This window comes from Dromaius novaehollandiae, chromosome 1 (assembly GCF_036370855.1).
Source record: "Dromaius novaehollandiae isolate bDroNov1 chromosome 1, bDroNov1.hap1, whole genome shotgun sequence".
In the NCBI taxonomy this organism is placed as follows: domain Eukaryota; kingdom Metazoa; phylum Chordata; class Aves; order Casuariiformes; family Dromaiidae; genus Dromaius; species Dromaius novaehollandiae.
In genome coordinates this window covers 116,263,953-116,502,758 of record NC_088098.1, presented here as the reverse complement: position 1 = coordinate 116,502,758, position 238,806 = coordinate 116,263,953, and the positions used below count along the sequence as shown (strand labels likewise).

The following is a 238,806-nucleotide window of genomic DNA, read 5'->3' as shown; positions in this document are numbered from 1 at the left end:
GCGGTCCACATACAGGTGTCTAGCCCCAACTGCAATACTCCCAGGTATCTCGCCTGGCCTCTAGCTGCTGCTGCCGTAGGGGTCCTGGAGCTCCTATTGCCTACCTGCCAGCCCCTGTGCGCACCTTCAGAAAGCACTAAACACCCATGCTGAGGAACCCAATCCAACCCTGAGCCTTTGCATTGTCCTGGAGAAGACTTCATGTGCCATTAAACTCTTTGCATTTGATTACATGTGGGTAATGACACTTCCCTACCTCTAAGGGATTCTGGGAGAGGTAATTAACTCAGTTAATGTTTGTATAGCATTTTGAAGATGAAAAGCACTGTGGAAATCAGGAGTTATTACATTAGAAACTTTGTGACGGAGACTCCCTAGTGCAAAGTCTGTAATTCCAATTAAGAGGTGGTAGTGCTGATAACCAACGTATTCATATAATTAAAATAGTGTCAGCCTGGGAAGGCTTTGAATGGAACATAAAAAATTAAAAATGACATTCACTTTTGACATCTTTTTGTCCTTTCGGTAGCTAAGCTGAGGTAATCTGTCTCCTATTAAGTCTGTAATTCTCCACTGCTGTACAAGCTGAATAAACTTGAAATATGAGACTCAAAGGACAGGTTTGTGTAAATATTGATGAAGACCTTTGTACCCAGCATGGCACGTGTAGCTACAAGTTACTACAACTTTTCTTAGGCACTGGTGCTATTCACTATCTGTCCACTGAATTTTTGTGCCGATTGACATTCAAAGAGCTGGATTTTAAATACTTCATGTAGTGCCAAAGCCTCCTCATGTTATTCCAGTGTGCTTTCCTGGTGAATCCAATGAATCATACAGATCCCCTGCTGAACCAGCATAGGACTGGCCATTTCCACTCTCCCTCAGGGGAGTTTGCGGGCCCTGTTGTGCAGACAGCTGGTGATCTCCAAGTCAGCAGCAGGTGCTCTGTGAAAGCTGTGCAGAATTGATGCTTAACACCCCTTCTCTCACCCATACACTCCAGTGTAGGCACACTCTTAGAAACTGGGAGGTACATGACAGAGCATGACAGTGGGAATAGGTGGGAAAAGGTACTTCTGTCAGTACCTGCAGGCAGGAGAATTTCAGACCAGGTTCCTAACAGCTGCCAGTGGGCAATTAAAATGTTTAAAACATTTGTAATTATATTTTATATATATATATATATATTATTATGATGTGTTTACCTAGATTTCTCACAAACAGCAGTAGCCTGTAAGAGAGTCTCTAGACTTTTGTTTTTCTCCTCCAAAGGCTGTGTGGACCTTTGACTAAAAAAATTAGGAGAAAACTGGGTTCTTGGAGTTCCTCCTGAGCATGTTCAGTCCTGCAGCGCCCCCATTCAGACCTCCCATGCAAGAACTACATTTTTACCTCTGTTTACATGGGACAAGCCACCTTTTGGTGAATTCTCCTGTCAAAACATTCTAGGAGATTGAAATTAAGAGCACAAAACAGCTAAGAGTTACTAGAATAATTATTATTTGCAAGATGAGTTAATCTGACACATTCACAGAAAACGATTTTGTGGATTCTCTGGAGTTTGCAGGAAAAATAACCGACAAATTTTCTGAGGCCTTTCTGAGAGCTGCAGCAATGGCACAAAGTGATCCTCTGGGCTAGTGCAATCAAACTGAATTGGGAGGCAGCATATCTGAAGTTTAGAATGGCTTTTAAAGTATTAACTAAGTGTTTTTTACTGGGCTTGAATAGCTTATATCAAATTCAAAAAATATTTTGATTAAAGTAATGAAAAGGCATAATTTCAGCCTTTCCACCATCAAATAGTGACTTTGCATTTTGGCTTCTGTGAACTGACATGACTTTTGATACAGTTTATCATGATAAGCTGTTGCTTTATTAACCCTTTTTTTCCAGCTCTGTAACTCTGTCACTGCAATGTTTTGACACAAAAAAACATGATTTCTCCCAAGAAACAACGGAGATTATCACAAAAATATCTGTTTATTGCAGTGAAAATCACTTTGTTGCCAGTCCCAGCTGTTCCAAAAACTCTTAGATCCTAAAGTCACAAGAGGTAATCCCCCCCACAACTGTTTACACTCCTTTACTTTTCTTCTTGTTCTGAGACATTAAAATAGGACTTTCACAACTTTTCTGTGCTCTTCTCTATGAGTGGCTACAAATGCACTTAAAATAAATCTGGGACTCTCAGATGCTCTTAGTGGTGCCAGGAGCAGAGCTTACATTCCTAAATGTACAAGTTATCAGAAAACTCATGATAAAATAATATGGTAAATAAGAGGCAGACAAATGAAGTTGAAACTTCGTTTTCTTCCCCTGCGTTGGAGTCAGTGATTCCTTTCCCGTTCTCAGCCTTCTGCTCTCCCACAGCTTGGCTTCTTCTGAACATTTCGAGCTCCCTGTGAAAACTGAGAGACCAAGAAACCCACAGAAAGCATTCAGCCCCTGGGCAGCCAGATGGGGACTCTGCTGCTTGCAGAGGCATTGCCCGTGCAGCCGCTTTCCATCTCTGCTCAAGCTTCGTGAATCCCTTGCCAAGACAGGCTTTTCAAGAGCCCACAACCAAGGGGAGATTTTGAACATGCAGATGATGAAGAAGTTACCCTAGGAGCTAAGATGGAAAGAGAGGGTGGTTGTAGAGAAGGATGATAGAGCTACGATAAGGAAGGGGGAAGTTGTGAGGAAAAGAACACAAACAAAAGTCAGGATTAGAAAGAATTAAATGGGGAGAAGGAACAATGCTTAAAATAAAACCATTAAAAAACTGAACTAATTACACCAAATATTGCAGTATCACCAGTGTGAGATCAAGGGTCCCATTCTCCTGAAAGAACCTATTTTAAACTAGCATTGCTAGGTAGACATACTCTCCACCTCAAGCAGCTTATTTGCCTACTTGCGTTATGGGCTGAGGAGCACAACCACAGCTGGCAGCCGCAGGAAACAGCTGCCTGGCTGGGCGCCCTGCTGAGCCTACAGGCACCTCTCCTCCAGCCATGGCAGCCCCCAGCAGCTCCAGCCGCCTGGTGCGTCTGGGCGAGCGTGCAGAAAGCTGCGAGCAAGCCAGCCCCATGTTTGACTTCCACATGTGCATTCACCGGAGCAAAATCAGGCCCAGAGGGTTCAGGTTTCTGCTCCTGCGGGAAGATGGGGCCGCAGGCATGGCCATCCTAAGGCAGGTCAAAGTCCTTCCAGCCCTTCACCCTGTTTTTGACAAGTGGCTACAGGCAGGCCAGCTCTTGAGACTGCATCAGCAGGGAGAAAACTGGCAGGTGCACCTTTGAACATGCTCGGTGGTGACCAGCAAGGCTTCTCATGCTGGAGAGCAGCATTGGGACTACAGACCAAAGCGCACTTCAGGTTACCGGGAATTCAGTTTGTCACCAGAAAAAATAAAAATATTACTTTTTAAGCTGGTCAGAGACAGGATGTAGTCCAGAAACTTGTAAGAAAGACTTTTTTTTATTTAGAGATTGTAAAAATATTTATGCATTCAGGAATGTTATTTTGCCCATTGAGAGAGTCCAGGCACCTAAATGAAAGCATCTGAAACATTGTGTATGTGTATACATATACATATATAGAGCGATATTATACGAGGAAAATAGATAAATCAGTAAAGTTCAAAGAAAGCCTTTACCTTTTCATACAAAGATAAATACATTTTTAATATATAAAAATGAGAAATCACCTAATAAGGATTTCATTTACAACATATAAAAATAAAAAACCCCTATTCTTATATTTTTAGCTAGGATTTTCTCTGTAAAGTCCTTATAGTCGGAATTAAATTCTTCATGTCACTCAATATATAAGTTGCTTTTCAAATCTCAACCCACATAAGTATATACCAGAGTCAACTTCCCATGCAGTTTCATATGAATATACTTTTCAGCATGGCCCGATGCATACTGTTTTGCAGTATTGCTGTTCAGTATTTGCCACGTTTACATTTTAGTAATACAGAATGTGACAGCACACCGAAGGATGAGGTGATTTGTACTTACATTTTACTTACCTTTGCTGTGTTGGGTAATCAGGGTGATTGGGAATCCAATCATATTGATTCAGTACAAAATAAAGATGGTGAAAATGCTAATTAATACACAGTTAGAAAATACCTAAATGATACAATAGGAGAAACTAGCACATTTCTGCAATGGGAAATCAAGCTTGCCAAACATATTAGAATAGTCTAGGCAGGTCTCCAAAATAATGGATGCAGATGTGTTTTTATTTAGATTTTTACACACACAGTTAATTCTATCAGGACACTAGGTGGCTGGGGAGCACCTGAGTTGTTTCATGAGTAAGAAACTTGTTAAGAAGCAGAATGCAGGGAGCACGTGGGCAGCCCAGCCCTCCAGTGAACTGAGGCTTCTGGGTGCTATAGTAATACAAATAATAAGTGGGAATAGAGCTGCAAAATGCATTAGACAGGTATTGTAATACAATTTCCACATTGCTGCATCATTAACATTTATATAACTTCTTTTGCATCTGTTTGGAAATTTTCTCCACAAGTCAGCAGACTGCCTCTAGCCTGCCAAAAGCACAAAGTGCACCACAGGAAAAAAACATGCAGACTTTGCACCCAGTGAGTATACAGAGGAATCATGTCTCTGGGTTCGTATCATCTGGAACACTTTCATAAACGGTGGCCAAAGCTGATCGATACACAAATTCCCAGTCAGGACTCGGGCATTACTATTGTCAGTTTTTGTTGATAGGAAGAAAAAGCCATTTCCATTCACTTGTAGGTATCGAGAGAATTTTAGAAACCTGTCTGTAGGCCTTTCCCAGGCCAAGCTTTGTAGCTGTTCTGGAATAGGCTGCAACATCCGCTGAAATCTGCATCTGCAATGAATAGCATCCAGCTCTTGTCAGCGCCAGGACTCGGAACGGACACATGGGTCCAGTGGGACAGTCCCTGTTCTTTTCCAGAATAGGAGTAATTTTAACCTCCTAACGTTGCCTGGCACGCAGCCCACTTTGTCACATGCCTGGGAAACACTGCGATAACACTGCTCTGCCTGCAACTGTGGAGGAAGAAAAGGTTACTGCACCCAGCTGCTGGAGATTAGCACCACTTCCTAACTTCATGCATAGCTCTTCTCTAATCCCATCCTGTCAGTAAGATCCAAGCTAATTCACATACTGTCAATAGCAGAGATTTGCTAGCCTGCATCATTCTGACATAACCTGGTTAAAGGTAACTCCACGTGCCATTATGCCAGGAGATCTGAGGGACAGTAGTAACCTTTGCTCATCACAGATTGAACGTGCTGCTCAGCATGGGCAGGTGTAATGCAGCCTCAGCAACCAAGTGCTATATAGCACTACATACCAAAACCTTAGCTATGAATATTTGTTCCAGCGTCCATTGGTGCCCCTCTGGTGAGTAACCAGGCCAGCTAACTTCCACAAAATAATTCTCATTCTTCTTTATAGCGTGGCCTGGCTGCCAATGAGTGCCAGTCGGTGGCGTTAGGAGCTGGGCATGCACCCGAAGTGCTCTGGGTAGGAACACGGTCTCTTGCAGAGGTGCAACTATCAATAGCAGACCATTAAATTCAGCATGTGGAAGACCACTTCCATGGCACTAGCTGTGGATGTGCAATTTTTATCATCTCCAGCCCCTCTCTCCTTTCAGAAATGGGTGGCAGTTGCCTTCCAGCAGCCCTGCCTCCTCTGCAGCGCCAGACACCCAATGACCTGGGTTACAGCAGTTCAGAGCCAGCAGTACCTTGAAGTGCCCATCATCCCGGAGGTGTGCAAAGCCATCTGCTGTCTAGTTTCCCCCACAGCCGTTGGCTTTCCATGACATCCTGAGCCTCGTGAGGGTATTCTGGGGAAACGACAATCGCAGCAGCTGCTACTGTGTCACAGATGGGACCTTTGACTTCATCCTGCCTTTTGCGAGAGGAACAGTCACCACCACCATAGCGAGTATCTTCCCTTACCCTGCAGCAACACTGACCGGGCAATTTGTGCACAGCGAAGTCAGCTGCACCAGCTGGCATGTCGACTTTGGGACGCTCAGTTACCACCTTGCTTATTTAGAGAGTTTCTCCTTGCTTTCACCCCAGCAGCCTCTGCACGCTGTAGCCCTCCTCCTCTGGTCCCGAGCTGGCTGCATGGGCAGCCCGTGCCAGAATGGCTCGCCCTGTGGTGTGCCAGAAAAACCTGCTTTCTGCGCGAAAGTGGAAGGCAGATTCTAGTTTCTCTAGTACCAACTGTTGTAACTTTAGCTTTCTCCTTGCTTCCTGCCCAGCACCCTCCATTCAGAGCTCCCGTTCAGACTGTTTTAAAAGCTGCACTTTGTACGTGCAATACTATGTGATTCTGTAACGTGTCATCACAGAAACACTCAGTGTTGCTTGATAGTCCAAACTCACTTTAACGAATTGCCCTCATGACACTCAGCTCAAGGCATTCACTGTAAAAGAGCAGGACAATTTATTACATCAGAAACATGAAGAAAGATCAGAGACAAATTCAGCAATATATACAATTTTTATAGGTATTACTTCACAATGGCTAATCTCTGAAGGATACTTCTTAAAGAAAACAGAAGTGGGAGAGAAAAAAGGTACTTAAGACAAGCTGAATACCTCATCTGCATAGTTTCTTACACTTTTTCAGTCTTTAAATGTTGACTCTGATAGGACCAACAGGATAAAACACAGTCCGAATGATTACAAACAGCAGCTGTGTGTGTTAGGGTTTGTTCTAGTGAATTCAGGGCGTATAAGCAATGTCAAGTGTGTTAATATATGCTAACCACTGGATGGCAATATCGGTCCAGGTTTCATTTGACAGACTCACTACCTTTCACAATACCTTCCATCCACTCTTTGCTAAAATACTTGAAATTCATAATGACTAGAACAAGAAGTAAAATTACCGGGTGCAGTGCCTATTTTATACATACACACAACTCCCTCTGCCCACTCACGTAAATATTACTATCTTCGTTCTTCTTTAGGTAACCCAGAGATGAAACAAATTTCAGTTGTGCCTCATGAACCAGCAGACTAACCACCAACTTCCTTAAAATGGCCACTGATCTTCTACAGCCCATCTCCTCCCATTTTTTGGCCACTGGATTTTTAGCAGTGTTGGATTCAGGCAGTCCCTTCTCAGCTGAACCAAAGCTGTGAGAGCTGATGGTGACAGGCTCTGGTGAGCTTTTAGCACTTCAGAGAAAGTCCTTTGTGGCGAATTCCTGTACTTATCAGCCAAACATTCACATCTAGCCACTGTGAGAAACTGAAGCCTAGCTGAGCCCTGCGAAGTTTTGTAAGTCATATAAGCTTAATTCCTTGATGGTGCATAGGTCTGGCCATTTCAATTAAAATAAAACCTAAAAGGAACATTTTTGTAAGACACTACTTGCTCCACTAAATGAGACTGTTTTGGTGGATTCTTTATTACCTTCAGCCCACTATATTTCTTTACCCAACCAACATGCTTAATGGCTAATCCTGTTTTACGCAGATTCTAGCTTCAGACATCTGGCCAAGAGCAGGGATTGGGTAAGACCTAATTGTCTGTTCCACATGCTTGATAATTTTAAGGTATGTGGCTGATGGGTTCGAGGAAGCAAATGGAAGAAATAATGTAGGCTTATCAGCTCAACAAAAATAAGTTTGCCCTTTTCTAATTAGGTTCATAATTGGAAACCTACATGAATTTTTGGCGGTGTGACAATATAAACTGTGAAAGAAATCTTCTTTCTCATCCCACAGTGTCTGGAGAGGATGGCTAATAGCTTTCTGGAAGAGAGAGAATCAGTCTCGCAAGGGTTGAAAACCACCAGTCTGAAAAGAGATCAGAAAGCCTTCGAGCTAGCATAAATGAGTGCTCCAGTTTCTGTGGGGACATGGAAAACGTCTTTATATGGCATCTTATACTGGACTGCAATAAAAACAAAAGGCATAAGGACTTGCTTGGGGGAAAAAAAAATCCATTACAGGACACAGAACCAGTCTGCCATGTGCAAATGGTCTTCTGGAGAAAAAAGGATTTAAAAATAGACAGCGCAGAGATACTTTCTGAGTTTTCTATAATAGAGTAAGCACAAAATTTAATAAGGTAATAATCATGTAATTTCAACATCTCCATTAAAAATACCAGCACAAGTTTTCTGGCCCTTTGGAAACATGTGATCCTGCCAGGATAAAGAGAAGCCAGGCAACACAACAGCCCCAAGTAACAGAATCCACCTTGCACACACATGATAGGAATATCAATTTAGAGAACACCTGGCTCCTCTAACATATCATTTCTTGATTAGACAGACCACTAAACATGTTTCAGAAATAAAGGAAAGCAAAATGCCACCAACACATAATCAGGTAATGACACAATGGGATTTAGTAAGAAAGGGATGCAGGGGCAGTACCAGCACCCGCTTAGTATTGTGGGCCTGAATTCCACATGAAGCCTCAAAGCCTTTTGTGTCCCCCTCTTCCCTCACTCAGTCAAACCCTGCAAGAGCAGGGATTGCCTCTAAAAAGAGGCAAATTTTGGACAGGATAAATTCTCAGTTGTCCATCTGTGCCGACAGACTGGCAGTCTTTCAGGGTCACCTGGATGAAATGCTTCTTGTGTTTTTCATGTGACTTCAGTGACTCTAAGAGCAATAACTCACCTAGAGGAGAATAAGGTGTGGTGGGGAGGAGAAAAAGAAGCAAAGAAGGAGGTTATGAGATATTACAATGATGGAAGATGTAGAAGAAATAAGCTGCTGGAAGGGTAATTTTTCCCTGCTTCTACCACCAGATGATGCTACAGAGCAAACTACGGTAGCATTAAAGACTAAGTCTATGAGAAGCCACGTGTTTACAAGTTCAGTAATACCATTTTGAAGATAAATGATTTTTTAAAATCCATTCTTATTAATAATACAGGTACTTCGTAGGCATTATCACTATAGAGTATCAGCTCCTCCCATGAGTTAATAAACTGTACTATCTTCCATAGGCCCCCCGTATGGGCAATTACTTTAGCGTAATAAATGCAAAACTTGCCATTACACATCCACAACCACCAAATCAGTCAGGGATGCAGCACTCACGCGCACACCCCAGAATGATGTATATACCACTCAGTGCACCACTACCACTGAAGAAATAGCATGGGGGTACTCAGGCAACCACTAATAACCAGGATTAACTCATACAAACAACCGTAGAGACAGAAAGCCTAAATTGAAAGTAGGGGGACACTTTTTCGTGAAACAGACACTCAGAGGCACATACAAAATACTTTCAAAGAATGAACCTGGAATTAAAGAACCTACTGCCTAAAAAGACATCTCAGATTTAACAAGTTATTAACTTGTAAGGCATATTACAGATTTTTCCCTCCTACTAGCACCTCAGTATCCCACAAGCAGCTTTTACGCACCTCTCTTATAACCTCTCCCTCATGAGCACTTTGCAAATGCTGACTAAACTTGTTCCTGAGCTGTCTCGCTGATTAACATAATTCAATTAAACCCAGAACAACTGATCTCAATCTGTTTTTAAAATGAAGATTACTCTTTCTGTTTCAGAAATGAGGAAGAGCTTTTGTGCATGAAAGCTGCTCTGTTTCTCCAACATTATCAACTGATCTAGTGAAAAAAGCCAACAACCACCCAATATCAAACCAAACTTCCTCTGCTGATTCAGCTGCTGATTTACTGGCTTAGGCTGTGCTTTTCTCAATGGCAATGGCAGTTTAAGTGTCTTCTGTCCCCTCTTTACTTTCCCTGTCTGTTCCTAGCTCCCCATCCCTTTTTGCTGCAGCAGTACCACTGTTTGGGGAGGTGCTTGCTGTACTCTTTACCTTATAGCTAAAGCAATATAACAGCTGTCTGCTAACGGGAGGCTCTCGTTTCCTTTATGCTGGTACCAGCACTCGCCTCTCCCTCCAGCCAGCATGTTCAGGGACCTAAACCAAGCGAAAGCTGCTGTCTTGCTTTGGGGGAGTCAGGTTTTGGCTGACTTAGCTTGCTGGCTGCAGGGTCAGACCATGCAAGGCAAGCGGTGAGGATGCATGGCTCGAGGGACAAGGTGAAGGAGCAGGACCAGCGCTGCCCCTTTGCATGCTCACTTTCTGTTAGGTAGCTCCGCTGTAATCTCAAGCTGCAACCCAGGAGAAAAAGTGAGATTGGTGAGCATGCCCAGAGGTGCCGCAGAAATCTGAGCTCTCAGCTCATGTCTCCTGATGGCAAAGCCCGCTGTCCGTCTGGTAGCCTGTCTTTCTCGATCTGCCATCTGTAAGGGTTATCTTTCACATAGAGGCACTCATCTTGCATCTAGCTTTCAAAAACGTGGTTATTTCTATCTTCTTAAAGTACCTCCTTGACATTTAAGATGGCGCTAGTGCTTTCAGTGAAATTGTCATCACTCACACACTCAGCACTCAAGTCTCAGGTTTTTTACCCCATACCTCTCTGTTTGTGTGTTCACACATAGAAGGGTAGAAGATGAAAATCCTGCCACAAAGCACGCCACTCCTGCCCTCTCCTCTGATGACCTTCACAAGCTCATCATCATTCTTTTCACAAAGGCAAAAGCCAGCCATGCAGGGCTGGGACCAAATCTTGCTGGGGTATTGGCGAGGTGGTCACAAGGGCAAACGTCCCCTTTGGGATTTAGTTAAGGACAATAAATGCATTTCTGTCTGTGACCTAAATCAGGGCTGAGGCCAGGTTCCCAGAAGCTAAAAGGCTAATGCAATAACCCAGACTGTGCTTAGGTTTACATGTGTGGGTTAAGCTAATCCAACAAGAAACAAATATTTCATTTTAAATAATGGTCCATTCTTTACCTCACATAGGCTTTCAGTAATGCATTCTTTATCCATAAATTAGCAAAGAAATTGAAAGAAATCCTTTAATACTGTTACAAGACAAGAGGACTGGGATTGGAAGCAATGGCTATTGCCTTCCTCGTACTTTATGATTTTAGCAATCATACCCCCAGGAAAGTTCCAGCTTTGCCATTGTCCAAAGTACTCTGTGATTGTATATGTCACTTCAGTGTTTCAACTGGCAATGAACACAGATAACAGCATTTTTCAAAGAGAAGCAGAAGCTAAGGTGGACCCTAATTCATCAAATGCATTCCCTCTTCTACAGAATCCTAGATGTACTATTGTCAGCCTTGCTGCAGCCTGAGAATTATACAAAGAAATACTGGCTGAAAAAAGAGGGAAGGCAATATAGTTCTTGAAACATGCAAAGACCTGGGTAGGCTTCATGAAGGTACTTTATAAGGAATGACAAATATTTTGCACTTGTGAAAATAGAGACCGTCCCTACTATAAGGGATACTAAGTAGGGATAGCTATTTTTTGTGTACAAATTTCATGGCCTTGGAACCAATCTGAGTTATTTAAGAGCCAGAGAAAACCCTCTATTATTACAGTTTCGTTGCTGTTTTCAATGGAAAAGAGAAGGCAACAACTTCTGGGTTGTGGTGAATTTTTTTTTTAAGGATGTTATTGTATATATGTGTTATTGTATATATGTATGTATGTATTATTATATATGTAAGGATGTAAGGAAATGTTATTTCATGCTTCCAATGACCAAGTTATCATCCTTACAATAAATTATGCTGTGTTGATTGTGAATTGCCAAGTTTTTTTCCTGGGTGAACATTATCCTGGATGCCCCATATACCAGTCGTGTCCAAAACAACTGTGTTTTTTGCAACTCAGTCATTCATAAACTCAAACAGAATCTTTTTAGGATGATAGTCAGTTTACTTCTGGAAAATTACCTGAAAATAAGGTTTTCTGATGTTGGGCAAGTAGTGTTACCAAGGGGAGTTTTATGTACAGCCCCTCATTCTTCTTCCTTTTTAATTTTTTTGGAGGAAACTGAACTTTTTATGCATACAATTACTGTGAGCCAAAAATAACAACTCTTAAATTAGCACTGAGTAGGTGGAGGGGTACAACTAGCACACAAGCTTGCCATAACAGTCTGAATTTATAAATAAAGAGATGGGACTTGACATGCAGAATAACTAGAACTGTCAGATGACTAATGGATTTCACCCATTATATATTGAGGCACTGGTAAAGTAGCTAATGAAGTGGGATTACTTAAAAGTATGTCTATATTAGCTGGCATAAGACCCAATTTTGCAATCAGATCTGTCGAGATGCAACTGTCTGCTCACACGTTTGACCGAAGGATGTGTGTTTGGTGCACGCGTCGGCCGGGTTGGCTGCGGCTGCAGCACAGGGAGGAGGATGGCTGCTCACTCGCACACGCACTGTGTCCAGTAGCACCAAAAGGAGGGCAGGGAGACAGCTCTCCTGTGCTGCAGTTTGATGAGCGTTTAAGCCTGCACCGCAGCCAAGAAAAGCTGTCCCTGAAGGGTTTTTACCCTCTGGCCTTATTTTCCTGCCCCATGCTGCTCCTGGCGTTGTGCTGGTGTAAGCGTCTGTAGAGCTGAGTGGGGAATGGGATCAGGAAGCTGATTTGGCTGATGAACAACTTGGCCCCTCTCCTTCCTAAGATATTTGAAACTTTCTATAGGAACAAAAACATTCCCTGACCAGGTCTAATGATAAACTTTACCTACAAGTCAATTCCTCTAAGCCTTTTGCTTTGCCCACATTCTGGGGTAGCTGCTGAAAACGGCATCAGTGTTTAAGCAGGAACATGCTAGTGCCATACACTGTAAAGTAAGGAAGTGACAGCACCTCTCTTGTCTGTGATGTATGAGACTTTTATACACTACTGGATGTTTCTTGCTACCATGTTGCTTTACAAGCTACTAGAAAATGTCCTGACCTTTCTTCACTATTAGGTCTTCTTTACCATGCTTCTCTGTGTATCTTGCACTGAGAAGGACCTATAGGAGAGAGTGGATATTAGATGTGAGGGGAGCCTGAGTGGTTTTATGGTACTCTTTGGGAGCAGTAGGCTGAGAAATGGAGGAGAAGACAGGGAGCAAAAGGACCTGCAGGATGACTGCCTGATCCTAAGTGTTGCCCTCTGTCTCACAGCCTGCTGACCGCTGCAGGACTTCTCCTTTACACACGTACAGCCAAGTCTGGAGCATCATGTGCAGTTGCATCCCCAGTACCAGAGGGAGACTGACAAACTGTAGTGTGTCTAGTGGAAGCACACAGAGGTCGGGGCTGGAGCCCAAGACATGCAAGGAGAGGCAGAGAGAGTTTAGCCCAGAGAAGGGAAGGCTCGGGGAGATCTCATTGCTGTCTTCAACTTTTCAGAAGGGGATTACAAAGAAGACAGAGACAATCTCTTCTCAGTGATGCACAGGGGCAGGATGACAAGCAGCAGTCACAATTTGCAGCAAGGGAAATTCTGACTGTATGTCAACTTCATGGTGGCAGTGGTCAAGCACTGGCAAAGACCGCTCAGAGGCTGTGAATTCTCTGTCCTTGAAGATACTCAGACCTTGACTGGGCAAGGACCTATTCAGCCTGCCCTGACTTTATTGAAGAAATGTAGCCTTGTAATTGTAGAAATTAGACTTGCTTTGGGCAGATGGTTGGACTAGAAACTCCCTGGGGTCCCTTGCAACCTTACTTTTCTACGATTTAAAGTCACATTCATGCTACCTGTGCTCCAGGTTATAAGGAAGTTTCTCTATGCCGTATTGCCTTCCTTGGCCCCCAGTGAAATGCCTCAGCTTTCATCTCTACTTTTCTCTCTTGCCCAGACTCACTGTACTGAAACTCTGTCTGAATTTCTTTGTCTACTGTGTGGGGTAGTAGGTTTATATTCTCGCACATAATGCGGGGACAATTCAATATGCTGAACTTCAGTCCTTCTGGCTTTTCTTTGCAGAATCACAGGAAAGGGAAAGTGTTGGGCTCATTGTCCTGATTTTCCTTTAGGCTCTCTTGCAGTCACCAGAGAAGCCCTGCAAGAGGCGAGGATGGCTCACTGTTGAAGTGCTCTGCTGCCAGATGGTGCTGGCTAAACCTAGGAGGAGATACAGCCTTTCACAACCTCCATTTGGGCAAAACAGCTTGAAGATCTAGCTGTCAGTTATGCTACTAAGTACAAGCTATAAAATGAATTGTGTTCTTGGGATAGCTTTCACGTGCTTGTGTTCTTACGGTTATTTTGAATGGCCACTTGACTTTTGAATTTTCCTAATCTGGGACCGTAGCACAATATCAAATTTTAATAAGACCTCCTGGCTGAATCAGTGGGGAGTTTTACCTGAAAATCAATGTCAGGAAAGGACCTGCACTAAATTTTGCTGATTAAATGCTTTGACTCAAGTGCCCAGTGTGGTAATGTCATTGAAAACCTGCCATTAATCAATGACTTAATGAAAAAAATGATGTTTTATATTTGGATCTGATTAGCAAGCAATATAATGATTAGTGAGTAGATAGTTGAGATTTTGTATTGTTTTGAACAGAGAACAAATATTTGATATGCAGTATTTGAAAATAAGTATCCTTAATTTGTTACACATCCAAGTATTAACAGTGATCATTGCTTTGTATTTCCTTATCTGATTTCCAGAGTTGACAGGGGCTGCTTCCACTTTTATGTGTTTAAAGATCACCTTGTGTAGTTTGGTAGATTTTGTAAAATACTTGCTGTTAAGACACAGCTCATGTTTACTTATTAATGCATTTTAAAATGTACTTATCCAGATCTGAGCTGAGTCATGAATTAAAAAGTACTATGGCAGCTGGGGCAAGGCTTGTGGCAAGGTGCTCCCCAGCTCCCCTAAATCCCATCAAACAGAGTTTGTCTGTATGATATACAGCAAAAACACTGGCTTAAGCTCTACCAATATGTGAGGAATACGTGCGGTGCCAAAGGTGGGAAAGAACCAGGTTGAAGATCCAGTGTCACCGACAGGAGTTAGTGCCAATGACTCCTTATAAATGTTTGGCAGTAAATACAAAGGAAGGAGGGAACTACTTTAGAGAAAGGGTAATATCAGTGCAGGCCCAAGGGATTACCAGCGGGTCGTGAGTAATGTGAACGGGGACGCAGAAGCAGGTCCCTGACCACCTCAGAAGTCGACTTTCCCAGGTGCAGCAGAGCGAGCAGGGAACCAAAGCGAATGGCACTTGATAAGCCAGGATTATATGGCAGGAGAGGATCAACCCTGATGATAGGAGGTTTGGCTTGTAATAGGACTCCCAGTCATATGTCCCAGTCCTGTTATCTTTAAGGAGGCTTGAAGGAGGTAGGGTAGGTGTTATATTCACCCCAGGATCTAGGGCTTCTGCTGGTAACTTGCATGAGCCAAGAAGGCATTTTTTTCTGTCCTGATACGTAATTCATCATTGAGCTCCCCCCACATGCACTTAAGATTGCTGTGACTGGAGATAGAACAGCGGGGGTGATGCTCCCGCGGCATGAAAATATGGAAGCTAAGTGCTTAGCGCAGTTGGTGGAAACCAGGCCTGGGTTTAGAGCGAGGAGATGCTTCCTCCAAGCCAGGCTGGGACGGGCGGTTGGAGGGCTGCTGGCTGAAGGGTGCTGGGGCGTGCCTGGAGGACCCCAGCAGTCCCCGTCCGGCCCTGGTGCCCGGGTGGGTCACCCACGGGTGTCCCGCCAAAACCCGGCCCCTGAGCGGGGCCCGGCCCAGGGCGGCGGCGGTTGGGGCGGGGCGGGGTGGGGCCAGGCCCTCTCCCACGTGCCGGGGCTGTTTACGGCCCCGCCCTGTGGGCGGGGCCCTCCCCGCCCGCAGCCAATCCCGCGGGCCGCCGCCGCGGCGCGCGCTAACTTCGCCCGGCTCTGCCCCCCGCCCGCCCTACCGGATTGGCCGGGCGCTGCCCCGCTCGGCGGGCGACCGGCACGCCTCATTGGCCGAAGCGGGCGCGGGGCCGCTTTTGTTGCGGGCTCCCTCGGCGCTGGGAGGCGGTGGCGGCACGCGGTGGCGGCGGCTCCCCGCCTCCCTCCCCCTCTCGGCGCACGCCGGGCCCTGGGTACCGGTCCCTACGCCGCGGCCCCTCCCCTCTCCATCTGGGAGCCGCGTGAGCCATTGTCACACAACATTGCAACTCCGAACGCCCCGCTGTTCGCCGCTGGCCGCCGCCATTGGCCCGTTGGGGTCGGATTGACCCGCGGCGTAGCCAATGGGCGCCGGTCTCCAAGGCGCCCGCTGGCGCCGCCCCTCGCAGCGCTGGCAGTAACAATATGGCAGCGGCGCCTATTGGCGGCGGCGCGCTCTGAGCCGTGGCGGCCCCGGGCGCCCGGCGGCGGCGGCGCGGGGGCGGCGGCGGCAGCGGCGGCAGCAGCAGCGGCAGCATCAGCATCAGCATCAGCATCAGCATCAGCATCAGCATCAGCATCAGCAGCCCGCTGGGCGCGTGGCGCTCCGCGGCCCGGCGCGGCCCGACTAGGCTGCCGGCGGCAGGTGAGTGAGAGGCGGGTGCCGCGGTGCCCTCGCGGGCGCCGGCACCGGCATCGGCATCCCCCCGGCGGGGCGCAGCCGACCGGGCGTTATGCGGCGCCGCGGGAACGGCGGGGTTCGGTGCTGGGGAGCGAGACGGGCCGGGCCGGGCGCCCCGCGGGGCCGCTCGGTGCCGGCGGCGGGCGCCCCGCCGTAGCCGCCGCCGCGGAGCGGCTTTTGTTCGGCGGGCGCGGCCGGGGCCGCCCCGCGGCCGCTGCGCCTCAGGAGCATCGTGCTACAGAGCCGCGCTGCCGCCGAGGCGCCGCGCACAAGCCCGCCTCGCAGGGTGCTCCCTCACAGCTGCTATGCTCCCTTCTTAAAAATTACCTTTAAATATTCATTTATTTTTTTTACCCCCGCAAGAGGTTGTGCAGGCTCCGTCCTTGGATGTTTTCAAGACGCGCCTGGACGCAGCCCTGAGCAGCCTGGTCTGGGTGCAGAGCTGGCCCTGCTCTGGGCAGGAGGCCGGGCTGGAGCCCCCACAGATCCATTCCCGCCTGAGTGGCTCCGCGGTTGAGCTTTGCCTGACAGTGCTGTGGGAGCACAGGCAGTGTAGTCTGGGGAGCGTATCACTAATTTGTGTAGAGTAGGCAAAGATCAGGTATTTCTGCATATGGGGGTGTGAGTTTGAGCCTATGTAGGCTATAGGCTTGATTGATTGAAAACTGGCTTAAGTTACTCCTGTTAAGGTTTGCCTGTGCAGCCCTTGCTTGAGTTAGGGACTGCTGGCAGATGCACACAATCCTGGACTTAAATGCAAGTACTTGCATAAATGCTGTCTTAAATAGAGTTGCACAAATGGATACGTAATTCCTGTGTACAGCTCATTACTACCACATCAGACTGACAAGTGTAGAGAGAAATCGACTTTCCATTCCTCACCTTCCCTTAATTCCCCAAACCTTTCTCTTCCCCCTTCCTCTACCCCAAGCAGTCAGAAGACTCTGGGATAGTGAAAGCTGGCTACAGTTGGGAAATAGGTAGTGTTTATGATTTGTTAATCATTTTTCTATGTATGAAATTCTGATTTAAAAATGTATTGGAATAAATTAAGAGAAGCTGAGATCTATGGAGTGATTACTCGGGTACCTAATCTGTGATTAGAGCATCCTTTCTCCTTCCTGTATTATTAAAATGCTTCTGTCAAGTTCAGTGACACTTCAGTGCTGTGATATAAATTATGGAACAAGGGCATAAGGGACTTCCTTTGCCTTAGCTGTAAGGGCCTGATCAGGCAGAGAGCATCTTCCACTGACCCCTTTGGATGTGGCTGCCATTAGAGCCCCTCTTATGGGTATTTGCTCTGTACTCTCATCCATGTAAAATCTCGATCTGCCCTTCCCCTCGCAAATGCCGGCTTGTTCAGGCAGAGCATGATTTATCAGGTTAGCTGTAACAGTTGCCCTTGCTGCTTCCTAACAAGCCCACCTGGATGGGGCAGTCCCACAGGATTTTGAAGACTCGCATGACCTTGGAAAGTGCTGTGGTTCTCTCTCTCTCTGTTTCCCTTAATTGTCCTTGTAGACCGCAAGCTTGATTTGGAGACTGCTCTGTAGAGAAGTCCTGGGAAGTGTCTTAAAACCTGCTCATCACCCTCATGTTTTTTTCTGTGTTATTCTGTGAATGGCAGTGAAGGTGCTACACTGGCGCTTCCATATGCTCAAGATAAAACACGATGGTGAGGAAAACTCTTTTTTTCTTCCCTTCCAGGCCCTGGAGGTGGCGGAGGTAGAAGATGAACATGATATACCGATGGGGGCTTGGCACGCTTCTGTTTTGGCTAGAGGCAGATTAGTCCTGCTCCCACTTAGGCTTACTGTCCCAGAATCGTGTTTCCCCCAGAAGAAAAAGCCATTTGCTTATTGAATAGCAGAGCAACTTCGTAATGAAAAGTTACTGGAGTATCCCGTTAAAAAAAGTTTAATATATAGTCTTTTTGTTATTGTTGCACTTGTATTAATGATCACATTATGCTTTACAGTGTATTCAAGATCATACTTTGGAATCCTTAAACATGATCAGTTATCTGTAATGATAATCGACTTTGAGATGTGGCTCTGCGTAATCTTATGTGATGGTGACAGTAACTTGGCTTAAAAGAAAAAAGGTACACTGCTGTCTTAAACTGCCTTTTTGTCTAGTTATTCTTGGAGTAGAATTCTATGAATCCTACCTAATATCTGTCCAGTGATTCATCTATTTTTGTTTGGAAGAAGAAACACTTTTTTTTTTTTTTTCTTTAATCAGAGGTGCTTATGGTGGTTGTGCAGCGTAGGCCTTCAGTAGCCAGGAACACTGGAAAAATCTTGTGATGCATCGTTTGAAAGGACAGCTGTATATAATGGGGGGAAAAGACCTGTTTGATACCAGCTCTCACCATTTCTCAGACTAAGTTCTCATGCTGTAGTGAGGAACATGGTATAAATAGAAATGCTAGATTTTAGCCACTGAATTCAAAGTTGTGGTTTCCACAGCAACCAGCACTCAGGCCGTTGTCTATGTATGTAATATTTTCCCTCTTTTAAAAATCTGGCTTCTTGTGTATCTCCTGTATCTCCTCTTCCATGTACATCTAGCACTTATTCCTCCTACTCTTCTTCAGCGTCTCCTTCCACTTTCCTGTTTCTGATTGCTACCTTCCTCCGTTCCTGACCTTCCTCTTGTCTCTTTCTGAACCAACAGCTGAAGGTATTGTGTGCAAGATCCCTACTTGTCCACCATGTGTGTCTGTCTTTTAAGTCCTTCTTTTGGTGTAAGCATTTACTTCCAGCTGTGCTGGCAGTGTGATAGGCACCACACAAACACAGGAAGAAATAGTCCCTGCCCTGAATCGCTGGCATATCCCTGAAATAAGGAAGGGATGGGAAACACATGGTTATCTGAGGAGTTGTCTTAGTGGTAGGTCCACGCTCTCTCCTGACTTCCATCTCCTGCTCAGTCATTTCTCTTGAGGCATAATGGAAATGCAGCTGGAGAACTGTGCCTGTGCTGAAGACTTCAGGATATGTCCTTCCCATATAAAGATTGTGACTCAAATGCTTGTTTTTAAAAATGTTTGTCGCATGAACTTGCAGTGTTGCTAAAGTGTTCTCATTTATAGCTAGGAGGTGACTGTATATACATAGTTGTGTCCAAGTTACAGTTTCCAGAGCAACTAGAGCTTTGTATCTCAGAAGGTTGTAAACATTAACTAAAATGCAAAATGTCACATCAAATCTTCCTTTCTTAAATTCAATATTTTTAGTTACTGTTAGAAATGCAGTTGTGCTCATCTGAGGATGCATTTAAAAACCTTAAATGCCCAAACAGATCTTCTTCAGACTTGCACTTCTGGGCTGAGAGCAAGAATGTGAAATTTCAGCCTCCAAAGTAATTATCCTTAGAGTTACAGCATAAGGCACTTAAAGAAGGAAGGGGGGAGGGAAAGAATGGAAGTATTATCTCATCTATATCTATAACCAGAACTAATGACAAAAGTGCAATCTGGCAAGAATGAGTAAAAAGCTGATGTAGGCTGAAAACAAATATCAAATGAAGGATTGCAATGGTTGGATAATTGATCCTGAGAAGGAAGAGGACTTGAGATCCCCTGTACCCGGGAGCAGTTGGACAGGCGGTGGTGCTGGAAGCTGCTCCGATTTTTCTGCTGCTGCTACTCCTTGTGAAGCTGGGTCTCTTTTGTGGTATTCCACAAATGCTTTTCCTCTGAGCAGTGGTGTCCAGGACCTTACGCATCAGAACAGGCCCCTTTCCCATTATAGCTCCATCTGAGACAACGCTATTTTCAAAACAGATGATGTATCTGCATTGTAGGTTTTCTGCTTGCTTCGTGAAGAATTTTGTTGAGAATAGGCATGTCATTCCATTATAAATTGCTCTACTGGAGACTTGAGGACTGGTTTCAGCAGTGATGCCATAAAATGTTTTGCAGGTTACCTGGGGAATCTTAGGAGCTTTAAGTGTTGGCTCGTATATAAAGGTATTACAAAGAGGGGATGTCTCAGGGGTCTTGCTTTCTATTTTTGTTAGTAACCTTCCAGCTTCTTCTCTTTATGTTTTTTTTTTTTTTTATTTTTTTATATATATGTATATATATGCATACACACACTCGTTCCATTGATGTTGCCACCTATAATAGCATTGTCAGCAGCCTATGGTTTTTGCTTAATAAAATGGAGGAATGATTCTTCCTCGTGAGATGATTTTTAATTTAAACATCAACCCAAACCGTCGTGATCTTTGGTATGCTGCCCAGATTATAGAAGCAAAATGATGAAAAACAGCAGTTGGTAATGGCTTGAAGCAAGTTGAAATACCTTGAACATCTTACTGGGTATCTCTTAGCAAAGACAGGGGTTTTGTTTTCTATATAGTGGGCCCAATCTTTGTGATATTGCACAAACTAAGAAAGGGTTTTAGATTGTTTGTGTGGGAGCAAGTTGTTCCTCAGTAGCTGTTACCTCTCTCCATGGCAGGCAACATTGCATGTTGGGTGGCAAAGGAGCAGAAGCTGGTAGTAGGCTGGGAGAAGAGCCAAATTGTTTGCTGGAATAAGAGTGACTTATTTTTTTTGAGCTCAAACTACCAGTGTGTGCTATCAACTTAGCTGGCTAAGCCTTTTGAAATAAAGGTACTGATGCTGGGGTTCAACGTTATGGAAATGTGTCTATCTTGGCAGCAGGACATCTACTTTTACTTTTCTCACGTGCACAATGTAAATATGCCTCTTCCTTGACCTTCTCCATTAGTTTCAGTGGATAAAGCCAAGTCTTCAGAGGAATTAGGCATTTAAGAGTTGGAATAACATACTTAATCCATTAACATTGAAACAGACTTGTTTTAAGAATTTCTTTTACAGAAGTGGGCAGTGATTAAGGAGTGGTGGGGAGGTGATTTATTGCTAAGGGCCGTTCCTCTACCTGGTTTGTCACCACAGCTGTTTAGTCTACCTGGGGACCTACATCCTTAGTTTCTAACTAGCTTACTTCTGTGGTAGTCATTACAAGGGAAGTTATCTAAAAAGGCTGCAGTATTTTTCCCCATATATCCTCCACCTAGGAGGTCTCTTCTGCAGTTTTGGGCAAACCCTTGGCCTAAAAAAGCAAGATGGAGAAAGAGAAAGTTAATGTCAAAGTAGAATAGCAAGAGGTTATGTCTATAGGTAAGTGATGAAGAGAGATGGATTGTTGAAAATGATCATTTTGTGTTGTGGTTGGGAAACATTTTCTAGTAGCAGCATGTATCTATATTTTATGGTTTTTGTAGCCCACACTGCAATAATATAAATACTTGGAATGTATTAGGTGTTTAAGCTAAAGGATCTTTTTACCTTTGGACACAGTAATCTTGTGCAGCAGAGTTCTGCATAGCTTCACATTATTGAGTATGTCTTCATGTTTAATTGTTTTTTTCCTTCACGTGCTCTGTTCCTAACATCAGTACAGTCTTCCACCTCATGGATTAATAATTTAAATGCCTGAACTGATTAAACACATACATCTGGGCTAAGAACAATCACAACCATTTTTTGATTCAGAGTGTGACTTTTCTGAAGATTCAAAGCAACTGAAAATAGCTTCATCACAGAAACATCAAGCATAAATTGAAAATTATTACTGTAATGTCATGGCTTCTGGCAGTGCGTGTTTGCTTTCCTATTAGCGACATCTCATTGAACAATCGAGGGTTTATTGACAACTCATTTACTTTGTTTAATTGTGTGACTCACTGAAGGGCAGGGCTGTCTTTCCCTCTGCAGAACAACGCGGAGACTTCGACGTGGAGTGGTTCTCTGGTGTGCAGTAACTTGATTGCTGTTGGAGGGCATTTTGTGAAGAAGAAGGGATTGCAGAAAGCTTGAGGAAATTTCTGCTGGTGAGTTTGGGAATGCGTTGCCTGTGAAGCTCCCCACAGCTTTGGGCTTAGTGTGGTGCCCATCTGCAGAGGTGGCCAGGCTCACAGAGGGGAGGAGGCATGTAGTTGCTCTTGAGAGACCAAGATGTGGCTGTGACTTGTCTCTGCTGTGTCACCCTTGCCCTTGGTGCCAGGAGTTGCCCCTTGTGGGTGGCAGTGGTTGGTGCTGATGTGAAGAGAATGGTAGGAGAAATTGGACAGGCGGGAGCTGCCAGTAGCCCCTTGGCCATCATGGCTTCTACTGCCATGTGCTCGGCTTTTGCAGCAGAGCAGGGAGGGCTTGTGTGGAAACCACTGTGCCTGGGGACAGGTTCACTCCTCCCTGGGGTGCGTGGAGGGGCAGGAGCAGTGTCTCCTGCTGTCTGGAAAAAGGTGTTACCTTTTCTTTCCAAAATGTCTTTTCATAAAAGAACAGCTCTTCTCTGCTCTCCCCATGTAAAGCCATGCACGCTCCACAGCCTCCTTCAAAAAATTGCAAGTCTAACCAGCTACCCAAGGAAAGAAGTCTTCCCCCCCGCCCCCAACATGAGACCTGCATCATCCTGCACTGTTACCAGCTGGTGCTCTGCCATTTAATCTCAGACTCGCTGATGATAGTGCTCTCAGAAGACAAGAGTTTCTTCTCCTTTTGTTGTAAAAAATACTCTTGGGAAGCTACTTTATAGAGCAACAGCATCTCTCTAGGCTAAAGCTAAACCACAGCTGGAAAACATCTCTCATCTCTCACTCAAAGTCTTGCATCAAAAGATTTAAAACCTCCTGCCAGAATGCTGTGGCCTTACACTTTGTCCATAATTTTCTGCTCTACCAGCACTTACCCTACAAGATCATGAATACCTTGGTCTCCTTTATCTTGTCCCTCCTCATTCACATGAGAACTGGGAGGAAAATCTGCTACACTGTTTTGAAGCTTTCAGTTTGCATTTGGATTTGGATTCTTTTTTTTTTTTTTTTTTTTTTTTTTTTTTTTTCATTTGAAATCACACTAGCCCTCCCCTCTAGCTTTCTGCCCTCCCTGATAAGCAACACAGTCAGGTACCAGGCTTTCAGCAAGTGAAAGCAAATCCTGCTTGGATCCAGTTACTGCTTGTCTGTCAGACTCTCCATTATCACAGAAGTGACGTATTTGTTGTTTTGAATGATCTCTTGTCCTTTCTTCAGTCCTTCCCCCCCCGCGCCCCTCTTCTCCTACTAAGAAAAGTGCTGTTCAATCCTCTGTCTCTCCACTCAGTTTGGGGAGGGGAGAACAGGAAGAAACTTGTGTTCCTCGTTAATCCAGGATAGGCTTCCCAACTACTTTCCACCTAACTTCAATGGTTCTTGCAGTGCAGATCTCAAATCCTCTCCTTCTCTCTCTGATTTGTAGTCTCATCCTGTTCCAGCACTGCCTTGATCTCCTGGACCATAAAAACCCCGTGAGCTTTGATAGTTTACTGTACCACTGTCAGTTGTTACTCTTGCAATTAATGACCTTGCACACTGGTCAGGCTCTTTATGCTGTTCCCCAGCACTCAGGCCCATGACTATCCTCTGTTCAAGTGCTTTTCCTGTGGCTCCTCAAAATTCAATTGTGAAACGAAGCCTTGGGCAAATGGCATCTATCTTTATCTCACAACCAGTGTTTTAGCAGGGCTCTTTACACTTTGCCGAATCAGTTGCATCAGCTCTCCAAGTCACTTTGCTTTCTCTTTATCAAAAGCATGTCTTAAAACCTCAAGAGTACTGCTTCCTATCGTTCCATCAGCCACCAATTTCCTGGAGAATTTTGATGCTTTTTGAAACTTCTGTTCAAACCTTAATTCATGTCCTACCTGCGTTTTTATCCACGCTTGCATAACTTGCACTAGTCCTCTGCTTGTAGCTCGTTCCTTCAGCAGGGACCTGCGCTGGACTTTGCAGATTCCTCAGAGGTGCTGTCTGTGTGATATGATTTCATAGGCACTTTTAAAGCTGTCATCTGCTGACCGTGTGACAGGTGATCTAGAGAATCACATTAAACAACACAGATATGGCTGGTTTTAGTCGTCATTTCCCCACCCCCTTAAGATCATCTTCCTCTTCCATTGTGCTTTTGAGAGATGAGAGTATTTTTTGATCCAAAAAGTTGGATGTCTACTCTTCTGGGAGATGGAGAGCTCTTATGGTGACTAAGCTGTGTGACTGTCAGGGATGGATACATACTTGTTCCAACTTGGGGGCAAAAAAGAGGTTAAGCATCTTCCCTGAAGACTTGAATTCTCTGCACCATTAGCCAAGCCTGAGCAAGAGACCAGAATGCCAAACACTGCACAAATTACAGAAACTGGACTAGCAGAGAAGCGCTTTTAATTATAGAAGTTGCCATCTCACCTTTTTACTAGCTGTAGCTTAAAGCAGTTGTTGACTGCAGGAGTCCTTAGCTTGAGCTTTGTTGCCCTTCCCCAGCAAAGCGCCCTGCAGGAACAGCTGAAGTAAAAGAGCCACCAACAGCATTCTGCTACCTTTAATGCTTCTGGGGACTGTTTCTGGTACCTGAGCTATCTCATTCCAGACAAGTCAAAGTTTTTCAGCGTGGTAGTGTATTACATGTGTATATGCATCCCCTACGTATGTGGGAACTGTGATGGGCAAAACATGAGCTAGCTGCAGTGATTTAACAGGGAGGAGGAAACTCTAGGAACAGTTAAGGGTAGGTGAATGTTGTGCTTGTTGTTCAGTGCCCTGGAAAAGCCTCCCCAGAGTCTGACTGGTGCTGACACCTGCTTGTCCCTGCGGAGAGGGGTGCATGGTGCTCTAGAGATGCACTGATTGACTGAGGCTGTGCATTTCTAGGTTATTTAGCATTTTGGAGAACAATTTTGGCATGATTTTCATCATAATACTAACCATAAAAAAGGCTGTCAGCATTAAGTGGCTTCCCCCCCTGCAGAAAGCTATTTGTCTTGTTTTGTTTCTAGATAGCAATGGACCTGTGCAAAAATTCTGTTAAGCCCTGTTAATGGGGGGTGTTGAAGTACAAAGTGGTTATATGGGGTGGAGGAAGAAAGAGCCTTTTATGAAGACGTAGCACGTGATGGTGAGAAAACCTGTTGCACTCTGGCAACAAAGGAGGACAAGTGTAGCTTCCATTTACTCTGTATTATCTGTATGGCATGTGTTAGAAATGTAGGTGTTATATTTAAGGAAGTTTGGACATAAATCCTGTTACGCTTGCTTGTTTCTAATAAAACACATTTTTCTCCTTTGGTCGTTGTTGTCTCCTGGGAAGGTCATGCCAGTTGTATTAACTTGATGGCAGAACTGCTAATGAAATCAGTGGGTTCAGGATTTCACTCCATGACTCAAAGAAAACTGTATCTTCTGTTGCTATAGACTGTGGAGTTATAAGAGTGTGATTGCTTTGTGCTCTGATGAGTCTGCAAAAGGATAGTTGTGAGTAAGGAAACTTGAGCTGACACAATTACCTGCCAAAATAATTAAGTGCATAGCTAAATAATATAAAAAGACCAGACAAGTAAATTGCTTTTGTACAAATATTCTTTTCTTTCTGAGGCTTGCTGAAGTGGGAAGATCCCTCTGTGAAAATGAGGTGAGCTATTAGTATTAATTGATTTGGCGGTTAACATCAGTTGGGATGAACTTGCCGAGGATTAATGTGGCAACGTATGCAATTTCAGGAGAAATTGATTGCATTTCATCACTTTTGTGTGTAGCGTTCCCTTAAACTACTAATGAAAGTTCAGTCACTAATGAACAGAGTGTTTCATTAAATGTACATTAAGCTTGGGATAGTTAACAAGTGTCTTTTTGGGATCCCCTTTTCTCTTCACTCCTTTACTGGATCTACATGCGTGGTTTTTTTTTTTTTTTTTTTTTTTTTTTTAATAGCTGCAAGTGAAGATAAGACTTTTGTGTTCAAGCGATATTTCTCTTTGGAGAGTATTTTGTATGGCAAGACTTTTTATGTGTTTTGCCTTTGCTAGCAATTACTGCTGCTTGCAGTTGTGGCTTCTAGTTCAGAACAAAGCTGTTTTGTGTGTCTAGTGAGTAATAATTGTTGACAGTTGATTATGTTGGAGACCTCTCATTGTGGCTGGGATCTGAATTATACCAACTGCTACTGAACTCAAATTATAGGTTTATAATTTTAGCTTTAGGGCATGTCACGCTAGAATATTCTCTTTCCTCTGGTAATAAACTAAAAATCGATGTTAAAGGTCTTTCTTAAACACACAAAGTGAGGCATAGAGTGGAAGTGTTGCAAATACTGTTTAAATTTCTATTCTTGCTGTTGCATGCTCTCAGACTTTTGTTGTAACACCTAGCTGTTGCATCCCAGGGGACGGTTAAATGTATTCACTGTGTGTTTAAATCTGCAATATACGTGTCAGGTAGAATGAATTGAGTAAAGGGGAATTGCTGGGGTACACTGTGTATCCAGTTACTGATGCAACTCATGGACCGGGAGCCACTTGATGCATGGATGAGCAGCTGGAAACGGGGGGCTGCTACTCGGGCAGACAGGGGCAGCTCCCCGATGCCACCCCAGAGTAGGGCAGCCTTCTTCCCACCTGTGACGGCACGGCTGTCTCCGCGGCCGCGCCAGCAATGGCAAATTGCTGCTGTCGAGGAGGCCTCCACTGTGAATCTTCCTTGCTCGTAGCTTTTTATATGAGGTAATTGATGCTACCTGAGTGTTTTTCAATTTATTTTCATGGCTAAATTTTTCATGAATAGGATGGTATGAAAATGAATGTGTCATTAAGAAATGTCCGGGAATGCTGTTTGCCCAGAAGTGATTAGGAGATTAAGTAATGGATTAATTGTAATTATTCTTCTGAAACTCTGCTAATGGATGTAGACACAATGCCTGTATCCTTTTTAGCAGGGTTATGTGTGGATCTGCTTGTGTGGGGATGTGAGAGTGGGTGTGTGTTTTGTTTTACTTTTCAGTGGAGAATTATTTACTGGCAATTCACATTTTCCTCCTTGCTTCCCAAATTAAGTCAGTTTAACTAGCAACTCTGAATCTGTCTGAAGCTTCCCCTCTTCTGTATGGGGAAATCATTTGTTTGGGAAACACTGTTTTTTGTATCATACTTTAAATCATAGTTTACAAAGCATGTGAAGACAATCAAACAGTTTTTACTTTGGTCACTTCGGGAATTTTTAAAAGTATATTATAGGGGATTTGTTGGAGGTAGGTTCAAACTGAATAATGAGGCAGTCCTTCGTGCAGCCTTTCCTTCCCACAGGGTCTTGAGATTCTCAACCTTTTACATCAGGTTTTATTTTTCTCTTTCATGAATGTGTCAGCGGTTATTAAACAGTGGCTGGCTGTTCTGTCCTAGGGAAGAGCATAAGAACCGGGCGAGTATTAGTGACATATCTCTAAAGTCCTCTCCCAGCTTCCAGCACCTTGTGACTCAGGGATTTCGTAGGCCAGCAGCCTCTTAGCACGTAGCAGCTGCTGATGGCAAATGGTCGCACCAGCGTTTCCCAGAGAGAGCCAGGTGAACTGCCTAATGCTTTATTATGCCACTTCTCATCGTGGCTGTGACGCTTTTGAACGGTTCGAGTCTGTGCACTAGCTGGTGTGGCCAGGAAGGGTGGCCGAGGTGGACCTTTGACTCTGGTGTAACTGTAACCTAAGAATGAGGAAATTTATGGTTTAAACACAAGCAAAGGTTTACTTCACTACTGCCTTGGTCATTAAGGTTTCAACTTGTTGCATGAATGGTAGCACTTGCCTTAAACAGCTACGAGTAGCTTGTGGTTGGGGTGTATGCATTTTTAGGATTCCTGGGGAGATGCTTTCTCCCCCCCGCCCCTTATCATGATGCCTAGTTCAGTTGGGATTTTTGGTGCCTTGCCATACGCACAGAAAGACAGAAGCCTTGTTCTGAATACTGTGGCATAAGGGATTTCGTGTCCTTGAGAGCATATTGCAGGGCATGTGGGACTGCATCCTCCGATTTAGAGGTATCCAAATGCTGATTCTTGTCTCTGGCTTAATTCCTGATGGTCTGCATCAGCTTTTATGATGATTGCATACGTTTCTCTTTGGATAATGTGAACATGAAATTCAGCAGTGTCATCTTTATGTATCATCTGTTTTGGGTGTACGTATGTATGGAGCTTGTGACGGGTCAAGGAAAGGGCCTGAAGAAAGAGAAGCAGGTTGTGATGTTAACCAGCAACCATCACTTAGCTGCTGACCAAATCCATGTTGTGAGTGGTTATTTTAATTTAATTTTATTTTATTTTATTTTTTTATGCCTCAGGTCAAGAATGAAATGATTCAATGTTAAAGTCTCAGGCATAGCTGCAGTGGGCCATTCATGGCTTTCTGAGGACAGTCACTGAAGCACGTGATTGAAGACGCTTAGTAGTTCAATAATTACACTAGTCACTTCTGCCTGCTTGGGCCGTCTGTGGTTAATGTGTGGCTGGCTCAATAGCGTGGTGTTACGGTCTGATGGCTGGCTGAATAGTCTTGTTATAAATGGTGCTTGCTCTGTTCCCCCATAACAATACTCAGAAGAAGAGTTGGGCTTGAACCGCCTCCCTTGCCCCTATAAATAGGCATGCTTTAAAGGGGAAGCGTGGGGCAAGTCTCTGAACGTAGGATTTCTAGGAGCTACAAGCTTGTGGGAAGAAGCTGGGTGGAAAAAATCCTGCGAAATGTTTATGAAGTGTCGTGGCTTCAGCCAAAGATAAATTGACTGGTGGTTTATGAAGGAAACTCAATATCTGTTCTATTCTTGTTTGTCTACCGGGAGGCAATAACTGTCTCTTGTAGGTAAGTGTGCCTGGCCCGTGTCAGCTCTGGAAAAGTGGAGGGAATGAAGGACAATGAACAAAAGTCCGGCAAAGAAACATGGGAGAGCTGCTGCCTTCTGGTAAAAGGGGTCCTGAGCAAAAGCAATAAATGGCAGTTGGTGTGTGTGTGGTAGGTGAGTTTCTTGCAAGTTGTGGATATATAATGTATAAGAGCTTCTGAAATGACAAAAAACATCCCCTGCTGTACCTCGGTTTCCGCCTATGTTAAATGAGAAATCACGCTCTGTTTTTAACAAAGCAGACCTTGTTCAAAAAAAGCTGTGAGTATGGGCGCCCTCAAATTTAAGCAGGAGAAAAACATACCCATTCAGTGGTTGAGTTCAATTTTGAAGCTGTACCAGAAGGGAGTGTACCTGATACAGGCACCACAGTCAGCATTTTTTCAAATGTTTTTTTTCTAGGGGTCTGAGGCCTGGGTTGCAGGTGGCTGTGCTGGCTTGCAGGCGGGAGGGAGGCTACAAAACCTGCAAGGCAAGGGTAAGTGTGATGAACTATTGCGACAACCCCTTTGGACAAAACTGCTGTAGTGCTGGCCATACTTTGCTTATGATTTATTTCTAGGTTTGTTTCTATTTTCTTGCCTAATGTCTTTTTTTTTTTTAAAAAAAAAAAACAATCTGTGTCTGATCTTTATATTTTAGTGCTGGTAAACACCCCTCTAAATAAGACCTTTTTTTTTTTTTGGTTTGGGAAAAGAGGGCAATTCTGGGGGCTCATGCATTTGTTAGCTTCAATGGCGACTGAAAGTCAAATGATTGACTTAACTAAGGGATTCTGCGTATTGTCATTTTCCCTCACCTTTTCTCCCCACTGCTATCCCCTGCTTTCCCTGTCTGGAGAAGGACTGGTTTTTTTTCTTTTTTTTTTTTTTTTTTTTGTTTTTAAAAAACCCAAAACCCAAAAAAACACCGTTAGAAAGGATCCACCAAGGTATGATGAGCTGTGTGCATTTTTGTGGTGTGGAGAGGTCTTTCTCTGAGCCTCTACTCCCATCCCACATACTTCCATATCCATCTGTTCCCCATTTGAGTCGTAGGGTGCTGTGGTTTTACTGACACTTTTAAGAAGAAATTAATCAGTCTCATGCAGCTTCCTCGGGCGGATGTGACTGTGGCTGCTGCAGATGGGGGTCCCGAAAGGCTGGAGGTGTTCTCCTGGCTTCCCTGGTTTTGCACAGATCTATGTGGGGCAGGTTTGTCGAGGCAAGCACAGATCACTGCTGAAAGGAAAAGCAACTCCTGAGCAAATAGCTCTTCTTCCTGCAGGACTCCTGCGACCAGCTGGGTGAGCTTGCATGCTTACTTCTTCATTGCTGCATTGCTGAGTTGCTGTTGCTGTTTCTAGCTCAGGCCTCACTAGTTCACTTTCTTGATCTGGACTTCCATTTCTGTAGAGTTCAGACATAAAGTACTGACTTGTCTGGGTAGTATCTGCTGTCCCTTTGTCTTAGGTTCCATTCAAATGGAGCAGTCCTAAAAGTTTAATGACTTTCTGTCAGTGCTTTGCCTGTTGCCCTGTTTTGTCCTGATGCATGAGTGGAAAAGGTAGCTGAGAAGACGAATGAACCTTGTGCTTAAAAGCAGAACTTTCAGCTCAGGGGAGCTGTAGAAGTGAATTTGTAGTTTTTCTGCAGAGTATCCAAATTGTTCAAAGGTGGGAGGAGAGGAAGAGGAATTCTTCTTCAGGTTGCTCCCTTAACCACCTTGTGCTGTGGGCTGGCAGTGTGGGAGGACATCTTTGGGCCCGGGTCTTGCCTGATTTGTTTGCTCCATCCTCTGTCAGGGGAGAGTAAAGGGGAATGATGTAGCTCTGTCCCTGAAATAGAGGAGACTATTTTTCTAGAAAAATAATTTGAGGTGTGCTCTGTCCACATGTTGTGAGGGTTGACAGCAGAAGCGAAAGCCCAGTTTTGCTGCCAATAGAAAGCCCTCAGGATCCACCCTTGCTGAAATCCCAACCAAAGTCCGTGGAAGTGGTGGGGACATTCTGGTGGGAATGATCATGTGGCAGGGATGGGAATGGCAGTACATGAAAGGTCTCTGGATATTTGCCTGCTGCAAATGCTTGAGGTAACTGGAGTCAACGAACAACCAATCTCAGTCCCCCAGGAAGTAATTTATTCCTTCTTTTGATGGACAGAGGAGAGAAGGGTTCACATGGTAGGTTCACAGGGTGGTACATTGCAACAGGGACTGAGCAGCAGACTAATGCAAGTCACTTGGGCTGGGGATCCCGTTTGGGGACTTGCACAGCCCCAGGGCTGTGGGCCATAACAGACAGCGAAAGCAGCAGCCCAAGGGGAGCTCCTGAGGCTCAGGTTTGACGCTGGGAAGTTGCAGCTGGCTCTGCAAAACACATATCACTATAATGTTAGACAACATGACAGCACTAGTCCATGCAGTTGGACAGGCATATGTGAGGGGGAAGGAGACTGCTTGAGGAGGTGTGCGGACCTGCTCTAGTCCATTCAGTGAGATGTCCTGACCCCGCAAACCATGCGGCTAAAGAAGACTCACAGCACACTGCTGGTTTAAACAAAGCTGGGTGGAGGGACAGAGGGACACACCGTCTCTGAACCAGGCAGTCTGCAGGCCAAGAACCTACCTATTGCATCAGTGAATGGAGTCCAACAGACCTCTTCTGAGACTGTCGTGAGTAACTGGTCATAATGGACACTGCTGTCTTTGATCTGCCCAAATCCTTGTTGAAAGAAGGAATGTGCAAGTTTCTTGCCTCATGCCTCCTCTTCTCCAGCACCCCCCTATATGCAGACATAGAAACTATCATGGTGGAGAGGGACCTGTTTATCCTGCTTTCCTCCTAGCGACCAATAATATTAAGATTCTGGAGCTGGAAAGCCTCCTGCAGGGTTTCAGTTCCTCTCCTGAACAGAAAAGGCTTATTCAAGGTGGTATTTCAGCATCTGGCTGCAAACACTGGGAGTCTAGCAGTATTGTTGCTAGATGGGGATCTTGTGAAGATGTCTGTATTATGTGACCCTATTGACACAAAGACCCAGTTTTGAGCTGTAAGAATATTATCTATGTCTGTTGTAGTTGTGGAATGCAGGTTGTGTGTTGGTGTGAGGGAGGAAAAAATGATGAAGAGGCAACATAATGTCTGCAACACACGCAAATCTGTCTGTGCAGGGCTGGTGACTATCATATTACAAGGATACATATCTTCTGTCAAGTAGAAGCTGGAAATTAGTTTTTCATACTTTTCAAGGGTTTCTAAGACAGCAGTGGGAATCACAAGCTATTTTGTAAGTTAGCTAAGAGCCTTCCCCTGTCTGGAGTCTGAGTTTGGCTTTTCCAGCACCAGTATGTTGAGTATTCTATCTGCTAAGCTAAGTATGTGTTTTCTTGTCATAAATTGTTTTCTTGGTCTCTGCTGTCATGCCTGTCAGTTGGACATCAGTGTTGAAATCGCTTCCTTTAAGGACCTGTGCCAAAAATCGCTCAGACCTGAAACTGCAGTTAGAGGGGACTGCGTATAGTCTGTAGGAGTTACTGAGAGAAGACTGATACCTTAACTGTACAATTATGGCAAATGGAAAAACAGCAGAAGAAGAGTAAGACTGGAAAGACTGAATTGCGTGAAGGAAGTAGCTGGCTTCTTTGTGGCACAGTCCACTTAGCTGAGGGAAGAAGCCACATGGATTTGCCATGTTGTGTCACATCTTTAATGCTCTTTTGGAATCTTCCATGAGCTACACATGCTAAAAGCTGATTAGTTATATCTGTATCTTTTAGAGGATCATCAGATTGCAATATGGGCATATGCACATGTCTGAGATGTGGAAAAAAAGTTTCTGTGCTTGAAATGTTTTGTTTCTAGGCCTACTCGATCTTCAGGAAAAAGAAAAATTTTATCACCATTATTTAGTGTTAGCATTAGATGCATTGTTAGCCAGATTTTCAGGTATTAAAATAGCTACAGAAATGAAGGTCATCTTAAAAATATTTAAGCTCTTGGGGGTGGAAAGTTAGAAGGCCTCTTCACCCAGCTTGGGTTGACATCTCTAGTTGTGGACAGGAAGAACAAGTGCCAGAATGATGACTGGATCTTGTGTGTGTTAGAGAAAATAAGAAAAGCTTCCCCTGCTGCCTCAGTGTGTCCTTGCATTTATCCTTCACTTCATATAACCTAGATTATTTGTTCAAGTGGAGTCTTAACTGGAACAATATCAGAGGGGGAGGATTTCACTACGTTTCTGGGCACCAATTCTCAGTTTTCCACTCCCCATTTACCTCATCCCATAGAGATGGTCACTGGCCTGCCAGCATTGAAGTGGTGCACATGCGAAGCTGCAGAAGACCTTCCCTGACTCATGAGCACTGGAGGCCTCTACCACTTCCTCTTCTCCCACCGCCACTGATGTTGTGCTCTGTGTTTGTTGAAGTGTGTTGTCTGTTTTCACTCATGCATGGTAGCCATAATTATCTCTTTAATAAATGCTGGTATGTAGAAGTGTTTATATCATCGAAGTGTCTGATGCAAATGTAAAATCTTCTCTTGACACATCCTTCCCTACTTCCCCAAGTACTTTAAAGCCTCTTCCAGGTGGGAGAGGTTCTTACACTAAACACACTTTGTCTTTCCAAGAGAAGGTGTCTGAACCTGTTTGTACTTCAGTGGCAGATACTATGCTGCCTTCTTTTATCCTCATGAAAGATCAGCTTTTCTTTCGTTTGCAGGATGCTTCAGGCTTTCCTTGTGCTTGGTGGTGTCACAAGCCCCACAAAATATAGGAGGACACCAGAAATACAAGAAAGGAGTGGCTTTTTTTTCTCTTTCCCAACAACTGTGGCAAATAAATAAATCTCTGATAAGTAGCAGTATCTGGCCGCCAAACTCTTGCCTGAGTAATTTTAACTAACATGAAATTGGAGGATAATGCTTGCTGTGGAAGCTCAGGTGCTTCCCCTCCGGTCCTCTGAGCAAGGTGCTGTGCAGCACTAGGCACGCTGAGCTGCGGCAGGGCTAGGAGGGTCTACTGCTTGCCGAGTTCATTGGCTGGCATCCCTGCAAGAAGGCAGTAAAACATACAGTGATGGCTTTTCGAAGGGGAATGTCTTTCCTCTAACTTAATAATATACCATTTCCTATCTTGTCTTAACAGGAGGCTTTCCCTCCCCTCCTCCCTGCACCCATCCATTAATCTCCGTGCTTTTCTACCAGGGATTCTTGGTGCACATTGCCCTCCCTACTTTCTAATCTTTAGAAGCCTGTTTAAGAAAATTGATACTTTTTTTCCCCTGTCATGCCAAGTGCTGACAGATAAATGCTGCTGGAAGTGCATCTCTTTCTCACAGCATTAAAGGTGACTGCATTTCTAAAAGAATTAGGAAGTGCCAGGATCTGATCTGTTGCCCGGAACAAGTGGAGCATATTTCTTGCATGCGATATTACATATTTCATGGAAGGGACAATAATTGTTGCTGTTTTGACTTGGTGGCATATTGAGATGGAAGATTTGGCTGAGTCCGTAGACCTTAATGCTTCAGCGGGACGCCCTGTTCCTAGCTAATAGAAGCTCAAAACTGAAGTCACGTGCAGTGCCATAAAATAAGTCCTGGCTTGGTATAAGTGGGTAGGACAGTTGATATTGATGGAGTTCTGCCAGCTTGCCAACAAAACTTAATCTAGCCTTAAATCTTTTCTTTCCAATTATTTATAACGGTGTCACTTGTCAGTGGATGCTTTCCTTTAAAATTACTTCGTTAATGCTTGGCGGAAGATGATCATTTCTACCCTTCTAAGCTTTTGAAGAGATTGAATCAATTTCTTTTCTGTTAACCTGTGCCAATATTTTCTCTATTTAAAATATGGTTTCTCCTAGCTGAGGTTAAAATGTTGAACCTCCCATTCTCATTTAACTTAAAAACATTCTGAATTTCAAGGGCAGAAAGTGTGTTGCGCTGCAAGAGAAGATTTTGTGTTGAAGTACTTGTAGCCTCTGTTTTGGAGATAATATTAAAAGCAAAGTGAAATTTTTCTGTGTTTAGCTTCTTTTTAAAGCATAAGGTAAGACTTGAGAAATCCTTACGAGAGTTTAGACATTAATATCTCTCAATCCATGCACCTATGTAAAGCTACAGTGAGCTTGAAATAGTAGTCAGACCTTGGCTTCTCCCTTTAAATTCCTTAAAAATTTCTCCTGGTGTTTGAGTCTGTTTTAATCTTTCTTCCCTATCAGAGGCCTGCTGCTACTTACGGCTCTTTTCTTTGCTCTGATCATAATAGCTGCTTCCACTCCAAATGCCTAAAGTACACCGGCTGCCACCTTATGTCAAGTAGTCTTTTTAGTTGTATTTTTTGGAGGTGAATATAACCTGGCATACCATAAATATTTATTTGTGTTAAAGAGGTGTCATGCTAGTGACCCAAAAGTCCAGTGTGCTAGGCTTGTCACACCAGATAGACCTTGATTTTTCTGAGACAGAGGCTAACCATGAGGTTGTGATGGTCACAAGATGTCACTGACCCATGGTTCAGGCTGGTTGCTTGTGCTGCTGGGTAATGATCCTTATAGGGACTGCGAGGTCACTATTGCGCTGTATAATGAGGGAGAGAGAATGAGGGAGCCGGCTGGTTATGTTGGGTACTTGTGTTATCTGCAGTGGTGGGTGATACTTATGCAATTTCTAGTGGTACCTGGAATGCAGCTGTGGCTGCTGCTCCGGGTGTCATTGCCAGGTAGCACGCACATACAAAACTGAACTGCCTCAACAGTTTAAACATAGCCTTTTGCCTCCTCTTCAGCTGGTGTGGGCTCGCATGACCCCATTGCTATGGAGGAAGCTAGGTGCAGATGAGTCTGTTTGGCCTGTTCTGCAGAAGGGAATGAATTTTGTTTTTCCCGTCAGCCTTTAAAAATGCAACTAGTGGTCACTTCAGTTCTGAAAAATCGGTCTTGCAAAGATAGTACAACTGAAAGACAATACTGCTGAGCATTCTTAAAATATAGTATGAATTTAAGCTTACCTGTATGAGATACTAGCCAGCCTAGCTATAATAAGATGGTTATGGTTTGTTATAACTGTGCTGATCTAAACTTCTATGGATGCTCTAGTATAGGGTAACACTGAAGAGCAGACTTCTCTCTGAAACCTGCAATCAAGCCAACCTGTTATGACAGTCTGAACACTTCTTTAGTGTCTAGGAAATAGCATTGAGACCTATCGGCAGTATGAGTGAAAAGGTGGAAAAGAACATCTTTCTGTTGCTCATTCTTACTGGTCCTTGCTGCTTGTGCTGTGGATCTGAAAATCCTCACACCGTTGATGACCCACATCAGGGGCAATAATAGTCTTTAATAAATATTTAAGTCAGGAGTTAGTCATGCATACAGTATTTCCTTTTATTTATTTTATTCAGTGCTAAGAGCACAAAATAGAATACTCAGAAGTTATGGGGAAGCCCTGAATGAAGATTGCTTGTGCACATTTGTTATCAAGTCATAAAGAAAGGAGGCCTCGCACGCGTGTCTTATTTACAGAAAAAGCTTTTTTAGCTTGTTAGCTGGAGAAGCAACATGGTTCTGCTCGATGAGTTAGTGCCTCCAAACCAGCCGCTGCTGGAGTAGCTGAAACCTGCCCTTGCTTCTATTTGCCATGCTTGTATTTGGCAGTAACCTCAGAATTAAAAATACATAACTACTCCCAGCTGACTCTGAATCTGGTATCCTCTTTTTCCCTTCTACGCGCCAGGCAGGAATTTTCCCTCAGGAGCTTAAAACAGATGCTTGCTCGGATGCTGCGCTCTGCCCCTCGCTTTCCCAGTGCGATAACCCTATCAGCGTTGGAGTCGGAAAGTCTAGTTCTGCCGCCCAGTCTGTCGCCTCGGGAATACCTGCCCTTTCCCTCCTGCTCCCCAGCCCTTCTCCACAGCTGCTCCCCAGCCCTTCTCCACAGCTGCTGAAAATGTAAATTTGAAGCAGAGGTGGGAGTAGGGCAAGGAAGGGGCATAAACATGACAAGGGAGCTTCCCCATGTGGGAGGGCAATGATGTTTTTTTGGGGTATTGGAGCTGGAGTGCCCAGGCACCACTCTAAAGTGTGGCACATCCCATTGGAACGCTCTGTATAGTCATGGTGTAGGCAGGCTGTCCACTGCGGTTGCGGGGCCCCTCTGTACTGGACAGGGAAACAGTGGCTGGTGCTAAGGCAAAGTGGAGCCCAGCAAGGACCTTGAGGTGTAATGGGGCCCTCCTGAATCCCTGGGTGCAAAATCTGCTGTCTTGCCCTCAGCTCATAAGGGTCTTTTTGCTAAATTGCCAGCTCTGACTAACCCTCCATCTGCAGTGGAGGGTTTCTGGAGTGGTTTGATGCCCTGTCCCTGCACATGCACACTCCAAAAAAGTGCTAGAGTTCAATAAAAGGAGGAATCATATATGTGATGCTGTTATACTACCAGTGACATTCAGTCCAGGTCAGGGGGTGATGGGCATGCGTACACACATGCCTGTCCTCCCACTTCCCCCGTCCTCTCAGCTCTGTGTTTTTGTGATAGGTGGGATTTCTAGCCATGAAATGGCAGTAACATTCTTCTAGAAAGCAGCTGGTTTCACTGAAGACAAAAGTGGGCAGGACAATCTGATATGGTCAAGCCATGACCACTCCTGACTCAGATCAGACTGTTGGCCTCCTGCATATGTCACTATAAAAATGAATGGAAATGGATTAACTTAGAATATGTTGTTACTATTTTGTCTCATCAAGTTGTGATGAAATGAATTAGTGTTTGAGAAGAGGAAATGGTTATACAATGAAAACTCAAATTGATAGTTGTTGTGATGTTGGGGTGCCAACCACTTTTCTCAAAGAAGGTGAATGGCCTTTCCCTATATGAGACAAGCACACTTTTACTAGCTGGTTTCTCCATGTCTTTCCCAAGGTAGCTGCAAGGCTTTGGAGCATCATTTGGAAGCAGGATTGCAGCTCTGCAAAGACAGAACGTAAGCTGTTGTGTCTGTGTGGGTTTTTTTTGTTATTTCTCTTGGGCAGCGTCTGGTACCTCCTGGCCTTTTTTGTTTGTGAAGTTCGTGAAGTGTCTGTGTACCTGTACAACAGGGCTGAGGGAAATGTGTTGGCTGTGGCTCTAAACTTGGAAAGAGAGTACAAGTTTTCTTTCAGTTTGTGTTTTGGATCAAACTTTTGGTATAATGGTGTCACAAACTGAAGAGAGGAGAGGGAAAAAAGAAAACACAATATTAAAACCCCAAACTGTAGCTATGAATATTTTACTATGAAGTATTTGACTTTAATGCCTTGCTTTAAGCTTCAGCTTTTGCGTTTGTTTTAAACCAGATGTATTGCTGAAGCTGGTTTGCAATATTTATAGAGTTTTGCCATTGAATTTACTGTGCGTGTGAGGGAATTGCTTTCCCTTTCTACTGTGAGCGAGTTGCTCTCAGACTAGTTCTCCTCTTTATGGAATAAAGCTTGCTTCAAAAGACTAAGAATATACATTCTCTATCTGATATTTGACTTGAGTGGGTAGTTCTGCTAAAAAATTAATTGAATTAAATAGCCTGAATGATGATTTCTCTTCTGATATGTGGAAGTTTTATATACTTGTCTTTTTAATTGCCTGGTGAGCTTTCTTCTTAACTATCCATATATCTGTCTGATTTTTTTTTTCCTTTATATCCAGTTCCCTCAGATTCTGATATTCATACTTGTAGTTGGGTTAGCTACTTCTGCCGACACTGACGTTGGTTTTAGTGATCTGTCTGAAATAGGGTGCTTTTAAAGTGGCTAGGCCAGTTGCTGATGCCTTTAATGTGGCTCTGTTGTACTTTTGTTTGTATTAATAAGCCCAGACAATGTGAGAGACTTCAGCTACATAGAAATGGAGCTGAAATTAAAAGTTTTTGTGCTTAGAGACCATTTTCTGTGCTGAAGCTACCAGCAACTTCTAATTTTCTGGAGCTTTGGCATAACTTTTGGTTGCACATTGCTACTCCATGAGTAGTTGCGCTGGCTTTGCCTGTAATTCCCTTAGGGAAGGGGCAGTGGGAGGCAGCAGCTGGCATGATACCTGCTTCCTGCCAGTCCCCGGTCTGTGTGCTGCCCCACAGACAGCTTGCATGTGGTTTAGGACAGATATAATTTGTGATAATGGTCTCAGCAAGCTTTGGTTGTGCCTGAACCTGAGACTAATGGTGGCCACCCTTTGCAGGTGGTCATGGAGAAAGGTGGTATTCAGCCTGGGAAAGGAAGAAATGTCTCTGCCTTTATTGGATATCTCATTCTTTCCCTTCACACGCATACAAATTTTCTCAAGGGAGTAATGAGGACAGGGCAGGGACAGGTTTTACTTTGGAACAGTGTTTTATGCAACTTTGCAACAGTGTTTATTTCCCATGAGTTAAACCAAATGATAAATACTTTTTAGCTTGCAAAAAAAAAAAAATACTGTAACATATTCTTGGCTAGACTCTCTCTAGGTTTTAAAAGCCTAGGTATGGCATTTTTCGATAGCTTGAATCTGTGTATGTCTGAAATCAGAATTATGTAATTAACACCAACATGTTTTCTAGCAAAAATGTTTTCCCTTATTTAAGTGTTGTATGTGAAAATATATAATTAATATCTTTGAAGTTCCTTTCTCCTTCTTCTTTGAAGCGTTTTTATACACTATACTAAATTGGAAATTTCCAATATTATTCTGTGTAATTTTTTCATGGTTGTCTGCTGTGGTTAGGAAAGACTCATTACAAAGAGAAGTGCTTGATCCGCAGATGAAGAGTGGTATTTATGAAGTGTTATGTGCTCTTGATTTGGTGAAGTTGGCTTGCAGAAAGTAGGTGGGTTTTTTGTACCTCATTACTAATGGTCCTGTTGCTAACAGAAGTGATACTGATGGGGAAATTGTTTGTTTCCTGTCTACCATGCCTGAGCACTTCATACATGTATGAAGCACTTCATGTGCGAACTGCTGGGAAATGACAGACTCTCTAGGATTTTGGCTTTCTGATTTGAAAGGCAGACAGTTCTGCTGCAGTCCCCTTCCTTCTTGAGGACCTGATCCAAAGCCTGGTGCAGATGTTAGGATGGTGGTACTACTGCCGTGTTCAGACAGACAAACAATGGCTTTCTGGACAAATGGGAATGTGCGTGGCTGGGATTACCGGTGTTAAATGAAACAACAAATGTGCAAACAAAATCCAGATGTTCTGTGTGTCATTTACTTCTTGCATGTCTTGAGGGCTTGTGCTGCGTCTTGGCTGGTGTGCTGACTCCGTGTCTTTGGCCAAGGACGGGGCTGTGGCGGTGCCCACAAGAGGACTCTCTGGGCATGCCCTGCGCCTGCACCGGAGGGACCTGCCTACATGGCTAAGGTGCAGTGAGAGCCCTTCCTCATGCGGAGGAGCCCTGTGTTGGCTGGCAGCTCTGAGACGGGGGGCTTGGGTCCATGTTTGTACAGTGCCTGGCACGGTGGGCTTCTGGGCTGTGGCTATGCCTCTGGGGCTTCTCGAGGGTGGAAACACCTGCAAATAACAATACAGCTCCATTTATTGGAGAGGCCTTTTTCCTTTCATCGCTGTTGCAATGAGGCATGCCTCATTGTGACTTGGTTCTTCCCTGTTTTCACACTTAGCTCCTAATTTTATAGTGTCTTGATGCTGGCATCAGTTTAAGTCCCTGCTTGAATACAGTCACATAGTTTGTTCCAACTGGAAACTCAGAGCTTTCTTCAGCTTTACTGTGGTCAACAGGTTCACTGGAGCCACATCCTTCTAGAGAGACACAGATAAGCTCTTCTGGATACAGCACTGAAATATCAACCATGATCCTGCTGAGATTTGGGAATCTGTTTAACTCTTACAGTTGTGGTGTATAAATATGTGGCCATGCGCAATATTAGAGCTGAGCATGTGTCTTGGCCTCTGCAGGACTTACACCATCAGGTGCAATAGCTTCAACTAAAATGGAAAAAGTAACCATGTGTTCATTATATCTAATGGATATGTTGCAAGAAACAAACTGCAGGTTTGAAAAACTGACTTTTCCACAATAGTTACATTTTTGGAGCACAACTATATATCTGTGTATGTGTGCCTTTCGGCATTTTAGTAGAACTAGTCTCTGAAATGTATTTATGGAACAGCTACCCATTAGGAACTGACCTGGGGTTGCAAGGAGTTAAAGGCAGGAATTACGACAGCCTGCAAGACATAGATCCTTAATTGAGGTTTTGCATCCTTTGTGCGTCAGTGGCAGAAGGGGACTTACCAGTTGGCTGGATTCACAGAGACAGCGGGTTCATGGAGATGGGTGCACGAGGCAGAGAGACCAGACGGAGCAGTTCTTCTTGTTCCTGCTATTCATGTTTTCTATCTTTTCAAAGCCTGCTTTTTCACCAATGAACATGTCCTGTGCTGTTGCTCTGCATGGTTGTTTTTGTCAAGTGAAGAACTGATCCCGAAAAGCTCTTGTGGGGTACTGAGGAGCCTCACCTCGTTCCTGCTCAGCATCAGTAAAAGTTGTGCATGCTGTCAGCCTGGGCATCAGCTTGGCCCCTGCTGGCTTCAGGGGGAGGCAAAGGTGCTTAGGGGGTGCCAGATCTAGCCCTAAAACTTCCCTGTAGCTTGTGCATCTTTTTTTGGCTGCGTAGAAACAGAAAGGTCACGTATATTAACCTTTTCTTCATTGCTTAATTTCAGTGCGACTATTACCCTTTCTGCGATCTGGCTGCCTGGCTGAGTACATTAATGTCTCAGGACAGGTCTGTTTTCTAGTCTCTTTGTGTAAGCAGATACTAGGTATCTCCCTACATAGTCTCAACCTAAATATCCCTCTGGTCAGTCAGCAAGCTGGCAAAACAGTAGCTGAATGTAATGGACAAATGTCCTTTTACTCTCATAATACATACCAATACATAACCACATTAGTGGGCTATCAGGGATGCGAAGAGGTTGCCTTTGAAGCTGTCCTCAAGATCCCCATCACTGATTCAGGTGCTCTTTTGCCATTGAAACAAAAAGCAAAAAGGTTTAAGAGCTTTTCTCTTCTGAGTTCATGTAGTATGCTGTAGTATGTGGTACAATATTTACAGCAGAGTGCTGCTGTAAATCTGAAGGCAGCAGTGGTGTTCATGTGCAGCTTGCTCTTCCTCCCTCCCTCCCTCCCCTGGCCTCGGCCCCTCGAGTGAATTATGCCTTGTGTTTGGGCTAGGGCCATCTGTTTCCCTGTATGTTCTTTCCTTTACCGCATCTTGATTTGAATGGAAAGGTGAGCCTAATTACATATGACGAGGAACGGCTCTTCTGTGCTTGGAAGGACTTGTTTTTCACAGAGGAAATGCAGAAATACTGTGGTTTTTAGCTGTCCAGCAAATGTGCCTGTAATGCAATGATCAGATGGATTACTGGGAGCAGGGGGACAGAGTTGAGGGGCACTTAAGTTTTGGGATTAATTTTGTGTTCTCAGTCATGAAGGTTTCTTGTGACCAGGCCTCAGCAGCTTTTCAAGGATGCTGAAATTTCTATCGTGACCTAAAGCTACAGCTAGATATCCCCCACACCCACATTTCCTCCTGATTCATGCAGAGGAGAGAGCTGTTGCTATTATCTAGCTTTTTCTGTGCTGTCTCGTTTTACACTGTAAATGATAATTTAATTTCCACATTTAGAGACCCTAATTAATTATAAATAAAATCATTTGTATGAATTTTATAGCGGGAGGGTGATGGATTAATGACTCTGGCAATGTGAGGCTGCTTTACTAGAGGGAATTCAGCACAAAACCCACCACGCCAGCTCTTCAGCTCTGCCCTGTGTGTCTCCTGGCACTGTGGGGTGGGAGGGGAGGAAGAGGAGGAGGAGTGTTTTTGTACCCTGGCAGTTGCACTGTGAGATGGAGGGCCAGCCAGCTTCAGCACAGGTCACTAGCCTGGCTGAGGACAGCTGGTGCAAGGGAGAGGACAAGGAGAGAGCTTATGACCACGCGGTGAGCTGTTGAGGGAGCCAGCCTGCTCGAACCATTTTTGGTTGGGTTGATTTTCACCAAGATCAGCTCCCCATGCTGAGTGGCTGCAGGAGCACCGAGGAAGGGTCTGGCACGCAGGACAGCGGTAGGAGATGGAGTTGCTGTCTTTAGCAACATGCGGGCTTTGACTAGCTCAAGCCATGTGAAGATACACCCTCTGCTGTGCTCTGGAAGAGGTCTGGTGCGCACCTCTGGGATTCCTTTTTGCTCGGGGTAGCTGCTGGCTTCGTGCTGGCCATGGGCTCTCCTAAGTGCTCTCTGTTCACCTCCTCTGGGTGCTTCAAGCCTCCTGGCAGCCTGGGGCTTACTGATGTTGAGTGGGGTGAGGGTCCTGGTGGTGTTTTTTTTTAAGTATATTTGATGAAGTAGGAATTTGGTTCCATATCTATATTGTCATATTTCATATATGGTTAGATTTGTTACTGGCAATACAGCACTAAGCAGATCAGATCTGATTTTCTCCCCCCCCCCCCCCCTTTAAAGATCATGGAGTTCCTGGAAACTTTAGGGCTTGACCTTCAGGTCTCAATACTAGTGAAATTCCCACCAGTCTCAGCAGTGATCTCTGATTTTGGTTTGAGGTGGGTTCCTTGATGCCTGCAGGCATCAATCACTTAGCTATTGCAACAGTATCAGGTGCTACTTGAATAGCTCTCTTCCTCCAAGACATGTTCTGCCTTTTGGAGTTCTTTACAGATCCGCTTTTCTTTTGTTAAAATCCTGCAGAGGCTGATAGGCCTAAAATTACTTCTGCTGTCTGTCTCCTGGCTTGTGAGCAAAAGCATCAATGTTTGATGCTGACATGCTTGTGTGCGTTGCTCTGTCCTTCTGCTCTCTCTGCCTGATCCTTTTTATTCTAATGGGCAGGCCGGGTAGAGCGCTGAATACAGGCACTAGTAGGACCAGAAGGGTTTTGTTTGCTTTTCCTAGAAGCTTTGCTTGCAAAAATGAAGTAGAGTGAGAAAAGCAGCTCCTAGGAGTTGTATTTGGCAAGCGTTTGCACTCACAGTACTGCTCTACCTCTTGCTCTGCAGAAGCGATGGAAATGTTGTCGTTCAGTCCGAACAGCTGTTTCAAAGCCAGTTGTTCTGGGTTTCTGCTTGCTGCCTTCCCATGTGCTGTGGGTGTTTATCTCCAGTCAGATGCTGCACTGGGCGATGCCTCGTCGCTGGCTGCAGGTCGGCGCTATTGCAGGATTGCGCTGAGTCTGCCTGCCTGGAGGGCAGATTGCCATAAACCAGCTCCAGTATCTTTTCATGAAACGGTACTTAACTTTTCCAGGGTCGGCTGGAGGTGACGAGATCGTGTTGCTTGGAGTGCTGGATGAGGCAGTGACACAGCGTTGTGCTGCATGGCTTGGGTTAGCAGCTCCGAGTGGGATAAACAGCTCTTATGGACCCCAGGAGCAGCACTGAGGACAGGCTTGGTCAAGGCTTTAAGTGCTTTATAATAAACCATCAGAAAGTACTCTGAACAGAAGTGGTCAAATTATTCTTGGGGCTTCCAGTTTTGTGTGATTTCTTTGTGCTAAATTGTTTCTTTGCCTACCTTTCTTTTCACAAGGTTATAAAACTGGGTCTAAGCGAAACAAATGCCGACTGTAAGAGCACAGCGTGTAGATGAGTGTGGTGGCATATGCTGAAATCACAGCACCGAGGGTGCCTGTTTCTGTCTCCTTGGCCTGTCATGCCTCTGGCCAGAGCACTGCTGGGTGCAGGTCATAGGGAAATATTAGGCTTTAGAAAGCTGTATGAGCATGAGTGGATGTTTAGTGAAGAGCAAGGCCAGGAGCATTGCCACTGGCCTCAATGGAGCTAGAGTTTTATTCTGAATGTATTAGAAATGTTTTAAAAGAGGGGAAATCTCTTTTTTCCCACAGATTAATATTTTAAAAAATACAACTTTCATTGTTCTTTAAACCATCTCTGTCACTCCTAGAACACTGGTATTGTAGCCTTGGCTACATTTGGTCAAAAGGCTTGCCAGGGTAAAAGAGAGGCACCAGCTGGAGGTCTTTACTGCTTTTGTGTGTGTTTACCCCAGTACTTGTTGAGTTAGGTTGCCCTTAAGATTTTCTTAAAGGAAAAAAAGACAGGCATAGTTACAGAAGTGTATTGAATTGATAGACAGCCCATTCTGAAAACAAGACATGTTCAGTTATTGGACTTTCAACTCCAGCATATAGCCACAACCTCTCTTACTGAATTAGTCAGATGCTTTATGAGCCCACACATAAAGCTCTAATTTCCACTAATAGGTCCAAAAAAAAAAAAAAAAAAAAAAAGGCAGAACTTCGGAGCTTTCCTATCGGCATGTTCTTCCCTACTCCTTTTTTCCCAGTTCCTTACCAATTAATGTGGCTGCTCAGTCTTGTTTCTGTTTGAACCCATGGTATTTTTATCACTGATCTCTATAGGACAAAAATCAAGTTTCTGGTAACTAATATTAACATACAATAGTAGCTGTTAATGACATGGTGATGTGTCATTAAAATACCAAATAAGAAAGACCTATTTCTTTGAGAGAGCCTAATACAATAATTGTTGCTCCTCTTTTTTAAGATTTTCAAAAACAAAACAAGCTTCATGCAGCTGGTGGATAGGACATCCTCCCTGCAGCATACATTTGCCACCTGAACTAGTTTGCCAAAAGAATAAAAGCCTCAGAGCTATGAGATCCCTGCAGATGCTGAGAAATTTGGCAGGCTCGTGAGCACAGGGCGCCAGGTTTAGTGCCCTCATTGAAGGGGGCAGGGGAAACTTGGCTGCCTGGAGCCCAGCTTGGCTGGCCCATGGTTCGGTGCTGGCCGGCATGTGCCCGCCCAGCCCTTGCTGTCCCCTCTCTGCTGGGGTGATGTGGAGGGCAGGCAAGGAGGCATCTGGGTTGCTGTATTTCCTGATGGGGGGACCTTGGTAAGGAAAGGTCATGGAGAACAAATCCAGAGAAAAACCAGACTTGATTATTTCTACCCACCCTACAATCATTAGTCTATTGAAAATCCTTGCTCTTCTGGGAGAGAGAGTAATTAGATTCCCATTAGCTTTTGAAGAGCAGCATATTTTTTGAAATAAAACTATGTTTCTGAATGTTCTAGTTCAACGGGGTCCTTTTGTGTGCATGGTACTATTGATCCTGAGGATGTCATTTGTAATTTGTAGGCCCTGTGTGAACTGCAGTTTATTTGGGCTATGCGATTCCTTTGGGGCTGATAGCCAAGGAAAATGGTGGTGTTTGCTCTGGGTTGTACCAGTTTGGAATTATTATGCCTTAGAAAAGCAGGTGTGACTTCCTGTTTGAGTGAATATAAGTTATGTATGAACATCCTATTCCTCATCTCTATCTCCTCAAGCCGGGGGTACATAATTTTCACCGGAAATCTTTTAGAAGCAAGAGGCCATTAATTTTCCTGGTCAGGAAGTATGCAAGCTGCGTCAGGGCTGCAGCCTTATAAAGGCTCCTTTAAGAATTTCTGATACATAGCAGAGTAACATTGAATATTGCATTTTAAGGCAAGGCATTAGATAGAGCCAATGTTTAGTCTTACTTGCTTCCTACACTCACACCTCCATCTCAAATCTGTCTGTAGCAGTCTCAATACTCGCTTTGTTGACTTTTGGCCATTGCTAAACTAGCTTTAAAAAGTATCTGGAGCAAAAATGGGTTGCTTAGCAACATACTCTGGTCTAGGACTGTTGGAGAATGGGTCAGTGATTAACAATTATGTACAATCAAGGTTAAAAATGCAGGGCAGTCTGCAACATTACTGCTCTGACAACTGGAATATTTCAGCATTATGATGCCTGGATTTATGGCGGTGGTAGGTACACTTACACTAGCTGTAGTTCTAACCTCACAAACATCATTATTCAAGACTTCAGTTTTATGAAATTGGGCTGAAGCCTTTTTCTCTTTTTCAGTGTATTACAAAAAAGCATTAAATAACCATCTACTGAGTAACATAGCAAGTTCTATATTTTTCATATACTTTTTCCTGAAGGTTTGACCCTTCATATTGTATAAATTCCCAGATGGGCATAAATGGGTCCACATTAGAGAGTGGAAACTGCAAAGTCTAGCAACAGAGAAGAAATGCAGGGAAGGGGGATTTCTGGTGATGGTCACCTAACTGGTGATGGGTTCCTCCAAACACGGAAACACCAAATACCATATGAGCTTGATGAATATACTTTTTTTCTGAGCCTTATTTTGGCAACATGAACATTTTTGTAAGTTCTTGGTGGTGCTTTGTTTTTCTGGATGGAGGAGTCCTTGGCACCCCTTCTTCCTTCACTGAGGAGAAAAGGAGGTGGCTAGGTTGTGATTCCATTTACCCCATCAAATATCCTGCTACTTACTGTTTTTGTGGGAACATACAATGAGAATATAAATCATTAAAAAAGCACTCCATCTCCAGGGTTTTTATAACCCTGGCAATGAAATCAACATTGTTTTGCAAAGAGTCATTTACTTCCATTGTCTAATCAATTTTTAAAAGTTCTTGCATGTTTGCTTTTTTGTTTAATTAACCCTTCTTTTCAGCCTTATCCCACCCCAGTCATTATGCCAAACTTGAGAAGATTAACTGATAGTACTTCTTTAGCGGGGAAACGCTGATTTCTAAGAGTCTTCACCGAAGATGATTTATATGCCTAAGGATTAATCTTCTATCACTGTCTGAAGCTGAAAAGTCACAGGCAAGTGGGGAGCGCTTCTCCTTCACTCTCTTGACCTGTCTTTCAGCTCCCGCTGAATAACCTTATTCATTACCGAATTGAATATATATTTCCTTTTAAAAGATTCTTTTCAGGCTAATATTGCTTATCACCTTATTCACCTGCCATCATTGGTCAAGCAGAAAAATCATCTTAATGTCACTCTCCAGAAGAGTTAGTGAAGGTCTTAATGCTTTCCTTTCTCAGTTTTAACCATTAAACATACTTTATCATCACACATAAAATGAAAGGGTAAAAGACATACTTGAAATTTTGCGGATGCTGTTAGGTGTCATTAAGAATTGTTTAATGTTACTGTGAATTGTTATTGTGCAGCGCGATGCTGCACAACAGTCTTTAGGTTGCTAGGATAGGAAATGATCTCTCTCGCCTGTTGTTAAAGCTTCAGGATGACTGTAGGTAGGTGGAACACAGTTCCTGAGATGGGAATTTGGCAAGGCTTCCTCATTTACTCAGCAAGTGTCAAGGTACTCGAATGGCTATCTATGTTTGGGGGGAGAGGTGGCAACTCGAGCAGCTTAGTGGTTCTTCCTATCCTCATGCTAGAATATTGATTTGAAACATCTTTTGAATCCCATAGCTCTTGAGGTCATTGATAGTTTGGACTATATTTGTATAAATTGAATGAATTCTCTGTTTCAAGGTATCTGCTGTCTGCTTCCACAGGTGCAAATTTTTCCTTTCCTTCTTGGTTTCTTGATTAGTGTCTTAATTTCTGTGTTCTGAGGCTTTTTCTGTTACTGTTTGTTTGTTTGCCACTAGAGATTGATCCCCCTGAGACAGATGCTTACGTAGAGTGTGCCTGACTGGGATGGCCTGCTCATGACCATATCGATGCATTTGGGGGCAAGTAAGAATTTTGCTGCCCGATAGGATTGGCAGCGACCATTTATGTATCCCCTCCATGTGCGACAGCAAGTCGCAGGGTGTGCTTCTGAGAACGAGATGGGAATTTTAACTTAAATTCCCTGCTATCTGAGAGAAATAGGATTTTGTTGCTGCTGCCACCCTCCATCTCTCCTGCTCCCTTTCTGTGGTATGTTTTAGTTGTTGAGGCTTTTGATCTTTTGTACTGCAGGCCCAGTTTTTGGTTGAGGGAGAATTTTGAGGCTTGTGGGCTATCTGTAGATGCTTGTGATGAAAAGGCTGTTGTCTGCTGGCTTGTGAGTGTAGGATGTGTGCTTGATAACCTGTGTGAGCTTTTTGTTTCTTTGCTTGCGCTGAAAGATCTGGGAGCCTGGGAGCTGGATGTGGCAGCGGGCAAGAGCGTTTCCTGCAATCCGTCGTGGCTGTACGAGGAAGGAAGACTGGATGAACAATGAATTATGTATCTCTTTATTTAAAGCGTGTTTCTCCACCTTCAAAGTTCAAAAGATTGTTCTATGTACTGGTTTCTGATACTGAAAAAGCTGGAAATGTTAGTGGTTATGTTAATGTTGCTTCTGGCTCTCACTGTGCTCACTTTTCAAAAATGAAAATGGTTTATCACTAATGTGCTTGGCATGTGAGCTTTGATTTGAGATGGATGCTGTCAGCCATATTTAAAAAGATGATAAATTACATTTACAATGTGCATTCATTTCAAGTAATAGCGTTAGGGTTATGCCACAAATTAAAAGCAGAATCATTTAAAATGTAGGCTTCTGCCCCTCCTGGCTCCTGCCTTGTTGTGCTTCACTGCTATTTTCATGTGTAGTCCCAGGTTTTCATTTTTTGCTGGTGGTGAACCCCACCTCCTGTGGTGCAGCTCTGTGTGCCTCGGTGGTGCCGGTGCAGCAGAGCCATGGGCATGTGGCTGCCTTGGGGCACCCAGCCCGGCTCATGTGGGGAAGGGACGTTCCCTGTCCTGGGAGTGCTCCCACGGCTGGGGCAGCCCTGCCGGAGAGAAATGAGCCCCCCCAAAACAGGGGGATGAGGAGACAGGGTGGGAGCTCCAGAGCGCCTCTTTTCTGGCCTCTTTTTGCCCATTGCTGGCTGCTTTATGCACTCATTAAATGCAGTGGGAACTGGTGGGTAACAGAGAAGACAGAAAATGTAAGGCAGAGAGCATGTTCTAATAGATTTGTAGATTAAAACCAACTTGACATATTTTGGTAATCAAGATTTATAATCTAATCATTCCTTCACTTGCATAGCAGGGACAGAAACAGCATGTAGTTATTTACATATAGGGAACATTAAACAGCAAGGTCTTTAAACCATATGTGAACATAAAATCTAACAACCACTGCTGAGTAATGGGTATGTGAGAAAGACAGTAGTAAAAAATGCAGCAGAAACAAACACAATGAAAAAGTATTATTGCAAGAAATAGCTGTGACATCAGCATATTATTTCCTTACACTGAAGTGAAAATGTGGCCCTGTAAATCTGTATTTTTCTGCCTCTTGAATGAATACTAAATATATCGAACACGTGCAGAGGCTCTGCTTTGTGCTCCTCTGTAGTTGTAGTTCTTGTGTCTGATCGTCATCCAAATGACCTAGTGGAGGTTCTGTGATGGGTGTCACCTCTTTGCTACTTGGAGCCAGAGGATGCCTTGCCCCATTGGTCCAAACCTGCTTCAGATTTGTTATCACTTCTCTTTTGGGGACAGCTGTAATTCCTCAAGCCTTTGAAACCTTTTAATTTACTATCAGCTGGCTTTGGGCACCTGGTTTGCCTGGTTGCTCAGTGTACTGTCCTTCCTACCAATGTAATATCTGCCAGTCCTTCAAGATGCAGTACCAGGTAGCAGACTCTTCAGTTAGCTCTGGCCTTGCAAGCAGTGGGATTTGTTTGCCCAGATGCTGAGACACACTCCTGTGACTATATTGCCTGGGCTGTAATGCTACCTGCAGAGCCAGCATGGGCATCTTTGCTTTGGTGTCCTTACAGTGGCTGCTTGGCAACTCTCATGACTATTGCCAGGCTGCTGCGACATAGTGGTGTATAATTTGGATGTTTTAGCTTTGAGACTGGCAAAAGGAATCAGGGTCTGTTAGCATTTTTTCCTTCTTTCTGTAGAAAAATGTACAGTGCAGCATCCTCTTTATAGAAATCACTGCTCTCTTTGTATAATCTGGAGTAAATATATGTAGAGGCTTTCCCTAAAATGCAGCATTTTTGTGGATTCTTTCCGTTGCTTGTTTAGTCTCTTGCACATATACTGTCGACTCTGTTTTCATTTCTAATATTAACTACGGACCAGAACTTGAAAATAATTTCCTTATGAAGGGTAGATATACCCCCAGGTGGGTGTGATTGTGTGCTACAGAAACCATGTTTATCCTATAGGCATGTTCTGATAGCAGATCTATGCACTGTGGTCCCAGGGTGCGGGTTAGATGTAGGGAGCTGTTCGTAGAAACCAAGAGATGTGTATTCCTGATCAATGTGCATGTGGAGCCCCTCGTTGCTCGAGTCCTCTATGGTACTCATGGCAAGCCCGAGAAGAGCAACTTTCATCGATTTTTAGGGTAAAAATAGAAGCTACTTTCTGTGATGTAGGAGAATAAGGAAGTGAGGTTCTATAGTTTCCTTTCTATAGTATACAGCATTTTAACAAAGAAAATACTGGCCTTTGCATCTCTTTAATCCTTTTAAATCTAGAGTTCCTGCATTCTGAAGGGAAGGGAATGAAAATGTGGATGGTACACTTAAGAAATTTTGTTCTTAAATCCCCATTATTTTTAAGTAGGATTTTAGAAATCTCAACTCTGTTTTAATTTGGTTTGTCAAAGTATAATTACCACGAATGAGGTAGGAAACTAATTTAAATACAGCAAGTGTAGTGGAGAATCCAATTTTCAGAAATCAGTTGAAATATAATTGGAGTCATTAAATGCCGGTTTCGGTAATTAAGAGTCAGTTTTTGACATCTTAGGCTTGCATTGCTAATCGTCCATGAAGAGGATAGAAAAATATTTTCTTTGCTGTGAAACTGGTAGCTCTCTAGGCCTGCGAAGCTCCCAGCACATGCACAGTCTGACAGCTTAGGTGAATCTGTAGCATTCAAGACCTGCTTGTTCAGATCCCCGGTTCTTTATCCCTCCTCGTTTCGCCACTTTCTACAGCAGAGGATGTGCGGGAGTGGGTTTTGGCCTGCTTGGCATGCCAGCAGCTGTGCCGCAAGGGACGGTGCTGTGCTTACGGCTGGAACTGACTCTGCTGTCTCTAGACAGCTCCTCGCGCTTGGGGGCTGAGGAGCACCTGGCGGGGCAGTATGCGCAGGCAGAGCGCAGGTGCCCCACGGTTAAAAAAAAAAAAAAAAAAAAAAAACTTGGCCATGGCTGGGGGCAGGCCTGGGCTTCAGCTGCTCTGTGTCCCTGGCCTTGGCCTCCCTTGGCCAGGGAGGTTAATTCAGCCGCCCTGAGGTCTTCTGAGGTCCAGAGCAGCCTCTGGATGCCCTTGAGTAGGTCTGTACCACTTCAGGAATTGCTCTGTCTCAAAAGGTGGTGCTGGTGAAACTCAGCCAGGGTTTTGATAGTGGCAAACAGCTGCCAAGAAGCAACATACTCTGATGGATGATGCCATGTGGGGTTGTGTCACAGAATATGGAGCAAAAGCTGATCATTTCTGCTAATATTCAGGAGAGGTGTTCTTCCGAGTCAAAGATGGGTGTCTAGCTACTTAGCCCATCTTGTTTTCAAATTTTGATCTTGTATTACAGGTCTGGTAACTGGGACTCTCTTGCAAACTTAAAATGTTATTCAAGTTATTCATGAGAGAAATCAGGGGTAGAAGAAGTGCATCCTTGTCATTTCTTGTTTGCAGAATTATCTCTAAGAGGTTGGAATGTTACACGTTTTTAACTGCTGAAATTCAACCAAGATGTTCAGCATTTTTTTTGTTATGATAATAGCAAAACCCTAAAAAGGCTAACATGCTGATAGTTATCATCATATAAAACAAGCCTTATGTTTACTTTCCCATTAAAAATGCTAATTTTCCAGAGCAATGGCATATATGAGGCTTTTTTTTCCCCCAAAAAACCTCAGATAATGCCATTATTTGGAAACATGAAAAATGCCATGTTTGGAGCATGGAAATTGATAGGATGGTTTTCGTGCTTTTGAGCTTTCACACCTACACCAAATCCATCAGTGGCTGAGATCTTTTGCTCTGTTTTCTAGTTTGTAATTATCTCATGGCCCAGCAGAAGCCAGAACTCAAACAACTTCCTTGCTAAAACATGTTTTTTGAAGCCTTGGCCATGCTCATTTCTTAGGCGTGTAAAAACCACTGGCAGTTAAAATATTTGCTCTAACTAGAAATCAGTCTTTGCAGTTGTGCAGTTTCTCACAGTGCTTTGCAAAACTGTGCTTCTCTTCTTTTCCTGGTGGGAGGGGTACTACCTTTAAAGCCAAAAGGGTGGTTTCTCATGTACCTGTTCACATCAATGCTAGGTGCAGGCACATTCTCTGAAAGGCACAGGATATTCGTCCTTCCTTTGGTAGCAGAGGGCACTTGGCACCTTGGGGATCGCGCCACTGGGGATGTGCATCTCAAGGGAGTGCTTGCTGCAGAAGCTTTTGCTACCAGCTGTACCTGGACTTAAGCCAGCGTTTAGGAGGCACAACCCTGGTGTCCCTCTTACTTCCCTTTGAAGCCAGCGCTGGTTCTCTGGGTAATGCACTTGGGATACCTGCGAATCGTTGGATGTGGTGTTATAAAAGCCAGAGAAATGCTTTTAATAACTAGAATAAGTTTTAAGTTTAAAAAGCTGAGAAAAAGTTCTCATTTTTGCCAAGCTTTACTGACCAGGTTGGCAAGGAAGGACCGGTTCTTCTCTGTCTTGTCCTCCCCACAGCCAGAGAGCTACTCCTGCGCTGGACGACAGCCATGTTTTCTGGCAGGGATGCGAGCTCAGCTTTCTGCCGCTTCTCCTCCTCCCCTCTCCCCAGGCAATGGGCATCCAGCTAAGCTCCTGCTCGCAGACACAGATTAGGAAAGTAATGAGGATATGCTTTTCTTCTTTATACATAATTTCCTTCCTGGTTTTTCCCTTCCTCCCCCTGCCTTTCCCCTTTGTTTTATTTCTTCAGACAGCCTATGTTGCTGCCTAATTGGATTACTAGGTCATTTACCAACTGACTGTGGGCCGTGCAGAATTGGGACCAATCCCTGAGGTTTAGCAGTTGGGGAGCTGATGTAGGCTGGCAGCCTGCTAAGCTGCTGCAGTCCTGTGGGACCATAGCAGAAAATGGCATTTCCCACAGAACCGTATAATGGCCGCGTAAAGGAACTAATCCATTGCTTCGTTTCACCTGGCTTTTTAGCTTTAGGGAAAAAAGAAGAAAATTCTTTGTTTTAAAGCCTGCATGGTGAATAGCCTTCAACTAGGGCTGTCTGTCTTCTGGAAAACACATCTAAACATGAAACCTTGAATGCCGTTCAGATGTTCGCATATTAGAGACATGAACAGCTCTTACTTAAAAAGTGTGCTCTGTATCTTAACAAAACACCTCCTTGCAGTTTCCATGGTAAGCTCTCCTTCATAATTGAATAACAGTCATAAATGGTTACGTAAAACACAAGTAAAATGCCACACTGAAGCTGAAGGCTGCTCTTGTCAGCTCTGTGTTTGCTCTTGGTGCAGGGGAATCCACCAGTGCCTCGCAGGGACTCGCAGCAGCCGCGCACCTCTCACTGCCGGACTGAAACTCCCTGGAGAGCCTTTGCCCGCTTGTCCCAGAGCTGTTGCACTGCTCATCGCTCTCTGCTAAGGAGAAGCCAACTGGAGGAACAGTAAGGACCAAAATGCATTCATAAGCCTACACGGAAAAAAACTAAGAGCCTTGGCTTTGTGCTATCTCTGTGCAGACAGTACTGTCAAACCCTCTCCTTCCGGAGCTGCTGTATTCACCTAGAAGTTGTTAGACCTTCAGAAAATAAGAGATCTTGCCAAGGTGAGTACAAATGCTGTGTCAAACCATGTTTTTAACAGTTTTTTTTTTTTTTTTTTTTTTTTTTTTTTTTTTTTTTTTAGTCATTGAGATATTTTCAAGGAAGAGAAAAAATGCTTGCTACTTCTAGGAAAAGAACTCTGCTGTTCTAGCTCTTAGTTTTTTCAGTTTGTGTGTGTTTTTTTCAGTTTGAGTGTTTGTCTCTAATTCTAAGGTTTTGAGTCTTAAAATTTGTTGCATGAATCAAGCAGCTGTGTTTAAAATAAATAAATAAAAGGAAAAAAAACCAAAATGTGAAATAGACCTCAAGGTCTATATTCCTGAAGCTTGGCAATATTGCACTCCTGTTCATGGAGCCCCCTGGAAGGAGGGTGTTTCTTCACTTTGGTAAGAGTACGCTTTTATCTGCTGTGCCCAATGCATGCAGCTCTGATGCCTGCTGAGGGCCGTTTTGCCTCTGCACTATTTTCCTGCCCGTTGTGGGTCCCCATGAGTGGAAATCCTCCGACTGTGTTGGCAGGTTTCCCAAACGCAAGGCAGAAGTCCCAAGAACCGCGCTTTTGGTTGCGGAGACTCGGTAGAGCCAGTGGGCTGAGCTGGGTCTGTGGTGGGCAGTGATGTGCAGTCCCTTTGGGCCTCTACGACCTTGACCCTTCCTTTCACCACATAGGTTGCTGACTTCAAATGCCTGCCCGTGGGTCTCACGATGATTATGGATGCTGGATTTTCGGTTTTTCACTGCCAGCCTCTGTGCACATTAAAGTGGGTGATACCAAAGCATGTGTGTGGCCTGTGCCAGTGTGTTCCCCTGCATTTCACGTTTCACTGGGAGCTCATCCAGGAGCGTTATGTTGCATTAAAAGACTGGACGTGACAAATTTACTGTGGGCATTGTTTTGCTTTTTTCTCCCCTTAGCACTGCTGATTTACAGGCAGTCGCTGCGGCTTCTCCTCCATCCCTGTGCTTTAAGCATTTACTGATTGCTGCACATATGGCGTGTGAAATTACCCAGTGTTCAGAGGCCTGCATGGCGCTGACAGTAATGGAGCGTGTCAACAGCAGAGTGGCAGACTGAACTCTGAATTTTCTCCCCTCTTCCAGAGGGAGGGGGTGAGAGTTTTTCTTGTTTTGTTTGTTCGAGTTTGTGTTTAAAAGTGCGTTGGAAATAGGCTTGCTCTGTGCTTGTGTGTGTGTGTGTGCGCACATGTGTAGAGGGGAGCAGAGAGGAAGGGATGTGGGAACAGTGACAGCCATGCTGTTTTCTTGCTTTGCCTCATCCTGGGAGTAAGTAGTTGCAGTTTGGTCCCCTCCTTTCAGCTTTGGCAACAGATGCAAATCATCCTAGTGACCCGTCAGACCAAAGGGGTGAGTGTTGTATCAGGCAACCTCTGACTGCATCTCAGCTCATCCTCACCTCTTCCTTCAGGAGGTGCATTTCCCCTTTTGCTGGCAGGGAGGGAGGAGGTTGGGATTTGCTGGGGGCTGTCGCCGGACCCCACGCATTTCCCTTTGCTGCTTGGACGAGTGGGGGCCACACAATGCTCAGACTCTGGCCTGCTTCTGCGCTCTTGTAAGGCTCAGGCTTTTATTGACGTTCCTTCCTCCAAAGTTTGATTTGTACGTGTGGTGGCAAGGGCTTGGTGAGGAAGGATGCGAGGTAAGAGGTATCCAGCATTGGAGGCAACATCTCAGCCCTCACCTCTCCTTTTCTGGAGGAGAAGAAAGGGAAGGGGGGAGGAGGACAGTGTTGTCTCCATCCGTAGCCTCCTGCAGCTTTCTCAGCCACCAGGCTGGCACTTGTGGCCCCTCCGCAGAGCCACACACAGCCCCAGCACACCGCCTCTGCCAGCCTCCCCTCATGGCACAAAGGGGCAACAGAGGCACCGGAGCTGCTCGTCTGGAAGACGTTGCTGCGTTGGCTCCTGTCCGTAGCGTTTTCCGCACAGCCCAAGGGTAGAAGCCACATTTGTTTAAATGAGAGCTGAAGCCCTGCTGAAAAGGGCGGCATGTGGCTTCCCGTCCGCAGAGAACACTTCTGGCTCCAGACGTGTGAGGGGTCTTGTCTTTTTCTTTCTTCCCTTCTATTTTGTTTTTCCCCAGGGTTCTGCTAACCACGGAGCTGTTAATGCGAAATGAAGGCATGGAAATTTCATATTGTAGCAATTAATCAGCCCTCCCTAATATTTTCCAGTTGTAAATTGCCAGCGCTAACAGATACGTGTTGTTGCAACCGAATAGATGATCCTTGCCAGGAATCGATGATTGGTTTGGTGTGATTGGTTACTGCGTCCTGGGAAGCAGTCACACACCCATTGCCTAAATATAGCGCAGTGATTAGTTTAACAGAGTTTCCAGTTAAATGCGCTCTTGCTATTTTTTTTCCTCTCATACTTAAGGGAAACTAAAATAGAAAAGGTGTTATATTGTCATGGGATGGCCAGTGCAAATTCTACGGTTTGGCTCAGTCAGTGCATGAGAGCTGGTCAGTGAATTCTTGTTTCCTTTCAGTAGGCGCAGGATTATTTCAGCTGTGGGCTGTACAAACACAGATCTCCTTGTCGAGGATTAAAGAAAAGAAGAAGAATTTTCCCTTTGACAGAGTCTTGTTGCAGGAGCACAGAAGAGAGATTTCTTGCCCTCTGGCTTCTCCAAGTCAGAGACCTCTGAGTGCCTGAGGTCGGGATTCCCGAGGCGGTTATTGGTTCGAGCTGCACCCTGCTGATGTGACTTGTCAAGTGTAATCTGTGCGGAGAGGTGGTGCTCTGATCTGCCCGGTGTTTGCTGCATGTAGCTGGCTAGAGCATTTTGATTAAAATGTTTCAGGGAGGGGAAATAAAAAGAAACTAAGCGCATTTTGTAGCCTAGATTTTAGGAGTCACTTAAGGCAGTACACTTGAATGAATAAGGGCAAAGGCAAATTGCAAAAGGCACTTACTAAACTTGTCTGGGGATTTCATCCCTGTAGTTTGTAGTATGAAAGCTGTGCTTTTCTTTAGGAAATGGCAATAAAAGCCGACAAGCCTAAAGACCCAGATTAATTTAGAAATTCTGCAGCTGGGGGAGGTGGGGTAGAAACAAGTGCAGTGACTCAGGCTGACCTTTCCACAAACTCCATACAATGTGTGAGGTGTCTGAGCTGTGGCCGAACTGCCGGGTCCTGCCAGCTGCACGGGGCAGGCTGAGCCCCGGGCTGCACTCGCTGCTGCGATGGGTGCTGCACCAAACCGGGCCGGCAGCCATGCGGGCAGCTCCTTTATTTGTGTGTGCAGCTCTGCTGCCAGCGTGTGGGAGGGTTATGCATCCATCAGGCCCATCAGCGTGGTAGGGCGCTTCCGAAGTGGTGGTGGCAGAATCTGTCCCAAAAGCGCTGAGAAATGCTCGGGTGTTATTTTGCAATGCGTAGCAGCTCTTTTGTGCAACTTAAACAAGTTGGCTCGCTGCTATATATGCTCTCTGACGCAGATTAGTGGCTATTATAAAGGATTTAATTATCCTGATGACCCAAAGTAACAAAAGGAGCAGGCCTGTTCATGTCGAGGGTGATAGTGTGTGTGGTTATTTTATTTCCCTCTTCCCTTCTCCTCCCTCCTCTCCACCGTAAAGCTACAAAGTGAAAGATGATACCTGTATTTCTCTTTCCCAGGCTGGTATATATGATTATTTCTATGATCTTTGTTTATATAGATCCAAGGTAGATTAAAGCTCCTTTTTAATATTAGAGTACTTGTCAGGAGACTGGGTAAGTCTGTGTATGCATCTCACCAAAAAAATTTCAGACCTCCTGGTACCTTCTCCTCAGCTTACATTTGTGCAGCTGTTCATTTTGTATAGCTATGCAAGCCTCTACACTAAGAAAATTTTAATCATTTCCATAGTCTAGGTAAGCTACAGACAGATTCCCTCCTAATATTTATCAACCCATGTTCCCTTCAGTAGGAAATGGGGAAGAGAAGCCAGCTTCACTGTTTGCAGGACCATTTGGAGGGCTCAACTGAAGTAAGGACCGTAATTCAGATAAATGCTACAGCTGTAGCAAAAGTGAGCCTTTTCCACAAATTAGCTGCCAGCCTGCCTACAAAGATTATGATGGAAGGAGAGGCTTGGGAAGATGCAGACGGGCTGCACAGAAGGAAGCGATGTTTTAGGAAATAAAAGCTAGGTCTCTTTGCTCCTGGTATGATGGGTTCCAGACTGCAGTGGATTTCACTTGAATTAGAGGGAATGTTTTCCCCTTTAATGCTTTCTCTACAAATTTTTAATGCTTTAATGCTTTCCCTACAATTAGATCATCATATGACCAAACTCTCTCCTCTCCCCTGAAGTTTTATGCAAGAAATTATATATTGTGATACTTGTGTATGAACATATACAAATATCACGTGTACATATGCATAATTCATAGTACATATAATTGTGTATAATCAGCTTAAGTTATTAGATTGCTTTTCTGCAAATGTTTTTACCTATGTGGAATGGGAGTATTAACTGATATATTTGTTGAGGTCTTTTTCCTGCTCTTCAACTGATGATGTCTTAAGAAAAAAAACTTGCTTTAGGAACGAGTTATAGAAATCCTGTTTTGAAAAGCTGTTTTGTTTCTTAGGAGCACGTGTTTGTTTTTGCATCTTTATGATCTTGGTTTTTCAATGGATTTTAAGCCCCATTTTTCAAAACTGAATGAGGTATTTAGAAGAATTAGTCTCTCTAACATTTTCTAAAGTGAACAAGACTTGGTTTCTTAAATTGCTGCATGTATCTGCCCACGTGCACAGTACGGTGCTTACAGGCTTTGAGTTGCATTTTTGATCACTGAGGATATTCAAGAGTGCCTTAGCTCTGTGCTTTGCTTCCAAGTGGCACAGGTAATTTTGCTGGAGCTCACACAGCAGAATGGACTGTATGTTACAGGATATGTAGAATTATCAGTTGTATGTAACTGGCTAGGAATATCCCATATATAAAACAGTCTCATCTGCAGAGATTGTTGGGAGGTAGCTGGAAGAGCACAAAACCTTACGCCTGTTGCTATGGGTGATATGGATTTGAAGGCAGCTGCAGTTTGAGCTCTGGATAGTTCAGCTAGTTCCTTATTTTTGCGTAACACTCCATCGAGTAAGAGTTCATTTGGCATTTCCTGAGCTAGGGAGCAGGAGGAGGACTGCTGTTACAGTGACAGCTGAGTGGCGTCAGCTCTTTGCAAGGTCAGTAGAAACGGGGAGACCTTGCTGTTTGGTTTGGTGTGCTGGCCCGTACCTTGTGCCAGAGCTGTGCCATGCAGGCAGCCTTCTCCTCCCTCGTATGAACAGGGGCAACCCTTGCAAGGAATCCCTACATCACATGCGTGTACGTGAGGAATCTGCAGCCCAGAGACAAGTCAGGACCTTTTTTTGAAAACTGCTCTTTGGTAAAGGTGGCAAGTTGCAGATGAGCTACACTGACACAGAGAAACGAGCTGATGTCACGTACATCATCTGGTTCATGGTTGCCTTACAAGGTAGCTAAGAGAGTTGCAACCCATGTTGGCTAGTGCCCAGTGAAACGGGCTGTGGGCTGTGGTGTACGTTCCTGCCCTGCTGTATGTCCATCAGCCAGGGCTGAGATGTCAGGTTCAGTCTCAGTGGTCATTCTTCTTGGCCCTGCTTCTGGGGTTAATGTTATAAAGTACAGCAATAATGTTTAAAGCTGGTGGCTTAATGAATTCCACTTTGTTCACACTCTCTGCAACATGTAAATTGCTCATTGAGCCTTTTTATTTCAGAAATCAAAATAGAGGGAAAGAACATGTTAATTTAGCTTTAATGTCAAGTTTTATTGGGAGTACCATTTGTTACCAGTGAAGTACACTTAAGTTCCTATTAAATCTTGGTAGGCACATTACATTTGACTGTATAGCCTAAGTAAGACTATATCAGCCTCTCCCCAACAGTTTAAGGCCTAATTAAATATTTTCTGTTCTCAGTTGTAAGGGAGATATTATTTTAATTACAGTATCTTTTTTTATGACATGCAGAGCACTCAGCTACCAAGAATAGTGTGATGTTTTCCCAAATTTTATATGCATTTTTTAAACTTTTTTTTTATTTTTTACAATCTCACTTGAGTCCAATGTAAAGCTGACTGGAAGAAATGGCACTAAGGTACAAAATATATGACCCTTCCTGTTTGTGCCATTGAAAGCTGTTATTTTTTAACATCAACATGAAAGTTTCCATTCTTCATTTTTAGTGGAAAAAAATTGAAAATTGTTTGAAGCCCTCTCCTCTTTTTGTCCTTTCTTTACAGTCTCTGTCCTATTAACTTTCAAAAGATATTTACTGAGTTGAAAGCATAGTATTTGGGAAGAAAATTGTGATGTTCTTTTCTAAAATACATAAGACTATCCAGATGTGTAATAGGTTGATTTGAACTGGGGCTCCAGAAATTTTGAAAATGAGATGATGTCTGTACGTACAGCTCCTGCAAAACTGACCAGTGGGCTATTAGGAGGGTTTTGAACATCTGGAATTATTTCCTAATTTTGCAGTAGATTTAGTGTGCAATTGAGGGCAAATTGCTTCACTTCTGTCTGCCTGTCTTACTCCCTTGTGTAAAACACATTATTGACACGGGGTAGTTGTAGGACCAAATGTTTATGATTCAGTAGTGGTATGGCCTGCATAAGGTACTGTTTAGGTATGGTAAACCCTGCTTTGTGGCAGCAGAATGCCTTGTACAACTCTTTGAAATTTCTTCCAAGCCTATGATCTAGGCCCTGTTGACTCAAAACAACTGTGTGTGTTTCATGCTGGAGTTCAGCTAAGTCTTGATGGAAATCCTGACGATGTTTCAGTATAGCATGGTGTTTTGTTTGTCGTCTTACGTTCACTTCAGTTAGCCATGCCTGATCTTGATGTTTCCTCCCTTCCTGATTTGCAAAGCAGATTTTGTTTGGTGGATGGTACGTATCATTATAAGGGTTGGCCCTAGCAACCAGAGAGATGTCCAAAAATAGCTTATCCCATCATTGCAGCGCATCTTTGAACCTCAGGATGTTATACTGCAGTCTTGCTAAGTGGTTAAAGGCTGTTGTTTTGTTTCTAATGATGGTACAAAAATAAACTCTACTATGGGTAGACTTGACTCTGTGTGCAGAGTAATGCTGTTTGAGACATGAGAGAAGTGTTTACATGCTGAAGAAAAATGCCTTTGAAGCCAAAATATTTCTTCTGTGTATCCACGTGTATGATTTTGTTTACAGCTTGTTATCTGAAGAGTCATCTGCTCAGTGAGCACCTGATCTTGAAAGACATGTAGTGCCTAGCTAGGCCATGCCATGTTTGAAGTTATCTGCGTAAGTGGTTGCTCTTGGCCCTTTTGCTCCTGGTACCTGGAGCAGCTTGCTTCCTGGCTGACGATGGCCAATTAAAACTGTTTTCCTTTTTTGAGAAAGTAGGTACATAAGTCTCTGCTGCTATTTGATTTTGTGCTAGTCAACATAAGAAATATTTAAGATACTTTTGCAGTGTGGCCGTTTTCTTCTCCCTCTCTCTCCAATTTAAGAAACCTCCAAATACAACCTTTGGGATAGCATTGCATTTCTATAGCACTACAGGACCATGAGAGTTTAGAGAGATGTGTTCAGTTGGTGATCATCCTCTGTTTTTGCAATGCTTTTTGTATTGGTTTTCTTTTCATCACTTTTGGAGGGCATTCTGCCATCTGATTTGTTCTTATATTCCCTTTTACTAATAATCTGCTTCAGTTTTCCATATTCTTTCATCTATCCATGCCCTTTTTTGCTCTATTTAAAAATATCTGTTAAAGTTCATATATTTTTAAAAACCTTTCCCTGGGCTGTTTTTCCTTTTAATCTTAGCACAAACTCAAATCAAGCAATTTGAAATTGCTTGGCATCATTTATGTATTCTATGCATAACTTTCAATTGCAGTTGGATTGAAAACATAAATTTTCTTCTTCAAAGCTTGAAGATATCAGAAAAGTTCTCATTCTGCTTGTGTTTAAAACTGGATTTGTGTTGGAGAGGGAGTGAGGAAGCCACTCCGGGCTCGAATGGTGAGCACTGCCTTGGCAGTGAGTGGGGTGCTTGGCTGGGAGGTGAGTTCAGGTTCTTGTTTTGCCTTCTCAAAACATGGGTCTGAACGTGGACCTTGGACCTCTCAGGTGAATGTCAAGCATCAGATTGCCTCTTCTGGACTTTCTCCTCTTTGAAGAGAAAGCTTCATCTCTCACCTGAAAGGCTTTTTGTATCAAAATGTTCCTGTAATTCTTGTTTTCCAGTCTCTTTTTTTGACAGTCACCCTCTTCTGATGATGGATGGTTTGCTTGTAGGGGCAGAGTGCCCCAAGAACTTTAACCTGCAGATGCTGTTCAGTCTGTTAGCAGAAAAAGACTGGATTGATTTGAGTTTGACAGTAGACCCCTTGCAACCTGCAATTCGAAGAAGAAGAAGAAGAAGAAGAAGAAGAAGAAAAAAAAAAAAGATCATACCATGCTGAAACACTGAGCGCGAGGCTCATTCGGCAGTCACAGAATGTATTTGCTCTATGAATGTCCTCCTATACTGTCTCCAGAGAACAGCTGTGTTTTGGAGGGGTGGTTTCTCTTGACTTGGTTCTCTTGACTTGGCTGCCAAGGGAAGAAGCTTGTGAAGTAGCTTGGCTGTTTAAAGAACTTAGCCCTCACCCTGAACAAGAACAGGTGTGATAAAATAAATAAATAAAAGCAAGATGTGCTAGGTAGAAGCTTCTATTTAGCATCATAAGAACCATTATTATACTAAATACATTTCTGAACATGCCAGTATGTTTTTTTTTTTTTTTTTTTTTTTTTTATGGTAGACTGCCGAAGAGGCAGCTGGCCCTCTGGATGCTTTGCTGAGAGGCCTCATTGGCTTTAGCTGGTGTGGATAGTGAATGTGCATCTCATGGTGGAAAAAGATGCCAGTGAGGGACTGCATTAAAGGCTTGAACCAAAGCCAAGTGAAGGCAATGGCAGACTCCTAAATGTGTGTTTGTGAACTTTCTATCATGTCCAAAACAGCTTAATTTGTTTCACATTTACCACTGTAAATAGCTTTTAGATGGTACAAAAGAATGATGCGTTTATGCCCTATTTGCTCTTAAAGGTCTGGGTCAGAGAAGTATTTGTTATTAGGAACTGAGGAAGGGAAACAAATGTGTGGTACTCAGGGACTTTTCTTTTGATTTGATCAAGCTGCACTATGCAAGCTTTTCTTACTCCTCTCTTTGCAAAACTAAAATGTTTCTTAAAAAACATATGCTTATTTATCTATCCTTCCATTATAATACAGCTGTGACCTGTAAAGAATTCAGAAGTGCATTAAAACAGTGGTACATAATTCAGTTTAAATATGTGATGACATTTAAGATGTAGATTCTGAGAGCCAGAAGTTACATAAATTGTTAGTATAGAAAACGGAAGATTGCTGAGATTAAAGTGGGACACCAGACATTGATTTGCTTTTACGGATGTGGGAGAGAAGAGACAATTGGATGTAATATTGACACTGAAATATATAAAGAGAGGTTTTCTTCATTATCTGTATTCTGCAGAGTATTCTGTATTCTCTAGGATATTCTTGCCATATGTGTTCAGTTTCCAGAAATTTGTATACATCATCTACTTTTTGTTCCAAACGATATAGCATTTATTAGTGATTTTATAAGGAGTTGTTTCTAGGGAAAAGAATCTGTAGAAAGCTGCCTGTAATTTTGATTTCTGCTCTGGCACCCTACTATATACTGCATACACCATCTGCATCAAAGAAGGTGGTAAACAATATGCCTATCAATTAACTGGCTGCGAAACTGTCCTAAAGGTATTCACTGTGCTGAGTACCTTTTTGAGGAGCATTACTGATGCTTTGCTTTTGGTTGGTAACACAGCTTCCTCAGTAGATTTAAGTGTTAACCCCTCTCCCTGCTTGGCGAGAGAGTCCTGAAAACAGAGCCAGCATTTTCAAAGTGGACTGTCCTGCAGAGCTGGGCTGAGGAATGATGTAGGAGCAAAACCTGTTTTATGTCCAGGCCCATTAAATTTGGGGTATTGCAAAGGGTTGAAACGTGAGGTGGAAACACAGAGCTTCTGAGTTGAATGTCTTTGTACCAAAAATACCAAAAACATGTGTCTCTAGCAGAGCATTACATGACCCATTGCTGCTGGCAGGGCCTGTCCTTCCTGGGAGAGAGCCCCTTTGTTTCCTGGCACTTGACAGGCAGCAGCGAAGGCGGTGAACAGGGAGTTTGTGCAGGCATGTATGAAGCAGTCCGTCAGGTGCCGGATGAAGCTACAGGTGAGGGGAAACGGAGATGCGCCTTTCCCTCTCTGTGTGGTTTCTAGGGTCCCTCCTCCTCCTCCTCCTCCTCCTCCTCCTCCTCCCATGAGACAGGGAGGAGTGCCAAGAATGGAATCACACAGGAGGTGTTCTGCCATGTCACAATAGGAAGCTTCTTGATAAGAAATTATTCTGCTTACAGTTCATGTGCTTGCAGCCTTATGAATGGTGGATAAAAAGACTGTATGGGACATAACTGTAAATAAATAGAGCAACCACTGCAATGCCATAATGTTGTTTTCCATGCTAACCTTTTTTTTTTTTTTTTTTTTTTGGAATTACTTATGCTTGATTGTTACAATTGATTGCAATTGTGAGAGCTAATTTTAGTTCATAAATTTTATGATGGAAGCCTGCCAAGTGTTTGTATAATGGAAGATAACAACTGCACAGAATGTGATATAGGATATGTTTGTGTTTCCTTGATCCAACCAAATGTTAGTAACCATTTCATGGTCTGATATATACACAGATATTGTCTGCATGTAGCCAACTAGCCAGTTTTCTCAAAGAAGAAAATACAACCCCCTGGGAAAACAGAACAACAGTTTAGAGCATTGTGATGAGTTTTAAGAACAAGCTGAATTAAGTGCTGGTGATAGTGATCACTGCCTTAGTTTTAGGTCTAACACTAAAACCAGTTGAACTACACATGATGGGACAGAGGGTAAATAGTGCTGCTCTGACCTTAAGAAAAGAAAATCCAATGTGTTTCATTTATGAAATTAAACATGGGCATATTGGTATATGGATCTGGCCCTTAAAAAAAGTCACAGTAGCTATCTGACAGCCTGGTCCAGTTTCTATGATGTTCAATGTCAGGACCTGCAGGGAGAGTAGATCATGGATTCAAGATTACTCAAGTAATCTTTGGGACCATTTTGCAGGGCTTCCAGGAGCTTTCAGGCAGTGAGGAGGAGGAAGTCTGAAGTGGTACTGAGGATGTGAAAAGTGCGTATGGGTTTGTGGTATTCAAGGCTTTATGGGACAATTTTTACTTGGATTGAAAAACCATTATTTAAAAAAACTTAGCTCATCCAATAGATTAGTCTTGGTACTCAAATTATTAGGTGAGCTCATTTGTAAAATAAAGTACCAAAACTAATTAGAACTCATGTCATCTCTCTCCCACGGGATTTTAGTTTCTCCTCTCACTTGTCTTTTACATTTTCAATCCAGTTGTGATTTGTCTTATACATTTGTTTAAATACAAGTCATATCTTCAAGCTAAGATCACATTGTACATTTATCCTGGTCAGCCTTCTGGAGTTATTCACAGATGTAAGTTTTGGCAAAGTCGGGGCCAAAAATGACAGGTGGAAGATCCACATTCTTGAAATCAACTCTTTCTTTCATCTTGGTTTTGGGCATTTTTAGTTCAGCTCAGTGCTGTATGGGTTTTATTTAAGGAGATGGCTTGTCCCTATAAAAGTGTCTTTAAAAAAGATTAAACGGTTTAAATCTGTTCAAGAGCGTTAATTAAAATGTATTTCAATCCGAAGGGGATAAGAGTGTGTTTTTCTTTTCTTTTCTTTTTTTTTTCCTTTAAAATAAAGCACTAGCCTTGTGAAACATTTTGCATCTATTACAAAAGGAACTTTGGAACATTTTTCTAAAATGAGAAATGAGCAAATTGCATCTGCTAGGTGTGGGAGGGACATTTCAAAATCCCACTGACAGTCACATTATCAAACTAAACATCATCTCTCATCTCTCTCTTACTGGTGCTGACTGAGTAAGTCCCCCCCTTCCAGAGGTCAAACCATCCCTGTGGATAAGACCAGCAAGAGGTACAGGCACTGTTAGGACTGAAGTAGGACAGAGCCTGCAATTCTTTACTGGGGAAAACTTTGCTTTCTATAGGGAAGTGAACTTCAGAGCTCTTTGTCCTTAACTCCATCTCTTGAGGAGAAGAGGGGATTCCTGAATTTAGTTTATCACATTTGATTAGTAAAGACATCTTTGTCTTCCCAACAGCAAGGAGACAACCGCAGCATACGGTACTGACGTGAGGTTGGTGGCAGTAGCCTCAGTCGGTCGTCCTGCTGCCACAGGCTGTGGCTCTGTGCTGGGATGGGACGGAGGAGCCCAGCCTCCAACCTGTGTGCCCCCCTCTGGTCTCCAGGTTTCTGTAGGAGAGCTAATGGCTGTCATAAACACCTAATTTAAATAGCATATTTACAATAACCACCCCCCTCCACCCTATTGAAGCAGATCACAGAAACAGGAAAAACTCGAAAAAATTTCTGAATGCTAAGAGCACCTTTGCTCTTTGTTGGTTTATATTTGTAAGTTTTTCACTGGTAGATTCCTAGGTGCCTTGCAAAAGATGACCTTTGATCTCAGATCTCTTTTAATGGGAATGGGTTTTTGATTTTGAGAAGTGAACTGTCATACCAAAGGTCACACTGGAGCTGCAGCAGAGCAGGGAAGAAGACCTCTCCTGTATGCTGTTGGACGCACAATGCTGTTGTAGTGCTTATTTTGCTTCCAAAAAGATTATAGAATCACAGAATAATTTAGGCTGGAAGGGCTCTCTGGAGCTCATTTGGAAGGGCTCTCTGGAGCTCATTTGGTCCAAACTCCTCAGAAAGCATTTACATGCGCTTTTATATAAATGTGTGTGTGTGTATTAAACAGTAATCTGGCATGTGTATCACATTTTGGTTAGTATCGTGGCACATGTTGTGAAAGCATTTATTTGTCACATTGGTCCAGAAGCGATGTGCTCAGTCCTGTGTAAACGCTTACAGATCTTGCGGCCCTACCATAAAGAAAGCAATCACATGAATTGGAAAAAGGTGGCTTTAGAGAAACTAATGCAAATGGTAAGTTTGAAGGAAGAGAGAGGCTGGATGGGCACAGAGAAAAGAATTTTGGAAACGTAGCAGACAGTGAAATAAAAGGCAGAGAGCCAAGGACAGGACCGGGAGACAAAAGGAACAGTAATGAAAGAAAACTAGTAGTGGCGGAGTGGATGATTGGAAGTGAAAGCTGAATACACAAGCAGCAAGGAGCTTGCTGTGTTTGATCTATTTGATACTTGGATTCACAGAAACTTCAGGCCAGAAAAATAGCTTTGATCGTCTACTCCTGTGACTCCTGACTCTTGGTCTGGGAATCCTTGGGAACCTGTGACCTCCCGTGAGAGGGGATCTGCAAAAGGTACCCGTAAAAGCAAGTTCGTGTTGTCGGGAGCATATGCGAGTTTGCTTAGCTGGGAGGCATTTCTGCAAGAGCCTGCTCTTGCTCTGGAAAATCTCTTGTAGGACAGAAATCAAAGGGGAAGACCTTGATCTAGCATGACCTTCTGCATAACGCAGATCACGGCACTTCATGCCACGTTGTACTTTCCCCCTCAGGGCTACAAAACTTCAGTTTGAGTTGTAGCATAGCTCTGAGAAGCTCTGTTTCTTTTGCTGAGGCTTTATGTGACAGCGAGCCCGTGGGTGAGCCCCTCCAGCAGTATGTTGCTTCAGCACTACAAATTCGCGCTTGGTTTAGTCATGTCAGGTATCCATGGAGTGCCTGTTGTAATATTGTTGCTGTGCAGATAAGCTGGAGGAGCTGGAATTTAAATGCGGTAATGAGACAGGAATCCAGCAAAAGGATTTATCGCTGCCGCTGCTATTTTCTTACTTAAGGCTTGTGTTGTGGGATTGCCTCGAGGCCTCGACGGAGCGGGGGCCCCGCTGGAGTAGATGCTGTGTAGGCCTGTGGGCCACTGAAAAGTTGACAGAAGAGGTGGTTTGGGCTGGTGGGAGCAGGGGAGGAATGACCACAGCGGGGAAAGCAGCGGGAGCGACTGGCGAGGAAGATGGCTTTAGCCGAGCTATTTTGCGCTGAGTGGACAGAGCAAAGAGTTGGTGTGTTTGGGAACGGGGAGAGAATGATGTGAAGGAAGTGAATATACCCTGCAGTGCATGGTTAATGCTACCATACAAGTGGAAAGGGCAGCTCTAACTGCAGGATCAAGCTATTGAAATTCCTGGCTGATAAGATCTATCTAAAATTGCCAGTGCCTGAATTCAGGTATAAGCTTTGTTTTAAATAAAACCACTCAGCACATGTGCAATGGCTGTTATTCCCCTTTCCTCTCCCAGGTCCTACTGATATATTTTCTTGCCTCTCCCGAGGCTTTTATATTCCTTAACTTTACACAGCGTTTAAATACCACAGTGTAGTTAATAGCTCAAGGCACCTGGGGAAGAAAGAGCCGGTTTCATTCAGAGATGAGGCGGGGGACACGTAGGAGAAGGGAAGAGGGAGCGCAGCACTGGCCGTAACAGCAGTGTCATTCAGAAGTCGCCCGCAGAGGAAAGCATGGCACGCGTTGCTGCTCTTGGGGAGTTTGGTATGCTTCTTCTACAGAGCAAGTTGGAGGCAGAAACTGAAACCTGTCACCAGCCTCTGCAGGAGCCACCATAGGAGCTCTGGGCTGCGGGGAAGAGAGTGAGTTTTGGGGAAGATCTGGGGCAGATGCTGGCTGGAGCCCGTGGGAAGCCCTGGGTTCCCGCAGCTGGTGGGTCGGTGGCAGGGACGACAGCCTGCGGGGCAGTGGAGGCTGAGACCTGCCCGGAGGGACAGCAGGGGATGCGATCGTGCCTGTGGGTTTGGGGCAGAGGGGTAAGGCATGGGTCGGGCAGGGGCGTGGGTGAGCGGTGGTTTTCAGACTAGAAGACAAAGACTGTGTTTGTGGGCTGGAGGAAAAGAGCCGGAGGAGAAGGGAGAGGAAGAGGGTGAGAAATAAGTGCCGGAAACGGTGGGGTCATGGGGTTAGGGGTTGCAAAAGGCACACCTCGGAGTCAGACTGCTGGCGGTGGGGAGGGAGAGGGAATAAACCAAATAGTAAAAGAAGTTTAAGATGATTCAAGGGTGGACAGAAAATGCTGCGTGGCAAAATAGGCTGGGATGATCTGTAGGCGCATTGTAGACTTTTTTTTTGCATAGGGCAATGTCCTTAGTGAGACAAGGGCTCGAGTAATTGAAATGGCTCCTTGTGGAGTGGGATGCTGTGTTCACAGGACATGATCAGATGTTTCCCATGGGTGTTGAAGCCGAACAAGCAATCTGTGCTTGAGACTTGTTGGGGAAAAAAAAACCAGAAGAAACTGTTCTGAGCAGTGTTTGTGTTGCTGAAGGACTGTGGCTTGGGCTGATTGCAGCATATTCCTTGGGGTGCTCCCCATTTCTCTGGACTGGCTTTTCAGAAAAAAACAAAATTACCTTTTTGAGAGTCTGGGTGACCATTTGGGCTCTAAGGCTGAGCTGCTGTAGAAGGGGATGGTCTTGTTCCACCTCTCCCTTCTTGGGGCCACGTGTTCCTACCACCTTGCTTGCGCCACTACCAGTGCTCCCGAGGCTGCATGGTCAGGTGGATTAACAACCTGACCTGGCTGAAAAATTATGTGGTTTCCACAGGTGTGTTTTGGGGCAGATCTGCCAGCTGATTTGACTGACATGTGGTTGAACCCACAGTCAGTCTGGGCAAGAAGGAGCCAGTGGCAATGTCCCTTTTGTGGTCTTGACTTGAGTTAATAGTGAAAGTGTATCCTGAGTAACATCTTCTGTCTTTCTGGTTTAGTATTATTACAAATATTTAATTGGTGGGGTGATAAATACAGATATAAACACCTTGTGGATCCCCCTCACTCTCTTTCCTTTCTTCTCTATGTTACAATTAGTGGTGCTTGAATAGAGCTGCTGCAATCCAAGTCAAAAGCATCTGGAGCTGTAATTAGTACATTAATAGATGTAAATAGAGTAAAGATTGGGCTGAGGAGCCTTTCTAGAGAGAGCTGGTTGTCCCATGGACAATCCCTGTGTTGCAGCATTTGAACTGCTGAGAGCTGCTTATTTAGAAAGCTAGGCTGATATTCTCACAGAGATAGAGCTGTCTTGCCAGTGAATGTTGTATAGCCAGGGTTTAGACTTGCTAATAGTGACTACACTATGAGTTGTCAAGAATGTGTTGGAGGTGTGATATGAGGTAAGAGACAGATCTTGGGCAATAGTGCAGAATAGGGTACAGCAATAAAAGAGGGAGGAGATGTCTCTAGCAGGTGGATGGCAAAACAGCATTAAAACAGGTTTTTGGTATTAGATGTAGAAGATGATTCAAGGAATGCAAACATCTATCTTGGGAAATAGATGAGTTGGAACAGTGCACTTAGAATAAATGAAATGAGTGTTTTAGCTCCAGCTCTTCTATGGAAGAGGTGGATGTCTTGCTGAGAGATGGAGTCAGCTGTATGGTGGTTCAGTTTGTTGACAAAAACAATGAGTTTGCATGAATAGTATCTTGGGCTCATAAAAGGCCATGGGCAACTGGCAATGTTCATAAGATAAGAAATGTATGTGCAGTTTAGGGGATCAGAGTAAAAAGTAGAAGGGAGCAGAATGAAAGGAATGATTGCCCTTCCCAGCAGCATGGTATGTTGGTGTGGTCTTACTATAACTTCCTCCTTTCCCCCAAGTGTTAGGACAAGTTGCTGAAATACAGAAGGTGGTCTTTTCCCATCTGTGTACATATCTCTTCTTTTCCCCTTATTTTGTCCCTTTCCTGTCTCTGCTCTTGGAGGACTGCTCAGAGTGGAAGCTCTCCAGTTCTGCCTGCTCTGTTCTGGATGGGCTCTTTGCCCTTAGGCTTGTTGGGCTCCTACTGCCCACACATCAGAAGTGACCCTGATCATCCTTACAAATGTGACATGGGTTCCTCCTGCTCCATTTTCCTCAGGAGGGAGTTGAGTGGACCCCTTTATTGTGCAAGTTGTCCTTTTGATAACGTGGCTTAGTGACAGAACGCCAGGGAAACAGCATAACCAGCTCTTCCTGCTGCATTTCAGAGGGTGGATATTAAAAGCTGAGTGAGGAAGCTTGACTGTTAGTGTGGTGCAAGCTACGTGACAGCTGCTTTTTTTTCCAGATTTGCTGGAAGACAGGAGAAGCTTTTGGATGTGACCTGTCTATAGCCTGAGATAATTTCTGCACTGGCAAACACGGAAAGAGATAAAGCAATGGAGAGCTAAGAGCTAAATCTTTTCTGTAAAAGTGCTAGGAGCATATGTAATAGGATTGTTGAATTGGAGTTACATGTTTTCAAGGATAAGTACAGTATGATGATATTGTACTGTCACAGCCATTCTTAAATCAGAATAGAGACTGGGGATTTACAGTAGTTGTTGGGGATTCACTTGGATTTCACTTCACTAGCAAAAGAAAAGGAAAAGCTTTTGCAGATAATACAAAATAGACCTCTGAGAAGGCTAGAGCTCTGATAGAGAGGAATTCTGGATGGAGAAAACAAAAGAGCGCTCTGACTTTAATGTAATAAGGTATCGAAGATTTCTGTATACAAAATATACAGATAAGGAATCTGTTGTTTATGGATCTTTCGGCAAAATTCTGGTTAATTTACATGGGAATGCATATATTTTTGTTGTTGTTTTTTAAAAGAAGCTTCCTTCATCTGTTATTCTGTGGACCTTTGAAAAAACAAATATTAAGAATGTACATGTGCCAACCTCTCTGTTAAGCAAATATTATTAAAGTTACAGTTTTAAGCAAGCTAGACAGAGAAAATGTCAGGATTGATGTTGTCTGTCTAATCCTAACTTCTCCTCTTTACATGTGTGCATTTTGATGCTGTGTTTAGTTACGGGAACACCTATTGTCTTGCCTACAGCATATTTGCTGCTTTGAGTGCAGGCAGACAGAGCTTAGCAATGGGGCTAACAATATCAGTACCAACATGCGCAATGTGCGTCTCCAAAACTCCCTTGAGAAGTGAGAGCTACTTTTGTCCCTGTGTTTTTTTTGTGTGTGTGGTTTTTTGTTGTTGTTGTTTTTTACATTAAGGACTCAAGGGCATACAAGCAAGGCAGACTTTTTTTGTTGTTCTTCACCAGTTTGAGAAGCCTAGGGCCTGATTCTCCTGGGGACCTGGTTGGCTTGGGAACCTCTGCCTTGACGAAAATATATTATGGGTTGGTTTGGGTTGTGGTCCATACTTTTGTCGCTTGTGGTCTTCTGCTTTTAAACATGAGAGGAAGGGAGTTACGTCATGTCAGAAGGACCCACTTCTTGGGCAGTCTTCTAGGGTAATGTAGGTTCTGGGTTTTGTGGGGAGGGCAAAAGGATTTTGGTGTGCATGTTCTGTGAGGACTTGCTGGTGTTTAGTGTCAGCCTACCCAAGGAGTCTAAGTGGCAACTTAAGTTCTCCGAAATTGCTGCTATAGTCTCGTAGGGACAGATGCTGGACTAAAGCCAGCTGAGCCTCTCCCTTGGGCTTTCTGTACCCTTCCAAAGGCAATGCGAAATAGGGGGAAAAAGCCTGGCATGGTTGGCCACAGGGCTGCCACGGAGGTAGCTGGTAGAGGTGAGGAGCGTGGCCAGTCGGTGTTTTTGGTAGAGCAACCTGGCAGGCATCTGGGAGGGACCGTGGCCCTGCGGAGTAGCCACATGGGAGCATGAAACAACAGGGTAATTGGACAGATGCCTGGCAGCGAGACCCGGCAGACAGGCATGGGAGGCAAGAGCTGGGATGTGAAGCAGGGAGAGAAGGAGAAGCAATGGCCTGGGGCGGGCACACCGGCGAAGGCTGCGACAGACAGACCTGTGCCTGGGAGCGTGGGAAGAAACCTGAGTTTTCTTAATCTTGCTTTCAGTCTGTGTCACCATCACCCTGGAAATCTCTGGTGAAAGTGGCTTGTTCCTCTCAGCTCAGCTGGCTTAATTCTCTCAAATTCTACCAAACAGCTGGAAAGAGATCTTTATGATGGAAAGCCGTAAATATTAATACAGATTTTAATAATAGCAGAGTGACAGTTCTGTCTGTTGTTAGGATTATCTGATGCTATTATCTAAAAAATTTTGGTGTTACTAATATAGATTTTAATAATAGCAGAGTGACAGTCCTATCCATAATTAGGATTAATTTAAGACTTCCAAACTGATATCCTTCATGTGTATAATGTATGTATAATTTCTGAGAAAGGTAACTAATCTGCTACCAGTCCCGCCTAAACTCCATATAAATGCAATCCCTCTCCTACAGACTTTTGCTCCTGCCAAGCCCTCCTTGCTCCAAGAGATGTGTAGTGGTATCCTATTTTTAGTTGGGGTTCTGACTGCTTACTCTAGAAGCATTTCTTTTTTGAAAACCCGACTCTGCTGAGAGAAAGTAATGACCCACAGAACGTAAACAAGATGAATGGTGTTTTGTGTAAATGGCCAAACAACTTGTTCCTGGCCCAAAGGTCAGTGGAAGGCTCTCTTAATGGAAGTGAATGTGGATCGGGACCTGGGTTTAATATTTGAAAGTGCTATCTAACGTCATGAATGAGGAGAAATCAGCTGGTGATAAAAACTCCTGTCCTGTAGAGCAGATGCTTTGGGACTTTAATTTTCTGGCTGGTGGCTGTAGGAAGGGCTTGAGCTGATGGAGCTGAGGCATGGTGCTTGTCCTTCCTGTGGGTTGGGGACGTTGGATGTGTCCCAGGCCGAGTTCGGGCTCCCTGCTGATGGGACGGGGACATCTGGGAGGCACCTGCGCATCGACTTTAGCACTTGCTGCTTATTGGGACTGGTGATGAACCTTGTTTCTGAGGGAAGGCTGAAGGGAGGTGAAAGCCAAAGCTGCATGGTGCCCAGCGTGCTGCCAGGTTTGCAGACGGGATGGCCCTGGGGGAGAGCTGGTTGCTCCAGTGCTGCACCCATGGGCTCATGACAGCGAGTCATCCTAGGACAACAGAGAGGGAGTCAGCCAAAAAAATATCCTTGGGGGGACAGCTGCTTAGGCTTCAGTAACACAATTTTTCCCACTTGAAAACTCTGTCAACACACAGCTTGGACGAGGCTCTCTGTGGGGCCTTTTCTCATCATTGTCTGGCTGGCACGAGCAGGGCTGCCAGCAGCCACTTGGACACAGGTCCACACTGTGGTTCCCAGCGACTGCCCCATTTCCCCTGGCTCCTCCGCTCCAGGATGGCTCAAGGGAGGCTGTGGTTTTGCCTGCTGAGTGAGACGACGTATTTCAGCCCTGCTCAGCACGTGCGTGCTCAGGTACAGCTGCAGTCTGCGTAGTTGCTCTGTGGTGCCCAAGCCAAAGCAGCTGTAGAGCAAAGAGCAGAGGACTTTTAAATAAGATAATGTGTTTTCCAGGTGCTTTTTGCGAAGGCAGCTACAGATTTTTCTTCTTGGTGCAATGGAAAGAAACCCCCGCAAGAGCGGGCCCCTCTGCGTCTCGCCTTCGCCCGTGAGCAGATGCCATCACCGGCGCTGTGACCAGGGCAGCCGCTGCAGAGGTGCGCGCTGGTTGGCACTGCCGGGTCGGCAGCAGGGCCACGTTACTTCCCCCCTCAGCTGCCGCTTTGGCTCTGCTCGTTTTCGGTTGCACCATGACAAGAATGCCGCGCTCAAAGCCGGCCCGTTTCACTTTTAGCCCTGGTAAGGGGATTGTGACAGTTTCTTGCTTTTTGTTGTTGTGCTGGTTAATCCTGGCAGCAGACTGATGATTCCCTCGTGTTCTTGGGTTTTGTTTTTGTTTACTTTATTGGTGCAAATCTCCTTTTTGCTTTTTCCTCTGCCAGTGCTGGCAAATAAATGGAAGGGAGCCTTACTTTAGCTGCAGTATAATGAAGGGAGACACTTTTATTCTTGAGAATGGAAAACATGGTGGATTGCTGAGAGAGGGGTGGTATTGCTGTATATTTTAAACATGGATCTGGGGCCCAAAGCTACAGCTGGGGTGAACTGGCATTGTTCTACCAAAGTTAGTGGGGTCCTGTGATTTCACATCAGCTACAGGTCCTGTCTCTCGTGTCTCCTTTAAGTAGCCTTTTGCTGTATGTTCTGTAGAATTAAATCTTTTTGGAGCAACTCATACTTTTAAAAGTTTTCTTTACAAGTTGTTGCGCTGATCAGTTGGTGCTCCAGACTTGGGAACTCTTGCTTTCAGCAGGTCCCTCCTATCTTTTGCAGCTGCATAGCTGTTTGACCGTAGCTAATATGCTGTTAACTAGCAAAAGACAATTCACATTGAATTATGAATACATGCAACAGCAGCAGGATTTTAATTGGGTGGCTAATTCAGAAAGCAGGTGCTTCATTTCTGGGTTTAACTTACTAAATTCATCAGGACATTTCAACTTCTTGCATTTTAAATTCCCTGGTCCTAAAGAACAAAGTCATTTTCTCAGCTTTGGAGGCTGACATCTGCTTACGGGGATTAAGTGTGTTCCTGTAACAGTGGGCACGGATTTTCTTGGTGGAATGGGATATATTGAAGAGCATATTACATCCTGGTGCAAGTTCCTGCGCTCAGATGGAAATTGCTTTGCGGGTTTGGAGAGAGGCATGTTAGAACCTGCTTTTGTATTTGACAGATGTCTGATGATGTTACGTAATCTGTAGTATTTAGAGTTCGAGACTATTTTGGAAGTGTTTGGTGTGTTGCATTTGGTTGAATTGTAATGGGAAGTTTTCCTATTTTTGTTTCCCTCGTGTTGAAATTGCTTGTTCTGAATGGTGGAAAACAACTGTTTTAAATAAAGAATCATCAGCAAGCACTTGTTCAAAACAGCATTTTGAGATGAAGTGAAGACATTTGGCCAGAAAGCATGATCACAGAGGATCTCAGTTTGACTACTCAGGAAGTCATCAATCAACTCACATTTCTAATCTCTGAACAGTACGTGGTGATAATATTTGCTGGGGATAAGTGACCTTATATTACTTTAGTTGGACAAACATTTTAAAGCTCTGTTTCTTTAAATGCACTCTGTTTGACTACTTTAAACCTATGTCAGTACTTTCCATTTACTGTTTAGTGAGAGACAGTCTAAACCAAATTTGGCCCCAGAATTCAGTTTTGCTGACACCATACAGTGTAGAGCCAAGCTTTTTATAAAGCTCAAGATGAATAGAAATGGTACAATTAATTAAATCCAAGTTCAGGGGAAAGACCTGCTTTTAACCAAATAAATGTTCCCTGCAGGACTTGCAACCCTGGATAGGGCACCCATAAGCGCCTGGAGTGCAACTGACTGTAAACAAAAGCAAAACCCACTTAATTGGGTTTTGTGCCTGTGGCAAAACATAAACTGCAAGGAATACTGAGAAGCAATGTGGATTTGAATTATTTCCCTCCAATGTTAATAGGTTGAAGTGGTGTTAGTAATAAAAATATGGCCAGCTCTTTAGCTGCCACAATTTGGCAGCGGTCTTCTGTAGGTAATGAGGGTTGTGCAGATTAATAGCAGTTGTGCATCTGGCTTAGTGTTTTAAGTTGACCTGGTAATCTTTCTCTGGTTCCAGAACCTACACGGGACAACAAATGTTTCCCTACCTTCACACTTACTCTTATCGTGTCCTAATTTGAGCAACAACCATGCTTTTTTGTGAAGAATCTTACTCACGTCCCTGCTTATTCTACCCACCCTCCTTCGGGTCTGCTTATTTGTCCCTTGGTTTTTCTGTCCTAGGGCAATGCTGAGTAGTGTGCAGAAGAAGATGAGCAGTCTCTTATAAATAAAAAGTTAAAACTTCTTTGTAGTATGTAATGTAATATATAGTGAAATGTTTACAAGAAAAATCATGTCAGCAGCTGCATCTTTTATCAAAGAAAGTATATTCAGAAATGTTTATAGAAACATGACAGCACTAAATCTGGGTAGTTGGTCACTAATCTTTGCAAAGATGCAAAGCTGATTTGGGAGAGAGAAAATTCCCCTGAGGCATCCTGTAATTTGCAATATATGTATGATGCAGGCTTTTAAAAGCTCCTATCCTGCCCTTATTCTTCTCCACACTTCCTCCATGTGGTCACTCCAAATTGCTGCCAGCTGGCCTATTTGTCATGTGTGTTTGTACTGCTTCTAATTTTTGACCTTTCAAAGAGACAGACAAAATCTGCGGCTTACGCAAATCGTTGTGTTTGCAGCCAGCCTACTAGTGGGAAGGAAAAATACAGTAAGTTTAAACCACAGAAGGTAACAGATTCTGTTCTGAAGTGCCTGGTTGTTGACCAGCGACACTAGCGTGTGGGTAGATGAGTTGGAGCTATCCCTACTGTGTTTGAGATTTTCTTCCCTCCATATTGCCTTCTACTCTGTTTTCAGACATCAGGATAGGTTCCTTATGATGTGTGTTCAGTCTGCCAAATGTGACCTATTTTGTTTGTTCTAGGGTAACTTTTTTAAACCAAGTGGTTCTGTGGTGTGGCACACTTACAAAAACGGAACAAAAATGGTTAAAAAAAAAAGAAGTGTTGTAGAGAAAGAAGAATGAAACTAGAAGGCTGATGCATCAACAACCTGGGAATGCCCAGTATGTGGATACCTGGCAGAACAGTCAGTCAGTTAAAAGAAAGCAGTTGTGAAATTGGGTGATATTTCCCGTTTCCCTGGAGTGAAAGCACATGCAGTTTACAATGGATAATGAAATATTTGTTATGTTGAATATGTTAATTCTGCTGGTGCAGTAATCCTGAGGTTCCAATCCACCGCAAGGCTGACATTTATATTATAAAGAGATGCATGGACATTTATTGAGGATATAGACTGTCAGTGCATCTAGAAAAAAATAAAAGAGCAAATGTGAAAGGTTTCCTTTTCATTCTCTTTTCCCTTCTCTCCCATTCCATCGTAGCAAATATTGACTAACATTGAAGGTGCTGATGCTCTGAAAACTTGTACCTTTTGCAGCAAACTCCAAAGTGAATCCTTTTTCATGTGGGAAGGGGGATACAGTGTGTGACATTTTCATGCTTGTGTATGGCTTGGCTTTGTGAGAGCAAGTCTTTAGCGCTTCCAGCTTAGGGCATTCTGGCCGTATCACTTAGCTGGATTGCTGGGATGGCTGGGAATCGGACCAAGGAACTGATCCAATACATAAACTGGGTAACAACAGTTAGTCGTAGGCTTGCTGCACATTGCTAGTTCAATTTGTGGTGTTGCTGCATGGTGGTGCAGACGTGGCTCTGGGCTTGAGCTATACATTGAATCAGGGCTGTGTGCTGCTGCCCTCCTTTCAGTGGCACAGGCACGCTCTGCTTTGCACAATAAGCAGATTCAGGGAGCTAAAGTAGCCAGAAACAAACCCAGCCAAAATGCAGTTATTTTTTGGTCAGTTCAGTTCTGGGAGCCAGCTGACTGGGGGGCTAGCAGAGGGCTGGTTGCAATTGTCTGGTGGTAGGAACGTGGAGCCAGGACGTGGCAGCCCTGTTGCAGTAGTTTAAATGGGGCGAAGAGGGGCAGGGACGGGGGGCAGGGGGCCACCCGCCAGTGCTGTTGGCCAACGCTGCTCCCAGAGACTGCGGCTGTGGCTTCATGTGACAACTCAAGGAGAATCAAGAGTTTGCCATTGGCTGCAGGGGGAAGTTTTCCTTCTCTGCTGCATCTAGATATGCTCTCCTGGTGCTCACTTAGCTGCCTTGGGAGTCAGCCGAACTGGAAGAATGTCAGAAAATGAACCTGGCAAAATTGAAACTGAAGAATGTTGATTTTTTGCCGAGTTAGTGAGTAGAGTTGGCTTGCCCTGCCAGAGGCTTGGAGGAGCCCTGGAGCTGGGTGAGGGAGGGGACTTGCAGGGCTGGTGTAGGATGTGTGAGAAAGGCATGCCCAACCCTTCCCTGTTGGTGGTAGTAGGCTATTCCTTGGCTCAGATGTCATGTGAAACTACAGCCATAGCTGTTTTGGCACCTGAATACACGGATTTTGACCTAAAGTCCAGCCTGCGGACGCTACATTTAATAGAGGTGCGTGAGGCACCTTGCTGCCCTTTACGTAAAACAAGCTTTTCTCCAGTTGTCTTCATCAGTGAAGCTGTACTGTGGCTAGTGCACATCCTAATTTTAATGCATGCAGTTTCTTGGGTGAGATAAGTTGAAAGGCGCAAGGGTAGCTAGAGCCAGCTACATTTCCTTTGGCATGTTTTTTGTCTCCCAGCCACTCGGCCTGGCCATCTGCACCAGAGTGCTAGGTAGCAGCAATCCCACCACCTATCTGCACTTATTCATGCAAAGATGTGCCACCATTCACTCCTAGTTAGCAAACCTGATAAGCATGGTGATCAGCTTTAAGCAGGTACTTGTGCTCTGGTTAAAATCAAGGGTTTTCTAAGCACGTGTCTAAAGTCAATCCTGTGTCTAAGTCTTGCTGAGGAAGGATGGGCAGTTTCCCAAGGCTGCCTGAAACGCTTTGCTGCACCTTGCCTAGCAGGAGGCACTCAGAGAAGTGAAGGTCACTGGCAGCCCATGGAGCACAACTCCAACAGGATTTCCTGCCCTTGCTTGCTCCAGCTGTGCAGAGCCACCTTTTCCTCAGTTCACTCATTGGGGATGTCCCTCAACTGCTTTGACACAGAGGGGAAAAGTCCTCTCGCAGCCTGGTGCTTCCTACCTGCTGTCTGATACCGCTCTCTGCCAGTGTGTTGGGATGATTTATCCCAGTGCCAGGAAACCAGCCACTTGCCAGCTCTTTCGGACTCTGTTGAAGGCTGACTGAAGAAAGGGATAAAGTTTAATGAAACATTTTGCAAGGCTTGGACCACTTCAGAGTTTACTTTGGCCCAGTGCTTCCTGATTCTCCTTGCATCACCTTGAGATCTCAGGTACTCAACTGCCATGGAAAGGGGCTCCCACTGGTAAGGGGCTGCTGCTTTTTCTGTTGTACTCTCACCCTCTCTGCTTGCAATATCTTGCCTCTGACACATGGTGCCTTTCTGAGTGTTTTAGCGCATCCTGCGCCTTAACTATGCCTTTGTATTTTGCCTGCAATAAATGGTTTTTCAAGTGTTGTTACACTTGTGTAAATATGCAGCCACTCAGAGGCCTGCCCCTCCTTTTCCTTTTCCTGTAAGCCGCTCTTTTCCATGACAGGGACAGCTGGGGCTCCCTGTGTTTTGGTCTCTGCCCTCTGAGCACATGGCAGAGACCTAAATTAGGTCTGAGCATAGCCTTAAGTTTAACCAAAGCTTACTTTATGGTTCTATGTGCTGGCTGCAAAAAGATAGATGATACCTTTTAGCTTAAACTGTAAAGGGAAGGAGTAAACCTGTCAAAATTCGCTGAATGTATTTGGCGGATGGGGGATTTTTTAGCTTTGGTACTTTGCATCATCTGGCTGTGTCTTTTTTGATGCACAAAAGAGGTATCTTGGAACCTGTTTAGTTTTCTCATGGTCTCAGGAAACCGTTCACTCCAGATCCTGGTGATAGGCTCACAGAATCACAGAATGGTTGAAGTTGGAAGGGACCTCTGGAGATCATGTAGTCCAACTCCCCCCTGCTCAAGCAGGGTCTCCTAGAGCATGTTTTCCAGGACCCTGTCCAGATGGCTTTTAAATATCTCCAAGGATGGAGACTCCACAACCTCTCTGGGCAACCTGCTCCAGTGCTCAGTCAGCCTTACAGTAAAGAAGTTTTTTCCTTATGTTCAGATGGAACTTCCTGTGTTTCAGTTTGTGCCCATTGCCTCCCCTGTCACTGGCCTTCACAGAAAAGAGTCTGGCCCCATCCTCTTTACACCCTCCCTTCAGATATTTATACGCATTGATAAGATCCCCCCTCAGTCTTTTCTTCTCCAGGCTGAACAGTCCCAGCTCTCTCAACCTTTCCTCATATGAGAGATGCTCCAGTCCTTTAATCATCTTAGCCCTTTGCTGGACTTGCTCCAGTAGCTCTATATTTCTCTTTTACTGGGGAGCCTAGGACTGGACACAGTACTCCAGATGTAGCTTCACCAGGGCTGGATAAAGGGGGAGGATCCCCTCCCTCAACCTGCTGGCAGCGCTCTTCCTAATGCAACCCAGGATACCATTGGCCTTCTTGGCCACAACGACGCCTTGGTGGCTCATGGTCAGCTTCACATCACTGATCAGTTCTTCTTCAGCAGCTATAGGGTTGTGCTTTTTGCTGTGGATTTTAGAGCTGCTTTGCATGTGTCATGCAAGAAGATGTCCCAGAAGATGCCTGCTCTCAGGACCAGCCAGAGATCCAGCTGAGACTGCTGTGGAGAGCAAGGAAGAGGAGGCAGCTCCCTGGAGAGGCCCTGGATCACTCTGGAAAGATTGCAGCAGACCTTTGGCTTTCCGTGCCTTTCATTCTGCTCAAGACCTTCATCCATGGCTGATGTAGAGGGTTCTCCTTTCCTGGGGCTGACAGGTATGCTGTAAGGCCCATCATATGTCACTGAAATGGGTGAGAAGCCAGACAGTTACACCCTTTGTGCTGGCCTGACCTCAGCTGGCCTCCCCATAGTCCAGCTGCTTTTCTCTAGGCCCTGAAATATGGAGTGTCATCACTGAAGTTTGAAGTGTTCCCTGTCTGCTGAGTGCGGCTACAGTGGGGGAAGTTGGCCCAAGTTATAAGAGTAATTCCTTGAAGTACAGCATTCTTGACATGCTTAAGCCTACAGTATCTGATTACTGTTTAGTGTAAGTAGTGCAGTTGATTAAATCCAGTTATTTTATTGCTCTGCAGTGTATTTCTGTGTTCTTCCTGCCGTTGCCCTGTTTATTGCCAGTTTAATACATACCCCCCACTATTCATACCATGTAGCTATTCTGCTGCATATTAGTAACACCTTTATGGGAGGGGGAACAGAACAGGGGGAGAAATAACTTTGGTCACACAGACTTATGATAGGAGCACCTGTCCTGATACACTGATATCGCCCAGTGTTTCTTAAAATTGGAACACTTACAGCAGGCAGCATTGCAGTCAAACTTCCAAATGTTATGTTTAATCACAAATCAGACTTCAATATGTTAACAACTTCAAAATGTTAAAGTAACAGACAAATACTGAAAAGCTACATGAAAAATAAAAGGAACAGGCAGGACTTTAAAAGAGGGAAAAAGAAGTATGGATGAGGAAAATTAATCAGTGGCTCTAAAACAATTATGATTTTCAGAGTACAAGATTCTTGCCAGTACAAGAGAAGGGTCTCTGCCCTTGAGCTTGCTTAAGCAGTTAATCTATATATGAAATCTTAGTCTAAAAGAGATCCCTTGGAGGAAATTGTGCATCTCTGAGAGTATAAAAATGTATGTGTGTGCAAGTATAAAATGGAGGTCAAGTGGCAACAGTGTTTCAGGCTGCAGGCTTAGATCAGATCTCAGATTCAGGTCTTCCAAAGGCGAGCATGTAATGTCATGAATGAACACCTATGTATGTATTGTCTGGGGGTTATGCCACCAATTTCCAGTTACTCAGGAGGATCTTTGTTTGACTATCAAAAACCACCTATCCTTTGCTTACTTTGTAACAGAATGTGGCCTTCTTCCAAATCATAGCAAATACAGGATTTGGAGACTCTTTATTTTCTTCTGAATTTACTAGTATCAAAAAAAAGCCAAAAAAGACTTCAAAATGTGATTTATTTTCATTTCCAGTCACTTCGTGCTTTTGTCCTGCTCTTTTTCTGCATCTCATTTTCTTGTCTGCTAACCATGGAAAAAAAGCCAACAAAACAGTGTTTCCTGGTCATTCTCAGTTTCTTGTTTTTTTAATAGGGGGAGCCTGAACAATTTCCTGTAATTTTGATGCTTTTCAAAGTAAAATGCATCAGTGAAATTTCTAAATGCTATCTATCTTAGCATGCCTCTGCCAGGCTTTGCTCTTGGCCTCCAAGCTATGTACAGTAATCCCCCAAATTTGTTCTGCTGTGGGTTGGGAACCAGGGGAGGTTACCATCCTTCAGCCATCAGGGAATATTAAAAATCTCTGCTGGAAATCAGTGGCTTTCACATTTGCTGGTGAAACCGTGTCCAGTACTCCTACTGTTTTGGCACTTAGTGTCATCGAGGTTAGCAGAAACCTGTTTGCTTAAGTGTGCCCTCAGCTCACTGGGATTGAAACAGTTGGATTTCAAAGGGCCTGGTGATGTGGCTTTTTGTCCTCTCTGCTGGGCTTGGTGCTAAGCATTGGAGTGATCTTTGGGAGTGTGTCCGTGAGCCTGGAGTCAATGGGCCGCAGAGTCACTCAGGCAGGAAGGGTGCCCAGGAGGTCACCAGCCCAACCTCCTGCCCAAAGCAGGGCCAGCTCTGGGACCAGACGAGGCTGCTCAGGTCTGCGTCCAGGCAGGTCTTGAAAACATCCAAGGATGGAGCCTGCACAAGCCCTCTGGGCCACCTGCTCCAACTTCACTTTTCACCTTGACCACCTTCATTGTAAAAATTTTTCCATATATTCAGTCAGAACTTCCTCTGTTTCAGTTTATGGCCGTTTTAATAGTGTCCCCCTAACATAGCTTGGGGAGCACTAATACGAATGCAGCGCTTAAAAGTGACCGCAGAAAGAGACAAGCTATGCTCTGAAATTAAAAGTTTGCTCATCGTGAGGAATTCAGCTCTGGCAAACAAATAGACGGAAATACAGTCTTCTGAGATGCTGCATCGTGGCAACGAAGGAGATGAGTATAAAAAGGAAAAGCAGAAGAAGAGATATACTTTCTGATAAAAATGTGATGTGCTTGTCTTTAAATGAAATCACTTGATGCAGATTTTTAGAAGGGAAAAAGCCCTTTGGGAAGCTGAAACAAGTTAATTGGGGAAGGAGAAAAAGAGAAGACACTAAGACATAAAACAGATTGATCTTTTCCTTAAATCTGAGACATTTGGTGGGCAGCAAGTCCAGTTGTGGGAGCCTTGTCTGCCAGCTGTAGTATTTTGTAACCTTGAGTCATCCTAGGAAAGTCAGTGGTGCTGACCTTCTAGGTGGAGTCTGAAGTCAAGGTCTCTGCTCCCATTAGGGCTTTGGATCAAGCTATATGTGAATGGTGTCACGATGGGGATGCCAGTGAGAGCAGTATAGCTAAACTGCATGATTTCTGTGTACTTCTCTGCTATGGCAAGAGGGAAACTAGATTAGAGTTTCTTTTTGTTGAGATGACATGGAGAGGAAATTGTTTACCATTTGGCTATAAAGATTCAGAAAAAAAGAAGGAAATAAACTGGAGTTTGCTTTCTAAAAATGAGCACACGTACAGTCAACCAGCATCTTTTATTTTTATATAGCATGTCTAGAATAGCTGCAGATCTGCCTACTTTCTTACCATGCATCTGGCAGAAAATAATAGCAGCAGTTTACATTTCTGTATTGCTTTTTTCTGTGAGGGTCTCAGAGTACTTTGCAGTGAGGCACAGATGACTGAGAAACAGTGCTTGCATCCTGGATCTGTTCAGCGCTCTGGTTTGCACAGCAGCCACACCACCAGCGGTGGGCAGCGTTGGGGACCGTGGTGCAGCGGTGGGAAGGGAGCGTGAGGGCTGGCGGCAGGAGCTTTCTGGGGCTGCCTTATTGCCAGCCCTGAACCACACGAGACACCACTGCAGGGGTCTGCTTCCAAGGCCAAATCCAGGCTGTCACCATCTCTCCCTTTGTTAGAGCCTGTCACAGGTCCTGCCTGCTCCCTGGGCCATCCCTGGTGCTTGTGTGACCCTATGGGGAGCAGATCTGGCTGAAAAGTGCCTTTAGAGAAAAAAAGATTAAATGGGCACTGGTGGCAGCACAAGGGAAAAGATGGGAATGTATGGCTGAAGGCAGGTTAGAGTGGTCCAGCAGGAGAGGGGAAGATGGTATCACAGCGACCTGGCCTCTAGTTACTTAGGCAGCTGTGGAAGAGCATCCTCAAAGTCACCACGTCCTTTTGTGTAGAGTTCAGAGAAGCAAAGTCTATAAAGCTATGTGATTATTTGTTCTCCTGCCCCTCGTGTCTGCTCTATCGCTCGCTTCCCTAGACTTTCCAAATGCTGCCACTTGACAATGAGCTGTTTAAAAGTGACTCAGTTCGGATGTGCCAGTCACCCCCACGCGGTGAGGGAGGCGGGTGGGAGTGATAAAACGGGTGATGGGGGTGACATCACCACTGCCAAAATCTTCTTCAGCGAAGGGACCTCTGTGGGAGGGAGCAAGAATACCTACATTACTGCCCACTTGCACCAGTGAAAAATAACAGGTGAGAGTTGGATATGCAGGGCTGCACTATCTGGAGAAGATGGGAAGATCTTTGCTGCAGCTGTGGGACTAGACAGAAGAATGGTGTAGAAAAAGGAGATGTTTACTTTGCCATCTGTAAATATTTAAAATTGTCAAAGATGATGATTTTAGTGAATAAATTGGCATGTAATAACAAAAAAAATACGGGTGCCAATGGAGCTAGCAGAAGCTTATAATCGATGCTTTAAGTTCACATTCATCTTGTCTTCTGGCTAAGTCCAGAAAGGGGACCTAGAAAAGGGGAAGTAACTCAGGGTTATTTCGTTTTGATCTGTTGAGGGTGGAATGATTTTTCCCCAGTTCCTGCTCCCCTCTCCCACCACACATATAAGCACACACACATCAGGAGCACATGTTTACGGCCAGCTTTTCTCAGCCCTGCATGGTGAGTTAGCATCGGGGGACTGTGGAGAAGCTGTCCGTCCTAGCGGCATCTCTCTGGCTACTGCAGCAGGTAGGACAGATGGGGAAAGACCATAACCGTCGTAGGTTGCAATCTCCATTGGGCAGCATGAGAGGAGTAGACCGGGATGATGTGGGTCCTTCTGCAGCCAGTGCGGTCTCTGCCTCCCGGTTTCACACAGCTCCCTGACTTTGAAGGGGTTTCTCCCAGTGCCACGGTGTTGCCGTCAGTGAGGGGTGCTCCTCTGCGAAGGTGGCTCTTTTGGGGGGAGCAGGGAAAAAATAACTAAGCTGGAGGACAGACTTTGTGCTTTAGCATAACATCTGTTGCACTCCTCTCAGGATCTGCAAGTTTTTATAAGATGTCACAGGCAGTTAGGTAAAAGAGCTTCTATAAGTGCCCAGGTGGCCAGGAGAAGGTCTGTTTTCTTTACTTGTTATTTGTCTTAGTGCAGTTCTGGGGTTTGGCGTAGCTCTGTAGGAGCTGTTAAAATCTATATGTTCCGCAGTATGCTGGGAATGAGGAAAGGAGAGAGGCTGAGGTTTGGTCTCATGCCAGCGTAAATTGGAATTTAACTCTCAGAATAAAAGGAATCACTCTGGTGTCAAATAACATGAGATCAGCTATTCATTTGGCCCTGAGTTCAAGGCTGCGAGCGCATTTCACGCTAGTGGCCAGTAATTGTAAAACAGCGTGTCAGCCGGTCTGCGGAGATGCGTGGGGCTGAAATAACAAATGAGAAGCCCCCACTTGCTGGTGCGAGCAGAGGTCTGGGAGAGAGGAGCGGCGTAGTGGCAGTCTAATGCTATGGTAGGTGTACCCAGAGGGCTCCCAGTCCCTTGTTCCTCTTCGTTGTCCCACGCCCATGCTCGCGCAGCTGCGTGCTCAGCCGTGGCAGGGAACCAGTCTGCCTGAACCCACACCGTTATTTTTCAGCCAGGCCAGTTTTCACCCCAAGCTGTTCCCCAGACTGGCAAACTGCATGCCTGCTGTGAGCGCTGGTACCAGGGCTGAAGAGGAGAGCGTGTGGCTGTGGCCCTGGTGAGGCTTCTCCGTAAGGCAGCAGCAGGGACTTCGGTACATTTAAGCAGATCATGACAGCATACTTTTTTTTTTTTTGGTATGGCCAGGCTTTGCATTGGGCCACGTATCTTCTGTCCTCTCATAGCCAGCATAAAAACATAAACTGTGGATCCTGTGCTCGAACTTAGCACTGAGTCAGGTTTTTACCATTGGTGATCAGGCTGTGCACGGAGCTGGGGTTACTGGTAAGGGACCTGCCTCTGTGGCTGGGTCTCTGGCCTTGAGACCTCGCTCTCTGCCTGCCCGTGTGAAAGATGGGGATAATACTTGCCTCACAGGGTTGTCAGGGAAGTTAATTTGCTAATTGTTTCTAAAGTGCATTGGAGATGATTAGTGCTGTTTCAGTTCTACGCAGTATTATAATAACATCTAATTAGTAATTTCTTATGATATTTCAGTATCTTCCTGCTATAAATATTGGCCTAATATAGGGACAACTCTGCCTGTGCTAGTCATCTCGGTGACTCAGATGGAATAGGCAAGCAGGAACGAGCAAATGGGATTTGGTCTGTAAACGTTCACTCTCTTTTTTTTCCCTCCTGTGCTATTTTACTGATAAAAATGTCGTTGTTGGGGTTGGAGTTTTCCAGCAATCAGAGCCAGTGCCGGAGAAATCCCGCTACCTGCAGGGCAGGTGGGGGTCAATGTGGTAACATGCAGCCAGTAATTCCTTGTGACACTCAGTTTTCTTTCTGTGTGGTTTGAGATGTGGGCATGTTGTGTGTGCCGCGCAGGAGAATCAGTGCACTGAAGCACAGTGGCATTTGGGAATTTGCGTGAGGCAAAACAAAGTGGACATCAGCCTGAATGACAGTGAGCCCCGATGCTTGGCTATATGCTGCAAGGCCTAGATGAAAAGCCTGTGTCCGCTAGCGGATCACCGCTGGTGGAGAGGTTGTCCCTTGTTTGGAAATATCAGCCTCCCGGCAACATACTTGCTTTTTTTGGGCTGCGGTCTGAGAAACAACCATGCTGATTTAGTCCGTGCCACCAGAAAGGGGCTCTCCTGCCCTGGGAAACCAGAGCCTCATTTACTGCAGACCGCGGGGAAGCACCCCGAGACCTTGGGCTGGGAACCGCTGCAGGGGGAAGAGCTCTGCCATCCCGTGCCATGGACCCGGGACCAAGATCTGTGACAACTGAATGCAGTTTTTTCTCTCTTCTCCTCCTCCAGACTCTTTTTCTTTCTTCCTCCTTTGCGTGTCTGCTTGCCTGCCATATTGTACTGTTTTATTTCATGTTGTGTGTAGCATCTTGTCTTTGCTTTGGCGAGGGCTGTTGTGAAATTTCATCTGGCAATGTGTTTTTTTTTTCCTTCTGAAAATAAATAATGCTCAGAGACCTTTGCTGTGCCTCACACATTACTGGTTTTATCTGGCTTTGGGTGGTTTTGGGCTCTTTTGAAGCTGTGAGTATCCTACGTGCTTAAAACTTCTATGCAGTGGATCTAACACTTGCGATTCCTATTTTTAGTATTGAAAAATTTTGACAACTAATGTAAACCTACGATATCTATCACCTGACAGCATCATCACCAGCGTACAGCTTGTCACTCTTATTTTGAACTGATTTTTCCAACAAAATTAAAACTATTGGCAGCGATGTGGTACAGCATGTCAGAATGTAGCATGAAGATGACAGCAGCTACTGCGTAGCTTCTTTCAGAGAAACAAGAGGAGGTGTTTGGATTACGTTTCTTGAATAAAATGTTCCTCCTTGATTCTTCTCAGCAGAAAAGGAAACAGTCCTTGTTTCGTAAAACTCTTGCTTATTGTGGCATATGTGGTAAGAACCGAAAGGGCTTGCAGAGACTGTTTGTGGCCACTTCTGGGTGAGGGCTGCTGTAATGCCGGTGCGATGCAGTGTGTCACGGTGATGTGTACTTCCCCATTTGGGGTGAACTGGGTTGTGGCCGCTGCACGGATCCAGGTGGTATTGTGCACTTTATAAAATCGTTCAGGTATTGGGAAGGCCCAGAAACTCTCAGCCACTTAGGGTATACGTGTGCACACATGCTTGTGTGCGTGCTTGTATCCAGAGCAGGTGCAGGATTGAGGATATTTTCTCAGACCTAAATGACTAGAAGCAGGTCTCCGTTACAGATATTAATCCTGTAAACACAAAGGGGTATATTTTGCTTCACACATCTGGACAGTTCTACTGAAGACAATGAGCCTTACCTTTGTGTGCGAAGTTGCGTGCTCTGTTTGCCATTCCCAGAGTGTGCTCAGCAAAGTCAATATGAGAACGATAAATTATAAGTGGCACAATAAAATGCAAATCTTAAATTTTAACTTTTACTTCCTCCAGAGATAGTTCATGTCTTTTGTCATTCCTCTGGGTTTCGCAGGCAAGAGTGCTGGCTAATCTCCAGCTTCCACTCCCTGAAGCTCATTAGAAGCCTTTCGGCTACCCTTGCAGTGTAACAACTGGGATCAGTTTTCCCAGGAGTTGATGTATATGCTGACCTCTCCAAAGGGAAAAACCTGTAGTTCATTAGCTTACTTTTGTGGAGGCTGAAAGCGAACTATTTGTGGCTGAACAATACCTGCCTTTCAAAACTGTGTTCCTAATCCCAAATAGAAACATGAGGCTGAGATAGTCATCCTGATAAAGGGGAGCATGGATACCTTCAATCTAGTATAATTTTTCATGGTGTTAAAATTCTTTAATTGTCAGGGGTTGATTTACAGATTTTTGGACAATAGATGAAGTAAAGAAAGGCAGCATTAAATATCCATTTGAGAGCGTGGAAGTGATTCTAATGGTAGTATCCTGGTTTTCCATCAGTGCTCTCTTGTGAGCTTCTAGATCACAGAGATCCAGTTTGAAAGCTGAGGCTTTAAAAAAAAAAATTAAATGACTCCTAAATTGAGTCCTTGCTTCTCAATTTATCACTAAATAAAAGACGCCTCAAGAAAAACAGTACTCACCAACACAAAGACAACCCTTTGCTTTCAGTAGTATCCTCAATCACAGCTTCTTACTTGAGACGCATGAGGCTACGCAAGCACAAGTGTGGTGTTACTTCCAGGGCAAGGGGGTTGCCAGGGTGCAAGCAAGTGCATAGCTGAGCCAAAAGCATCTGCATTATCCATAGTAATTTACAAGAACCAGCTTGGACTTCAAAGCCCAGATTGTTTACAGCGTTATGTGAAACATGAATAGTAACGTAGAGCAAAGTGTGATGGGTGCCTACCTGCATCACCAGATTGCTCTGAGGTTGTGGGACATTTGGAGTAGCAAATGGAAACTGGAGCTCGGCATCAACGCCTAGGTGCTCACCAGGGGCCTGTTGACGTTCATGGTGGACGATAATTGAGTGCTGGGCCCTGGGTTGTGTCCTGAAACATGCTTGACCCGAGGGTTGGCAAAAGCAGGCAATAACCACAGCAGCTGGGATGAAGATGCTCTCCTCTGTGGTTTCCCCCATTAGAAGCTCCACCATTGCAATGAGGGCTTGAAAAAAGATCTGCGTGGCTCTGGCTGTCTGGAGGATGGAGATGGTGCTCTTGTGCAGACAGGATGCTTTTCTGAGGACACCTGTTTGCACAGGTGGAAAATAAGACAGATACAATCATGAATTTTTGAAGTAACCTGGCTTTGTAAAGTAACCTGTAGTTATAGGGATATGGTTGGCATAGCCCTGTGCAAGTGTGGCTGGTGCTCTTTATATCTTAACTTACTGCTGTGCTCAGAATGAGTCACTGTACAGAAGTTACTCCCAACCATTTTTCTGCCCAGAGTGATAATCCATTGTTAAAGTGATAATAACTCGTGTGTGTTAATTAGCAGGTGTGCCAGGGTGTGAGAAGCCAGGGATGTTAATTAGGGTTGATAAGTATACCTTTACCCAGGGTTCAGACTTGGCTGGTGTCTGATGGGAGTCCCTCTTCCTTCCTTTCACAGCTGAGGTGGTGCTGTCCTGTAGTGCCTTCCCCGAGCTGGCATGGACTTTGCTGTGGCGGTGGGGATCTTACCCCTCCCAGCTCCACAGAGGGATGTCCACTTCTCAAAAGCCCTCGTGTAACTGGGTATTTAGAAGAACTTGGGGACTCCTGGAAGGATTGCTGATATTTGTTTTGCTGTTGCTGGAAAAAAGGTGACTCTTTCCAGCCATATCATCTTTATTCAGCTGAGAAAGAGAAGATAAATGCAGCCACACGTCGTGTAGCCGCATGGCATCTTCCAGCTATAGCTATGCCAGCTGACAGGTTAGGTGATTGCCACTTCTTCCTCCTCACTCTGCTGTAGGTGATTGCCTCTCCTGTGGGCCAGCTCAGCAGCTTGTGTGGTTGCCTCTAGCCTATTTCAGTCAAAATAAACCAAGTGATCTTAAAACAGGTTTTGGTAGGTCTTTGCTAATCACTTAGCGCAGGAGAGCATTAAGATTTATACAAGTTTGCTTATATGTCTCAGAGGGAGCCCACATCAAAAGGTATGTATCAAAATGCGTCAGCTTAGCTAGGTTGACAGTGCAGCCTGAACCAGAGCCTGGAAATGCTTGTTCTCCTCAAGCAGGTAGACATGAACCGACAAGCCGTGGTTTTGCCTGGGAGGGTTTTCTGCAAGGGTGTTGTCAGTCAGCTGCTCCAAGTCTTCCCCAAATGGTGTGTGTCACTTCTCTCTGGAGACGTGCTCAGGCCTTCGCCAGCCAGCCCTATGACTCACTTTCCTTAGCCAGACTTCACTGAAGGCACATCTTTTTGTTTCTCGGTAAAATCTTGGCAGAAGGACGGTTAGCAGTGGCTAGGTGTGAGGTATGTGGCCAAGGAGAAAGGTTGCCTTTCCAGCCCCTCCTCAAGAATTGAAATAAGAATCAAAATAAGAGCAAACTAATCAAATTGAGTGCCTTATCTACAACTCCCCCAAATGTTAGTCGTGTGATGGCACCTGTAATTCTTGTCTTCTTTCTCTGTACATACTAGTGCTATAGGTCACAATGGGAAGGTTAAATCACTGCTTTTTTATCCATTTGCACTAATTTAAAATTCACCAGTGGTCAAACTGACTTAGGACTTGCATTATTTTCTTGGTTGTCTGAAGCCTTCTGAGTGAGGCTTAGAGGCCTCGAGGGGGGAAATACATCTAGGTAATGTTTGGATAGAAATCCTGGGCACACCAAGGATTTAATTACTTTAGGTAACAGTGAACCAGCACAAAAAGATGTCACACGTTGTTGGGACAGCATACAAATCAATTTAAAACTTGCAGCAAAAAGGTGTGTCTTGCTTAATACTTTTAAAGTTGAAAATCATTCAAGACAATCACTTTCGATCTGTTTAGTGAGCATATTTGCTGCTTCTTTAGGGCTGGCGTGCAGTTGCTTTGTATCTATGGGAGCATGTGCGTATGCATGCATGTGTATACGTACACATTTGTTCCTGCAAAATAGCAAAGCCATTTTGATGTTAGTGATTAAGTGTAGGTGGCATCTGAGCTCAGAATGTAGTTCTGCCTTTTGGGCTGTTTCAGGGTGTTGAACATGGTATTTGCTATGCCCTAGTGAACGTGAAGGCAGATAGGAGCAGCCTCTGTCATCTTCTGAATCACTCTTAGTTTGCCAAACCTGCTCGCTTGCTCAGCTACAGGAGTTACAGTCGCTGAAGACGTCTGTCGGAGTCAGTCCGTTCCCCTGGTCTTCCTCCAGTTTGTATCTCCTGGCTGGCCCACAAATAGGAGCTGGTCGCTTTGCTTGTTTTGTGTTTAAATTAACTGTAAGCCTTGGGACTGATCCTTTTGGTTTTTTTTCCTTTTAAAAGAGCATATTTGGCCACCATCCATCCTCCAGCCCTTTTCTCTTGTTAAAATGGAGGACTCCAGTGCTTATCAGGAGCACATGCAGTCATGGGAAGACCTGGAGATTTCTAAGCGTGGCCAGATACATCTGAAAGATCTGACACTGAAAACATTCAGGTGTAAAGTTAGAGGAAAAACTTCTAAAACAGGCTGTTGTACAAGTAAACTCAGCTTGCATGCCTGTTTCTGGTAAGAGGGTGTGTAGGAACGACTGTGCTGGGGCAAATCACCTACCCAACTGTCTGGTCTCCAGCTTGCTCAAAATTGTCTCTTATCCTCCCATCCTGCCCTCAGCATCCCTAGCACCCAGGGGTGAGGAGGCCCACAGCTTCGCTAGAGCTATTTGTTTCATCTGCACAACAGGGCATATAAACGTATGGAAGAACTGGGGTAACCTGTGCATGCAATGAAGGATGAAACAAAACACCAGAACTTCTTTTCCTGATGATTTTGCCCTTTTTCCAGTTGGTGGTCATTGCTGGATTGCAAAGGGCAGAAATGCAAGAATAAGGTTATCACTTAATGCTCTGTATTTTTAAACTATCATGTAGAGTTGTAAATTTTGATTTGTTATTAATACGGTGTTTTTCTGTTTGTTAAAATATTGTCTATGCCGTTTGCTTTGTTCCAAGAATAGTTTGTTATTGCCTGTTCTTCCTCTCCCATATAAATGGATGCAGAGTCAAAATAGGGGATGTTAGTGGATAAACACAGCTGCTTTAGGTTTGGGTTTTGTATTTCTCATTTATAGTGGCCATTAAAAAATCCTAGTTTTGAGGACTTTTCTGCTCAGATCCTAAACCAGAGGCAGTCGCCTGGAAGTAGTGAATGAAGTAATACCCATGTATAGTTTCTGAATCAGTTAAGTTTGTGATCCTGCAAACACTTTTACACCTGTGAGCAATTTAATGTGAGACAGTACAATTGCCTGTGTATTTTGTATGCATATATTTTTGCAGAACCACAGTCCAGATGTGTTCCAGCCAGAAATCTTGCAGGAAGTAAGGGAGTCAAGGGCAATGGCAAAAGGTGCAGAGTAGGTCAGAAGCTGTCCGGACGTCTTATTTTATATATCCCTGGTGAATTGTTCCCTGAAAATGCAACTTAAAACCCAAGTATTATGTGGTTTAACAAAGGGGACCAATTGGCTGTTTCTCTGTGTAGCTGATGTGCAAGTAGGCTCTGACAGTTGACTGGATATTTAATTATTGGCTACTCTCACACCGTTTCGGACAGCCAAAGTGACCCTGGAGGGGTGTCCTGAGGAATGCAACTTTCAGAGCCGGAGGGTTGAGTGACAGCAGTTCCTACCAGCCAGAGTGAGTGTGCGCTCGTCTGCAGGATGTGAAGGGAAGAATTAATCAGGAGAGGGAGGGAGGGATGGCAAAAACCCAAACCGTCAAACACACCCCGTTGACCCATCTCCTCTTAGCCTGAAGCTTGTCGAGTTACACCCACTCCGAACCAGAAGTGGAATGAAACGCTGACGCTTCCTCCTTTCTGGTGCTGGCGCTGCGGGCTTGTGAAATACAGTAGGCAAAAATGTTTGTGCTATTGATGATGAACGGTAAGCGACTTAACGAACACTTTTAACTTTTGCTTCTGCTTTGTGCGAGGGGCTGGAGGAACGACAGCCGCCGAGCGGAGGCTGCCAAAGCGTGTTTGGGGGATGTAGCGTCGTTGTGCTGCCTGAAACGTGGTGTGTATGGGAACCTCCGTAAGCGCTTTCCTCCCGTAACCTGTGTCTTTTCCCGGCGTGGAGGGAGGTGTTTCTTCTCCTAAGGCATGTTAATCAGATCATCAAGTGTTTCTTTTTCAAAGGATTTGTGCTGGTCGCAGGGAGCAAAAGCACACCATTTCTATTGCAGACACTGAGATCTCAAACCGACTGAATGGGAGCTGGGTATTTAAGAGCCTAATTCCCTGGGAGAGAAAATGTATTATCATGTTACTTATTAAAGATGCTTCCCTTCTCCAGCTGTCTGGCTTTATTTTCAGTAATTACAGGTTGCCATGCTCTTTAATTGTTTAAAATAAGCCCTGCGAAAGGTTTCAACTTGAATTGAGCTCTGTTAGGTGTTTCTGCAAAGTAGTGAAAGCTCAAACATTTTGAAGGGCAATGCTACAGTCCTTTTAAATAGGAGAAGGCTTGGATTTGCTGAGGTCTCTCACTCGACTAAGATCTGATAAAGCTGCAGAAACAGAGGCTCTGTAAAGCTTTTCCATATCGAGTGGCTCATTTTTTTTCCTAGTTATTTCCGTGATCACTTACTGAGTTATTTTATGTATCAGTTACTATCTTTGAATCTAAATTGCTTAATTCTTGGGTTGGTGACAGGAAATGTGAGTACAGAGCCCTAGCCCTGCAATTACTGTAAATAGGAATTAGCCTGAATAACCAAGCCGGCGGTGGTGTCGCTCGGACCTGCTCCTCACCCAGAAGCTGGCCGCAGGTGAGAGGCCTGCCTCGCTATCGGTTCCCACCAGCCTAATCCCGACCTACCGTGGTCGCCGCTGTTGCCAAAACTCTGCTACTCCCTGGTGGGCATGGGCTGCCGTTGGGATGAGCTGGGTTGAGCACTGATTCAGCGCTGCGCTGTAATTTATCAACGATGAGCAGTTCTCCCGGTGCAGAGGCAAAATGTAATGCTTACAGTTTTTGGTGGAATTAAGTCACGCCGTAGCTGTTTTAAATGTTACAGCCACGGTCGTTTCATTTAATATACCAGAAACCTGTTGTCAAGGCAGCTATTAATTCCTTTGAAAGCATTTTCATATTGCAGGAGTTGATTTAAATTTTCACATGTGATTAGTGTTATGGAACTGAGGAAGCAGGTTTTGTGGGTGTTGGTGGGTTGCTTGTGTTTTCTCCAGTCCATTTGGAGTTAAGGGTGATCTGTGCGTTATGAAAAATGTGTGGAAAATTGCTGTGTTAATCATGGCAAATCAAGCTAAGGAATCAAGTGCAAAAGTGTGGCTTGCCTGGTTACACTTCCTCATGGAGCTTATTCTTTAAAGATGCATGCTTTTTTTTTTTTAAGAAAATAAAAAAGTGTTCCAACATGTTTTGAGGTGGAAACACTTTATTTTTCCAGAATTCATGCTGGAAAAAAAACCTTGCCAAACCACAAAGCAGTGTCATTTAAGCGTTTTCTATAGCTTGATGCTTTTGCTCTGGGAAATCAATGGTAAGATTCCTGTTGGCTTCAGTGGCACAGGACAGGCACTGATTTTGCACTGCTGCAGTCCACGGGAGTACAGGTGCGGGAGCAAGCCTTCCCTGAGCGGACTCATTTATCTTTAGATGAAGTTACATGTTACGGCTTGAGTCGCATGTAATGGCTTTCTGAAAATGAACCCCATGGAAAATATGTATAGCTTCCTGTACAGTCAGTGACCTGGGCTGGTCCAGCTCAGGGTCCAGTGAGTGCCAGGGCCGGCCTCAGGGACCCTGCAGCCAGCAGCTGGGGCAAAAGGATGGAGGGCAGAAGGGGAGCTCCTCACTTTGGGAGCTGGTGAGCTATTAGACTGGCTCAGGTATAACATGCTGCCTCCCCAGATATGTTGAGGCCGTACGGCAGCAGAGGGAAGAGCCCTTTATCACTGCCCCGTAGCTCTGGCTTTGGTCAGTTAGCCAGTGCTGGTCTTTTGCCATGCTGTGATGATTAAAAGTACAAGAAAGTAAAGGGTCTTTGGTGGGGAAAAAAGAGGTTGCCAGAATTAAATACCAAATCCTTAACAATGTATTAAAAAAAGAAAAATAAAATGCAAGAGTAATCTTGGTGTCAAAGCATTAAAAGAATTTAGCAAGAGGGAGGGTGATTCTCAGCAATACGGTCTTTACTGAAATGTCTTTCTCAGTGTTATTTTGTTAAACTGGAGACTATGGCGTGTGTTCCAGGCAGTTTTATGGAACAGTAACGTACTGCTAGATGAGAGGAATATATTATTTATAAGTTAGAGTGTTTTAACATCCTAGCATGGGGTTGTTTAAGGAGGTCAGAAGACAGAGCATTGGAAATGGGATTAGCCCAGCTGTGCTGCAGACAGTGCAAAAGCCAGGGGAAAGGGAAAGTTATCATATAAATACTTATATTTTAATAGTCCCTCACAAGGCATAGGTCACATAAGATTTAAGGGTTTCTAGATCCAAAATGTAGTTTGTCCCTTTATTGGTTGCAGCATCTCGAATTTTAATTGAACGATAAACAAACACGAACATCTTTTTTCCCTAGCTCAGCAGGCTTGCTCTCTGCTGCTTGTTTTCTTTCACTGTGGGATGGTGTCAAGAGACTTTAGGAACGGGGAGCATTTGTAATAAATTACAATCCCCTTTTCCTTCCAGGAGGAAGCTGTTGTTTTATTTCTGTGTATGACGCCTCCGTGAAGAGCTCATGCACGTAAGCTGAAAATACAGTCCCACTGGTCAGTATTGCAGCTGGTTTGCGAAACTTGCAGGCAAACTGGTATTTAGTTGATTCACTGCGGTGTACTTTTTGTGTAATTGCTTTTTGAAGCTTCCAATTATGCTCCCAATAAGACTTTGTATATGGTGTGCTCAGGTAACTTAAGCTCCTGTAAAGCAAATAAATGATCCCAGCGGTAACCGGCGTGGTAGCGTTGTGCTTGTTACGCGGTGAGTGCAGTATGGGTGTCCGTGCTTGTGCAGGACCAGGGATGTTGTGTGGCCGCACCGCTGTCCTCTGAAGGTGCTGGGTGCTGAGCCTTTGCTTTAATTCGAACACGGCCTGCACAAAAGGTTAAGTGCACTCACTGCAACCCGTGCGGATAAAAATTTCTATGCTCTCTCTGCACCTCTGATAATTCTCCCAACAGTGAGAGCTGCAGAGACAGCTTGGAGGTTAGCTCATGGAAGACCAGCAGTATTTTGCCTCTTGCACTGTCTAACATTGTCTAGAATTGGTCCAGATTGTGGAGTAATTAAGAGCTCAAACTCACAATGTCATTAATTTAACAAATTTCCAGGCATTAGCCGAGCTGCGGTAATTGTGTGTGTGCTGTTAGTGCGCAGCAAATGTGCAATAGTGCAACTCCGCTGAAAGTGGTATAAGATAAATTGCATTACCTTGTATTGCCATAGGTGTAACTGAGTTACAGCTAATGAGCAGTAGCTCCATAAGCTAAAGTAGCTGGCTGGAGTCGGACCGCAAATCGCCTTGCATGCATAAATGCTCCTGTAATGGCAGGAGTATTTGCAAACAGGGAAACTTCAGGAGCTGTTTGGGTCAGTAAAAAGAGCGTATGGATTTCTTGCATCTGTGCTGTCTGGCCAGCCAGTATTACCAGCTGTTGGGCATAGAAATGTTCACGTGTATAAAAGCCACCACAGATGTGTTATTCTTTAGATGTATGGGAAAAAACGGCAGTGCTTGTAGGCAGCAATGGTGGTGGTAACCATTGTGTTTGTGCGGAGTGTTTGTTTCTGAAGAGGCAGAGGTTAAGGAATATTTTTTCAAGTGCAAGTTACCCTGTGTTTCTGTTTTCCCTTCCAAATGTTCCAGACCTAGTGGGTTCGGTTTCATGCAGTTAGTGCAAGAAAATGTCTTGCTCATTGAGGCTTTTTTTATTGCATATTAAGCACTGAAATAGCACTTGTATAGCATTGTCTTTATGAAACAGTCTTTTATTAATTTTTTGGGGGGTATCAATGCATGCAGCACTAATATCATTGCCTAGATACACCTTAGCTTACAGGGATGGCTGTACAGGGTTGCACAGATGACTACAGGGCAAGGGCGAGGGATGAAGAGATGAGAGACCTGCTGGGGCCCGGGCAGGTGGAGATGCCCCGGCAGAAGTGAGATGTTTTTGAGAGCTGCAGCTTTCAAACGAGGCATAGCCTCTGCCCCTACCACTGCAGAGCTGCCCTTGCCTCCTGCTCTGCGAAGCTGAAGCTTCCTTTGTGCGTGTACAGCAATGTTTTTTTTTTCCCCCCGCATACTGTATGAGTTACTGTGGTATGGTAGTTGTGCTGAGGTCTGATGGTGACTCTTCTGATGATAAGGCTCTTTGAAGTAGACTGCGTAGGGCACCAGTGAATGGTAAATGCAGATTGATAAGTTAGGGAAATTGCCAGACCTCATCCGTAACAGTTTGTGGGAAGCAGGAAAATGATGCTTGGAAGTCTATAAAATAGTGGAGGTGGGGAGGAAAAAAAGGAAAGCATGTAGATTTTGAATTAATGTATATATATTTTTTAACTTCCATAAGTTCTTTGAGCATACTGTGTACCCAGCTGCCTTTTAGAATAAAAATGCCTCCACTGTTTTCATAGGATGCACAGGATTGCATTGATCTGTTCTTTCATACAGTACGTTGCTGTGCGGCTGCTGAAAATATTCTAGCAACAGTTGGGCGTTTGGTGAGAAAATGCTTCACATCTCATATTAGAACCTATTGTAGGCTCTGAAAATCTGATTTCATGACTTTCACAGATGGGCAAACAACACTCTCTGGTCCTGTAACTGAATAGCTCTAGTTGTCAAGTCCGGGGAAAAATAAATAAGCCTCCTGCTGTCTACTACCCAGATGAAAACTGTTTTGTTATTCATTCACATTAACCTGGGTGGAGGAAGATATATTAAGAGTGTGCTCCGGGCCCTCAAACATTTGAATGGAGACAAAGACTGCCTGGCAATCTCCCTGCAGTGTGAAGCCATCCAGAAATGAGTTAGGAAGACTGCTGGATGCATCTGCATCCCTGTAGATCATGCCTGATCACTAAGGCAAGGAAGGAGTCCAAGTCCTGGTCAGGACATGAGGGTGTCTTAAAGACCTAGGATGTGCAGGAGAAGGGATATTTATTTAATAGTTATTACAAAACAAAATTCACTTGAATGGCATTTTTTCACAGGCACATTTTTAGCATGCTAACTAACATGATTAGCTGGAAGAAGCTAAAATAATTGCAAGAACAGCATGGGATTAAGCTAAATATTGCCAAAACCCCAAATCCATTGTAACAAAGGACATTAATGATGTGGTGTGAACTTCCCAACTTGAAATTACTGAACACAAGTGATCAATCTGAGTTTAAAAAGTGCATTTGTGGGATAAACAGAGCTTTGAAGGTCTTCTCATGATTAGTATCCAGGGCAAGAGGCTGTCAGCCTCCTGTCTACTATGCACAGCCCCTCACTGCCCTCGAGCATTGCGCAGGGCTGAACTGGGGAACTGGGCTCGGGCTGAAATCCTGCTACTTGGTGGCTCCGTGCCCATGGCAAGTGTCTCAAAATAAGATTTTCAAGTAATTCACGGGAAAGCTCCATGTCAGTGTTGAGATCAGCTTCATCTCCAAAGGGATCAGATGCTTCATAGTCAGCCGAGTCCTCCAACATTTAGTATTCCAGCTTTCCAGTGAACACTTTCAAAACTGAGAAGAGCCAAAATAGAGGTTGCACGTGGATGTGCCGGCTTCATCTCTGTTCCTGAGTACCACTTGCTTCACTTTGTAAATCGCTTCCTGCTTCATTTAGTGAGATGGGATCCAAACCCAAAGTGCCTCCCAAGGAGGAGAGATGCCATGTTGCAGTGCATCAGAAGAGTACTGCAGCGCAGAGAGGCTCTTGCAGGACACTTGTCATCAAAATATCGTAGACTTGGAGCAAAACTACTCCCAGGTTTCCTGTGTGGGGAATAATTAACTGATCGCTGCAAATTTGTGCAGTGAGTTAAAGTGATTACCGCAAACATTTGCCAAGCCTCTGGTAACTTTCACTGTAAATGATGTGTAATACATGCCAAAGGCTGTTCTGTTTAAAAATGACTAATGTGTATTGTTTTTCAAGAGTAACAAAGATTCTTTTTTATTTTTCTTTGCGCAATTGGTGATTATTTTAAATGTGGCCATAATACACATAACAGACAGAAACTGTGCCCCTATCAAAGATCTGTATCAAACATGTGTAATCAACTCCTGCAGGTCTTTGTGTTGTTTTCAGGGCCCTTCTTGGCTTTTTGAGATGTTTGTTTTTGCTAATTTTGTTGCCGTTGTGTATTTCTTATCCTCTTAGGCAGCTGGACACTAGCGCAGCCCATAAAGGCAATAAAGACAGTAAGTGGGATCTGACATACTTGTTTGAATCTGCATGAATTCTGAACCCTCATTTGAAGTGCTTTTCTTCAGAATCCATCTGTGCTTGAGCACCTTATAAATGATGATTATTTCCTCTCGTGATGCTACCTGCAGGGCTGGGGTCAGCCCCATCCATGGGGTGCAGCGTGCCAATGCCGGGGAAGCCCTACAAGCCCTACAGGTCCATGGCTGGAAGAGCAGCAGGAGGAAAGGCTTGCAAACCAGCTAGTGTGGCAGCTCTGTGCTATTTTTCTAAACATATGTCTGCTAAAATAGCATTAGGATTTTTTTTTCCTGCAAGTGCTAAACGGAGTGGACAAACCTGGATTTTGATGGAACATGAGTGAGCTGCAGGGAAGGGGTTAAGAGACTGGTCTGGGTCTACGAAGGGAGGCTGTGGCAGAGTCCGAGGCAGCCATGAGTTTTAGTCTTAAATTTTAGCAATGAAAATGCCCCTTTTCGCTTTCTTTTTTTTTTTTCTTAAGTGGGGTGAAAGTTGCATTTTTCTTGACTTTTATGGCATTGCAGAGTAAAATTAGCAAGGCACTGCTGTAAGAGATGCAAGCATAGGCAGTGTACACCAGAAATGCATATGGCCTTGGTAAAAGACTCAAAGGCAAAGTACAGAAGTCAACATAGAAGTTGCAGGATTAAAGGTATGGGAAAAAGGGCTAGTGGAATTCGTTTCCTTTCTGCTTTTATCTTTTTAAGAAAATTCATCTTAATGCTTTAGGAACATCTGAATAATTTCTTGGTAATTTTTTTTCTGGGGAGCACCTCTTTTTTTTTTTTGTGGTTTGTTATAGAATGGAAAATCACTGTCAGTTACCAGCCTGCTTTTTTTTAAAAAAATTGAGAAGTCATCGTATTTGATGTGTTCCTTCAAGCTGTCATTCCTGGAGGCATATGAATGAATGCATGACATTTCAGCTTTTGTTTATTATTTTAAAACAGGTCTTTATGCTTGACGTTGTTAGCCGAGCATACCTTAAAGTTGGAATTTAGTATTTTTTTAAAGAGAAATGAGAACAAGAGTTTTTTAAGGAGGCAATAGATGTAATCAGTTGTTTTGTGACACTTGGACTTGGTAAATCTGTATAAATATCCAGAGCTACATGAAGACTTGGGACCCATTCTCAATTTCCCTTGAAACCCTCAGTCCTTCCTTGCTGCAGTGGCTGTCAGAGCAGGCTGCGGCTGCTTGCTGGAGGAGGGCTGGTGCCTTTCTTCTGAAGTTTAGCCTCAGGCCTTTTTGGCAGCAGGTAGTTGAGCTCAGTGGCAATACTTAGGTGGACAGAGTTGTGCATCTGCTTAAATATTCAGAGAACTGGAATCTGTATTTTGCAGTAATATGAAGCAATTTGGGGATTAAGCAGAATGCAGCCATTAGGGGTTCTTCTGGAACATAATAAGGCCACAGTATGTACTGTAATTAATATCTGATTTATGCTTCTGGGCAAGTGAAAATAAAGAAATCAAGGCTTTCTGGGAGCATGTCTTTGAGTGGGTATGCTTGAAAGTAAGCAAGGCTGGCAGTGCTGGAGCTGCCCCTTTGGGAGAAGGGGGCAGGATTATTTGGAAATAGAAGTTGTGGAAGAAAGTTTTACGTACAGTCTTGTTAGCATTCATAATGCTTCACAGGTAGGAAAGAAACCTTGTGTTTCTGAAGATCTTGCAGTTGTCCCAGCTGGGATCTACTAATTCACGAAATAATATTTGTTTGAAACGTCTGTGACATTAATGGGGCATTTAATAGGCTGGAGATCAGGTTCCTGTTGGGGGTGGGAGGGTTATTATGTGCAGTAACGGAGTCAGTGTGAGCGTGAGCATTAGCCCAGGAGAGGAGCTGTGGAAGACAGCTGGAAGGACAAAGGCATTGTATCTGGTGTCGTCGCTGATGAGATCCACTAGGGGAAGGGACCTGTGGAAATGTCCATGCAGATGTGACCCAAAGAAAGAGGAAAGATGTGTTTGATAAGTAGGCAGGAAGAAGCCGGTGGTGAACAGGTTGTGGTGAAGATTTGGGATAGGCGATGGGGATGGAGAAGAGAAGGACCGAGAAATGGAGATTTGTCTCACTCTGCATCTAGCATATTTGCTCTTGCTGCGGGGGCTGGAGCCTTGTCAGATGCAAGCTGGGGAGTTCTCCTGAGAAAAGAGCAAACATCTTTGGTGCTGCAGGACAAACCCACCTGGGCTGGGAATGGCGTGCACAGGATGGGGGAGATCATTCAAGGCTTAACCCACATCCCCATGCAGTTTGGCAAGGTATTTTTGGTGGAGGCACTGGAAACCTTGTCTGCCCAGCTCCCTCCCAGGCAGGGTAGCTTTTTTAGAGGGCAGTTCAGAAGGGACCCTAATTTTAGGCTAATACTCTCCAGTGCCTACAGATGCAACATGGGAGACTTTCGAAGGAGCTATTTTGGCCACCAAAGCTGAACTGTGCTTTGTGCTTTTCCCTCCTGCGACATCTCCGTCCTCGTGGGGACTGAGCAGACCTGGGCACAGAGTTTGGGTCCAGCTGTGGATGCTCTTCCCGGTGCTCTTCATGGGGTGTTCATTGTGCGGGCTCGTGCTAAACACAGTGAAGTTAGTACAGCCTTAGAGCTGGGGTACTGTTATAGTCCGAGCATTAGCAAAGCTTTTATTATTTAGATGTGCTCTAGGAAAGTTTAAATTGAAAGTAAGAATTTTGTTCCAAAGCTGAATACTTTCTTTTGATTTTTTGTTATAAGAATAACGTCTAAGGGCCTCAATCAGTGAACAAAGCCCATTTCTGTGAGGCTCTCCTCCCTGCCTCCCGCCAGCACCGAGTAAATGCCAAGAAAATAACTGATAATAATACAACTTTGTGTGAATTCCTGGATGAAGGATCACATATCGCTGTGTGTTTGTATAGCAGTTGGCAACTCAGATGTTAGTCCACATTGGAGCTTTCAGATGCAAAGGCACTATAAATAAAACAGAATCCAGGCTATGTTCTCGGGAGGTGATTTGGGTGGATGGTGTCTCGGAAGAAAAATATTTCAAGAGAACATGTGCGTGTAAAACAGATATAAAAGCCTGCAAAATGTATAGGAAGTATGTCAGTGGGGTATGCTATTTTTGCATAATTCAGCAACGTAGAGCATCAGCGAAATGTGTCTTGTGAAGGTAAACAGTGAAGTACTTTGACAAATGTTTGTTTGGTGCTGAGTACAAATGCATGGGAAAAGAAAGGCTGAAGTCTTTGAAGGTTAATGGAGGGACCTAGTAAAACCACAACTCCTGGACTGTGAGTGGTCAGGCTGACAAAATGACAGATAAATCCATTAAGAGAAAAATTAACATCCTCTTTACTAAAATGCACAGAGCTATAGCATTAGCGTGATAATAAAAGCTTGAGCTCATTTTAGTATGTTGTCAAAGTAGAGTAGCAAAGAGCTATTAAGCTGTTATCCAGGGATAGCATCTGATTCCTCAGAGACTGGCTTTCCTTCTGGAGGTGCCAGTGGAGGCTGTGGTTAAGTGAGGGTCTGGGGGATTGATTTTCATCTGTAGCGTTGTTTTAGGAGGTAGAGCATTCTGCACATGATACAGGCACATAACACTAACTTAGACATAGTGAGATTTTACAAGTAAACTTTTAAGATTCCCGAACCTGCTCCAGCTCTGCTTGTTCCTGCCATGCTTAAGCCAAGCCTACAAGTTGGTCGTTGTATTTTGTGAAATGGTTCCCCTCCCAGAGTTGCCTGAGATTACTTGCAATCCCCATCCAGTTGGGATTTTCCTAAGCACGGCGTGTTTAGGAGAAGCACAGCTGGCCACCCTTACCTTGCTTATAATTTATGTAAGATAATAGGCAAGCTGCAGATAGCCGGCTTTTTAAGAACAATCTTGAACCTGCTTTCAGAGTGCACATCTAACTTTAAACTCACAGAGACCAGCCAGCTGCTGTGAGCTATTTTTGTACAGGAATCCCTTTAAAGTTTAATGCACTTTTTGCTAATTGAGCCCCAAAATGAGTCACTTCAGGGAGCAGCATCGGTTTTTCAAAGCTTCTGCCCACCTGTTGCTTCCATTGACTTTTCTGTAACACGCTCAGGCCCCGAATTAACCAGAGAGAGAAGTAAAACAAATCCAGCAGAGGACAGCTGGAAGAAATAAAGCATTAAGCATTTTCAGCAGGTATTTGAAGTTGTTATACTTCTACTGAATTCTTTAAAAAGACTGTGTATTTGAATATGGGAAGATAAAAGCTTCTAGAAAGTTTTGTTTGTCTCTGAGCTACTGATTCATTCTATAAATGATGATAAAATTTCTTGCTTCACTGCAGTCTATAAAAAAATATTAGTCATGTCTTAATGTTACTCAGAATCTGGTACAGAAGGGAGAGACCTTAACTTCATGCCTTTCTGACTGTACTTGCTTTTCACTATTCACATCAGAAGGTACCAAAACTCATGCTCTTGAATTTTTTTGCAAAATACTCAGAAGGTCTCAGAGATGAACAAATTTGTGTAGAGGCCTTTCCAAACTCTCTGCAGAATACACTTGTCCACTTGCACAGCTACCCACTAGCAGGGCTTGAAAAAGCCTGGTGGATCGTCTGCGTTGAGTTAGCCTCTTCTCGAAGCTGGGCCACACTCCGGCTACCTTAAAGATGTTAAAGACTCCCCTTTGCTAAGTGAGGCTCCTAACTGGAGTTCTTGCGAGCCAGCAGTTTGGGATATTGACATATGAATGTCATTTTGTATGGCTAAAGATGGACCAAATTTCATGTTTAGAGTCTCTACTAGTAGAACTGATGGAACAATAAGAGGATTATCTTCTTCTGACCTCCTTTTCTAAACCTAATAGATGAATGCCAGAGGCCAGGGATTCACTTTCCACCACGCCTGACCTATAATTTATTGCAAAATTATGTTGAAGTAATTGAGTGGGTCCTAAAAATCTGTACATCAGTTTAATTCTGGTCTTATTTAAGGAGGTGCATATGATTCCTTTTGATTTATTTTAGAGGCTTTTTATATGAAGTAAAATGTCATTGCATTTTTTTGGTGCTTTGGTGAAATTACGCCGTGTTGAGTGCAGTCCCTTTGACCTAACTAGACATTTGTGTCATCGCCACTGTATCTGTTTGAGTACCTCATACACATAAATGGATTTATTCTCACTTTACTTCAGTGATATAGGAAAGTATTTCCTCCATCTGTAAAGGAGATTTGAGATGCAGGGAGATTTAAGATGTTTGCCTGTCAATTCATGGAATTAAATTTGAGTGTAGAGTCCTAATCTAGTACCTTAGCTATAAGATACAGCCTTTTAAGCTTCACAAATAAATAAACTAATAAACCTGGCAGAAAGCCTGGATGCTGCACTCTGAAATACATGGCTTGCAAAAAGAACAGAATCCTCTCGAATTTAGAAATTTAGAAAAAAGGGGCTGTGGCTTTAAATGCACATGCCCTCCTTTGAGAAACATCCTCCACATGGTTGATCCGACTGTTCTCCTAAAACCCTGTTGAATACATGAAAATAAGCATCAGCGCAAAGTGTAAAGAAAACAATAGGAACATAAAAACACCCGATATAACGACCGCAGGTTATTTCATCAGACTAATAACAGAAAATAGCTCTAGGTGCTGGGACAGCATTATATAATGTTGTCTAATTTATTCAGCAGTACAGAACATGATCTGAAATGTACCTGTTAGCATTAGCTACTTCACTGTGAATCATGAATTTGAGGATTTGGGGTTTCTGATTGCTTCTGGCCAGATGCAATTATCTCAACAATTAGGCTTGAAAGCCAATATTTTATTTTCATTATGACATTGTAAGAATGCTAAAAGGATTAAACATAAGTGTTTGTGAAGAGTGTGATCCCTAATGGTATGAGGAATACAAATTGTGTGCCTTGCCTGTGCTGGGTTATCATGATTTCATGTAGAAATTGAATGTTTTTTTGTGCTTAGTGACCATTTACACTTCCAGCTTGTCACAAAGCGGTGTAAATAGCCGGTTTCCTTGGGCTGTCATAGGGGATGGGTATGCACACAGGACCGTGCAGTTGGAGTTTGACGACCAGCTCCTCGAGGCGGGATTCGTGAGGATGCTCTGAGAGCTGAGCCAGCGCTGAGCCTGTTTGGAAACACCTGAACATCTGCAGGCCTCCCAAAAGAGAGTTTCCCTACTTACGGTGTGGCTGAAACAACTCCCTTGCCTCATTCGGCATGGCTGGTTTTGCCAGGATCAGGAGTACTACTGGAGTTTATGTTCTCATGGGTGCAGCTGTAGCAGCAGAGGGCACCTTTGCATTAATGTAACTGTAGCCAGATAGGGTGTGTTGCTGTCATCTTCTCTGCACAACTGGTGTCAGCACAACTGATGTCATTTTGTTGACGAAAGAGTGGTATGGTGACCAGGCTTAGGTTTCTTCATGTGCGTAAAGCTCCCACTAACGCAGAAGAATTTTGCACGTGCGTCGGCCCACACGCGGGGCTGCGACACCCCGCAGCAGCAGCAAGCGTACACAGTGTTTGCGAGAAGTGCTGAGTCCCGAAAGTGCCGAAGAAAAGGTAGCTTGGGGTGTTGTCTTACGTAGCAGCAAATTAAACTGGGCACTCAGTTACTGCCCGCGGCTGTCCATACTGGTCCTCTGTGGGAAGCTACCACCCTTGCAGCCGTGATGGTGAAATATTTCAAAAAGCAGCTGCTTAGCGTATAAGCCTGAGTTTAAATCGGAGTAGTTTACTTTGGGGCGCCAAAGGTGATCCCTGCAGCTGCCACAGTTGAACCAACCTTCCTGTTAATATCTATGCTTCTGTGTTATAGATGAAAAAACAGAAAACACAGGAATGAAATGGCAAAATGCAAGAGTGAAGAGAAAGGAGAAAATACTGCATTATCTAAATCCTGTATTAGTGAAAATAGCATTTTGAACTTCCCTTGAACCAATGTGATTATGTTTGTTTAGATGTTCTTATTAACTTCCAATGCAGCTAATATAACAGTGTTCTTCTTTGCAGCAGAATAATCCATCAAGTTGCACCTGATTTTTCTTCCAAGTCCCGTGGGTTAATCTTTTAATTAAAAATGCTATAATTTTAAATGCTTTTTAAGTAAGAGAGTGGTGAAAAACATTTGAATGCAACTCTTTGTTAGTCCAATGCAAAGCCTTTTTAATTTAAAACCAACAAAAGTTTGAGCAGGGTTTGCAGAATAATTATTACTTTTTAATTGTTTCTGTCATTTTCCCTGATTAAAAATTGAATTATTGTTCTTCTAATTGTGAACTTAATTCTATTTACTCACTTGGCACGTAAAATTGTTTCCTGGCTTCTTTCATGAAAATTACTGCAATCTCACTGGAAAAGCTGGATAGCTGTTTCATCAGTGTTTCTTCATCTGAATGGATTTGAAAATACTGGTAGAATTTTGAGGTTTTACTTGAGGCTTTTCTACCTGACAAAATATTAGTGTATTTAAACCTGATGTTGAAAAATCAAGTTAGTTTATATGACATCGATCACAACTTCATGGTCAGTCTAGTCCAGTATGTCGTATTTGCTGTCATGTCAGCTAAATTCCAATTTATGGTTAGTTGTCATGATACTAAATGTGGTTTATCCCAAATTATTCTTCTTGATTTGCAAATTCAAAGCCATTGCAGCGTGCATAGCCTTTACTCTAGTGCAGGATTTTTCAGCATCTTTCAGTTAGTGCATCCTGAAAACTGGTCCACCAGAGGTGCAAATCCCTTGGGAGAAATCAGTAAGCCGCGTGCTGTGTACTCTGTACGCGTATGGACACGCTTCCTAAGTCCCCGTCTGCAGCTTCCCATGGCCTGCTGCAGGGACCACAGGTCACAGTCCGCTGGACAAGCTGTTGAGCTGTTCAAACTTGAGACATCCCTCTGGTGCCATGAGCTAGGTTGGCTTTATTGCTTCGAATTGTCATTTTGATAGCTGCAGGTACTGCGAGGTGGACTTTGTGAATTATATCTTTTCTCGAAAAATCTAGTAAAATGTTACAGTTGGCATAGCCACAGAACCAACAGAATTGCTTCTGGTATTAACAATATTTTAATTTTTGATTTTGTATTAGTATGGAGAACTGCATTTCCCATTGTTCAGTTTTGTTACTTAAGGCTTTAAATAGGGGCTAAGCTGGAAAATCTGTACGGCCAGAGATCTTGTTTATATGTTCACACAATGTGGCATTCCTCTCCTGAATATTTCCCTCAAACTCCATTATTGAATTAATTGGGCAAAATCGCACACTTATGGCTGACAAAAATAATTTTCTATTTCATTTTGATGGATAGTATCCTAAGTGATGTACACTCCAAGAAAACCTACAAGTAGCGTTCTTATGGGATCTACAATTCAGAATTCAATTTAGTATGAAGTTACTGGCTGACAGGTTAAACTGAGAGCCATCCGCTCATCTCCATTAATCTTCATCTGGAAGTTCACTAAAAAAACTGTAACGCGGAGATGGCTTCATTGCCAATATGCACGCTAACTGTCCTGCTTTGCGTTGATCCAGGCTTCAAGCTGCTCACTTGAATTATGGGCTAGTTGTGTCTGGAATTCTGAATAATTTTTTAATCTTGTCTCCTTTTAGTAAAGTTACCTGTCAGGGTTATATTTAAATTTGAAATCTGAAAAAAGAACCCCTTGTTGCGTTGTGGGGCAAGACCTACCTTAGTCAAGTCAGTATTCACATAAAAACGTCCCTGCAGTCTAGTGGGAGCCAACTTACATTACACCAGTGCTGAGCTTTTTTCGAATCTCGTCTTACAGCATTTGAATATCTTCTTTGCAAATGTTCATTAAACTTCTGTGGGGAAATGAACATGGAATCTGGAAAACTTGAGTAAACAAATTACACTTGGCAAGCAGGGTGCTGCTGTGTTTTCTCTTCTCGCCAAAATTTCCCGTAAAAAGGTCTCTTGGTCATACAAAAATGTACCCAAATGCAAGCTTTGTCAGGAGGAACTGGAATGCAAAGCAAGGCCCTACCTTTTCCTTTTGAAGCAGCAGCTTGCCTGTGTTTGCGTTTTTCACGTGGTATTGACAGAGAAATGTCAGGATATGTTTCCTGAAAACAAAGGAATGAATGAATGAAGTCTTTCTCTCTACGGTTCCTGAAACTGGTTATGGGCCTTTTTTATCCCTAAGCCTGTTAGGTTGGGCTTTAAAAAACTACTGAACAATATGATAAAACCAAAAGCGTCAGAGCAGGTGTTGCCCACTTGTTAAGACATGTATAGGACTCATTTCCTCTTCAAAAAACGTGGTTGGAAGTCAGGTTTTAAGGAGGAAGATCAAAATGGACCTACTGAGCATAAATTTTAAAAGTTGGATTGTGCTCTAAAATTACGTGTTTAAATATGGTATTGTAGAAAAAACATTATTAGCCTTGCTGAACCACTGCGAGTTGCTATAAATCCCCTTATAGAGCCTTCCTAGAGTTTTTCTGGCATTCTTACTCGTTAGTAAGATTAATTATAATCCTTTCAGTTTCTCCTCCGTTACTGATAGTCCAAATCTCATTAGTTGCTTTTCCTAATGTTCTTTTTTTTTTTTTTTAAATACTTCAGGAAAAAAGTCATGCCTCAAATTAAGCACCGGATTTTATGAATGAAAATGCTCAAGACTTTCTGGGATGCTCTTGTATTTTCTTGTAGAAAACCTTGTTTTCTGTCTGCCCATGATGAAATCGGGCTTGTAAAGATTTTTACCTGTCAGCGTACGTGCCTCTGTTGGTTGAAGCCATTCAGTTACGGTTTTCTAGTCTTCATTGCAGTAGCCAGTGCGGCAGACAGTGGAAAAATTGTTGCAGCACGCTGTGTACGTGCTTACTTTGGGCTCCGTGAGCCTTATTTGAGCAAAACCCCAGAACAGCCTGCCTCTCCCTCCCAGCCGGAGTAAAGAGGAGCCTGACGCGAGCGGAGCCGGCCGAGCAGACGTGTGGGTTCCAGCAGAGACGTGAAGGAGCCATTAGCACCTTTGGCCAAAGTTTCCTGCATCTCCTGCATAAACAGTCTCACTCGTTCTCACTCTTTCACCTACACATTCAAATTGTGCTGGTGCTTTTTTCCCAGGCAGTATGGGAGCAGGCAGCAGAGTCCTCTGCCTGATTTGCTGGTGGGGCAGTTGTTTTCCTTCCAAAGTTCAAGGCACCCATTGTGTAAAATGTTTTGCAAGTTAAGTTGCGATGGGAAAAGTACATGTAGGGCAGCCTTTGCAAGCCGGAGCGGAAAGGTGCCCTGCAAAAGTGATTATACATTCCTTTTTATGTTTTTTTTAAAAGGTGGAGAATATGTTCAGGCATGTTAAAACCTGTATGAAAAGTGATAATAGAGAGCCTTCATCCTTTCCCACAGCTGGTTGCAGATAAGACACACCAAGCTTAATGTCTGATTTCTTTTCTGTAACCCTTTCCCATTAGGCCTACCGCATATTCTGTATTTTGAGGTTGGATGGAAGTGCAGTAGGGAACTTCACTAGTATTGTCTCCTCCTCCGTCCAGCTTTTTTAGCTGTGGCTTAGTGGTGCCCGGTCACCCTAGGAGTCCTCCGTATGCGATGGATCTAGACCAAATGAAGCCACCACGCAGCATTTGGCGTCTTTTGCTTGGCGTGCTACCCAAAAGCAGCGCTGCTGCCTGCCAGGGACCGTCTCTGGAGGTGTGTGACGGGGCATTCCTGGCTTTTCGGCTGCGCTGGCCACTTACCCCCCAACCGGCAGTGGTGTCGAGGTGTTCCCATGAGCTGCAGCTGTGCTCCTGGCATCCCGTGGGCACGCGGGCGCCTGGCTTGGCACCGGAGGGAGAGGAGCATGGCAGCCCCCCAGGGCTGCCCTGGGCTCCATGGGCTGGCACTAAATTATTTAGTGGCAGCAGATCAGTTCTGGCCTGTTCTTTCTCTCTCTTTCTTTAATAATGTGGTTTATTTGTTTTGAAGCAGCATGTCCTCTTTGTGCATAATCGCCTAAGTCATACCGTTACGGCAACCTGCAAGTGATATGAAACTAGGTTTAAATCTTTCTATCCCAAGAACCACCTTCTTTCCCCATTTTCCCCCGTCCAGTGTTATTAATAAAGAGTATCAATCAGAATAAAGTAGAATTCACCACGGATAACGGCGCTAGAAACTGGCCTCAATCCACTTTTGCAGCTGTCTTTACAGTAGTTTGTTTGTTTCAGATCAAAACCGTTGCAGACACGGCGGGTTGAAATTACTTCTCCCTTGTGATTTGCTGCGCTGATAAGTGGTCAGACTAAACAGTGTCCTGTATATTAATTGGTGCAGTGGGATTTCCGATGGTGCTTGGAGGAGTCACTCTTACTTTTAATGTGAAGTTACTCTTCAAATGTTATTATCCTTAAAAGGGATTCACTAGCTATGTACATAATTATTAATCTCCTAATTAATCACAAAATGATCCCTGAAAGTTGAAAACCTGTTTTTCTGTTTGAAACACTGCAAACAAAGGAAGCCCATCGGCTTGTGCTCTCTCTTTCATAAGTTTATGCCTCCAGAACAAATAAACAAACAAAAATATCACCAAAAAAGTTACAGTTAATGGATTTATTGTTTGCTATGCTATGTAAGATTACTGAAATATTAGTAGGTAATTGCAAGCTTGCAGATGTCACCCAGAGGATGATACAGTGGATGCTGCAGCATGTGAGATGGGTTGAAGGGAAAGGTGTTTGTTCTCCAGTCCGGGCTGTCAAGGGTTGGTTCTTGAGAGCTTAAAGAAATGAACGCTTGTAGTAGAGGGACAACAGAGTTTGTTTTGTTTTTTTTTTGAGATACCCTGCTTAAATATAACTGCTGTGGAAATTTATTTATTTATTTATTATTTTTAAGAAAACGTATTTTTACCTTTACCCATTCTTATGTTGTTAACACGGGGGGTTGTCAAAATGTTTACCACAAGGTTCCTCTGAAGCACACCAGCTATTCCAAATTGAAAAGTGAGATGTGCTGCCCGGGGACTGCTACCCAGGGTGATGCTAGGAGCAGGCAGCTGGGGCTCTGCTTGCTGCTTCCTCTTCCTCCTCACTGGGGCCGCGGGTCTTCTGGGCCAGAAGAGGGAGCAGGGGAGGAAGAGGAGGAAGGAGCCTTCCCTGCAGCCAAACGCTGTGCAAGAGGCAAAGAAGAATTTCCAGTTGCAGTTTAGAAACCGAGGGAGCCAGGCTAACCTTTTATTTTTGTGTGCAACTCTTCAAACCTCATTACTTCCTTGGGGGCCTGATCCAAAGCCCATTGAATTAATTTTCCAACTGATTTGACTAGGCTTTTGGGCCAGGCCCAAAGTGAGGTGTCTAAGAGAGCTACTTATTTTCTGCACGCGGAAAGGTTGCCAGGTTACTCGTGTGGTAGCTTGTTCCGAGTTGGGCTGATATGCATAAGCTCAGCAGCTTCCTTTTGAAGAAAAAGAGTGTGTCAGCAGTGTGGAGGGAGACTCTTTTCCCTGACAGACCTGAGGTTTGTGCCCACCCTCGGCGCAGCCAGGAATTGGCACGTTTGCAGTCTGGAAATATCAGTTGTAGCATCTCAAAAAGAAAGCGTTTGTCTCGCTCTGTCTCGCAACAACTGGGTGCTGTTGGAGCGCTCCAGGGAGCAGCTGAGACCCTGTGTGAGGGAAGACTTGCTTTGCCCTCTTACCAAACCGAAAGCACTGAGACTAACCTAGGAAGGAAAAAAAGGCATCACATCGGTTAAGTACAGGCACAGCAATGGGATACAGCGACTCCAGATACGTATTAACAGCACGTTGCCGGTATGGTGCACCAATGCAGCGCGATTGTAGTGGTACAAAGCTTTCTTCATGTGGATGGCACTTAGGTCAGCAAAAGAGCACTTCTGCTGGTTTAGCTTATTCTGAGCTTTTTTTTTCCCCAAGTGTTACTACAAGCCTTGTCACAGTTTTGCTAATATAGCTGTATCGTAGTGGCCTCTGCAGGCATAATCAGAGGTCACGCTCTATCAAATTGGTGACTGACGTATCTGCGCTGGCAAATATTTGTAGCCTAGGTCTGTCCTGAATCTTGAGACCCTGCTTAGATTTCTGCACTGCACAGAGCTGTCTTTCCTCCTTTAATATGCAAGAGAGAACTTCTTGAGCCAAATTTTGTATGATTTGAGCTGCTTGAAAACTGTAAATGCTAAAGTGCAAAATACTGGCTTTTTTTCCCTTCTCCTCTTTTCATTGTGGAAGGTTGGCTCTGAAAAGTGGTGGAAGAAAAAAACCCCAAGTAAACAAGCGGAGGAGGGAATTGCATCTGAAATGTTTTGATTTCGCTATCATATGATTTGAAGGGAGATGCATCCGTCAGTGCTGAGTGACAAGGTGATTTTCTAAGTGGGGAAGGCTGTTTCTGATGGCAGAACTTCCAGCGGCCGCTGGAGCATCTGCAGGGCAGAGTCTCTGCAAGCGATCGGGAAGCTTCAGCGATAAAGACATCTGAAACAGCGCGAAGAACATTATCTTTCGAAAACAGATGCAAAGGCTGGCGCAGCAGTGCGGAGTGAAGCAGTCTCTGCTTAACGCAATTATAAAGGCTTTCTTTGCTTCTCTATTTTGGCCTGCCAAAAATTATCTACAGGGTTTACCTTCAAAATTCCCTTTAAAAATGGCAGTTGTCTCCTCTTTGTCTCGGGGGTATATCCACGCAGTACAAAACCCAAGGTGTGCAGCATCAGCGCGGTGAGGCCCGTGCGGCTCGGGGTGCCTTTGGCGGATGAGGCAGGAGACCTGGCTTCCCCGATGGCTGAGGTTAGGGCTCCGTGATATATTTTTCACACCCATCAGAGTAAAATTCTCGTTGTCCAGTAACACAGGGGGATCTTTCTCCCTGCTACTGCTTTTCGCATTACAGAGGCACCGTCATGGGGGCCTGTACGTGTGTGGACAAAAGCGGTGTTGAGACGTTAGGTGTGCGATGGCCTTTCCTGCAGTTTAGAGATCTGCAGTTTAGAGATTCAGGGACTGTTTTGAGCTGAGGTGGGCTGAATAATTCACTTGTAACGTGGGCAAAGGTGAATATGATCTGTGTGTCCACAAACCCATGATGTGTACATTTACTGCAGTCTTTATTTTCATATGGGCTGGGAAGGATGCCACAGAAAATATTAGTAGCTTTCTCAGCTACTAAAACCATCTACCACTCTTTAAATTTAAAGAGGAAGCAAGCTATTTTCTTTTAGGACTATTTTGGGCCATATACCAATGTGGAGCATTGAAATAATGGAATGACACTTACCACTGCTGAAAACATGAAGTGCTGTGTAGATTTACTGTGTCTTCATTTGATGATGTGGCTGGTATTTCACCAGCCTGGCATTTTTGAAGAGGTACAGCTATTGTCTTATGCAATATTTGCATTTGAAAAATGTATTTTAGAATTCCAGAAAAAAACCCTTAATTTTTTAGCACATTATTATGTTTCCTTTATATGACTATACCCTGCAGTAACTGCTACAGGTAAGAAAAATATTCTTCTTATAAATATTACGGCAGAACATTTTATTAGTGACCTTCTTTTATGAAAAAGCATTGAACCACAGCTGACAGTAAGCAGTTTTCCATGAGCTATCTGGTTATACTTCAGTCAGGCGGAATCTGTAGCACTCTCTCTAATAGCTCTACCTGGTGACTTTCCAATAATGTTTCACTGAGGGCTAGACAATCCATTTTTCTTTTTTGGTGAATGGTTTATTCACTGAAATGTGGTTTATGAATTTGGGACAGTTAGGAAACTCTGGAACCAATTATAACGTGCAGAGGGTGAAGTTTAAACAATACTGCTTAGTGAGAACTTACAAACGACATTAGGCAGATTTGCGGCAGGATCCTTGGCTCTGAGCGGTTACTAAAACCACAGATTTGACTTAAATTCACTAAATATTTTCAACTGAAAACTTAGTTTTCCAGATAGATTAGTAAAACAGGGAAAGAGAAAATGATTTGGCTGCCTCACCTTCACCCCTGCAGGCATGCACACGCACACACATGCTGCTTTCCCTCCTGTATGCAGCCAGATGTCATTCCTCCAAAATGCGGGTGCTCCATATGGAAGTTCTCTGGCAAGGCAAAAACCCCCTTTTCCATGTCTCCTGTAGGAGGCACCTTCACAGAAGGGGATCTGACTTACTGTGTTGTAGGATGTTCCTAGGAGAGCTGGCCTCAGCTTGTCTTGTGGATGGTTGCTTATCTTTTCCACATGGGAAAAAAATATTGAAAAATTAAATATTGAAGCACAAAGGGAAAGTGAGAAGTCTGGTACTGGAAAACTCCCACCTATGATCTGGCAGACATCTTCCAGCTCCTTCTCTGATGATTTTTTTTTGAATTGATTTCAAAAAAGATGAAGAACAAAGCTCTTTTCTCAACCTGATCTGATGGCTGTCAGGGGCTCAAATGTTCAAAACCTACTGCTGGTCATTCTGCAGTGCTGGCTTAACATGCACTGATTCCAGGTAGCTTCTGTGTGCTGACAGCAGCGTTTTGCTCTGATGGACCATATTTCACAAAGCCAGAGGAGAACTTGAACAACTACTGTGACTGCTGAAGTATGAAGAATAAGTCCACTGCATCAGTGTGTTGCACCTTCCATATTGCTCAGAAATAGCTTGAGTTTCACATCTTTTGGAAGGACTCGCCCTTTCCCTTGATGAAACTGCAGTCCATGAATCCTACCAAAGTTGATCAGTTCATAAAATCCAGGGCAATGATCATCTCCTGAACAAGCCATTAAGATGCACCTGGATTGCTAGTGCACAAAGCTTCCTCTTTGCTACACACTTGTGTCCGATTTTACTAAAGTTTTGTTAATCTAGCTATAGATTAATCCATCCAAGAGAAATTACTGTGCAAAACTTGTATAGTCTGCAATCCTTGTCCATTGAAATGCATCCAACAGGTAGGTCACCAGGACACTAGAAATACTGTGCTTTCCCTTGCTCCTTTGGCTTGGCTGCATGCTGTCTATCAAAAGAAAAACATCACCAGTACAGAGCAGTAGAAAAAATAACAAAGCGTATGCCTGCTGTTGCCAAAACTCCCACATCATTACTCGTGTGCAAGAAAGACCACCTGACTGTGAGCTCCCATGCCATCTCTGGAGTCAGCTTCAGAAGTTGAGATTTGTGCAGTGATTCTTTGTGCCAGCAGCACCAGTCATGCCAGAGGTGGCTGGCATCTGCCTACTGTGTACGTCTTGTCATGGGAGATACCACACACAGGCTGGGCAGTGGTTGTTTTTAGGCTGGTCTCCCTGCCTGTCTCCTTGAGCTGACTTCCAGGGACCATTGCTGGACTCCAGACAACTTCACCATTTGCGAAGGAGAGAGGGAGCAGGAAGAAGGCACAGTATATTTTAACGTTGTCTTGCTTGTTTTGTGAAGATGAAATTACTATAAATACACCTATTGGAATTTATGATCTTTTTAACTTAGCCTTTTCTGCTTGTGAGCATAAATAGTATCTTTCTGCAGCCTCTTTCTTTTGCTACATTAGACAATCCTAACTGTTGTTTTCATCTTTGAGAGTGAACCTCTCTATTTTCATTGTATCTGCCTTGCTTTTTTTGAAGATGTCCTGGCCTGTATTAACCTTTACCATGGATGACAAAGATTGCACACATTATTCCAGATGAGCTCAATGTCTTCCCTAGCAGCATTCATACTTCATATTTCTGCTGGGAGAGGCTTGCTTCATGCATCTTTTGATTGCGTCTGCTTTTTTGTCACTACTTTGTCACCCTGGTGGGTTATAGTCGCCTGTGATCAGTATGAGACAAAGGGCCTCTTCTCTATTGTGATGTTTTTCCAGCTTTGTGTCATCAGCACATTTCATTAGTACATTTTTTCTTTGTGTGTCATCATTGATAACATTAAAAAACCTGGTCCCTTGAGCCAGGTAGTTCTTTCAGCACAACCTTTTTGCAAGTTCCTTATGCATATCATAATTCCTATTCTCATTTTCATCATCTTCAGCTTAACTAACAGCTTCTCAGAAAGATTATATCTTCAGCCCTAAGAATGGGTAATCCTTTTGGAGAAAGAGATCAGATTAGTTTGGCACAATCCATGTTGAATTTTATTCAATTGCCCATTTATTTCCATGTTGTTCATTACTCTTCCCCTCAGATGTGTTCTTCAGCCTTGCACACTATTAAGGCCAGACAGATGGGTATGTCATTGCTTAGATTTCTCTTTTCTTTCCATAAGAACATGTAGCTCCCTTGTTCTCCAGTCCAAGGCAGGATCCTGATCCTGATCATATAAAATCCTTGTGCTCCGTACTTCCAGCTTCTTATACCACTTTTCTCATAGTTTTGCGATGCAGATTAAAAACTCCAGGCTGGCACATTTTAACCTCTTTGAATTTTGATCCTTGGATACCTCAGATATGGTGATTCACACACTTTGTCACCCACCATGCCCATACTGAAAATCAAGGCAAAGCGGTCATTTTATTTTGGGGCAGTGTTTAGGGTAGCTTCTGTGTCAGCCCCTGGGCTATGCACAGTAACCCCTTTTCTTTTTTCCCCATGTCCTCTTGTGACTGGTTTCCGTTTCCATCGCAAAGGTACCTTAGCCTGACTTTTGGCAATTCTGCTTTTTCCTTTTTTCTGTCAGCTGCAGAGCTCTGCCCTAGGATGTGCTCCTTTGGGATTAAAATTCCTCATAGGTTTTGCCCCTTTTGAATGAAAGAAACACCTGGAGTGTGGCCGTTGGTGGTGTGTGCTCCCTCTGCGAGGGAAGAGCTATCAGCAGGAGCTGTGTCAGGAGATGTGATACATGGGTTGTAACTAAAACCGGTAAGCCCAGATAAACTTACTGCAGTATGAATACGTTTCTGTGACTGCGTTTAAATGATGAGGTTCTGTCAGGACATGCAAGATAAAATCTGGGTGTTTAATTTAACTCTGGCAGTGGCAAGCTGGTACAGACCAGCTGAGTTTTGCATGAATGCTTTTTCTCCTTGCTAGAGAAACGGTAAGGGTTCATATACTATTGTAATGCCAGGCTTGAGAAACCTGCTCTCTTGTGGTCGGTATGATCATATTAGACAAAAACAGCAACTATTTGGTCATCTGCTTGCTCGCTTCTCCCTCCAGGCTCTGAATAACCAGTATTTACAATTCCAAATGGCAGTTTTTGCGAGACCACATCTGCCTCTTTACCTGGGGCTCCTCTCGGTTTCAACTGTGCTGTCCCGCAGCCCCAGCTGGAGCGCTCGCCCCAGCGTTCCCAGGGCTGGGTGGTGAGCAGGCTTCGTGCAGTCATCATTAGTCTTACTTTTTGGCATGGATGGAGATGGCTGTGCGAACTCCCGTCTCTAACATCTCCACCTTGCCCTATCCCACCAGAGCAATCACCTTGTGGTGTCACTGTCTACAGCATCCCTTGGTCCTCTTCTCTGTTGGTTCAGTCTTGTCCTCCACACCTTTGGTAGCACTACTGCTTGTGGGTTATTTAGCGGATATAAACTTACTTACTTTCTCTGGGTAAACTTGGTGTTCCTCCTTGGAGTAACCCAGTGCCCTTTTAAATTTTGATATGGCCATCTTGGGTGTTTCTGTAGTGTAGGAGAGAGGAAAATGAGATAGCAAAAGACTATTTGACTTGCCCATAGATCACATAAGAGGCAGGCTGCCAGGCAAAAATTGAATCTTGTTCTGCCAAATGAGTGCTGCAGCTGCTGGCCTCTCCTTCCTAGCCCAGCCTACGGGCCCCGGCAAATAATTTCAGTGAAGGCTGAACCTTGCTAGATACTGCTTTAAAACTAGGAACTCATGAGATAGATACAGGTACCAAAACTTTTGTAACGTGCACTGTAAACTTAAAAGGACATCCTCCTCTCTAATATTTTTCCGTATTTTGGCCTCATTGCAGCAGCTGTTATTGCTTTTACATCTTTTCTACTAATTATAAGACATACCTTATAATGCGTTTGTACCTCGTTCATCAGAGAGAATGTGACCAAAATGTGACAGCGACTCTGATCATGCGTTCACTTAATTTGCTGTGTGCTTCTGTAGGCCTCTGGAGTGAGGGTATCCAAAATTAGACACTTGTGTTCATATCTTAGGCACCATCTTAATGATCTGTGTGAGGTTTTTGGCTTTGCTTGAAAATCAGATTACATACCTATGTGCTTAAATGAGGATAAACACTTCCTCTCTGATTCTCCCTCCTCCAATTACTGGCCTTAAATTTTTTTTCCGCAGTATTTTTATCCTTCACATCCTGAATTCAGTGGCTCCCCAGTCACTTAAGCCAAGGGTTTCAAACTTTATTGCTCTAAACCATCGCGCTGGGTGGTTCTTTCATCTCTGCACTCTCCAACAGGTCCTGGTTCTGTTCTCTCCTGTCTTCTGAAGCTGCCTCGCTCTTAGCAGTGCTGTCGCTGCCTGGCTTCAGTTGAGCAGTGAGTGCATTGATACAGCCACTTGCAGGTTTGTCCTCTGTTCTGAACATTATTTTCTTGTTACTTCTAAGTTTTTTTTTATTAGGTGTTGGGCACATCCTGTCCTCATTTTGTATCAGCAGTTCTCTGCTCATTTGGCACAGGCAGAAAGCACTTTTCAAGCTTAGTGTAATAACAATAATGCATCACCTTAAGGTAAATAAACAAACCACACCCTATTTTTATTTCAGCTGCATTTTGGGAGTAATTTTTTCTTTTTTAAGTAACACGTAAGTGCACACACAGTCCTTATAGCTGCCTTTCCCATTCTAGTCCTCCACAAAGGCAAAGTGGGCTCTTATTTCCAGCAGCTCCTCTATGGCTTAGCGCTGGAGTCGACTCCTTCCAGAGTCCCAGAGCGGGTTATTACACCCCTCCACTTCCCAGGAAGCAGCACTCAAGCAGCTGGTAGTCTGCCCCACAGGCTCCAGGGAGTTCCCCTCACGACTTCCCCTAGATTTGCTTATGTCTTATGATCTGAAATTAGAATCCTTTCCCTGCTTTGCCCTTTTCTTTTAACGTGTAAATCCTTGCTGATTTCCTGGAGGGAAGAAAGAGGGATTTTCCCACCATTAGAAATGAAAGGGAAGGGAGGGAGAGAAACTCAAAACACATAAGATACTTGTAAAAAATAATTAAAAAACAAACCAACCCTCATCATGTCAATTATTCACATCCTTTTGGATAAATATAGAAACCCTGCGCAGGGGGCTTTCCCTTCGGCTGGCTACCTTCTTTTCTGCTCCATTAATTTATTATCAAGGCCCCACAGAGCTTTGTCAGTGCTATACTTCTGTTTTTGTTTTCTTTACCTGTGACTTGGGGATGATTAATTGCCAGTTATACCGAGGTTGTAGGTCTCCTGAGGAACCCTTCTCTCTCTCTCTCTCTTTTTGCTTTTTCTGCCCTTCCTTAGAAATTCACATAGGTGTGGTGCTGCAGCTGGAGGAACAAGGCTTCCCACATCTTTTCTTCATGACTTTTCCACAAAGAGACTGCAGGTTTGTTTTTCTTTCCCCTTCTTCACCTGGAATGATGACCCAGCCTTGTTCTCCTAGCCATGACAGATGCGGACGTTGCACGTTAGTGAGCCGATAGTGAGTTTTTGCAATTCCAGCTCTGCTGGCCAGTTACAGCTGACCAGACATCATGAGGACATTCTCCCATAGCCTGTCTGGCTGATCGTGATCCTTAGACTCCAGTTTCAAGAGGACCCTTTCTCTTTGCCTGGTAGTATTAGCTGTAGTTGGCTTAAAGTTCATTCTCCTCACAAACAAAAGCTTTCCATGACATTCATATAAAAGAAAATACAAAACCCTACAATATTTATCACTGAGTTTCATGGGTTTAAAAATCAACCAGCTTCTGCAATCCACTGTGTTTGAGCTTGGAGCTCAGTGTTATACATAGTTTCAACAATGACATCTAGAACAGGGAAGCCTGGAACATTTCTGAATTACATTTCTGAAGGTGAGTGTGCACCCCAGCCTCGCCACAGAAAGCCACCTTAGCCAAGATCTGGGCGTATACCAGCCTCTCTCCTTCCATCCATCCATTTCCCGTGTGTCTCTGTGCTCCATTTTGTGAAGGGCAACCCAGGGATGTGGGATGGGAAGAGCCAGAATTGTCAGGAGACCAGGACGCTGGAGCATGGTAGAGCCTGTACCTTCTTCTCAGGGTAGATGCTACTATTGACTTCAGTGGCAATTCATATTAATAAGCACCCAGCGTAATAAAGGCTAACAGGATGTGGCCTCCAGTTACAAATAAAGGATCTAATTCTCTGTTCCAGTAGATAGGACTGAGCACCAGAGTTTCAGTGGTGTGGAACTGGGAGGGTGCATGAGGAATTCAGCCTAGGGCCGCTGGTTAATATTAGACATTTTCGGTATGAAATGACTACTGCATTCTGTCTGTGTGTATAGACATATACATCCGGATGGTTTATGGTAGATTTACTGAGGGTTTCACAAAGCTGGATGAAGATTTGGTTAATGACCGACTGAACTCACATTTGCAGTTGCATTTTGAATCTGATAAAAAAGGTGCATCATAAAATCAAGACTTAAAAATAGAATTGAAAGAGAGCTGTCATTCTTCTAGCCAACTTTTCATGTTCACTGGACAAGAGGATATATTTGCATGCTAATTTTTGCTAGCTGGAAAGGAAGAATTCTGCTTGAAGAAAGAGGCCTTTAGAAAACGGCAGCTTCCATGTTTTTCATCTATTAATGTTCATGTCAAGCCTTTGAAAGCAAAAAAAGAACAGGTGTGTGATGTTTTCCCCCCAATCTCTTGGCCTTGCAAACTCCTCCCAGCGTGTGAAAGTCAAACCTCTCTTTGCCGTACCTGGAATCACAGATAGCAGATGTGATCAGAACGTGCTACTCTAATATATGCTCCTTCCTTATTATGCATTCGTTTACTCCATTCATAGCAGTTTGCTCTGAGCTTCCTCAGTTTGGATCAACTTAGGTTGCTGTGTGCTGAGCCCTGTGGGAACTCCTTGGCCTGATTTTTCAGGGCACTCTTTTGTGGCCATTAAATAAATACAACTGTGTTATTTCCAAGCCTTCAAAGAACAGGAGAAGTCCCACTGATGTATGTAAACATTGGCATACCTGCCTTGTACATGTGCGTATATATATGTGTGTGTGTGTGTGTGCATATTTGCAGGAAACAGCTTTAAGACTGAAAATTCTGTCTTTAGCATAGCAGTTTGAAAATCTTTATTTGGGCTGTCTTTCTTAAAGAGATGAACTGTTTCATGTGTGAATGTTTACAACTGATCCTGGGAACAGTCACTGGTGAGAGTATGCACTTTCAGTGGAGTGAGGTCATCTGCTTAATGTGCTCCTCAGTGTGGTACCTCAGGTCTGAATGTGCAGTCCGCTTCCCCATCGGTCAAGCTCCACTGACGGAGCAAGCATCCAGCAGCACCTGGCGCAGAGGCGCCCTGTGCGGGAAGGGATCTAGGCTGGGAGTTGAGCCACAGGGCTGTGCTTTTGTTACCTTCGCTCCTGTCTTTCCTCCTGATGGAGGAGCACATACATCCCCTTTTGCCACAAAGAGCCTCTCTGAGAGAAGTCCTTGTCTGGGTCTGCTTCAGCATTGGAAACCCACAAAACTTCTGCTCCAGCAGAAACCTGAGCTGTTGAGGTGAAATAGAAAGCGTGGTGGTGGGGGGTGGGTGGGTGAGGAACGTTCCAGTGCATATTAATGGCAAACAAAGAGAAGTATTAAAAACGTGTTTTTCTTGAAAAGTATGGCTTGCTTTTGTTTGGGAAAGTCTCTCTTAAGCTGTAAAAGTTAACAGGAACAAACCTGTTTGGAAAAGAATCCGTGGATAGTGATTATTCAGCTTTTATTCAGGAGGAATCATGTGTGCATGTGTACTCATCTGTTTGTGGAAAAGGATATTGCCAGCCCTTCAGATGTACTAGAGTTTTCTGCAAACTTGGATGATCTGATTTCCAGTTGTAAGCAGCCACTTTAGATCTTTTCACCTTTTTTACAAGCAAGCCATTTCTTTTAACCTTTCACGTACAGATGGAGTACCAGGGGAGAAGGATTTTTGTCGGAGGAGCAAACACAGTGGGTGTGTGGAGCGGGTGACACCATAATTGGTCTCTCATCGAAGTGACCAGAGTTCACTCCAGCCTAGAGCAGATATTTCTGACTGAATTGCAAACTCCTCAAAAACCACTTGAGAATGGAAAGCCTGATAATGCTTAGCCACATCTGTAGTTTTTTTTTTTTTTCGCGACGAGTTTTCTGTGGCAATAGCAGATGAAGCTGAGAAAAGATGATCACAATTGTTTTTTCCTTGGAGGTGAGGAGTGCTCCGTGCGGGGTTATTCGCTGGGCGTTGGATGCAGGTGGAAAGCCGCTTGCCTGTAGGACCTTGTTTGTCAGCAAGATTCCCGTCTTGTAAATTATTGGCAGCTGGCATGATAATGAGTCCATTTCAATATAAATGAGCTTCGTTTTATTAATATCTGCCAGCTCCTGAGCAATTCATGAACTGCTTTTCAGATCTCAACCAACAGCTTGGGGGAAGAGGGGGAGGTGGGGAACAGAGAGGGGAACATAAAGGGGAAGAAAGAAAATGAGAATGTTTTTAATTTAAAAAGGAGCTGGTGACTCTCATTTCTTTTTGAGACTCCAGCCAAGTGAGGATCACAGTTTCCCCACCAAATAGCTTTAATAGCGTGAAGCGCATCAGTAATCTCTTCCAAAGTTTCTGTTCCTTGCTGCTTTTGGAAATATATCTAACTTGCAAAACTCAGTTTGCAGTGTTTTCTTGATGTTTCACTACTTTTGGTTGGCTGTATAAAGCAGGGGTCTTGTGACTCAAGAGCTTGCTTGGGCAGAGCACCCAAAATGCCGGTGAATTTATGGTTCTTGGTACCTCACAGATTTGGACCATAAGTGACTAAGGAGCACTTGAAAGGAAACTTTCCAGTGGTATCAGGCCAAGGAAGTGCTGGGATTTGTACACACAAATGCACATGTGTAGCTTTAGGACTAGCCTTATGACTCGTCTCAGGTGTGTAAATAGGTGCAGTCTCCTATAGCTGCGCTTTTATGAGTGCAGTTAACCCCACAGTCCTTTCGCTGTGCACAAAAACGCATGCAAATGCTCCGCCGTACACATCTGATTCGTCCTTGTTAATGTTAATGAAAATGAAATCACTGCTCAGATTACTACCCTTTTCTTAAATTAGATAGTCTGCACAGAGAAATTTTGTCTGAGGTCTTTCCGTTTCTGGCCCTTTTCCCTGGGCCGTTTGAGTCCTCATTGCCAACGGAAGTTAAAGAACTTCTAACTGCAGAAGTTAAGCTATTGCTTGTTGGAAGGGACCATTTTTAGTGGTCTTTTCCTGCTCCTGCCCTGCAGAAACAGATACAAGTGCATTTTCTGACCCAACATTTTCTAGTCCTGTATGAGACTGATTGTCCTCAGCAGCAGCATGTTAATTTCTGTATGATTTTTTATTGTAAAAAGCGGTGGGAAGAGGAACTCTGTGCATTCTGTAGTTTGGGCTCATGGTGTTTGAGTGAGTTTTTCATTTATTCTGCTATCCTCAGGTTTTATAAATCAAATTTAAACACAGCATTTACATGCTGTATTGAATAATGTTTCTTAGGTAAGTGATGATAATAGGACTTGGCGGAAAATGTCCTCCTTTATATCCATTCCTGTTAATCCTTTGTCTGATTTTTTTTTCTCCCCTCTTTCTCCCCAGGTTTTTGGCATATAGTCATAGACTCTGACGAGAGAGTAATGGAGTCGCTGAGTGGCAGGTGCTGACAGATTCTGCAATCCCAGTAACTGTTCATTTTGATATCATTTGCAATTCTATACCTCTAAATGCCACAGTTCTCTTGGGGAAAGTTGCGCTGGATACCAGTATTGCCTTGTAAGGTACATGTGTGTCCATGTATTTTCTTTAGGAGTTTGCTGTGTTGTATAATGGTACGTGGGAGGGGAAAAACTGGATAAGCTGCATGTGGTTTGTGCTTACACCCATTTAGCAATACAAAGGCATTTGAATTGCTATCAAGCAGCTACCGATGACATCCCTTCCTCCCTCTCCCTTCTCTCTCATTTGCATTGCCTGCAGGGCCTTTTTGGAGTCCATCCCATGCTTTAACATATGCAAGAGTGGCTTACAAAAAAGAAATGGCTGGTTAAAAGGTTCTTATTTGAAAACAATTAAATATGTTTCTGAGGAACTCAGAGGCTTATTATGGAATTTCGGTCGCTCTCTTGCCCTTTTGAAAAAGCACATTTTAATTATAGTAAAGCATGTATGTTCACACTTAGTTATTAGCCTTGTATATTTTTCTATGTGTTTCTTGTGAGATTAGTAAAAATCTTTGTTGTTGGCTGGCAGATTTTAGCAAAAGTTTATTTCTGTAGAAGCATCGCGCGCTGTGGCTTTAGTCATTGTTCTGGTTCTCACAGCCTTCAAGCTCAGCTCCAGGAGAAAAATACAGATTTGTCACCAGGGCCTCCCACCAGAATCTAATTTTAAATTTGCAATCTGTTGTCTTGCGAGGTGCTTCAAATTTAGATGGAAATTTAATATATTTCAGATTTTCTTCTGGAATCTAAAGGCCCAACTTTTTGCAGATTTGAGAGTTAGTACTTAGGTCTGGTTGACATACATATTTTGTTTTTGTGATTATTATAACAAATATTTAATATGGAGGGGAAGGGGAGACAAAGAAAAATGACTATATTCAAAGAAAATGAAATTCTTAAATGGGACTATCATCGGTGGTTGCCCAGAGCATGATCTTCCTTATATGTAACTATTTTATCTAAGACTCATCCAGCGAGAACTCAATCTCTCTACTGAATATTGCTGATAGAGGGAGCACTGTTTTTTCCAAAGCTTTACTGCAGAATTTGCATTCTCCCTCCTGATAGTCTGATGTTGATATCAATTATTTTTTTCCAAAATAAAAAGAAAACCCTTACTGTCTCTTAACGCGCAAGCTGGGTAAAAGGTGACTTCCCTATCCCCTTGAAGACTTCTATGATTTCCAAATTTTCCTTGCTCTAAACCTGGAAGAAACAGATCTGTGGAAAGGGTGAGCCCTTTCCCAGACAGCTTGAGGGTTAGGCCGCATCTCGAGGATGTGGAAGAACAAGTCGCACTCCCTTCGCCAGCCTGACGCAGGCTGCAGATACGAATCTTGATCTTCCCCAGCTTTGGCAAGTGGCTGAGTCACTAAGCTGCTGCGTGTTCCAGGAGATGCGCGCGTCTCCCTGCTTTGCTTTTCAAAATTCGCTGTCTTGCCCTGAAGAAGCCTTTTGTCGAAACTAGTGCATTCCTGTGAAAACTTTGGGTTTTTGATCAATCAACATTTTCTGTTGAAAAATTTCCAACTGGTTCTGCTTATGATCCACATTTTGTGTGCGCTGATCTTTGCCATCTTTGGAGAATAATTCAGAACAGATTTTTGACACATCGCACTCCTTGGCCATGCTTGACCGACCTGTTTTAAGCATCAAGGCAGGTCACACTTGATTTATGTAGTGTCCAGTAGGTACCTTGACAGTATTTTAGTGGTCGCCTTTGGATTCAGTGGGTGAGCAAACAAGGGGAGCCTTTGTCCTATCAGCTCCTGTGTGCAGCTCCCATTAATGTTACTCATTTTCTTAATTTGCTACAGATTTTTTTCACTGAGTATGCTGAGTTCAGTTAAGCCATAGATGGGTAGCATCTGGCAGTCATAGCCGGAGCAGTTTAGGACATTGCGGCCCCACGCACGTGTTTGCTCTTGCCCCTGGGGAGCGAAGGTTAGGGCTCACCCCCTCTGCCCAGCGCTCGCCTATGCTAGCGGAGGGCTCCTCATCTGCTTCAGTGCGAATTCGGCCATTTCCGGGGTGCCTTTACGCATCCACATGAGCCGAACTAACAGCTTACAGCTGCCAGAAATGGGGGAAGCGCTGCCTCCCACCACTCACTTTCCCCTCTTCCCCCAGCCCCTGCTTTGCCCTCCGGCCCTTGGGCAAACCACCCCCTTCCTTGCCCCTCTCCATTCCCCCCCACGTCCTTCCTTGTGCTGGCTCTGGCACGCTTCGGTTCAACTCACCATCCCAGCAATAAAAAAAAATCACTTTTTTTCTGGTTTGCTTTCTGCTCTTTCAGTGAACCCAGCTGGCTTCACTGCGTGATCAGATAAGTGCCTGAATCGGTTTAAGATAACTGATCAAAATGCGCAGCCAGGAGCGCGGAGGGGAGACAAAAACGGGGGTAAGAGGGTAGGAAGAGATCCCCTTTCCGCCAGGAGCAAGTGGTCATTTGTCTCAAGCCACCCCACGGGTCCAACATCCTTAGCTTGGCCCATCAGCGTCAGCGGGGTTGGACCTCTCCATCCAAGGCATGCTTGGGCAGTCGTGTCCTCCCAGCTCGGCCTTTGCTGAAGGACAGCAATGAACTGTGAGGGTGATAATGTCTGAGATCGCTCCGGCTAGATAAACTAGACCTGTCTGCGGCCACATTGCACTCTCCCTGCAGTACCCATGCCTAGCTGCAACACAATGCCAGTGAAACCGGTGGGATTAGGGTAAGGCCTCTTAAGTCCCCCTTCCCCGCTCAAGCACTGAGCTCTGGGCTAATCAGCCCCATTGCTGCCTGCAGAATTTGCAAATGTATCCCCACCTAAAGCACCAATACACCAAATTAAAAAGGGAAGGCTATTTACTTTGAAGTCTGACACTTCTTGCCAGTATCTAGCAGATACTTCTCATCCTGTGAAGCTGCTCAGTAAACATTGCTGCAGACATCTGCAGTTGTGTCCCAAGGATGGCTGTGCTTCCGTCTGCGGAGATAATACTTTCCTTCTTGCAGGAGAGGGCTTTCTAGCTGTGTTATTTCCTCACAGGACACAGCCTGAGCTGCTATTCCTTTTCTTGATGAGTAGATTTTGGTTCTGTTATTTTTGATTTGGTTAAATTTTGCCTGATCTGCACTGAGATGGTGGCACGATGCTGCTTTCTCTATCATGCTGCCTGAGCGTGGGGCAGCCGGGAGTTTTGATCAACAAGTGTGCCTCGGCTGTATGGTGTGCTAGGGACACTCCTGCCCATCCGCAGCTTGGTATTTGAAGGTAAAGAGCCAGTCTTTAATCATTCGTGTTTCCAAGAGAACCGTTAAAACTGCTGTTTCTCCTTAAATTGATAGCAAAAAGTAGTTGCATGCCTTGAGAGTGGGGAAAGTGACTGCATGTGATGATGGGCTTTGCAGCTGCTGGAAATCCTTGCGAATGGAAGTGTGGTTAGAGAGATCTTTGGAGTCAGAGCAGCTAAAAGCCTTACCCCAATAGGCTTTCTTCTGCAAGACTAGGAGTGTTGAGGTCTGCTTTTAGACAACAGCATAAAAGGCAAAATGCAGTTTTTGTGCTACCCTGCATTGCTTTAAAATGTTTTAGATGTAAAAGCTGACTGAAATGTGTTTTTCAGTGCAGCCGGTATCAAAAGACTGTCTCCTTTAAGGAGTAATAAACCCTGTCCATGGATTTATAATGTCATTTTTTTTTTAAATTAAAACTTGCCCTCTGTTCAGTGCATTTATCTTTCTAAAAGATGGATGATAACCAAATCTCATGACAGTCAATGGGAGTTCAGCCATTAATTTCAGTAGACATAGACATGGCATTATATTTATTTTAGATACAGAAATGTATAGATATTTCTGGAGGTGCTTGTTGCGCTAGCACCGAACAGATTTGTAGCCTCAAACATGACCTACTTAGCTGAATAGAAGAATTGAGAAGTGTAGTGCTCTGACTGTTTTCAGAAATATTGCTGTGGAAGTTCAACTCTACCATATGGGCCAGAACAGCCTCAAGGAGAATTGCTGTGCTTACATTTAACAGAATTGATTCATGACTTTCTGTGTAATTTATGTGGGGTTAATTCAGTCTGTACAGTAGTGATAGTGTGCATTTGGATGGTGAGGAAGAATCCATGAACATACTCATTCTGTGAGCATCTGGCTCAATACCCTTTGGCACATCCTTCTAAAGGGGAAGAAATTGCCCTAAAAAGAAATTGTCCCAAGAAATAAAAAAAAAGAGATTATTTTACTGTCAAGGTGGCATTTTTTTTGAATCAAGATTACTAGAATAACATCAAACACGGAAAGATTTGTCTTGGAATTTATGTTAAAGATTTATGGATTTATTCATCAGATACAATTCTTATGTGTATTTCAGGATCTCTCCTATTTAATTTTGAATGACAATGTACTTTAACATTTACTTTTCTTGCTCTTCTTCTGCTCTTTGGCCAAAAAGAGCCAGTGCTACAAATAAAACATTTCTGACGCTTGTTGAGGGAGATGACAGTTTGCAAAGTATTTTCCAGAACTGATCCAGATGATCGCTCCCGTTTTCTAGACAGAGAAACTGTTTCATGAAGGAGCTTGCACGGCTTAATGCAGGATGTTAGAGGTGGAGACAGAGCTCGGGTCCCTCGGTTCCAGCTCGGTTTTCTCTTCACTAGATCAAAGTGTTTAGATCTAGCTATCTGCTTCAGAGTGAGTAGGAAGGAAGGGTTATTTTTATATAGTCTGAGTCACTCATGCTAATTTATTTTTCATAATATGGCTTTCTTGTGTGAGGCTCTCTGTACCTGATTAATGTTGCACTATTTTTTGTTCCAGAAATCAAACCTATCATTAGCTTGCTGCCGAATAGTTGAATTTGTACTTTGCTATTTGGTGCTTTGAATTGGAGTTCCTGGCAAAAAAAGTAAAATCACTGATAAGGCATTTATCCTTCTACCTTTTGGCATCTCATTACACGCAAATGAACAATAGCTGTCCATTTTTTGACTTTATACTGTTGGCTGGGATTGCGGAGGATTAACTAATGTTAATAGTCAAATGAATGCATGCAAAACCAAGATTAGCAGTGTACTTTTGTGATAAACAGACTCCAATTCAGAGCAATCTTCAAGGTTCACTCCTCATTTACACCAGCATAGCAATGGTCTTTGGCTTTTTCCTATGTACAGATTTAACTGCATTATATTTAGAAGTTTACTGGCACGGCTGGTGGCTCCCTTAATTAATACTGTTGAATTAGTTACTGCTGTTAGAATAAGTCCTGCGAGACCCAGGAGAAGCAGTAGCATACATTTCTGTGTGCACGTGGAAAGTGGGTTGGGAGATGAAGTAGAGCTGCGTTCACATGGATGGGACAGGTTGCTTTTATAAAAACACCCTCTTTCATACTGGCCACCAAATATATTGAAATGTATATGTTTCTTCTGTGCACACTTAGTTGCCGACTTTAATGGTTCCTGCTCTTTGCCCTTGCAGACTGTGAAACCATGGGAAACGCGGAAAGCCAAAACGTAGAGCATGCTTTCTACGGGGATAAACATGCCAGCCTGGGCCGAAAGCATACTTCACGCTCGCTTCGCCTCTCGAATAAAACTTCTCGCCGGACGAGGCACGCTTCTTCAGGAAAAATTATCCACAGGAATTCAGAAGTGAGCACCCGCTCTAGCAGCACCCCCAGCATCCCCCAGTCACTGGCTGAAAATGGTCTGGAGCCGTTTGTGCAGGAAGCCAATCTAGAGGACTTTGGGAGCCCTATTTGGGTGGATCGGATGGATATGGGCCTGCGGCCCGTCTCTTACCACACCGATTCCTCTGTTACTCCCAGCGTGGACAGCAGCACCGTTCTCACGGCAGCCTCCGTCCAGAGCATGCCAGACTCGGAGGAGAGCAGACTTTATGGGGACGAGCCTATGTTTCTGGCCGAGGGCAATGGCAGGCCGCATCGGTATACAACAAATGGGAGAAACTTCATGGAGACCGCCAGCTTCAAGAAAAAGCGCTCCAAATCCGCAGACATCTGGCGCGAGGACAGCTTGGAGTTTTCGCTTTCCGACCTCAGCCAGGAGCATTTAACGAGCAACGAGGAAATCCTAGGCTTGGCGGAAGAGAAGGATGGCGAGGTGGCCCGTGGGACAGAGGCAAGCAGCAGCCCCCAGGAGCTGGTCACCTGCCAACGCGCCAATTCTATGACTGACTTGTATTCCCCCAAAACCCCAAGTGCTACGATAAACGGAGGCCCACGAAATGCCTTTGGCGGGTACTGTCGGAATTTAATGTCCGATATCCCAGATTTTGGGAGCCATAAGATGGCATCTGTTACTGCTGAGGATGCACCTTCCTACAGTAATTATAATACGCTCCCGTGTAGGAAATCTCACTGCCTTTCAGAAGGGGCCACCAACCCGCAAATCAGCCATAGTAACAGCATGCAAGGCAGAAGGGCGAAAACTACTCAGGTGAGGCAATTTTATCCTATGTAAGATGGGAGTGCATGAGGCTTGCTAAGCTGCTTTTGTAGATGGAGATATTCTGGGTTCTCCCAGGCTCTGATTTCGTTCAACACCCCTTTTCCAAGAAGGGGGAGCAAAAGGAACCGTATCCAGGAGAGAGATGAATTAAATGGTCTCAGGAGCTGTCTTGCTCCTATTAATGTTCCATTCCTTATCCATAACTCCCTTGGGGTCTTTTCCACTCTTCCATTCGCTGGAAAAGATAAATTTGCAGTTTGCCAACTAAAGGTTTTCCTGTATGTTTTGCAGTGCTGACAGTGCCTTTTTTTTCAGGGTGGCTGCCAAAATTGATCACTCCACTTGGGGAGCTCACCTGCATTGGTTCTCCCTGCTCTACCCTCCCTGCCCCTTCTCCCTCCGGCTGCATGCACACACACTCTTTAGTGCTCATGGCTAGAAGCAAAGGAGAATCCTGTGAGCTTTTCCTCTGCCTTCCATCACAAATACTTGCTGGACTGAAATTTCACTCTTCCAAACACCTGACATTCACATCTGTGCAAAACAGCACCTGGAAACAGTGCTGTCCCCTTGGAAGAGATTGGCAGTCCTGCAAGCTCTTAGACGGCTTTCGCTTACCCGCTGTGAACTGAAATGTATGGAGAAGGTGCTGCTTCTGCTAGCCAGGGAGGACAGAGGAGTACCCTTCATCCGTTAACAGACAGCACATAGCTAAGATGAGCTTTTCTGTCTCCTGCACCTCCTGCCTTCTGAACACTGTTCTTGTGACCTTTGCTTTGAAGGCTGCGACTGTGCCTTTATTATGTTTTTGCCGTGCTTTTTCTGGCTGTGCTACGTCTGATTGAGCTACACTGCACTGCCTCGTGCTGCAAACAGCATTTCTGCTCGTAAGTGGCACCCTGCTCTTATAGGGGAAAAATTAGAATGGGTTACAAATCCCATCCACCTGTACAAGTTGCATATGACATATACATGCAGGCATATATCACTGATTTTAGTTCATTTGGCTTGCCTGGTGGACCTTCTCAGAGCAGTGGTCCAGCTGCCTAATGCAAGAGGCTGTCTGTGACATCTTTCACATTAACTACTTTCTAGCTGTGGGCATCTGCTCAGAAATATGGCCAGGGAACACAGACAGAACAGTCTGACCGCACAGGTCAGAGCTGTGCACTAAATTGCATGCCTCAGTGGCTCCCCTGATTTTATTGCATGTTTTAGTACATGTGTCATGCAGTGTACACACCGTGCCACGTGACCCAGGGGGAGGAAGAAAAAGCAGCACGTTGCATCCAGGTCAGAGGCCAGCAGGCTTGCGTCCCGCTGCTGGGCTGAGCTTTTGGCAGGACACCAGCAGTAGAGATACTAGGCTTGACAGCGTGAGTCAGGCAGGTTGCAGTGTGCCGCAGTGTAGGTGTCAGGCTGCGCTGAAGCGGAGGGCGAGAGGAGACCCCCCAGCAGCTGATGGGAGGGCATTGGCTGGCACTAACTTGTGAGAGCTGATGGAAAGGGGTTGCTGAATGACTTCCCGACTGCGCTTGATCTATGGAGATATATACTGTTTCTAAATATAAAAATGACGTCCTAAACAGATGCTGCAGTGTCCCACAACTGCAGCTTTGTACTTCAAAATCAGCTCTATATTTTTGGAGGTATTTTTACAGCCCTAGCATAGAAACTCTTTGGTGCTCCATCAGGACAGCCCAGGATAAAAAGCAAGAGGAGAACGAAAAAAAAGGATGTTACTTGGAAGCCCTAAACATAGCAGCTTTCATTAAAGATTGTTAAGTGCAACTGCTGCCTTCCAGCCCTCTTTCAAGTGTATTTAAGAAAAAGAGAGAAGTGTTGTCGGTGAATAGTGAACCATTTTTTTTCCTTCTTGATGCTTATCCTGCTATTAAGAAGGTTCCTCTGAGGCACTTAGTGAAAGTCATGAATTTGTTTTCCACTTTGTGAGGCCTCAGCTCTACCCTGTGAAATCGCTTTGTGGGCTGGTTTCACTAAATTTATCTCCTGCTCTTGGAGACAGTGGCTGTAAGGAGTCTTGGCAGTGATTATTATTGCCACAAATAAAATCAACAAAATTAAAGCTTTGGAAAGGTCAAAATTCCTTCCAAGTCTGTAATTCTAGCAGCAAGCAGTAAATATAAGATACTTTGTCAGCAATGATTTCCATGTTAGCCCGGACCTACCTTTAGCAAGGTTAGGGAAATTACTCTCGTTATATGTTTGACAGAGTGAAAGGGATGTACAAATTTGCACACAAAATTGAAGGGTTAGTTCCTTGGTGAAGCCGATTAGGCGGCTTCGGATGGGGTGAAGGGGTGGGAAGCTACCAACCTGTCTTTGTACCAGGGCTACCTGTGTGATCCCCAGTCTTGTATCTCAGCACTTTGTTCTTCCTCACCCAACACCAGTGCTGTGAAGTACAGCGTGATGGTTACCCTAATTTACAGGCAGAAGCTGAGACGGAGCAGATGGCTGTGGCGGCTCACCATTATTGTGCTTCTTGGCACTTTTTGTTCGGTGCCAGCCGCTACTTGGGTACAACGTGGGGGGTGGCATACCCTGCCGGTGATACTGCTTTGGCTCCCTCTACCCTTCTCAATCTTTCAAAACTTTCTCATTGGGCTTCATGCTGTTGGTGACCCCCTTGTGTGTTGCCCCAGAGCCTCCAATACACGCCCTCAGTTTCATGCTCTAAAAACAATTTAGTGGCCTGAGGCAAAACTTTCACATTATTTATGCAACTGTGAATGTCCATCCCCTGCCCCCATTCCCCAAAATAGTAGCTGTGTCGCAGGGACACCGCACAGAGGTGGCCCAGGCAAAGTGCAATGTGGTGTGGACGCAGTCAGTTTTTCCTCTTGGCCTCCAGAACAGCAAGTGGTCACTGCCCCTGTTTTATTTAACAATGTAGAGGAAGCTAGGGACTTTGAGAAACTTGTTCAAAGTCACCTAATTTAGCCTTAAAGCGAGGATTGAGGTTTCTGCCCTGATCACTGTTGCCAATCCTCACAGGGGTTTGGGGCTATAATTGCCAATGTCTTTTTCACTTTTTGGAAATTCATTGGCGAGATACTTGCACGATCTTTTAGTCTCACCTGCCCTGATGCTTAAAGTGCTGGAAGATCCCAGTAGCCACTTGTAGGTAGTTCTTGACCAGTCCAGTTGCCCAAGAGGTCGCTAAGAGCTGAAGGCACTGAGCATGTGGCAAGACTGAGACCATGGCAATGGAACGGTGCCCTTGTATGATTCCTGAATCGAGCCACTGTTACATGCATGTTCAACCATATGCACATCGTTATGATTTGTATATGGGCTAAGTTTTTTACAGTTTACTAGTGACTTAAAATTTCTGTGGTTTGCTGACCACTGCTGCTGGAAAAACACATCCTTGAATGTATGACAAAAAGGAGAAGCAGGAATCACAGCCATACATGTTTTGGAGTAATGCTTTATCCATGGGCTCTTTACAAGTATGTGATTTACATAAAAAAAAATTTTAAAACCTCTTTAATGGCCATTGTATTTAAGAGGATTTTAAAAAATTCCCTCCCTTCCAAATTTAAACCTAAATTGAAATGTGGGAGTCACTTTTCATTAATTGCGAAGGAGAGCCTTTAATGCTGGAGAGATAATTAACTTCAACATGTGCAAGCAATTAATATTCACAGAGTGGCTTTGGGGCACCCACGAAGCCATTCTGTTTTCGTAGCATTTTAACATTAAGGGTTCAGATCTGCTGAAGCCAGACTTCCCATAGAGCTCTGTTGGGATCCTGTTTGGCTTTTGGAGCTGATGTGATGTAGGTGGAAAAAGCTTAATTGGCTGACATTTTCACCCATTTTTGCTTACAGGGAGGCAAGTTCCTGTTGGCTACAGCTTGTTCTGGCTGTGGGTTGTGAGATCCCCAGAATCCTGCAGTTTGCTGAGATTAAGATTTTGTGAAATGACTCTGTTATGACCAGCTTGCAGCTAAACATCTGCCTACAAGAGACTCCCTCCTGCTTCCCCTGGTGGCTGTTCAGAGGGAGGCTTAACCTTGTTTTCCTCCGCTGTCAAGAGCCGTAATTAAAGTCTCTGGAGGCGAATTAGGGAAGGGAAACCTTGAGATAAAACCTTGGGGTTTTGTGCTACTTCCACACCTGTCTTGCCACCTACTTGTTCCATGTTCTCCCTCCCCGGGTAGTTTCTGACTGCTCTTTTCTCTAGACCATCAAACTGGGGGGGATACAACCTTGCATAGGGTATGACCCTCTTTTTTTTGACATTTCCACCTTGAGTATGAGGACAGTCAGGGGGACACATCTCGCACGTACAGAAGATGCTCTGCTCACACAGCGTACTATGCTCCCCACGCTGCAGGGCCGGCAGCATGTCTGTTTGTTGGTTTCTGCAGTGGGTCAGTGTGAGCCAGCCCTAAGCACTGCTGGTCTCCAGCCCTGAGAGCCCTACTCCTACCTGGCTGATTTTCATCCTGGTCAAGGCGGTGATGGCAACGGCAGCTGATAGCAAGTGGCCACTGACGTCCGGGGCCCCTGCAGGTTTCCAGCGCTGGTGTTTGGCTTGTAGGGAAAGAATTAGTTGTGGTCCGTGGTAGGTATGAAGCAATGGATGGACTGTCTTTTCTGTGGGGAGTGATTGTGTTTTAAAAGCTGTATTTAGATCATGTATTTATATCATAAGTCCAGTGTTCATTAAAATCCAAAGAGAAACAATGGCCAAAGCATTTCCACATGGTGGATCACTCGTATATGAGACGGGGGACCTCTGTCCTCTTCTCATGGCTAGTCCATATGTGAGATTTGCAGGCCTGTTTGCAATTTCTTCTGGATTATTCTCAGGAGTTTCAATTATAGCATTAATGTTACAATGGTGCAGTCCAAGATTTTTGCATAACTTTTAAGAAGGAACAGCAGTAAGATGTGCTTTGGCTCTACAGGGAAAGCAAGTTCCTTTACAGTGTCTTCAGTCCAGTGTTTGTTGTGAAACTGAATAGGGGGAGAGTGAACAAATTTCCTGTCTAACTTGTTTGGAAACAGCAAGTGTTTCGGTGCCAACCTCAAACTACATCTTTGGCACATTAAATCCCCTGTAGTCAGATTTTCAAATTTTTTCTATATTTAGGGCTGTGCAGAGAGCCTGAAGGAATATGGGATCCATTTTAAAAAATCCTTTATAAAAAGGTTTGCAGAATAAGATAGGGATGAAATCAAGGTTTTCCTGGGCATTAGATCAGGTTGTACACAGAAACCAGTCTAAAACTAATTTAGAATCTCTTTTAAGTAGATACTGGTTTTTTTTACCATCTCATAGAATTTTGTGTCAGGTTATAGTGTTTCATTACATTTTGTAGGATGGCTACACTCCAGAGAGCTGATACTTTTCTATTTAAGCTATGTAAAAGTTCTTCACGAATGGTGCTGTGTCATAGAGGATATAGCCTCCAAGCATAAATAGGACCACACTAGGTCAAATGAAAGATCCATCCAGCCCAGTATGTTGTTCCCCAATTAGCAAGTGCTCAGGCAAAGAAAATGAAAGAAACTGCGAGAGTATGGGGTGAACTTCCCTTTAGCACAAACTCCCCGATCCCAGAAAATCAGCGATTTGCAGCTTCCTGAGTGAGGAATGTATCCAAGACTGTCAGATCAACCTGTCCCCCATGAATTCTCTTTTCTGAATTGATTCGCTGCTTTTGGCTTCCACAGTATCCTGTTCACTCTCTGCATACTGTTAGTGACCTTACAGGCTTCTCTTATAGCCCTCCTCGGTTATCTCTCTTCCAAACCAAGTATCTTAAGCAATTGAATCTCTTCTCTGATTTAAGTGATTCTTTATTTCTGTATTGCAGTTTGTAGCCTGGGAACGTAGCTGTTTTCAACCTAAATACAATTCTTAATGATTTTGACCCAGATCATTGAATCTTAATCATCTGACTCCAGATGGAATCAAAGAAAGAAATAAAGACCATGCTAAAGTTCTTTATCATTAAATTACAGTTAATGACACATAGCTTAATAACTGCCTAAAAATAAAATGTTTACTGTTTTTCAGTGATAGCGTGCCTCTTGCTGTTTCAGATCCCTATTCATGCAGTTCTGTATCACCTTTCTGACTGAGGTCTTTCCAAAGGTCTGAGATACAGCCTGAGCCGCTCTCTGAATCTCAGAAAGTCAAAGATTCTTGAATCAACCAGTTTGGCTAGCCTGACTCAGGGGCTGAATCCCATGGGAGAGCATCTATCAGCCAAACCACTTTGCTGAGCCCACTGAAAAACAACCCTATTAAAAACATACACATCTATGTTTTCAGCCACTAGCCAAACAGCTGGCTGAGCGCTGGCACCAGCTCAAAGCAAGGGGTGGGAATAGGGCTGGGGGGGAAGGCGTAACCACCCCTTTGTGGCAGCCCAAGCTTAAACCAGTGTAAACTGCTCGTGAATCCACATCTTTGGTCCTGGTGGTTCCTTGTGCTGGGGCAGGCAGGGAGTGTTGCAGTTCTCAGTGCATCTGAGTGACCAGACCCATCTGACTAGACCAAACGAGCTGTTTATAGCCTGGCTAATTGGAAGTGGATTCAGCATGAGCCTGGAGAAAAGCTTGAATCTTTAGGCAAGAGGCTTTGGCTGCTCTGTCACCAGGCTCCCATTCCCAGATGGATAAGATTAGATCAGGTCAGGATATTTTAAAGCAAACAGCCGTCCCTCCCTTCAGAGAGCACACCTCTGCCTCAATGTTGTCAAGAAAAGGGGCATGTGAAAATGAATGTTTTGGTCTCCGTTTGGCAAATATTTTGATACTCTTTTGAAGATCTTAATTGTTTTTCTTCCTTTGCTTTTGGTCCGAAGCCAATGGAAAGCAATCAGCAGTCCTGATATCTGATATAGCTCCATTCAGTCAATTTTTTTAAACAGCAAGACTTTGAAATTTATACACTCGAAGTGCTTGTACCATTGGCAGTAATTGTATTCTCTGTAAACCTATATATGCTGCATGTTTTTAGAAGTACTTTCCACTTAAAAATCACAGACAGGTTGCTTCAGCTGACTGTTTGATGGGCTGTGCTTACTTAGATGGATGCAATTTGCAGTAGTGATTCTTTCCAATGAAGCATTCCACTGAAACGTTTCTTTCAAGAGTGCTTCAGCAAGCGATCCTGTGACTAGTCATCATCCCAAATGGCAGACATTTCCCTGCTTCGTTAAGTTACGTGACTGCTCAGGTGAAACCTCCCAAAAGATATGTTTTGATTTCAAGCTGCTGTTCCAGGCGTCCTTTCCCTCTTTCCCTCTCCTACCCCTTTGGTTACATTTCTTAGGAAGAATTGCCTCTTCTTGGCACCGAGTGAACAAGAAGTAACCTAATCCGGTATTTTACTTTGAGGATTTTGGTTAAGCGTGTTGCCATTTCTTTAACTTGAGCGTGGTCAGGCTGTTTGCATTAGTTTATGGTTAGCTCAATCCCTCTAGAAGCTTTCTTCGTCTGGGTGGTCTATTGGGATGAAAGCAAGATAAGTTTTGAGGGGTCCTCAGCATGTCCTTTGGAACAGAGGGATTAAATACTGCAGTGCTCAAGAACTGTGAAACTTCCTCCCACCGCTGGAGGACCAAAAGTGAGCTTCCACTGCAAATCTGGACAGGTGTCACAAGCTGTGTGTTAAGGTTCTGTGTGCTGGGACCACACGGCAAGACACTTTACTGGATTACAGCTTGATTCTCATTCATGGTATTATACTTTAGCCCCCCAGAAGTCAGTGCTAAAGCCAGGCAAAAGCTGATTTGTTCAGGTCCCATGGTAGTTCTTCGAGCTGTTTCCTGTTAAGGGGTCTGTTGTCCTTTGACTGTGTGTTCTCCAACAGACATGAATTTCTCTTTTTTTTTATAAAGCAAACCAAAACATCCTCCCCATTGCCCTTCCCTAATACTTTTAACTTTCAGAGATGCAAAAGTAACTTTTCAAATATGAACAGATTGCAAACTGATGCCACAAGGTGTTACGAGTTGGTAAAAAGCTCCACAGTAAGTTGGAGAGAAGGTTAAAGCTCTCCCTGCTATTTCACTGCACTTCTATGGGGGACAGTTTTGTTTGCAACATTTTCTATCTATACAGCCTTCACCAAGACTTGCACCGTACTGATTCACAAAGAAATTCTGGAACCAAAATCCATTGAAATCCATTCCTTAATCCTTTCCAAGGGAATGGTCAGCATTGCCCAGAAACCTGTGACTGTGACATAAACTGTTGAAGACAGGAATGAAGCTGACTGCTAGGAGAAATATATAGAGGTCTGGGATAGTATTATTTTGTCTCGAGTAAATTTCAATTCAGAGAATCACAGCTAAAACCTACTTGCTGATTAACCACTCCAAGTAGCTTTAATAGTGTATATAAGTGATTTTTTTTTGTTCTTTCAAACATGTGAAGAACTGTTGCACCACTGTTGTGATTGCACAGGAGGAAGGAACCAAAGCTGCTTTTACATATCAGTATCTGATCTCTTTGAATTCCCAAAGGTATCAACTCAGCATCTCATTCCGGTATCCCCATACAAAGCATAGCTGGCTTGTAACTGTGCCTCACCGGATCTGGGAGCCCTCCTAAGAAATGTAAACACATCCCAACCCATCAAACAGAAAACCCCTTCAGTTTGCCCTGCATTGCTCATGTTGATTTGTGGCTGTCAAATTATTTCTCTAAAGCCTGCTAGCAATCCAGTACAGCCCAGCTAATTCTCATATAGCATTGCCCTGCTGTACACAGACCTGTAGATATAAGCATTCTTTAATATCAGCTCCCAATGTCTGGTTGAGGAGCTGTGTTCATTACTGTACTAGCAGATCTCATTCATGTAATTCTTATAATCCCTCTGACCTTATAGTGAGTTGTGTGGACATGATTCAGTATGTTTTTAACAGTTTTCAAACCTGTATTCCTCTGGACAGAATAAGCTACTGAGCTGCTGTTGTGTTTCTCCATTGCAGTTTTAAAACCATTTCTCCCTATCAATCAGGTTTAGATGAAATTTATGAATGGTCCAGCTTCCTGGAAAGTTTTGACTCTTTTCAAGACAGATAAGTCTAGTAATGTCTTGGTTAGCAGAGGATCAAGTTACTCTGGTGAAAGGATTTCATTTTGATTTGGAGAAAATCGTACCTAAGCAGAACATCTTCACCACCGAATGATGATACGATTAGCACCAAACAGAAAAGAAAAACAGCATGAGGACAATCTTGTTCTATATAGGAGCTCCAAAGAGATACCAGGCATATAAAAGCACACAAACTGTGAGGTTGTTTACCTGTTCTGTTTTAAGTTTATTCTGTGGTGCTTGCCTAACTAGCAATCAGACAAGTTATGCGCAATTTCAGGATGTTGCTAAATGTTCACAACTAGTAACTCTGTTGCTAAACAGGATGAGGAACAGAGAATTTGTGTCCTCTCGAATGGAGCACCTTCCAAGAAAGAAACCATTCAGGCATCTTTTACTAGCCAGTAATTTCAATCTAATAGTTAATTTAGAAAGAAGTATTATCCATGTAAGGAGCTGTTTATATTAGAGAAGTAAGAGTTTTCCTACTAGGTCAGTCCAGGATGCCTAAAGTGCCCATGAATCACTGCTATCAGTCAAGCAGAAGAAAGTGATTCACTAGTGTATTTAACAGTGCTTTTGGTGGAAAGCTTGATAAGTGCATCATTGTTGTGAGCACTCTGAATGTTTCCAGTCATGAGCCAGAGTGTTTGGGGAAGATACATCCCATCCAGTGGCCTCTTGCTAACAGAGGCCAGTACCAGCTGTGTTCAAAAAGATGACAAGGACTCTTGGAACCCACCCCCAAAACTTTTCACTTGATCCTCACCAGCTGAAGGTTGCCCTTTTTTCTAGTATGAGGGCTTTTGGATATCATCTAAATCTAGCAAGAATTTTAAACAAAGGCGACCATAGTGGGCGTCCAAAGGTAGTCATCTCATGAGAATGCAGAAGCTAGAGCACTGGTATGGTAGCTTCATATAGCTTGTGTTATACTCTTCTTTCCCAATAGCTTGCTTTGCATGAAACCCCATGTTCATGTGAGATGTAAAACATATATTTAAGTGGGTTGCAAATATTTCCACTAATATTTTACACAATTGGTTTATCAGTAAAATTGTATTTGATGGGGCTGTGATAATTCCACTTCATTACTCTGGGCTGTTATTAAGGCTGTTTTAGCTGTTCTGGCATGTAGCCTTCTTGCTGGGCCTCATTTCATTGCTGTTAATAACAATGACAGCATTCAATCCGTCTCTAGTTTTTAACTCTGCAGTGCATCCATCTGGCCCAGGGCATTCCACCTTTCCCTCCTATTTCATTCCTATCTGTGTGATAAATTGCTGTCTGCTGAACCTCTTTTCATAAACTCTGGATATTTACAATCAATATGATAGCACTGTCAATGTAAGAAATAATGCCATTACTCCACCATCTTCAACAGCAGCAGAGATACAAGATTTTGATGAAAGCTGCATTATCAGTTGCTGCCTTTCTATCAGGGCACTTGAATAATGCAGTACAGCCACTAGATCCTGTTTAGTTCCCTTTAGTCAATAGTTTTTATGCTTCTTTTCCCCAGCACTGCATATAACAATATTAGATCAAAGGGACAAAGCCCCTGTTTATTTGATTTGTCTTCTTCATGGATGAAGACCTGTTCTGTTTGGAAAATTCCAGGAATTAGTATTCCCGTGGCTTCCATGATCTGTCTTGGACAAAATGATCTGTCTTGGACAAAATACTTTTTCTTTTCTTTTTGCTACATGTTTTGTAGTTTGTGTGACAAATTTAAAGATTTCCACCTCCTTCATGCTTTGCCTTCCAGCCCTCCCAGGCCTGAAGTTAGGTGAACAGCAGTAGGAAGCGTAAGTGAGGCAGTACAAATTTTAGTTCCAGTCTTGCATTTGGTTCCTGTGATACTCTCTTTGGGCAAAAATATTCCTCTGCATGGAGACAGCTTTTTGCCAGGCTGAAACTATAAAACATAGGATCTCTGGCAAGGTGCAAAATACCAAATTCAATATCCTGATTGTTACACAGAGTTAAATTTTTTCTTTTTTTTAAACTAGTGAAATGAAAAGGAGCCCCTTGATGAGAGTCATTCGAATTCCAGAGTAACTTGCTGGTGATTAGTTGTATTCTGTTTGTAATGTCCCAAACTCCAGGCTTCAGAAGTGTGCACATTGCAGTGTTCAGATGTCTCCCAGCTCCTGCGATATGGCTGGCATATGCCAGTCTGGATCCTAATGGGCAGCTGCAGAGACTCTGGGCAAGAGTGAGAAACGTGAATACTGAAGTCTGGGCAGTGTCTGTAACTAACTGTTGACCTCGGAGTCTTTACCTGAGATCTCCTTTCATCCAGGAGCGAGAGTCTGAGATGCCTGTTTCATTAGAAAGCCCTTGTGACACATCCTGTAATGGCACCAGAGCAGTAATAGGTCTTCCTTGGAGGAGATGTTGCTGTCGCCTGTGGGGCTGTTTGAGAAATGGAGCAGGAAACATGAGTAATTCTTAAACAGGAGCACGTGGTGTTCCCTTTGCGTCTGGGCAATAGCCTGTGGTAGCCACGTCAGTAGGAGCACTGAAGGCTGGATCCCAAAGCTGGGGACCCGTATCCCCATCCATCTCAGCACTGGGGAGCAGTGCTGCTCACAGTGCTGGTACCAGTTGGGATACTTAATCTTAAGCGTCCTGGTTTGAAAGTTTGGCGAAGTAATCCTGTGCCCCTAGTGATGTCTTAATCAAACCCTTCTACTGAGTGTTGCTTGACTTGGAGTGTTACCCATTCAGCCTCAGCCTATTTCTGAAGAAGCATAATACTAAATCTCTGTAACTTTCTGCTGAACTCTTTAATTGAATGCCTTTCAGTGTGCAGATTATAGCACCGTGAGATGGCCACAGCAAATCCAGTCTGATTCTTGAGAGCTTTTCATACCCTCTGATGAGAACTAGCTGACATTACAGCGGGAACTCAAAAGTCAAAGACCTGTGTAATGAATTCTCTTAACCCTACTAACCCACAGAGCAATCATCTCATACAGCAGACTTCATAAAGCACTAATCTCACTGAATGCTACATTTCATAATTCACAAACATGAACAACATTAGCAGACTGTAATTTTTGAACCATTCTGGCCTTTGTATACTCAGGCACTCATCCTACCAAAGGGCTTCAGTCGGTTGGCTGGAAATTTTTGATATGGGAGATTTAAGAGAGAAAAAGGGAGTGCAGGAAGCAGAGGGAGATTGGGGGCAGGGCTAAATCATTAGGGTGGAAAGATCTTTTCACCCATCCAAGTCTTATCACTTGCATTATGGAAAGATTATAAAGATTTTTACAAAATGTACTAGAATTTAAGCACTTGATTGTAGATAACATTCATTGAGTTTTCTGTCTTCCCATTTTTTTATAGATAGTAAGCCGTTATGCTCTTATACGAGTTACTGGCTATAACACCCACTGCGATAGGGAAACTGAGGCAATTAATGCTGTGTCTCATCAAGGTTATGCAAGAAGGCTGTGTCATACCGAGCACTGGGAATCCCGAGACCCTGCATTTCAGCACTGTCCCCAAACACCCCTAGGTAGACTTCGAGTTTTGAAAAAATGCTCCACATATGCTGAAAAGCAGCAAAAAGGTTTTGTGTATACACTGGCTGGCAGGATTACAAATCTATCATCTCCTTCAAGTCTGTGGGTCTGTTTTAGTGGCTCTTTTTTTTAAAAAAGCCAAACAAATTCTAGAGGCCTACTTTAAACAGACTTTCTAAGAGTTGCATAAGGTAGGCTTTTCAAATTAACTCCATACTCTCTGTATAGCATGGATAAAATAATTACTAGAAAGGTATTTATTAAATTATTTATCTAAAATAAAAATCTCAAAATCGCAAATAATTTTTGGTGCCACAGTTACATAACATTCACTGCAGAATGCAAATTTGTTTATGCTATAAGAATGACACACTTTTTCCCTTTAAAAAAGTGTGTCACTTTTATAGAGTAGGTATAGAGGGAAAAAACAACCCCAAAACAAATGCAAAAAACAGTCATTCTGCTTATATAACTATCCCAGTAAACATCATGGATCTGAGCCAGTTCTCTGGTGCTCTGGTTTTGTGCTGAGGTGACTCTCTTGACAGAGGTGCAGTTCCTCGGGTCTGTAGGTGTTGTGAGTGTACAGCTATCGTGCCGGTCCTGGCTCCCTGACTGTGGTCACATAGGCAGTGTTACTGTCATGGATTGCACCATCCAGCTTTTGGTGATGGAGTGCTGAAATTCACTCATGGCAGTGTTGTGTAAACACTGGTTTCTGAGCAGCACTAGTTCTGCTCTCTACACATCCCTTATTTGCAGCATTGTAAGAAATGGGAAGGTAATTGGCTTCCAAAAAAAGTGCTTGGAACAGCAGGAAAAAGTGTCTTGTTATGAAAACTGCTCTATGTGGGTAGATCATTGCGCTTACAGGAAACCCTGCTCAACTCATTCAAATGCAGTGGGAGTAAAGGAATATTGGCCTGTCCGGAGCAGCTTGTCTATCAGCTATGTGTTGCATTAAATAACCAGACTGACTTGGATAACTGTCTTCACTGAGCAGGGAAGGAAGTGGTTATTCTTCCAGCTGGACTCCAAGTCTCCCTCGAGAGGCAGCCTTTATAAAGAACTAGCCCATCCATTGCAAATTAATGCCTTATAAGTTAGTCCAATTCAGGAACATCCACTCTCCCGCCCCCACTGCCTGCGCCCCCCCCCCCCCCCCGTTGCATCATATGGCTCTTGCGCCACAGAAGGAGGAAGATTTCAAACAGAGCTTGGTGGAGGGTTTCTTAGTTTCTGCAGAGCTGCCCTCGGGTCCATCAGCTTGTGCTTGAATTGACACCTAGAAGTTAGTTTTCTTTCAAATTAAATATTCTGCTGCCTCTTTTCAGAGTCTCCTCAGTTGTTTTGAAAACCTGTAAATCAAGCACCAGCCTCTTTTGTTGGAGTGACAGAGGCTGAAATTCCTGTTGTTTTGGCCCTATCTCTTGCCTCTTTATATCTTCTTCCCTGGCTCCCTCTTCTCCTGAGTGTCAAACACAAGGTATTTGTCTCCACTTACCAGGCTTGGCCTTTGTCTTCCTTCAAAAACGGCCACAAATACCTTGGGGTGCTGAGAAGGTAGTGATTAGGCCACTATTCTTCGTCTGAGCTGCTTGTCCATCAGCTGCTGAACTGCTCCAATTTGTTGCTCAGCATTTTAAGACAAGTGGCCGTTGATGACAGCAAACCCTAAAGTGCCTCTTTAGGCAATAGCCTGGCTGCATGTGGCAAGCTCTGCCGCTTGTGCGCCACCCTCCCAAATCTCAATTCTGTTGTATCATTTCCTTTCTTGCTCAAGCTGTCCGTATTCTTGTCTGTTCTGATTCTTCAGCTGCAAGTTCTCGGGGACCAGGAGCTATCTTCTGTTGTTGCTGTATTTCTGCAGGGTCTATTGCAATAGGATTCTGGCCCATCATAAGGCTTGGGATGCAGAAATAACACAGACAGAAATAATTTCAAATAGATTAGCTTCTTAGGAGAAAAAAAGTACCTTTCCAGTTATATAATTTGCAAATGACAGTCTTGGATATCTAAAATGTATCTTCAGCTGTAGGTGTAGATGTACAATATCAGTGTTTTCTTTTCAAAATGTGTAGGTTGAGTGCTACTTTTCCTGACACTGTCAGTTTTTGCTACCATATGTTCTCCTTTTGCAAAACCTTTAGCACTGTTAACTTAGCCTAATGTAAACAGATGAAGCTACATGTCGTATTCCAAAATGTTGAGGTTGTAGAGGTACGTCCTGAAATTATGCTTGTGTGTTTGGTCTTTCCTAAACTGTGCTGGAAGTTCTGCTTGCCTGACCTTTTCTTCCAGTTGTTTGTCTTCAGAAGAAAGATATAAGGAATTTCCAGTGGCAGAAAAAATAATACCATGAAAAAACATGGTATGACTTGGGAATTTCAGGTTATGTGTGTGTCTCCAGAATGCTAGGCTTGGTCAGGCAGTGCACGGCAGGCTCTTCATCTGATGTTGTGTCTTTCTTGTAACTAGGACGTGAATGCAGGTGAAGGGAGCGAGTTCACCGACAGTGGGATTGAGGGAGCAGCCACCGATACCGACCTCCTTTCTAGACGCTCCAATGCTACCAACTCCAGTTACTCTCCGACGGCCAGTCGGGCTTTCATTGGAAGTGACAGTGGGAGTAGCTCAACAGGCGATGGCCTTCGCCAGGGGGTGTACGAGAACTTCCGCCGGGAGCTGGAGATGAGCACCACGAACAGTGAGAACCTGGAGGAGGCTGGCTCTGCCCTCAGTGATGAGCAAAGCAGTGGTACCCTCAGCTCCCCGGGACAGTCTGACATCCTCCTGACGGCTGCCCAGGGCACGGTACGGAAAGCTGGAGCTCTGGCAGTGAAAAACTTCCTGGTGCACAAAAAGAATAAGAAAGTGGAGTCAGCCACGCGCAGGAAATGGAAGCACTATTGGGTTTCCTTGAAAGGTACAGAGCAAACATGCAAGAGTTCCTTCAAATAGGCATCTGAGTTGTCCTGTGGGATATGGCAGAATTTGGCCCATAATTCAAAGTCTGGAGGTTGTAAATATGATTTAGTGTTTAAATACTACCAGTTTACAAAGACAGGCTCCAGTTCTACAAGGGGCTGTGTTTGCAGCAGCTGCACAAGGGCCGGAATGTGTAATGATTTGTTTTCCATCTAAGACAACTACACATATGCTGTTTTTCTTTTTTTTCCCCCTATTATGAAACAAGATAAAGAAATCAATAGCCTAGCTTCTTAACAAAAGCTGCCATGAACTTCAATAAAATTAATAGGAAGTATCATGAAATGGTCCCGATTTTTCAGAGTAAGGTTTTATTTAATGGTCATTGACATGCTCACATTTTGGCATGCGTGTAGTCGAAGTCACAGACTATGCTGCGGCTGAAGCAGAGTTCATGCTGTGCTTCAAATCCTGCTGGCACTGTCTAGGATGCCTTCTCTGATCACTGGGTGTTTTCCTTTAGGAAGCGCATCTGCTGCTTGCTGATAAACTAATTACCTGCTGTGGCCAGCATGAATCAGATAATGGAAGTTCACTAGAGATGATGGTGGCTGCCAGTTCAAGCAGGAGACCTATCTTTGTGTGCCTTTCTACGGTGCTTAGTGCTGTTGGTTTCTGATTTCTCTGAGGCTTCTATTTGATTCAAGGATATAAAAACCCAGAAGAGTTACAACACAGCACGCGATGTGAAGAGGAAGCTGTGGTGTGGCCTGAGACTTAGGAGACTTTGACTCTGGTTCTGCAGCTCATCTGCTGCATGATGGTGGGCAGTCACTTCAGCTCAGGGTGCCCTGCCCTCCCACTGACTGCCATAGCTTTCCAGGCCACCAACTCTTTTCTTTCTGTATTTTTACAGATTATCGTAGGATGGTGCTCCGATCCCATTTGGGGTCTGAGTACTTATAAATGCAAATGAATATTAAGGGAACAGCAAAACTTACAGCTGGCCTCTGAAAGCAGCCTCTACTTAATCTTTGTGTAGCAGCAAAATGGAAAGCAAAGTTTGCAGTAATTGGGACCTTCCTTTTTCCAACTACAACTGACCTCGTCTGTGATTTAAGTAGGAAAGCGTCAGAGGAGGGCACAGCACCAGGCCACATATCCTGGTGTGGATGGTATTACCTGAAAGTTTAGAAGGCTTGAAGTCCTGCCCTTCCTGCAGAGCATTGGAAGCAGTATTTTAATACCAAAAAACATGGTGTGTGCCAGCTCTTCCTTGTGGTTGTTAGAGGGACTGGGGAAATAAAAAAAGAGGAGCTTGTGGGCGGCGAGAGGGCAGAGGGAAGCCCTAATCTCCTCGGAGCGGAGGCCCTGGGGCAGGAAGGTCTTGCTGTGAGGGGCCGGTAAACAAAGGGCCATCTGGGAGGAAAAATGGGAAGGATGAGCAGAAAGGCAATGTTATTTTAAAGAGCTTTGACCGAAGTTGAGTGTTTGCTCCTTAGATTGCCGTGCCTTTAATAATGTCAGTATTTAAAGGAGGCTTTGAAGTTAACAGCTGCTTTTGTTTGTCTGCAAATAGTTTTCTGAGAGGCTGAGCTGACTGGGAAACAGTGCATCACTTTGCACCAAGAGGACTCTCTTCAGTGGAGGAAAAACAGTGTGCCAGTTTTAATTTAAAACAATGTAGATAATGGTGAAAGGTGGGAGAAAACTGAGGTAAAAAAAAAAGAGACCTAAGGCTACAGATTTGCTGCACCTTTTCTCCAGAGAATTGTAAAGGTGATTTTGTAAAACAAGTAGGTTGTTTGCTCTCCTCAGCTAAAATGTGGCTTTGTTTTCAGCTGTATCACCCTGACTCACAGCTGAAACCTTATAGCAGAATAAGGATTTGATTTGTTCCCCTTTTTTTTTTTTTTTTGGTAAGTCAGTCTTCCAGGAAGCACAACTCCTTCCAAACCATTTTTCTTCCATTTATTCATCTGCATCCAGTAATTAAAACACTTGATCTTTGCTTTCAAGGGACTGCAGTAACAAGCAGCTGCAGGAGGCTCGGGCAAGGCAATTTAGGTTCGCCTTCGGGCCCGTCTGCTCCGCAGGTCTGGCAGGGCCAGCTCACAGCTGTGGGCTCTGCGAGGGGAGCTGCGCTGCCATCCTTGCTTTGGTCACCTTGGTGGGACAGGATGGCCTGAGAGCCCCCTGTAGAGATTTGTAATGATGTTTCTCATCCTGAGCTGCACTTTGCCACCCGCGATCTTCTTGGCTCATGGCGCTCTGTTTTACCCATCTGGGGGCAAACAAAATGCCCCTGCCGGAGGTGCACCATGTACCTCATGGTGTGCCAGGGTGCACATGGTGTGGAAATTGCTGGGCTGTAAGGCTAACTGAGCTTTTGCTGGTGGTCTCGGCAGTGAGGCTGAAAACCTGAACAGGCCCCAGCAAATTGAGTGTTCTTTCTCATCCCGGTGGCAGTTGTAAGGACGATTTATACTTCCAGTTATTAGTATTGAATAGATGTGGGGTGGCTGTTGCATTTAAATGTGTTGTTTGCTAATATCTAATTGTCTCTCTTAGGGTGTACGTTATTTTTTTATGAGACTGATGGCAGATCTGGCATTGACCACAACAGCATCCCAAAACACGCTGTCTGGGTGGAAAACAGCATAGTGCAAGCAGTGCCTGAACACCCCAAGAAGGACTTTGTTTTCTGTCTCAGCAATTCGCTTGGGGATGCATTCCTCTTTCAGGTTGGTTGTGTTTGTACATTTTACAGGGTTGTTCTCTTTTTCTCTCCCTTGTTCATCTTGTTCATTCCACAGACCAAGGAGAAAATCTTAGCTCTGTTTCAAATCAGTGGAAAAATCCTGCTGGCTCCAGTAGGTTTGGGATTTTCCTTTGGCTGAGTATGAGGAAGGATACAATATATCCCGTAAATGCCACTCAAGAGACCCAACACCAGATGTGAAGCACTGTCAAATCTGCTGTTTTATTGGCTGACTGGACCCTTCTTGTGTAGATGGTTGAACTTTGCTGTTAATTCCTTGAGAAATACTGTTACATCCCTGTAAGAAATCAGGAATTTTGTATTGTTTGACAGTGTGGTTATAACACACAGAGCAGGCCACTTGCTGTACAGGACACACAGCAGTGCCTTAAATGTTCTGTAACACTATCTGCATCTCACAAGAAACATATATCAAAGATGAGACCTTACGGAGAGGCTGGAGGGGTTTACATGACCAAAAGGTGTTTGAAGTGCGAGGGAGTATTTGGAACTCCAGATGTTCTTTTCATTTGCGCTGGCTGTTCAGAATCCAGTTGCCCTCTGTTCATAGAGACATTAATCAGCATTTTGCTGTTGTCTGAGAGCAGACTGAAATGGCATGGGCTTTTTTAATCAGAAAATAGAAATGTCCGTTGTTCACAGAGTATATTTTTTAAAGAAAATCCAGAATTTATATGAAAGGCCAAGCATTAGCTGATATATTTCACTGAAAAATATTTCTGCTTTTTGGTTACTACTGCATCTCTGAGTGGTTTTTAGGGGTGCCCTGCAGCATTCCTTTCTTACCGCAAATTCTAACTAGTGAAGATTAATATTCTTTTATTTGTAATTGCCAGCCTATGGTGGTGCCATTTCCCCCTCTTTTGATCCAGTTTTCTTCATTGGAGGAATACCTTATCTATTTCGCTTTCCAGTGACAATGTATTTAGAGTTTCTTGCCTTCTTATGCCACAAGTTATTCTGTCGTAGGATGTGCCCCCTGCCATCACTCGCTTGTACTCCGGAACAAATCTTTTATAGTATGTTGTCTCATCGGTCCTTTCAGCTGCTATAAAAAAGGGGCTAGATTCTCAAACTGGAGCAAAACAGCACAGCTTTCCTGACTCAGACTGGTCTGGTTTACATCATTGAAGATGCTGAGTATCTGATTGCACACTGAAAAAAATACATTTTTTGCAAATGTCTGCCACTTCAGTTTGATTTTTCCTCAGCTCATAGTGGAATCTTGTGCTGCCCCTTTTTCCTTCATTCTCTTCTCTGAGGGGGTAAATGTATTTTGCCACCTGGAGAACTTCATTCAGGAGGTAAGTGTGATTGCTTATGGGCTCAGCAGGTATTTAAAAGGCCAGGGTACACCATCACCTCTGGATCTACTGATAAGAATTATAAATTCTTTTACTTACAGTTTTCTAAGGAAAAACCTTCATTCTCATAAAATTCATGTCAATGGAGGCTAAATACTGAAAAGGTCACATTCAGTAGATTTCTTTTGTGGCAACATAGGGCCTTATTCATTAAGAGCCCTGTGTCATTATGTCATGGGTAGATTTTCATGTAACTTTGTGGGAAAGAGCAGAAATAAGCCTTTTCAAATGAAAAACAATAATTTATGTTGCCTTGTGGAAATTTTTTCTTGATGTGTCCCCTCTGTTGTGGAAACTGTGCAACACTAATGAGGTAGAAGCAGAAGAAAAAGAAGGGATGGATCTGGGGAGAAGGGAAGGAGATCAGCCATCATGGTGGAAATAATGTGCAAGTGATTGCGCTGTAGGGCTTGCTCTGATGCATGCAGAGCAGCTGAGCACCTGTATGGCTGTTCAGCAGTGTTACTTAGCTACTAATGTTTTTCACATATAGCCACACTTAACACACTGTGGTAGTAGCTGTTGTGTTGAGAAGACACCACAGACCTGAAGAGGACTATTTCTATCCTATGGAGACTGTATACTTAGGGAGAAAAACAGGATTACTTTGTAACATGTACAGATATCAGGCATCTTGTAACAAGCCTTGCCATTGCATTGCATCTAGAGACATCATACACCTCCTACACTATGATTCTTTGCTCAGTCAGTTCTTATCGTGCCTACACAAATCCATTACTTGCAAATGTCACATGCATTTTCCAGAAGCTCAGAGCAACTTGTGACACCACATACTTATATATCAGATGTTTGCAGCCTGTTTACATGGTCCTTCCCATTGAGGAGTAGAGTGATTCCCCTTGCCCACACATCTACCAAAAAAGTCTTCAACTCCTAGGACCCTTTTCAGATTCTTTTTTTTTTCCCTCTCCCTAGAAAGCCCGAACAAGAATTGAATCTAATGACATATGGATAATGTTTTAAAATGGAATGAAATAAAAATATGACCTCTTGCTTTTACGATTTTTCTAGGCGTTAACAAAACATACCATCTCATTTCAACTCCAGTGGTACTCTCTTCTATACAAAAAATGTCTTTATAGCTGGTGGGGCGAGATTCCACCACCTGACTTTAGCCAGGCTGTCCCCTATTCTGCAAATAATTTCTCTAATTTCAGCAGAAACTTCTCAGCAAGGAGGGATCGACATATCTTCAGCAGTGGCAGTAAGACATTGGTACCCACACTTATTAATGAGAGCTTGTTTGTCTTATTACCTGAGCCTGTTAAATTTAAGCAATACACTTTGCATAGAGCCAACTGAAGACACAAAAACCAGGATGTAAAAGATCAGTCTTTTCAATGTAGAGCCTACCTTCTCCTTAGGTCTTCTAACCTCAGTTAAGGAAAATGATATCATTGTGGGACATATGTGCCTCACCTTTTTCAGTCCCACAGAAGCTGTGGGAGCATCAGTCTGGAGTTTGGCCTGTGCATATGTGATTTTCAGAATCAAGCTTCTGTGGGAATCTCTCCTTAGCTTCAGTAAGCCACATCCTTTGCTGTTAATTGTGACCTGCTAGGAGAGCAGTGAGGATGACCTTCTTCATCTGTGCTAGCAACTGGAGAATCATACTGTGCTGTCTATTTATAGATCAGGTATCATCAAAAAGTTTAATTAGGACAAGGTGGTTTGGCACCTTGTTACTTTTTCAGCCATGAGCCAAATACCAGTGTGATTACTGATGAAGGTTGACACTCGGCGCAAGTCTGCTGCAACACCGAGTTGGCTGTAAATTTTGTTTTACAACCTACTCTAAAGGCCGGAGGTTTAGTAAGAAAGTTAAGAAGATTTGCTTTTTATTTTGAAAGGCTGGAAAAGGAATGCTTTGAAGTATTTTTCTTTCTGTGTCAAAAGCCTCTAATCAGAATAGTGCTCTTCCAGAAAAATATACTGGTGCCCCATGCACCAGCCAAATATCTCCCCTCTTCCCAAACTGTTGCACACATGCTGGGGAAAGGACAGTATAAGAGCCATAAAAATTATGAGAGCCTGCCTTTAACAATACAGGTCATCTTCAGAGCACTTTGTGATCTTCAGAAATGGAAAGGTTCTTCGTATATGCATCATAGTATAGCTAGTAATAGATATCATGGCCATGTGTTATGCCTTTAATTTATTATTAACTTTTGCATGCCAGAAAATCTCTCCATACTGTAAAGAGTGTAGAGACTGGGACATTCTCTGCCTTAAGGAACTGGATGTCTAGAAAATGTCATTAAATGATGAGCTACAAATTATGACTGCATTACATTGAACAAGCAAGGTAATTCTTAAGCACATACTGGGAAACACTGTACAGCTGCAAGACATAGATATAGGTGTAATTCTAAGTGCTGACTGCCTAGCGCTGAGCTAAAAATGACCTGCTTAAGAATGATGTTTTTTTATTACTTCTTTTATAAGTGGATTTAAGGCTTTGATTCTTAAGATCAAAGGGAAAGGAAACTCCTTGGAATTGCATTTGTTAATCTCTAATAAATTTTAAAGAGAATCCTGACTTTTTTCCCCCTCTTTCCCTCTCTTCAGACTTCTAGCCAGACAGAGCTTGAGAACTGGATCACTGCAATCCATTCAGCTTGTGCGACTGCGGTGGCAAGGCAGCATCACAAAGAGGACACTGTCAAACTTCTGAAAACAGAGATAAAAAAGCTGGAGCAGAAGATCGATATGGATGAGAAGATGAAGAAAATGGGTGAAATGCAGCTCTCCTCAGTAACGGACTCCAAGAAGAAGAAGACCATACTGGATCAAGTAATCTTGCTTGTTTATGTGAAATAGACCCCTAGCAAATATTTAGGGTCTTCTTGAGATTAGCTGTGGCTGTGCTGGCTCTCTCTCTGCCATATACGTGTGCTGGCAGAGCTCCCCAGCATAGGCAGGATGTATGCTGGCAGCAGAGTGGTGTCAGCTGCCCTAGTGGCACCATTTCTCCAAACGACGTATTCTAAGGTAGAGCACGGGCTGTCTTCTCCTGGCACAGCTGCCTCCACATGAGGGGTTTGGCTAGCGTAATGGATGTTAAGTGAAGGCTTTAGGGGAGGGAAAAGGCTGCCAGGCCATAGTAGCAAAATATCATAGAGATGAGCTGGTCATAGACCAGCAAATGCTGCTGTCCTGTTGTCTGAGGCGTGGAAGAGGTTGCTGCTTTCGCTGGCAGATGGGATGAAGAAGCGTTCCCTGGTTCCCGTTTGTTGTGAGGGTCGGCCTTGGCCTTATGGCTGCCAGCCCTTGTTGCCCCTTGTGACTGGTCCTTCCGACTTCAAGTGGACAACTTGGTTGCATTTGAGAAGCAGCGAGCCTAGAGCAGATGCCTTTCCCTCTGTCACAGCGGCACCTTATTTTAGGAAACTAACATATGGTGCCTGCTTCATTAGTTTGTAGCTCTTTTACCCGGGCTGACAAATGCTCTTGGAATGCAAACCGTGGGGAGCGGCGGGGGCCTTCATGTGCTACGCTAAAGAGATTTTGTACCCCCGAGAAACCCGTGAGAAGAGGTGGGAGAGGGGAGAGATGCTTTGCCTCTGTTCAAAGGGCTTTGTTCAAAGGCTGTCAATCACAGCGAGAGGATAGAGCAGTCTCTCTGTTTATGTAACTGAGTTTTTCTAAACACTTTGAAACTGTTTCCTATCAGCCATTTGAATTATTTAAATAAGCCCTCACATGGGCTGATTATAGTGCTCTTCCACTGATAAGATTAATTATCCCCAGTGTAATTCACTTTTTCAAGTATAATAGCGAGCTTCGCTGATTCTTACAGCAGTGCTGCTGTTGCGGCTGCTGATCCAGGGCACTCTGTGGAATTTGGGGAGTTTTGGTCTTCTTGTTTCTCAGATGCCCTTGATGCATGAAAGAAGCCTCTTAAGGGACTGCTCGGAAGAGAATCCTGGAATACAAAGAAAATTAAAAATGGAATTTTAATCCTATTAATTAGCATTGTATCAGAGGAGCAGTTGTCCCACGAGAAGACTTCTGCCATGAACATAAGAAAAAGAATTTATTTTCCATTTAATGACAACTTTTCTAAAAAAAGTGGGGTAGGGAGGGGAGTGAAGAATGAAGAAGAAGGGGAATTAAGGTTTCTTGTTCTTTGAAAATGAGATCAGCATTGGTAAAAGAGATATATTAGTGGGAACAGTAAAATTTTTTCAAGGTGTTTATCACTCTAGTTTTCCTCCTCTCCCCTTCTCTTCTCCTGCGTCTCACTCCTCAACCTTTGCTGTATGTAGATCTTCGTTTGGGAACAAAATCTTGAACAGTTCCAGATGGATCTATTTCGGTACCGCTGTTATTTGGCTAGTCTCCAAGGAGGGGAGCTCCCAAACCCTAAAAGACTGCTTGCTTTTGCCAGTCGTCCAACTAAAGTTGCAATGGGCCGCCTTGGAATCTTTTCAGTCTCTTCGTTTCATGCACTGGTAAGTTTGAACAGAGGCCAGGGGTCGTCATTGCCAACGTGCAAATGACTTCGTGTGTTCAACAGAGAGATTAAATCGACAAACAGCAGTCTGTTTCTGTGGGGTGAGCCCTTACCTTAGAATGCAGAAAATTCTGCTTCCTGAAAGGAGTATGTGTCTTGGATGTAAACGGAAAAGCAGATGCTTGCAAGTCATGGCCTTATGAAAGCAGAAGAATCACGTTCCTCCTAAACATGTGATTTTGAATTTCCAGTTCTGCACTGTAAACATGCTTTCTTTAAACAGATCTTTCTGTAACAAGGACAAGGGCTTCAAGAACTGCCGGAGGCAGAGGGTGCTTCTCTGGGTGCTTGCAATGAGCCTGTCCCAAAATACAAAGTCTGCATTTGGGGCAGTCTGTGTCTGTTCTTTGCAGCTTGTTCCCATCTCTCCTACTGGTCTGAGCCAGAAAGCTGGATGTACATGATTCTGGAATTTTGAAAGACTAAGATCTGGCTATGTAATGCAGGCTCATCTCTAATGTCCATGTACATGGGCTTAATCCAAAACCCTGTGAGGTCGATAGGAGTCTTTCCGAGGCCCTCACTGTGTGTTAGCTTAGACTCACTAGGGCATAGCTTGTTTCCTACCATATGGATGAAACTACTGACCAATTAGTCTAATATCCTGTCTCCAGTGATCAACACCTGATGCTCCACAAGGGAGGGGAAATGTGCTTCTGTACTACTTATGATGTGGCAAACAAGTCATCTGTTGTTTAAAATGGTTGTTTAAATTTAAATAATGTAACAACCCAGCTCTTTAAAATACAGGGAAGTGTATTGCAAAGTGGTGGTTTTTTTAATGCATTTAAATCATGTGCTCGTAGCTTCGGCTTGGGCTCCTGGAGCTTCACAGAAATAGCTGAGCTCCACTGTTGTCTTGTAGATGTCAGCTGTACCCTTCAATTGAATCCAGAGCAGTAATTCAGTCAGGGGCGTTTTTATTCTTTTATATATCAAAAGATTAGCGTCATCATCCTGATAATTGCTGGTGGATTTATTTTTTTTTTTAAGTGGCGGGCTGTAATTTGCATTTGTACTTATTTTTTTGCATCTAGCAGAGCACTGAGTGTTAGCTTGAAAAACAGTCTGCCTCCGCATGCTGGTCTCTCTTGAGAGCCAAGTGAAAAAAAGGTATTTTGAGTATGTTGTGTTGGAAAAGACACGTGCTTTTTTTTCGTTTAAGCAAACTCTTGTGTCCTCCCTTATCCTCAGTAGTGTGTAGGTGGTGCAGTGAGTCTCAGGATTTTGAGCTGGATGCCAAATGGCGATAGCATGGCACCCCTAGCTCTCCTGAAGGTGTTCTTCAATACGTTCGTTAGAGTATTGTTAAGTCTGCCAGGTGCCTCTGCACAAGTGACCCCCGGGTACGGCTAAGAAACTGCTCACAAGGCCAGTCTGTGGAAATCAAGAAGTTTGCAGTAGTATTTCAAGTTCTGCTTTTCCGTGGTTTCTCCGCGTTCCCAAAGCAGAATCACTGTGACTCACAGAGCAACTGTTCTCTGGATGCCCAGGCCAGCACTCTGCTATTCCCATCTTTATGTAACATTTGAACTTACTATACCCAAACAACCAGTTTCTCAGCTCCTTAGCTTGGGGCATCACTTGCAAGTTTGGCTCTTCTAGCTGGGCTGCCAAATGGCAGTCACATTTTGGTAGTTTTGTGTGTGGACATCTAGTAAAAAGATGTTCCAGGAAGCGTGTCTCCAAGCCTGCAAGGTGTGTGGCGGGGTGTCTCGCCGCGCTTTTTGCGCCAGTTCGTATCTGCCATCTCCCTCACCACTCTTTTCGCAGGAGAGGAGCTTGGTGTCCTGATTCTACCTCATGGTGGGAAATCTGCTTAGACTTTGGCCTAAACACTTCAGCTCTGACTGATGTTACATTAATTTCTACTAGAGTTTCCTTATTTGGAAAACACTCCCAAAATGTTTGGTCTGGTAAAGAAAAACAGCTTTTTATGCTGAAAGGCTTGCCACGGGCCATTTTTCAATACCCAAGCTGCTAACCCTTCTGTGATTGAATGGATCATTTCGCTCACTTCTTTTTTCTTCTTGTGTTTTGCTTACTCCTTGCAGATACCGTGCGTCTTTAAGGAAGCATAGGTTTTAACTCCCTTGATCCATTTGCAGGCCCTTATCTGGCCTGCTAAAGGTTATGAGTCAGTTCTAGGATGCCCAGCGTGCTTTCACAGAAACTAGCAGACAGAAAGACCAAACTTTTCAGAAGAAGCAGCTAGGTTTGGAAATCTCAGGTTTTGGGTGTCCAGTTTTGAAGCCTTGTAAAAAAAAAATAAAGCCTTTCACTGGTGCTGGGGATTTATTCTGTGATGATTATGTTGCTTTAAATTATCTCAGATTAAATGCCAAAAAAACATTGGGTACTGTCCCTTTTACTTTTTGATGTTTGATGTCTGAAGAAATGAGTTGAATTACGGTGGGAGGGAAATAGGCTGGCAGCATCAGGGTTGTCCCTGTTGTGGATACACATTGTTACTCTAGTATTTGCCACTTTTTTCATCAGATTCCACTGTGAAATTATGTAAGCAATGACATGGTGGGATTCTGCAACTTTTGATTTTAAAACCATATGGCATTGACAGGTGGCGGCTCGCACAGGGGAATCTGGAGTGAGGAGAAGGACACAGGCCATGTCCAGATCTGCCAGTAAACGGAGAAGCAGGTTTTCTTCTCTTTGGGGGCTGGATACTACCTCAAAGAAAAAGCAAGGGAGGCCAAGCATTAATCAGGTAAGTGGGGTGAAATGTGTGATATTTGCAAGGCTTATTTGATAGCATGCAGAGTGTAGGTCATGCGAAGAGTCACTTATATCAAGCACTGGCACATGCAAACTTCAAGTTGCCTGTTTAATCTTTCACAGTGCGTAGTCCATCCTCTTCAAAAATCAGTTACTGTAATTACAGATAAATATATATAGCAGCTCCTGTTCAAATGAGGTTTGAAGTTCACACCTTCTTTAGCTGAATGGGTTCCATTGCTGCTGTTTCTGCTTTTGCTAGATACTTTCCCTAAGCTCAGGAGTAACAGAGCAGCAGTATAAAACAGACACAATTTTGGAAAAAAAAAAAAAAACCTTGCCTGTTTCTTTAAATTAAAATTTGAATTTGTAGATTATGATCAACATAGCTTAACTTGGGGAAAACTTCCTAACGTAAGAAAAAGCTTTGTATTTAGTAGGGACAGGCCTGGTTTTGCTTCAGATGTTTAAAAAGCAAAATCTGAAATGTTTCCACCCAGTCACTCCCCAGATCTTTTGCTAGAAAATGGGTTTCAGTGTGGTAGAAAGGTACTTCCCTGTTATTCTTTCCAAACATCCCTAATTACAGCTTTCAGTTTTTGAGATCTATACTTCATCTAATTGCAGGAAATGTAGGTTTTTCTTTTCTTCTTTCACTTTTTTGAGGGGAGAAAGGATTGGGGCATGTTTTGTTTTGTGACCTCTGATTTCTTCTTCCTTCTGCTAAAGCAGCAGTGGGTGTTTGTTCTGTTTAGCAGAGGATATACTGTAAAATTGTTTAGCTTGTTTTTAGTGAGACATTAAAAGTTAACTATTAGGTAAACTGGTGGCTGAGCAAAAGCTCTCTGTTTCACTAGAAACTAGCAGATGCCTCCACGAAAAAATTCTGAAGTCTTTGTGCTGGTGCAGTGGCACCCTCGTTGCTGGGTACTTATTTTCTCCAAATCAAGCAAGCCCTGTCCTGAGCTAGGATTCTGTCCATACCGTGACATTAGGTGTTTGTACACTGGATTTTTCCTGAACCCAGCCATTTAAAATTTCCGTAGAGATAAATGTGTTCTTCATGCTTCCTCCCTCCTGCCCTGCATGCACACACACACTTGCATGTACATGCAGACCCCTCACTCCTCCATAGTGCATAGGGATGAAAAGGGATTTTGTTGCAGGTTAAAAAAAAAACATCCTGAAGAGAGTCAAAGAAAAGTGAAGTTTTGGCAAGGTGCCAGTATATCTATAGGTCGTATCTGAATGTATTCCCTCAGCTTGTATGTAGTAGTATGCAAAGTATTTGCAAAATCGAAGCAATGAATTCTAAATTCTTAAAGAGAAGTGACCTTTTCCCATTCTGCATTGTTCCTGCTTCATTTTAGGTACAGTGTAGTTAATAATCAAAACCCACAGCTTGATCATAAACCTGTGGTGACGTGGAATTATAAAACTTAACTTTTCAGTTTTAATTATAAGCTTCTACTGGGATAACTGCCCTGCTTTTATCTCCTGCAGACAGCTGACAGGTAGTGCAGAGCTGTGCACACGGCAGAGCGGGTTGCTGTGTTTTGCAGGTGTGCCAGCCTGATGCAGTCCCACGCTAATTTGAGGTCGATCCTGTAAATATTCCCATTCTGTCATTCCTCATGAGTCCAGTTAAATTTGAGTCTTTGGCTCGTGCTGGATCACATGCTCTTACTTTGTTAGAGCAGAGTTACACTGAGCCCAAACTTGTGGTAGTTGAGTGTTTGCTAAGTGCTTTTTGGAAGTTTATTACAAAAACAGACAGCTGCTGAGCTCCTCTTCTGAAGATTTCATAGTCCTAGCAAAAGCGGATAAGCCTTCATTTCCCCCATTGCACAGATGGGGAAACTGAGCACAAGAGGAGATAAAATTCGTCCAGCTCAACGGAGTAAGTCAATGAAAGACCTGTAAACGCAGTTGGCCTCTAGTCTTTCAGGATCGCATCCCCTCACTAGCTTGTTCTTCACCCTCCCCTTCCTTTTTAACAAGCTGATATTTTCCTCTTCTGTGTTTTTTGAGATGAAAATTTATATTTTTCAGTTTGATTTCCATATTAAGCATTAGCTATATTGTTCTCCCCCCAACGCTTAAGATACAGCACTTCAGTCAAGTGAGGCTGTCATCTGTGCCTCAAATAGTGCAAAGGCGCTTTCATGTTTTAAAACAGCATTGTTCTTCTTCTCAGGTGTTTGGTGAAGGAGTTGATTCGGTAAAGAAATCTCTAGAAGGGATCTTTGATGATACAGTCCCGGATGGCAAGGTAAAACACCCGCTCCCCAGCCAGGCTCCTTCCGACTCACAGCCAGCTTAAATGCAGCTTTGGCAGGCGCTGTGGGACCTCGTTAGGAGGGCAGCTCTACCGTGCGGAGAGCTCTGCTGGCAGTGAAACCGCCGCAGTTCGCTCGGGACATGCAAGGGAGGACAGGGAGCCTCTGGAAGAGAAGTGCACCCTCTGCATGCCGCAGGGCCGGCGGCAGCTCACTGGGGATTTGAGTTGAGGTCCGTGGTCAAACCATTTCATCCTGAGATCAAACGGAGGTGCCAGACCCAGGGGGAATATTAGCACTCAAGGGAAGCACATGCCCACAAAGAAGGACCAGGCTCTGCTGATTCTGCAAAATGACTAATTATGGTGCCCATATGGGGTTTTCATAATTTAGGATTATTGCGGCTAGAAAGCGCAGAGTTTTCTCTGTTTTGTTTTCATATGCTTCTGTGAGCTTCTACTTTGCAGTGACTGTGACAGCTGCTTTCTCTTTGCCTGGCTATAAAACAGCATTAATACAGTGCTAAGGTGCAGATTCTTCATGCAGTGAATATGGATTTAGCTGCATGAGCCCACTTGAAGCAAATAGATATTGTGAATCTCCATCACTTTTTGGAGATTCACACCCTCAGATCTAACTGGGATGTATAAAGCACAGGAAATCCAAAATAAATGCTAGGATGTGCTATTTTGCCATTCCTAGGTGTAGAAACTGTAGAACCTACAACAGTTTTGTTTGTTTTGGATTGGCTAACTGGGAGATATGGTGCATTGAAGTTTTAATTTTAAATCTCTTTTTTAGCCTTATTTTTGTTTTTCTTACATTCTTGGCATTCCCAATAGCCATAGGGTGAAATCCCAGGATAAGTACATTACGCTAGCATAGCTGTGTGGATGGCATGGGGAGGCATACTTTATAGCTGCTCAGGTAAAATACAAAATTTTCTAGGCCAGACAAGCCTTTAATCTACGTTTATGAATAAAATGTCTTCACTGTAAGAGGGCTTTATGCTACAGCATATAACGTTCCTTACGTTTGTTATTGATGAAGTGAGAGGTTGTATTTGGCTGATAGAGTTATAATGGATTTTGTCTGTTTAGAGAGAAAAAGAAGTGGCACTGAGCAGTGTCCATCAGCACAACCCAGACTGTGATATTTGGGTTCATGAGTATTTTACCCCGTCTTGGTTCTGCCTGCCGAACAACCAGCCCGCTCTCACAGTGATCCGTCCCGGGGACGCCACAAGAGACATTCTGGAAATGATTTGCAAGGTAAAGGCTGCGAGCGCTCCCGGGAGGGTGGGGAGGTGTGCACAAGCCAGAGCCCTCTCAGTTGAACATCTTAGTGACTTTTTCATATTCCAGTGCTCAGACAAGATGCTGCGTTTGAGAGGTCAAGAAAAATCTGAATCATACTGAATTATTCAGTAAAATTAAGTTAGCACTGCATACAGGAAAAACTCTTGCAGCTGTAGCTAGACTTGACTTGGGTGAAGGGAGAAAGATGTGAATTGGGTTATGTCTTTCCCATTCTGGATGCTGTGCATGAGCCTATGAAGTGCCTCCACATCCTCACTCTGCTTCTTGCCGCTACCTCTTATCTATCTGCCCACTCTCCCTTCGTCAGAAAAAAACTGTTTTCAGAACACTTCTCCCCTGGCTCTGCCTAAGCCGCTGGCCCTCAGCTAGCTTGCTTTTCTGGAAGCCCCCATGGCCCAGCATTGCAGTCATCTATCTTCCCTGCCAGACCCTGCTGGACTACGGAGCAAGCTTCTGCCAAGCCCTCCCTTCACCTGTTCCCTCCTCCCTTGGAGGAGTGGGATGATATCACCCTTCCCCAGGTGCCAGGCGGTCCCCATTTCCAGGTGTCGTTCCTCCTTTCTTCCCCTGCCGCTTCCTCCCACCCCCGGCAGGTGCGGGGGAGGAATTTCAGAGAGAAAACAGCAGTGGAAGGAATAGGAGAAGTTGCTTGTGTTTGTTGTCAGCATTGCGGAGTCACATTTGCCTCGTGTAGGTGGCGGGAGGGAAGAGAGAAGAAAGCTTTTATCTGCATTTTGGAAGGGGGAAAAAACCCACCTAGATTTCTTTGTAAGATGGAGTATCAGAGACATTTGGCCATTAAAAGAGTTACAGCTCAGCAGTGAAGTTTAAAGCTTTGACAAATTAAATACAAGCTTTCAGTTCTGGCATCCACATAATGTATGCTTTCCACTAAGCAGCTAACTGCAAGCTAGACCCAACTCATGTCACGTGCTGTTCTGAAAACTGAGTCCTCTTTTTGTACAACAACAACAACAAAAGAAGAGAAAACATTTATTGCTATTAAGAGCTTAACTTTGGGGACTTTTGGAACATGTTGCGTATGTTTCTAAAGAAATGGAAGGTGAGAGAAAGGCGTTTGTTTAGAATAATTGCACTGTGCTCATCTCTCTGCCAGGTGCACTATTAAAGACTGCTGCAGCTTGTGAAAGCTCTTCATTGTAGTTAAGAAAAGATGACATTTTTGGAGAGAGACATAACAGGGAAGCTGGATGACACATTATTAGTAATGTTTTATTTTTAGGATTTATATTTTCCTTTGGATAAGATGATTAATTCACTGGGCCAAATCCTTAGCTAGTGTAAGTTGATGTAGCTCCATCACTTTCAATAGGCATCTGGTCTCTCAACTGGTTTTTGATTGTTGTGGGTGGTGTTGTGTGAGGAGATGGGGAGGTGGGTGAGTGTTTGTTTTTGAAAGAGCTGTTATCTATTTCTTTCCTTTCTGTTAGAGTTTTCATTCTGGAAAACACACATAGATGCATTCTTTTCTATAGCAATTAATAATCAATCTCTTTCTTCTGTCTCTTGCATTCAGCTCATTTTTTCCCCTTTAATATCTGATCCACATCATTTCACATCAGTTTGCCATCTGCCATCTGAGAACCAGTCAAGTTCTGGTACAGTAAACATTTCAAGATCTACATTTCATATTATCCTCTTCATGTTTGTAGATGTGGTTAAATCTATCCGTGCTGTTAAACTGAGCTTGATTATTCAATGGGGGAACATTAAGTGCACTCAAGTCGCTGTAGAAAATGTGTTCTTATACTAACATTGCTGCTTGTTATTATATAGTGAGTTAGGTTTTGGAGGCTGTTTCGTGACACTTTTATTATTCAAGATTAGTGGGGGGAGAATCTAAAGCATATTTTGAAGTGGCTTCTTGAAGATTTCTCTAAAGATTTAACTTAATAACATTATTTGGAAGGCAGGAAAAGTCAGTATATACGCATTAAATTGTTTCCTATAGATAATACTTAGCAGTGTGAATATGTGTATATGTATTACTAAAATTTGCATAATGGTATGTGTTAAAATTCAGTAGAAGCACACATGCTGCATATGGATTTAGGCAGAACCCTTATGGAGAGGACAATAGCAAAAGTGGATCATGGAAGATGCTGTGGCATTTAGTCTTTTTACTGGGCTGGGTAAAAAGTGAGAGAGAAGCAAAAAAGGTTCTGTTTCCTCACAATTTACCCTTTTCAAATAGACTCTCGTGAAAGGCAAGAAACAGATTTCTCTTAGGTCTTTGGATCTGTGCTCAAAGTGTCTGCTAAGTCACTTAAGCCCGATACTTTGCAGGCTTGCTTTGATTTTGATCTGGCGCATCTTCTAGTGAAAAAACTTGAGCCACACAGGCACAAAACAGGAGTAATACAGCAGGATCACTCGCGTGTTTCTGTGATGCTGTCATTTCGATGCTAATGAAAGGTTTCCCACATCAAGCTGAAAGAATGTGCATTTAAGTTACATCAGTATAAGGAGGACACGAATTCCCGAAGATGGGAGCACCGTCTGCTACGAGTCCCTTTGCATCCCGATCCTTTGCTAAGGCAGGAGGCCCTCGAGAGAAAGCCAAACCCAGCTATTTCGGACCTGTCTTAAGTCAGTCTGAGTTGCCGTCTGAGGAGCCTGTCCCCCTGCTTTAACAAGGGGGGAGCCTAAATGGATAAATAGTTCAGGTTATGTGCCGAACTTCTACGCTGCTGGGAGCTTGTTGAATTGGATCGCACCCCAGGCTGTAAATTCTTCTTCAAGAGCACGTCAGTTAAGCTATCAAGTTGTGTTTTAAATGGGGTTAGCTGCTTAATTTAGTCCAGACATAGCCAAAGTTATTAGGAGAGAAATAAACCAAGACGCTTATTTGGACTGCTAAAAGGTGTTTTGGGTGGTCTCAGAAGGATATTAATACCATTAAAGCTGTACTGTTTCTGCTCCCACCTTCCCACATATGGATGCAGCCAGACTAGCAACAAAAAAGAGAGGCTGAAGAGTGGCATTTAGGGCTGTCTAGCTATGTCCACTTTAAGAGGACCTTGTCTTTCCACTCCAATAGCAAATCATGCCCCTATTTGAAACAGTTTAACTAATGCAAAATTTCTAGGTAGACAAGCCTCACTGCAGCTATACAAATTTTAATTAACTAAATGCTATGGCTCTTGTGCTGTACCGTTTCAACTTTAATGGTGATGACTTGCATTTCCCGACTTGGATGAGGTTGTACTGCAGTGGATAGATGGCATCCACCACAGCTAATGGTATTTCTTGGAAGTAAGCGAATGGCTCAAAATATGTGAGTTTTATTCAGTGACCCCTTTAGACAATACTGTGCTTTGGAATATATCAGCGTTCTCGTACAGCATCTGTCATCTTTGTGTTTGGCTGCCTCCTAATGTCTAAAACGGCCAGCACGAGTAATTTTCTCCTAAGCAAATGTCCCTGCAAAGACCTACGTGAAAATGGGAGCGCTGGCAGTCTGCTCCAGGCCTGATTCAGTGCCCATATCAGAGCAGGCAGCAGGCCTGTCATTGACTTTTGGGAACTATAGATCAAGCTGACTGTGGGGAAAGCTGCTCTTTCGAGATGGTATCGGAGCAAGAATTGAAGAGCGCATTGCAGGCAGACGTGAACTCACCCTGCCGGCGCCCCGGGGCAGACGGGTGCTCTGAACTGGAGGCCGCGTAGCTGCAGGGCTAGCGCCGTGCCTCCCAGCCCTGCAGGGGGGCCAGGCCATGCTAATTTGGGCTCTGTGCCCTGTTAGTGCAGCTAATGCAGCTTCTGGCCTGGAGCTGTCTCGCACCCAAAAGACTTGAGGCTCAGACTGCATAAATTTGCATCCCTCTACAAGAGACTGTGATTTCTGTTGGCCTTCTAAATAGCCCTCTGGCAAACTGAAAAATGTCTCTTTGCGTATTCACTGTAGTAGAAAGAAGTTCATAATCGCTCTTTGGAAGCTACAAAAATGCACAACTATGGATGGGTGCCTTCTCTGAACCTGGACTTGATTAGATTTCATGTAACATATCAGCCTAACTCTGACTGGCATATAATTTGCTCAGTAGCCTCGTTTGACCTTATGCGAAGGTGATTGAGATGCAGAATATGTGAGAGATCTTTGGCACAAGAGCCCACGGGAAGACAGAACTGAGTGGTAGGAAGAGGCTGCTAGGTTGCCTGCTTCATTTTTCTGCTAGTATATTCCTTCCTTATAATATTTTTCCCTATTAGTTTTGTTTTAAATGGCTCAAGCATTTCACATACTCTCAGTGAGACCTATCACAGAATTTTCCTCCAGACTTCAGCGGTGTAATCTGTGTCTTTATGTCGCTTCTCTATTTCTTTTTTTTATTTATTTAATTCATGTGCAAGATGTTCTTCAGTTTGTGTCTACGAATAATAAACTAACCTGACCAGCAACTAATCTAGGACTCAAATGCATCAGTTTTGAACAATTAAAACTATTTCTGCTTCCTTTTTATTTCTGAGGCTTTTGTATGTCTGTGCATGTAAGAGTGGAAGCTGGTAAAAATGGTCAGTAAACAATGAGTGAAACTCAGGAAATGTTTTTCTAAAAATAAGAGAGAGAAAAAAGGGGAGAGGGGGAGGATCTTCTATATTCAGCTATTTTTATTTTGGCCGTTGACTGTATTTTAAATTACTTTAATTAACTAGATATTTGTCCAGATTACTGAGGTTATCCTGTTTCAGCTACTCAATTCGATATAAGAATAATTTGGTCTTTGAACTGGCCATGTCTGAACCTAGCAATGTGCAGAATGCAGCAATAGGTCTGTCGACTTTTTTTTTATGGTAGCTCTTTTTTATTCATGGGCCAATCCAGACTCTCAGAAATGTTCACCGTTCTCTGAATACTTGCGGAAGGCTTTGTTGGGTCAGCGTGTGATCTTTTCCACAGTCACTTGCTGCCCATTACTCATAATCTGTACTGTGTAATCAGTCAGCTGAGTCTCAGTGTGTCATCTTGGCTTGAATTGGATAGGTGAACTTTTAAAAAACACGAGGTCAACAAATAACGAGTCGGAAATAGCGATGTTCTTGCATGAATTTTCAGATGGACCGTTGCTTTTACTAAAACCTAGGAAACGGTGGGGATTTGGGAATAGAAAATGGTAAGCGAAATATATAAGCCGTATAATAATGGGATTCTGAAAGTGACAGTGAGGTGAATTTACCTCCTGTATTTGTGAATCACTTTGGGTTTTTTCATTAGCTTTAGTCAACAGTTTATGGACTCCGGAAAGTAGCTTCTGAATGACATCCTTTGTGTTTATCATCATTCTAATGTGTTTTGATTACACACTGCATTAACCTCTGCTTATATTGAGCTTATTAATCGTGCTGAGAAAAGGTTGTTAACATCTCCCAGACCAAATGCCATCTCCTCAGCTAATTATAACTAATTCATTAAAATGGTGTGATCTGTTTTCACTGGGACGTAATCCAGTATGCAACTCTTGGCTTCTTTTAGCTTTTTAAAGCTAACCTATCCTGTGCTGTTTTGAATTTAGAGGACATATACAGGTATTTTTATATAACCTTGCTTGAAATTTTCCACACCATACCTACTTGCTAAATTATGAAGATGTTAAAAACTAAAACAAACAGGAAAAAAAAATCTCTTGTCACTTTTTTTTATTGTTAGCAGAACATTTATTTTCCTCCTTGCCATTTTAAATGCACTTGGTATACAAAAGTATGCTCTGCTTCTTCTGCTTTAATCAAGTTTGCTTAGCTTGGCAATAGCCTAGGATGGAGTGGAAGTGCCAAATAAGCAGAACCGAAGGGGCTGTGTAGAGTAATAGCACTGCCCTTGATATGAACATTTCATGAATATTTAATTTCTGGGGAAGAGGAGAATGTTCAGGTTCTTGTTTAGGTCAGGAAATCCTCAGGCTTCTTATGAGAGGTGTTGCTGGGGCAGCCCCACTTTTTTCTCTCTGTGACTGTCACTCCACTCTATAATTGTAGATAATTTGAACCATTGCTTTTCTCTTCTAAATCCTCTTCTACACTTCTTGCAGGCACACCAGCTGGATCACTCTGCTCACTACCTGCGTCTTAAATTCCTGATCGAAAACCAGATTCAATTTTATGTACCAAAGCCAGAAGAGGATATCTATGAACTGGTAATGCTACCTACAGAGCAAAATTAAATGACACTTTGTAGGACACTATTAACTAATGTTTATCTGATATTTGTGATTTGCAGAGTTATGCTTTTTAACTTACAATTAGAGTGCTTTGCTGGCCATAGCAGATTGGCCTGCAGTAAAGCAATTTCACAAGACATTCCATCTTCAGAAAAGAGCTGATGTTTTGCTTGTGTGTGCGTGTGCCTGTGTGTGTGTGTGAGTCTCATTTGCTTTACAGTCATACCGTTGAGGCCTGAATATTCCTTGTTTAGATTGCTTTGTCTGACTTTTTAAAGGGGATGTATGTGCATAAGTTGTTTTTTTTTTCTAACTGGAAAAGTAAAAGTTGAGGTTAAAAAGCTCCAGAGTTGTGTGTGAAAATGTGCTTTCCTAATTGCTTCAGTGGGATGTTTTCATACCATGCATCTCAAAGACAGACTTCAAAGGAATTCTGAAATGAGAGATTAAAAAAAAAAAGACCAAACAGAATTAGTGTCATGTTTTAAGTCTGTAATTTTACACATGCACACTGTAAAGCTTTTTAAAGTCTTTTTTATTGGTAGCTGTTTTATTTATAAAAAGCAAAACTTTGCCAATTATGAATGCTCTTGTTCATTTAGTAATGAAGTTCTGGGGTTTGCCATTATCACTGTTAAGAAAAAGAATCGGTGAGAAATAGTGTTAGTGGAGCACTCATACTGGGAAATGAAACACAAACTGGGAAGAACTAAAACTCAGAGGGGTTAGATTTTAGCTTTCTTTGCCTGGAGGAACTTTCATGACTTTTCTGATGCTGAGGGAATATAGAGTTGACATAGTCATCAGTTACTGTTTATTCTGAAAACGTGAAATTAAGCCAAAACTTTACAGTCAGAGAGACTATATGCATGCTGAAAGATCATAGTATAGATAGGTGCTGCCGGATCATACCTAACCTAATATCGTGAAGACTACTTGCATTTGTGAGATTGCCTGTTTGTGTGTGTGTGTGTGTGTGTGTGTGTGTGGTTATGTCATAGGAAAATCTGAATTATTTTTATTCAAGTGTTTGATTAAATGACTCTCTTGCAATATGCTATAATAACACCTGCATTTTTGTACTCTGCTGAATAGCTGTTTATAGTATTATTTAATGTCGATGGCACCTTGCTAGAGCTACCTTCCTTCTAATAAAGTGCTTTTAAAATACATTACTGAAGAAAAGGTAAACATAATTTCTTAGGATGGTATTCCTTTTTCTTGCAGAGCAAATCAGCTGCTGAATTTAAGTCAGAAATGGAGATTAAATATCTATTTTCCATTCCTCCCCAAAACGTTTTAGATGATGCTTTGTACTCTAACATCATCTTCTAAGAATTCACAAGCTCACTTTATTAAGTGTTAAAAATTATTACTAAGGGCTCAGGGGGAGGATATTTAGCGTTAGGTGTTCTACCAGACAATAATACCTTTAAAGTACCTTTTATTGTAAAATAAGTGTTGGAATGTTTTGGCTGAAGCTCAGCATGCTAGACTTTCTACTTTTGGGAAGAATTAGGTGGCACTGTTGTGTTAAGCAACACACTGCTTTAATTAGGAACCAGGAGACCCGAGGCCTCCCCGAAGATCTCGCTGGTAGGATGAGGCTAGGGTGAAGGCACTGGGGCTGCCACCCCGTGCTGCTATTAAATCTCTCCGTGCAGAGCAAAGACGAGTTGGTGCCTTTGTCGTCCGAGGCAGGGAGACTGCTTTGGACCACCATCCTTTGGAGCGACACCGTCACCGTCTCCCCGCAGAGACCTGCGGTGCCTCCAGGGCCGTTGGCGGCACGGCGTCAGGTGCCCTGGCCCCAAATATTCAGCCTGCCTTCAGCGTCGGCGCAGCAGGTCCTTATGGCACAGAGATGCATGCGCTGCTGCCTGGACCAGCGCTCCGGTTCGCACGGCTCAGCTGAAGCCTGCAGATCCCAGTTATTTGCCTCCCTTTTTGTAGAGGTTCTTGCTTGGAATGGCACTTTGGGATGTGGAGAGTGAGGGGCTCCCGTGTCCCCGTCACAGCGTGGCGGCCCTCCCTGCTAGCTCCAGATCGTGCAGGATGGATCCCGCTCCTCAGGATAGCTGCCTTGTTTAGATGCTGCCCGGATCAGATGCAATTTTTGTTCTGAAAATACTGCTTCTGAAGAATTCTTGGAAGCTATTTTTGCTCCTTTTTTTCTGCTTGTCTTTTTAAAACCTCTACCGAAATCTGGCGGAGATTTTTGTAAAAATCATTTGACTTTTTAAAAAGCTTTTAATAATAAGTTCCTGTACTTGAAAACTGCATTTTAAGCATATTGCTAGAAAGGCATCCTCATTGAATTTTACAACACTGCCATACCCAAGCATTTAAGTGGGCATATAACTGTTCTGTAATACATAATATTTGCAATTAAACACGTGCAAAGAGTCAATAGAAGCTGGAGATAAAATTAATATTTACCCGCAGGCTGCCAGTCACCTGTGGGTGTGATTTTTTTGTTTTTTCCAAAGAAGAAAGGATGGTTTGGTACTTAAGTTCTGGCCTGTGCTATGGAAAAACAACTTCAAACCTGTGCTGAGCCACAGGCTTTGGGTACATCAGGGCTGACTGCCAAAGATGTCAGGTCAGGGCCTCTAAATATCTGGCCCAGGTGACTTTGTCTGGAAAAATGGAATTTCCGTATCTCAAACGGTGTGACAGGCACCAATACAAGGGTATTTGTTAGAACCGGAATATAATTGTATGCGACACAAGGCACAAGAGTGTAAGTGATTTAAAAGCACAATTCCTGTTAACTTAAGCTGCAAACTCTGACGGAGGGATATAGCCCTGTAGAAGTGTTGCTAAGCACCTGAAGGGCAGAGTGATTTGGGAGTTTGTGTTTAGGCTTCTAGATTATTACTTGGAGCTGTGACTTTGTTCTGGTCTCTCAGTGAAGGTGTTTATGATGATTTCAAAGACTGGGGGCGGGGTTCAGTACAAATAAACATGTTAAAGGTGCAACTTCTTGCTGAAAAAAAGAACTGTATATAAAATCTGAGAGTCTTATAATTAAGAAATGGATTTAAGAAGCAAAATTCATATGTGCAATTTTAGGACTATAAAAATAATTAAATTCCTGCAATGTCTTGTTAAAATAATATGAGTAGTAAATGTTAAATAATGACTAGTTATTAAATATAGAAACAGGATTGGAAACCCTATTTCTTGTGCACTCAAAATTGCATTGACTGAATAAAATAGATGTATCCTTGCCTTTATGTTGGCAGTAGAAAAACACCATTTTCTTCTCTTTAAATGTGTTCCTAACAGTAAAGCATAGTTGCACTACTAACACATTTCACAGGTGTGGAGAAAATTACTCAATAAATAAATAATGACCACAGTGCCTTTCTTTCTCCTGTAATTAAAAAAAAAAAAAAAAGTGTTCAAAGTGAGTACAATAAACCTGTCCTCTCATGATAACATATTATTGTTTTCTGTTTTTTTCTATTCAGCTATACAAAGAAATAGAAATCTGTCAGAAAATTACTCAGCATATTCGAATAGAGAAGTCTGATGCATCCTCTGATATTTATGGTAAGCTTCTCTCCCTGATCTGTTTCTGCCTTCCTGCCAAGTCAATTCTGGTGTGAGCAGGCTCTTACTTACTATTCATTAATATACCTGGAAGGCCTGTTGAACAAAATACGAACAGCATATCCGATTTCTGCGCCATCCACAGCAAGGCAGCTCCCCTGTCCTGAAGCAGGATGGGTTTTATTTGTGATGCACCAAACACAGTTTCTCCTGGTGCTTGAACCAGGTAGGATGCGTCGCTCTGAAGAAAGTTACAGTGGCAGGAAGGACAGATGTTTTCTTGGTTTTGCAGTTTCTCGAAGCACAGCATACAGAGGTTGTGCAACCAAGGCATGTGCATGGCTCTACCGCTGCTCGGCGTGGAAGAAAACAGCATCTGGCTTTTGCGGGTGGTCACCCGCAATGCGAATATCTCTTTTAAGGCATTCGGGGCAGCTTCACAGCGTGCCCAGCGCAGAGCTGAGGTTGCAGCGAGGACACAGCGGGCTCCCCCCTTGCATCTGGGTGCGCGGCCGCCTCTGGCCAGCCCCTCAGGGCGCTCGCTGAGGTGGGCAGCTGCTGCAGGAAAGGCTTGTTGGCCCTTTCACCGTCCTGCCATCAGCACCCACCGAGGGTCCCCGTTTCACCCAGCTGTTCCTGAGGTTTGGTTAACAGGGATGTGGTGCGCGCTGCCCTCGCGAGGAACCCCCATGGGCTTCTCAAACCAGAATTTGACATGTCGTATACATAATTCTGTAACTACATATATGCGTAATTACGTGCAGTGTAATTTCAGCAAAATCCCTAGTTTTTATATCGGGGGTGCTCATAGTTTTTACCTTTCCAGTATGTGAAGTTCTAGACCTTCAGCCCAGTGAGTTTGCCCTTTGGTCTGGCAATTACAGTTCTGCTGTGTTTTTTTTAAATTATTTATGCAATCTACCCTACAGGCAACCAATCTGCATCTTTTAGTGTTTATCTAAATATTCTGTTTTAATGACTAGAATAATTCTGAATCCCCAAATGGCTTATTATACAGCTGCAGGCCATTTGAATATTGAGCTCTGCTACAAAGCAGTGATACTGACTGCGGTTTGAATACTGAAGGCCTAAGAAAGAAATAGTAAGTAGCACAGCAATGGCCCTAGGTTCAATAATTATGCTGTACCTGAAAGCACTGCAAGAGTTAGGGGTGTCATGGCATTTCCTGTTTATTCCTTTCCTTTCTTTTTTTTTTTGTAAGTGAAAGAAGGGAAAGACAATGAAATGCACTGTGATGTCCTGTGAAATGAGCTGTTTGAGACATGGGATGTAGCATATCATTTCAGTGGCCCTGAGCCTGCACAGAGTGAATGCATCAGAGCTGACTCTGAGAGTCTCGTTGAAAGAAATGGCAAAACTTACATGCTTACTGTATGTATCTTATAGAAACGGTGCTCTGTGTTCGTACAGTGACAAGTGTGTACTGAAATACTTCAACGTGGGGGACAGAAGTAAGGTGATACAGCTGTGCTGATCGTGCCTTGGTGCCTGGTGTAAGCTAGGGTTCGTTTTGAGATCCTTTCCAGTTGCATATGTTAAGTACGTTTGAGTTTTTAGTACTTACATTGTCTCTTTGCAGAATTAACATTGGCAATATGTACTTTTACAATCTAGAGAGAAAGCTAAGTACATTCATGAGCTATGGCAACACAAAGATCAGAGCTTTATTGTCTTGGCATAGATTCTTTTAAGAAGACTGCTTAAGGGTTCTTGCTACTGGTTTTGTTTTTCTAAAAATCTTAATCAATAATATGACTGCACAGTCTCAAAGCATCTAAGCACCCACATAAGCCTTTCTGTGAGCAGGGATGCTTTTGGGATTGGTTCTTAATTAGCTGGGCAGCACTTGAGGCTCAGCCCCTCACAAGAATTTCAACAAGTGCATGGGACTGGGTCAAGAACCAGTACCACAATCGGAAGTCTGAGGTGCTAAAAGATTTTTTATTCTGATGATTACTTGTTTTTTCTGTTCAGCTTCATTCAACTCTTTTCATCCTTCTTGCACATTTTAAAAACATAGGCCCAAATTCCCTGTACATGGATTTCTCCAGAAGAACTGGAAAAATGTTCATTTTGAAAATGTATAAGATTATGAAAATCGTCAGTGACATTACCTGTTGCTGTTGCTAGCAGTACAGCTATAGCAATAATAATACTTGTAAATCAACTTGAATTTTTAAGATACTTCAGAAGCAGCTATTAATTAATCCTGACAATGTAGACTTAGTGCTGTTATGTCCATTTAACAGACATGGTATCAAAGGTAGAGAGGTGAAATGCTTTGATTAAGGATACAATTAGACAAGCCAGTTCAGCTCACTAGTCTGGCAGAAAAGTAAAATACTAGAAGTGAATAGCTTTCTGCTGGCTTTGCAAGCTGTTCAGACCAGCTAAGACTTTCTGGTGGCAGGGAAAGAGCAGAGCTGCTCCTTTGGGCATGAGCTGGCCTTCAGGGGGGCTTTGCCATCATGTCTGAGCACACCTTGAGTTCAAGTGACGTAAAGAGGACAGAGCAGAGCATTTCAGGGAGAGCTTAGCTAGGGACATTGTGCAGTATCTCTACTCCCACTAGTGTCCTTATGGTAAGAGACACTCCTGAAGCATCTGGCTAGCCTGTTGGACCTTGTCATTATTAGATTTGTCACCTTGTTGCTGTTGATGTTGCTGGGCACATATGTACTTGCTTGCTTTCACTTGTACCAGCCTCTCTGCACAAGGTTGTGTGGGCAGAAGTCACAGAGCACCAGTAATAAGAGCTTGTTGCTTCCAGTCACTGTATGTACATACATACATATCTCTACTGGCATTTTTGTTAGCAACTATATTTCTCAGGGAGCCTAGGTCATTTTGTGAAGGTGGATTTGCTCAGGTGTTGTGCTGGTTTTGTGTGCCATGTACGTTTTTAGAAACTGACTTTTGTCCTCCTGTTATCAAAACTTTATAGTGAAGAATAGGCTCTGTCTGGGATACCACCCATCTTTTTAGACCTGTGTTTCAGCGTCGGTGCATGGTTTGATAATAATCTTCTTGGCAGTGATGCCAGCTTATGCAATTGCTGCCACTTGTTCTCACTTCTGCCATTCCTCTCATGCAATGCTAGTACAAGTGTTTGTGTGGAGCACCTGGAGAATTCATCCAGATGAAAACTGTACATACGTGCATCACAGACTATACATGTGTACACATAAACTATACCTACATATACACGTGTATACATATATACCCACACACATACCCACATTATATATATATATGTATGTATGTATGTATGTACGTATATATATACACACATATTATGTATTTGACCAAGATCTGTCTCATCTGGGTGAGTTCCTTGTTCTGGTTTATTGCATGGCTGTGAAAGCACTGGGACCAGCATTGCAGAGGGAAGGCAATGCTGCTTCCAACTGTCTACCAGCCCCAGCTGCTATCACAGCTGCAGAAGTAAACACTGTTTAGCAACACCTGGGATATGGTCACATACCCTGTCTGCAGAGGACCTAAGAGGACCTAAGTGTACTTGTGAGATGACCACTTTGAGGCTGTTACCAATTGCATCACTGATCTCTTAGAGCAGCTGATCTTAGACAACACACATAATTGCTCCCTACACCCATTCTGGCACTAATTACTGCTCTGTATTTTTTTTTTTTGACTGAAACCCAAAGTAGAAAGCAACTACACATGCACTTATCCCTGACAGACTGATGGATGTAGTTGTCCTCTCATAGAAGAGAAATGGAGCTTTGGGCCAGGCTGGGTGTGCTAAACTCGTCACAGTTTAGCTACAGCAAGAATTTGAGATGCAGCCCAGCCTTGTTTTAACTGAATGGTGGTTTGAGTGACGGTAATGCTGTAAAACAACATTTGCATTTCAAAAGGGTGAGTGTAATAGCAACTGATAATTCCTGCTGACTCAAACTGCAGTCTTGGGCGAAATGCATCGCTATGCTTCTGGTTTAGGATTTTGCAGGTAAGCTTTGCATTGATGACAACCAATAGTTACTATATTTTACATGTATTCTCTTGTTTAGTCAAGAGTTTTTCTCTCCCCTGAAGTTGGTGTGTTGAGTAAGCGTCACAACGTTCATTTTAGTCAGAGCTGAGAAGTCCACATACAGATTCCAAGTAGCTCAGTAAGTCATGGATCACCATATGCTGCTAACTTTGAGGCTGCCACATTCTTCCCCCTCCCTTTTTTTTTTCTTTTAAATGATACATGAAAAAATAACTTCTCATCCATAGACATCAACTTAAGGGGAGTCCTAAGTAAGAATAGGCTCTCAGCACATCTGTTTCCTCTTGGCTGGTAGCTGATTCCGTGTCGAACAAATGTCTCCCCCAACAGGTTTATAAATGTTTTTCTGGATGGAAAAAAAAAGAGAGCAAATGGTTGCCTACACCAGTTTAGGGAGTAATGAAGTTTCTGAAAGACAAATGTTCTACTTTAGATAATTCTCAACAGTAAATAAATAAAACCTGTTTAACTAAACACAGTTTACTTTACACATTGTTATCTTACACTATGTCAGATCCAAATGGCAAGAAAATCACCGATAGCAGATGTAACAGTACCATTTGCACTGTTAAAATTAGGCTATGTCAATACTTCCATTATAAGGCTGTTCTGTGGGTTTATAACGTAGCTATAAAATGTGCGCCGAGCTGAGACTTGGCAAGTAACAAGTCATGCAAGGAGCAGCTGAGAAAAGAAAGGGGGAGAAGGGGAGGCAGCATTTTTACAAACTTGTCTAGTCCAGGAAATTCAAAAATTAAGAGCTGACATTCTGCTGTTGTGCGGCACTGTTCTGCCTTGTGTGGGTTGAGGATGGCATGCCAGCCGTAATTCTTCGCTTCCTGGCTTGCGTTGTGCAGCTTTTGTCTGCACAAAGTAAACTTTTTGAAATGACCTTTTGTGGCAAGAGAATTTGAAGTGTGTTCAACGCTTTGCAGCTGTGATAGCCTCAAATAAAACTGCAAATGATTTATATAAACTCAGAAATTAAAATGAGTTTTTTCTTATAGCAGCTTCTATATTTTAACTTTCCCTTTACATTTGTAAAGTTTTAAGAGAAGGGAGGAAGTCTAGTGCTGAAAACCTTCCTTACACAAGCAGTGTTTGTGATTGCGTGGCATGGGTGTACTTCCATGAATAAAGGCTAGCTATGTAAGTAAGGCTGTTAGGAGTGGGCTACCGCTCTGTCAAGAATTCTGCTCACTGTGGAGAAAACAGCCTTATCAGTGGAGCACACAGCGATTAGGGCATGCCGAAAATGATTAGCTTATTCTAACCATGTTGCTGCATACCTCCCTAGGCTTCTCGCTGTCCTCTGTGGAAGAAGAAGGGATTCGTCGGCTCTACGTGAACGGTGTCAAAGAGACGGGTCTGGCTTTCAAGAAAGGTAAAGACACCTCCCTGTTTTAAAATGCTTTTGTTATCGTTTCTTTGTTTGTTTGTTTTCCTAGTGTAGACCATGAGCTTATTGATATGGCAGTTTTACAAGCACATCAAACCAGGATCCCTGGCCCAAAGACATTATGGTCTTTTGGGAAGAGCCTGAAATACCCTTCTGTCTGCTCTTAGGATCAACTATGCTCTATAGTCAACCTCTTTTAATTTTGAGTTGTTATGTATGTAGCAAGGTCAGCATGTCCCTTGCATCTAGAAAGAGAAGCAGGGCCCATCTCAAGTCAGTTGCTGGGAGATAAACAGGTAAAATAAACGTCGCTTAGTTGCCTTTGGTGGCTGGGACTTTAATATTGCTTCCAGTTATCACTGGAAGCATGGCAGCACTTGGACCAGAAGACAGTAGAGATAACTAGCTCACCAGGCTAGTCCTAGTGCAGAACAGGGTATGGTTTCGCTGCAGCTTAACCAAGCTGAAGTCATCCCTGACACTGTCATGCCCTTACCTCTTTTCCCACTGTTGATCACCCACTTTATTGCCCTCTCTGATATACTGGCACTGCTGTTCATCCAGTCACGGGATGGGCTGGTCAGGGAGCTGGGCCCGCTGAAATCTAACCAGGTTTTTAAGAGTAGTAAGGGGAGCGTGAAGAGTCAGAAGACTGTTGTCTCGTCATAACCCATAAGTGTATGCAGAGTCCTCAAAAACACCTTCAGCGTTTTCTTGGCAAGTGATTACATGCTACTGCAAAGCTTATTCAACAGTTTGCTGTTGCTGAAAGCAAAGTGGGCTATTCTCCCTCAAAATGCTCCAGCCCTGTGCCTTGTGCTGACTCTTTGCTGAGCCAGTTCAGCTCACTGACTTGACAGAAAGCTGCTGATATAGAAATATGTGATGACTGGTCTTCTGACCCCTAAGCAAATGGAGTTGGCTCGTGTTACAGTGAAGCAAGTGCCAGAAGTGGCACCGCGGAGCGGCAGGTCTGCATGGACAGAAATCGGGAGGGAAGAAGCAGAGGAAAGGGGAGGGGGACAGTCCGTTTTGGCTGCAGGGAGCCTGTAGCGTTTAACCATACCATAAGAAAATGGCGTTGGTAGTTCTGGAGGCTTCTGCCCATGTCGATGAAGCAGGAAAAGACGGTCTTTCCCTCTCCTGTCCCTCATTACCCCCCTCGCCCCCATGCTAGCAGTGGCGATTCCCTGGCTGATCAGGACGGGGGATCTACCAAAAGCCCTGAACTCTGAGGCGGCTCCCTGCCAGCCTGCAGCAGGGAAATAAAAGTCTGAGGGCATCTTGTGGGGAGCAGAGAGAGTATTATGGTCGGGGGTGGGGGGAGTTCTCAGCAAGGCTTCCTTATTTTACTTATAGAAAATGTTTGAACAAGAATTTAAATAAATGCACGAACACAGGCTGCCTCCTGTGGGGCCGAAATGCTAAAACAAGCTTGCAATGATATTTTGCTCTTCATAATTGATTTAAAAAGTCACGTCTGTGTGAACAGTCTTTGATAGGATATTTTCACAAGATATCCACAGTTAGCAGAGAGCAGGGAGGAAAACTCGCTCTTCCTCCCATTATTTACATTTATGTTTGCATTTGACAGCACTTCCTATAATAAGTTTAATCAGAAGAGTTACAGTATTTTCAATGTTTTTTTCCAATTAATTTCTCCTAATTATTTTTACAATTTATGATTTTTTTTGTTGGTCTGCTTTAGCTAAGCCATTGTTGGAATTTGAGATGCTTGATTGTACTGAGATATGTAGGATGCTTTATCTCAAATGATTTAAAAACAGGGTTACAAAGAGTAAATGAAGCCCCAAATACAATGTTTATGGTTGCAGGCATGTTAATGTGCTGCTATTATGACATGGCATCACTAAGTAGAATAAATGAAATAATACGAAATGCTTGAGTTGCTTTGTTTTGTCCTTGTTTCAAATATGATTTTATGGTCTATTTACTTTGTAGCTGTTCTATTTATTTCATTTTATTCTTTCCGAAACTACGTTCCACACCACAGTTTCTGGGCACAATTACATGCATTTAGAGAGATCTCAATTTTCCTAAAGAGGGCTAAAACTCTTAGCCTCCTTCCCTTCCCCTTTTCAAGCTTTTCTCTCAAATGTGGGTATCCTGTATCCTGGAGGATGCAGCCAAGCTCTGCTCCCAGCTCAGGCTAATTGAGCCATACCTTTCATCCTGCCTTAAGGATGGTAAGACTCATCGTTAGCCTGATCTCCCAAACCAGAGGACTCCACTGCACTAGGGCACTTCCTCTGCAAACAGCAGCTCTCAGTGCAGGGAGCAGAGAGGTGAGCTCTCAGTTTGACAATGGAGAGCCCCACTAGGATGATGACTGGGATGCCAAAATGGTCCCGGCATTTGGTGGCCACTGCAGCATCAGCTTTCCCACCGTGTGCAGCTCACATCAGTCGGGCCTGCAGGCAGGACCCGGGTGGATGCAGGGACCGCCAGAGTCACCCTGGAGTAGAACCGAGAGCTGGTGGCGGGTGCGGCTTCTATGGTTGGTGCTCTTGGCAGCAGCTTCTCAGTGTGCTGCTCTCTGATGGAAGATTATTTGGGGTTAAAACTTGGTCCAGCACACTGCTGCCAGCCCGGGAGCAGGCCCCGCTGGCTGAGTGGAAGGTCAGGCTTCCCGAGGGACCTTTGGAGGGCTTCCTGTTGCCTGTTGGCATTGCTGCATTGCCCCCGAGGCAAGCAGGAGCCAGCTGTTTTCTCTGCAGATCTCCTTTTCCCCTGAGCATTGGGGCTATAAATAGCTCCTGAAATTGGATTGAAAAACACATGACTAACTTATCATGTGCTAGAATTTATCTTTGGAAGATTTATGTGCTAGGACGTAATTCAGGCAGGGCCAGAGAGGAGGCTGTCTGAAGTCTTGCACCATCTACCTTATTTCATTGGGAAGTGTTTTGTCTCTTCCTAGGTGTAGCAATAAAAACATTCACCTATATGGAAAATTATTAGCTGGGTAAAAGAAAGAACCAAACCAGCCCAGTAACGTCGCTGTCCTGGGAGATTCATTGGTCTCTTCCTGTTGAAGTCCTGCTTCACCAAAGCAGAGGCGTAGACCCAGTTCACACTTGCTTCACACCACTCTTCCTTCTCCAGGCGCATGTGCAGAGGTCAGAAGTCTGAATCTATCCATAAATACAGTGTTATGAAGAAAAAGGGGATATCTTGCTGTTGGTACATTGTGAGAGACTCCCGGGGCACCTCAAGCTAATAGATACTGGAATACCAGCCTGACAGCAGATCTCGCAGAAGTCCATCAAATTTCTGTATCATTTGCAGTCATAAATGTTTACTTTATGTCTAGACATAACACTGTCTGTCACTTCATAAATACTCCAGCCGAGCTCCTTGATGTCTGTGGGTAACAGAAAGGTTACTGTGCAAGTCTTACCTGTTTCTTTGCGCACTGCAGGCCTTAAACCTGGCGACGAAATTATTGAGATCAACAAGAAAGCTGCTGAAGACCTGGACTCAGCTTTGCTGAAAGATGTCCTTGTTCAGTCGTCACTGTGTCTTACAGTGCGTACATATCCTGAGATAGAGGAAGGACAGAAATTAATGCAACCACCACCACGTCGCTTGGAAAACCCATCTGAGCTGAGCGACAGCACGCTGACATTTGCTGGGAGTAACCAAGGTATTGGTTTCACTGTAGAAAGTACCATGAGGAGGATACAGATTTACAATATGCCAATGTGATCCCATTGACCCCTGTTTGTAACTTCTGTGATGAAAGTGAGAGGGATTACAGCCGAAATGTGCTGGGCAGATAATAAAAGAGACCTCTGGAAACCCTAGGGTATAATCTGTAGTAGCAATGAATGATGACTGCGTACATGGTTAGGCTGTGAAATATGTCACCACTGATCCAGATGTGCCTCTGGCAAGTAGCAGAACTGATTGCTGACATACTTCTGGTCTGCTCAGGAGATGCCTTTGTCTCTGGATTTGCCCACAGAATATATGAATGGCAGGGCAGGAAGAGGGGACAAGCGTTCACCCTCTCTGTGACTAGCCAGGAGTACAGGCTACCTGTGTATTTGATGAGACACGTAGATAATGCATAAGGACAATTCAAAACCTAAAGGCATGAATTCACATTATGGCCAAACATATCTAACTGGTCCCACAGCACATGGTGGTGGGAAGAAGCATTCTTGCACACCACAGTGGGTTGTTCAGAGAGCTAAACTGGTAGAAAACTGGAAAATGTGAATTATTTTCTACCAGTTTAGGTTCCTGAACCAGATGAGGACAAGCACCCATACTGGGATGAAAGAAGCGGCTGCAGAAGAGCAGGACCTCCTCTTTGGATGACTACTAGCCATTAGATCTGTGCGACAGCAGTACTGGGAATTGCACTGGGATAGTAGGAAAGCTCGTGCACTGTGTCTCCTCCTACCTGTCCTGTGTATTAAGAGAAATGTTTCTAAATGTCCCCTTCCCCAGGCCAGGAGAGGATACTGGGTGTACATGTTTGCTTCAGTCTTTTGGAATAATTTAAAATATAGGGAAAAAAATGGAATGGCCAAAAAATAGTTTCTAGATATCCAAAAACATTTTGAATTGAGGTAAATACTGTCTTCCAGTCAAAAGTGAATGGATTTTGAGTATGTCAAAATACTAAGTTTTTACATCAAAGTAAAGGTTTCAGAAATGTCAGAATAGTTGTTATGACATTTATGAAACATTTTTGTTTTGGACATTGTTAATAAAAGCTGGGGCAGGGGGAGAGGGACTGGTAATGCACTTTAGCAGGGCTGACGTCAGCCTCTTCCCAGGACATGTCTGACTGCCCTAATCACTTTATGTAGGGGATTCTGGGATGAGTTTGGGTGCAAATTTGAGCTAACCCAGAAGCTCTGTGCCTCTGTGCATTAGCATGATGCTGAGCTGGAGCAAATGAGCCACGGTGAAAGTTTAGTTGCTTGGACTCAGAACCAAGCAGACACATCTCTGCCTGTAAAGGACCAGGTAGGTACAGCCTGTGTCTCAACAACTGCTCTGCATGCTGCTCTGTTTTGCTTAAAGTATCTACTGAAACCGAGTTAGCAAGAATGTCACTGTTCTGATAACTGGAATGCTTGTAGGGGAAAGAGAGAGCTGGGCTCTCAGTCTGACTTTGTGGAGTGTGATATTCATAACAGGTGGAATTGCATGAACAAGAAAGCTTAAAACAGCTTACTGCAAATACCCCTTAGGAGACTGGTAAAAGCAACCTTCTCTAAGATGTGGGAACCCCCCCCAAAGACAAGGGAAAGCGCTGGTTGAGTGCTTGAGCTACATAGCTGTTAGATAAAAGAACTTCTGCTCTCACCCATCTGCTAAACTAAACATTTTCAGGAGGACATTTTCCTTTTTAATTTTCACTGAACTTTTCCCAGTTAGTTGATTTTTCTGTACAAAAGGCTCTTAAGTTCACCTGGTAAATTTTTATAGCTGTCCACAAGATGTCCCCATTTCCCACATAACACCAGTACATTGGGGGCGGGAGGCATCCTTTTGTCTTCACCTGTGCTTTGTCATTGAAATGCGTGCTGAGTATTACAGCCCAGTTCTTCACTGAAGTATATGTCTGCTCTGGCTGCAAAGAAGTGAGAATTGGGATTTTCATGTCATGCAACATAGTCATTTCTAATCTACAGTAGTCACATTTGGTAACAGAGCTGGTCTCAACAAGCAGTGTCTCTTCCACTGTCATTGCTCTGTGCATCATTATTTTGAATAGTTAGGTCATCAGGGCATCCTTTTCCTTGCTGAGGGTCAGACAGCTTATGGTTTGCCAAATGCATCTGAAGAACCTAACATACGCTTTTTAATATTGTTCAGTAATAACACTGTGTGCATTATGTGAAATGAAACCATGGGGGACAGCCGATTAACATGTCACAACAAAATTAGACCACCTGCCTCTGCTGCTTTGTAGATGCAACCTCCTCTGTGTTGCCCTATTTGAGTAATGTCTGTCCTCATAGATTTTATACGATTTTCCCAGACTGGCTTTTGCATTTACTACAGTGCAGTGGAACATCTGCTTTCTCTCCCCATTTCCTGTGGTAAGCATGTTAGCCGTCTGGTGGCACAAAGTGCCTGTTTCTTAAATAGCTCCCCAGGATTGAGGCTGAGGTTCTGGCTTCCTTTTCCACTCAAATTTCTCTTGGTACAGCTGTCTGTTACTTTTGGTGTGCTGTAGTCAGGTCCTTCCATTTTTCTTTCATGCAATAGGAAGCAAAGAAGGCTAGGACTCTCTTGATGCTTGCTTTCCTTCAGATTACAGCAGATGTTTAGGTGGGAATTGCCATCATTCCTCCTCAAAGGGAGGACAAATAGTTCTTTAACCAACAGAAGCAGCAAAATAGCACATCAGCAGATGTGAAGGTGTTTATGGCAGCTTCTGAAAGCGCCTGTAATTGCCATATGAAATATGCCTCTAAAGAATGGCCTTAAGACTGTTAAAAACTAAACAACGGTGATGTTCTAATTTGGAATTACTTAGCCTGAGGTGGGAGAGAAATCAATGATCTGCATCAAAGTTTGAGGCAGGTGTTTTGATCTTCTCCATCAAATTCTCTTTTTAGATGTTAGTAGAACGCAGTGTTTTGCCGAAGCCTGTATTCTTCTAGCCCTGTGCTTTTTCAGGGATTTTTTACCTAAAATTGGATCCCTGTGAAATTTAGAAAGGAAGCATGTGGTCCTGTCTGTGGGTTTGTAGCTGATTCTTAGATTTTTGGTCTCAACTCTGCAGCTTCTTGTGGAGAGCAGTCAAGTATGAAATACCCACTGACCCATTTATTTGTATCCTTGTTGACTACTGGCAGCTTGGCTGGCTGTGCAAATCAGCTCAGTGATTTCTATTATATGCTTTATTTATAGCACGCAGATTTTTTTTTCTGTCCTGAACTAGTATAGCCTCCATTTCAGCAGGAGAGTGAAACATTATTGGGCCGGAATGCCAGCAGGTATAAATCACCTATAGATCCACCCATTTTCCACAAATTCAGGGTCTGGTTGACTGATTACACTGATGTCCTGTCATTACCATTCTTCACTATTGCAATTCTCCATGTGTCAAGAAGGCAGCAAGGGGTAGAAGTTTTATGTACGGCACATGATACCATATCTTTTCTATAGAGAGGTACTGTGTTACAAATTAATTTCTTTAGGAAGCTTTCCTAATGCCTTACTTGCTGGGAGGTCTTCCATGAGCAAAGCTTGCTCTGTTTTTCTGGGAGCTGACCTCCATGGAGTGGCTGCCAGCGGTCTTGTTAAACGTGATGTGATTTACAGCTGTTTCATTGTCTGGAACTATATTATATATACTGAGGTTGGGGCTAGCGCCGGCACATCAGCTCTGTGGCAGCTGTTATTTCATTGTATTAATAGATTATTCTTGAGATGACCTTGGATTTTACATCTCTAATTGATGTAAAAAATAGCATCTTGGATGTGATGTATACTTTCCCCTAGGAATTTGCTCTACATGATGCTTACAAAGCCACAAGTTTTCTTTCTTTCATCTATTAATATTTGTTCTGGCTTTCAATCTTCTCTCCTTCTAACACAGTCTGCATAAATCTGGTTGAGGAGGACTAGCTCTGATTCTGTCTGGAGAAACACAACATGTTTTCCTTACTGCCTAAAAGGAGAACTGAGCGCTGCCTCCCTTTGCCACATGCAGTGTTTTGTCTCCATGGTCTGCCCCACTTAACCCAGTGAATGAGAGGTTGAAAGCTGAAAACGCATGTTTGCATCGCCCCCAAATCAGCAAAGCATAAAGGAGATATGTGGTTGTTAGGAGGGGCTTTGGAATTTGGGAATGTGAGTAGGGAGTAGTATCTGTATTTGCTTGTGGTCTCCCCACAACTACCTACTTTTTCATACTCTCTTCATACTCTGGGGTAGTATTTCTGAGGTCTAGGCTTTACCTACCCATATATTTTGGAGACTCTAGCACAATGTACAGTGTGCAGGCATAGCTGAGAGCCATATAAATCACTATGTAGAAAGCAGCTGATAAAAAGAAAGTATACCACTATTTTGAAGTATATTAATCTCGTAGATATGAAGCAGCTAGATATTTTTAAGGAGTCTATTATTTTGCCATTCGGAAAGTAGGAGAACCAAGTTAACACATTCACTAAAATACATGGTATAAAAATGAAGCAATGAAGCTAAGGCAGACAACTACTTTCATCTCTTTTGTAGCATGTTAAAAAAAATTGTTATCTTTCAACACCTGATATTGCAGTTCCAGTGGCATTTACTGCAGCAGCAATCTGAGGGTCTTGCATGTAATTAAGTGCAGATGTTGTCACAAGATCTGTTTTTTTTAAAGCTTAAAAGCAAAAGATTGTAGAAGTTTTTCACTAATCTCCTCCGTCTCAGTGAGAACTGTGTTTCGAAGTCTCCTTCCTGGCTTTTCTAAAGCCCCTCTGAGCTGCTGCTGAAAAAAGCAGCATGGCTATTAGCACTTTAGTTTTCAGATTGCAACTCTGGGTGTCTGAATCTACCCGTTTCAGCTGCAGCAAGCGTACCTGCTTTATGACAAACAGGTTTATAATCTGAATAGTCTTGTGTTGCCGCGACCCCTGCTGGCCCCACGCGTATCTGTTGGCAGTGCCCTGGTGCTGAAGGGAGGTCTGCGGTCAGGCGGTGGCAGCATCCCATTACTCGGTTTTGGTTTTAAAATCCAAAGTCGTTTTATATAACCGTATAATAAGCAAGGGAGTGGAAACACATTAATTGTAGAAGGAATGGCTATTTTATTCTGATCACAGTATCCCTGGTTTCCAGTGCATAAGCACGTGAGTATTCCTGTTTATTCCAACCAGACTACTCGAGTACTTGACCTTAGGCAAGTGTTCGACTAGGCTCCTGAATGGGTCAGGATGAAAAGTGACTGCAGGGCAGCTGATAAAGGGAAGGTTTAATTGAGTCTGCATTTTTCCTCATAGGAGTGATTGCATTAGATGACATTCAGCATAGATTTTTCTGTATTTGAGCAATGTGTTGCATAGTCGAAGTAGAAGTGGAAGCAGCAGAATTCTGTCGAAAAGGAAAAGGCATTTATAGGACTTGTTCTACAGGTCTCCAGAACAGATAGAGTTTTCCAGTGTGTTCCTATACCATGCTTTGGTCACTCTGTTGACTATAACTGAGATAGCTGTAGTTGAGTTTTGCAGTGTCTTTGTGAAGGTTATCAATTCTATAGGACTTCCCAGGGGGACAGAACAACCCAACGTAAAAATGATGTATCCTTCTTCTATGTTACCTTGTTTGAAAGCCAATCAGAATTCTTCTAAAAGGGAAAGAAAAGTACGCTGACCTTTTGTATTGTGGATTTATAGGTCAAATTTTGTCCCAAGTAAAACTTAATGTCAGAGAGACAGATCCCTAACTACTCGTATGAAAATTCTTCCATTTAATGGCAAATTTTATTCAGAAAGACCCTCAACTGTAATAACAGGGTTATTTACCAACAGCGTTTAGGAATGTCACTTTCTGTTTAAGGAAATTGTTGTGAATTGTCCAAGTAGGTTACATGCTTTTAAGAAGAAAGTCAAGCTTGGGTCCCCAAAAGCCCTTAGCCACTGAAAGCGCCACAGTACTCCTTGTAAGAGCACAGATACCTGAGTGTCTTGGCTAGGGTTCGAATTGGGGGTTCCCATTCTGGCAGATCTTGATTGCAGATCTCTGCCCTGGTTGCTCCAGGTCGCAGACCAGTGCCTTAGCAGCCTCACCGCCTTGCCTTTGATGGTGGTGTCAGCTCAGATACCTGTAGTGGCCAGGCATGGGTTTGTGTCCTGCTCTGCTGTCCATTCTGCATCCCCTCTGTCACCTCTGGCTGAGGGACAGCGAGGAGTGGTAACGCATTGAACAGCACCGCATAGATTTGCTGGAGGGCATCTTCCTCTGGGGCTTTTATGAGGATTTAAGCACCTCAGTTCTCATTAACTCCAAAATTAGCTCAAAAATTAGCTCCAAAAGCCCCACTCAGCTGCTGCCTTGATGCTCCTAAGGCTGCAGGCATATCGCAAGCATCACGACTGCCGCAGGCAGCCCTGGAAATTCAGGCAGCCTTCATCGGTGGCTCCATGCTGTCCCCCTGTCCCCAAGGTGTTCTGCAACAAATGCCTGTGGGGCCAGCTGATGAGCTGGATTAGGGAAGCCAGCAAAAATGAGTGAATAACTAGTTATTTCTGGTCAGCTCACTGTGCGGCTGCACAGACAGCTGTGTCAGCAAAACTTGCGGTGGGCGGGGGAGAAGGAGGGTGGGCAATAGAAAGCAGAGAAGAAGTAGGCATGGGAGAGCCGAAAGAAACTGCGCCCTCACTCCTTAGGTGACTTCCCTTTCAATTTTCGGGTTCCTCTTTGCTTAAACAAAGTGCCTCGTGCTCTGCGCATGCTCGCGTCTGGCGGGGAGATGCATAAAACAACCCGCCTAAGAGAGGAGGGCACCGGAAAGCTCTGAGCCAAAGCTTTTCGGTGGCTGAGCCTGCTGCTTGTGACCCATGGCGCTTCACGTGCTGGCAGTGGGCTGCCTCTCCTAGCACCTCCCGTTGCCGCCAGCGCAGGAACGAAATTCAGTATGGCCAGTTCAGCGTGCTGAGGGACAAGGCATCAAGGTCCTAAAATTATAAACATGGGGGCTCTTTTGATTTGTGTGCTGCTTTTTGTGTTAGCACGCTTCTGAGCTTTGCTCCACAGCTGATGCGGCTTGGCTAGGAATATTTATTTCCATTACATTAAAAAAAAAAAACATTGTCTGGCACCAAGAGCTGGGCTTTAAGAGCACTAGCAAATATTATGGGACTCTTGTTAAAACCTCAAGTGATAGCAACCCTGCAAGTTGGAAGTAGCAACTGTGGAAAATTTTAGCCCACCGTTGGCTGGTGCTTAAGCTTGACGTAATTCTCCAGGCCTTTAAGCCCCAGCACCTTTGCTCCAGTGGTATAAAACTTCCTTTTATGTCGTTAGTTCAAGCCATAAGTAGAAGTTATTTACTGGGCTTTAGTCATAATGTCATGGATATTATACGGCCGAGGCAGCTGGGGGGCTCTTGAGATGTCCGTCTGTGCTTGTGGCCCCATGGGCTTGACCCCCTTTTCCTGCTGCTTTTTGGGCTCCCCTTTGTAGTTGCTTACGGCCGGGTGAAGCCCACATGTTGTCATCCTTAACGAGTGATGGTGGTTGAGCAGCGCTCAGGTGCTACAGGAGGAAAGGGGTGCGCTGCCCTCAGCAATAAATAAAGATTTACAGGACAAAAATAAAATGATGTAAGGAACCTGACAGAAATGGGGCAGTACCTGTGAGGTATTAAATAGCCGTTGCAGGAACGTGCGGCATTATTGGGGTGATTGCCTGTGTTTGACAACCAGCAGATAAACCTGCTAAAGCATGCGCTGCCCTTGGCAGCTTAAGATGTTAGAAATGCCCTGAGCACATGTACTGTGTGGCTGTTCATTAAGACGCAAGTGAAAGATTGCTGTCTGGTGGGTAGAAGTGTTTACACTGCAGGAAACAGATTAAGTGGTGTCTTAGTGTACAGGAAAAGAAAAAGTGACAGTTTGAAAGCAAAAACCAACCCCCCCAAACAGACATTATTTGCTTTGGCTCAATGCGAGAAACAGCTGCAGGATTCATTTCACACAACTTCTAATGGAAAATTAATTGTAATGAATACATGCAGGTTGCTCAAACCAAATTATGACACCTAGCACATTTTTCTCTTATTTTTAATGAATAGCATGAGGCTTTTAAGTCTTTTTTTTCACATATTAATAGAGAGACCAGAAAGCAGTAAAGGTGGATATTCCAAGTTTAAAAGTGTCAGCAAGGCACAGCAAACTTAACTTCTTACAGAAGGAAACACTTCAAATAATAGATTTTGTTTTGCCAAACATCCCTTACAAGCACATCTTTTCAAAAGGAAAACCTTATATTTTCAAAAGGGATGCGCCTTTTTGGGAAGCTCAACTATGAACTGTCTTTTACATCCTTTTAATTTGATTTTATTTAGTGTCCAATTTAGATACAATCTAGTATGCAGATTATTTTCTGAATTTAGTTCCAGATTTCTGAATTCCAATTTTCTGCATTATTTCCAGACCTAAAAAGGTGGAATTCTTGTAAGATTATGCAAGATTTTGCTAATGGTGGTTGAAAGCTTCCAATAACAGCAGCTGAAAGTTGGGTGCTGAGGAACACAGACCTAGATCTCTGCACTCACTCTTGATTTAGAGAGCCTAATCTAATATGTATTCTTGAACCAGCTTTATGTGTTAACATAACACTCATTGAAACAACAGCAGTGGCTTTTTAAGTGCAGGGAAGGGACAGCAGAATTTAGTTTCTTATTCGTTTAGGAAATGTCTTTCTTAGATACTGTCATTTCTATTTCATGAAACATGTTTTAGTCCAGTACCAATATAAACAAATGTATTAGAAATGCGTAACCAGTTATTTCAAAATCTTTACAGCAACTTGCTAGTTTATTTAAATTAAAAAAAAAAAAAGCCCATCCACTCTATTATAGCTTTTCTGGTCAAACCCCATTGCATTAAACTGAAACATATCAAAATAACAGATGTGCGTTATCTTCACCATGGCCTTTTTTACTTACAGCATTGCTGTCTATTCAAATGCTCCTCTGTAGACAAATACACGTGACTTATCTAAATTGAAATGTCTAATTGAAAATAGCAAGTAACATAAGAGTAGTCGTGGGATTTAAATAGAAATGGTGCTGCATTCGATGTGCTAAATCACTGTTACCTTTGTAACGTGGTCATGTTTCAATCCGGTACTGAATAGGGGATGGCTGCTGGACCAATGGGTTATGACAACATGATAGTGTGCTCTTGGGCTGCTTATATCTATAGGGCTAGCAGACCAAAAAACTAGCAGTTTGAAGCATTTTCTGTTCTGTTACAGGAAAGTGCTGGTTTTCCACCAAAATGTTTAAATGCTACATGCTAACAGCAAAAACAAAGACAATGCTAACATAGGCTGTTGAGTCTTGTTTTTCAAAAGTAGCGGCTTTGTGAGTTGCTGCACCCACTGCATTGTGGTCAGGTTTTTGTGCATTATCTGAAGAATAAACTTAGTGGCATGAAAGGCAAAATCCGTAGGGGGACATTCACTGGCCTGATCGTGTGACAGGACGCAAGCAGGAGCCATACCCGGATGGCCGCCTTTCCGAGTCCAGCCCCTGAGTGTGACCGCTGAATTAACTCCTCTGGATGGGATTTTGGGTGGAGGAGGGGAGGAGAAGGGAATGTTAAAAGTAATTAACACTGGGATTCAGCTTCTGTGAAGTATCTCTTTAAGCTGCCATGAAACTGGATTGAGGTGTGCAGGATTTTCCTGGCAGAGTTCATTCCATCACTGAATACTGCTAAACTACCCTTGTACAGAAGAGCAAATGAGTGGTTTCGGATTAAAATGGCATGCAGAAATGGTGCATGTGTGTGTGTATATATAAAAATAATACATATTGTTTCTTACAGAGGATGCTGCTCGCTGTTTCTCCACTTTCTTTTGTAGCTAGTTAAAAATGCTAGCCGTTCATTATAATTTGCAATGTCTATAAGTTCAATGTATGTGAAATCTGGTTTCCCATGAAGATTAGTTAAGGTGTAGTAATACAGCTTCTTACAGCTATTTAAGTCAGAGAATGAGATTCCGAAAAAAGCTGTGGGCACACAGAGCTCTGAGGTTGGGATTAGTTCTTTTAATTCTTCTGTCATTTGCAGAAGATTGATCTTCTATTTACAAAAAATTGTAGAACAGTTATTTGTATCACAAATGTAGCTTCCGAAGAGTGCTAAGGCATAGATATACATGATTGCTGCCACGTACTGAGGAAACGAAATTCAATTTCCAGTTAATGTGACAGACTCCTAAAAACTGCAAAAAAAGGTTTTATTTTTTTAAAATCAACATTGAAACTCAGTAGCAGATGTACCAGGCCAAAATTGCAATCAATTTAAAATCCTCATGTTCAACTTCTTCAGAAGACTGATTATCTAAGACTTTGTTCTTGCCAGTACGCACTCACTGATGTACTGGAGTTTCCACTTGAAACCACTGATGTATAAAGGTAGGCAGCTGTTTGCCAACAAAGAACTTAATAATAGAGGTAAGAATTTCAGCGTGGCATTTTAGCTTTATCTCTGAATCAGCTTTTGTAGTTTCTCACCAAAACAGTATGTCTGGCCACAACCTGTTTTCGCATCTATAGTTAAACCTGGCCCCTGCCATAACCCCAGGGAGCCCTTTGAGGTCGCTGAGCGTGTCTGGCATGATGTCTTCGAGCGTGTACTTGGGTGCAGGACAGGGCCTGGCTGTTCATGGGAACTCAGTGTCTGTTGCACTCAGTTTTTCCAACTTTAGGAAATTATGGTCATGTTTTCACAGGCATCTCTATTTCAGCAGGGCACCCACTTTGTGGCGACCCGGACAGCTCTGTTGAGACTGCTCCAGAAGAGACAGAAGTGCAAGACTTGGAATCATCTGATGAGGCCGATAAGATGAGCAAGGTGAGAAATTTTCATTTTCACATGATGCAGAGCAAAAGCACAGTAGACTCACAGCTGATGTGCTGACTTCACAGCTGTACACAATTAGAGCATCTTTCCTGGGAAAATGATGATCTTACTTTTAAGGTGTTTACAGATGATACTGAATGTAACAAATTACAGCTTTGATTATGGCACATCACTACCTGTTGAGAAAGACTTGTGCCTCTTTCCCTTACAGTGATAAAAAGCAGGCATGGTTCTCATCTTCAGTATCTTGTGATAACGTTTCCACATATTTTTTAAATGGACTGGCTTATCACCACCTTTCTCCAGAGCAGGTCAGTTGAACCAAAAGATCAGATGGATTATTATGATTTCTTATTCTTTCTTGATTTCAAGGCATGGGAGACATGTAAGTTACAATATTTTCTTAAATCAATAGCATAGTGCACATGCTAGTTTTTAAATGCAAACTAATTATATCCAATCTACCTTAAATTGAAGCAAAACTCCAATTATAGCTAAGAGGCTGTGCAAATGGATTGCTAATTGCCATCTATTAAGGGATGGCTTTTGCTGTGGTTAGAGTTTGCACTAGCTCTGGTGCTGGGGAGCTTCACACAAAGTTATCTGTGATGATTAATGGCTTTTGAGGCAGAATCAAGTAAGATTATTTTAAAGGCACTGATTGCTTTTGAGTATTTGTTGCCTAAGTGATATTGAGAGTTTACAGCTAATTTTTTACAGAACACATGTTCTAAGGCCTATCAGTTCTCACTGAATTCATGTTTATGTACAGGTGTGGTTTTTCTCAGCTCTTGTTTTAGCTAGAATGTGTCACAGTGAGTCAGTCCTGAACTGGTCTCTATACTATTGTACTTGCTTATTGTAGTGAAAGGAAGGAAAAGACCCTGGCCTCTTGTTTCCTGATCTCTTATGTCATGCTGGCCTGTAGTTTTGTCTTTGATAGCCAGACAGTGGAAGTCAGATAAGAGAAAACATTCCTATACGTGAAATATATGTGGAGCTTGCATGCAAAGAAGGTGATTACTCCTGCAGTTTGTTTCCAGGTTTTCTTACAGAACCTTTTCTCGTAAGTACAAAGAATTTCTTTTTGAGAAAGTGGAATCGTTTGTTGATGCTCTTGGATTTTTAACTGTGAATGTATGGGATTTTCATGTGTTAGGAAAAGTCTTTTCTATTAAGCACTGAAGCTGTGGAAGAGCATTGAGCAGAACACGTAACTACTTGGGGAATAGATGTTCTTGCTGTGTTTTCTGTAGCTTTCTATTTCTGAACTGTGTAAGAGGCTGTGGGGTTCCATTTTACATCCTGTGTCCTGGATCTTCAGAGCTGTAGTTGCCTAAAGCAAGGCATAAGGATTACATGATTAGCCTAGTGGCTCAGCAGATTTAGTTAAACTGAGAAATATGTGTTAGCAGCTCTAATGCTTAATATTCATATAATGGAAGAGTAACTCGTAAGTCTAAAAAGCCTCAGTTCCAGGGAGAGGAAAATCTATCTTTCTCTAAGTGAAATGCTGATGTCGATGCATTATTTTCTTTTAAAATTCAGAAATGCCTTGTGTTGTTTGTATGATGTAGAGGAGAATAAGGTATTTACTTCTTCACATTTTGTTTGTTATGGGACTGAGTGCTTGAAACTGTTTTCCATGGAAGAAGCATACGTGTACCTGTAGTGTGTATATATATAGTGTGCCCATCTTGACAGACTTGTGAATGCCTCTGTCCCTTTTTGTGTAGAAGAGCTCTGTGCTCGGTGGGCTTTCTTTGTGGTGCTTCTCTACCTGAAGCTGTAGGAATCCTTGAGTTATTCTGCTACACCTGTCGAGAATTCCTGCAAATGGTAGAGGGGAGGATGTCAGTGCTTCAAATATTAATTCTTTAATACAGTAACAAAAAAACCCATGAGACTAAGAAACTTTTAAAAATTAAATTGATGAGGGTTTGCTTAATCCCGTGTGCTTGGGAAAGCTGATCTGCAGGGGGAGTAGTGAGTCTTTCTGCAACACATGTTGCTCCATGGAAAATCTTCACCCTGCTAGTACTGTGAGGGGGAAAAGCAAAGGCTTTCCTGTCCGTGCATTGCTGCACCTTTCCATGCTCTGAGGATTAGGGAGCGGAAGATTAGGCTGACGTCCTCCGTGCTATCCTACGCGGGTTATTTTTGTACATGGGAACTGAAATGTTCTGCCTTCGTGCCACCAGGAGGGGCATGTTCCTATAGGCTGCCATTACTGCCACAAGGTCCAGTCTGTCCCTCAGATGGTGGCGTTACACAAGAATCAGGAAGTCTCCCTTTATCTACTGCCCTTCTTGGCAAAAGCAGAGCAGGAGTACTCTTAGCCATTCACTGCAGGGCAGCAGAGGAAATCCAGTTTAACTCTACTGGAGCCTACCAGCTAAATGCAGAGTTCCCCTTCTTGCAATGCAGTTGCAGCATTAGCAGCCGAAGATCTGAAAATAACATTTGGGTTGCTTTTTGCCTTGCAACGGGGTGATTCTGAAACAGGGCTTAATCCTGCAAACGCCACTGCTCTGCACTTTCACGGCGGTCTGCTGATGCCGGCGGAACTCTGCTGAGGAGAGCTCTGAGGAAATTTCCCAGGTCTCTGGCCGGCAGAGTGATTCTAGATGAGAGTTAATAATTCATGGGAAAAGGAGAGGAATGTAGTGCTGCGACTGTCCTTCATGCGTTCTTGTAGCACATGCTCGGGTAGGCCTTTTATGAAGGTAAGCTGCATGCGATTCTACCAAAAGCCAGACCTGGGTCCCTCCTGGTTTATCTGTAACTTTATCACGTAGGTGATTGATGGATATATAACGTAGGAGATATGTGGATGTGTCTTTTCTCCTCCTCCTCCTCCTCCTCCTCCTCCCTTCCAGCTGTCCCTTTCCCTTCCCCCACCCCAGCATGTGTGCACGTGGGTGTGTGTTTGCTTAGTAGTGGTGCATTTGTTTTTTAATCCGTAAAAGCCTCCAAGCTGTTGATGGCGGTGAAGGATTGAAGGGTACACCAGTAGCTTTGAGGATCCTTCCCTCTTCAGAAAATCCTGTCTTCTCTATATGCTTCAGAACTGATCCACGAGGAAAGAGAGCAAAATATGGAATTTACTTCTCCCTTGCTATCTTCAGAGGAATCATTTTATATAAGAGTAAGCAACAAAACCAGGATGACTATAAAACTGTTCTGATAAAATATTAGAAACCTATATCTAAAGTGGGTGGAGGCATTTGCAGTGTGGTGCTGTGGGATGGCTGTAGCTTCCTGAATTTGCTCCCCATCTAATTTCGTGATTCCTTCCCTGTGTCAAGCAGCTCTTAAGTTTAAATCTGCATGAACAGTAATGAGCAGATATGCTTTCTGGGTGTGACTTTTTTCCTTTAAGTGATGCAACTGACTCCTGACTTTCCCTGCTCTCCCCATTTTATGTGGAAGCCAAGCCTGAAGAGGAGGAGAGAAGGGGGAGGGAGAGCTGTGGAGGGAAAGGAAAGCGTGATCACTGCCACCTCTTCAGGCTTGTTTTTATCTGCCATGTGAGTTCAAGTTTTAGGCTGTTTATGAAATCCAGATGGTGACTAGTCTCCATCTAGAGACTAGTCAGTCTCTGATCAGTCTCTAACACCGTGTATCCTTCCTGACAGAGTAATTTCTTAAGTAGTTACTTGCCTCTGTGGTGACTTGACTGTTTTGGCCCTTCAAATAGAGTAGAATAAATTGAGGTTCAGAGGAGGTACCCTGAAGACAGATTGTATGAATAGGTGCTTAATGTTGTCATTCAAGGTTACCCAAAGCTAAGGTATGGGTTATATTACATCACAAGATCAGTCTATGGAAATTGTTTCCTATAATGGACTGAGTCCTTTGAATTTGACTGGGAATGTGTTTTTAGAGCTGTAATCAATTAAAATACTGCAGGACACTTACTTCTCCTTATTTCTAACTTAAGGTATCTGCCTTTTGAAATCAAAGTTAATTACCTTGCAGCACTTGTGCTTAGGGGAGCATGCTGTAATGGTCTGTATGTGTGCATGCTTATATTGTTTAGAGGTATCTTTTCAGAGAAAATAGGTCTTCTTCTCTCTGTGGCATTATTCAAAACCAGAATTAAATCTCAAACCCTTCAATGTGTTGCAATGGATGTGAAAGGATTAAAATAGGGATTTGAGGGGGTAGGTTTTCCAGTAACAGAACTGGCTTTTTTAAAGATCTTTTAATTCTGTGCTTCTGTCCCTTCAGATATTTAATATTCTTATGCAGTGCCGTTTGTAGCCAATCAGCTCATGCTCAGCCACAGGCAATAGGCATTTATATTCCAGGGCTGCCTTCACCTCTCCTTTTCTGCATTTCAGCCTTTCTGCTGAAGTTTTCATCTTGATGATTCCATGAAGAGCAGCATTAAATTCTCAGCTCTAACTCACAGTCAGTTCTTAATTCCAGTTGATGTAGAGAGCGAACCAGGCCTATGGCAAATGACACATGAGGAAAGGCTTTGCTTAGAGAAATATGGTCACTGCCCTTTCCTATTAAAATGCAGCAGTCTTCTGTGTTGTGCATCAAGTAAGCAGCATGGAATATTTGTCTGGAGTGGGAAAGCATTTCAAATCGGCTGAATATGTGGAGAACTGGGATTTTTCTCATAGCTGAGCTTGAAAACGCTGAATGACAGTTCTCACAATACTGCCTTTCCAGCGATGTCGGCTCTTTGGAGAGTTAACCGTAAATTCAAGAACGAAAGCAGTGTGAGATCCAGCGACTCTCTGTACCGTATGCTGTATTTGGTGAGCAGATCTGCTGTGCAGTGTGACTAGTCTAAGTAATTAGCAGTTAAATGGATTTTCATGCTGTTTTAATTTTAAGGTTATAAATTTGAGACTAAGCTGTAATGTATATAGCCAGTAGAGGCTCTTTGTTATTGTGCAATGTCATTAACAATCCGGGTAATACATGAAAGGATGCAATTTGCCTGAAATTTGTTTGGGAGACAGGTAATGCTTAGAATTTGCTGCCTGTATGGAACACAGGTGTCGTATGCTGTTTAAGAAGGCATTCTCTCTGATGCCTAGGCACCTATATATCTTTATAAGGTGAGTGCCAGAGGAAATTGCAGTCCACTCTCTGAGCTATAGGGCAGGCAGCCAGAACTGCACACAGTGGGCAACACAAACTGCTTGACAATTTTAAGGAAGTGCTCCGGCCTGGGAAGGATGTGAGCTTAGTTCCTCTGCTGAGCCCCTGCTGAGAAGGGGTTAATGCACTGTAAAGTAAACTTCATTTTACAGCCCAGTCGTGCAAGCACTTTGTCGCATTTTAAGGTTGCTCAACGGGATTGCTTGCAGAATTGTGCTAAAGTGTGATGCAGTAATTCTCCTAGAGAAATCCCAGCTCAGTGCTATCATTTTAGCAGCTGGCAAACAGAGCTGGTATTGGGAGATAAAGGGATTTGGTTGTATGCCAGACCTTCCCTATTCTATCCACTTTCTCTAGGAAAATGGTGGCAGAGATGCTTGTATCAATGCTGTTTGAGAGTTTTAAGCAAAACAGTTGAATTCTGAACCTCACTGGGTGCAGTATGCTTTTACCTGGTCTGTAGCAATTCATTTTAAGTACATAAGAGGTAGAAGGTAGAAAAGACTACATTCAGGAACAAAACAGACAGTTTGTTTCAAAGAGCAAGCCGGAACAGGCTTGTGCATGTTAATGTGCTTGAGACTTTTTGTCTGTCTGAAGAGTAGCAGGTGAATGATACTTAGGGGGAAATATTTAAAAGATATGAGGAGCAGAAGTGGCAAAGCAGAACTTAAAGATGTTGTTACCTGGAACTGGGTATGGGTGAAGTCAGTGAGCATGTTGTAAAGTATGCATGTGTGAAGATAAGGCTTTTAAGTCTTCCAGACTTCCTTTTTGGAGTATGGGTGTAACTACTCCTTGAGGGGCAGACTGTGTGCCTGTATGACAGTTATTCAATTTTTAGATACTTCTGAGTCTTTACCTGGTGTTTCACATTCTCTATGGATTTTTCCCACCTTCCTTTGGGTGACCCATCTTTCCCTGTAACATACTGCAAGTGAACACCCAGTATGGTGAGCTGTCTGCAGGGTATCAAGCATGAACTGTTGAAAACACTTTATATGGAATCAAACTCTAAAAATAAACAATGTTTTTATATGTTTTAACTGTTCTTAATTGTGCCTTTCGCTCTTATAAGAATGTGCAGCTGCATGTGCCTTCCTCAAATATTCTTTCAAGAAATGTTCTTTATGAAGCTAAGTGTTCCTGAGGAAAACCCTACCTATTCTGGGTCTCTGCAGGCTCAGATTAACATCTATGAACTGTCAGTTCTTTGTCCTTTGCCACCAAAGCAGGCAACTTCACATTTTTTATCTCGCACTGAGGCCAGGCTTTCACCTCCTGTGCTCTGTGGATTTGGGATCAAGACCAAGCCTGCTGAAACCTAATGTAAATGTAGCCAAAGGGTTTGGGTGTACTTCATGATTAGGAGTACCACAAGCACAGGAGGAATCTTGGTGAGAAATAAAAGGAATCACTTTGACTAATAAATCCAGCTCTCAGTGAAATGTGCCACTACCAGAAGCTGAATTATTTAGAAATGGACTGGTCCAACGCACTGGGATTTTTGTTCTGGGAGAGAGGGGGTTTTTTTTCCTTACCCCTCCTTAACTTACCACACTCTTCTTTTCTACTTGTTCTGAAGTTACATCTCAGATACTGAAGATGAATATTCTCGCTGTAATAAACTGTGTCCGAGAAGCATCTTTGTACAGACAGTCAGCTACAGTCAGTTCGTTGCTTATATTTATGTCCTAAAGAAAATTATCCCTTGGATAATAAGCATCTTTACTAGTATGCCTTACTGTGGTACAGTTAGGTAAGTCTTTACAGCCATAAGATAGCTTTGGAGAAAGCAACTGTGTTATGAAAGGAAATCTGTTACTTGGCTAAAATAGTTAATGTCTCCCTAGGGCTTCATGGATGTGAACTGAGGGGAAAATAGCTATATGTGAGCAGACTGTGCAGCTTAACAAATGCAGAGATTTTCAGCATTGGGTCATTGGAGGTCTGTAGTAGTTCGGGCTCCTCCTGCCGCTGTTGCTACGTGCTGGTGGGTTGGCACAAGTGAAGGGGTCTCCCAGTGCAAAATTTTTTTTCCTTTTTTCTTTTTCTTTTTTTCTCTCCTGCATATTCTACCTCAGAACAGGCTAATTTGGGGTAAGTTGTTTTAATATGAACTGGAGGGATGTAGAGGCAGTGTTGGTGGTAAGTCTCTAAATCTGGATTAAGACACAGTGGCAGGATTAAGCTTGGAAGTTAAGAGAGGTGTGATCAGGTACAGCCACTCTTTTCCCTCCCGTGCCCTCTCCGGGCCTTGGGGAGGGAAGAAGATACGGCGCCAGGCTGCTTCAGCAACCCTAGAAGCCCGGGGCTGTCGTCACTGACACTAGAGACCGAACCTGCTCAAAAACTTTTCAGTGTAACGGAAGATGCATGATGAGGATCTAGCAAGAGGGAGGTGAAGAGAGGATAACTATCTTTATATATAGGCAGCTGATTAAACATTGAAGAAACCAGATAGATGTAGAAGCTCTGAAAACCGTGACTTATGGGGACGACATTCACCCTGCAAGGCATGCTCCTTTCCCAAGGAGTTTGCATTTGAAGCCTGAGGCTTTGGCTCTGCAGATGGCTCTGTTTTGCCACAAAACTGCTTAAGCGGTTTCTGTCTCCGCGTTGTCTCCTTGGTTGTGTTGACACAGCCATTCGTGGGACTTTTGCAAACCAGATTAGGTAACCAGCAGAGGGCTGGGTTGTGTGTTTTGTTTGTCCAGTCATTTTTAGTTCCCAGTTCTTGTGCTTGGGGTTTTTGTTTTTGTTTTCGATTCTAAGTGCTGGACAAGCCTATTTTAATTAAAGTTCATGCGTATCTGAAAGCAGGAATGTTACTGAACAACAATTCAATTGGTTTGTATTGTATAACTCTCTCCCCCACACCCCTTATTCTCTGTCACTGAAAGACAGGACAGACAGACACGCAAAATAGCGTGTGCAGTTGTGGACTTTGGTGTCTTTCAAAAGCAGCCCCCAGGCAGCAACTGCTTAACTCCAAAGGCTTCTAAACTCCATCTTCCCTGTAGCACTTACCTAAAATTTTACCCCGGTCTTTCCTCTTCCTTCTTTTTTTTTAAAGAGTACAGAGCAGGTCGCTGCTTTCTGTCGCAGTCTACATGAAATGAATCCTTCTGACTCGAGTGCTCATCCTCAGGAATTCACTGGACCCCAGCTGGCCACCATGAGACAGCTCACAGATGCAGATAAGCTGCGAAAGGTTATTTGTGAACTTCTCGAAACAGAACGCACCTACGTCAAAGTAAGGGGTCTCAATATGTGGTTTCAATCTACTCATATTTATCCTTCTTCCAGAGAGCTTTGCTAGTCTCTTTTCTACTTCAAAATATATTTTGTGCCATGTGTCTTTTGCTAATTTACTATTCTAGTGACAGATTGCAGAACTGCATGCAACTTTAACAAGTCTCTGAAATAAGTAGGTATGCAAAATCCTTATTCCATCATTTTGAAGTGACTTGCCTTGGTTGGTAGGCAGCTGAATACTGTTGCATGAGATCTTGCATTGATTTTGTAAGTAAAACTGTGTAAATGTCTTATTTTAGTATCTTAAATTCTGTGAAAGCTAACTCTTTGCCTTATGCATGACAAGGAAATATTCATAGACTAGGTAAACTGTGATGTTTCTCACTTCAGTAAATACTTGGAGACAATTCACGGAACTATCACAGGAATCTTTTTCTGAATTTTTAGGATCTAAACTGTCTGATGGAGAGATACCTGAAGCCTCTACAAAAGGAAACTTTCCTTACACCGGATGAGGTATGTTAGCTGTTGCTTGTCCTTTTGTTAGATATCTTATCCTCCCCCTTCTAAGGTTGACCTTCTTTTCTGAAATTCATTTCTTTTAAAATAATGGATTGAATAGAGTATAAAGGTACTACTCAATAATGTATAATGTGCTTTTCTGACATCGCACTGATTTTTACAGTTGAACTGAGAGTACTGAGCTTCCAGAAAACACGGTTTAGCTGTGAAGTGATCTTAACAGTGGTATGTTCAGCATGTTGCTCTTTTTTCCTTTTATTAGCTGGATGTTCTCTTTGGGAATCTGACTGAAATGGTAGCATTCCAGGTAGAATTCTTAAAAACTCTTGAAGATGGAGTAAGGCTGGTTCCAGACCTGGAAAAGCTTGAAAAAGTTGAGCAATTTAAGGTAATCTCACTATTTAAATTCTGAGTAGACTAATGCTATTAAGTTTTACATAATGATGAGCTCTATCCCAGAAGCTGTCGTCTAACATCTTTTATCATATTTGTCTGACTGCTATCACTTTTCATGTAAAAACATGCATCTACTTGCACTGTAGATTAATTTGTTATCTAATACCAAATATCCTGCTATGTTTATAGTTCAAGATACATTTAGCTGTATAGAGCACTAGAATTTTGTAATGCCTTGTGCTTTTAGCTGCTGTTCTTGCCTTTCTGTCAGATTTCTTGCCTTGAGTTGTAAGGGAAAGCTAGAAATGGAATATTACATAAAGCCTTTGTTCTGACAAGTCTAATGCAGTAGTTCAGAAGCCCATTAGGGAAATAATTCTGAACTGTAAATTGAGTTTGGTATTTGGGCTTTTGATGGATAGCAGAACTATATGGCAAGTACTTTAAAGTATCAGCAGCTGTGCATGAAGGATATGTAGAAATATAAACTAAAGGTATATAAACTTAATTTAAAAAATAAAGCAAAATGCGGAAACAGTTTAAAACAGACTGGCTGTTTACTCTATGCTTTTTTATGTCTCCTGTAGTCATGTACTGCCTGTATGGCAAGTGAATAATATGGTGTTTAGTCTTCGGGGAGTTTTACTCTTGCTCTGAGCACTCACCTTGGTAGAAGACAGGATACCGTGATGAATAATTATAATATTTCCATTTGGCTTGATCTTCAGCTAACAAGCATAGCCCTTCGAGAATTAGTGAAAGAAGTTGTCTTTTTGTGTGTGTAGCTTTGCTGTCAGATGCTCATTTTAAATCGGCATTTGTCCTAAACGCTGCCCTCACATAATTAGAATTTGACTCTTCTTTTGTAAGAAGTGTACCCATAACCGAAAATGCAGAGATTCCTTTTAGTGGTAGAAGTCTCTGTAATCACAGTGTGCTGTGGGCTGAAAGAGATGAATAAGAAAGAATCTTGTATTTAGGACTCTATGTCCTGAATATTTCTACTTCTGCCTCTTCCCATAAAAAGCGTATCAATTTCATTGTCAATTCTGTTCTGTGGGTATAGTTGTAAAGCAGAGTGCAAAATGGGACTTCAGGGTTTGGTTTCAGTTCTGCTGTGTGCTTCCCTCTGACCATAGCCAAGCTGCGTATTTTTTTTCCTCCTGCTCAATTTTGTTCCTTAGTGTGTAGTGGAGCAAAAGCTTGTCTGTGATGGAGGCTTCTTAGGAAAGGCCTTTGTTCTTAGGAAAGGTTATTGTTTGGCCCTTAACCCAAGCTCATTTTCAACAGCAGTGAAGACCTCGCTATGTATGCATGTTTGTGCAGTGGGGTCCTAGTCTCGCTTGCAGCTCCTTAATACCTGATCCATCACAAAGCCAGGTATATCTGGTCATTTCTGTCGTTAGTGAGAACAGTAACGTCTTAAGCTCGTGCATTTAAATGCAGCTCCAGCACTGTGAATCTAGGTTCACGGTATAGTCAATGGTGTCTTTAGAGCGCCTTAGCTATGCTAACAGGGAGTCCAGCCTCGGTTCAGGCACCAAGGCTAGGTGTGCCTGGCAGTGTAGTTCTGTCATCTGAAAGGTAAACCCTCCATTCCACTACTGCTTCTCTTCTCTGTATATAATATGGTCAAGGTAAAAGCAGAGTAGGAAGGAAAACATCAGTCTTGTTCTGACTTATTCCCTGTCAACCTTGTGAGGAGTTTCTGTACTTGTTGCTTTGATCTTTCTCTGTTGGTGGAGGTCCCCAGTTGGGAAGCACAGTGGATACTTGTGGCAGCATTTAGAAAAGCCGTGCTTGCACAGCCTGCTGTGGAAACCCCCCCCCTTTAGATGTCCTGACTTCAGCTGACCTGCTGGAAGGGAAAATAACTAACAGGTTTTCATATGTGTTTTATGCTTTATTTTTTTTCCCCTCCTCTCTCCAATTCTAGAAAGTATTGTTTTCCTTGGGTGGATCCTTTCTTTACTATGCTGACCGTTTCAAGCTGTACAGTGCCTTCTGTGCCAGCCACACAAAAGTCCCAAAAGTACTGGTGAAAGGTAAGAGCCATGCGCTGGATAAACAGATCTGGGTGTGCAGAGAGACATGTGGGAGCAAAGTGTTAGTTTGGGTTGGCTCAGATTGTCCTGGTGGATGGTGAGATGTGGCTACTGTGAGCCAGACCACGCAAGGCAAGTTATGATGGAGGAGTGGGAGTGCGCATACCTGGCTGCTCTCCAGGAGTCCTTGTAATGTTAGGAGAGTGAGTCCAGCTGGTCCAAAAGGTTCATGGAGACCCCAGTGCCGTAAGTGTTCTTAGACCACCGTCAGTGTAGCAATACCGGAGGAGCTTGATACAAGAGGTGATTGACCTCACATGTAGTTCCCTCCACTTACTTTATTCTCCTGTGATACCTCCAGTTTCTCCTCAGTAATATGAAGCATAGCAAGTTTTCATAAATAGGCAATGTGACGTGTTAATGGGTCACTTTCCACTTGAGAACCAAAAGTGGTGATAGTTATATTGACCTCTGGTTCCTCTTAGAGTTTGTGCTCCAAATATGTGCTGGTGGCAATCCCACTGAAGTTCCAATAAAGTTGGTTGAATGCTGACAGCCATTAGGGAAGGATCAGCCTGGGAGGGTGTTTTATGGAAGCTGTCAAAATATTTTAATTTCACTGTGCTTTTTTTTTTTCTTCTGTTCCTCCTCTCTCCTGTGTTCCAATTCGCCTGAGAAGTTTCCATGTCAAAATTTCTAGCAGAGCTTGGTTTGCTGAGGTGGAGATAAATGAACTGTGGTTTGGCATATAAATGCTCATGGGCCTCCTTGCCTTGAAATGTGTTTTCTCCCCTCCCCACCATCACCGCCCCATGAAAGTGTAAATCTCTTGGAGTTAGCACTGCTTCATGCAATTTGCTTCTGGCCAGGATGTTAAATAAACAAACAGTTCTAGTTCTAGGATCAATGCCATTAAGGGGGAGCTCATATTCTTCAAAGAACATATCTGGCAATCAAAAAAAAAAAAATCAGATTTGCATGAAAATAATAAAAAAGTTTTTTGCTATTATTACTTGTAAACTCTTATTTACCATGCTGCAAAGAAAAGTTGGCAGCTCCATGGAATACATGAATAAATGATTTGTTGCTAGTCATATTCATGCTTTCTGTTGGCATCAGCTTGTTTGACCTTAATGTTAAGGCTATGGACTAGGTAATTCTGATTGTTTTGTTTTGCTGTTTCATTGCTGCCTGTATTTATAAATGAAAAATGTATGTGCTTGAATTATGGCACAAACAGAACTTCAAATCTGATTCCAGAGATAAATCTTTTAAAAAGCCTGGGAGTGTGTTTCAAGTGTAATTTGGTGTCTTCAGCTGTGGTGCAGTTGTCTTTTGGTTTTAAACAGAAGTTGCTTTATAGAAAGCAGGTGACTATCTGCAAAACAACCCACCCAACCTCGCCAGGGGACATGGCACTAATAAAAGTAATTGTGTGGAATTGTTTTTGCACTGAACAACTTGTATGTCTAAAGATGCCTTCTTCTCCATACTCACCGCCCCACATAAATTTATGTTCTAGTAGGGGGAGCAACAGAGAAATTGGGTGTGTGGGGTTTTTTGTTTTTGGGTTTTTTTGGTTTTTTTTGGCAGGGGGGAATTTGATAGCAGTCAGGTGGAAAAGATGATGAACAGCAGTCAGGTGGAAAAGCCCAGTCTGACTGAGCTCTAAAATATGGTGTAGTATGAGAAGTTTACTGTTTCCTACCTACTTTACTAGCTCATGATTTTGTTGTTGTTTAATATTGCATTTTAAGGTTTAATAAGATAAACATACCTAAAACATGCCTGCCTGTCTACCACTGTGAGTTCTTATAAATATCCAGTATGACCCTTCTCTTTAAGGAAACAGATGATTAAAAGGATTTATGCAACTCTAAAATAGTTTCAAGGTCAGAAATACTGTGGGTAGTTAAAAGCAGTATGCGTTTTTTATGATATGTAGGTGCCTGATGTTAAATCATAAATAGCGTCTATGTGGCAAAGTGACAGCAACTCAAAACTTGAAAGACATAAATCTAATACTGTGGACCTGATAAATCTGCAATTCCTCACAAAATGTCTCTGGATAAATGAATTTCAAACTGGAAAAGTCACTTTATGAGGGCAGCTGTTATTATTTCTGATTTATTCCATTGCTTCATTTTAATCTTCTAGCTAAGACAGACACTGCTTTCAAGGCATTTCTGGATGCTCAGAATCCTAGACGGCAGCACTCCTCCACACTGGAGTCTTACCTCATCAAACCCATCCAGCGAATACTGAAATATCCTCTCCTGCTGAAGGAGCTCTTTGCTCTGACTGACGTAGACAGTGAAGAGCACTATCACCTTGATGGTAAGGACGTAATCTGTGCCTCGCTTGCCTGTTTAGCCTCTGATCTGGAACACTCCTCCTGCCTCTTCCTCTCAGGGGCTTAAAAATACCTTTTGTCTTTTTCCCTTTCTCTCTCTCTTCTAGTGGCCATAAAAACAATGAACAAAGTTGCCAGCCACATTAATGAAATGCAGAAAATCCATGAAGAGTATGGTGCAGTTTTTGACCAACTCATAGCAGAACAAACAGGGGAGAAAAAGGAGGTAACAGATCGTCAAATTTAAGAGCACAAGGCTGCTATTTTGGAGTCTGTAGTGTGAATGTTACATTTTGTGAATGTTAAATTATATCAAATATTTACCTTTCATGCTGTCTTGTTTGAGTGAGTTCTGGTACAAACAGATAAATCCCAGTTCAATCCAAAAACTGCTTCTCCAACTACAGTTCACTGAGTGGAACCAATGTATAGAAGCAATGAATTAATTCACCTTGAATGTTGCACTTGGGTCAAAATCCCAGCCAAATTTGCACTTACCCTTTTTTGATGTCTGTATCAGCTCTGGAGGTTCCACATAAATAATCTTGCCCCACCAGCCTGAGCAGACTGGCATGCTGAGGCAAGTCTGTACTTAGTTCTCTAATCACTTTAAATAGATCACAATGTGAGATCCAGTGTGTGAGAAGCTTCTGTTACCATTTTGGAAAGTGTATTAGTTGGCTTGCTGTATGAGAGGCCTGGGCTTTGTACTGAAATGCACGAAGTTTGAGTGCGGCTCAGTCTTGGGTGTCCGTCTTGGAGACACCTGTGGAAGGTGTCTTAAAGGTTCAAGGTGAGGCCTGGACTCACCATTTACTGATGAAACATTGGCCTGTGAGTCCAGCAGTGTAGTGAGGGAGAGAGGTGGGCTGAAAGGGAGCGACGAGGAAGAGGTGGAGACACGCTGAAGCAGAGTGCTGAAGGACTGATGAGAGCAGCAATGTGGGTGAGCGTTGGAGAGAGACGTGACCATATGAAGAAATGATAGTGGGGTTTTTCCAGCAATCAGGATAAAGATCAAATGTAAGAGGTGTTGGGCAAATACAAGACAAAGGTGGTCTGAGTTGTGCGGATTCAGGGAAGCTTTGGATGTGAGAGTTGGATAGCAGCAGCGGGGGGAAGCATGTGGTGGGTAGATAGCAGAGACCAGGGTTGGTGTTGGCAAGCAGGGCTGGAGAGAGCATATTTGGGAGTGGAAACAGTAAACACGTTCCTTAGTGTTGCCTTGTGTTTACGAGGGAGAACTCAAGTTGTGCTGATGCTATCTGTGGTGTCCTTTGGTGAATGCCGGACTTCGAGTGGAAGGTGGAAGAGTAGTGTAAAATGTCACCTAGACTGGGGATAGCCCTTGCTCTGTCACCTTGGGAGACCAGAGGTCAGAGTAAAAGATCTGTTTGCTGCAGTGATCATTGGTATGCATCTCCCAACAGCTGACATGAATAGCCTTTCTTAGTCCATGTCCAGCAATGTGATTTCCACAGAGGAGCCTTTGGACAGAATCAAGAGCCGTGGCCACTGTGGAGGTGCCATACTTTGACCACTTCACCAAGTACTGTCTCTGGATGTTACCCCAAGCTGAGCATGTGTGATTGTGGGGGGAGGCTTCAAGTGGTCAAACAAAATAGCAAGGAACTGGTAAGTGGAAAGACTGACGAAGGAACAAAAAAGCCAAGGAAAGCATCTGGTGTTTTTGGCAAGTCCTGGCTTCCTACAAAATTACGAGAGCCAGACTCTGTGCTTCACTTGCCCTAATTTATGCCCACCAAATAAGGATTTACATGCAGTGTGCATGTGACAGTCGGCTACAGTCTCTTTGCACACACTTGCAGTCATCTGACTAAATATCTCATTCCAAAAGTTTGCTTGTGTAGTGTGGGGCTTTTTGTTTGTTTCGGTTAAGCTGACACTGTATCTATGTTTGTGACTGGCAGGTTGCGGACCTTTCTATGGGAGACTTGCTCTTGCATAATACAGTCATATGGCTTAATCCTCCTGCTTCACTGGGGAAATGGAAGAAGGAACCTGAGCTGGCAGCATTTGGTTTGTATCTTAGTGGTGTTTTTTTTTTTTGTTTGTTTGTTTGTTTTTTAATTTCATATGTGTAAATAAATATAGGCTATGCCTTAGCAGGTATCTATTGAAAGTGGTTGAGCATTGCCTTCTGCAGTACTGGCTGGAGCTTAGACTGTATTTGTCTCCTTGCCATAATGGTCAAATTCTGCTCTGTATGATCTAAGTCTGGTGAAAAATTTGGAGAGGACTGCTACAGTAGTACAAGACTTGCTTAAACCCATATCCAAGGCTATAAATTGAGAGCTGTATAGAAAGATATTTGTCTCTGAAAACGTATGTTGCAGTAGGCTGATCCGTTCCAAATAACTGTTTCACATGCTGTTGGATGGGGCTGGGGCATGAAGAGGCTTTGTGGTTTCTGTCTGTCCCTTTTGCCAGAAAGGAACTGTACGTCTAAACTTTTTTAAGAGCTAAACCAGGACTCCTGGCACGTTGTTTTGGAGTGGTCTGTCTCCTTCTGAGTAGTCCAGCTTGGATGGACAAACTAGAAGTTGAAACTGCTATTGGCATAGATTTCAAACTCTTTCCACTGTATCGAAGTGTAGTCCCTTGGGAAAGCACTTAATGGCTTATATTCGCTAAATCGTGTGCTTTCCAGAATCAAGTCAAGTTATAGAGACTGTGCTAGGTTTTCTTAATTTGTTTTTAAACTTGCTCATGCACAACCAAGCTTCTGCTGTGCTGTTTCCAGAAAGCTATAATGGTGAGGAAGCCAGTTACTTTCATTTTTATTTTTGTGTTACACCAAGCAGCTTACAAATGAAGAATTTTCCAGCTTTGCTCCTGGTATATAAAAACTGACTGCTTTGCTGTAGTTGGGAAAGCTGATCATGCCTCGAAGCTGAGTGACCTTATAAAAGCTGCTATGAATGTGCAGCAACTTTTAATTATTCCAAGAAGCTTTAAATCAGTTTCGTAAAATGTCCAAAATTAAGTGTCTAAGCAATCCTAAAACAAAGGGTGCCTTTGCGGTCTGAAGAAAGAGGAAATGAGGAGAATTGGAGTCTTGAAAGCCAAATTCCAACTCCATGTGGATATTATATGGTAAAAGAGGGATTAAATGACACCTCTGCCAATGTTGTTCACCTTTTAGTCTGGTGTAGACCACTGTGCCACTTATGAGTCGTTCAAATTCTGTTTAAATGCAGTGTCATGTGATGACTGGCTGCATGTAGTTGAGTGCTGCTCGTATGTCTGAGGTGGACTTAGTGGGGAGGAGTTACAATTTTTTCTTAATTTTTAGGTAGAACTGTTACTGTTTGAATAGTTGTTCGGAGAACTGGTAACTTAAACACTGAAGGTTCAACTTGTTTCTGTGTGCTGAAAGCTGTTGAGGTTGAGTTTTGGGGTGGGGAGAGTATGTAAGAGGACGGGTATGATTACTCTTGCCTTCCCTTCTTGATTCAGCTGAGGGCTGTCTGAAGAGTTGAATGGCCTGCGCACTTGGGTGTATAGGAGGCTCACTCACAAACTTATTGACTATATGGCTTTTGTTTTTGACTTTTCTCTAGTGTTCAAAACCGCTGTGGTCCTTGTGTATAAGGATGGTTCCAAACAGAAGAAGAAACTTGTAAGTTGCATTGACCATTTCTGTGGTGGTTTGTATAGTTCTGAGATAAAGATTTGCTTCCCATAAAGCTATGGCGTTATAATGTGCTTTTGCATGTGATCCTTGTACTCTGCCACACAAATGAGGATTCGAGTAATACTGAACAGCCTACTGCTCAGCCTGGGGACAGTACTGCACAAGCATTTGTTTAGTTTATCCTTTGCACTCTGCTAGACAATTCATGTTGTCTACCAAATCTATTCCATGCTGTGGAGTGGGCTTTCATAAAACAAGATACCACCTTGAACAAGTCTTTTGTGTTTGGCTCTTTGATCTGTGTATATAAATCTAATGTGAGAGCTGACATCTATCGACTTTATTAGTGAAACACAATGCTCTGCTTCTGTTCTGGCTATTGATTTCTGTATGTTTAGCATGCCACTGAGCAAGTTTTGGCTGCTTGCAGCTAAATATTTCAGGTGTGCCTACACTGTGTATCAGTGGTTCCTCTTGGAATCTGTGATTAAAAGTTAAAGCAAAGCTTGACACTGAACACATGCCTTGCTACAATGGGCAACACAGTGCTTAATGTTGCAAAAGCCGTTTTGATTCCTGTGTGTGGCATAAACCAAAAAAGTGTGTGATTTGAAATGCTTGTATGGTTGTCTTCTAACATGAGCTGGTTACAAAATAGCTTAAGAGTGACTAAAGCAAAATGAATGCATGCTCATGAGTATGTGTAACTTTATAGGAGAGAATGCAGTGTTAGCCTTAAATGACTTTTGGAAGCATTGGTAAGAGTGGATTGGTCTTGTGGTAGCTTTTCTCTAGAATTTAACAAGACATTCATAGGTGGGCACTACAGTGATGCTGGTTGCCAAGATGTTTTAGTGAGGGGGAAAAAAACTTGGAACAACTCCTTAACTGGACATTCCCAGTGCAGAACATAGGGGATTCTTATGTCTGAATTTCTGAGGTATCTCATTTCCTGACAGTATTTTGAAATTTCATCCAGGGAGGATCGCATAGAGCTTCAATTTATGAAGAGTGGGATCCGTTCCGCTTTCGTCACATGATACCTTTAGAAGCATTGCAGGTTCGAGCGTTGGCAAGTGCAGGTAATGTTCCAGCTGCATGAACTTGGCAAAGCTTTTATAATGTCTGGTTCCAGTGCATTCACTGACCGATGTTTGTTCTAAGTGTACGCATATGCGGGGAAAAGAATCCACATCAATATCCATAATACCACAGGAGAGTAATGAAGGGGTAGAAGCTTCAGCTGTGTATTTCTAGCTTGTCAGTGCTTTTCTGAGGTCAGTCAGGATTCTGGAAAAACAGATTGAAGTCCTCAGTGACTAGTTCTCTCTGTTCCTCTTCTGGAGACTAGAAGGAAATCTTGCAGCTGTGAGACAATAGAGCTAGTGAGTTTTTGTTCTTGCACTTGATGGCTCCATGTGAAGCTTATTATATTAAAAATCTTGAAGTTTTTAAAAAAATCTTTCTAATGCATAAGTGAAAATAGAAAGAATGTAGGAGGTGGCTGCTGGTTAATCCTGTGAAATGTGAGAATACTCCATGGAATACCTGAAGAGCTGTTGTTTCCCTCCTTTCTTTGGGATTGAGTGAGTGCATATGAAGTCCTATTAAATTTTAGACAGTTTAGGTGTCTGTTGTCCCAGACTGCCTTAAACCTGTTTGTCAAGATTATGAAATAAGCTATTCAAATTGAGGTAAAATATGAGAACCTATTATATGAAGTGCTACTTGCTTTTCCACTTTAGATGCAGAGACCAATTCTGTATGCGAGATTGTCCATGTCAAATCTGAGTCCGAAGGCAGACCAGAAAGAGCATTTCACCTCTGCTGTAGGTAAGTGCGTTTTCATTTTTTCCCTGGCTGCTGCATCTCTGGATCCCAGCTTGCCTGTTCCTTTCCTCTAGGGCAGTTTGGGAACAGCTGGCAGGGGAAGTGGGGAGAAGGTGTTAAAACCCAATTTTTAACAGGAAGGGTTTCATAAAATGTGTTAAAATAAAGGCATATATTTGATCAGCCGTGCACTTCTGCAGGAATATCTTTATTGCAATTTTCCTTTTACAAATTTACACCCAATTAAACTCCAGCGGTGAATCTTTATCCAAGGTTGTGTGCTTATGTGTCTTGTTCAGCCAGAACCTTTCATGATAAGAAGTTCCAAACCCTGTTCTTAGGGCACTGCCTTTTATCTCAAAAAGAAAACTCTGGTTATTTTTGTTACAGCAGTGGTGGTGGTTGCCCTAACTTGTTGTAGGCTTCAGGTCAGAACTTAGTGCACAAATTCACCAGAATCCAGGAGAGCTGATAGTAAGCCAATTCCCACTACTAGGCAGTAGAGATTGCAGGAGTTCTGCTCTGTGTGCTTATGTGAGACAAAGTGAGATTTAATTAGCTACCATGGGTCAGCTTGATGTTTATCTGACAAGCTTAAGCATGTGGTTGGTACTGAAGGAAAAGGGAGCCTCAAGAGAGGTAAATGGCTAAATGTTATTTTAATGAATAATGTATTTGTTTCCTTGGATGTCCATTGCAATGACTATAGACTCAGCCTTGCTTTGAAAATATTATATTAAATTGAGTCTTATCTGCAGGATGTACGTGCCAATTGGTTGGAACTGTCTTAAATTGCAGTACTGGTCGTTAATTATCTCATTTACACCGAGCCTGTAGTAATTCCCAAGAGATAACTCTGTCTCATATATTCTTGCCTGTTTTTCAGTTCTCCAGAACACAGAAAGGACTTTCTGAAGGCTGTGCACTCGATTCTGCGGGATAAACACAGAAGGCAGCTTCTTAAAACCGAAAGTTTACCCTCATCCCAGCAATATGTTCCTTTTGGTGGAAAAAGATTGTGTGCTCTAAAAGGTGCAAGGCCAGCCATGAACAGGGCAGGTACTGTAGGGCTACAGACTTTCAAGATCCCAGTAACCCCAGCACCATTATAGGACATGTGGTGGTGTCTGTTAATTGTATATTAGGATTAGCATTCTCTCCTGTATATGCAAAAGCTGCTGTTTTTCCATGCTTCACCTCCTTGAGAGCCTTAAATTGCCACTATTTACCTTGCTTTGCACTTGAGGCTCAGCCTCAGAGCAGTCCTTCTGGCATGGAAGGAGCAAGTGGGATTCCTGTCAATACCGATTGGCTGTGCACTTTAATCTGGAAATAGGTTTCAGCTGAACAAAGCAGAAGTCCACTGCATATTTCATAAACAAAAGCATGTACAGAATTTCTGAGCTAACCCTAGCACTTTTTAAACTAAAATGCACATGAAAAATCAGCTTCTCCAAATAACCAGCTTGGTTTGAAGTGACAGCTTTGTACGTCCTCCATTTTAGCCTTTTCAGCTCTATTGCTAGAGGGCGCATGCTTGTACTTCTCACATTTGAGAGGCATGCACTTGATACTTTTTTTTTTTTTTTTTTTTTTTTTTTTTTTTTTTGGAATGGTCTATCCTAAACCATGGATTTTCCTTTTCAGTTCACTTCAGGCAAAGCAATGAGAAAATCCCAGGGAAAAGCAGGTTTTCATTTTCAGAACACTAGATGATGGAGGGAAGAAATACTTGCTTCCAACTGAAAAGTACACAGCACCACTGCGTGTTTTGTTCTGGTCTGTTTTTCTGTGTTTTTTTTGTTTTTTTTGTTTTTCTTTTTTTTCTGCTTGTTAGATCCAGCAATGTAGAGAACCAGGCTTTCTGTTCCTCTTCTGTAATGGGCAGGCCAGACCAATAGCATTCACAGCATGGCTTCTCGCTTGAGGTGATGCTAGCCATCTGCCTCAGAGACATTTAAATTCATAAGCATGAAGATTGAAAGGAAGGCCAAAAAGCAACTGTTTTACCGCAGTGCTTCAATCAACCTGTGGGGCTTATCTGCTGTAGATGCCAAACCTTGTTTTAGTTTGGCTCATCAATGCATTTGCATGATGAAATCTGCCGGTATTAAAATCTCCTCTTAGAGTCCAGACCTCTCAGTGTAGTTAAAACTTGCTCTCAGTGTAGTTAAAACTTGCTTGGAGCTGTTGTACTTAATGCATGCTTTGAGGCTCAGGGATATTAAAATGTAACGCCCAAGCTGCTAGAGTTTAATAAAAGCATGCTGAAAGTGCTAAAGTGCTGTTTAGTGGAGGGGGACAAACTGTAACCTCGGAGTTCACCTGCTTACGATGGAGCTACATGTGTGTGCACGTAAAGCACTGGAATGCGTGCAGGTCCTTCAGCTGCAGGATTCGTCCCCTACTTTGCCTCACGAGCCTCTTATGAAGATGTTTCAACATGGAAGATGTGAATTTGCTAATTGGGCCAGTTGCAAAAGCTAGTAGACCAGCTGGTGCTGAGTAAGGAACTTTTGAAAGCTTTTCTGTTCTTTGGGGGTTTTTTGCTTGTTTTGTTTTTGGTTTTTTTCCAATAGGGAGGGAGTGGGGCAGGGAATAGCACAGCCTGGATGGGGAACTTGCTTCCCCATAAAATAATGCGACAAGTCCAGCATCTTCAGTGCCAGGCTAGCTACTTGGAAGCCTGCAGTGCTGCTCTCACTGACACAAAGCAGTTTGCCGTGTTGAGGTGTAAGGCTAGTTGGGTTTCGCTGTGTACTGACAGCAGGGTGCTGCCTGTGAGAAGCTGAGCCGAACAGATGCACTTCGTGCTGGCTGGCTGGCTGCCTACCGCTTAGGAGGAACAGTAATTGTGGCCCATTATCCCAACCGTGGATCTGAGTAGCAGAAACGCCTTTTACAGCTGGAGCAAGCCCTGTGCTGAGGAGCCGAGTGAAGCGTAACTTGCCCGTAGGGAGGATGCTGAGTGACTAGGTCATTCTTGGGAGTCTGCCTGTTTTGTGCCTAGCGATGTTAAATAAAGGGCGCTTGGAAGACTAACTTTTTAAAGAGAGTTGTACCTTGTGTAAAAAGCCTGTGGGGTTTTATCTTTGTGTGTGCGCAGTGTCAGCCCCAAGCAAGTCTCTTGGGAGGAGGCGGCGGCGGCTGGCCCGAAACAGGTTTACCATTGACTCAGACACCGTCTTCACAAGCAGCCCTGAAAAAGAGCCCCAGCAGCCCACGCACAGTGGGGACACTGACCGCTGGGTAGAGGAACAGTTTGACCTTGCTCAGTATGAGGAGCAGGAGGACATCAAAGAGACGGACATCCTCAGTGATGACGACGAGTACTGCGAGGCGATGAAAGGTGCCGTGGCTGACCGAGACCTTCAGGAGCGGCTGCAGGCAGCCTCCATCGCCGGCAGCCAGCCGTGTCGGGCAGACAGGTCGCGCCCGGCGATGGACACGCATGCTTCCAGGATGACCCAGCTGAAGAAGCAGGCGGCCTTGTCCGGGATCAATGGCGATGTGGAGGGCCATGGCGAGGAGGTCATCTGGGTGCGGCGTGAAGACTTCGTGCCTGGCAGGAAGCTCAACACGGAGCTCTAGGTCTGCCCCACAGCCCTGTCGATGTGGAGGTCTCCCTGTCCTGGCCCCCGTCCCTCCCTCCCCAGCACACTACACAGAGCTGGGCCCTGTAGGTTGCACACTTGCACACACACCCTTTTGGCAGCTGGATCGGTCTTGAAGCCACGCGGCCACGCTTTAGGTACCCGCGCAAAATCTGAACCGGGATAAGCTTAAGGTCCTGTCTTATGTTATCAAGGGCTTTTACACTATTTTATTTATTCTTAAAATAATCAGGGGCTGAAATTTAAATAGGGGGAGAATATCATCACTGGAAAACAAATTACTGTGGATGTCTTACCTACGTGCAGCAAACTGGCTTAAACTACTATAGCACAAAGAACAAAGGGTTTTATAGCCATGAAACGTCAGTCATAGGCTCATCTCCTTAATGAGGAAACTGTCTTTTTAACCTGTACAGTTGCAGTATTCTTATTACTTTTCCCTCTTTAAATGTGAGAGAATATACATGTATTTTAGGAATGTGTGAGGAAAGGTTTGGGATTTATGTTGTGTTAAGTCCTCTTGGTCTGTGGCTGGTCTAACTTAATGTCAATGTTGGAAGCTCTAGTTTTACAGAATATTATAAAGATGCCAAACTCTCTTAAAAGAGATCCAAATTTAACACTTGAAGAAATATTTTTTTGTATTTTACCTGAGATGCAGGGGCACAAAGGGATAAGAATTTTACAGTGTTAGCTTAGCTCCAAGTCTAGGATATGAGGCTAGCTTTTTGCAGAGGGTTAGGAATGGTGGTTTTATATTAAAATATGAACAGGAAACTCTTATTTAGTATAACTTTCTTGAGGAAAAGGATTATTGTATATGTTTGAGACTGGAGTCTAGTTAGATAATAAAAATAAAAATAAAATAAAATAACATGATTGAATTGTAGTGGGCTAAACTGATCCATGGTGTCACCTCACTGGGGCTAGTGTAGCAACATCATGGATTGGTTTGGTCCTCTCTCTCTGACAGAGTTTGGGCTTAGGGGACAGGGAATTCATGGCCAAAAAACTGACCTCATCCACTTCCCTACTGTGGATGAAACTAGTGTATTTTAATTTCTTTATAGAAGCTTTTCCACTGCAATAGAATATGAACAGGTTCTAAACAAGCAAACCTCTTTAACATTTTAAATTGTTTATTTAAGCATCTAAAACAGGGTAAAATGAGACTAAAATCTTGTGGTTTTTAAGTAGATTTCCACATGCAAAACACAAAATAGCACTTTTTTTTTTCCTTAAAGATTTATATAGCTTTCCCATTTCAGTTTCACCTATGGGAAAAAAGGAGGATTATATGAAAATTTTCTTTTTTTTGTATCTATTGATGTTTGACACATTAGTAGGTACTTTGAAAACCTGAAATTTTTATAATAGCTTTAGGATTATATTTTATAAAATCCACTCTGACTATATTTTAAAACATAACAAAAATTATTCCCTTAAAAAAAAAAAAAATCCATCACTGTCTTTGTGTCCCAGCTAGCATTCCCCTCGTGCCCTCCTCTTCTGGTTTCTTGTGCACTATACTTGATCTTATGAAAGCTTTCTCTATTAACTTTTTGCTATCTTCTGATTTTGTTTTTTCCTAAAAGCTTTAGAAAGGTTTCTATACCCTTTGTATTATCACATCATTGTTTTATATCATCTACCAGTCAGTTGTGTCCCAATGTATTAGAAAAGCAGAGGTTTTAGCTGTCCTATGCTGTAGCCAGTGGAATACAGTCCGTTCTGAGATACTGGAAGGCTGGTACTTGAAAGGTACCACTGTTCTTGTACATAATGTCATGACATGTCTATGTCAAAGGTTCTTATATATTTCTTTTATAAGCTGAAAGAAGGTCTATTTTTATGTTTTTAGTTCTATGAATGGAACGTTGTAAATGCCTGTCAGAAATAAAAATACTGGGAAAAAAAAATGGTGGTATGTGTTACGTGTATGCTCTGGGACACCTGCCCTTCTCAGTTAAGGCAAGCAGGAAGTGAATAGACGAAGCTATCGGGATCGCTCTCCCTGCTTTAATAGCCTCGAGAGTCTTTTTAATACTCATGTTTCCTCCCTTAACAGTACGTGCTCTGTGTCTTTTATGGATATCCCCTTCGAGTGGGTCTGGCATATCACAGCTTTCAGCAAAGCCTTTGGGTCTGCGTTTGGCTGATGGCTCCTTTGGCCAGCGCGGGGTAAGCTTCAATTTGCCCCAGTGTGAAAGGCTGGTGCGAAATTCCTGGGCCTCCCTTCTCTCCTATTGAAGCGCAATTTATTTATTTACTTGGAATATCTAGGTCAGAAACCTCGCCTATTAGTTGGGAAATGGAAAACAAGGCAGACAGGAAGGCCAGGTGCTAAGGGCAAGCATTTGCCCACAATGTGACTACTTAACATGCACCTTGTAGCAAAACAAAGCTTTCCTTTAGTGAGAAAGCAAGAGGAAACCTCTGAATTTGCCCCCGCCCCCGGCCTTTTCTCTGATTAGCTAACTGCTAAACTTAAAATTCAAGTCTATGGCTTTTCCCTGAATCCCTGAAACTTCATCAACTACTAATGGAACAGGAGTGTAAAACATGTTCATGCTTGTTTCTTCGAGTACAACTGGGGATGAATCTGAACAAGTATGAATTTCTGTTTCAAATGCCCCAACCCTTTCCTTTAGATATGTGCTTGTTTTCTCTTCCAGAATTTAGTTCTTACTAGCTACAATAGTATTTCCAGCAATGGACTTCGGTTTTCAGATTATATAAGAAGCTGCTTACAGAGCTGATCCTAATGCAATAAGATGATTTTTTTGATGCAAGTTATGATACTAGGCAATGAGTTTATCCTATATCAAGCCTTAAACAGGTGGAAGGCCTAATGCTACTGAGCGATTCCTGTATCATCTGCCAGTCTCTATAGCTTAGGTAGGTAGCCTATGGTGAGGTCTGAGCTGTCCAGACTTGATTTGGGTAGCGCTCAGCTCAAATTTTGCAGAAGTCAATGTTACCATTTTCTGTATGATATCTGTAGCCAGTTATGCCTCTATTTCCTTCCCAAAGCTGGTCGCAAGAGATGTAAGTGCATATTTGCAGGCTGGGAGGGGAAGCAATTTCCAGTTAGGTATAATGGTCCATAGGTATAATGGTAGGAGAACTCTTCAGTCTAATCCTGTTTGGCTGAACCCAGTCCTTTTGGGGTAGTGACCCTTGGACCAAGGGTGCAGAGGCACTGTTGGCAGGGGGGTTGCCCCCTCTCTGCCCAAGGGAGCTGCTGCAGCCAGGGCTGGGTCCTCCTGCCCCACTGGGGAGACCCTGACTCCCAGCACCCTTGTGGCCCACCAGCTTTCTTCAGGGTGACCCAAGCCTACTCATGTAGAGGCAGTTTGGTGAGGTGCACACATCCGTGGCAGATCGTCCCTAAAACACGGAAGAGGTTAGGAAAGTGGTTTATTAGGAAAAAAAAAAACCCTCTTTTATTTTCAGTGCTGCCAGGGGAGCCTTGCACAGCTCCTTGGTCTTGCCTGCAGTGGAAGAACAGCAGCAGCCACTCGGTCTTCCGTGGGGATAGCACAAGTATCGCTTAGCATTAAGGGTTTTCTTCTCTACCAACTTGCTCTGCTTGCCCCACTTTCGGAACAACACAGGAAATACTGTGCTTCTGAGGCTATTATTTCGGCAAATAAAATGTCGAGGATGTGACCCTGTTGCCTCTGTGCTGCTATTTTAAATGTGGCCAGATAATCACGGAGACAGCAAATAGTGCTGCCTCTCTCCAGGGCTCATGTTCCCTCTCTCAGTGTCTTAAGCTTGCATCCTGTTTTCTGTTCCCTTTAATTTTATTCTTAACCATTGCTGAGGTAGTTTTGCTGAAACAGTAGCCTTATTTTTCTCAATCCCTTGAGTTACAAGAGCTGCCATGCATGTTGACTGAGGACTGAGTGTGCCAGTGTTACTGCATGAATCCAACCCAGAATTTTGGACACCTCTTGTAGCTTTGCATTATTTTGGGCAGAGGGAGGGGAAAGAAAGTTTTCAAAAATTACTTCCTCCATTTCTCTTTTTCCTTAGCCACGGCCTATTAATAATGCATGGCACCTCTGCGTCATACTTGGGCATGAGCTTGAGTAGCATTTTGCAGTGATGAAATCCTAGAGCAGCCTTAGAGCCTGGGTAAATTGTTCCCATTTGAAGGCTGACAAATGAAGGCAGGTGGAGTAGTGTGCGCAAGGTCGTGTAGCAAGCCTGTGATGCTGGCGAAATGCTTGTGGACGGCTGTTTATATTTCTTCATTAGTCTAGACGATGCTTCCTCTTCATTAATGTAAAGTAGTAATTAGCTGTCGTAAAGAATCATTTCTTGTGGCAGAATAACAAAGTGATTAGAAAAGTCACACTGACTGCCTAGCAACCGTGGAATTATTTGCCCATTTTGTAGAGCTGGGAATACACTAATATTGCAGTATCCAGTTTGCTTTCTCTTTCCAAGTCTTTGTTTCCAATCAACTTACTTAATAAGAGGGGGAGGGATGATAATGAGACAGGGGATAATTGTAACTAATTAAGTACTTCCCACCTGACCTTCAAAATAAATCAGTCATTTGTAAAGCTGGAACAACAGCCACCTTAGGCTGAAATTCATCTGAAAAGAAGCAAATTGAAAAAGCACATGCAGCGACTTGGGAGTATGACCTTTGGTTCTCGTCTACCGCAGGGACAGTCAGTGGTTCTGAGCAAAAAGTTTTAAGTGCAGTTCTTCATTTAGTATGGCACGAGCTGCATTTGAGAACACATTGGCTGATCGCCATTAATCCTTGGGATCTTGCTGCAAAAACATCACTGGACTTTTATCCATACTATCTTTTGATATTTGAAGTCATGTTTTCTACTATACTGCTTTTCCCCGGTAGAAGCAAGACATTTGAGAACAGAGAAGCGCTCTTAACCCCCCATTTTTCTCATCAGATGTAACGGTACTACTCCCCCTCCTCCCAAAGTCAGGATCAGAATCATTCCAAAATACAGCTATTTTCAAGGAAGGATTGCTCAGGAATGGTTGACTGCAAGGGACAATGGTGTAGGGTATGCATCAAGTCTCCTGTACAGCCCCACCCAGTGTCCTGCCTCAAGCAGCACCCATAAACATAGGTCTAAGGAAGAAAAAGAGCAGAGCAAACATTCGTGATACTTCCCCCACTACACTCTCAGCCCCCATCCATTTTCAGAGATTTTCCAAATTAGATGTTGTCTCAGTGGGTGGGATTCAGTTGCCTAAACAAAGGCACATAGTGCTGTTTTATGGTGTAGTGCCTTAAGGTATTCTGCACGGAAAGGAAATTGCCTTACAGTGAGATAGCATTTCCTGTAGCAGCGGCATCTCTTGCAGCAAATTTAATGTTTGGATTAATCTGGTAATGTTACAAACTGAAAATAATCCTACATTAAGTAGCAAAGCCTTTGGGAAGTCAGTGGCAGTGAAATAATAAAAAAAAAATACAGGGCATCAAGCAGAAAGCAGCACATAACTAGAAGATCACACACAGAGGCAGTGACAAGTGGTTTGTGTATGCCAGCTCGCTGTGCGCTTTGCTGCATCAGCTCTGAAATCCTTTCCGCTTCTCTGGCATGCAAACACTATGCCACCATGAGCCAACTGCCTCTGCATGAAACAGAAGATGACAGAGGGAAACGCCCTCCTGCAGCTTTCTGTGCAATTGTGTGCACTGTTTGGAGATGCCAATGAATACCAGTACCGTTTCGGAGTGCTCGGACGGTCTCTGCTAGGGTGTGTGCTTGGGAGGTGTGCTGGGTCCCCCTGTCACCTCCACGCAATTAGCTGGTGACCCGTACGCAACCACACATTGTTACGATGGCCAAATAACCTGCTCTTGGAGAAAAATGGTTTGACATGAAATAAGTGTCCTGAGGAAAAAAAGAAATAATTAGAAATAGCATATTGAAAAAAGTAGGGAGCAAGAGGCCCTGAAATTAATTAACATTGCAGGAACTGGATCAAAGCCTGAAATTGTGATTCACAAAGCTGCAGAGACATGTGAGCAGAATATTAAGTATGTGCGACACTGTGGCCGAAAGGAGAGTGAGGTCCCAATCAAAACCTGACTTGTGTGATCAAAACTTGACAGGGAAAAAGACCAGCACTCCTCCATGCCAAAGGTTCAACATGCAGCTCTGAGTACTGTGGCACAAGCCTCGCTTAAATTAAAAAAAAAAAAAAAAAAGGGCATTGAACAAACCTTTGCATTCATCCATCATACCTACAACTATTGCAATACTTGGCCGTCCTTCACCAGTTGCTCTTCTGCTCTTCAGGACCCCCAAGCTGCCTCATCTAAGCTGGCTGTGCTGTTCCTAGGGGACCTTCCCCAGCACAGCGCTGCTAGCTGCTGACTATGCTGTGAACCCCTAAGTACAGACGCCAGCATGGGTTTGGCTTGACACACAGTCTGGGGTTCAGCACAGGCAAAGGAGCATTTTGCACATGGCCATTGTATTGTGGATAGTGACGGAGGTTAACAGCATAGACACAGGCTGCTCTGGATCAGGTGGCCCCATTGCCAGAGAGTGGTCCTGGACGTTTTTAATTTAATAGATTAGACAGTCCCAGCTTTCCATTAAATTCTTAGAGAAAAAGCCTGCTACTCTACACAGACAGTCACTGGATCTGTCCAGCATGGTTCATCACTCCTCAGGTTGCCACCACAGAAACTTGTGAGCCTCAACACTCTCCTCTGGTGTGGGGCCAAACGCTGCAAGACTCCCCAAGGGGCGCGGGAGGCTCTGCTGTGCCCAGCCAGCGCAGCACAGGCAACGCACTGGACAGAGAACCTGCTTGGGCCCCTCACTGCCTGTGGCCTGGGATGTTATTTTTGCTCAGATTTCTCTGCCATGCCTAAGGTACTCCGAGGGTTTTCTGACTGACAGCTTGAGGACAGTCAGCAACTGTTCAGGAAAACATGGGCTATTTGCTGTAGTGATTGGTGCAGTTTTGCTTAGCTGCCCAGGACACAGAAAAACTTCATTTTAATATCTTCTTTCTTGTAATAGTGATGTCTATTTCTTGCCCTTTTACCTCATATCGTCCTGCAACGTCAGCTGCAGATTGGAGCTGCAGAGCCAGCTGGCTACTCTCTCCCCTTCAGGTGCAGCAGCATTGCTGCTAGCAATCAGCTGGCCTTCTGGTGCTCTAAGCATGAACCAGAGGCTGAAGAGTTGATTCGGCAAACATTGCAATGGCAAAGACCCACACAGTGCTTTAGGACAAGCTGTGCTGCTAATAATCTCTAAGGTCATCCCTGTGAACGGCTGCTCTGCCAACAGGGTGATGCAGTCACCAAACCGAGGCACAGACCAGCAATGAAACTGGTGTCTTTTTTGTAGGGAAGCTGGAGGAGAAAGCAGTTGAGGAAGCTGATATGAGATACTTGCCTTTAAATAATGTTTGGATCCCACATGCTCTATCAGGGTGAATGAGACATGTTCTTCAGATGTTGCCCACCTTATGGCTGTGGTTTGGCAGCCAGTTTGTTATGACTGAGCTCAACTTGGCTTATGAGAGTGTGTCGGTGCACCTAGTGAATGTGTCAGCAGGGAATGGCCCTGGCCTCTGGGCCAGCTGAAGGTCCCCTTTGGAGAGGCGTTCCTGCTGTCCCATGTCCCCTGTGCACAGAAGGGAATGAACAGACCAACGCTCATGACTTGTGCGGAGGGCACATTTCCACTCCGTGGCCAGAGGAGGTCCCTCTTCCCTTACAAATACCAACGTGGGAAGAGCAGTGAGGTTCTTTCAATTTTTTCCATTTATTTAGTTATTTTAAAAGGCTGGGGATTAATTCTTTAATAAAACAAATGAAAAAAAAAAGAAACACTCATTTGTTCTGTAGGTACTCAGAAACCATATTCTTCACTTGCATTATGGCCAGGCATTACGCCGAGTTACAGGACAGCTATCAACCTTATACAGGGTGTTATTTGGATTTTACGTCATTCAGTCAGAGAAAGTAATTTCTAGGGATAGATTCAGATTCACTTCTGCTCAGTGGAGATTAAGCCCCTTTAATTACCTCCTCAAGGAGTATTAGAGAGTTTAGTATCTTTGTAGTTGTTCAACGACTAATCACATTGGGACTGATCCTTTCAGCTTTACCCAGGCCTTGAAATCAATGTGTCTCCCCTGATTAAGGAGTGCACATTCTCCCTGAATCTTGTTTAGTATTTTGTATTAACTCTTCAAAGGCATCCCACAAGGATGCCACCAGGATTTTGGGAAGCAGGGAAGAGATGGGGATAATGCCTCCTAACAGGCAAAGGTGCTGAAGATTATCAGCTACTCAGTGCAGTAAGGAGGCCCATGCCAGCAGCTGGGACAGACAGATATTGTAGATACAACCAGACTGAAGAGTAAGGGAAAAGGAGTTTTGTGCCTGGGCCGGGATCAGCAGGGCCCAGGGCTGGCATGACTACAACATAGCTCAGGCGAGGACCAAGATCAAGGGCCAGAGCTTAAATGCATAAAGGAAAAGCAGGTTTTGTACCAGCAAACCTTGAAAGCAGTATAAGCGTCTCACCTCCTCTGTTACTTTTGCAGGGTCTGCCAGGTAGCGTGGCAGCTAGTGGCCATCCTCCAGGATGACCTGCAGGTTTGTCTGGAGTCTTCCTGGAGTGCCCCACTCCGTGGCTGCGCAATGGCTCTGCGCACCTATTCATGAGCCCATCGTCACTGAAGTCTGCTTTGAGAATTGCTGCACAGTCCTCAAAAATGGCAAGTGCATAGCATTCAGTTCACCATGATACTATAGTGAGTTTTGGAAAAAAAAATCTGTATCAATAATGGAGAAGGATGTAGAAGCATGCTTTCCTTTGCAGTTGGTGGAAATGTAGTGAAGAAGAATCTACTTCACCCTCTCCCACAAATATTTCCTAATATAGCATTAGAAAAGCCCTTTAGATCTCCAGTAAGAAACAAAAAGACTCAACTACAAGAAGAGTATCAGCTTTCTTGTAGGTCCCTGCAAGACCAGGCCATTAGATGAATTAGTCCAGCAACAGGAGATAAAGATAGCAAAAAAGAAAAAAAGTAACTTAAAAATACAAGTAGAATCAATCCATTGTCCTCCAAAAACCTCAAAAAGTGTGAAAAAATGAGGCAATTGGTTACTAAAGCAAAGCATGAAATGAAAAAATGATGTTAAAATGACCCCTCTTTCCCTGCCTCCCCTTTAAAAAGTAAAGAGCAGGCCACTGTTAAAAGTAAAATAGAACAGAGAAAACTGGGATGAAATTTCACTTTGAAAACAGTGGTTAGTTCTGGCAACATTTACCACAGCATGATACAGAGAAGCTGGAGATAAGGGGCTCAGCTCCATGCATTTCCATAGGGAGCTGGAAGAACTGATTTGGGGGAGCTGCAGTAAGAGCTGCAGGGAATTAGCTCTCGCCAGTGAGCTGTGGCTGACGTTATTTTAGAAAGCGCCCCAAGAGAAAGTTTCAATAAGTTGTGCCACTGAGGTGAGACCATGAGTCTGAAGGTCAGACATTAGTGTGGAGGATTAAGGTCTGAGAGGGAGGATGAAACATCATTAGGAACTGAATGGAGAAATGAAGAGAGAATTTCAGGAGGAAAAAAAAAGTGTAATCTTATTCAGTTATGGGATGGTTGTAACAGGAGAGGACTTTTCCATCTAGGACATTTAGGCTGACTAGCCTGTACTTGCTGAGTAAGGCCCTGGTCTGCAATGAGGGCGCTGGGGCACTGCAGTAGTCGGGGACAGAGCTGGTCTCAGGTCTGCAGCACAGTGCGGGATCTGTAATCGCTCTGATGCTAGAAAATTCACAGGGACCCTGTTGCTTTCACCTGGCTGATTTTATGAATGGGCTCTAAACAAACAACATTTTGTGTTAGCAACTGGTTAACAGTTCTCCTGTAAACCTATACTGCTTTTTAAAACTGTGCACATTTTGAAATGCTGGTTTATGGCTCTACACTAGTAAATAAGCATAAAAAATACAGCAGCAGCAGGCGAAGTGTGTGCTTAGCATGAATCAAAGCAATTAACATTTTTCAGAGCTATTAATTGTCCTGAGTACTTTGTCAGCCCACAAAGATGTATCATCATCCCTAGAGTGACTTCTACTGGGGAACAAGGAAGAAAAATTGCAGTATAATAAAACTTTGATCCCAAACACACAAGATGAGTTCAGAGTAGTATCAGGCAAGTAATTGCCACAGCTGTGTGTGAGAAGTGCAGCATCAATATGCAATATTAATATTTGGTTCTTTCTACCAATGGCCAGACATTTTCCCATCATCAGTGGAAGGTGCATCTGGAGGGGCAGAACATATCTGGTTGTGGGAAATATAATATATCAACTAAACTTGTTATGGGGCTCCCTCTTTCTCTGGTCCTGAAAGCAGCGAGAACAAGAAGAAATGAGGAAGAATCATCCCAGATTGGAAGCAGGTATGTTGCTTTTACAGCTGAGCAAGGGGTTTCCTCCAGTTGCGTAAACAAGAGTAACTTGAGGGCCAGATCAGTTTGACCTCTCTTTTTGTCTTGGAGCATTTTCTTCCTACAGCTCCTGCCCCACTGTCCTAGCAGCTGGAGCCAGCCTTACTCACAGGCTATTAATTAACCATCCTTGAGACAGTATCAGGTGACATGTGTTTCTGAAAACTACTGATGTTAGTCAAGTGAAAGGATGACATCACTTTGCCAATATAATTAAATGTAACCGAATTGGAGCCTGAAGGGACTGTTGATATAGCATGATGTAAGTGCTAACCAGAAATGCTGATGAAACAGTCCTGTGCACATGTAAACATCTCTCATGCTCAGGTGCTGGCTGGTAAAAACCAATTACAACCATTTCTGCTGGCTGCTTTACGTTATTCTGACAGCAAAAGGATCCTTCCAGGAGGAGTGATGGGATGTAATGTGATGAGAAGATGTGACATTAGTTCTTTCCAGCCGCAGCTACTGAAGCTAAGTTTAAACTACTTCCACAGACGTGCTCACATCCTGGTCAGTTATTGCTACAGTTACTCCTACAGAGCACAACAGTGACACTGTCAATGGGGACCCAGTGGCCTATTGTAGTGTGAAAACTGTTGTCGCACTATCGTGGCAGGAGCTGAAAAAAGCCATTAAAAGTTAGCAGGCTCAATATACCCGTGACAGCCTTGATTTAAAAAGAAGTAAACCACAATCAAACTACAATGGTAGTTCAACTGTGTTCTGGCCTGCTTGTGACTAGAGAAAATTCTTCTCACTGTAACTTTTCCATAGAGAAGATAAATAAATTTATCCCATTCGGGTGACAAGCTGTTCACAAGCATTGGAGTATTTCTGAGGCTGAGTGTATAAGACTTTTCAATGCAGAGAGAAAACCTGCTTGTTTTTCACCTTTAAGGAAAAAAGCATGCAAGGAGATGCATTATATTCTACATTGTACAACATTTCAAATGAGCATGCCTTTTTTTCAGTGTGATAGGTTATTCTTTGGTCTGATTTGGTACTTATGGAAATAGATAATTTCTAGTAAGATTGATTCATTTTTCCTAATCTCAGCTGTTTAACTTCCTCTGCTTGCAGAGAAACATTAGCAGACATGCAAAAACAGGAGCAAGGCAGAAGAAGTCATGTTACCGCAGCGGTGCGGATGTACAAGCTTTTGGATGCTGAACACAAAGCCGTATAGCTTCTAGTGCATCATACCACTATGTCCCGTGGCTTGTGACTTTACCATATTGGGTGTTAGTAGCTTCATCCGGCTGTTCTCATTGCGGTGCGGTCCTGCCCTGAGTATTTATCTAGAGAAGTCTTGGTGACTAGCACTCTCGAAATGACAGCTGGCTGCAGTGTGTAACAACAGATTTCATGGTCTAATGTGAGGCATTCATCTTTGAAAAATCTGCCTGGAAATCATAAGCATGAACACATGTTGTAACATAATATGTTTTCCTCTTTTCCTTTTCCTTTTTTTTCTCCAGACTTTGATTCAGTGTTGACTTTCAAACTGTGTAAGAAAGAGCTATAGACCACCCTTTGGGCTCTGCACCAAGATCTGCTTAGAGGACCTGTTCCTTAGGGTTTTAGGTTCTGTATAAAAATCCTCTGTTTCACTTAAACAATAGTGCATTAGATCAATCAAGAAAAAGGTATAGAACAGAGCCTTTGGTGTGCATCTACTTTAACATTTCCATTTGGGTCTGGAGTGTGCTTTCCAGGCACATCTCCCAATCATCCCCACTTACCACGCTTTCCCCCGCGTCGCAGGGTGGTTTCGGTGCAAGTGACCTGCAGCCCCTTTGGATCAAGCCAAACTGGCGGAGCTCTTCAGGAGCATACCTACTGCGCTCCAGCCGCTGGCAGGGACACGGGGGTCTGAACTGATGCCTTGGCCACGCAGGTGTCAAGTCCTCCAGGACAGATCGTGGACGCACACACTAACAGAGGCTCTTGAAACAGCTGGGGCAGCACTTGCAAGCTCTTTGTGTCCTGCAGAGAGGCCAAATGTACACATCTGCTGTAAAGCTCCTGTGGGAGGAGGAGGAACAAGAAGGGCTCCCGGCTCTGCTGCATCCCTGGACCCCAGAGACCCTCCCTGGGTGCCCAGGTCCCACCGGGGGCTGCTCCGTGCCACCGCGTGGTGGGAGCCTATTCCCACCATGCCTGACACTTCAGGTAGGCAGCTTGGCTGGCATTTATTCTTGCTGGTTCCCAGCAGGATGTGCTGATCCACTCCCTGCCTGCTATCAAGATCAACCTTTCCTTGTCCCAAAATGTCCAGGGCCAGCTGGCCTCCCTGCCAGCCCTCTCCTCCCTCTAACGCTTCGGAGGCACATTTGCCATCGCAGGGAATACAGTTTTGTCATGCTTTGGGCAATTCTGCTGCTTCCCCCTGCCTGTGGCTGATCCTCCACTGTGGGCTCAGGCCTCTGACAGCCTGGTGCTTTTTAGTAACCTACTGACACTTCCCACCCTGCGGGGCCAGCAGGGCCATTTGGATGCTTACGCAGCCCCTGCCACACACCCAGGGATGTCATGCTTCTCTGTGGGGATGGCAGGGATGGCAGCCAGCACATGGGGCCAGCCGGGGCACCCTGGCTGACTGCTGGGCTGTGGGGTTGGAGGGCTGGGCATGCAGTTGCCGAAAAGCCTGGTCCTTGCTTTCCTGGTTGGGGTGGAAAGTGGAGGCTCAGATGATTTTGTTGGTACTTGCTGCTCACATGATCCAAAGTTAGAAAGTTTGGAGGAAGGTCGTGGAGACCTGTACCATGTCGCACCATCCCTGGTAGGATGGTGGGATGAGGCTGACAGGAATAGGGAAGTTTCCAGTCTCCATGTGGCAACAGCCATCCTCTTCAGTGCAGGTATAGGCTCCCGAAATGACATATGGCCATGACAAAGTTGCAGCTACAGCTCAGGAGCCTTGGCTGTGCCCCTCTAGGCTTGATGTGTCACCAGCCGTGTCCCAAGGATGACGTGGGCCCAAACACCTCCCTGTGCCCAGAGCCCCGCTGAGCTGCGCAGCCCCGCTGCGAGCCACCTGTGCTTACCAGCCCTTCATCTCACTAGGGACACCTTGGGTTTTCGTATGCTCCCCACCTGCACTGACGTTTCTGCCCCCTGCACATTATTATTGCAAAAATAGTGTGTCAATAGCTTGTTTCTGCGATAATGCTACTCTATTTAAAAGAGACTGTCAATGCTTTCTTCTTTTATTACAATTTTCTGTCTCTCTCCTCGATGCCGTCTTGAGGTATTACAACTGGGGCTGGCACCATTCTGCTGACTCCATGGTGGTCTCAGTTTTGCAGTCATCCGTAAAAGGCTAAAAGGAATATTTTGCAATACACCGTATCCTATTTAAAACAGAGGAAAAAACTTCTTTATTGTGAAGGTGACTGAGCACTGGAGCAGGTTGCCCAGAGAGGTTGTGCAGTCTCCATCCTCACAGATGTTCAAAACCCAAGCGCATGGGGTCCTGGGTAACCCGTTGTAGGTGACCCTGCTTGCGCAGGGGAGTTGGACCAGATGATCCCCAGAGGTGCCTTCCAACCTCAGCAATCTGGTGATTCTGTGATTCTATATTTCTTCTCCTAGTACAATATATTAATAGCAGATCAACATGGTGTTGCTACCTTTCAGATCTGGTCTACCAGGCCAAAATTAGTTACACACTTTTCTGTTATGTTATAATTTATTTATTATAAATCAAGAAGTGTTTCTGTGTCCGTAAGGGAAATGTGCTGTGTTAGAAGCTTAACTTAGTTTTTCTATTTAGGAAAAATGAATGGCTTATGTACAGCAGATTTAATATACTGGGCAAAGAAGTAGAAAAACATAACTGAGAAATATTACACGATTAAGATTATTTCTTTTTAAGGGACCTCTGTACAGATGCTATCTAAAATATTATGAGCGTACATTATGCAGGTTGGCTTTGACCAGGAAGTGATTTCAAACAACATTTTAATTAGATTTCGCAGCTGATTTAAGTGAGAATAGCTTAGCAAACACAGCAAAACTTCAAAGACTGAGAGTCGAAGCATTCCAGATAATACCAGAAAAGTTTAAAACTGGAGATGGAAAATCCCTAGCTGATTATTTCGGTTCATCTAGGTAAAGTAGGGTGGTTTCCCATGAGCATTTGCAAGTATGTTGAACAGAACTTTTCCTGAAGGCAATAATTCTATTTCCAGAGATCCAGGTTTCTATTCGTGCCTGCAGGTATAAGCAACATGTCTCCCCCTGGAAAAATGTCTCATTAACCAAATTAGCAAAATAGCTATTGCATAATTTGTTACTGCTCATATAACTTCTATACTACCTCTGAAGTTTAGAGAGCGGACTGTCTTACCTGATACAACAGGCGAGGTCTATGGCAACACTGAGATGATCACTCAAAAAAATGTCACAGCAAATATGCTTAGGGGACAGCAGCTACTTAATAAATGGGAGAATCTTGCCTGTAAAATTAAAACCATAACAAATCTAAACATTACAGCACATATCCACCAGGAATTCAGTCCTGCAGATTCTGAATGCTTCAGTCTCAGTCCAGCAAAGCCCCTAAGCAGCTGCTTAAACATAGTGTTATTGATCTTGCAGAGATCTCTCACCAGCTTAAAGGTAAGTGTATGCATAAGCGCATTAGAAATTCAGCTCACTACCATGATTCATAAGCTGCTCTAAAACAATGTGTGACAACAGCAAAGGGCCAAATCATAGATCAACCAAAACAGATTCTTTTCCATCAGAGTAAAAAGAGGGAAAAAAAGTCTCTTAAAAAATGAAAGAAAAAAAGGAGCTGGATATTTCTTAATCATTGCAGGCAGAAATGGAAGAAAATTTGCTAATCAGGAATCCTTTGATAAGCACGCAATCCACAATCATTCTACCCACTTTGCGTGGAGCTACACTGCTGCCTTTTAGAAAGCAGAAGGAAGAAAACCTATCTACCAGGAGTTTAAAAAAGAAATGTAGGCAAGTAGTCTGTAAGAGATTTAGATATCATGAAGAATGATCTGAGGATTTTCTTTGAATGTTTATTATAAGCATCGTATTAATTCCTTATAAGTTTTTCTTTAAAATGAACCTCCTAAAATCTGCTATCAAAAGTTGGTCTCATAGATAAGGCAAGCGGTAACTTTCTGATAAGCAAGTGGCTAGGATGAATCTCACTCATCCTTCCGCTGTTTTGTCCTGTTTCAAGCCTCCTGTGTGGGATCTACAGTATTTCAAAGGCCGACAGTATCCTACTACTTTCAGGTTATATAAGAAAGCTGGAATGGACTGTCAAGCAACTACTGTGACATATTCATCTTCTAAAAGTACATCTGTACTTAGTTTTTAACTCAGATTACTGGATACAGTAGCATTTCTCAGCCAGCTTTGCCCTCCAGACATATCTTTATCCTCACCGTGGGGAAGAGAAATGCCATTATGGCTATTTCCCAGATGAAAGCTGAGAACAAGGAAAGCCTGGACACACACAGTTTTTCAACGGCAGATCAGAGTACTGATCTAGATTTGATAAGTCACAGCCAACACCCTTTCCATTAAAAGGCTTTCCACATGGCTAATCCGCGTGCTTGTGTATAGTGAAGTTAGCACAAACTAAAATGGGCATTTTTAAAGGCGGGCCATCATCAGCCGAGCACAGAAGCCCCCTGACTTTGTCTGGCATACCCAGCGCAGGGTCTGAGAGGTGCTGCCCCAACCCCGCACCTGAGGGAAGCAGGACAGAAAACAAGGCTGAACTTTTGCATGCAGGTTACTTCCATGGCCCGGGCACCCGCTGTGCTAATGCATGCATCCATGGGTGGTAAAGAAATTGCTGCAGCGGCTGCTAGCATATGAACACCAGTGTCTGCATCCCAGCCCTGCCGGAGCTCATGCAGGGCGTCCTCCCAAACAGGCTGGGCTTGCCCCAATCAGCCTCTGTCCTGGGGGGCAGGAGTGAAGGGGAGGGAGTCCCCACTGGGGGATTCAGCAGAAGAAGGAGATGTTTCCCAAAAGATCTTCCTTGCCTCTTGGTCCTTTCTGTTATTTCTCACTCTGCCATTCTGCCTTAGCTTCTAAATGCGTGCTAAAAGCCACTAGTGCAGATCACAGCCAGTATCTGTGTGGGATGTCACCAAGGTTGACTGTGCTCCACACAGGCAAATGCTGTGATTTCCCGTAATAAAACAGAGGCGCAAGGTTTGATCTAGTATCTATTACAGTTAAGGGACGGTGTATCAGTGACCATAATGGTATTGAATAAGGCTCTCAGACTATGAACACCTCTGGCAAGACCATTTTTTTAACTTGTCTTAAAGCGGGATGTGTTACGTGCCCTATGTGGCTGATAAATGGAGCAAATAGCTAAATTATACCCATAAAGAGAGAAGTTAACAGAATACCTAGGGAAATGAGGAGCTGGGATAATCTGCATAAAGTAGAAACACAGCTAAAGCAAAAACACATGTTAAGCTACGAAAGCATGCAGGGAGAGGCTGATGGAGATAGCAAAGGCTGGTAAGGCTGTTGACAGAAGATGTGACATCCTTGTGCTCGTACTGACCCATGCACCAATGCCTGCGGGCTGTGCACCATCACCGTGGCAGAGACTGGCGGCTAGACCCAAGTAAGGCCACCATGGTGTCCTCTGCTCTCTGCGCAGACTGTCCGTGCTCTGGCATGGGGACAAAACAGCTGACCACTCAAGCCTTTACGGTCTCACCCCAAATAGAAGGGTCCCACACTGTTACTTGATCAGCCAAGCTTTTATTTCTTTTCCACATAATCAATTAAAACCTCCCAAATCTTGGCAAAAGGTACCTTTTCTTTCCTATTTACCCTGCACTGGCCTGCCAGGCTCATTCTGCGGGGACCTGGCGGTGCCTGATCGTGCCTGATCCTGCCCCTGTGCAGGGAGCCAGGCTGCTCCCATGCTTTATCTTCCCAGCCCTGCTGCAGAGGAGGCATCTCAGGGGCTGAGGGCAACATTAAAGGCGCTGCCTGAGGTATGTGAGCATACAAGGAGGCAGGACTGATTATTTTTCTCATTTAAAAACTCATCTCATAATGTAACTCACCTCTTTCGAGGAGAAGGGGAAAAAAAAGAAAACCCATTACCCCAGTGCAAAGCTTCCTTTCTCTGTACGAATACAGCCCACTCTTAAGTGCTTCAGTGAAACCTGCAGTCTCTTTGTAATGAAATAATTCCCCGAAGAAATAATGTGAAATTTGAACCTCTAATTTTCAATAGCTGTGGGAAAAAGACACACATGTGAGAAGAGAGGGGTTTTGCTTAAGGCATATGGAGACATGCATGGATAGCATATCTCATTTAGAAACTTGGAGCCCCTAAACCCCTTATGTTCACCAAAGGATTTATAAGCGATTTTGACTATAATAGCATTAAGAAGTGGCAAGAGAAATCAAGCACTTATTGTTAGCGCTCTGCAAAAGCAGAGAGGGAACCCATTTCTCTCCTTTTGTGTTTTACAAATAAACACACAAAGAAACGGTGGTCCCTGGCCCAGGGAGCAGACCAGCCCTGTGTGTACGTGTACTCAGGAGCAGTTCTCTGCACAGGTCCCAGTCCCAGCAGATGAAGGGAAACAGAGGCACAGGGAGGTGCAATGACTTCCCCTGTGTCACCAGGCAGCGCCCACATCTCCTGACTCACCTCTCCATGCCTTATTCACTGGACCATTTGTTGGCATGATGATAAAACGATACGTCCACAGGAAGGATTTCCCTCAGTGTTAAACACAATGACATCAAAGAGTCCAAACTAATTTGTTTTTTTGTCAGCTAGATAAAGATATTAGGTTAATGCCTTTTGCTCCTCAACAGAATGTTTTAGTCAGTGAACAGAATTAATTGTGTTGACATAATGGATTTACTGTTTCAACAAAGCGCCTGTCTGTCTTCATGCAGCGGATAAGGGATTTGACAAAACTAATGCTGCTATCAGGGGATTCTTATACAGCTGAATTATCAACCTGATAAAATGTCACTAGTGTAAAAGAGAACATGAAGGAAAACAAAGAGTCAATAGCCCAGAGGCGTTAATGCTCGTAAGCGAAGAATATGTTAAGTTTTATAATTCCTGTGGCTTTTTGCTATGAGCATGGTACTACTGATACAGGTCATATGCTGCCACAGACCCTTGTTTGCAAAGGTGAAAGACCTCTCCTAGGAAAACTGCCTGAGATCGGAGCGCATGCAAGATCTGTGAGCAGGAAAAGCACTCAGTTTGGGCCGACATCTGCCCTGATTCTTCACTGCTGCTGTGGCCACCTCTCTGCAAGTCCCTGGGGACAGAGCAAGGAGCTGGGGCAGAGCACAGGGAACTGTGGCAATAAGGAACAGCTCTGCAAAATCCAGCTACGGGGGAGTTTCTGTGTTTGCGATATGGAAGATTTCTGTGGAGTCACGATGTGAAATCTCTAGGTATAGAGATGTAAGCCAGTTTTTTTTGCCACTCTCTACATGCTACTTCTGTCTGCAGCAATAAATAAAAACTGGTTGTGCCCCTTCACTGCTGTGCTTTAGCCTTTCAGACAGCATTCCCCAAATCATGCTGGGAGCTTTATGTTTAGAAAGAAACGTTGGACTTTTGCACTTGTGTCAAAGAACAGGATTAGTTGCATTTACGTGCTATGTAATGTATGGTACAGGCTGTCCACATCAGCCTGGCCCTGCATTGACTCTGGGCTGCTGTCAGCCAAAGGCGCTGAGTGAAACCAGACTGGCAGGAGATGTTCTTGATGTACTGGCCAAAGGAGAAGAAAGACATGAGGGGAAAAAAGGGAGACCAAAAAATAGGGGGGGAAAAAAAAGAGATGAAAAGATGAGGGAAAAAAGAAATGGAAAGATGAGAAAGCAGGGAGAGGGAGCCACTGTCATCTGATTTCTTTGTCAGAATATAAATTAATGTCTTGAAGAGGTTGTGTTTGCTACTTTTCTTTGCACTTAAAAAGTTACAGTTGATCTTCCTTTAAAGTAGAGTAGGTAGTGCAGAACAATTTTCCTAAAGCCCCAAACCCTTCATGTACTTACAAAAACAGCAGCCGCGGCTGAGGATGGGTCCGAGACCAATTTAGCCTGCTGCTCAGCAATTACTGAGCTGGCAATGACCAGGCTAGCCCTGGCATTAGGGGACAGTCTCACCACTCGAGAGGGTGTCGCGTCAAAGCAAAGAAACCCTGCCAAGCAGTGTTTATCATCTCAGGAGCAGCACTATGCTAAGCGGCTACAGCATTTTGGGGACGCAAGCTGGTATTTCTGCGGCACCGTGCCATGGGACATTGGATCGCCCTAGAAACCAGCCTGAGCCAAGCTCTACATGTGGCTTCCCTGTCGATATGCCATTAAGTGACTGAGCAGCCCAGGATGTGCCGCACCTTATTCTGCAGGCGAGAGCCTTCAACATTCAAAAGAGTAATAGAGTCACTGGCTGTCCAAAAGAGGTAGGTAAGTAACAAATTCAGGACTTGTAGTGAAGGCATGAGATGGCTAGAGAAGAAAAGGTCTGGATGGATAGGTGACAGAGAAATAACACCAGTCAAAAGGAGCTTGCATTTTTGCATGCACAAAAAGACCCGATCCCCTGAAACCACATGAATGGTCTTCTCTGGAGAGAAGGACTGAATTTCTATTTCTGACTACTGCAGTGGCACTCTAACCCTAGAGTGGTCAGGTCAGATAAATTGCTAGATAGATGGCCAAGGCAAGCTACTGACTGACCTGCATTATCCAAAGCTTTGCTGGGAGACTCTTATTTTTCATATTCAGCTTACATCGCCACAAGATGTTGCCTTGTTAGTTTGAAAATATACCACAGAATGGCACATTAGATAATTGTGGAAATAAGAGGGAAACATGTTTTGCAGCAGCAAGAGAGGTGGTGGGAACTTGTATTCCTTTCTCTCTGTATTGGCAGGCCTTTTCTACTGAAAATAAAGCTTGCATGCATGAATGGGGATTCCTTCCTGTCTCAGTTCAACTCACTTGTGTTGTTGGGGGGGGAAGGAAAGCGCCAGAAGTAAGCAGATCCTATTTACTAATGTGTCCTTTTGAAGGGGATGCGCTCTGCTCAGGAGCTGACACCATTTGTAAGTATTACTGTTTGGGCCTGGTGGATGCTTGGCTGCACTGTGCCTTGAATCTGATAGCAGAAGGCAAAGAGTTTCTGTGAAGAGAAAAAATTGCAGCAGCTGATAGAATGAATTGAAGGAAATTAAGTCAAAATTACTGAATGTAGATGAAAGAGCTCTTAATCTTCAGCCACTAAAAGCCTACAAATAGTTTTGACATAAGCTGTAAATAAAAATGGGAATATGAAATTTTCTTTTCTCTTTAAAAGAGAGTACTTTGCTATGAAACCTTATAATGACCTGACACACACTTACCCCATGTGACAACACACTTAGTTGAGAGGATTAAGGCCAAGTTGTTTCCATTTTTCCTGATTTGTGGGTAGGGGTAAGGGTAGGGGAAGGGGGCTTAACTCTTGGTCAGTTTAAAAAAGAAGAAGGCTTTTCTGTTCCTGCATGTTTTTTCTCTAAAATTGATGCCGGCATGAAGTGGCACAGAGGACTGAAGCTTCCTCCTCAGCTCTCCCCATCATTTCTTGAACTGCCCCAATTCTTGCAAGCCAGGACAGAAAAGGGAGGTAGTAAAATTAAAACAAAGGAAGACAAAATAAACTGGGAGGAATTTCGTCGTCTTCACTGAGTTTGGTCTTTATAATTGCAAACTCTGTAATCAATTGGATTTGGAGATTAAGCTGTGTTCTTCCATATGGAAAAATGCAAGGGAATCCAGCTTTGGTGATCTTGGTTTATTTTCTTTACATAAAATATAAACTTCCTTACCTAACATTTGCTTTTTCTGAGGCTTTGCAGTTTGTTTTGTTTGTTGCTAATAACAGCTGAAGTGATCCAATACTTACAAGGGAGCTATACTGGGTCTTCAAACATGGCTTTCTGGCACTTTGCATAGAGCCTACATGTTTTTTTATACTTATTTGACTTCTTATTTTGTGCAGGTGCCGTTGCCTCAGGACAGGGCACAGAAGTTATGCAGGAGGGGACTTGCATTAAGCAGATTTGCCTGAGCTGACAGGGTGCTCTGGCAATGGAAACCCACCCAGTGAGGTCCAGCAAGGCATCTTTGTGGAAACTGGGAATCCCTCCAGGGACCAGTTAGCCCTGACCGGAGAGGGCTGGAGCCAAAACCAGCATCAGGCTGACTTTGAGGTGAAACCAGCTGGCTTCGTGGAGGAGAAAAACAGATTTTATATCAAAGCCCAGACGGACCAGCAGCCACAGCGAAGGTGGGCTGCAGTGCACAGGCCATGCCCTGTGCTGAGGCTGGCTCATGGGGGCGGCAGCTCTTCTGGTCTCCCGTGTCCTGGGGAGGATTTAGGGGGGCACCTGGGAGGAAGGGCTTTGCTTCTCCCGAAGTAAATCGATGATTTGGAATTGCGCAGTCCACTGAATTTTCGAGACATTGCTTTATGGGTTTTTTTGCTTCCTCCTCTTTTCCTTGAATAAAAGGTACTTTTCTGGCCAAAGGCTTTTATAGCCCATGAGAGAGAGGAAAAATCATGCCTGCAAAGGTGACAGGACAGATTTATTTTCATTTACTGGATCCAGAAATAGCCTGAGTGTGATAAAAGCTACCTATTCTATTTCACATTAAAGCCGATTAGGAGCACGCATATGGTCAGTTCACTTGTCTCATCTGCAGGAAGGGAACTTCTGGCTGAGGGAGCAATAATTTCACCATTCATTTTAGATCAGCAACTGTATGAACACCATACACAGATTTCACTTTATTTCATGGTGCTGAGCACGTACTCTTGAGAAATCAGGCCCTCTAAAGATACCTTCAGTGATATATCCAACAAGGAAAGAAAATAAATCTAGTGACATATCCAAAGTTACTAATATCATTTGAGATTTTAAGCTAGCAATGGTTTGGCTTCATTACACTTTTTTTACGTGTTTTCCCCTTTACTCTATATTGTCTTTATTACACAGTTTGTAGCCTTTATTGTTTTTATTTGACACAAAATCAGGAGAAAGTGCTGAAAGAATGACTAAAGCTTTAGTAGAAAGAAGGAGAGACTGTCTTTATAGTCAGTGGGATTTTGGGCATGACCACCATGCAGATAAGAAAAGATGCCCCATGAGCTGCAGAACTAGTGAAATCTCTAGCTCCATTAGCTGAATTCCCTATGGGTTTGTGTCCTTAAGCCCTTTCTGCTGTGATAATACCCTCTCTTCTTCTTATCTATAAATGCTTTTAAGTCACCGTGGAGGGCAAGGGGCATCCCATGCAGTGGCTGGGCAGCGACACTGCTGCACTGATTTGC

At 43.5% G+C, this 238,806-nt stretch overlaps 1 protein-coding gene and 1 pseudogene across 15 annotated transcripts; one reads left to right on the top strand and one right to left on the bottom strand.

The window, feature by feature from the left end:
- The first annotated feature begins 16,081 nt into the window (after window positions 1–16,081).
- On the top strand, window positions 16,082–217,857 carry TIAM1 (TIAM Rac1 associated GEF 1). 15 transcript variants are annotated; one of them, XM_064524035.1, is made up of 32 exons: window positions 16,082–16,382; window positions 22,177–22,292; window positions 29,113–29,266; window positions 29,555–29,630; window positions 30,243–30,437; window positions 54,466–54,775; window positions 126,233–126,411; window positions 131,828–132,807; window positions 147,924–148,371; window positions 150,945–151,117; window positions 155,109–155,333; window positions 156,809–156,994; window positions 159,635–159,781; window positions 161,987–162,061; window positions 163,169–163,339; window positions 169,435–169,539; window positions 173,040–173,121; window positions 178,458–178,544; window positions 182,002–182,226; window positions 193,023–193,129; window positions 201,339–201,518; window positions 201,968–202,036; window positions 202,305–202,430; window positions 204,375–204,483; window positions 206,641–206,820; window positions 206,944–207,062; window positions 208,768–208,876; window positions 210,421–210,479; window positions 211,474–211,576; window positions 212,240–212,327; window positions 213,211–213,383; window positions 215,431–217,857. In XM_064524035.1, exons 8-32 carry the CDS (start codon window positions 131,839–131,841, stop codon window positions 215,913–215,915), a joined length of 4,800 nt encoding a protein of 1,599 aa, XP_064380105.1. In that variant the 5' UTR covers window positions 16,082–16,382; window positions 22,177–22,292; window positions 29,113–29,266; window positions 29,555–29,630; window positions 30,243–30,437; window positions 54,466–54,775; window positions 126,233–126,411; window positions 131,828–131,838; the 3' UTR covers window positions 215,916–217,857. The 15 variants fall into 15 exon arrangements, with proteins under 15 accessions (XP_064380105.1, XP_064380095.1, XP_064380102.1 ...); XM_064524025.1 differs by lacking the exon at window positions 30,243–30,437; XM_064524032.1 differs by lacking the exons at window positions 22,177–22,292; window positions 29,113–29,266.
- On the bottom strand, window positions 81,429–82,065 carry LOC135327191 (uncharacterized; annotated as a pseudogene).
- Window positions 217,858–238,806: the final 20,949 nt, after the last annotated feature.

What these genes read in the sequence shown, in the direction of transcription:
- TIAM1 (XM_026103572.2), top strand. Translation starts at nt 94,953, where the DNA reads ATGTTTGTGCTATTGATGATGAACG. An exon ending in CTTTCCTTACACCGGATGAG is followed by an intron (nt 202,037 to 202,304) that starts GTATGTTAGCTG and finishes TCCTTTTATTAG; the next exon opens with CTGGATGTTCTCTTTGGGAA. An exon ending in TCGAGCGTTGGCAAGTGCAG is followed by an intron (nt 211,577 to 212,239) that starts GTAATGTTCCAG and finishes TTTCCACTTTAG; the next exon opens with ATGCAGAGACCAATTCTGTA.